Source organism: Mustela lutreola, chromosome 1 (genome assembly GCF_030435805.1).
Source record: "Mustela lutreola isolate mMusLut2 chromosome 1, mMusLut2.pri, whole genome shotgun sequence".
Taxonomy (NCBI): Eukaryota; Metazoa; Chordata; class Mammalia; order Carnivora; family Mustelidae; genus Mustela; species Mustela lutreola.
In genome coordinates, this window is record NC_081290.1 from 258,336,949 (window position 1) to 258,625,306 (window position 288,358).

The 288,358-nt window shown below is 40.9% G+C and overlaps 1 protein-coding gene and 1 pseudogene across 5 annotated transcripts; one reads left to right on the forward strand and one right to left on the reverse strand.

The window, feature by feature from the left end:
- Nucleotides 1-15,014: 15,014 nt before the first annotated feature.
- Nucleotides 15,015-198,562, reverse strand: MPPED2 (metallophosphoesterase domain containing 2). Of its 5 annotated transcripts, XR_009345738.1 has the most exons (8): nucleotides 197,692-198,562; nucleotides 191,951-192,199; nucleotides 148,399-148,580; nucleotides 112,076-112,301; nucleotides 22,912-23,027; nucleotides 19,264-19,377; nucleotides 15,921-16,422; nucleotides 15,015-15,798 (listed from the first exon to the last, which is right to left on the reverse strand). XR_009345738.1 is itself a non-coding variant. In XM_059138680.1 (7 exons), the coding sequence occupies exons 2-7, from the start codon at nucleotides 192,076-192,078 to the stop codon at nucleotides 16,304-16,306; spliced, it is 885 nt and encodes a 294-aa protein (XP_058994663.1). In that variant the 5' UTR covers nucleotides 192,079-192,199; nucleotides 197,692-198,562; the 3' UTR covers nucleotides 15,015-16,303. The 5 variants fall into 5 exon arrangements, 4 of the variants coding, with proteins under 4 accessions (XP_058994663.1, XP_058994690.1, XP_058994672.1 ...); XM_059138680.1 differs by having other exon boundaries at nucleotides 15,015-16,422; XM_059138707.1 differs by lacking the exon at nucleotides 197,692-198,562 and adding an exon at nucleotides 196,688-196,780 and having other exon boundaries at nucleotides 15,015-16,422.
- LOC131822748 (5S ribosomal RNA) lies at nucleotides 24,260-24,377 on the forward strand (annotated as a pseudogene).
- Nucleotides 198,563-288,358: the final 89,796 nt, after the last annotated feature.

Genomic DNA, 288,358 nt, shown 5'->3' on the forward strand with positions numbered 1-288,358 from the left:
TGTCTCCATGTCCTTGTTGATTTCTGCCATCACTTCCCCCTGGACATAGTCTCTGTGGTCTTTAGGTAACTTAGGCTTTATTACCTAGGCCTGAAGCATGCCTCCAACTGGTGGGATTTTGAGACAAGTGTTTCATCTTGGCCTTGGGTAAGAGATTCTTACCTAAGAGATTTGTTTTTGTCTTGAAAGCAGGTAAGCTCTGTACAGGGATATGTTGGCTTATTGGCTTTCACACTGTATTCTTCATCCTAACCCTACAATTCTGCAAAGGATTCCCTAGGGATTTCCCACTTGATTTCAACTGGAGTGGTTCTATTCTGACCAGTCTTGTATATTGTACTAGAGGAGTTCCAGCTAAGATTGCCCCTTTTGCCTGCAGCATTCATCCCAAGATATTTACATACCTTGCTCTTTCTCCTCTTTTGTGTCTATGGCTCAGTTGTTCTCCACAACCACCCTATGTAAAATGGCAACACTATTTCCCCCAATTTCAGACTTCCTTCCCCATAGTATCTGACATACTATATAATTAATATGGTGATTTATGCTCCCATTCATTTTGTTATGTATAGTACTTCATCCCCTGCACCTAAAATAACATAGACACATAGCAAGTCCTCAATAAACATTTGTCCAATAAATGAGTAAGTTTGTCCAATAAATAAGCTATACTTATAGAAAGTGTCCCAGAGTTCTAGGGTGTTATGTCTTACTTATCATGAGTCAAAATGACCTCTTGCTGGAATCATTTTCCTTCTTTCTTTTTATTTTATTCTATTCAAAAAATTTATAGCCAAAATGACTTTTTGGTAAAGTGCAATGTGGCTCTTTAAGACACGTATAGATTTGTGTAATCACCACCATCATAGTCAGGGTACAAAATGGTTCCATCATCTCCTTGGAAGCCCAAACTTCCAATGCTGCTCAAGTGAAGTTACATATTACCCTCCACCCTAACCCTTGGCAACCATTAATCACTATAGTTTTGTCTTTTTGAAAATATCATATAAATGGAATCATACAGAATGTAACATTTTCAAACTGTCTTTTTAAAGTCAGCATAATGTCCTTAATCTATGTTGTGATGGGTATTAACAGTTTTTCTTTTTCAGTGCCAAGTAGTATTCCACGTATGGACATACCACAGTTTGTCTATGCATTTACCCACTGAAGAACATTCGAGTTGTTTCCAGTTTCTAGTGATTATGAAAAAAGATGGTATAAACATTTGTGTACAGGTGAATGTGTAAACCTAAATTATGAGAGCTCTAGGGTAAATACCCAGGAGTGGGATTGCTGGACCATATGCTCAAGGTACATTTAGTTTCATAAGAAACAACAAATCATTTTCCAGGTCACTGTACCATTTTGCATTCCTAGCCTTAATGCATGAGAATTCTAGTTGCTCTGTATTCTCCTTAACACTTGGAATTGTCAGATTTTTTTTTTCCCCTTCCTTCTCTCCTTCCTTCCTTCCCTTGCCATTTAATAGGCATGCAGTGGTAACACGTGGTGGTTTTTATTTGCAACCAGTGGGATCTCATTTCCCTAATGTTGAACATCTTTTCTTGTGCTTATCTGCCATCCATTATCTCCTCTTAGTAAAGTGTCTATTGAACTTTTACCATTTTTAATGCAACTGAATTTTAAGACTTTTAAAAAATATATTCTAGCTTACAAGACATAATGTGATTTGCACATATTTTCTCACAACCTGTAACTTGTCTTTTCATTTTCTAAATAGTATTTTTGATTTTAATAAAGTACAACTTACCTTTCTTTTCTTTTATAGATTGTGCTTTTGGAGTCAAATCTAAGAACTCTGCCTATTTCCAGGTTATGAATATTTTCTCCTGTTTTCTTCTGAGAGTTTCAGAGATTTGGGCTTTACAATTAGGTTAATGATTCATTTTCAGTTAATTTTTGTATAAGCAAGATTTAGTTTTAGGTTTATTTTTATATTATCACATCTTTTCATTCTGTAAGTCTAATTGTTCTAACACTCTTTGTTGAAAAGACCTATATCTCTTAATTGAATTGCCTTTGCACCTTAAAAAAAAAATTGGCCATACTGTATGTTCTATTTTGAACCTTCTATTCTATTCCATTGAAATATACATCTATCCCTTTACCAAAACCACACTTTCATGATTAATGTGTCATTATAGCAATTGTTAAATTCAAAGAGAATGAGTTCTCCAACTTTGTTTTCAAATAATTTCTAACTGCTGTCATCTTGTGCTATGAAAGCAGGAGAAAGTAAAGAGAAAAATCTTTTATTGAGCACTGTCTATGTGACAGACAGTGGACCATGGAAATTTACTACGTTTAATTTTTAAAACAATGCATTTCAGGTAGGTATTATTTTACCATTTCTAAAGGTAAGAGAACTGAGCCTCAGAATTTTAATAATCCACCCAAGGCCATGTAGTTAATATGAAGCAGAGCCAGGACTTAACCCCAGGTCAGACTGACCTTCAAGCTTGCAACCTGTCTGCTACACAATAGTTCATGTCAACTCTTCTGGATTCTGGAGGAAAGGAAAATGCCTGAGGATACCTTGGATCCTCTGCTGGACTTAATTTCAAAAGAAATCATTTATGTTAAAAACAAAAAACAAAAAACAAAAAAACCCTCTGTGATTTCCCAAAAGATATTTTGTTCCCATGGTTAAGATGCAAACATATTCTTACTTATACAGTCTGAACAGAAGGTTTAGTTTGGACTCTTGAAAAACAGTGCTGAGTTAATAATCTAAGAGTAGACTGTCATACTGGCTACAGGAAGATAAATAATCAAGGATTCTAAGTCTTTAATTTAATATAACTTATTCTCATTAATTAAATGCCAATTACCTGCTTGTCTTTCCTGGGAACTGGCCTTTGCAATTAATCTTTTCAGAAACGTTGTACACACATGCTCACAGAGGTATTAATATCACTCTCAAGATTTACAGGCACTGGACTCTTTGGCTTAAACCATCCTCAAACACTCTACACTGTAACCGCAGATAATCGTCATAAATTTCCTGATCTTTGACCTAACTGGTTCTTAAATTTCCATTCCCTAACGGGCTTGAGGAGTTCGTATTTATCATACTGAGACGCTTCCTTCTAAGGATCAACGCATTCCGGCAAGGCTTGGATTTCAGATCTTTGACCCATCTTCCTACTTGGGGTTTTTGCTAGTCACAACAGATCAGACTCCTTGGGGACTAAGAGCATACTCTGTCCTCTGACTCCCCTGAGCAAAATCATTCATTCACAGACGATATAACCTTGCAAAATACCCTGAGCAACTTGACCCCTAAGAAGCCTTTTGAATGCCCCACCTGTACTGATTTAAGCATTCGATGGCAGCACATAGCCCCTGCTGAGAATAGTCCCATTCCTGCCTTTAGCAGCTGGCTGTATGTATCTGCACTTTTTATTAAAATTTTTTATCCTCTAGACTGCTTACTCCTTATCCTTGTACATAACTATACATTTTATGGTTGCTATAAATTTAAGTTTTTGCCAGTGGCTGGTGGTTTGCTCCGCAGAGCTCGTCTGGAATATGTGCCTTCTAATTCTGTATTTCAGCTCAACAAAACAAGGAGACAGAGGAGGAAACCAAGTTTATTGAAGGAAATCTCAGGTTTACTTGCAAACTCAGAGTCACAGCTTCCTACACCTGATCAGCTTCCATTCTTTGTTAACATTTCAATTTCAGTGCCCAGAATACAATGATCTCCATCTCAATCACTAGTTGAATGTTCGTTTTCATTTGCTTATTTTTTAACTTAAAATAGTTACACATGCACATGCAAAGTGAATTTAAAGAGTGTAGAAAAGTACAAGGGACATAAGTCATAAATCAGCCATTGGAATATATAAAAGGTCTAATAAATGATTTGGTAACGGTAGCACATATGTACCAGGCACCATGCTAAGCTCTTTGTATCCATTTGCTCACCGACTTCTCTCAATAACCATGAGATCAGTACTGTTATTACTCTCATTTTATTCTATTTTATTTTTATTTATTTTTTAAAGTAGGCTCCATGCCCAGCGTGGAGCCCAATGCAGGGCGCAAATTCACTACCCTGAGACCAAGACCTGAGCTGAGATCAAGAGTCAGATGACTCTTTACCAACTGGGCCACCCAGGTACCACATCACTCCCATTTTAATGATGAGGGAACTGAGGCTTAAAGAGATTAAGAAATTTGATCAAAACCTCTCAGCTATTTTGCGTGATGGAATCCTGTCCTGAATCAAATCTGTCTGACCCCAAATCCCATGTTCCAAACATGATACTAAAAATGTGAGCTATTCACCACCATTATCATCTCAGATTTGTCTTCTCACCATTCCTTGTGACCTAGCCTAACCATGTAATTAAAAATCTATCTATTATGGGTCTTTATAGGCAGGGCCAAACGTCTTACTAGAGATGCTTCATAGGTTAGCTTGTACAATTCATTCTTTGAGTTTGACCAACCCATTTCTCCAATTTGTAGGAAACAAGGAAAACTGAGCTGGGGGTTTCTTAATAAGTCATTATCCTTGTAGGTAAACATGGTACTATTATTCCTATCGGCACATCAAGGGCTATAAATTATTGTAGCTTTTTTCCACTTTAGAGCAGAGATAGATTTGCCTCAATTCACTGATAATCTTCTAACCAGTCTCTGTGGTCACACCAATGAGTTATTGTAAGGTGCTAGGGCTGACATTGTGTGGGGCTTTGGACAAGAATAATGAATACTTGTCCCCATTAACACAATGCTCTGACATAAACTCAATCTATTCCACTCATTTGCCAAAGGGGCAGCTCTAGGTCTTAGGTGACCCTGGCTACTGCTGATTAGATCAGGGTTATGCACATGACCCACAGTAGCAATTCATTGACTAGAAAGAAGCTGATCAGTTAGTATTTTTTTTTTTTTTTTTTAACTAAGCATCAGATAAAGGATCCATGAACAACTACTACCGAGGTGCCTGAAGATTCTTGGCTTGTTCCTTCCCTAGGCTTGTTTGTTTTTTCTATTTATTATGTCTGTATCCTTTAAACTGTACCTACCTACCCCCCTGCTTTTTCCAAAGTCATCTGGAGTGAATTTTGGTTCCTGGGAATCAACTATCACTTGGACAAGAGAGATGTATTAAACTTTCTTAATACCAGAAACAGCTCTTTGGAAGTACAAATGGGTGAAGGTCTACCCACTAAAATGCATAAAATGGTATGTATCAGACTTGAAAGAGTTAACTTCCCACAAAGAACTAAGGGGTTGACTTCCTTTTCTTCAGTTGGACCCAGATTAATTTTGGTTGGTTGCAAATGGTGTTTTTATTCAGGAGGCATGGGACATATGTGATAAATGTGGGGACTATCATATGTCTTATAAAGAGCTAATTGTTTGTGAAAGATGCTCTCCCAGTGACACACACAAGTCTGATGTACACTGGCTGCTGGCTCTTCTATAACAATTTCATTAAACTATCCACCCTCACACCAGAACATAATGTGACAAAGCAAAGATTGTCTTCTTTGACCTTGGCAGGATCTGGAAACATTAAAAAGAGATCAAATACTTTTTCCTACAATAAACAACTTTATGAAGACCTAATCACTCTGCATACTAAATTCAAGCAGAGGACTTATAAGCCATTTTCTCATTAACATTGTTGTTAATTTTTCATGCTGTATCCAATTTTCTCCATGTCTCAAACTAACCACTTACTCTAATTTATTAGCTTAAGAATTGCCGAATTACAAAGGTAAGAAAAAACTGTATGTTTTGCCTTTCCTCCAGAATTAGACTCCCAACCCAAGGAACTGGAATTTTTCACCATGGAATCATTCCCCCCGTCCTTTAAATTGGTGTTTTATCAAATCTCTGGCCTCTGGAATGCTGGCAGACATGACTCAGAGTAGAATGTAATGTACTGTTTCGTGTCTTTGTAGAAGTCATTTTGCATTTATCTTCAGAATTATTTTATCATTTTACGAACAGTTTAACATATTTACTCATGTGTAAATGGACAATGGGTGAAGATTAGAGAGGCTTCATTTGCAATGAAGACCTCAGTAGAGTCTCAAAAAAAAAAAAAACCCATATATATATATATATATATATATATATATATATATGGTTGAGCTACCAGCTAAAGATTATAAATTACAGATATCAAATTATGGCCATAATTTCTAACCTTTAACATATTGCTTTTAAAAAAAGAGAAACAGAAAATTTCTGAAAAAAAAAAAGAAGAATCTATTTCAACCTCACAAAGAGTCTTGAAACTCACCACTGTACTAAATAAATACTTAAAAGTCTTGAGTTTATAGTTAATTCTTTCCTTGTAGTTATAGAGCCATATTTGAGGAGAGAAAGTTTTTGGCTGACTTATTTGGAAGAAAAAGGAGGCACCCGAAAATAGTAGGAAAATTCAGGAACTGTCCCAAATTTTAAAGTAGTCAGGGTCCTGGCCCCTGGGAGAGAGAGTTCATTCTTCATTATTTGTGTCCCTTTCAACATGACTTTGCTGATATCAATGCTAACATTAGTCAGAGAGTCCTAAAACCTTGATGAATAGAAAGTGAATTCATTAGCCTGTTTTAAGACATACCATCCAAACACGGAAAATGTAAAAGGCCCAAAACTTTAATTTCTGAGATTTAACATTAGCCAGACCTCTCTGACTTATAGACATGCTCTCCTAACTATGTGCTCCAAAGGCCAATTACTTTGTATTCATTTCTTTTTCCAATGAAACGTATTTGTCATCAGACGTTTGTAAACGGATTTACTGATACGTTTTCCTGTTTACACACATCATGGTCAAAAAGTAAAACTTATAAAATATAAACCATGGTCTGCAAAAATTCCTGGAGACAGCTGAGACTGTGCGTTACAGGACAGCAGGTGGAGAAAATGGAGTAGCATCACTGATTTTCATACAGGTAACCTGAAGGAAACAGGCTCATTTGCTCTGATTTAGGTCAGACCAGGTGGTTAAGAGTTTGGTGTAGCCTCACTTTGGCCCAACTCTGGACTGAACCTTATGCTCAAAAGAATGCGTGATGCAGAGCGACCACACGATAAATATTAGTTGCTGGGTGCATTTGCTTCCCTGACCTCCATCTAATATTCCCGAGGTACATGTTACTGGCCACGAAAACGCATGAAAAGTTATCTACTGGGTGTGTCGCCCCACTTCCAAACCTCTTCTAGGAATTCATTAGCCTGTTTTAAGACATACCATCCAAACACGGAAAATGTAAAAGGCCCAAAACTTTAATTTCTGAGAAATTAAAGAATTTCTTTAAACAGAATCTCTTTGACTTCAGGTGATCAGTAGAAACATTTTGTAACAAACTAAAACAGCTGTACATAGATTCAACTAGAGAATGACCATGATAATTTTGCAAAACTTTCAGATGAGAGGGAACTAAATAAAAGAAAAAAAAATGGCCAACACACGTCTCCTTCCAGAATGCCTCTAGGTCAGCAATAATTATTTGCGGGTGGTGGGGGTGGAGGAGGGTGGTGGTGATGAAATGAGATTGCCTCCATTGAATTGCTTTTAACCCTGGTCCAAAGTGGTGGTGATGGAGGGGTTCTTTAAATAGCTTTGAGAATGCTGAGCTTTAAAAACAGTAGGTGATGTCCTCAGCATCCTAGCCAAGCTCCTCCCTGCAAATACTACTAACAATCACAGCACTACTGGCGTGGATATAAATATTCATATCAATAAATGGGATACTGCTGAATCCACAAGTAGAGCTGGAATAGCCCGCACATTGTCACTTCACCAGAGATACAGAATTTATTTCTTGGGAAAAGTCTTCTGTAAGAGTAACATCCTCACAAAATAGTTCCCCACATGCCATTGTGTTGATTGTATTGGAAAAACCCATCACATATAGACTGCGACAAGGGGTCCAGATTTCCTGGGCCCCTATAAAAGCCAGTAGACCGCCTATTAATAAGACAACCAGGCAACGCACTTGCCTCCTTTGTTCAAGGGTGTCCTAACATCAGAGAAGATAAATATAACAATTCATAGTTTAGAGAGAGAAAACACACACAAGTCACACAAGTCACACCTCTTTTTTTTTTTTTTTTTTTTTTTTTTTTTTTTTTTATAAAGAACTTTTTTTTTTTTTTTTTTAAAGATTTTTATTTATTTATTTGACAGACAGAGATTACAAGTAGGCAGAGAGGCATTCAGAGAGAGGAGGAAGCAGGCTCCCTGCTGAGCAGAGAGCCCGACGCGGGGCTCGATCCCAGGACCCTGGGATCATGACCTGAGCCGAAAGCAGAGGCTTTAACCCACTGAGCCACCCAGGCGCCCCACAAGTCACACCTCTTAGCCTGGGAAATTAAAAGGTTTGTCCGAGTATAGAACTAGATCTCTTGATTTCTCTCCTTCCTCCTCCCATTCCCCCCTCCTCCCACTTCACGTTTTTAATTGAGCACATTTCTCTGCACAATCTCTAAACTCAATTAATTTCATAGCAATTCCTGGATGCTGTATTCACAGGCCTCACCGTTCCTTGGGAAGGTGATCTAATAAATGCAAATGCAAGAGAAATAAAATGCCCATCTATCCACAGTTCCTGAATCCTTCCAGAACACACAGATTCCATTCGTGAGATGTGAAACCAACATATTGTTCTCACTGCAACTAGCAGTCTTAGGATTAGCTCCAGATTTTTTATTTTGGTTATTTAATCCTTTAGAAAACAATTTAAGCACGTTCTTATCCTTCTGTACACCTTATTTCAATTCCATTGGTAACCAGAAATATAGCCAGTCGAGGAAAAAGGCTAATTTGTTATACACTGGACATAGTATTGTTGAATCAAGTATTGTTACACACATACACACACACACACACACACTTTCACGGGAGATACATTAATGCAGAAACAAAGTTGTGATAAGTAACATTTTTCTTATTCTGTAGATTTCTCAGGTGAAACCTTCCAAGCTCTATTTTTCAACTTTTTGAGTTAAGAATTGAGAAGATAAACATAGTATTTCAAATCTCACCACCGTTTATCAATGCTACTAGTAGGAGTACTGTGTTTAACATTTCAGGATCTCTGTAGTACCTGATTATCTTTGTATCAAACTGTGTATCGACATTACTGCCATCATCTAATGAAACAAAAACTTTGTGGAGTGGCCCCTTCCGATGGGTATTTGAGTCACTACCAGATCTTACCAGATCTTAGAGAATGCTACACACTCTGCCTTCTCTCAAAGAATCTTCAGCAGTTAAGAATTATCTTGATGTTCCTATTTATCTTGCATTTTTGATCAGCCAATCTATGCAAAACTGAGGGGTAGTGGCCAGATGTCTCGAGCACGGGGAGTTCAAGGAAGTGGGACTAATTGAAAGAAGGAAGGGAACCTCACTCAGGCATGTAACACCTTTTCTCTTTCTGGTAAATGTGAGTTCAAGAGAGCCCATGGGGGAATCACTGCTTGTGCAAATGCCCACACACAGTTTCAAAGCCCAAAGCTTCTGGCTTCCATGACCCTAGCAGTCGCACCCACAGGAACCCAAGCTCTTACATCCAAAGAGTCACAGACCACAGTGGACATTTGGACCAGCTTCCCAGGAAACACTGGTCAGAAGGATGTCAGTGCAGCCCAGGCCAAAGTCACCCTCCAATACAAGCGGAGAACCGCATAAAGAAACATGTGTACAAGGCAGTATTTCTCCAGAGAGCTATTTCAGATTCCATATAAGAGTAACTGGTGGCCTTGGATAAATCATTCCTCTCATTTATGTGCTGAACGGGAGAAAACAAGTCAACAACTGATGCATGCAAAAGCATTTGGAGGTGATGGATGGAGACATTATGGTGCATTTCGTCAATGGCATGCCATTAGAGAAAACCATTTCATAGAGTAAATTAAGAAAACAAACCAGCTACGTGACACACTTGGAATTGCTACTGGCCAGACCGGTTTTTCTCCTCCAGGAATGAAGCTGCGTGGGATTGACATTATCATTATCACTCAGACTCCCCTTCCTAGGTTACTGCCAGTGCTTGTCTGACACGTAAATCCCCAGCCTGCACTTCCCCATAACGATGGCCACTCATGTAAGTGGCCAAACCTATCGCAGACCCCGATTTTCTTTTATTGATGCTTTGAACTATCCTTTGAATCTTACTGCTATTTACCCTCATGTGTCAATATCTTGTTTTCTTCCCCAAATTACAAGAACCTTTGGTGACGAGAACAGAGCCTGGCAAGTGAAGCTTACTGGTCCAGCATGGTGCCTGCAATGTGCAGGAAATATGTTGATTTCACCTGTGATTAATTTCCATCTTTCTCACATACCTGGCTCTTGTCTGCCCAACACTGATTAGTTCATTAAGACGGCATTTCTTCAGACCTAGATGCTGGCAGTGCAGAAGCAGAGACCTGGTCGCCGACCTCGGGAGCTCAGTGGCAGACCAGCGGCAGACAATCAGAACATGCAGCAAGTGGCACTGTTTGTGGGTGATGCGGCAGTACTGAGAGGAGGTGTTCTGGGGATGAGTAGGGGGATTCAGGGAAGGGTTCCAGGAAATAGAGGAGTCCCTTTGGAGGATTAAGTAGTTGGTACCAAAGCGCTAAAGCCAATGTGTGCAAGGGCGTGTTGCTGAGCCCAAGCTTGGAGCACTTGGGTTCCAAGTCATTTGCTATTTTAGAAGCTTCTACTGAAAATTTCAACCTGTCCTCAAGGTCCTCCACTAAGGTCATGGCAGAAATGGGCTATGAAATTAGAGGCCCCTTCCCTTGGTAAGCGGGCTCTGAGAGCACTCAGATGCATCTCACAGTAACCGTGGCTTCATAAACATCAATGCTGATTGATGGGTACAGGCTCTCTGCCTCTCCGTGTTTAGTCTATTCGTGCTTTTAGTACCACTGTGGCTATGCTCCCTAATGGAAATGCATTCCTCTCTCTCACCATTACCCAGATATAGACGCTCTCGGATATGAAAGGTTTTTTACCTCAAGACTTTTGTCTTGTAAGACAACCCTAATTCAGGAAGGAAACAAGGAGGAGTTGAGAAGAACCTACCACAAATGCTTTGTCTTGTAGTTTAGAAAGAGAGAGAGAGAGACAAGAGATGGGGGGAATTTAAAGAGCTCAATGTATGTATGGCGTGGATTTGTAGCTTCATTACCTTGACTCTGTTCAGTTCAAGGAACTCACTTTCTCTCGTGAAAGGCTCTGAATAACCTGGAAAAATAAGCTTAATGTTTCCTTTTGCACCCTGACCCTCAACCCTTTTTTCTTTTAAGAAACTGTGATGGACAGCATAATAAAATCCTCCATGTATAATGATAGCTCCCTGGGTCTAGGACCCTAGTGATATTATCATATGGACGCCGATAAATCCATCGTGAGGTAGGAATTACCCCCACTATGCAGGTGTGGGATCTGAGCCTCAGAGAAGTAAAGTAGTGTGTCCAAGGCTACCCAGATGGGAAATGGCATCGCTGGATCTGAAAGCAAGCACTTCTGTCTCAAAGTCAGGAGCTCTTCCTGACACCCAGTGTCTTCCAGACTGGGCATACACATGTAGGTCAAAACATGTGACAAACAGGGACATCTCTCTTGTGGGAGGAACAGCTCCCGTCAGAGTTGTTATAGGTGGATTGGCTGGAAGGAAAGAAAGTGAATCCTCATGGGAACACTTGGAAGTCTGATACTAAGGTTCCTTTCAAATAATCGGGTTTAATAATAATCAACCACAGATAGGCAGGTTGTTTCCTGCTATAAAATCACGTTATGTCTGGCCAAACTGATCTGTCCATCTTTGGTTATTCCTGAATGTCAAACTGGAAAAGCAGTTCATGCTCAAAGTTCAGAGCCCAAATGCCAATGTGGGGCTATCTCTTTTGATTTGCTGTGTGACCGTGGTTGGTGCCACTGACCCTCTCTGAACTTCTCTTGAGTCACAGAGGCTCACTTTATGATGGGCGACAGGGAAGAGGGAGGCTTTTCAGAGAGGCTTTTGAATCGGTGTGGTTTTCTTGTCCATGGAAAAATAGGACAGGAGCAGAAAGACAGAGACGACATCTTGAAAAGGAAGGGGAAGTAACTCTAAACTTCTGGAAGAACCTTGTCAGACAGCAGACACACAGGCAGCAATCTTGCTACTTCATCACAAAGTAGGAGAAAAAAACATTTTGCATTTAGAAGCAGACATCCAGAGGGGGGCCTGGAACCTTCTATAAAGCCACCTACTAAGAACACTACTAGAACACTACTAAGTGTTCCAGTCCTGGAACACTCCCCACATCCAAATGCCTCCGGCTCCCTACCCAGCAGTGTTTCCAAATGCCTCAGCTTATAGCCGATTTCTCAAAAGTAGACTTTAATTCACTTTGGTCTCAAAATTAAATGAGAAGCAATTAAAACTTTTAGGAAAGTGGAAAAGGGCATGAAAAGATACTGAGAAACCAAAATAAAAGATGGATGTTCAGTCTGATGGAGCAGCAGAGCCTTGCTGGGGGAGGGGACGTTATTGTGGGCACAGCAAGTATTTTATCTGCCATTGACAAATCCCAAATCCTCCCAGCTTCTGTTTCTCCCTACTTAAGACCTGGGTCACAGTATTTATTTACTTAAGTGATGGAGATGAGGGCAGGCTTAACGTTGGCCACCTGTCAGAATAACAGTGACCTGCCTCTTAAGGGGATTTCAGCAACTACCCTCCCCCCCCCCCCGCCTCCCCACAATATCTTTATAAGACAAAAGGGGATTGGGAGAAAATGTAGAGTGAAAATTCACTACCTGAGCCTGAAGGAGAGGGGGACATGGAATGTAAAGACACCAAGGAGTGAGAGATGCTGAGATCAACGGGCGCCACTGGAAGCACCTCTAGGGAGTACAGACCCAGTCCTCTCCGGAGATTAGAAGGGATCTGCAAAATAGGATACCCACACCGAAAAGTCAGGCCTCCTTATCTGCCTCTCACAAACGTCCTTGGGGTTCTTCATATTCCTATGAAAGAGGTTCATTATAGTTTCCAAGGAATGCCAACAAATACACTTTCTCAGAAATGAGGTCATCGCTGCTCTTGAGGGTGAGGAGGCAACAGACAGGTCCTGCCTGGAGAATTTCAAGACAGCACGGGGGACCGTATGTAACGAACTGAGGCCAGGCAGTAATCCCTGTATCACAGCTTACAGCCACTTCATCAACCTCAACCCCCTTTTCCAGCGATGGTAAGAACCCAGCCAAAAGCATCAGAGCCAGTCCGAGCAGGAGCCCGGACTTGGGCAGGCACGCTGGCCCCAGGCCCTGTGCTCATACCCACTGCCGTGCGCTGTGGCTCAAGCAGGGAAGATGTGGTCCAATCTGAGGGATGTGCCAACAGCTCCCCCAGGAAGGCCAAGACACGCCCCCAGGCCCATATCAGGTTTTCATTAGCTCTTCAAGGGTCTCAACTTTTCTGGTCCCAGAGGCCACGTGTTAAAAAGGGCCGGGGCTATGAATTCAGACAGACCTGGTTTTGAACCTTCCACTTTCCTAGGGAAATTTATTTAACTTTTGGAGCCTCGGTTTCCTATCTATAAAGTGGGGCTTCTGTGACCTCTCCCAGGGTTTTGTGAGGATTCGAAACAAAATAGGAGACCTGCTCAGCAGAGTGCCTGGTGATGAAAGGACAGCAAGTGCCAATTTGTAAGAGCTATTTCCAATGTTCCTTTGTTAGAAGGCCCAGTGGAGAAAGCTTCAGGCCTTTGGACAGTCACCCTGGCCCTCCTGGAGGCTATTCATACATATGGAATGATGAACCTGGACCACGAGCCAGTCTACCCCGCAGATTGAGTGGGCTGGGCGGCTTCCTGCCCCCTCACAATGGAAAGCAATTTTAGTTAAGTGCTTAGCTTAATTAGTTTGTGTCCAGACGTGCTGTCAAAAGCTGTACACGCACACTTGTCATCGTGATCATCCCCCTGTCCCTGGAAAGCCTGCTTTTCCAGAAGTCTGAGCTTAGCTCCAGATGAAATTTCCATTCAGTCACTCTCACTCTCACTCCAGCTCCCTAGGAAGCGCCCTGAAGTCAACACCTTCTTCTATTGATGTGGCAGATCAGAGGAGGGTTGTTAAGTTCTCACAGTACCTCTTTTGGCCCATCATGGCCACTGTGGTCATGGACCACCTCTGCTTGGGAAGGTCAAGTGTCCGCTCTGTGAGCTCAGACCAAAGTGTCCACCACACACGCTGGGTGGCAGCCAAGACACTTAATCGATATTAACAATTAAGATGGTTACACACGTGAGCCTGAGCAGGAATTCTGGCCTAAAACATTCTCTCTACCCAGCGGGTACTGAAATCAAGGATTCTTTTCATCAGTTACACCAAAGAGTCCACAACAGAAGGAGGAAAGGAAGATCTGTCAGAATACGATCCAATGGGCACCGGAATGTAGACTTTTGGGCTATACTGCGGTTTTGAGATCATGCTGCATTTCTTCACTGGCTGTTCCAGAGAAAATACAGAAAACATTATTTAGTTTACCACACCCCATTGTGCCTGTTGACTCCTGGCTGCCATAACATTTTAGTGACGGACATAAATAAAGGACAGCGAGGAGGCAACGGTAACAGCTCCTGGGGACAAACAAGACCGAGGAGTGGTTACTCTCTTACCCACTGGTTCACCCTCTCCCCAGCACGCACACAACCACAAACCCATCCCTAGCCTCCACTGCACGTGACCCTCCCTCCAGAAATCACAACGGTCAAGACGAAATAGTCACCCTCTGAAGCCTACGGCAAGAGAGATGACAGTGTGGTGGAAGGAAAGAGGAGACTGAGTGCCTTATCGATCTACCTGCTGGCCTGTGAAAGGTGGGTAATAAAAATTTATTGAAAATCAGAAAAAAAAATCACTTATTCTAATTCTTCTGGAAGGCAGCACTAATGTTGCATGTGAATAACCCCCGACCCCTTCCCCAGGACTAAACCACCATCCTGCTACCAGCCAACCCTCCAAACAGGACAGATTTAAAAATCTTGCAATTTTATTTGCATATAAAGGCCGCTAGATATAGAATATCACAATAAATTTAAAAGAAACAACTGCTTTCCTAAATTTCATTAACAAGATAACATAAAATAGAATAAAGCTCAACAGCATTTACAATGGGAAAACAGAAATGACTATTAGCGACAATATTTTGTGCTAGCGAAGATTGCATCGACACACAGTGCAAAATGGGGGGAGGGAGAGGAAGTAAGAAGACAATTCAGGGTATTTAAATATAAAGGACGACTAAGCCTTATTTTAGTTACCTTCCATTGCATCCACGTAAGTCTGTACATGCCTGCAACTGTACCTAGACTTAACTCAAGCTCTTTGAGACCTTGAGCTCTGAGACAATGTGTCAGCCCCTTCGGACTTCTGATGCCCTGCTATAAAGCATCCCTTTGCAGTTGTACTGTCCTTGACAATATTAAACTCCTAACTTAGTCATAGTACACAAAAAATATTTATATATATAAACCCATACTGAAAAGGAGTCTGCACGCTCAATTGTTTTTTTAACTGTATGAAATATCTGCTCTTGACAGATTCCATTTCCATATTTTTAAAGCTAAAATAATTTAAAAGAAACAAACAAACAATGAGATCTTGTAGAACCACAGTACAGATCTCACGAGCTAAGCCATCCTTTAAACGAGGGCCGTTTTCTTCCCTGGACGCAGCTTTCTTTATCGTGAGAGTGTGAAGAGAAGTTTTTCCACGCCTACCTTTGCTGAAAAGATTGCTATAAATCCAGGCCATGTCTGCAAAAAAGAAGGGTTACCAAGAAAACAACAACAACAACAAAACATCAAAAAATAAAACACTTCAAACAATACTCTTCAACAGTTGTGCAAATCTGGGTGGTTTTTAAAACACTACCTACCTGTTTTTCTTTCTTTTTTTATTTTTTTTCTTTTTCTTCCAGCTTAAAGCATATTAAAATAAGACTTTCATCACCTTTTTAAAAAGAAAGCTTGGCTGTCCTTTGGCGAATACTAACAATTTACAATGGCGTGGCCTTTGAGAAAACGGAAGTCATTTTACAAATTCACAATGCTCCTTTCATTTCGAATGGACACCCCATTTAAAAAAAAAATAATAATAAAATAAAGGAGAAGCACAACCTCTAGCGTCATTTGTGTTCCAGTAATTTACAAAAAGAACTCACAGGATTTGGAAATAAACAAGTAAGAGAATGTAAGTTTATAATTAGAAAAATGGCAGTTTATAGACCTTCCCTCACATTCCAATTGGGCTTTCGGAGCTTCAGGAACCCTGTGGGTTTGGAAGGTCAAATATAATTGGAGGGTTGGTCGGTTGAAAGCTGACTGTACACGTTGAGGCATTGATGTACGTTGTATAACCGTCGGTCATAATGCCGTAACCTGTGGAGACAGAGTGTCATGCTTTACTGTAATAGATACAAATGAGAGTGACTCAGTGGTGAGCTGTCACGCAAGGAAAACTAAAAAAATCTTTGCCAGTGGGCAGCGAGATGAGATTCAATGAAGGCTCCCCCGATGGTAACAGCTTTCGGAAGCTGCCTTCCAATTACATTCTGTTTTCTTTAAAGGGAGAATCCTCACTTCAAAGCAAAGTGATTCTTTTTTTCTCTACTTAAGCCTTAGATTTGTCAGGGAAGACTGTGATTTCTTTCGTAGTGTGAATAAAGAAAAAAAACATCATTTTCCCCCTCTTTTTAAAATATGATTTTCATTTCAAAGCCCTGCATTAATTATTGAGCTCTAGGAACAGAAAGAGTACCGAAAGGGATTCCTCAGGGTACACACCTCCAAACCCCACACGGGCTTCGGGGCAGGTGTGGAGGGAAAGGGCCCTGCATCGGGATCTAGGAGGGGTAGGTGTGCAGCTTCCTTATCTAGGAGATGATCTCTAAACGGCCTCAGTGAACGTTAACAATACCAGAACTTATCTCCCTCGAATTGTGTGGCTTTGGTACTGAGTTCCGTTTCATTCAAATAAGTCAAGTAATCGCTTTTCCCAGTGATTTGCAGAGACATCACCAGAGGTTCAAGCAAAAAAGCTTCCTGCATGCGGTACATAAATCTCTCGTGACCTATTGGAAGGAAACTAAGAAAATTTCTCTGGGTTTTCGGTATGTTAACTCCCTTTTATAATTTTTAATTTGTTGACATTTTCAGCATGTTTGCAAGTTTGCACATTTCCCTGGACACCTTCGACCTACCTTAGAGCCTCTAGAATTAAGTTTGTAATTCTATGTTGGTATCAGGTTCTTGTGGAATAGAAAAATATGCACGTGAGAAATTAAATTACCAGGACTTACAGAAATAGCTGAGGTTTTTTCCTTTTCTTCCTTTTTTTTTTTTTTTTTCTTTCTTTCTATTTGCTAAAATGTGCCCAAGTAAGCCTGTGGAGAGCTTAATGAGGGTCAATGAAAAAATCTCTTAAGAAAAGAAAAGAGGCATTTAAAATGTGCACTGTTTAGTTCTGGGGTCATAAAGTCTTGTTATCTCTCTCCATCAAGAGGTTGGTATTTGCCCTCTCTCTGCCCTCTTCAGCTGTCTTAAGTGAATACAAGTGAGACAAGTTTATTTGAATATGATCTCCTCCCTTTTAAGCAAGTTTATTATTTTGGGACTTCAGTGGAATTCCCCAATTGTCTGGCTAGCTTAAAGCTAATTAATGATTAAAAAAAAAAAAAAAAAAAAAAAAAGGATGACATACAAACTCGTAGGCATGCTGCAGGAATTCAAGCCTGATCACTGTCCCCCAGAAATGCCGGTGAGACGCGTGCTCCCATACCCCACCCCATCCCCCAAACCTGTACCACGCCTTAGAGAAGTCCCCCCTTCTCTGGGACCACGGCTCAAGGTCAGGGAAGGACGATGCCCACTCTTGGGAAGTTGCCTCCCAGCATTCCATGCGCTCGGCTGGTGCCTGCCCTTGGATTTTCTCAGGCATTCGTAGGATGATTTTCAATACATAATGCTTTTAAATCCACGTCTAACCCAGAAGCCAATGGATTTGTGGGCTTTGAACAGCACACTTTGTTTTCTCATTTCATCAGACACAGAGGCTTCAGCAATTCACCTGCTGATTCATAAATGACTGCGGAGGACAAGCTGTAAGGGGGCGCTGGAGAAAATACAGCAGCTGCCTATGTAAACGCACCCACGGCCCGGAAAACCCCGGAACTGGGAGAGACCGGTAGGGCCAGGAAATCGAAGGCCTGCTGAAGGACAGCTTCGTATGGGTCTAAAAACCCTCGCTTAAAAAAGGAAGGAAAGAAAAAACCTAGAACCGTCAAGTTTCCTGGGAGGCTTTCCGGTTCTGTGAACTTGACTCCAGCTCACCGTGAAAGGCAGAACTAGAGGCAACTGGACCAGTTCCCGTGAAGGCGAGATTAAATTATTCTGTTTAGCCTCAGCCTGACCCTAAGAGTGCTGATGATTTCTGAGAAGTCTGAAAGGGTTTTCGGAGGTTCGTAAGGAAACAACTACCTGCAAGTGTGCAGGTTCCTGCCGCTTCTGTTCTAGAACCTTCACTGCATGTCTCAAGTTATCTGTTTCAGAGAATGCCTTGTCTTCCTGGGTCTTCACGTGTGTTCCATATGAAGCACAGTATTTACAGACAGAAAGAGGCCACGGAAGTTATTTCGTCTAATATCTAGCCCATTTCTTTTATCTTAAAGAAAAAAAAAATATGTACTTCTTTGACCTCAAGTCTGCTCTCCATTGGTGGTTAGTGAACATTCTTCCCCGAAACTCTGAGATTCTAGAAGTTGCCTTGGGGGAGTGCTGGGCTTTCCATAGGGTGAACCAAACCTAGTTCTTTCTCTCCACTTTCTCTCTGCTTCAGAGAGAACAGCTCCACATAAAACACGCATCAGGGGCACCTGGGTGGCTCAGTGGGTTAAAGCCTCTGCTTTCGGCTCAGGTCATGATCTCAGGGTCCTGGGATGGAGCTCCGCATCAGATTCTCTGCTCAGCAGGGAGCCTGCTTCTCCCTCCCTCTCTGCCTGCTTCTCTGCCTACTTGTGATCTCTGTCTGTCAAATAAATAAATAAAATCTTAAAAAAACAAACAAACACACAACAGTGTCATAGGCAGGTGCTGATGCTTCATCTTATAAAAGGGTTCTGTCGCTGGTAAAAAGCCCACTGCTCCAGTCATTCCCAGTTTAGCCGAGGTCCCCACTCTGGAATGAGATCATGGATCTCATGAATGCCTTTCTTCTGATCTTACCTTCATGGATGCCACCAAAAACGTGGAGCTTGGGCCGGACTCGCCTCTGGACGGTGTTTAAAAGCTCCACGCAGCCCACTCTTTGGAGCTCCTTTGGAACCCAGTCTCGAAAACCTATGGGCAAAATGCAATCAATACTCTTAATTTTCCTTCTTCAGGTAAGGTTTCATTTAGACTTTCAGGAAGCCATAACTCACAGGAGGTTTATTACATTATCTGTAATCCTAGCCTCTCCATTAAAGCTCACAATGGCTTTTAAAGAACTTTTCACTTGTCACTTTGTCTTCTTTAGGTTCTTGAAACTTCTTCTTCTTCTTCTTCTTTTTTTTTTTTTTTGGTTTCCATTTTTTTCTTTCTGTTAATTAACATTTTTTTTCCCCCTGTAAGGGATTTGATTTATGCGGCCCTGATTTCAAATTTTCATGGGCCTAATGACATGTATTCCCGGCAGTTCCTGCAATATCTCTTTCTTTTACAATTCAGTTACTTTCTCATTTATTATATCTTTCTTATAGCAGTTTACTTCTAAGATGGCTCAAAGAAGACAGGCTAGGAGGGGCTGTCCGTAAACTGGTCACAAGATACCTGGCCCTGCTTAGATACATCAGCTCTTAACCCTTGGTGGTTCCTGCTGACCAAATCATGGAAATGTCCCGCTCTTCCTCTGGTATCCTCTCTAACAATAGGCAACAACATGACCTCATGGCGGCATCCCGTAAGCTGGGGCTAATTGACTACCTTTAAAGTAAAAGCCGCTTACTTCCATGCTTAATGCAGAAAATCCATAAAAACGGACATCAATTATAGCACAAGTCAGGTATCTGAATCATGATGGTCAAAATGGAACCCATACGCCTCAGCAGGATGGGTATAAAGAAGGCAGGTGGGACTAACAGCTAAATCGTCATCTGGGAGAATCCAGACCATAGCTCCATTAGGGGATTTCTGCTACTTAGAAATGATCGGGGAGAAATGGACAGATAAGCTCGTTCCACTTTGCTTGAAGAAACTGTAGAAATGAAAATAGAGCATCTCTGTACAAATATGTTAGGTGGGGGTTGGGGAATGGCCGGAGAGGCTGGAAAGAACATCAGATGAAAATGGGGGCCCCATGAAACTTCCACCAGGGGTTTCAAAACTGTTAATCAGAGAAAAAAAAATCCTTAATCCACAGTGACTGGCATATTCTGGCATATTCCCTCATGGATGTCTTTTTCTCGAAGGGGGAAAATATCTAATTTATATATAATCAACCTGAGAAGGCAGCCTGTTTCTACCATAATAGTAAAGTCTCACAGAGCTTGACTCATAGAGTAAAGTCTCTTTCCTCCTCAGTGGGGCCCATCTTCACTCCCACCCCAATCTGGCACTTTCACAAGAATCCCAATAATGTGCTGATTAAGGTTCAACCTCACCTGGTGAAAACCTTGCCTGACCTTTTGTTTTGGAACCCCTTGAGGAAGAACTCACTTTGCTATATGCACAACCCTCTCCAGATTACTCCATGTTTGCTACAGAGAAAGGGATGGTAGGCTCCCTGTGGAAAGTTCCTGGGATGTTTGAATTCTTTGGAGGCTAGAATTCAGACTTATTACTACTGCCATTGGCTCCTGTACCAAAGTTAGTGGTTTGATGAATCTGTCAATCAACTGTTCTGTCCAAAGTTGTGTTCCAGATAACACTGGAGTCATGTGGACGTTTCTGTGGGGAGAATATCCCAGTCTTGTTTACAATACACAACCTTAGGGGAATCATGTCTGTCCCCAAGGAGGATAGTCAGTAAAAGGATCAAGTTGGCTGGGATGCTCTCTCTCTGTAGGTCTCGATGGGTAACTCATGCTGATCAGATATTTAGCTAGCCATTCAGGAGTTAGTCTCTAATGACTGCAAAATAGGGAAATCAATGAATTACGGATGATACGTGTTGTTGGTAAGTATAATCTTTTAAAACATGGGATGGAATGGGATGAAATAGGGAAAAAAGCATGGGGATGGTGAATCTTAGATATTGAAAAAGTCAGGAAGTGCTAGATCTTGTGCAAATCTGGACAATTTCCCTATCTGCAACAAAGCAGGCTTCTCTTCTCTTGCTTCTCCCTATCATTAAAATATGCCACCATAACTCGTACCTGGGTCCTCTGTTTGGCTATTTCTATGTGAAACACAGAGCACTCCCCTGGTAAGAGAAGGAAAGCAGCCCTCCGTGGGTTGGAGGAAACAATACTGACAAAGATTAAATTCACAGTAGGGGACATGAGTTAGATTTTCTTATTTTTCAAGTTGACAGAGGAGGGAAGTGATATGGACAACAACCCAAGCCAAAGGGAAAAATTGTGAAAATAATTGTATTTTCTTCCTTTTTCCAAATCAAACCTTGTTAGTACTGTACATGTGGACATTTATTAAGAGTGCAGATTTCATGTTATGTGTTTTTTACCACAATCAAAGAAAAAGGAAACTCTCCTACTGAAAGTGAAGTATCTTAATGTCTTGAGGACACCTTTGTTGGACAGGAAGGGTCTTGGCCTCACAGATACCAGACAGATGGGGACCAGGGTGATAGGCACGTTTGAAAAATGTTCTGTGGCTAAGCCAAAGAGATCACAAGTTCTTGAATAATTAAAAGATAATCATATAAGTCAAAGAATCATCTTCTAGGCCATAATCTTCGTAAATAAAGGCATCTCTGAAGCATGCTGGTGATCTAAACCAGATGTGGGCTCAAGGATTCTGTAGCATGACTGTCTCTAAGTAACGTTCAACATAAGTCCTTATTTAACACCTTAGGTTTAAAAAAAAAAAAAAAAAGAAAAAGAAAAAAGAATTCTTTGCTCATAGAATCAGCTCAAGTGTTAAACTTTTTTTTTTAAATTTTTTATTTTTTATAAACATATATTTTTATCCCCAGGGGTACAAGTCTGTGAATCGCCAGGTTTACACACTTCACAGCACTCACCAAAGCACATACCCTCCCCAATGTCAAGTGTTAAACTTTTAAAGACTTCCTAGGTCTTACTATTATATGGAAAAGGAAAATGAGCTACTTTATCTTATCTCTGGGAGAAAGAGAGGGACAGAGACAGAGAGACAGAGAAAAGGGAGGCAGAGGGAGAGGGAGAGAGAATTTCAAGCAGGCTCCACGCTGAGCATGGAGCCCGATGTGAGGCTCAATCCCACTACCCGAGTCCAAACCAAGAGCCAAATGCTTAACTAACAGTGCCACCCAGGCACCCCAAAGGAGCTACTTTAAACAAAAGTATTTTCCGTCATTTCATTCCCTCACAAGCCCTGTGACTGGGAGGTCTGTATCTTCCTTCCATTCCCCACCACACCTCCCTCACTCCTAAGTGAGTACAGTTCTTAAAATAAATGATCGAGCTCAAAAGGCTGTGGTGCTCCACACTCATTTGATTTTCCCTGACTCAACGAAATAAAAAAATTTAATTTCAAGAACACCTGTAAGCCCAGCAGAACTGCTGAGTTTAATTATCATACTGGTTTCTTTTAAAGACATTGACTTTTCTTTTTGTGTTCGCTTTTTATTTTTTGAAGGAAAAGGATTCTATGCCTGAAGCATTATTTATTATGCTTTATTATTATGAAAAAAGGCATCCCTTATGACAAAAGGACAACCTTTGCTTCACTTACCTAGAGGAGGTCCGTGTGTCATGAGGATGTCGATGCCCTCAGGGATGAGGTTCCACTTGTCCAGCAGAGACTGACCTCTGGGCAGGTTAAAGCCCCATCCATTAAACCACGGGGTCCTTTGGGGGAGATAATGCACACGGTATCAGGCCAGCAGAGCCGCGTTTCTGCTCTACGATATTTCTCTCTCGCACACTCCCCCCATGGTTTGCATTGCTCTCTTTTCTCTTTTTGATGGCTGGCCCTGGCAGCAGGATGCTTTTTTGTTGACGGCTTCAAAACCAAGGCATTTGAAAGCAAGTGTGGAGCCGAATTGTTCAACCAGAGAGGGGCACATGAGTCTCTACAGTGGAGACTCTCCCAGCAGACCTCTATCAACATTTTAACAATGCTTTGTCTTCTCCCCCAAATCTCCATGCTTCCTCAGATGCCTAGTTCCGATCCAAAGCATTTCCACCCTTCCTGCAGTATCTCAGAGCTCAGAAATTCTATCAGGACGCCTTCCCCCCCGAACACTGTGACATTGCTTCACCAGGAGCCTTCTTACTAACGCCCCTGGAGAAAAAGCCGGTGGTCAGAAGGCAGAGTGAGAATCCCTATACACGGAGATGTTCTAAATACGCTGGACAGAGAAAGCTGAAATACAGGGGCTCTGACAGGGGGACAGGGAACAAAGAGCAAAGGTGGGCTTTTCCTCCTGTCATCAAAAGGAAGATTTGGGGGTCACTCTGGAATCCGCTCTTCTGACAGGGAACGGAAGCAGTCCACTCCTCTCGACAACTTCTGCTCCGGGAGCGAGTTTCTGAGACTGACCGCTTCATGCAGAAGTGAATAGGTTTGGGTCCCTCCTGTGATCATCTCTAGTTGGTGCTGAACATGCCTCTACCATTTATAATAACAAGAGAATAACCAATTTTTCTCTACAGATGCTACCGGCTAAATCACATCAGAACAAAGCAGTTCCCAGGGCTGTCCTCCCAAACATCTAGTTACAACCTTTATTTTTTAAAAACGACTCTTTCCCCTCCTGTAGGAAAACTCCCACTTGCTAAGGCATACATGCAAAAGATAAGCTGGTTAGTTTTCTGGATAAGCTGAACTTTCCTCTTCGACTTAAGTTGGCTCTTCCGTGCCGAAGAGGTGACCCTGTGTCCAAGTCAGCCTGGGCTGTTGACTGACCAAACGAGGTTGCACTCTTACTTAACGCCAGTCACAGGCCAGATAATCAGACTCTCTCAAGACTCAGAACTCAGAAATACAGACGCAGCATTCATTTGGTGTAGGAAAGGACAGAATGAAAGGAGGGCACCTGAAAACCATGTGAAAATTCATCTTACAAATGAGAACCTCAGTCTACGGCCATACCACCCTGAACGCGCCCGATCTCATCTGATCTCGGAAGCTAAGCAGGGTTGGGCCTGGTTAGTACTTGGATGGGAGACAAATGAGAACCTCAGTTCCCACTGATGTGCTTGAAAGAAAGTTCCAGAGATAACAGACTGTGTGGCCCCAGCTAGAAAAAGTGAAAGCAAGAAAGTATCTGACCTGGTTCCTATAATTATTTTCCAAGTTCCTAAGTCATCCTCAGGGGTTTACTTAGAGTAACAATAATAACTTTCAAAGCTATTAATTGCCAAGGGCATACCCTGTGTCAAGAAACCGTTCTAAACACTTTATTTGTATTAACACATTTAAACTTCACAACGAGCTTATGAGGTAGCTATTAGTATTAATTCCATTTTACAGATGAGGAAACTGAGGCACAGAGAGCTTAAGTAAGCACAACCAGTAAACCGGATATGAGCCCAAACAATCTGGTTCCAAAACCCATATACTCTCAGCTATCACACAACTCCTCTTCTGACATAGTACTTGCCCTGGGTGAGCTTCTTCGGTACTCATTTAAGTTTAAGTGTCTTGTTGCTTCAAGCCAAATGAGCTCTGAGCTGGGATCAGGCACAAGGTTCTGAAATCCAGCAATGAGAGCGTGGAGTGGACACCAGTGGTGTCTGCCTGCCCAGTTCTTTCACCCTTCTTTTGGTAATGGCCTCTGAATTTTCTTTGCAGAACCTCTCCCTCCTGCTCTCGGTACATGTGCTGTGCTAAGGCTGTCTCATCACTGCTCTAGGATCTCCCTGAACAGAAACTGGTCTAGGGATGTGCGTATGGCCAAGCTGGGAGTCATCCTCAGGCTCTTGCTGGTGAAGAAGTCATGGGTTCCTCTCTGGGATTCTAGGTCTTGAGAACTCTGTAGGTTTGGAATTGCCTGGGGGCTTTGGCTGACCACCATGCAGACAGCCTGTGCTTGAGAATCAAACCATTACCAAAAAAAAAAAAGGAAAGAAAGAAAAAAGCCAAGCAAAGAAACAAGAGTACCCGATGACCTTGTTGGACATATGGGCCCACTTGTACCTAAAGCCAATCATACATTTCCTTCCAAGTATTTAAGCTAATAAAATATTTTTCTTTTTATTAACTTGAGTTAGGTTTTGTTTCCACAAGTGAAAGAGTCCTGACACATAAAATTGTCATATTTAGTGTGAAAATGACCTCTGTACTTATGGTAGGCAACTATGTCCACCCCCACTCCCACCCCAAAGAAGTCCATGTCCTGATCCCTGGAACCTGTGAATCTATGACCCTATGTGGCAAAGGGAGTTAAGGATGCTGATGATGGAGTTCAGGAGCTCATCATGCTGACCTTAAAATGGGGGAGATTATCCTGGATCATCATGGGGGGAATCACATGGGTCGCCCAAAGCAGAAGAGGGACCAGAAGAGAAGAACGAAGTGATACAACATAAGGACTCAACCTGCTGTTGCTGGCTTTGCACGTGAAGGAGGAGGAACACAAGCCCAGGGATGTAGGCAGCCTCCAGAAACTGGAAAAGTTAAGGAGAGAAAAGGAATTCTCCCACAGAGCCCCCAGAAAAACAAATGGACAAACAAAAACAAAAAACAAAACAGAGCCCTGCTGACATCCAGAGTTTAGCCAGACTTCTGACCAACCGATTGGAAGATCCTAAATAGGTGTTACAAGTCACTAAACCTGCAGTGATTTGTTACAGCAGCCAACAGGACACTGATACAGTGGCTAAAATGTCTGGGCCGTCTCTACCCTCCAGGAGCTGTATGCGACACTGGGTCTTACCTAGCGCACCACCTAGCCCCTGTGTAGCCAATCAGCACAGCTCTTCTCAGCCATGCTCCGCTGCTCAGCTAGACGCTGTGTTTTTGGTTTCCTCGGAGGACAAGGCAGCACTTGCTTTCTTAACCCAGGCTGCCAGGGAGGCACAGACATCGCAGGCCTGAGGGTAACGTGGGTAGACCCTCTTAGGGCTCAATGAGCCAATCTTGCGTCCATTTATCTTCTAGGACTTCCTACCTTCAGGTTCTTAAACATTTTCATTAGAGTCTGAAACAGACCTTTCCCAGTTTGGGATGCCCACCCTTCCCGTTCATTTTACAGTGACCCCTTTCCATGATTTGTCTTAAAAGTAAAAAGAAAAAAAAAATGGCAAGTTCAAAACCCAGTGAAAACTCAGTGAGCATTTTGGCATGAGAGAGAGAAAAATAAGCAAAAACATCTGTTTTCCTAGATTTTGAAAACAAGCTTCTGGGCCTATGGTTCCTGTCTGAATGGCATATAAAGAAGGCTTGAAAGCGTCCCAAGCACACCCAAGTAGCTGGTACAATGAGGAGCTCTGATTTCACTGTCAGAGTCTGTCTGAGGGCAGTCAGCCTCTGGACCCCCAGGTCATCCCAGAGGATTCCAGAGTCATAGGAATAAGACTTCAATTTTCAGTCTTTCTCATTTTCTCTTGCAGAGGCTTCTCGGGAAACCCACAGCCCTATTCCCCCAGGAAGTGCTCAGTTTTATAAGTGCTTTGCAAGAGTAAGACAAGCCCATTGTCTTTGGATACCCCAAATTTTATTTGGTTAATGTTAAACTTGTGACAAAATCCAGAAGTTTCCAAGTTAAGGGTAAACTTTAAAAATATCTGGCTTTCATTTTGACTCAAGCCAATATGGACATGTATGAAGTGAGACAGAATTTAAATGATAAGAAAAGGAATATTTATCCAGGCCCTGATATGCTTTACACAGAGGTTTTAATATAGACTATTAAACTTAATTACTCATAACAATCCATGAATTATTATTAATAATCTGTGAGTACTGCCAGCTCTATTTTTAGATAAAAAAGCTGAAGATCAGTGATATCAAGTAACTTGTCAATATTCCGAGGATTGGTTAAGTAGCCAGCCCAGATTCAAGATTCAGATCTGCCGGCTCCAAAGCCAGCTTTGAACTAGAAAGTTTCAGTTCCCTTGAACAAGTCTGAACTGAAACTTTCTAGTCCAATTGTGGTTTTGGCTTTCACACCTGTAAAGTAAAAACAGGGTCGCTCCATACAGTCGCTTAGGCTGTGCACTGCTCAACTTCAGGGGGTGCTGTGGTATTGTGTGATCGAAGTGGCTCTGAGCAAAAATGAAATGTGATTTCAATGATGTTATTATGGCTTTTATGATATTTTCTGTTCCTTTAGATCCTCCAAATAAGGCCTTTTCCACAAGACAATGGCCAACGAATCGGGAAAGCAGCCCAGTGATGTGTGCCAGAATTAACCCAGCATGGCTTTAATAAACAGGGGCACACAGAAGAGACATATGTGCTAATTCTCATTCTGGCATCCATTTATAAACTCACGTGAACCTCTGATAAGAGAGGGATGGTCAGTAGGCCACTTTCCTCATCTGAAAAATGAATGAGTCCATGGATTTGACTACTGGATTTTAGGACTGCTTGTAGGTTGCAGAAATCTCATGCAGGAGCCCCACACCCAAAGCAGGGGTGCTCTTGCTGGAGGGTTGGAAAGAAGGAGCTCTGAACCTACTCACTCCCTGAGTTCCCTCCTCCATTCTGACCTCTGCTTCCAAGCAAAGCCAGCAAAACCCGGCACTTGATGGTCCTTCTGTGATCAAGAAATCCTAACATTCTCTAAGTCTGTGCAGACTATCCATGCTCTAAATAAATACTGTGACTCACTCTCAACGAATTGCCAAAATTACCTATAAGGGACCAAGTCCAGTTTGGAAGAAATAGCTGCACAGAGCAGAGACCAAATGTGTCAGTATCAATGAATAATGCTTTATCCAGTTGAGTTTCAACCTGAAACATGAAACCCCAGCAGTGAGCCCATCAGGGGTTCACTGGAAAATGTGTGCACAGTCAACCTCCAGAGCCCCACAATGGGTTTTGTTCTGTAGCAATGGGGGATGAGGGGGGAGAGGTGGGGGAGGCATCCAGGGGAACAATGTCTATTGCCTCAACCAAGGACTAAGTAATTAGCTGTGACTAACAAATACCACATGGGAACCAACTTGTAAGAAAATGTCCCACAAAGCGCCCTATTGCCTGTAGGCCAATCAGAACGCGCAACCCATCCCCTTACAGAGAAGGATTAGAAAACTCTGGAAGGAAGGGGAGCACTAGGGCTGCCTGAAGCCATTGGACCAAAGACTCAGATGGACAGAAGCTGCGGGTGCTTTCAGGGCTCCCTCCCCCTTGCTCTCAAAATTAGGGGCACTTAGCTTCTCAGGGCCAAAAGTCCAGGGGCAGGTGCTAAGGGAGTTAATGTAGGCAGAACTTGTTCCCAACAATGTCAACACAAAACAGGTTTTCTATATGGAACTGGGTTGAGATGCAATCGCTGCAAAGGTCATCTGTGTTTGCAGTACACAGCGCTGTGGTGCGGGCAGAAGGGAGCTGCGGGACCATAAATCTGAGATTAGGACAGGTGAATGACTGTTTACACTCCCCTACCCAAGTCAGTGGGGGCTGGGCACGCCCCAGGAAAGCAGGATTTGGAAAAGAGAAGGTCCTGTTCTGCTCACATGGGCTACTCAGGTTCACAGCCCTGGTACTTGCTGGTCAATGTCTACAAATTCCCCAGGTTCAGACAAGCCCTGGTCAGGCTGCATCACAAAGACTCAAGATTGCTATTAATAGACTTCTAGGTGCCTCCTGCAAAGATTAAGGCTTGGGAGCCTGGTGGGCTTACATGGAAGGTGTGAAGGGGAACGTGCAAGGGCTCACAGCTGGGATGTTGGCTGTGCCACTTAGAGCTGCGAGGACCTGGGGGTTCTGTTTACCACACTTGTTATGGAGGTAGGAGGTATGAACATGGATTATGGAATCCCAGACCAATCAAGTCCCAGGTCTACTGGCTTGTCTGTCTCCTCATCTTTCAAACAGAAACAGAGTATCTGCCTATGTGGGTAAAGTGAGATCACCTCTGCAAAACTTTTGGCAGAATACTGGCACAAAGTATTAATGTGCGGCTTTTAATTTATATACAAAATATATCAGCAATATACGTGTAGGTGTATACCCACACGTACACGTACACGTACACACACACACACACACACACACAGTCGCTCATGTTACTTTTTCTTTCTAGAATTTCCCAAGCTTCAGCTCATCAAATAACAGGCCCTCCTGCTCCAGACTTTTTAAGAGTTCCCAATGAATAGGCAAGCACTGCTAGATAGCTCGATGGAGCCTGATTTCCTCTGGCTGATTACTTATTAAAAGGCACTTCCTCGGGTCACTTTTGAGTGGAAGTTTTTCAAACAGGCACTCGCTCGCTGGCTCAGTCTCGCATAGACAATCCCGTGGAATGTAAGAGCACAGGGCAAAACGTTAGTCAAGGCTGCTTAGCTGGCTACCACAGGTGGTTAGATTTTGACAGGATCTTAAATTGGGTAAGTTCCAGGAAGGGGGTGACTTGGGGTCCTCGGAATATTAATAACAGGGCGCTTGGACAGGCTCACTGGCAGCACGCATGAGCTACTAATTAACACCATCACCATAGCCTGGCATCTCCGTGAAGCAGAATTCAGAAGCCAGGGGCCAGTTTCCACACACAATTGCTTTTCTGAACGACACACTTCAGAATTGCAACCTTGCTCACGCCCCGCTCTTCCAGGCGCCGTGCAATGTGCGTCTCCGACGGCACATTGCACCGGGTCCAACAGAAGCTAATTTAACCACCGCTGGTTAAAATCACACCGCACTTCACAGCCCCCTTCACATGCCATGAAGCTGTCACGATAATTCTTGATCTCCAGCTCACCTGACAGCTCAGCCCTCCCTCGACTGCAAAGCTTCCCATCAGTTGGAAATCGCAGCTTCCCTGGCACCAGATGTGTCATCCTGAACATCCAGAGGAAAGGCAGACACCTGCCCCACTCCCTCCCTGGCCTCCTTTTCTCTTCTTAGCTCTGGAGTTTGTGAAGAAGCCAGCCTTCTCCCCCAAGTCCCTCCACTTTGCCATGGCTAGGAGCGAGAGGAACGGCTTAACTTCAGGGCGAGACTTATAGCCCCGTACAGCTGCCTGGGAATCCCGGCTGGCCCAAATCACAGGCTCAGTTGCTGAAAGGCCAGGTCTGGCTTCTCTCTCACACCAGCTGTCTAGTCCCATCTCTTCCCTGTGACTCTGCAATGTGCTCTTGCCTTCTTGAGGGCCTTGGGAGGAAGACAGACACTATTCTGATAAAGGGCCAGCGGGGGGGTCAATACAGTGGTCTGTGCGCTGTGGGCGGCACAGGAACAAAGCTCACCTGCGGGGGGCACCTGAGGCCCCTAAGCTGTAAGCAGGGGCTTTATAAACCAAAGATCTGTGCCTTTGCAAACATGCCAACTGTGTCCCTCTTTTTGGTAACGAATAAAGGTACAAGTGTCAGAATTAAGCCTCTGTTACCCATTTTCTTTTCCCCTGCTGGAAAGGAGATGGTGTAAGCGGAGTTTCCATTAAGAACCAAGGGCAGGGGCGAAGGGACAAAACAAAAACCCACTATGACCTGTTTTCCAATGTGGTGTGCCTTGAATTATTAAAAATAACATTACAGCGTCTGTTGCCTTCCCATTGGGCTGTGTGGGAGGCTAAGCTCATCAACCATGCAAAGAGCCTGACAGGGCAGAGGGAAGGCCAGGGCAGGACCTCTGTCTGGGTGGGCAGGTGAAGCAGATCTGGGGCATGGCCAGGTGCCTCCAGAAACAGCATTTTATTTTGTGGCTGAGGAAATTAGAGGACCAATACCAGAGTGCCCAGGCCAGAAAATGGGACCCATGTTGCCCTTTAACCCCCAGCACGGAGAACTCCTCAAAGATGGAGATCAGCCAACTGTCCAGGCTTTAAAGAAAAAGGGAGGCTCAGTGGATGGTGAGGAGGAGGTAAGAAAAGCAGCATTCCTCGTTTTTTTTTTTTTTTCTTCTTTTTGGGTGATTTAAAAAATTTTGGTAAACAATGTATTACATACAGCTTACCACTTTAGCCATTTTTAAAAGTGGATAATTCAGTGGCAGTCAGTACACTCACAACATTGTGCAACCATTACCACTATCCAGGCTCCAGAACTTTCTCCTCATCCCAGACTGAAGCTCTGCACCCATGAAACAACAGTTCCCTCTCCCCGCAATCCCTCCAGATCCGGGCAACTACCGTTCTATTTTGTGTCTCTGAACAGGACTACTGCAGGTGTCTCACGCAAGCAGAATCATACCACATTTATCCTCAGCTCTGGCTTATTTCCATTAGTACAATGTGTTCATGGTTCGTCCACACCATAGCATGTAGCGGGAAATCCACTCCCTTTTATGGCTCAATACTATCCCACAATATGGCTACACAAGATCCAATTTCTCATCGAAGGTTTCTGAAAGTCTAGGATGTGCCAGGCATGAAGCTTGGCCATAGGGAGACATGGGGTCCCTTGCTTTGTGAAGCTGTGTGTTTACTGAGTTGAACGCCCAGTGAGGATGGGCTCAGTAGGGTACGCGTGGGGCAATTACTCATTCAACAAACATAATCTATTGTCAACCAGCAGGGCTTGTCATGGGCTAGGTTCTGGCAAAGCAGATGCGGGAAGTCCAAAATTGAATACTGTTTCCAGGATAAACTCACAGCTTGCCATCTCACAGATGAGGCTGCCCTGGACAGAAGGCCTCCATTTCTAAGTAATCTAATTTCAGAAGAACTTGGGGAACACCAGAATGATCTGAGAATTAATCCAGCAATTTCAAGGGAAGACTGGCCCCCAGGCCACCAGGTGACGGGGAGCCTACTTGACAGGACTTTGGGAGGGAGGTTTCCCTCCATTTCCTCCCACACACTCCTTAATAAGGCCAGGCAGCCGAAGCCAGGACCACAAGACACAAAACCACATCCTACTGAAGACTGAGTCGGTGAGGGCAATGTGTGTCAGACGCCTGGCTGGTTCCAAAGCACAGGACAAGCAGGATGGAAGGAGACAGGAAGATTGCCAAGTACTCAGGCAACTTGGCAGAGGGCATCTGCACCTCCCACCTCCCTCTCCCCCTCTTCTACCCTGCAGACATGTCACAGAAACCTAGTAGGTAGAGGAAGAGTTTCCTAACTTTGATTTCCAAACGAGCAAGAAAAGGAGGGAAAGTGTGTTCAGGATTAGTGGCATTTGCCTTGTTATATAGTGAACTCAAGAACTGATCTTAAGGGGCGCCTGGGTGGCTCAGTGGGTTAAAGCCTCTACCTTCAGCTCAGGTTATGATCCTAGGGTCCTGGGATCGGGCCTCGCATCGGGGCCCGCATCGGGCTCTCTGCTCAGCAGGGAGCCTGCTTCCCTCTCTCTCTGCCTGTCTCTCTGCCTACTTGTGATCTGTCCAATAAATAAATAAAAATCTTTAAACAAACAAACAAACAAACTGATCTTCACAGGTGGGATGCCCCATGAAATCTGTGCCCCCAATGAGAGGATTCTACATTTTATTATGTTTAATTATTTGAGAATGTGCCTGTGTGAGTGTGCCTTGTCACACATTTATGTAGGTTAATGCTGGTTTCTTTTTATACTATTTCATTTTGGAGAGGGGCCTACGGGGGTAGATCTGGGGAGGACCACACTGGCAAGAAGCCCGCCACCAGAAAATTAGATCCCAAAAGAATACATAATAAGTAGACAATAAAATACTGTGCAGTCATTCGTTAAACATAACAAGGGGGATTGGAAGTTCGGTGACTTCAGTCTGGTTTACCACTCTATCCCTAGCACTTGGCATAAAGCAAATGCTTAGGTATTTGTCAACTGAATTAAGAGTGACCATTCATGAAGGGTTTGTAACGTCATGAAAAAAAATGTATCTACCGTGATGGTCAATGGAGAAGCAAAGTTTAATTTGCACATCACTATGAATACAAGTATGCAAAAAATGCTTAGAAAAAAGACACAGACCAACATACTGAATGGTTAGCTTGGGGGTGGGAGGAAGATTAAGAGTGATTTTTCCCCCCTTCTCTTTGTTTACTATTTTACTAATATCATTTGGAAAAGAAATTATTTGGTGTAAAACTTTCATACACCCAAATGCAAGTTGGATATGGATGGACAGATTCACTGTCTCCTTAGACTACACTGACTGCAAGGCTGTTCCCCCCCCCGCCCAGGGGGTGGAGCAGGTGTCCAGATGGTGTAGCTTTGGGGGGACTTTTGCTCAGAAGGCTGTCTTCTTTCTCCCCCTCCCCTCAAAACAGTTTGCGGGAAGAGAAAGGTGTCTTTAGCAGCATAAGTCTTTTATTCATTTAGGTAACTCAGTGCAGCATGTTTTCTGAGCACCTGCTATATGCCAAGCACTCTTCTGTTAGTGGTGGCTCGTGTTTCATTTTACTGAGGAACTTCAGTTTAAATGTGGATAATGTTATTTATCTGCATAGCACTTACTTAACAGAAATTATGCCCACGTTTCTTAGTTCAGGATAACCCCAAGCGGTGAGCAAGGTATTCATTTGAGAGAAAACAGTATGCAGAATTTTAGTGACTTGCCCACCGTCCCCTTCGGCGGAGGTGGCAGGAACAGAACTGTGTAGTGTAATGACCATCTTTGCAGGGTTAAAACTTAGGTTGGTCTGGTTTCAAATTCGGACTGCTTTCTTTTATTTTATTTATTTATTTATTTTTTAAGATTTTTATTTATTTGACAGAGAGAAATCACAAGTAGGCAGAGAGGCAGGCAGAGAGAGAGAGGGGAGGAAGCAGGTTCCCCGCGGAGCAGAGCCCGACGCGGGGCTCGATCCCAGGACCCTGGGACCATGACCTGAGCCGAAGGCAGAGGCTTTAACCCACTGAGCCACCCAGGTGCCCCTCGGACTGCTTTCTAATCAGCAGTGTGACCTTGGGCAACTTCTTCCACTGAATCTCATTTTTCCATCTATAAAATGGAGATAACAATGGCAACACACAGGTTCCTTGTGAGGACTGGATGTGACAATATATGTGGTGCATGTGGCAGGATGCTTGCCCGACATTAAGAATTAAATTTAGCTCTTTTTGTCATCATCATGAATGTTAACATCATTATAAATATACGTTATCTTCAAACCTTTGGCTCTTTGTTCCCTACTTTATCTTCTTTGTAGGGCCACAAGAAGTACCTTCCCTCCATTGCTCAGATTTAGAATGTAAATACCAAGGAATCAGAGCGATCCATTTAAAAGCAGGGGGTTCTAACAGCTAAGTCCAGAGGAGTCAGCGTCAGATAATGAGAAGGCAAGGAGTCAGAGTCAGAGGACAGGAGTTCCAGCCCTGGCTCTTCCAACTTACTTGCTATGTAACCTTGGGCAAATAACCTCTCTGATCTCCAGTTTCCGCCCCTGTGCCACAGGGACAACAATTCTTATGAAACTCGCAAGGCTGTCAAACAGAGGCAGGTATAAGCGAGTTGCCCCTAAAGGGAAAGTGCCTTCTAATTCCCATGTCACCGGCTGTCTGTGTTGCCTGTTTGTGCTGCTTGAAAAGCTTAGAGGAGCTGGAATAAGTGACAAGGAGGTCAGACGTAAGTTAAAGTGTTGGCCCCCCCTGATCTACCATTTTGGCTCTAAAAGACTAGTTGCAGTCCAGACCGATTTAGCAAAGTGAGAAAACTCTGAGAGCAGACTGGCGGTACGCACCATCAGACGGATGAGGGAGAAGCTGGAGCTGCCCCTTCAATTCAAAGGTTAAAGCAAGCAGACAGAGCGGGTGTCTCCCTCACTGTGCCAGCCAACCATAGATTATTAATTGGGCTCAGCCACCAACGTCAAGCCCCTTCCACTGCAAGACCTTGGCAAAGGCGCTTCGGGGAGATCGAAATGCAACACGAGACCATCCCCACCTGCCATCTGGTTGGGATAACGAGACAATCACAGGCAACATTGTTCTTCCCTATTTCTGCCCCTTAAAACTCGACTGAGCCCACGAAGGCCCAGCTCGCATATTCTCCAAGAAACTTTCCCGGATCCTCTCAACACTTTAACTGTCATTTGTGGAATTTATCATATTCTACATTATCACTGGCTTGTGTGTTTGCATGTGTGTGTTTTATTTCCTATCTCATTCCAACAAGTTGTCCAAGTCGTGTTATGGGTTTGTCTATCTTCCCCAATGCATAGTGAGTGTCCCTAAGATCTGTGTCCCCAACAGGCACAATGCCTGTGACATAATAGGTGTCAAGAAAATATTCATAATAATGAAAAAAGCAAAAGAGAGTTTATAATAAGAGCCCAAGGTGGTGATCCAAGTAATATGTGTGACTGGAGGTCGGAATGGGGCAAGACAGATGAAGGTCTGAGTTTTTAAAAAACGAAAGCGATTTAAAAATACTGGACTCTATGTTTTGGAGGCCAGTGCTGCCAGATACGATAGCCACTGTGGGGCTCAGCACTTGAAATGTGGCTCGTCTGCTTGAGATGTACTAGAAATGTGAAAGGCATGCTGTATTTTGGATACTTCACAGAAAAAACAAATGTAAAAACATCTAAGTTTTTATACCGATTGCATGTTTCGGTGATAATATTTTGGATTTATTAGGTTACGTAAAATAGGGTATTAAATGAATTTCACCTTTTTTCACTTTCTAACAAGGCATATTTAAAATTACATATTCGGTTCATGTTATATTTACATTGCACAACACTGGCACAGGCCACAGAAGTATTTGTACTATTTCTCAGAAATCCAAGTTTAGGTCTTATACACTAATGAGATCACCCAAAAGTGAGTAAAAATGCCACACAAAGGGGGGAGGAGTCAAGATGGCGGAGAAGTAGCAAGCTGAGACTGCTTCAGCTAGCCGGAGATCAGCTAGATAGCTTATCTAAAGATTGCAAACACCTGAAAATCCATCGGCAGATCGAAGAGAAGAAGAACAGCAATTCTGGAAACAGAAAAACAACCACTTTCTGAAAGGTAGGACCAGCGGAGAAGTGAATCCAAAGTGACGGGAAGATAGACCCCGGGGGGAGGGGCCGGCTCCCGGCAAGCGGCGGAGCAACCGCGCACAAAATCAGGACTTTTAAAAGTCTGTTCCGCTGAGGGACATCGCTCCAGAGGCTAAACCGGGGCGAAGCCCACGCGGGGTCAGCGTGGCCTCAGGTCCCGCAGGGTCACAGAAGGATCGGGGGTGTCTGAGTGTCGCAGAGCTTGCGGGTATTGGAACGGGAAAGCCGGCTACAGAGACAGAGCCGACAGTAAGCTCGCAGCTCCGTGTTACCTTGAACCGGTCGCAGGCTCGGTGAGCTCGGAGCGCGGCCGGAGGTCAGGCAGACGGGAGTAACTGGGCGCTCTTCTCTGAGGGCGCACTGAGGAGTGGGGCCCTGGGCTCTCGGCTCCTCCGGGCCGGAGACCAGGAGGCCGCCATTTGTATTCCCGTCCTCTGGAACTCTACGGAAAGCGCTCAGGGAACAAAAGCTCCTGAAAGCAAACCCGAGCGGATTACTCACCCCGGCCCCGGGTAAGGGCGGTGTAATTCCGCCTGGGGCAAAGACACTTGAGAATCACTACAACAGGCCCCTCCCCCAGAAGATCAACAAGAAATCCAGCCGAGACCAAGTTCACCTACCAAGGAGTGCGGTTTCAATACCAAGGAGAGCAGCAGAATTCCAGAGGAGGAGAAAGCCAAGCACGGAATTCATGGCTTTTTTCCTGTGATTTTTTTTAGTCTTGCAGTTAATTTAATTTTTTCTTTTTCATTTTTTTTTTTTCTCGCCTTCGGGTAAAATTTTTTTTTTTAACTGTTACCTTTTTCTTTTTTAACGATTTTTTACTAGTTTATCTAATATATATATATATATATATTATTTTACATTTTTCTTAGGTGTTTTCTTTTTTAAAAAAAATTCTTTACTTTTTTTTTTTTTTTTTTTTCTTTTTTCTTTCTTCCTTTTTGAACCTCTTTTTATCCCCTTTCTCCCCACTCACGATTTTGGATCTCTTCTAATTTGGCTAAAGCATATTTTCCTGGGGTTGTTGCCACCCTTTTAGTATTTTACTTGCCCCTTCATTTACTCTTATCTGGACAAAATGACAAGACGTAAAAATTCACCACAAAAAAAAGAACAAGAGGCAGTACCGAAGGCTAGGGACCTAATCAATACAGACACCGGTAATATGTCAGATCTAGAGTTCAGAATGACAATTCTCAAGGTTCTAGCCGGGCTCGAAAAAGGCATGGAAGATATTAGAGAAACCCTCTCGAGAGATATAAAAGCCCTTTCTGGAGAAATAAAAGAACTAAAATCTAACCAAGGTGAAATCAAAAAAGCTATTAATGAGGTGCAATCAAAAATGGAGGCTCTCACTGCTAGGATAAATGAGGCAGAAGAAAGAATTAGTGATATAGAAGACCAAATGACAGAGAATAAAGAAGCTGAGCAAAAGAGGGACAAACAGCTACTGGACCACGAGGGGAGAATTCGAGAAATAAGTGACACCATAAGACGAAACAACATTAGAATAATTGGGATTCCAGAAGAAGAAGAAAGTGAGAGGGGAGCAGAAGGTATACTGGAGAGAATTATTGGGGAGAATTTCCCCAATATGGCAAAGGGAACAAGCATCAAAATTCAGGAGGTTCAGAGAATGCCCCTCAAAATCAATAAGAATAGGCCCACACCCCGTCACATAATAGTAAAATTTACAAGTCTCAATGACAAAGAGAAAATCCTGAAAGCAGCCCGGGAAAAGAAGTCTGTAACATACAATGGTAAAAATATTAGATTGGCAGCTGACTTATCCACAGAGACCTGGCAGGCCAGAAAGAGCTGGCATGATATTTTCAGAGCACTAAACGAGAAAAACATGCAGCCAAGAATACTATATCCAGCTAGGCTATCATTGAAAATAGAAGGAGAGATTAAAAGCTTCCAGGACAAACAACAACTGAAAGAATTTGCAAATACCAAACCAGCTCTACAGGAAATATTGAAAGGGGTCCTCTAAGCAAAGAGAGAGCCTACAAGTGGTAGATCAGAAAGGAACAGAGACCATATACAGTAACAGTCACCTTACAGGCAATACAATGGCACTAAATTCATATCTCTCAATAGTTACCCTGAATGTGAATGGGCTAAATGCCCCTATCAAAAGACACAGGGTATCAGAATGGATAAAAAAACAAAACCCATCTATATGTTGCCTCCAAGAAACACATTTTAAGCCCGAAGACACCTCCAGATTTAAAGTGAGGGGGTGGAAAAGAATTTACCATGCTAATGGACATCAGAAGAAAGCAGGAGTGGCAATCCTTATATCAGATCAATTAGATTTTAAGCCAAAGACTGTAATAAGAGATGAGGAAGGACACTATATCATACTCAAAGGGTCTGTCCAACAAGAAGATTTAACAATTTTAAATATCTATGCCCCCAACGTGGGAGCAGCCAACTATATAAACCAATTAATAACAAAATCAAAGAAACACATAAACAACAATACAATAATAGTAGGGGACTTTAACATTCCCCTCACTGAAATGGACAGGTCATCCAAGCAAAAGATCAGCAAGGAAATAAAGGCCTTAAATGACACACTGGACCAGATGGACATCACAGATATATTCAGAATATTTCATCCCAAAGCAACAGAATACACATTCTTCTCTAGTGCACATGGAACATTCTCCAGAATAGATCACATCCTCGGTCCTAAATCAGGACTCAACCGGTATCAAAAGATTGGGATCATTCCCTGCATATTTTCAGACCACAATGCTCTAAAGCTAGAACTCAACCACAAAAGGAAGTTTGGAAAGAACCCAAATACATGGAGACTAAACAGTATCCTTCTAAAGAATGAATGGGTCAACCGGGAAATTAAAGAAGAATTGAAAAAAATCATGGAAACAAATGATAATGAAAATACAACGGTTCAAAATCTGTGGGACACAACAAAGGCAGTCCTGAGAGGAAAATATATAGCGGTACAAGCCTTTCTCAAGAAACAAGAAAGGTCTCAGGTACACAACCTAACCCTACACCTAAAGGAGCTGGAGAAAGAACAAGAAAGAAACCCTAAGCCCAGCAGGAGAAGAGAAATCATAAAGATCAGAGCAGAAATCAATGAAATAGAAACCAAAAAAACAATAGAACAAATCAACGAAACTAGGAGCTGGTTCTTTGAAAGAATTAATAAAATTGATAAACCCCTGGCCCGACTTATCAAAAAGAAAAGAGAAAGGACCCAAATAAATAAAATCATGAATGAAAGAGGAGAGATCACAACTAACACCAAGGAAATACAAACTATTATAAGAACATACTATGAGCAACTCTACGGCAATAAATTTGACAATCTGGAAGAAATGGATGCATTCCTAGAAACATATAAACTACCACAACTGAACAATGAAGAAATAGAAAGCCTGAACAGACCCATAACCAGTAAGGAGATTGAAACAGTCATTAAAAATCTCCAAACAAACAAAAGCCCAGGGCCAGACGGCTTCCCGGGGGAATTCTACCAAACATTTAAAGAAGAACTAATTCCTATTCTCCTGAAACTGTTCCAAAAAATAGAAATGGAAGGAAAACTTCCAAACTCATTTTATGAGGCCAGCATCACCTTGATCCCAAAACCAGACAAGGATCCCACCAAAAAAGAGAGCTATAGACCGATATCCTTGATGAACACAGATGCGAAAATACTCAACAAAATACTAGCCAATCGGATTCAACAGTACATTAAAAAGATTATTCACCACGACCAAGTGGGATTTATTCCAGGGCTGCAAGGTTGGTTCAACATCCGCAAATCAGTCAATGTGATACAACACATCAATAAAAGTAAGAACAAGAACCATATGATACTCTCAATAGATGCTGAAAAAGCATTTGACAAAGTACAACATCCCTTCCTGATCAAAACTCTTCAAAGTGTAGGGATAGAGGGCACATACCTCAATATCATCAAAGCCATCTATGAAAAACCCACCGCAAATATCATTCTCAATGGAGAAAAACTGAAAGCTTTTCCGCTAAGGTCAGGAACACGGCAGGGATGTCCATTATCACCACTGCTATTCAACATCGTACTAGAGGTCCTAGCCTCAGCAATCAGACAACAAAAGGAAATTAAAGGCATCCAAATCGGCAAAGAAGAAGTCAAATTATCACTCTTCGCAGATGATATGATACTATATGTGGAAAACCCAAAAGACTCCACTCCAAAACTGCTAGAACTTATACAGGAATTCAGTAAAGTGTCAGGATATAAAATCAATGCACAGAAATCAGTTGCATTTCTCTACACCAACAGCAAGACAGAAGAAAGAGATATTAAGGAGTCAATCCCATTTACAATTGCATCCAAAACCATAAGATACCTAGGAATAAACCTAACCAAAGAGACACAGAATCTATACTCAGAAAACTATAAAGTACTCATGAAAGAAATTGAGGAAGACACAAAGAAATGGAAAAATGTTCCATGCTCCTGGATTGGAAGAATAAATATTGTGAAAATATCTATGCTACCTAAAGCAATCTACACATTTAATGCAATTCCTATCAAAGTACCATCCATCTTTTTCAAAGAAATGGAACAAATAATTCTAAAATTTATATGGAACCAGAAAAGACCTCGAATAGCCAAAGGGATATTGAAAAAGAAAGCCAACGTTGGTGGCATCACAATTCCGGACTTCAAGCTCTATTACAAAGCTGTCATCATCAAGACAGCATGGTACTGGCACAAAAACAGACACATAGATCAATGGAACAGAATAGAGAGCCCAGAAATAGACCCTCAACTCTACGGTCAACTAATCTTCGACAAAGCAGGAAAGAATGTCCAATGGAAAAAAGACAGCCTTTTCAATAAATGGTGCTGGGAAAATTGGACAGCCACATGCAGAAAAATGAAATTGGACCATTTCCTTACACCACACACAAAAATAGACTCAAAATGGATGAAGGACCTCAATGTACGAAAGGAATCCATCAAAATCCTTGAGGAGAACACGGGCAGCAACCTCTTCGACCTCTGCCGCAGCAACATCTTCCTAGGAACAACGCAAAAGGCAAGGGAAGCAAGGGAAAAAATGAACTACTGGGATTTCATCAAGATCAAAAGCTTTTGCACAGCAAAGGAAACAGTTAACAAAATCAAAAGACAACTGACAGAATGGGAGAAGATATTTGCAAACGACATATCAGATAAAGGACTAGTGTCCAGAATCTATAAAGAACTTAGCAAACTCAACACCCAAAGAACAAATAATCCAATCAAGAAATGGGCAGAAGACATGAACAGACATTTCTGCAAAGAAGACATCCAGATGGCGAACAGACACATGAAAAAGTGCTCCATATCACTCGGCATCAGGGAAATACAAATCAAAACCACAATGAGATATCACCTCACACCAGTCAGAATGGCTAAAATCAACAAGTCAGGAAATGACAGATGCTGGCGAGGATGCGGAGAAAGGGGAACCCTCCTACACTGTTGGTGGGAATGCAAGCTGGTGCAGCCACTCTGGAAAACAGCATGGAGGTTCCTCAAAATGTTGAAAATAGAACTGCCCTATAACCCAGCAATTGCACTATTGGGTATTTACCCTAAAGATACAAATGTAGTGATCCAAAGGGACACATGCACCCGAATGTTTATAGCAGCAATGTCCACAATAGCCAAACTATGGAAAGAACCTAGATGTCCATCAACAGATGAATGGATCAAGAAGATGTGGTATATATACACAATGGAATACTATGCAGCCATCAAAAGAAATGAAATCTTGCCATTTGCAACAACATGGATGGAACTAGAGCGTATCATGCTTAGCGAAATAAGTCAAGCAGAGAAAGACAACTATCATATGATCTCCCTGATATGAGGAAGTGGTGATGCAACATGGAGGCTTAAGTGGGTAGAAGAATAAATGAAACAAGATGGGATTGGGAGGGAGACAAACCATAAGTGACTCTTAATCTCACAAAACAAACTGAGGGTTGCCGGGGGGAGGGGGTTGGGGAGAAGGGGGTGGGATTATGGACATTGGGGAGGGTATGTGATTTGGTGAGTGCTGTGAAGTGTGTAAACCTGGTGATTCACGGACCTGGGGATAAAAATATATGTATATAAAAAATATATGTTTATAAAAAAAAAAAATTAAAAAAAAAATGCCACACAAAGTTTTTCACTGCAGCATTATTTGTAAGTGCAAAATATTGGCAACAAGTATATCCTCAACTCTGCATAAAAACAAAAATGGTTAAGAAAATCACCATTTTGGAATATCCAATAATGTATATTAGGCAAGTGGTAATTATCAAGACTAAGTAGCAACACAGACAATTCTCAAGACACAACAGTGTTTGAGCGGAGCTCAGTGCCTAAATCTACAAACAATCTGGACGTAGGCACATCCTTTCACTCAACTCATCACTCATCTGCTGAACTCTTCCTGTACCCCAGCTTCTGTGTTAGGCAAAGACTGGCACTGGAGATGAAAGCGGGTGTGTAAGGGAAAGAGACAGCAGGGTGTGCAAATAGAGATACCAGGTAGAATCTGAAGGAGGTCCCATCTAAGCTTTCCTAGGATGAAGAAGGACTGCGGAAAAGAAGAAAGCTGTTCTTTTGGTTTAGGGTGGGACGGGGTTTTCCTTGGAGTACCAAGATTTCTCAGGTTTTTGCCATGGAACAGAAGAGAGATCAGCATCTGACTCCACAGCAAGACCCTGGCACCAAGCAGGGGTGCGCTGTTGGTTCAAAGAAGAACAGGGCAGTCCTGCCCGGTGCAGCTCCGCAGTCTGAGTCCTGTCTGTGTAGGCGCTAGCTAACACCTCTCGTGGTCTCAGTTTGCTCATCTGTAAAGTGGAGATTATTAAAGTATCTGCCTCACTGATACATTGCGGAGAAAATTAAAGTTCCTAGCTTGGTGCTTTTGCACCTAAGGAGCGTGACGTCAATGTTGACTTCATTATTATTGTAAAGACTAGAGGACTAGGCAGGAAATAATTGATCAGGAAGATAAAGCGGATGGTGGAACCCTTCTGCTCCCAACACTACATTTGAATGGAACTGGTTCACTTATTTTCAGCTTCTAGAATCATTTATAACAACTGAATTAACTCAACCAAGTTTTCTCCTTTTTTTTTTTTTTTTAATGCCTTGAAGGATGATAAAATTGTAAGTGTTTTATATAAGGTGTCAGTGAAATAAGTTAACCAGAGAATTATTCAGGTCTGCTGTCTTTCCCTCAGCAGCATAAAAAAGCCAGATGTACGCTCATTTCAAATTTTACATTTTTCTTCCCCTAGCGTGTTACTCATTTGGTTCCAAACTCCTCAGTCAAAATATTAAGCATAATTTATCGACCTCTAGGTGACCTCTCATTAGACAAAAACAAAATCAGGTCAATTGTCTCAATTCGTAAAAAACTGCTGATGAAGTCACGAAATTTTGAAAAAGAAACATTTCATTTTTCTGATTCCCTGTCCTGCTCTTTTTCTAGTAAGAGTCTAAGCAAGTTTGTATGAAAACAGACTCTTTGTTTTATAAATAGAACACTGCTCAAGGTTTTTTAGAGGTGTCTGCTAAAAATAAAGAGGGTTCTAGTTTACTTCTTTATAGCTCTCAAAACAAAACTAAACACAACAAAAAAGCCTGAGCTTAACTAAATGTTATATTTCTATTTTGAAAGGTGTCTTTATGTGAGTCAGGCATGATTTCTTGAAATGAAATTCCCCAGAAATTAAATTTCCTGTGTTTATATACAAGGTGTGCCTCCGTTAAGTAATGACAACACAGTGTGTTTGTTGTGTTGGGGTTTTTTTTTTTTGACACCATGGTGCTTTTTTTTTGTTTTTGTTTGTTTTTGTTTTTTAAACATATGCCCCAGAATGAACACAACTAAATGTTCTACTTCTAACCTATAAAATACTCACACAATTCCTCTTTGAAAATTGCTTACTTTGTGGAGTATAATGACTATTTTTATACATGAGTTCTACGTTATTTGCTGCCAAATTATCGGCATTACTTTGAAGGTGAACCCTTTGGTCCCCCAATGGTGAGCTGACTGTATTCCAAACTATTTGCAGGTTGCCTGGTTGGAAGCTGTCAAGCGTCACGGTGCAGAAACAATGCCAGGTTCCGAGGTGAGTCCCCAGGAGCCAAGCGAATCCCTACTGACAAGATTCAATAACATGGATAGCGCCAGAACTCCACCACCCAGCATGAGGTGAACTTGGAGGAAGGCCTGCTTTTCAAATCTGGATGCTAGGCACAAGGCTCTCCTGGCCCCAGCTGGATGGAGGCTCCAGGACCAGGGGCAGGAGACTATGAGTTGGACACAGCATCTGAGGTTTCCTTCCACGGAGCTTTCCAGGGCAGAATGTCCCACAGCGTGCCCAATGGATTGGATCTGTTGAGACTGTTCAGAATCACAAAGGGTTTGGGGGCTCAAGAAGTCTGAGAAATGCTCCCTGCCGTAGCATTTCCCTTCCACTTCGACGGCATAAGGTGACCCTTATCACCGTAAAGACTCCGAGCAGCCCTGCAGAAAAGAAATCTGTTGAATTTAATGTCACTGAACATGTCCCAAACATATGAGGCCCCTACCAATTCGGCTGCACGGTTATCTGTCATGCCTGTTAACGGCAGTGAAACTGTATGTAAAGTGTATGATGTGGCAGGCACTGTTCTGAGCGCTTTACAGACAGGAAATCTTCGAAGGCCCACAGCATCCCTCTGAGGTAGAGGTTAAGATTAACCTGATTCTACAGATGCGGAAACTGAGACAAAGGGAGATGAAGGATATCCAACGGCACAGAGACCCCTGTTTCAGCACCAGGCCAAACAAACCTTGGCAATCAAACATACCAATCTCCTGAAAAGTCACTTAGGATAACAATGCCCCATGCGCAGGCCCCGATGGCCTGTGTCACCCCTTTCTTTTCTCACCCTGGCCCTTCCCTCTCATGAGTCTTCTGAAGCTAAATTTGGAAATTTCCCACTTTTGCCACAGAGAATGACAAAGTCAACATGGGTCTTTTTTCTTTTTTTTTTTTTTTTTAAGATTTTATCCATTTATCCGACAGACAGAGATCACAAGTAGGCAAAGAGTCAGGCAGAGAGAGAGGACGAAGCAGGCTCCCCGCTGAGCAGAGAGCCCGATGCAGGGCTCGATCCCAGGACCCTGGGATCATGACCGGAGTCGAAGGCAGAGGCTTTAACCCACTGAGCCACCCAGGCGCCCCCATGGGTCTTTTTCAAAAAGACTAAAGAAAGATTCATCCACACTTCTGAGGAAATCAGCTCTTCTCTACCCTGCAGTATCAATCCTACTGCTGCTGTAACAAATTACCATGAAGTTAGTGGCTTAAAACGTCTCAGATTTATTATTTTACAGTTCTGGAAGTCAGAAATTCAAAATCAGCCTCACTGAGCTAAAAACCTAGGGATTGGCAGAGCTAAAAATCAAGGGATTGGCAGGGCAGTGGCTTTCGAAGGCTCTAGAGGGAAAATCCATTTTCTTACCTTTTCCAGCTTCTAGAGGCTGCCAGCATTCCTTGGCTCTGGGTCCTACACATCAGCCTGACATTCACTTCTGTGGTCATATCTTCTCTCACTTTGACCCTCCTGCCTCTTCTCTCATGAGGACCCTTCGGATTATACTGGGCCCACCCAGGTTATCCAGGAGAATCTCCCCATCTCAAGGTTCGTGATATAATCACATGTGCAAAATCAGTTTTGCTAGGTAAGGTAACATTCACAGGTTTCAGGGATTAGGATGTGGCCGTCTGTAGAGGGCCACGATTCCGCCAACCCCATTGGCATTGCACTGAAGGTGAGTGGAAGGAGAGATGGCCAGGGGCCTGGAATTGGCAGGGGGTGGGAAGAAGAAGTTGGAGATTCCTCAGGAGCTCGCAACTACTGCTGCAAAGAGGAGGGAAGCTATAAGATCATGGGGCTTCTGTCTTTTACCATCGCCAGCTCAGCTCCCATGGCCTCTGGACCGCAGAGGTGAGATGAAAAAAGAAGGCAGGCTGTGATTCTCAAATAGATGTGTGTTTACCCCAGGGGGGCATGGCTCTACATTGGGAGCACCCGAATCCACAGATCGTCCTGATTTATCATCCTGGATCAATAATTTACCTTCAAGATGCTAAGATTTGAAACTGGAATCACTGGTTTATCACTGGTTCTGCTTTAAAATGACACTTTTTAACTCTCCCTGGTTGTCTAAGCATATGGAATGTAACACAATCCATCTCCAATGTTAACAGTAAAGTTTAAGTAAATTAATAGCTTTGATCCATGCCTAGCATACAGGAAGCTCTCAGTAAGTGTGATAATTCGATTTGATTGCTTTTACTCCACCACGACCTGGACCATCACATAGACACCTGCCGGGTACTTTCTATACCTTAGATGCTTTTAGCTTCACAACAGCTCTAAGAAATGGGAAGGACTGTCATCCTCTCCATTTTACAGATGATCAAATGAGGTGAGGTCTACACTGTTTGAATCCTTTGATCAGGGTCACACATCTGACTGGCAAAGCTGGGAGCCAACCTCTGCTTGCCTCCAAAGCCCACCGTTCCAATGCTTCGGTCTCTCCTGCACATTTGCCACCCGGATTCTTCTGGGACCAAGAGAGCATGTCACAATCACAAGTCAAATCAGAGTTAGCAGAACTTCCGGTGAGTTCTTAGGGGGTTCCTGGTTGCAGATTTTCTGAGTTATTAATACTGCCAAGAACAGACTTCTGCTTGCTTCGTTGTTGGCGTCAGTGTTTCAGAAAGTATGGGAAATGGACTTTTTATCCCTCTTCCTTCTCCAGTCACCTTTACTCTCTATCTGATGATGCACCATCTCCAGTGTGTCATGGCCACAGTCTTTAGCTGGCCCAGTAACTTTTTCTTGAAGCCCTTTAATAAATAGTATCAAAAGTGGCATGGTCTGACTTCTTCAGCAAATGGAAATTTCTAGGAGTCAAATTTTTGCCGGCTCTCCTTACAACAGAGAATTTTGAACCTGTGGCAGTGGTGTTCGATTGCCCTGACTCTACATTTGGAAGAAGACACTCTGTGGTCTCCTGAGGACTTTGGCTAAGAATAACACGGGGAGAAAGAGCGAAAAGCCCATTTCCTGAAATCATCACAAACATGAAGAAGAGGAAGCTTTCCAAGTCCATAAGCAATGACACTTGGCTAGCCAACAAGGGCTGACCACCTACTATTCGTATCTCTTCCCTAGACTGGAGTCTCTCTGGATTTTATGAGCTAGAAGGAACTGGGGGTTGGAATTTCCAGCTTTGCCTCTACCAACAATGTCAAACTCCCCAAGGTGGGGGTAAATCTTGAAGTAGCCAAGCACAGATTCGGTCTCAGGACAGCCTGTCCATAAACTTCATAATTGTTCCCCCTTGACAATATGCAGAGTGGGCTGGCTCAGGAAAGCACGTTCAGCAGAGCACGGTATAGTCAGACACTAAGGTGCTGGGTTTTAAACCTGCCTTTGAATTAAAAGCAGTCGTGTCACCTGAGAATCACTAAATTCCTTATGCAGCGGTTGCAGCCCTTCCTTCCCTAAGATAATAGGGCTTGGTATATAAAGTACTTGATTTTCCTTAGTGTCTCTAAGCTGCAAGATCTATAAGGGAAGGCATTTTTGTATTTGCGCACCTCCAATAGGGCCTGGCCCTTACGGGTATTTGAGGAGTATTTACAGGATGCAAAACAAAATCTGGAGGGGTAGCCTTGTGTTGCACAGAGTACATCAGAATTGCCTGAAAGGCCCACTCCAGAGTTCACCAGGGGGAAGGTGCAGCCTGAGAATGTGCATTTCTAAGAAAGGCCCAGAGGCTCCCAGTGCTGCTGGTCCTGGGACCAGAGTTTGAGAAGCACCGGTGTCATGTTCAAGAGCAGGCTTCTGTGGCAGACTTCCTTAGTTCAAATCCTGGCTGTTAGCCCAGTTTACTTCTCTGGGCATTCCTCTGGGCTTCCTCATCTGTAATAACACAGATAACAATGAAACTTACCTCACAAGGTTCCTGTATGTAAAACGTTTCGAATAGGGCCTGATATGTCATAAACCTCGTGTTTGCTATTATTATTGGGAGATTTTTTTTTTCTTTTCTGCTTTGATGTCTTAGTCTGTTTATATTAGTTCTTCCAACAACCAAAGAGGTATATGTAATTTGGAAATCCTGGATCTCGCCCCAATAGTTACTCTGGACATGGCTGCGTTATACATTTTCCCCACTGAGATCTACACAGACCTTGGGTCTTTGCTGAGGAACAGAAAGAAATTTTTCATTTAAGAAGTCAATGTATCTTTAGACTTTTAAGGTGACCACCCGTATTTTCCAAATCAGGTAACATCTAGCTTCTAGCAATAAGTGGGGATGTCACCTCCTGCCTACAGAGTGTGGCCAAGCTGGTCATTTCTAGATGGTCAAGGCCATGATGGATATCACCTTTCTAAGACTGCCTGTGCTGGTCATGAGAAGTGCGGAGAGTTTCTCTATTTAAACTCAAGGAAATTAACAGTGGAACAAATTAAAACAACAATCAGATTTAAGTGGCCTCTATCAGGAAATTAACTTTAATGGATATTGTCATCACCAGGCCTACCTCAGAGCTGCTGGTCTCCCCGTGTCGAGATGCCATAAAAACTAGGGCCTAAACGCTGAGTTACCCACCCACGACTTGGAATGGATTTTCTTTTTACTACCTTATGTTTGCTTTAATATGTCCCTTTCCCCGTTCATTCAAGCTTTTCTGTGATTCTATTAAACTGATTACACACCTCTGCAAGTGACTGCACACCTTACCTGAGACAGAAGCTCAAATGGGGACTGGGAGATCCATTCCCTGGTTTTGTCACTTTTTTTTTTTTTTTTTTTTTTTTTTAAGAGGGATCTGAAAGCTTCTCTTTTCCCCATCAAATTCCAACCATAGAATGCTAGGGTGGCTTAGAAGGGACTGTTTTCTTTTTCTAAGTCCTTTCTTTGCAGGAGAGTAAGAACCAACCCTGTTATCGAGGCATAGCGACATTTTCTGGATAAACACTTACTTGATATCTGGGCTGAATCTAGTCTCCAGCCTTCCTCTTCCTTCAAAACATGGAAAGGCCCAGGGTTCAGCTGTCATCTTTACTTGCTACTGTAAGAACCAGGGACAGACCAAGATCACTAGATCAAGGGAGGCAGTAGAGGGTATCTAACTCACAAAACCATCTGACTTACTAACAAAATGAGCCTCCAGGACCAAGGGGCAGGAATCTTGAGGCATAGAGAGCTGATGGGCCTAGTGAACCCAGTCCACCTGACGGCAGCACCGAGCTCGGACTCTGGAGCCAGTCCGCTGGGTCTGAATTCTTAGTCCACCACTCTCTGGGTGAACTCTGGCAAACTTCCTCATGCTTCAGTTTTCTCATCTGTATAATTAGAATAATTGTTCCTCTACCTCAAGGGCTTATTGTGAAGTTTACTTAAAATATATAAAACACTTTGAATGTTGCTTGACATGCATTGTATTAGGTATCTGTTATATGACTAAAATACATTGAGCCCTACTATGTGTCAGAAATGACAAGGACATGGCTTTTACTCTCAAGGAGTTCATGGTTCACTAAAGTTCATGGTTAAATTCATGGTAAAGACTTGAGAAGAAGTAAGTGGTACGAGTGAGTGTGGAATAATGAACTCGCGTCTAACAGCTTCCTCTTACAAAATACCTACTATAGGCGCTTTCCACATGTGTCCTCTATTTCATCTCCGTAAGAGTTTCACAAGGTAGGTATTATAGTCTTGAGTTCTCTATTGAAGAATAAGACTAAGAAAGTTTAAGTTAGTGACTGAAGCGTCATGGCCAAGTGGCTGAGCTGGGACCTGGACACAGAGCTGCCTGACTTCAAGGTCATGCTCTTTACCCGGATGTGGTAAAGTGGTGAGGGAACTTAGGAAACCATGTGGAGCACAGGAGACTAGCTCGTATTTTAACCCACAGAAAACGGCGATGTCAGGGAAATTACCGAACTCCCCTGTGCTTCCGCTTCTTCCGGTATAAGAGGGTACTATCCAGGTCCTACCTGCACAGACTTGCAGAGTCACTGTGAGATCAATGGAGAAAACCAGGACAGCCCAGAGAGGCATTTCGAGTGCCGGAGAGAAGCAGGATGCTCCAACTCCAGCCCTTAGGGGCAACAGCTTCACTGACTGACCTGCCACCCTTTCTTCCTTGAGCTGTTCCCACAAGGTCCTAGTTCTTCAAGGGCAGGGGAAACATCTCCCCCTACTCCCATGGCATTTTGCCCACTGTTAGCCACAGAGAAGGAACACACTAAATAGTTCAGAAACAGGACTCTAGCAGGGGAGAAAGATTTAAGTCAAAAATGGCAAAATGTGTCCAAGGAACTCATAGAGGGATATGGGGTTTGGTGAAACGAGACGAGTGAAACTAGACAAATGAACTGGGAATGACATGTTGTCTGGTAGTGAAATGTCTCGGGTTCAGAGAAACTCAGGTTAGGCCCTTGTACTTCTCGATTCGGAAAAGAACAAACCCTCCAAACCTTGAGAGGTTTGCCAATCACTAATTATATGCCAATTATTCTATTTTGGGCTTTTGCTAATGAGATCTGGGAAGTGTCTTAATTACCCAAAATTATGAAAATAATTTCAAACTTGACTCTAGGGCTAGTTTTACTCCACTTAGGAAGAAAAATATAAATGAACGTACATGGGGTTATTTTTTATTAAGAAATACTCTGAAATTTGCTGGAACTCTAGATCCTGTTATAAACCCACATCTACAGCTCCAAGTTTTAGGCACACGGCAGTGTCACTATTATGTTCAGTGGATTGCTGGTGCGTTTTGGTGATTTCCAGAAAAAGGTGATCTCTTTAAACCATGGTGCCCTAGAAATCCCAGTCCTTGCTGAACAAGGAGAAGGTGAATAATACTCGTGCGTGAGGGGGGCCGGGGAGAGCTGGGACACAGAACAGAAGCAATCGACCCAAAACGGGGAAGTAGTAAGCTTATGATTTAATATGTGCTTTTCCTCATGAATTGTCTCCGATAGCCCAAGTAAAAGGGGACTTTCTTGGACAATACTGTGTCCTAGTTGTATGTATCTTTGTACTTTATAACCTGTTTTTTGGAAGGCCATAAGGGAAGGAGTCTAGTATGGAAAGTAAGGACCAGTTCTTGCCCTACTTACTATATACTACATTGCCTTAAGCAAGATACTAAAAGTCTCTGTTTCAGTTTGTTTGAGTACAAATCACTGTATTTATTGTCTTACCCTACAAGGTTAATTAAATAGAGGTAATATAGGTAAAGCTTTCAAAGTACCCTAGACTAGGGGTCAGCAAATGATGGTCTGTGGCCCAAATCTGGGTTGTTGACTATTTTTGTAAATAAAGAATTTTTTCTAAAAAAACCTGTTTATTTGAGAGAGAGAGAGAGAGAACAAGCAGGTGGAGTCGCAGGCAGAGGAAGAGACAGGCTCCCCGCCAAGCAAGGATTCCGTCACAGGGCTCTATCTCAGGACCCTTGGACCATGACCTGAGTCAAAGGCAGACGCTTAACCAACTGAGCCACCCGTCCCTGTAAGTGAAGTTTTATTGAGACACAGTCATATCTATTCATTTACATATTGTCTCTGGCTGCTTACACACTGTTATAGCAGACTTCAGGAATCATGATAGAGACCTTATACCTTGCAAATTCTAAGATATTTACTCTACTCCTGTTACAGACTCGCGAGGACTGAATGAATGACGGTTGTTAAAGTAGATGTAGGATGGGTACTGTTATGGCATCTTACAGATAAAAGAAGGAAAGCTCAGTGGAGTTACATTCCCTCCTCAAGGTAGCAAAGTGAGTAAGTGCCAGGCCAAGACTAGGCACTGACTATCTGACCCCAAGGCCAGTATTTTATACATTATACTCTGCTGACATGTGCTTATTTTACTCAATAAGCAATCAGGATCGAGGGGGCACTGCTGACAAATCAATAGCTGAGACCTTGCCTTTGGCATCTGTATGAGGTATGCCTGTTACGAATCCTGTCCACTCCGAATCACAAGGATGTATCCGGAGGATGCTAAGAAATCCCACTACAGCCACATTTTCCAAAGAGTGTACTGGGGAATGATAATAGGTCTGGGTTAAAAAGAGGGTTTCATAGTCAAACACATCCGTGAAAGGCCAAGTTAAAAAAGTTTCTTTACTTCAGGACTTCTCAGAGCCTTTGGTGGATTAGCACACACGGAGAATCTCTAAGAGGACAGAGGGAGTGGCGCTTTCCTAATCAATCCTTCCCCCTCTCTCCTCAACCCATGGTTATCCAGCAGGACTGGTGCTCCTCAGAACACTCTGAAAATCACTGCTTTTCGGTCTCAGAAATAGTATTTCTCCATTTCTAAGAAGGACTATACCTCCCCATACCCAGATGACATATTTTTTAATTAATTAAAAGAAATTAAAACCAAGGAAATGCCCTTTTAATTACAGCTGAAGCATTTACTGACCAAACAGTTCCCAAGAGCTATTACTAGAAACACATGCTTTCCAATGCTGCTGAGAAAAGACTTAAGTAGCAGTTCATGCTCCTTCTAATCTTCCAGACTTTCCTAACTCCGGGTTGACCAAGAGACAATCAAGATCATCTGTTCCATGTGGAAAATCAGAAATGGAACAAGTGAGGGATCATATTTTTATACATTTGCCACAATTCCCTTCTATGAAACCAATCCCTCTTAGAAACATCTGTAATGTATGAAATACTTACAATTGACTACAATCTTGTGGTCATTACTTAATTATGCTTCCAAAAGATGCTCCCTCATTCCAGGAGACTGGCAACAGATCTGTGAGTCTGTGGCTCAGTCTCATATTTCTCTCCTACTTTGTCCTTTAATTCAATCCCAACTACGAAGGGAGGAAACATTTCTGAAGCTTTGGTCCCAGGGCCATCGCCTGCATTTTCCTGGTCCCCTTTCTTTTTCACATTCTTAGACCCCATTTCTTGGACCCAGTGGGAACACGTACGTGCTGCAGCTCCACCAGAGTCTTCAACGCCCCACTCCAGGCTAGGTTAGGCATCCTTCTGATCCCTCCTTATCACTCTGAAACATGTATGTATCAACCTCAAAATGTTCCTTTATGGGAATATAAGCACTACAAGGCAGATCTTGTTTTACCACTGTATCCTTACAACTGAGCCTGGTGCCTGGTACCCAGATGTAAAATAAATATTTGTGTCTGTTGGTCTCAGGCTCCCTGGAACAACAGGCTCAAAGAGGACAAGAAGGGAGCATTTCATATATATTCAAGACCCCTGGTTTAAGTAGATATGTAGAAATTGCTGGAAAGTTACGGAAGAATGGGAAAACGGAAATACTCCCTCAGACATGGTGGTTGAAGAAGAAAATCACAAGATTTTAGATGGGGAGTAAGAAGAGTAGTTACCAGACAGAAATATTCTGGGTATGTTTTAGAGGGAAAAAGTAGAGCCCCACTAATTAAGATCTGTGATATGAGTACACTTGGTCAAATGAATTCCATTCCTGGTAGGAAAAGAGTCTATAAAAGCAAAAGAAAATTCTTCTCCTACCCACTTAAGCCCCCATGTTGCATCACCACTTCCTCATGTCAGGGAGATCATATGATAGTTGTCTTTCTCTGCTTGACTTATTTCGCTAAGCATGATTCGCTCTAGTTCCATCCATGTTGTCGCAAATGGCAAGATTTCATTTCTTTTGATGGCTGCATAGTATTCCATTGTGTATATATACCACATCTTCTTGATCTATTCATCTGTTGATGGGCATCTAGGTTCTTTCCATAGTTTGGCTATTGTGGACATTGCTGCCATAAACATTCGGGTGCACGTGCTCCTTTGGATCACTACGTTTGTATCTTTAGGGTAAATACCCAGTAGTGCAATTCCTGGGTCATAGGGCAGTTCTATTTTCAACATTTTGAGGAACCTCCATGCTGTTTTCCAGAGTGGTTGCACCAGCTTGTATTCCCACCAACAGTGTAGGAGGGTTCCCCTTTCTCCGCATGTGACTCTTAATCTCACAAAACAAACTGAGGGTTGCTGGGGGGAGGGGGGTTGGGAGAAGGGGGTGGGATTATGGACATTGGGGAGGGTATGTGCTTTGGTGAGTGCTGTGAAGTGTGTAAACCTGGTGATTCACAGACCTGTACCCCTGGGGATAAAAATATATGTTTATAAAAAATAAAAAATAAAAAAAAGCAAAAGAAAACAACATTTTCTGACTACCTACGAAGTGTGAAGAACTATGTCAGGGCAGCAGGGATAAAGGGGAAGGGATGAGACACTGCTCCAGATCTGACTAGTTTCATGGTCTGATAGAAGACCCAGATATGAAAATATTTTAAAACAATGTGATCATTGCTGGCATTCATTCATGACTTCATTCATTTGGCCACACAGGCAAAAGTTATTGAGCACGCACAAGGTGTAGAGGCTGGAGTGACCACCTCCACGAGGAAGAGTTCTGGAATATCACACATAAGGTGACATTTCCACTCATTACCCACTGGGGCTCCATTTATAAAAACAGTTATCACTATTCCGCTCTGATTCTAATCTGCTTTGGATCAGTCACGTGAGAAATTCCTTAGATGCAGTATCGCTACGTCTCTTTACACAGAAATGCAGACTCCTGCTATCCGTCCCCCAGACCTGATTCCCCAACCACTCTCCTGGGGATTTCGTCGGAAATGATATATTTTAAAGTCACGAAATAGAAATAGCATTTATGATGAGGAGATAGTACAACTACTGGTAGTTCCCATTAATGAGAGCTTCCTGTGCGTCAGGTACTAGGCAGAGTGCATTCCAGGCTGGAGTCTGGGATTACTACTTTGAAGTATCCGTATCCTCTGTTTTCAGCAGAGGAGTCTGCAACTTAGCAAAGGTAAGTAACTAGTCCAGGGCCACCCAGCACAGATGGGAGTCAAGCTCTGGTCTGCTTGACTCCAGGGCCAGTGTCCTGTCTCACTGAGCTCTTCACATGGTGGGGGGCAGGGAGAGAAGAGGAGGACCGGTATAGTGGGAAGGGGGAGAGAGAAGGCAAAGGAGAGAAAGAGTGAGGGAGACAGAGTGAGGGAGACAGAGGTTCAACATTTTGGAAAGCTGGCATGGTCAAGTGGAAGACTTGCCAGCCAGAAGATGTGGGCTCAACCCTTGGCTCTGCAGAATGAACTTAGGGAATGGGCCATGCTTTATATAGACTTGGAGGTAATAATTAGTAGACCCCCTCCTGTGGCACCTTCGGGCTCAGGAGAATGAGCGCTGAACTAGCTTGAAGGAGTTCTGCATGCTTGAAAACAGGATGAATCAGCGACCGTTCTCGCTAGCAGCAAGATTGCCTAACGAAACAGAGAATTCATCTTAAGCAGGGATGAGCCCACCTTATGCTTCTCCTTAGCACCAGGCACTCGGAACAGCGCACTGCTCTCAACCCACACTGGGTATATGGATGAATGCGAATTGCTAAGGGACGCAAGATTTTCTGGAGAAAGCACTGCTTTCAAAGCAGAAGAAAAACCATTTTGTGTTCTTGTCATTTTGTGAAAGTTAAAGCAAGAGTAAAAGCAAGGATATTGATTAAAGCTTTTGTAATGAGTTCGAAAATAAGTAACACACACACACACACACACACACACACACGGCTATTCATTGGGAAAGTAAAAAAACAAAAAAACAAAAAAACAAAACCAGGATGGACTCATAGTTATGTGAAAAGATTACCCGTAAAGCACAGAAAGGTAGACAAGATGAAATCAGGAGCGGCACAATTTGCATTCCACCTCCACTGCAAAGTAATGAAAATAAAGCCATGTGCTTGGAGCAGACCTGTCACTTTCAATTGCCCCAAACTGTTCTGCTCATCTCACAAAGTGCTTCAAACATATCAAAAGCACTTGCCTTCCCGAAGAAGTGGTCCATAACAAGACTGGAAATTAATATAGTTTCTGAATTACTCTCAAACATACAAATGTCACCCCCCCCTTTTTTTATTGTGTTAAACAGGACACATTTTTCCAAGATGACCTAACTCCACAATGGCTAATCCATTTAAAATAAACATTCCAGATAAACCCACCTCAGGGCTGACCCAGTAAATACAATGTACATTTACTATGATCCCAAATAAGCTAATTAGACTTAAAAAGAATATGTACATTAACTCACTTTAAAAAAGGACATCTGCTGTAATCATGCTCCATCCCACTTTTCCTTCTCGTTTTGTATCTTATTTTGGAGCTGTGCTGGTTTGTGGGGATTCTCCCCACTTGCTTAGCTGATTCTAGTTTAAAAATGTTTAGATTATTGGGCAATCCACAAACATCTGAACGAAATCTTAGCTACCTGTATGACAGCATTAATTTCTTAAATCCCCATAACTGTATGATAGGGAAACAGCCCTTGGACAACCTTAATTAAATAAATTGCAGTGCGTCCTCCGACTTCACCCAACAGGATTTCTAGGAGTCAGTGATCATCCACACTGGGACGAACGAACAGGACACACAGCAATTTCTTAACTGCCACTATATTAATTTTTTTTTCCTCTTTGGGAATTGAGAAATTAAGTTTAGGGGAGATGAGCAGTCCCTCAATGACTGTATGAATGAGCAGTCATTCATACTTTTCCCCAGATAACACCTAGTCTAAGTATCTAGTCACTACCTGAGTGGCCGGTGACAAAGAGAAAATACACACAGCAAAAACCAGGCTGGCCTCATTAAAACGTCTACCGGGAGAACTCAGTCGGTGAGGAAGGGCTTTGGGCACATAGGGCTGGCTTCAGGGAAATACTCTTCAACCCTCTCATATAAAGAGGAAATAAGGCTCAAAGGGCTGACGCGACTTGTCCACAGACCTTTGACTAATACATAAAACTAGACTCCATAATTTCTGATTCATAAACCAAATTCTTTCCGTTCTATTTTTGGACTGGGACTCAGGGGGTCTGAATTCTTATCTAATCTGTCACTAATTAATGTAAGTTTTATTGTGGCAAAATATGCCTAACAGACAAGTTGCCATTTTAACCATTTTTAAAGGTACAGGTGGCTGGCGGTCAGCACATTCTCGGTACATTCCATCTCCAGAGCTTCTTTCACCTTCCCCAACCTGAAGTCTACACCCATTAAACAAAAACTCCCTATCCCTTCATCCTCCCTAGCCCTTTCTACTTTCCATCTTCATGCATTTGGCTAAAGTAGGTGCCTCATATAAATGGAACCATACAATCTTTGTCCTTTTGTGTCTGGCTTACTTAGAATAATAATTTCAAGATTCTTCTATGTTGTAGCCTATCTCAGAATGTCCTTTTTTTTTTTTTTTTTAAAGACTGAATAACGTTCTATCGTATGTCTACACATGTTATTTATCCATTCATCTGGTGATAGACATTTGCTTCCACCCTTTGGTGATTGTAACTAATGCTGCTAGGAGCTTGGACGTACAAACACCTGTTTGAGCTCACATAACTTGTTAATGGAGCAATTTCCCTTTCCCTAGTGTTGCCACTATCATCTCTAAAATGATGGTAGAGGGTATACACATACCTTCTTCAGTAGCTCATTTTCTACGTGTATAATCATTTCTCCATAGACCATCCAGTATTGTGCTAGGAGGGATGCAGACAGTTACTAATCCAGTCCAGATTTAGGATGATACAAAATTATTAGCTTTGCAGTCAAGATCAGAGAATCTGATTCCTTCCTGGTCCTGGAAATTCCAACAGTGTGTAGAGAATGGGATATGCTAAAGGGTATGGGCAAGGTTCCTCTTCTACTCTCCCTTCCCAGTATTTCACCCATTAGGAATTCACCCTGAGCAGGATGCTTTGGTAGCTCAGTTGGTTAAGCATCTCCCTTTGGCTCAGGTCATGATCCTGGAGTCTTGGGATGGAGTCCCACATTGGGCTCCTTGCTCAGTGGGGAGTCTGCTTCTCCCAATGCCTACAGCTCTCCCTGCTTGTGCACACGTGCTCTCTAATAAATAAATAAATAAAATATTTTTTTAAAAAAAGGTAAGAAATTCATCCTGAGCAAAGACTCTTAATTCAACCCAACCTGACAATCATTTATTGAGCAAGCAAGCACAGAGGTCTGTGCTAGATTCACTGGCTCGATCGTGGCATCACTAACGTTTGGGAGGAAGGCATTGTGATGGAATGACACATTGTTTAAAGCGCTAGCTATTACACAGCATGACTTAAAAAGAATAAATTAACTCACTGCAAAGGGGGGAAAAAAGCAGTGTAAGTCAGCAGAAGAAACAAACATCTCTCCATCTCCTGGCATCTTTGTCCACGTTTGCTTGCCTTCACCCTCTGCCAGGCTGCTCCAGGCAGATTTAAAATATCTACAGAGCCTGCTCCGCAAAGCAATTAGAGAGCCCCTTGTATATTTCAATCTGGCTAATGGCTTCCCAGGCCATTCCCTCGCTAAAGAAGTGCCTACCAGCAAAGGCAGTCGGGGAGCACTCCTCTGACTGGAGCACACTCCAATAATGGAAAACAAGCAGCCTGTTCGCCAAGACGGTCAGGGTGCAGCCCTCCCCCACAAAACCCTGCTCTCCCCAATGCTGAGTTCCAGTCTAAAATGACTTCTTATGTCCAAGTTCCTCATTTCCCCCAGTACAGCAACTTCTAATGAAAATGTGGACATTTAACTCAAGTGCTCTTTTGTAATGGTTTTACATTCGTGTCCTGAGAGGCAAAGCAGCCACAAAATTAACATATTATGTTGTTTTAGCAGGGAGGAAGGGAAGGAGGGAAAGAAAGGCTGTTGAAAACAAAAGGTCATTTTATTTGATAACGTTAAAAGAACATTAGATTTGTACTCTATGAGCCGGGCTGCATAAACACGGGGGCATTCGAGGCAGACAGGCTGCGGCTGGTCAGGTGGGCTTTCCCTGAGCCCTGTCCATGTGCGACACAGCCCACTGGACCAGAATCCGTTCTCCTGGGCTGCCGCACGCCACAGAATTTCATCCAAGTTCAGAAGTTCTGACAGTCTGATTTGATAAAAATCCCAAACCCACCGTAGCCCATTATGTGGGCAAACTATTCATTTTATATTCACCTCCTTGTCGTGTTAGTGCAGAGGTCATCTAAAGAGGAGGCCTAATTAATCAAACTGTCAGAGGCAATGAGGAGGAGCATGTTAATAGGACTTTTATTTCACCCAGGAAAGCGGCGGCCTGACAGGGACCAGAAAATATGGCCTTGGTGTTGCTGTTTATTAGCAATTCTGAGATCAGTGGTAATAGGAGCCAAGCAGTGTGTGGTTGATAAAGTGCAGGGTGTCAAGCAGCAGCAGCAACTTGAAATTAGACTGACAAGAGCCAGCACTCGCTGGATATTGATAGCTGATAAACAGGAAGCCCAGTGCAAAGGGGCATAGCAAAGAGGGTGGCACAGCCATGAAGGGTCTGGGCAGTTAGGTGGGGGCGGGGGAGAAAAGGCAGAGTACCGATACTATCCTTTGCTCATTGCTCAAAGGGTCTCCTGCACAATGAATTTTTTTTAAATATTTTATTTATTTATTTGACAGAGAGATCACAAGTAGGCAGAGAAACAGGGGGAAGCAGGCTCCCCGCCGAGCAGAGAGCCCGATGCGGGGCTCGATCCCAGGACCCTGGGATCATGACCTGAGCAGAAGGCAGAGGCTTTAACCCACTGAGCCACCCAGGCGCCCCTGCACAATGAATTCTTTATTTAACCAGGGTTCTTCGGAGGCTGCAGTACCCCAGGCCCCGTGCTAGATGCTGGGGAGGCAGGCCCTCCTGCTTCATGGACTAGCACTGTGCTTAATGATTTGGGGAGCAGACCCCATTAAGAATGCAAAGAAAAGGGCGCCTGGGTGGCTCAGTTGGTTAAGCAGCTGCCTTCTGCTCAGGTCATGATCCCAGGGTCCTGGAATTGAGCCCCACATCGGGCTCCCTGCTCCTCAGAGAGCCTGCTTCCTCCCTCTCCCTCTGCCTGCTGCTCTGCCTACTTGTGCTCTCTATCTCTCTAATAAATAAAGTCTTTAAGAAAAAAAAAAGAATTCAAAGAAAACTCTCCACCTTCAAAAGAGAAAAAATCATATTTACACCGGAGACACTAAATTAACATACAATTTTGGGGGTGTTTTAGAACTGAAGTCCCCTGAAAGATTTTCGGAGCGGAACTCTGGCTAAGAGAACCCTGTCTGCTGTTCCCATCTACTATTTGAAGGGTTATTTTTCCAGAGAGGAGTGAGGATTGATTTGGGGGAGGGGAGAATGGGACACATCATAAGGACACCATTTTCGTAATAGGGATTTCCACTGGCGGACTAGAGAACATCTTCACATCACTCACACGGAGCCCCATTCTTGTGCTTTCTACAGCAACATTCTGGTTGCTGAGGAGAGAGCCGTGATTTTCTGGAAATCAGTCAGCAAAGGCGTCAACAGGTCCCAGGGTGTGAGATGGGCTCTGAGACAGGAAGGCACAGTAGCACCTAAGGAGCTCCACGCACTTGACACTTAAGCCAGCCCCCCCACTCTCCGAAAGCCTCATTCTCATTCTCCGCCTCTGGACACAGACCCGGGCTTCAGCTTGTCTCACGGCTTCCACATATGCTCATGTTGCGCACTGAGGTCTTACAGCTTTATCACACTAATTCTGACCACAGCCTGTAGAAAGGCTCCTGCTACCATGTATCCATCTATAAGGACAATGCCTAAACGATTTTAGACAATTTTCTTCAACAAGGATGAACTGCAACAAGTTAAATTTTTGTGTTTAGAAGACATTCCCTGGGATGCCTGGGTGGCTGTCGGTTAAATATCTGCCTTCAGCTCAGGTCATGGTCCCAGGATGCTGGGATCAAGCCCCGCTTCGGGCTCCCTACTCAGTGGGAAGTTGGCTTTTCTCCCTCTGCCTGCGGCTCGCCCTACTTGTGTGTGTGCTCTCTAACAAATAAACAACAAAATCTTAAAAAAAAAAAAAAAGAAAAGAAAAAGAAAAAAAGAAAAGAAAAAGAAGGCATTCCCTGTCAGCCCAGAATTGCACCCCCCCCCCATTATTTTTTTAACCTTCTCTTTATAGTTCCTTCATAGTACTTATTCTAACTCATACCGAATTTATTTGTTTTACTCACCCATTTACTTGTTCTTCAGTCTCCCCCACTAGATCTGAAGGTTACCACAGGAAGAACTGTGTCTATATTATACCAATAGAGATCCATTCTCACACACAAAGCCTGGCACATGGTCGGTGCCTAATAAATGTTTGTGGAATAAATGAATGAGTGAATGTCCCGAAATATAGCCAAGAATAAAATTAGAGTGGCTCAGTTGATTAAGCAGCTGTCTTCAGCTCTGGTCATGATCTCAGGGTCCTGGGATGGGGCTCTGTGCTGGGCTCTCTGCTGAGTGGGGCGTCTCCTTCTCCCTCTCTTCCCAGCTTGTGTTCTCTCTTGCTACTTCTCTCTCTCTCTCTCAAATAAATAAGATCTTTTAAAAAAAATTACAATATTGCAAATCTTAATGTTCTGCTCTGTTAGAATACGAATTCATATCTTCACTCTAAGATATTTATTTATATTTATTTATTATTATTATTTATTATTGAGTATCTGTTATTGTCAAGGCTTGTCAGACCTGGGAATTCACTTAACAAAAGAGCCTTGACTCTGCCTTTATGTTGCTCTGTAGTTTCACTCCTTGTCTAGATCATAATAAAAAATAAACATAAGGACTAAAGCAATGTTAGTGATAGCAGGTGTTAGGGATACATCTCATAATTTGTGCATATCTTCTCACTGATGCTCACAACTGTCTTAAAAATCAAATGCTGCTCTTGATCCCATTTTACAGATAAAGATCTGAGCTCTCAGAGGTGACGTGAGCTGCCGATGACCAGTGGCGGGCAAATGGGGGAGCTGAGATTTGTCAACAGCCAAGTCTGAGCCCAAAGCCTGACGTGTAGAATCAGCAGTAGAGCCTCTCTCCCCCTGGTGCTTCTAAGGGAACAGACACAGAAAAATAAGAACTACACTTGGGAGAGGTTTGCACCCAGGTTTTGCAGTCCAGAGTTTAATGGTATATATCATAATGGGAATTTTCAGTTTGCAAAGAATTTTCATGTAAAATGACACATTTCACCCTCAGAAAAACTCTTAAGAGGGAAGAAAGAGAGAGAGACTATTTGATACTTTTTCCAGAATAGGTAACAGGCTCAGAGAAGGGCTGTCTCAGAGCCATACAGCTGGTAAGCAGTAGAGAGGAGTCCTGAACCTGGTCTCGTAGGCTCTCTGGCTTCCCAGGATCACTTTAATTTTGCATTTGAAGGATTCATAAACTATCCCAATGGATCCCTGGAAAATAATCCATGGGATTAATATGACAGAATCCTGCAACAGCAGAGCAGCAGCGTGGTACGGCAGCAAAAGACACCTGGGTCACTGTCCCAGCCTCCTCACTTACTAGCAGTGGGTGTCTGAGCAAATCACTTGGCCTCTCTGGGCCCCCGTTTCTCCCCCCATAAAGAGGGGGGCTGGGGACGTCGAGGACATGATTTGTAAGTTATTTCCCAGCCAGGAAACTGTGAAGCTCTATCTTACCCCTTGTTTCCTTCTCCTTTTTGGCTTCCTTTCTTCATCTTTTAGTGGCTTTGATGGCATTGGGGAATTAGAGGTGACAAAGCTTGACCCCTCATGGCTAAGGACCATGGCCTTTTGGTCTCACAAACACCACTTCCATGGCGGCAGACCTGATACCCATGTGCGGTGTGAAGTGAGGGCTCAGAGCGAGGGAGGTAGTCTCTGCCAGCAGGCAGCCCTGTGGTGATGGATAATGGAGATCCTGAGGGCCCCGGGACCCCGTATTTCTCATTTACACCAGGCTGATTCAGGAACTCGGCTATGGAGACATCTTCGCCCGAGGGCCAGAAATGTAGTCTATTAAGAATCTTATCAGGAACCCTCCCACACCCCCACATCACTGTGTGGGGGATGCTATTTTAATGTTAAAAGAAGCCTGTTATCACACGCGTCCGTTTAACTTTTACCATTTTCATGTGTGTTCCAATAATGTTAGAGGAACTTTCAAAAGAATACAACTGCTTTGTGCAGTGGGCCTCATTACCACCGAATTTCAAGGTGGTGGGGGTGGGGTGCTGTTTTATCTCCCTGACTGGCAGGCTGCCCTGGGAGATCCAGCTGGAGATCTGGAGGCAGGAGACCTGTGCCCTAGTTCCCGCTCCCCATGTAACTTGATGTAATCCTGGGCAAGTCGTTTAACCTTGATTTCTTAAATTGGGAATGGAATCACACCAATTAGGCCTGCCTCAAAGGAACGTGGGGAGCGCAGGGGAGCGGGAGCGGGGTTCCTATTTCCTGCCTCCTCTCATTTTGCCCTTTCTGCTCATGTAATTCTGCCTCAAACCACCTCACCTGGTCACTGCAGAATGAAAGCAGGAATCAGACTGTTTCACCTCTCCGCTTAAAATTCTTCAAGGGCTTTTCACTGCCTAAGAATAAACCCCCAATTCTTTTTTTTTTTTAATTAAAAATTTTTTTTTATTAACATATAATGTATTATTAGCCCCAGGGGTACAGGTCTGTGAATCGCCAGGTTTACACACGTCACAGCACTCACCATAGCACACACCTTCCTAAACCCCAAATTCTTGAGTTCTTCGCGCGGAGGAGTCCTGGCCTGCACCCGGTGCTCTGGCTGTGTGGGGACCCCTGTGCCCTTGACCCTTTCACTTCAGGCTCTGCATCTTGCTGTTTTCTGTTCTGAAGGACTTCTCTACCCAGCACAGCCAAGTGACCAAGGTTGGGCCATCCTTCAAGATCTGGCTTAAACAAGACCCCATCTGGGGGGCGGTCTATGGATCTGGGCCTATCCTGCAGCATGAAGACTTCTTGTCCGAAGTCTTACAACCCTTACCGAGTGGAGGATATCACCTGTCAAAGTTGTAAACAGACTAGATGCTCCTGCACTGTCAAAGTTCGCCACGTTGACCCTAAAAGGCCCCATCGTCAAGATTTGTGTGGGAGATGCAAAGGCAAACGCCTGTCCTGTGACAGCACTTTCAGCTTCAAGTATACCATTTAAAGGAATGTTAAAAAAAAAAAAAAAAAGAAAGAAAGAAATGGTCCTACTTGAACGTGAGCTAATGGAGCAGACACGTTAGCTTTTCTCTAGCTCCTTTCCTGCCTCTCCCTTCTCAAAAATACTTCATGAAAGGCTGTAGGCTCTGTTCCTACAGTGCCCCACAGGGAACTTCCTTCAGGCTGTGTCTTTGGTATTGGAAATAATGTATTTCTATGTCTTTCCCTCTCACGTTCTCAGTATTTCTCTTGTGGTCCTTGTATCATGATTACCTTGGGGACTTGTCCTGGTGCTCTCTCTCTCTTTCTCTTTCTCTCTCTCAAAAAAGTGTGGGGGTGGGGGGCACCTGGGTGGCTCTGTCAGTTGAGTGTTCAATTCTTGATTCTGGCTCAGGTCATGATCTTAGGGTCCTGAGCTCAAGCCCCGTAGAGGGCTCTGCACTCAGTAGGTAGTCTGCTTCAGAGTCTCTCTCTCTCTCCCACTGCCCTCCCCTCCCCTGAGTATGCGCACGTACATACACACACACACACACACACTCTCTCTCTCTCTCTTAAAAAGAGAGAGAGAGAAAAGAAAAATAAGAAATGAGGTCTCCTGGGTCCCACTCAAATGCACCAAATCACATCTTCTGGAGGAAGGGTGTGACCTGTACCTATTAAAGTCTGAGAATTGCTTACTAGCAGTAAGCTTACCTCATTCACTGTGTGTCCCCAGAGCTCACTCACCACAGTATGTGGCACACAGTAGGCACTCAGTAAACATTTGTGAATGAAGGAATAACTTAAGCCCTTGGGACACAGGCAGGTGAATTCTGATCCTGAAGGTCTGACTCGAATATGAGTTGCCTTAAGAGGTCTCTCTCTGTGATGAGGGAGCAGAAGGTTGGCTGAGGGCAGAGCATAAGAGGGACACCCTGCCACTTCCCCCCGACCCTCCACTCTGGGTGGGACAGTGTGACATTCTTCCTGGAAGCTCCCAAGTATCTTAACCTTAATACCTTGCTAGAGGGAAAAAATGACCTTAACTTGACAATGACAAGACCTTTGGTATCCTGTAGGTCTGTTGGTTGTCTTTAGCTTATGAAAGTTCTTTTCAAACCTCCCTTTTTTTAACTTCCCCCAACTCCAGAGGATATCATTACCACTCCTTAAAACCCCCATGCCCAAGCTCCTTGTGTGCTTTAACAAGCCACAATTTTGCCCCAGAGAGGCCTCAAGAATTCTTTCCTGGTCCTTGTCTCTAGACCTCATCCCACCTATATTCCCAAACCACATCATCTGGAAACACATTTTGTCTGGCAGTGTGAGGCCCTAAAGTCACCGTTAAGAGAAAAGACCTAGGAGAATGCTGCCACGCTCTTTTGCCAACATTATTCTATCTGGTTCCAGAAAAAGAATGGTGGGAATGGACAACGAAAGTGGGGTTTGAGAAAGAAGTTCCTTGAGGGCCACTGCGGATGGAGACATCACAGAGGAGACACTCCTGGCTGAGGTGCCCAGCGTGCACCACGCCTTGTCCACATGTGGCTTCCTGGTGAAGTCCACCATGAGCACTGAAGGAAAACAACTCTTTGAACTGTGTTGTTTGTTTGTTTCTATTCAGAACATTAAATAAATAGAAAAGGCTAAACTACCAGCATCTAAAAACCAAGTCTCTGGTGAGAACCATAAGAGAAGCCATGGAATCCCTGGGACCTTTTTCATTGTAAAGAGAATTTGGTGCCCAAGCCTACAGGGGTACAAAAGTCCCATCAAGCTACAAACTCAGTCTCTGGAAAGACTCCATACCCCCAGGGCATTCCAGGTCCCAGAAAGCTGGGGAACCTGCAGAGGGGGATGAGCGGCCTCTAAGCCATCCAATGGCCCTCAGGTATCCCTTAATTCAGTCTTCTTCGAAACAATCTCTTTGAATTGAGGCTTTGCAGGGGACATAGCAAAATGAAGACGGAGACCACTTTATTTTATGTCGGGAACAATCAGATTTTTCTCCAATAGAGCAATTTCAAGCCTGGCTATTTTTCGCAAATAGCGTACCGCAGGCCCAACAGTAAGGCCGCACCCCAGATACTTGCTGCATCGGGTGACATTCTCACTGAATTCGTTTCCTTACACATTAGGAAAATAACTGATTTTCCCTTCCTATGGGGAAAATTGAATGCACCAAAATTTCTGGTCATTTTGTACAGTTCGCGCTGTGATTTGAAAATGGCAGATTTCATTGGACACTGATAAGACCCAGAAAAAAAAGAATGTTTCTTCTACTCTGAGCTTCCCCACTTGGCTCAGAAAGGCAGATGCCTTCCCTCTATGTCGAACTATCCGTTACTCCCTTCGAAGGCTACAGAGGAATCTCAGGTTGGTCTCTCTGGGGCAGGCTCTGCCCGGAGTGAGGTGGGATCAGACAGCATTTCAATAGCATTTGCATGTGGCAGGAATCAACAAGGCAACATCCAGTGCTCCGGTTCTGGTGGAGATCCAGCAAACAAAAGAGGTTAGGGGAGTGCCCCCCCAAAAAAGGTCAGCCCAGATCTTGTCTCCAGGCCACACCCCTTTGTTGCATGCATTTCTTTGAGCAAGCAACAACTTCTTCAAAAGATTCCTTTAAAAAGGGAGGGGTTTCTTTTTTACCTTAGCCAGGAGACTATTGTTGCTTGAAAACAAAAAGAATCTGCACCTTAATCCCAATGACATTGCTACAGGAACCTTATTTACAGTATGACAAAAACCCGTTCCATTCTTACAGCCTCATTAAATCTAAGCCTCATTTAACTAGCGGGACATTTTTACAATGGGTTTACTGGCGTACTGTGATAAATGGCTGTCTAACATCTTTCAACAATAGCCCGGCTACAGCCATAACCATGATGTGTATAAACACAGCATCGGTTTAACAATGCACAGTGCTGAATAGCAGGAAGTGAAGGCAAACATTTTCCCTGGGTGTTTCTGTAGGTGGGTGTTGTGGGGGGAGGGGTGGATGGAATTCACTAGAGGGAAAATTTATGAAAATTTTTTTACAAGTTTAATGTTTCTGCTAAAGAGAGTAGAGATGACCATTGGAACGCATGACCTATTTAAAAAAAAAAAAAAGTTTCCTGAAATTTGTTAATTTGATCCCTGAAAAGATAAAAGGGATTGGCAACAAAATGAAAATGACGACTCTGTTCCCTCCCCATTTAAAAAAAATTCTCTGTCCAAAAAATGAATAGAATGGCTTGGGAACACACACGGGTCACATGTCTAGAAGATGAAGTCCAGTCTGCCTGTTCAAGAATATAGGTTAGGATGCCAGGCAAATCAACACAACCACGGCCAGGCCAAAGACCAAGGCACTATAAAAAATAAAAACAAACAAACAAATTGCATTTTTTTCTTTGAGACAGAAAACCTAACCATCACATGCAAACTCAAGACAGTCTGGGGCCTCTTCCAGGTACTTGTGGGTGCCAAAGGGGCGAGAAGCATAAGGTTTCCTAAATTAGGAGAGAAACTTAAATGTACTCAACACATTTAGATCCTACCTGGATTGTCACTGGCCTCGGATTTAATTTCACACCAAATGCTATTGCATAACTGGACAGAGCAAAGCCTCTAGTATTTACACTGGAGACCAAGGTCTGACATTCTGTCTAAATGAAATTTCCCAGTTGTCCCAAGCAGTTTTTACCTTGTTTCCACGCTAGCAGTTTGAAATGTCACTACATATTGCTGCAATGACAAGTGAGCCAAAGCCAAACCTGGCTTGTCTGGTGCTTATAGCAAACTGGCCTGGGAGCCAGCCTCCGTCCTCTGCACCACTCCCCTCAGGGACACTGGCCGGTGCTCTGTCCCATCAAGCACTGTTGCCAAAGGGGACCCAAGAGCGCTGGCAGGGACCCTCTCCAAAGGCTAATTAGGAGGAACTGTGGACAATTACCACTGAAAAGGAAGGACACTTGATCTTTCTGTCTCCTTCCCTTCTTATGTTTTAGGAATCAAAGACTGCTTTCAGAGTGGGTTTTGGCAAGAGCTCTATTTTTATTATCAGAATATATACGTATAAAGCAGAAAACTAGTTTTCCATTAAACTAGTTTCCATACCGTTTAATGGAAAAGTAGTTTTCATAGTGTTAAAACAATTAAAAAGCTAAGTATATGCCCTTAGGTGACTCCAGTGTCTTGTTTTTTCTTCTTCCTCTTAATACCAAAAGGCAGCTTCTGCAACCTACGCCTTCCTCTCCATATGGGATGGGAGGTAATCAGAAGGCACGGCTGCCTGCTTCATCAACAGTGTAAATCAATTAAGCCTTGCTATTTCCCCCAGGGAGCCGTCCCTTTGCAGATCAGCCTGGCTTAACGTGATGAGATGTGGGAACTCCCCACTCACAAAGGTAAAGATTCCTCACCTGGACAGTCCAGCCGAGATCAGAACAGTCTTTGGGCATAGCCAGAACGCATGAACCTGCTGGGTATTCTGCTCTTAGAGACAGACAAACTGACGCTCTGACCGAGAGGCTTTGTGATTCAGTCTCCCCACTCCCACATAGATAGGACATTGGCCCGGATAATGCTTCATCATATTCTGAATTCAAAGCCTTATGTCTTACCTTTGAAATAGAGTATAATTTGTAAGAATTTAAAGACGTTCCAGGCATGACTTTAATTATTCTTGATAAAGATTATTTCTCTACAGAAAAGCCACAGAAGTATAAATAATGGTGGAAAACTTGTAGCAGTCCTTTAGCTTTGTTTGTGATCCCCGAAAGTGAAAAGCAAATGAAGAATCTGGGGAAAATTCATCTGGGGAAGAGATACCTAAGGAAGACACCAAACTCCTTCTGAGTATCTTGAGGAACTGACATGTGGAGTCAGGCACAGATGGATATGGGTTCAACCGAAGGAGATTTGAGTAGAACATACAGCCTTGCCTGATGAATGGTCCTCAGCTGAGAGGAATAAAAGCATAGCAGAAGGAGAAGAAGACGACTAACTACCAACCAACCAGCAAAATCAATCCTGACCGTATATGGGGTAACAGGTGTTCTGGCCACATTCCATTTACTACTTGAGCGATTCAGCTAAGAGTAGATGAATTCATTCATTCTCATTCTCTCACTCTTCTACGTGTGTGTGTGTGTGTGTGTGTAGTAAAGGAATGCTTGCATGGGCACTGGCTGGCTAGATAAACTTTAAGGGATATGCGATCCTGAACTAAAACTCAAATGGAAACAGGAAAGAAAAGAAATGGACTAGCCTCCACTTCTTTTTTTTTTTTTTTTTTTTGGTAGGCACAGTATACCTATTTTGGGCCTTTCCAATTTCTAAAATATTGCCATCACGCTTTCACATGTAAGACCCTCTTCACCAACAGTCTTAAAGCACCATGTGAGCACTAATAATTCATCAACCACACAATATGAATGAAAACTACCCAAACTGTCAAATACACAGACAGCAATAAGAACTAATTCACATCTAGAAAAAGTGACCTATACCCCTGTTAAAATGAACACCTCACTGAGAGAAGTTACAGAGAGAAAAGTCAAGTCCTGGTAGCAGTCAATTTTCTTCTTAGACTTTGAGAAATGTTATTCTCTGTCCTTTAATGGGAGAGAGTTCACTCATATGGTTTCAGTCTGTGTGTGAAAAAGGCTCCTCAGCATTTATGGAGTAAACCCACACACTTGGAAAATATACCCCCAGCACCATCCCTGGACATGTACTAAAGGAATGCTGACAAGGAAAGTGGGGACAGAATGAGGGAGAGATTCTCTGCCTTGGTCTGGGACAAAGGTCTCTCGGGGGTTGCAACGGGCCTTAAAGATGACATAAACACATAATAAGAAAGCTCAAAAGGAGTTTTTTGTTCATGTATTAGTCTGGCATTTTGACCTTCTAATTTTTCAAAACAGTCCCTTCTTTTTAAATTGCTGAAAGCTGATATCCTTCAAAAGTCACATGAGAAGCTTAAAAGGATCCCTTGGCATTTTCAAATTGTTGACATGTGCCCCAAGTTTGTAAAGTTTCCGACCCTGATAGTACCAAAAAGTAAATAAAGGTTCAAGGAAGAAAGCTAGCATTTACTCCGCGCCCACCAAATTCCCTGAGTCTTTACATATGCATTTAATCTGCAAACCAGCCATTTCATAACCTTTACGCGAATGAGGCTCAGAACGGTAAAGCAATTTGAGCAGAATTCTCCAGTTAGTAAATAACTGAGCCAGGGTTCAAACACAGTTCTGAGTCCAAAGCCATGCTCTTTCCAGTACACGCAAGGATGGCAACACAATTAGCAATTTATGCCATTTTGGCATTCGGGATTTACCTGCCGACCACCGTATTCATATTTGCATCTTAACTCCTATTGGAGTCTTCCCAGAATCTATGTTCTCAGAGTCAAGATACAGTTTGATGACAGAGATGAACCAATCTGCATTAAATTCCTAACTTCCAAATGCCCCGGACACCCTCTTGTGCTGCGGCACCTGATGGGGGCTTTCCTGTGACACGAAAGCCATTCCTGGCACAAAGGAAAGGAGCCCTCGCTTGAGCTCGAGCCCTGGGCTCTGGTTCAGGCTCTTCCAAAGCAGTACCTCCCATCTGCTTCTCGGTCTGCTTTTTCTTGGGCTAAGTGAGAGATGAAAATGAGAGAACCTCCAAGGTCCTTTTCCGTTCCGTGGATGAGAAAATGTTTTGAGCTTGGGAGAGGAAAAGTTAAATAAGAAAACATAAAATGTTAGAGATGGAAAGAAAACTCAGAGATCAACTGGTAGAATATTTTCATTTCCTATTGTGAAGAAAGTGAAAGCCAAAGGGCCAAGGTAACAACTAAAATTACTTGAGTAGGAAGTGAACATGCATGAAACGGGGGTTCCCTTGGGTTTCATGTCCTCCCTCACCTACAACGCAGAGCAGAATGAGCTTGGAATAAAACACATAATTAAGGAGAAATATTTAAAAGTCAGTAAAAACCACAATTATCTGTATCCCAACCAACACAGACCTTGAATTAAGAGCATCATAAGTGTTTGCCTTCCACTTTTTCAGGCAAAAGGTGGAAAGGTGCCGCCATCAGGAGTCGACTTACAAGGAGTAATTCTAGGAATAAATACGCGGCAATTCAAACACCTATAGCTTCCAAGTCAGTTGTTCTCACATTTTAGTGGGCATGAAAACCACCCACCCGGCTTAACTATCCTGCTAACGTGCAGATCTCCTGCTCTCCACCTTCCCTCTAAAGGTTCTAATTTATGTCTATGTAGGGCCCAGGCACTGGATTATAAAAAACAGAGGTCAAGGTTGAGACCTGTATTCAGGAAACACATGTTCTTTTTTTTTTTTTTTTTTTAAGATTTTATTTATTTATTCAACAGAGAAAGGGAGAGATCACAAGTAGGCAAAGAAGCAGGCAGAGAGAGAGGGGGAAGCAGTCTCCCTTCTGTGCAGAGAGCTTGATGTGGGGCTCAATCCCAGGACCCTGAGAGCACAACCTGAGCTGAAGGTAGAGGCTTAACCCACTGGGCCACCCAGGCGCCCCGGGAACCACATGTTCTAAAGCAGGATGAGTGGGGCCAATAAAATTTTGTTAATTACCATCACCTGGAGACACTAGAGGATCCTGCCTTAAAATTCCTAGGGCAATTCTGAGTGGTCATCAAAATAAAACACTTTTTTTACTTAATCTTCAGAAATGTAAACTTACCAAACAGTCCCTATACCAAAGATGACTGTTTATCACTATTGCACTACTATCTGCACACCAATGTTAGCACATTCATAAATAAATCCAATTCCTTACGTGGGACTTTTTATTAAGGAGCCATGGAGTATCTGGTTTGAAATAGACAAAGTCACTATAACAACTCTAATTTTGTAATAAGAAAACCCACAAACATCCCAGCACACAAAATAAAAGCTCAACTATGGCTTTTGAAATGCTGCCTCTCTTGAGGTTTTTCTGCAATTGGAAATGTTCAAGTCTTCCTAAGAAGGAAACCATGGCAGGGCCTTTGGGTCACGTTATAAGGAGAGGCCTTGACAAGAAGATCATGAAATATTCAGTATAACTGTTTTCGAATCCACAAAATTTCACACAGAAGCTCTTTCTCTGGGTCTTATTATTCCAAGATACATCGTGAGTTAACAGAGTTACATGAAATCGCAAACAAGGTTCTCCTGCCTCCTCCTCTTCACCCCAAACCTGCCTTGGCTGTGGCTAAGCTGGACGATCGTAGCAGCAGTATCAAACATTTCCTCCTTTTTGGGTTTGGAACCCAAAAAGGAGGAAATGCTTGATATTTCTTGATATTGCAGAACCTGTGTGTTGTGACAATTAGTTCTGCCCAAGGGCAGAAAGCCAGTGACAGTCTCTTTTTCCAGAAATGAAAGGACATGGTTTGAACTATCTAGAGGCAAACAGCAGCAAACAGTCTTGCTCTGAAAGCGAGCTCAGCACCTGCTCCACTTTGCAGCCCACACGGATTCTTGTGTAGGAAAGAGAAAACACTGGGGGCTTGGCCATTACAGAGGCACACGGGGGGCATTTTGTACTTGGCACAACCAAGACCAGGCGCACCCCAAAATGAAACAGCGACAGACAGATGAGAGTTTCACACCCTGCTTACAGCATTTTCTGCATAAATCCAGAATATCCCGTGTTCTCTGTTAAAGGTGACTCTACTCTGCGTTCGTTAAACCAGTTTCTATGTTTTCGTTTTATCCTCTCTTTATCCATTTCTGTTTCTCTTGGTCACCATACACATGTGGAGTCCAGTTCCCCACCCCATTCCCACAAAATGGGGAATAACCTTTCTTGACAAGAACCAGTCGTCGGTCAGTCCCATATTTTGCGGGGTATGGTGGGGTGGGAAGTATGTCTACTGAAAAGAACCTGAGAGATGGTTGGGGAGAATGTAAAATGGCATAGCTACTGTGGAAAATGGTATGGCAGTTCCTCAAAAAAATTAAACATAGAGTTACCATATCCTTCAGCAATTCCTCCCCTGGCTACATACCCCAAAAGAAGAGACTCAAACAGATACTGTACACCAATGTTCATAGCAGCATTATTCACAATATTCCAGAGGTGAGAGCCATCCAAATGTCCATCCACGGATGAATGGATCGACCAAACGTGGAATATATATACAAGGGAATATTATTTAGCCTAAAAGAGGAAATTCTGACACATGCTCCCATACAGGTGAACCTTGAAGATATTAAGTGAAATAAGCCAGACACAAAGGACACACATTGTATATGAGGTTCCTAGAGTGGTCAGATTCAGGGAGACAGCAAAGACAATCGTGGTAGCCAGGGGCTAGGGGGAGGGGGAAATGACAGTTAGCATTTCACGGCTATAGAGTTTCAGTTTGGGATGCCAAGAAAGTGCTGGAGATGGACGGTGGTCATGGTTGCACAATATGAATGTACTTAATACCACTAAACTATATACTTAAAAATGGTTAAAATGGTAAATTTTGTCATGTGTTTCTGTTTTGTTTTTTTTTTTTAAATCACAATTTTTAAAAAGGAGCTGATAGGAAAGTGATGATGTCGCACCAAAGACACTGTTGAATGGGATTCAGCCAGCATATCACCTGTGCTGCAGCAAAGCGGAGAGCCAGCAAATCCATCCCTTCTCGACTGGAAAGGATGTGCTACCTTCTGCAGTACAAAATCCAGCACCCTGAGGCAGGCGTATGATGAAAAGGACCCTAAAGAAGAGAAAATGTTCCCTGGAAGTTGACTACAATGACTACATCTTCTTTATGAAGAGTCAATGTTCTTGCAGCCTTTCCATATTTAAGCAAAAATCATCTTGACAACTTAATCTCCAGAATTTTTTCCCGAGTCTCATTTCACAGTCTGAAGGTAAGAACCGCATATTTCCTATCAAAAATGGAAACTTATTTACGTTTCAGGAGATTATCCTGTGTAAACATTCAGGCAGCGATGCCGGGCACTCACTGTCCTGCATAAATCCATCTCATCAACTTATCAATCATAATTCAACAAGTCTGTGTGCCTCCTTCAAGTGCTGCCAGATTCAGAGGTCTGGGAAGTGGAGCATTGCAGGATACTGGTGGAAATATTGCACTTACCAATAAGGCGATCTGCTCTAAAAGACTCACAAAGCTTTGTTCTAATCTGAGCACATTTTGGAAACATAAAACTGAAAGTTCACATTTAACACCTGGTCTTCATTATCCCTATTTTACAGGGTAAAGACATCCCCGTTACAAGGGAGTAATCAAAGATACAAACATTCCTTTAATCTAACAATAAATGGAAAACAGCAAAAGGCAAAATGCAAACAATATAAATTTTATTAAGCGCCAACCCCCAGCACAAACTCATATCTGTTTTTCTGGGACCCATACGGAAAGAGAAAAGAATCACCCGCAGCCTACAGATTCAACTTGGGCATGAAGGAATCACAAAACTTAATATAAGCTTTGCATAAAAATCACTGCCTAAATAATGCAAATAATTTAAAATAATGTAAAAATACCAAGAGTTTTTTAAAAGTAGGTTCAGAAATATTCTTAAAAAGGAAAGGGAAAAATTAATCTCTTTTAAGTATTATTTTAAACAATGACTTCCTTCATTTAGGGTAAAAAAAAAAAATTCTGTTTCTATTTCTGGCCCTCAATCTATTTTCCTGGACTGGATCTCCAAGAGCAGTTTACTAACGTCCAAGTACTTGCAAACAAGGAGTCCAATAATACCCTATTCCCATCCACTCCAATTCCCATTTAACAGATAAATAAAAAGCCAGTGCAGTATGTTTAATTGATGGAAACTGAAATATATAGATGTTATTTATTACCCACATGGCAAAAAGTATGGAAAAGGGCATAGTCCCTATCATCTGGTATTTATTTGATGGATGGAAAGTTTAATAAGAAATCTAAAAAGGCACATATGAAGAGATTTTAAATCTGGAAAGAAAAGGGTCATACGGAAGGGAGTCAGTCAGGGAAAAAACTACTAAATGTTGGAGAGAAGAAAGATGGATTTTCCTAAAGAACCTGTGGTTTAGGACACAAATAAAATCATTAAGAATAAATGAATGACTATGGGATGGGATCTGCCAACTTTTATGCAAATGGTGAACCTAGAGGAAGAGGTTAAAAGTCCCTAATACCGCTTCTTTGTACAGATTCATGTCACTAAGAAAGGTTTCTCTGCCATCATTCAGGCCAATTCTGAAATATCAGTTACAATATAATACGGAGACCCACTGAAGAAAAGGCACCAAATAATTGCAATTATATAAAGGAAACGAGCTTCAAAGGAGAGCTGGCACTTCCTGTCTCCAGTAAATAGCTCAGGGTGGACATTCGACATTCGTCAGTTGCTTTCCCATGCTCTTTCCTCCATTTCCTCTTCCCCACAGTCCTGGCTTCCACTTGGGGATCCATGGCAAGCTGACTGAACTCCAGGCCAGCAGCACAGAGCTTGCAACACAGGCTAATAAGGCCATTGGTGCATTCCATCCCTCTGGCTCTGGCAGTTGGTACAAGGGTAGAGATATGCAGAACCAGCTACAGGATTTTACTGAGGCCGCCTTCCCTCAGATGTGGTCTCTTTTCCCCACTTAGTCCCTCAAAGCCACTGGCAGCCATTCTGGAAGCATGAAGAGACATTATGCCTGAGAATGGTGCCAACATATAAGGAACAGAAAGAGAGAAAAAGTGTCCCAGTCACATGTGAAAGCCATGCTAAAACTTCTTATAAAGCCACACCTACTTTAAATTTTTTTCAGATATGTGAGTCAATACATTCCATGTGTTCAAGTCACTTTGGGTTGAGTTTTCCATCACTTGCAGCATGAATATCCTCACTGATATGATGTTATGCCCAAATTGTTACTATATATTTGATAATTGGTATATATATACCAAAATACATACAGTATTTTAGTTTCAGGTGTACAAAATAGTGATTTGACATTTGTATACATTATGAAATGGTCACCACAATAAGTCTAGTTATCATCTGTCACCTCACAAAGTTTATGTAATATCTATCGACTATGATATATTTTTAGTAAGGCAAAATATCATTAATATGGACCTTATACTAATGACTTTTAAGAAAATGTATATCAGGGAAGGTCTAAGTTGGAACTTAACTATGCAATGCTTAAAGAAATAAGACTCAAAGAGGACATTTAAATTTAGATTATAAACAGTATATGGTAAGCATTCAAAAAATTTAATGAATTGCACTGATACATATTTAAGATATGTTAACAACTATGCAAACACTTATTTCAAAGTATCTAAAATGAAAATTCATATCAGCCCCTTTGATTTGACCTTTTACTAGAACCAGAAGTTACCAAACTTTTGGATCTCATGACTAGTAAAATGTCAAGGAATGTGTTGGGTACTCATAAATTATTATTTTTTCTTTTACCACAGAAGGAAGCTAAAACAAAACAAAACAACAAAAAAAAAATGTACATTCTTACAAACGCACTCACCATACCCAATAATCAGCTGCTGTATTTCATTAAAAAAAAAATTAAGGACCAAAAATGTAGGATGAACATAATTTCAGAATAAAGGCCAGTCCCTTCCCAAGAAAAAGAAGTTGAAAGATACAATGAAAACACAAAACACATCCACACATTCTTTTTTTTCTCACTCTGTCATGATAATACTGTGAAAGTTCACCTTCAGTTTCTTAATGAACTTAATGAAGGAAACCATTTTTGAAAACTTAGGCTTTTCACTAATTCAGTTGTCTCTTTCTCAATCATCTGGCTAGATGTTTGTGGTTGTGCTACTGGGCAAAAACCTGTTAACCTGAGGTTATTCTGACTATGAGAAAAAACTCTAATCAAGTTCAGAGAAAAATGTAGGAATATGCAAGGTTATATCTTATTGCTCATCTTCAGTCAGTTCACTTTTATAATTTATAAGATTATAATTTTATCACCTTTTTTGCTTTAGTTTCTATTAGGATGGGGCAATAATTTAAGTAAGAATGGTCTCAAGGAACTTAGCAGTTTGTGGAAGCCAATACTAAAACCCATGAGACAACTGGTGAACTCTCAGGCTCTATGGTTCAATCCTACTCAGCTTAGAGTTTAGCTTTCTTTCTTTCTTTCTTTTATTTTTTTAATATTTATTTATTTATTTGATAGAGATCACAAGTAGTCAGACAGGCAGGCAGGGAGAGAGGAGGAAGCAGGCTCCCTGAGCAGAGAGCCCGATGCGGGACTCGATCCCAGGACCCTGAGACCAGGGCCCGAGCCGAAGGCAGAGGCTTATTAACCCACTGAGCCACCCAGGCACCCCTTAGAGCTTAGCTTTCTTATTAAGCAAATGGAGTCTATTTCTTTGATTGCCATTTCTACTACTCACTAGTTGTATGATTCTGTTCAAGTCACCTCTGGGTCTCAGCTCTATGGTCTGTGCAATGACAGTATACCTTCCCCACAGTGTCATGACGGTGAAATAAAATGTTTATCACAGAGTATGGCACATGTTACATTCTCAATCAAACAGGAAGAGTGAGACTATGCAAATTAAGAAGATCTCAAGTGGTTCAAGCCGGAATTGCATTTAGAGTTTACATAGGTACGTTAGCAGTTGAAGCTGGAGTATTAAAGCAATGGAAATACAGATGGGGTCTACGACATGTTGGAGCATACATGGATCACATGAAGACCCTTAAACTTACTTGCTTAAAAAATACTGTTCATGGAAAACAATACACCTGAGACCCAAATGTAGCCCTCATTCCTAGTTTGAGGCCTTTGGCAGGTAGAACTTGAAGACAGCGAAAAGCAGAGGATTTCAGTGAATGGAGTGGTTCTAGAAGCTTGTAGTAATAGGAATGCTTTCCTGACTTGCTAACCCATTGCTCTATTTCATTCCTGATCACAGCCCTTAAACCAGTACCAGATAGTCTTCTACACCAATTTCCGTGTGAGTCTATTTTGTTGTTGTTGTTAGAATGAAGCTCTGTGAGAGCACAGACTTTGCTCTAAGCCTGGTAAAAAAAACAGGTGGTCCACAAATATCTGAATAACTAAATGAACATTGTTATTATTTGGGCCCGTGGATTTCTCAACAGAATCACTACTTTCAAACTAGGAACTCTAGTTCCTGAAATTTAATAGATGTATCTTCCTCTTTGAATGAGGGCCCAGTTAGGAGAGCAACGAATGATAGCCAGGTAATTCAATAAAGCTATCGATATTAACACGGAGCATTATCTTCAAAAGTGTTAGAAGAGGAACTTGGAGTTAGCCATTATAGGCTACCCCTGCCTCCCACGGGGCTGGATTGACAAAGGCAGGAGGTGCTGTTGCTGGAAGGCACCTGAGACCACCATGGCCCACACAGCAGAAGCTGGGTCCACTGAGGAAAGGGCTCTCCAGGGGAAGCCAAACTCCAGAGCCCCATTCAAGTCAGGTCCAGTCTGGGAATCCTAGTTCGTAGTAGCTCGCCTGCCCTGCGATGCAGAGAGGCAGGGCGAGGGTGAGGACTGGATCCACCCGCAGAGAGCAAAGATCAGGGCAACTTCTGATTTTTAATCTCAGCACGGGTCAGGGACTGAGTTGTTCTCTGTCATCTTACTCCACTTTCAAATGCTTTTGCAAATTCAACGGAACCGGTACTTTTTGGCCCCCGAGATACACTGAAAAGGTTTTGGACTAAAGCCAATTTGAAAAAGGTAAGTATTAAGGCTTGCACAACTGTGACATTCTGATTCTTTCCAATTTTTTTTTTTTAAAGATTTATTTATTTGAAAGAGAGAGCATGAGCACACGTGAGTGGGTGGGAGGGGCAGAGGAAGAGACTCTCCAGCAGACTCACCCCTGAGCCCTGAGGCTCATCTCACGACCCTAAGATCATGACATGAGCCAAAATGAAAAGCTGGACACATTCCCGACTGAGCCACCCAGACACCCCGATTCTCTATTTCTGAGCCAACTCTACTTAGTAAGAATGGAAAACCATGTTTAATACTGTATCAATTTGAACACATTTCTCAGCCACTGAATTGGAAGAGTATATGTATGTATGTATATAATAGTGTAACAAATACTTTAAGCCTTCATAAATTTTTACCTTCACAAATGAGGGAATAATTAACAGAAATATTAATCTCTGTTTGGTCTTCCTCATTTTTCTCTTCCTCATTCCAAGAAGACCTTTGTGTTCCTTTGCCTCAGGGGTGTTTGTATATCACGGTTTAAGTAGAAGTTGCCAGAAATGCCCCTACTCCCACTTTTCTGGCTTTTGTTTTCACTGAGGGCACGAAGCTAGGTCAATGCATAGGGGAGAAAGGCTGCATGAGTGCCCTTGGGGACAGGGGAGGGGGTGAGGCTTCGGTGACCAGAAGCCATCAAGATAAGCAGAGGGAGAACTCCTTCCTCTACAGTGAAAATAGAAGGCCTATCTGGAGTAGCGAGGACTCGGCTGGAATTTCTAAGGGGGTCCAGTGGGTGGGGGGGCCCACAAACCCTCAGCAGGAACAGCTGTTCTATGATCCTTAGGAGGCCAAATCATGCCCTCACTCAGCGTGGGCAGCAATTCCCTAGCCCCAGTCAGGGAAAACAGAGCCGTCACCTGCCTTCCAGGGACCACACAATGCCAACAAAGGACGTCTCAGCAGTGGACCCCATCCAGTCCCCTCCAAATGGTCCAAATCTGGTCAAGGCCCCGGCTTGGTTGGCAGGGCAGAGAGAGCCTTAATCATGGGTGAGATCTAATTTCTTCCTACACGATTTGGTAAGGACGCAGATTTAGGTTTATTTCAACTCTAAAAGCAACCAAACAAATAAGAATGATGTGAATTTCTTGCATCTGTGTATCACAGAATAACACTCACACCTGCTGCACATGTTTAAATGTTTAAAAACTCAAGTTGCTGGTGCAGAGTTATGGCTCACGCCTTGGGCTTTCATCAGTAGACGCAGCTGTGGAGCTGCTGGGACTGGGAGGGGTCGGTCATATTCAGAATCCTTCCCTCAGTGACAGACTTGCGGATGGCACGCCACGGTAAGATGGCACAGATGCCTCTTAGAGATCACTTGGGGTCAACAGAGAAGGCAACAGAGCTCCTCAGAGGCCCCGGATTCAAGTCAAAGATGCCATATATTAAACGGTGTTTCTCAAGCTTTGGTCCTCATGGGCTAGAGTCATGATTCACTCGCCACATCTGTGTCCCACCTGTACTAATATTTACTAAATATTTCTCTACATATGGATTCACTTTTATTACTTAAATTTATCCTCGCCCTAAACAATAATATCCATGAAATCACGAGTCTGGTGTGCTACATATATACTCACACACACTTTCCAATATGCATGCAATAAATAACAAAATTACTCAACAACAAATGCTGCTCTGCCCACTGCCTAAGATTACGTCGTGCCTCATTCAAGCGGCGTGAACAGTCCCGTTTGGGAAACTGCATCGCATGCATTTATGTAAGAGCTTCGGTTGTTCTGGATCAATTGACGGCATCTTCTCCTCCCTTGGATCCCAGTTTCCAGACTTTGATAACTTTCCGATGATGATGGGTCTGAGTGTACAATGGAACGGGGAAGCAGAGAGTGAGGCAGGGGTTAGAAAGGAGGGACAGGAGGAAGAGGAAAGGATGAAATAATGAGAGAAGTAGAAAAAGAGATTTCAGGCAAGAGATCCAAGCAAGAACATTAATGTCATGGGACCCTGTGTTTTTGTGTATGTACAATCACGCCAGGAAGTATGTTTGTCAAAAACATGGTTACCTCACGGAGGCGCAGTATTATCTTAAACAATTACACAGCGCTGGTCCCAATCATAAACCTGAAAAGAGGAAGCATTTATGCTTGCATCCCCCAGATTCTCCAAGGCCCCTTGTAGTTCCCCCTGCCCCTTGATCTCTGCCTTTTTGCTCTGCAGAGACTTACAGCGGGGGGCACAGCCGGCTCTGCCTCCACACCTTCCCCCCACTTACCTTCCTTATCCGCTCAGGAAGAAATTTCTGCAAAACTCTTCCTCTGGTCACTGATATCTCTGGGAACCAAATCCATTAAGATATTTTTGATCCTTACTCATGCTATTTTGAATGTCTGGTGCACAGGAAGGAACCGATAAAAATAGAATTACAATGCCCTTACCGCCAAAGTAGCAGAGGGGCTGATTAAGATTGATGTCTGAATAAATATACAATAGCAGGCCCTACATCTTAATAGCTTTTGATGGAAGTAGAAAAGGAGTGAGTGCAGTTTTCACTGACTGTATGTGTATACATTTGTTTTCTTATCACACACTTCTGTCTTAAAATACGGCCCCTCTTATTTTTTTTTTTTTACAATATCAAAAGACATGTAGAATATTAACAATAATACATAAAATCATGGCTGATATTCACTGAGCACTCATGGGATGACAGGTATGGTTCTATGAAGTTTACATGTACTAACCCAGCCAATCCCCACAACAAAAGAGGGATGCGTGGATACTGTGATTCCTTCTTCCTAGATGAGGAAACTCATAGTCAGAGATGCATCATAGCACAGAGATCCGTGTCTAGGCCCTCTCTTCCAAATGAGTATATTAGCATGGGAGTTACTAATATCTCTTCACCCTGACCTCCTCTGTACTCAGAGTCTCTAAGATGCAGAGTCTCTATGAAGTCCTTCAGGGACTGCCGGCCACCCAGTAAGTTCTGGAACATTGCAATGCTGCATAACCGCCATCATCATCACCACCATCATCTTTCCTCCATAACCTCCATTGATGAGGAGGAAAATCCCTCTTCCTTCCTCTATCGCTGCCCCTATGAATCGTACAATTCAGATTAAGTAAATTTCAATGAAAAGACATGGCCTCATCCTACAGTCCCTCCAAGGAAAGGAGGTAGGGTTCACTGTCCTGTCCTGATGGGTACTCAGAGAACTCCAAGGGACTGCCTTCAGCCCAACCAAAACCATGTCCTTCAACTAGCAACATTCAATTTCTGGTTGGCAGTCACTTGAGCTCAAAGAGCCTTGCTTATCTGTAAGTGGTTATACTTGTGGCTTGGAGATTAAATTCTTTTAGCTGTCCGTTTTAACAATTCTATCCACTTATATTTTAGCATGTTCTTTTATATAATCTTATCATTTAATTTTGCTTAACATTTTACTTTTCAGGTATAAATAGGAAGGTCCGCCATGAAATGGACACATGGACAGGCAGTTCACGATTCAAATTGAAGAGGTTTGAGAAAACTTTCTCCCTTCACTTATTCTCTGTGCTGTTGGTCTGTCATGAAATTCAGCAACAAGCTCCCCATGGTAAGCAGGAGGCAATGCTTAAAAGTAGACCACCCACATCTTCCTATCATTCAGAGTCTCATTTAAATTATCTGTGCCCTGAGATACTTGTATCTATACTCCAAAAACCCCCCACTCCTCCCAGCCAAGATTTGCCTTGTTACAACTCTGGCTTCATGCTTGGTACCCAATGGCTGCTGCCCTCCTTGCTCCTTCCCGCTTCTCATCTGCTCCAAGACTTCCTGTCTAGGTTTCCAGCCTCTAACACTCTACATGACTATGCCTCCAAGGACAGTGAAAGAAGGGAACTTGTAGCATGTGCCATCTAGGAAGGGTGCCCACTATATCCTATGCAAAAAATCAAAAATTTCCCACAACAGGACTTTTTAGAACAAGAGTGTAAGTTGACAATCCATTATCAGGCTACTGGATTCACTTATTACTAGTCAGCAAGCCAGAAATCGAATCTTGATTTCTCCCTTAGCCTCAGCCCATCACTCCTACTAAATCTTCTGATTCTACCTTCTCAGTGTATCTTGAGTCTTTCTTTCCTTTTCATCTACCCTGACAATGTTTTAGGGAAGACTCTCCATGTCTCATTCCTGGACAATTCAACAATATTTCTAATTATTGTTCCTGGTCTCATTTCCTTCTCCACTCCCTTCATGTTAGTCTACCCTGCAGCTAGAGTTCTTTCCAAAATATAAAATAGTCATGTAACTCTCCTGCTTCTAATCTTTCCATGGGTCACCAGGCCAGAAGACAAAGTCCAAAGTCTTAACACCCAACAGATCAGGCCCATTTAGCCCTCTACCCTACCTGCATTCTAAGGCAATGGAATTGCTTTCAGATCTAAAATTTTAATTGGTTCTGTTCATTGTATTTGCAGCTCTTTCTGCCTGAAATATCCTCTTCTTGATTCTTTTCAGTCTTCCTGAAGGCTTTCCTTAACCACCCAAGCGGAGTCAAGTGCTCATCATGCCTCTGTCTCCAGAGTAATCTTAACTGAACTAGCTGGAGCACATGTGTCAATGATGCCACTTGTCCTCTTCAGTAAGAGACTTCCGGGGTCCTCCACGGTCAGTATTCTATATTGTTCAATCTCTTATTCCCAGTGTCGTACCTACTTAGAGAAAGCATTCTGTAATTTTCACATTCTGCACATAACTTTCTGGGCCCACCACTAAGTTGAGGCCGTGACTTGACTTTTTGCATTAAACAGTCTTATAAAATAGCGTTTTCCAACTGAGGGTGGTGTTTCATTAGCAGGTCATGAAAGTAACTCAGTGGCCAGCATTTTAAAAATGGAATACACAACGAGGCACTACTACGTACTCATTTGGATGACTAATTCCACCTGCCCCTTTCCCCTCAAAAAGTACTGGCATTAATACAGAGAAATCGGAGCCCTTCTGCTCTCCTGGTGGGAATGGAAAATGATGTATCTGCTGTAGACAATGGTATGGCGACTCCTGAAAAAATTAAGGACAGCATCATTTACTGATTCCAGTTCTGGCTACGTATCAAAAGAAGTCAAAGCAGAAACTTGAATAGATATTTGCATACCACGTTTCTAGCACCATCACTCACAACCAGGAAAAGATGGAAGCAATCGAATTGTCTTCTGACAGATGGATAGCAAACTACATATGATCTAAATATACAATGGAATATTATTTAGCCTTAAAAGGGAAGGAATTCTGACACATGTTACAACATGGATGAACTGTGAAGACATCGTGCTAAGTGAAGTAAGCCGATCACAAAAGGACAAATATTGTATGAAATGTATGATTCTGCTTATTTGAGATACCTAGAATAGTCCAGTTCATAGAGAGAATATAGAATAGTGGTTGCCCGTACTGGAAGAAAGAAAATTGGAGTTGATGTTTAACAGGTACAGAGTTTCCACTGGGAAAGATGAGGATGTTCTGGAGATGTGATGGTTGCCCACATCATGAATGTACTTAACGCCACTGAAAAGTACATTTAACAGTGGTTAAGCAGTAAACTTTACACAATACCTGTATTTATCACAATTGATAGAACAAAAAGAATAGACTAAAAAATATCAAAATGCATCTTTTGTAGAAAGGATAAGCATGTTCTCTGAAAGTTGTATTTCTTTTTTTAAAGATCTATTTCTTTATTTTGAAGAAGAGAGAGAAAGAGCAGGGAAATGGGTAGAGAGAGGGGGAGAGAGGATCTCCAACAGACTCCTCACTGAGCGGGGAATCAGAGGTGGGGCTCGATCTCATGACCCTGGGATCACGACCTGAGCCAAAACCAAGATTTGGATGCTCCACCAACTGAGCCCCCCAGGCGCCCCACGAGTTTTATTTCAATAAAAGTTTCTATATACTTATTTTTTTAATGCAAAACAGATATCTTATTATGAGTTATGATCAAAAAGTTTAAAAGCCACCCTTCCAAAAACTTATTTTTAATAGCTATGACATTCTATCGCATAAATACAGTGCAATTTTTAAACCTGTCTCCTACTTTTGGACATTCAGATCATTTTCTTTGTTCCCTCCGTTCCTCCTTTTTCTCCCTCCTTCCTTCCTTCCTTCTCTTTCTATTCTCTGCAATGAACATTCTTAAACTCTCCATATGCATCTCCTATTTCACCTCTTGTCATGTAACTATTTTTTTTTTAGTTTGTTTCTGTAATCATTTTTTTATACAGCACAATCCAGCCCTTCAATGGTTTCAATTTTGCCTTCTTCTCTGATTGCATTTCTAATGCCCTCCTGCCTCACCCTACTGCTGGAAGCTCCTGCACCCACTTCACACACCCAGGCCATCCTTCCAGGCTCCCAACAGAAAGCTTCAATGGCAACAGAGATGGCACATTCTTTCCTCTGCAGACACTGCCAATGTTACTGTGATGCACAGCTTCTAAGATGCTCCCAATGATCCTGCTTCCTGGTATTCAAACTCATGTGCAATCCTTGGCCTCTCGGGTAAGGATATGCGCATAACCCAGTGATCTCCTTCTAATTAAAAAGAATATGGCAAAAATGATAGAATATTACTTCTGAGGTTAGGTTACAAAGATGCTGGCTTCCATTTTGCTGGTCTTCTTTTACTCTCTCACTTGCTCATTCTGATGCTAACTAGTTGCCCTGTTGTAAGCTGACCTGTGGAGAGGCCCACATGGCAAGGAATCGAGGAAGACCACAGGCTAACAGTTAGCAAGAACCTGTGAGAAACTGGGGCTCTGAGTCCAACCATTTGCAAAGAACTGACTCATACCAACGACCACTTAAAAGTCACCTTGGAAGTGGATTCCACCCACATCCAGCCGTGAAATGAGACGCTAGTTCTGGACAAGACCCTTATGATATACTCCTGCTAGAACCCTTAGTGGAGGACCCAGCTAAGTTGTGCCTCGATTCCTTACCTATAGAAACTATAAGATAATAAGTACTTGTTGTTTAAGCACTAAAGGCGGTGATTTTTTTATTTTTTTAACATAGCTGTAGATAACCAATACAGCCACAATCTCAAAATTTCTGGTTGTTGGGCCTAATACAAATAAAGGCATTTATGACTCTAGAATTTTAAATTAATCATCACCACTATCCGCTGTTGAGAGCATTTCTAGCTTCCAATGCCAGAAGCAAAGGTGTTAGGATCAACGAGTAACCATTCTTGAAAAATGAGGCTGCAAGACAGGCAGGACCAAAAACTCTCTTCTTATCCACATCATGCATCTTCTGTTTGTGTTGGTAGGAGAGAACAAGTAAGACTGTTGTCTATGGTACACTGAATTCACCTTCTTCTGGTGATAGCACAACAATTTTCCTTTGAACACTCATTTCTAGGGGCGCCTGGTGGTTCAGTTGGTTAAGCAGCTGCCTTAGGCTCAGCTCATGATCCCAGAGTTCTGGGATCAACCCCACATCGGGCTCCCTGCTCAGTGGAGAGCCTGATTCTCCCTCCCCTCCTGCCTGCTGCTCTGCCTACTTGTACTCTCTATCTCTCTGTCAAATAGATAAATAAAATCTTTTAAAAAAGAAAGAAAGAAAGAAAACTCATCTCTATTCCACTGTTAATTCAAGTGCTATAGGTGAGACGCACCCCCTGTTACGCTTGCCTCAGGAAGGAGTCTATGACCAGGCCTAGCCAATTACAGCATTCCATCCTCCTTCCCACACTGATTGGTTCTGGAAAGGACGCGTAAGTCAAAGTGGGATAATGAGACTCTCTTGATTGGATGCGAAGTTGAAACTGCCAGCAGCCACCACAAGGGGAAAGTCGATATACAGAGGAAGCCAACAGCCAAAGATCCGTCCAAGAAGTAGAGCTGGGTTCCAAAAATAACAAATGGGTATCTGGATCAAGCCATGCTCGATGTCAGTTATCCACATGGACATCTAAGTTACATGTGCCAATAATTTCCCATTTTTGCTTGAGTCATTTTGAATGGATTTCTGTTACTTGGAACTAAAAGAGTTTTAACCAATACCCTCATCCTGCTTTGTTGCTCCACTGTTTAAAAAAAGGCTGTGTAACTTGACCAAAAATGTTGCTGATATGAATTAAAATATTTTTTGATTACAAAATCAACAAAGCCTTGAACTGTAAGGTATGATAAGCTTGCTTCTATAAAATGATTCTCATATATCTAAGATGGCTGGACATGGAACCCAGAATATGGGTTATTCCATATAAGAAAACTTCTTTCCATAGTTTTCTTCTCTCCTATTAAAGAAATGACTGACATAAACATGCCTCATTAATCCTTCCTTCCTTCTTCTCTTCCTAAAATATTTCATTAAAGATACCAATAAATGTTGAATGAAATAAGAAAGTCCCAGAGGACTACATTCTAATTTCCTTTTAAAAATCAACTTTACTGATATAAAATTTAGGTACAATAAGCTGTATCTATTTAAAGTGCACAATTCATTGGAATTTCTCAGATGTATACACATGTGTAATGATGAAACAGGGGCACAATAAAAAAAATTTCCATCACCCCCCAAATAATTCCCCTACCCTTTGCAATATACCCTTCCCTCTGCCCCAGTGTAATCGGCAACCGCTGGTTTTCTTTGTGTGAATTTAGTTTGTATTTTCTAGAATTTCATACAAATGGAATCATGTTTAATGTACTACTCTGTGTCTCGCTTCTTTACCTCAGTATATAATGATTTTGAGATTCATCCATGTTATGCTGAAAATATCAGAATCTCATTCCTTTTTTTTAAATTGCTTGATAGTGTTCTAATGTATAGAATCTAATACCTGTCTATCCATTCACCTGTTGATGGACTTATGGGTTGTTGTCTGGTTGAGTTAATGTGAAGAAAGCTGCTGTGAACTGTTGTGAATCTTTGTCTGGACATGTGTTATCACTTGTTTAGGGTAAATATCTAGGAGGAGAATGGCCAGCTTGTATGGTAGGTACGGTAGGTAAGGATTAACTTTCTAAAAAACTAGTAAAAAGTTTTCCCAAAAGCTTGTAGCATTTTATACTCAATCTCCAGTATAAGAGCTCTGTTTGTGGCCTCATACTTGTCATTTTCTGGCACTGTTTTAAAAATTTTAGTCTTTCTGAAGGGTGTTTAATGGTATCTCATGTAGCTTTAGTTTGCATGTCAGCCATGAATAATGATGTTGAATATCTTTTTGTATGGTTAATGGCCTTCTGTTTATATTCTTTTACGAACAATCAATTCAAACTTTTGACCATTTTTTTTATGAGGGTATTTGTCTTCTTCTTATTAAGTTGCAAAACTCTTAGTTTAGATAGTCTGGATACAGATTTACCTAATTGTCAGATTTATTTGTCAAAAATTTGTTGTCCCAGATTGTGAACAACATTTTTACTTTTCTAATGGTGTCTTCTTATGAGGAAAAGTTTTTAATATTGATAAAATCCAGTTTGTCTTTTTTTATTCTTTTATGGTTCATGCCTTTGCATGTATCCCATCTAAGAAATCTTTTCATACCTCAAGGTAGAATTATCTCAGTTTAAGATCTATTTTTCATTTATTTTTGTAGATGGTGTGAAGTATGGGTCAATATCTATAGTGATAGTACAATTTGCTGAAAATTATTGTCTCTCTTTAAATTGTCTTGGCCCTGTGTCAAAATTTATTTGACCATATATGTATGGGTCGGTTTCTAGACTCATTTTTCTTTTTCACTGAACTATATCTCTATTTTTCACCATTAATACATTGTTTTGATTATTAAAATCTTAATGGTAAGCCTGGAAATCAAATAATGTAAGTCTACCAACTTTAATTTTTAAGTTGTTTTTGGCTACTCTAAATCTTTTTCATTTTCAAATAAATCTGTTAAAATCAGCCACTTATTTACAAAAATCAAAAGCCTACTGAGATTTCGACTCAGTAGACTGAGTTGAATTTACACATTAATTTGGGGAGAACTGAACATTCTACAAACACAGTAAGTATATCTTCATTTGCTCAAATCTTACAATTTCTTTCAGCAATATTACTTAACTTTCAGGAATGAGATACAATACGTTTTGTTATATTTATCCTTGGCACTTTATGTTTTTGGTGCTACTGTATATAAAGTTATTTTCAATTTTATGCTGCTCATATACAAATATACAGTTGATTTTTGTATATTAATGCTGTACCTATAAACTTGCTAAATTCACTTATTCTAGCTTCCTAGAAGATTCCTTAGGATTTTGCAGTTTTGTAAATTCCTTAGAATTTATAAATTAACAACAGTGTTACATTCAAGAAAAGATGACAGTTTTACCTTTTCCTTTACAATCTTCATTTTATTTCTTTTTGTGCTTGATTATATTGTTTAGTGCTTCAAAAAATTTAGTGTGTAGCAGTACAATCCTAGGAATCTTTACCTTGCTCCTGATCTTAGTGTGAAAGCATTCACTATTTATCATTAACTATGATGTTAACTGTAGAGTGTGACCCTATTACCAGACTGATGGAAGTTCTCTTCTACTCCTAGTTACTGAAAGTATATTTTTTTTTTATGAATGAGTGTTGAATTTATTCAAATGCTTTTTCTGTATCTATTGAAGTGATCACATGGTTTATCTCCTTTATTCTGCGAACAGGGTAAATTACATAGATTGATTTTTTTTTTTAAATATTAAACTTATCTCAAATTCTTGAGATAAACCCAAATTATTTGTAATACATTAAACTTTCCATATGTTGTTGGATTTGATTTTCTAACTTGTATCGAATATCTGAAGCATATTATTATATAATTTTGGGGGTAATGTCTTTGTAAGATTTTGGTATTGATGTTAAGCTGGCTATAAAATGAGCTGGAATGTATTCACTCTTCTACTTTCTGAAGTAGTTTCTTCTTTGAATATTTGATCAAGTTCGCAAAAAACCATCCAGACTTGCAGTTTCTTGTTGAAAAAGTTTTTGAAAATGAATTCAATTTCATTGCTATATGTAGTGCTTTTTAAATTTTACACTTTAACCTGTGTCTTTAGTAAGTTGTAGTTATTTTTAAAATGTATCTGTCCACTTCATCTGGCCATTTTTTTTTTTTGCATAAAGTTGTTCATAATATTATATTTTTAATGTATCTAAGATTTATAGGGACAACTCCTCTTTCATTCTTGATTTGGTGATTTATATTCTCTTTTTTTCTTAATCATTAGTTAGAGGTTTATCAATTTTGTTAGTATTTTTAAAACTAGTTTAGCTTTATTATTTTCTGTTTCTATTCCACTGATTTCTGCTCTTCACTTTAGTAATTCTTTCATTCTACTCACTTTGGAGTTGTTTTTGTTTTTTCTAGGCTCCTGAGATGGTACCTGTGGTAACTGGCCTCATATATAAACATTAGAGCCAGAAATTCCCCTTTAAGGCTTGGTTTACCTGTACTCCACCAACTGTAGTGTGTTATACTTTCATTTACTGTTCAATCTGAAATTGTATCTAAATTTGGGGATCTCTTCTTTGACACATTTAAAAGCATGCTGCTTAGTATCCAAATATATGGCATCTTCAAATATATCTTTACTGTTATTAATTTCTAACAAAATTTAGAAACATTTTTTGTGTGTTGAGGGAATAGACTCTGTATGATTTCAATCCTTTTAGGTTTACTTTGTTATGGTAAGCATATGGCCTATCATGGTGAAAGTACTCTGTGCACTTCAAAAGAATGTCTATCCCATAGCTGCTGTGGGAAGTATTCTACAAGTCTCAATTAGGTTTAGGTGGTTAGTAATGCTGTTCTGATCTTCTGTGTGTGTGGTTTTTTGTTGTTTTTGTTGTTTTAAAGATTTATTTATTTGAGAGAAAAAGAGAGAGTACACAGAGGGGCAGAGAGAGAGGGACTTTCTGCTGACCGTGGAGCCTGATGTGGGGCTCAAGCTCATGATCCTAAGATCATGACCTGAGCTGAAATCAAGAGTTAGTCCCTTAACCAAATGAGCTACCCAGGCACCCTGATCCTCTATGTTTTACCGATGGTGGGGTTTCTAATTTTATAATCAATTAATGAGAGATGTTTTGAAATCTATTATGATTATGAAATTGTCTATCTTTTCCCTTTAATACTCTCAATATTTGCTTTATGTAGTCCAAAGGTCCAATGAAAAACATATGCACATTTATATGTCTTTCTGATGAACTGATCCTTTTATCATTACAGATGCCCCTCTTTATCTATGGTAATATTCATCTTCTTAAATTTTATTTTACCTGATATTAATATAGCCACTCCAGCCTTTTTATGCTTACCATCTGCCTGGTACATCTTTTCCTATCCATTTACCTCAGCCTATTTGTATCTTGTTTTTAAAGTGTATCTTTATATTTAAATGTGTCTTTTGTAGATAGCATATAATTGTTTTCTAATCTATTCAGATAGTCTCCACCTTGTAAACTTATGTAATGTAATTACTCATGTGAGTATATGTAGGCCAACTCTTACTCATTCTCTATTTGTCATCTTTTTTTTTTGTTCCTCTTTTCACCTTTCCTGGCTTCTTTTGTGTTACTTAAAAACATTTTGGAGGGGTGCCTGGGTGGCTCAGTGGGTTAAAGCCTCTGCCTTCGGCTCAGGTCATGGTCTCAGGATCCTGGGATCGATCACCCTATCAGGCTCTCTGATCAGCGGGGAGCCTGCTTCCTCCTCCCTCTCTGCCCGCTTCTCTGCTTACTTGTGATCTCTGTCTGTCAAATAAATAAGTAAAATCTTAAAAAAAAAAATTTTGGAATTCCATCTTATCAACTGATCTTTAAGCCTTACATCTCTATATAGTATATTCTTAGAGATTGCTTTAGGTACATTGTACATCCTTAACATTTTACAACCTACTTAAAGAGTTAATACTGTACCATTTCACATAAAATGTAAAAGTCTTGAGATACGTAAATCTGTTTATCTTATTTTTGATATAACTGTCATATGTATTACTGCTGTGTTATTTATAAGCAAAAGATATTAAAATGTTTGCTTTATGTCATATGTATTTTTGAAAATAATCAGTGGAAAAAAAATAGGTTTTTATATTCAACCAGATATCAGCCATGTCTGATACTCTTAATTCGTGAAGATCCATGTTTCCCTCCAGTAGCGTTTCCCTTCAGTGTGAGAACTTTCTTTAGCATCTCTTATGGTGTGGGTTTGTTAGCAATGAATTTTCTTTGATTTCCTAAATTTATCTGAAAATGGTATTAATTTGTTTTTATTCTTCAAAGCTATTTTCACCGGCTATACAATTCTGGGTTTGCTTTTTTTTTTTTCCTTTTAATTCTTTAAAGAAGTTTTTCTACTATCTTCTGACCTCCATGATTTGATGAGAAGTCCGATACCATTTTACTCATTGTTCACTATATATAATATGCTGTTTTAGTATCTGGCTACCTTAACTATTTTCTCCCCCTCTCTCGACTTCAGTAATTTGACTATGCTATTCTTAAGCATAGTTTACTTGATATTTTCCCTCTCAGAGGTTCAAGGATCTTTTAATTTGTAGATTTATGGTCTCTCAACAAATTTGGAGATTTGGGGGCCCTTATTTCCTCAAATAACTTTTTGGTTCTATTCTCTCTCCTATCCTATAGGTCTCAGATTACCTGTATGTTATACTTTTGCTATTGTCCCAGAGATTACTGAGGCTGTTCATTTTTTCAGTAATTTTTCCTTCTCTTCTTTAGACTGCTGAACTTCTATTAACCTACCATCAAGTTTACTCATTCTTTTCTCTTGTAGAGAGAAAAATCTGCTGTTAAGGCCATATAGTGGATGATGTATTCAATTATTTCATTTTTTTGGTCCCAAAATTTCCATTTGGTTATTTTTTATTTCACTTCTGATATCTCCTAATGTTTTATTCATTATAAACATATTTTCTTTATCCTTACTTGGCATAATCACAATAGCTGCTTTATTTTTTAAGCTTTTATTTATTTATTTGAGAGAGAGAAGAGGAAAGAGAGAGAGTATGTGTGTGTACAAGATGGGTACACACTTAGGGAGGTGTCCTCCCCTTGGTCCTCCCCTAGGGAGGAAGAGGAAAGATACAAGAAGAGGGAGAGAGAGGGAGGAAAGGAGGGAGGGAGGGGAAAAAAGAGGGAGAAGGAGAAGCAGACGCCCCACTGAGTTGGAAGCCTAATGCAGGGCTTAATCCCAGGACCCTGGGATCATGACCTAAGCCAAAGGCAGACATTTAACCCACTGCGTGACCTAAGGACCCATCACAGCTGCTTTAAAATCCTTTTCTGATAATTCTGATATCTGACTCATCTCAAGGTTGGCCTCTTTCATTGTCTTTTCCTTTGACAATAGTCACATTAATCCTGGCTCTTCACATATCAAGTAATACCAGATCCTCTGATGCCATTGTTGTGGGGACTCTGGATTCTGTTATATTTCTCAGAAGAGTGAATGTTCATGATGTGCTTTAGCAGGCAATTATCTTGGTTGAAATTAAACTCTAAACTCTGTCATGTCTGTGGTGGGCAGTAGTCTAGACCTCCGTTTAGACTGCTTCCCATCACACATAGCTCAGAAATCAACCAGAGACTTGGACAGAGATTACACACAGAATTTGGTGTTTCTCTTATTTGGCTCTCTTTTTTTTTTTTTTTCCCCTAGAATTTCCCCGCACTTTGTCATGGCTCTAGTAACTATGAACTTCTTTAAAGGGCTCTTCCTGTATAAAAGAGCAGGCTCTCTGTTGGAATTTTAGCCACCCAATGCTATAACTCTGCCCAACTGTGGCTTCGCTCAGAGAAAAGCCACAGAAATGGAAAACTCACTCTATGCTTGATGCTTCTTCCTCCAAGTCTCAATCCCCTCCAAAAATCTACCTGCTTGGGTTGACTCTCCAAAGCCTTTAGGTAGTTACTTTTTATTTTTCCAGAGTTCATAGTTATTACAGGAGGTTCAATCTGTTAACTTATTTTCCCCTAAGTGAAGCAGAAACCCATAGTACTTTTTTTTAAAATGAAGTTTTAAATCAATAACCATGTGTGTGTATGTGTATGTGTTAAGACAAATGTAAATAAGCAAAGGAATGATAAAAATTTAAATTAATGTTTACCTGCAGAAAAAAGAGGGATAAAGGAGAAAATACACAGATTAATTCAAATTACACTCAGTGGGCTAGTTCTCTGGCTGGGTGTGGGCTAATAGGTATTTACTGCACTATTCATAAATGGATAAATATCATGATAGTAACAAGGCCTATACATAGACCAGTGATGACCCTGTGTCCTGAACCAAGGACTTCCAATATATTTAATTCTTCGCATTTAAAAACAAGCATTCACAGAGTCCTCATCTTGTTTCTATACTCTTGAAAAGTCTATTAACAAGATTCTGACAAGCTCCAGGTATGAAATGGCTAAGGATTTATGAGATTCATTTATAGATAAAATTTATGTACCATTCAAATTTAGGGATGTCTTAGACACATGGTTAATAATAAGGAAACCCCCTGACTAATGTCATTTTGAATAAGAAAGATAAAAAGACAAAACCATGCATGGTGTGTATTGTTTCTTTGTTCACAATACATAGAGGCTCTTTGACCAAGACAGGGAGAAGTTCCCAAGGGTGTAGAAGCAAGAAAGAAGCAAAGAGAATGAGTGTTAAGAATGTTGAAGCGTTCTCAAAGCAGCAGAAAACTTCAGCTTGCATGCCTAAAAGCATATCCACATGTCAAGGACCGTGGGACATTTTCCCAGAGGGGACTGGACACGAAGCTTCCCTGGTCTTAGTATCTTAAACTAGGCTGAATGGAACACCAGGGAATATGCTAGAGGGAGGGAGAGAGCACACTGGCCAAAGGGGTGGAAAAAGTGATGCAATCAGAGGGCTCTTTCCCATCTCTAATTTTATGACTCTCCGTAAAAAGGAAGGAGAATTCAAACCACTTCAAAATAAGATCAACGGAGACCTGGCTTGGAAGAGTGGATCCGATAAAAAAAAGTTTATAAAGATTTATTGCCATGGTTGATAATCACATACCATGCCAAAGGTATCTCCATCTGACTACTGTTTTTCATAGCATATATAGGGTAAAATTTTAAACTAATGCAGAATAATTTCTCTGGGAATTGGGAACAGTAGGGAGAGAATCTACAAACAATATTCACTGTAAAATAAAGGCTTTCCTTCCTGACAATCAAAAGCTTGACAAATCATGCCAACGTTTTATTTCTCAGGATTTTTAAAAGAGCACAACAAACAGAAAGCTCTTCACTTGCTTGTTATCTGGTTTGATTTTAAGGTGAGTGCAATTCCAAAGACAAACCTCAAAAGGAAAAAAGAATAGCATTAGATTTTCTCTTATTTTTTTCTTCTTATTTGATGGCATTAATAATAAATGGTATTTTCCTAAGTCAAGTGAAAAAATAAAACCAAAAAACAAAAAACCTTTCTGTTGCTTTCTTTGAAACATCCCTAAAAGCACATTTTAAAGACTATGCTTTAGAAAACTTTGAGACAGACAGAAATTCACTAAATGCTCTAAAATTCAGAATCTCTAATCAACTGAACACCCCCAAGGGTATGAGGAAATAGGGCCTCTTTGGGGAAAGGGAATCCTAATTATGTGGCCTGCTGGAGAGGCACCCAAGTTTATGTCAGTAGCAGATTCTGATAAGATAGGCACCAAAAGAATCAGGTCTGGACTGTTTCAACGCCGGGGGAGGGGGTGTTGGTGTAATGTTGGTATTTAACTGTGATCTAGAGGCCAACAAAGGGCAGGGGGGACAAAGCAGAGCCTAATGAAGCTGCTAGTGTCTGGGGTGAAAGAGCCACAAAGCCTTTCAAATTAGCAGCTGAATCCTGACACTCATTAGTGATTATACATGCAAAGGCGGCAATTTAAAGCTCCAACCAGTAAAACAGCCAAGACACCGCATAACACACAAAGGAAATAAAGTATGTACAAAAATAAAGAACTAGAACCTTTCAAATGTCTTCCCTTTCACATTTTGACATTTTTCTTTTTCTTTTCTTTTTTTTTTTAATATTAATGACAAGACTGCAGAGTGCTTACCTTCCAATTTAGTACTAAAATAATTACCACTGCGACTAAAATGAGACTTTCATTTTTTTTTTTTTTTTAATCAAGGAAGGTCTAGTCAGGAATTGCTTCTGCTAAGTTCTGTACAAGACATAATATACTCTTGTTAACTAACAAAACCAATAAATCAAGCTGAAGCACTTATTAAAGTATCTTACAGCACTAAATTTATCACTGATGACAAATTTAATTTGGGACTCTGACAGTTTGCTCCTCGCTTGTACTTCCAACAGATTTCTTTCTTTCTTTTCTTTGGTGGGGGGAAGGGGGAGGAGGGGAAGTGGGGGGTGGCAGGCAATTATTTTACAAATAATGAATGCTGAAATTTACTAGAAATTTTTGGAGCTGTAAAAGACAACTTCTGATAGAAAACGGTGTTTCTCCCACAGCGTCACTGTCACTGGGGAAAGTTATGCATTAAAATTCTTTTCCAGCGGTTCTGTCCTTCGCACATTAGAGTTAGCAGAATTTTTAAAATGGTGATAATGAGCACTTTACGAAGCAATTTATAATCATCACTCAGTTAACCCACACTCTATCTCCACAGTTAGGTCAGTGCACGTCCCTTGATAATGAAGATAAGAAAATTGAGATACTGAGTTTTCCCTACCGAACAGGTAGAATAATTTTAATCTATGGCAAGGTCATTCTGCACAAGGGAGGGTGAAAAGTAAAGAAATTCACAGGATTGTGTTGGATTTTCTTATAATTACCCAATACTGTAGCTAAAAGGATGATATTCCCAGTTTAAGTATCAGAAGAGAATTACATTACAAATACACATAAAATTATTATTAATAGGCAACCTTTGCTCAACACCATACTTCCAGACTACATGATGTGAATGTTGCCTTATCTTCCGTTCCGGTCAATCTCACTAGTTTATTGTACGACACATCCAGGTTACGTAAGTTATATTTTTCTATAAACTTTTCCTCCTCCTAAAACATAGCTCTACAATTCTACATTAGCATTTTCTTGTTGTGTTTTCAAATGGTGTTTTCTTTCTTGACAATGCAATCAGCATATAGAAACCAAATTTCACCGCCTGGTCCCAGTTAAGGCAAAACCAAGCAGCCTGAGCCACAGCCTGACAAGGAGAACACATTAAGCTCTGGAACAAAAGCATCCAAGTCAACCTGTTTTGCAGACTGATTAATAGAAACAAGCTCCAAGGACTAATCACAAGCCGAGCCCTGTTTTGCAGATTAATAGAATAAAGACACAGGAGAGGAAGGGAGGTTACAGCACTGGAATACCAATAAGCAAAGGTAGACGCCAGGCTTTCCTCTACTCAGGTCACCTCCTCTAAAACCAGATTTACTGACCCCAGACCCAGGGTGACCCTTCAGGGATGACTTAAAACGCAGCACTAAAGAGGTCTGGGTTCTCTCCATCACCCTAGCACCAAAGATGCCACTTAGGTTCCACCTTCTTTGGTGATTCTGATTAAAGAGGAAACAAAATTTCTCAGCAGAATGATGCATGAGTTGGGGTGCTTTCAGAGGATCTTTCCCACTTCAGCCAGACAAACCACAGCACTTGTTGATAGGGACAGACACTTCCCCTTCCCCATCTTTTGCTTTTGCAATGGCCGGTCACACAGGTAATCTGGGAAGTGTGTTCTTTCCTGCAGGCACAGCCCATATCCAAGAACTCCATTCACAAAGTTTGAATAAGGGAGTCAATTTCCAAATTACCCCTAGACACACATTTTACAACTGGAGAATGTGGCTTTCTTTCCTGACTGTAAAAATAAAATTTACCCACTCTAAGAATATACGAAAGCCCAGGATACTAGAATGAAAAGTGGCGGGGGGGGGGGCACTCATAAAAGAAAATCGCTGTTATAGTTGCGGTATATTACCTCTCAGTTTTCATTTTCTCTCTATATTTATACACATTCTTTATAATGTTACGATCCCTCTGTATATTTTTGGTGGGGATATGGCTTTTGAAATGCTCAGTGCCAAGCATAAGAAGAAAAATATACCACTGCTCTGACGACTGATGCTAATTCTTGAATGACTAAAACCAGGTGAGTATATGAATTTTTGCTGAAATTGTAAAATCTTATTCATGTGAGATCTGGCAAACTGAAGACGGTTTACACAGCTTGAGAAACAATCTTTAGGAATGGAAAGGTCTACTTTTTGCCTGATTTCTCTCCATGATGATTTTCTGCAGCAACTACTTTCTTTTCTTCTTTTTCTTTCTTTTCTTTTTTCTTTCTCTCTGTTTCTTTTTTGTAGACAAAGTTTTTTTGGTGTCATTCGAAGAGTATTTGAGTCAACGGACAAAGACAATGGATTTTCTCTGCCATATTTGTATTCACTTTATAATAATCCAATGATTCTGTTCATTGCAACCACCAACAAAGTAAAAATACATTTATAATGAAAATCACAAATTTCAGCAGTTATAAAATCTCAGAACTGACTCGAGAGCACAGTTAAGCCTGTGGTTTACAGGCTAGCCAAACTTCAAAATTTCCAAAGAAGTGATCGTGTTTCTCTTTGGCTTTTCAAGAGGCTTCGAACTCTACAGAAGATAATTCCTCTAGCAAATAAACTTAAAACCAGTTCTTCCTTCTAATTGTAATACTGAACAGCACATACAAAGTGTTGGCACAGGGGAAGGTAGGTACCCAATACCCCAGAAATCCCCCTGCCTTTCACCTGCCTGCCTCCGAAGCCGTCCCACGAGGAGCAACCAGATAAACTCTGGTAAGAGCTGTCTAAAAGCACAAAGGGGGGTGCCTGGGTGGCTCAGTGGGTTAAAGCTTCTGCCTTAGGCTCAGGGTCCTGAGATGGAGCCCCGCATCAGGCTCTCTGCTCAGTGGGGAGCCTGCTTCCTCCTCTCTCTCTGTCTGCCTCTCTGCCTACTTGTGATCTCTGTCTGTCAAATAAATAAAATCTTTAGAAAATTTTAAAATAAAAATAAAAGCACAAAGGTTCGGGCCAGCATTATACACATACTTAGGGTTTCCATTTTCCTACTCACTCTGCTTGACCTCCAGGTAAATATTTGCCCTTACAGAATTGTATTTTTTTCAGGGAGAGGTTGAACTGGGCTAAGAAAAGGAACTTCCTTGCTGTTTCCTTTGAAAACAAGGGAAGTATCAAGGAATGCTTAGTAAAGGAGGCATCATAAGCATAACCTATAGTCCTCATTTCAAATGCTTCCCATGGATGTATTTACTTATTTACTTTTTAAAGACTTTATTTATTTGAGAGAGAGAGAGAGAATACTGGGGGAGGGGTGCTCAGAGGAGAGGAAGAAGCAGGATTCCCACTGAGCAGGGAGCCTGAATGGGGGCTCCTTCCTGGGACCCTGAGATCATGACCTGAGCCAAAGGCAGACACTTAATCAACTGTGCCACCCAGGAGCCCCAGATTCAATTATTTAAATAATATAAAAGTAAACCCCACAAACTAAGTCTCTTAAACAAATTTCCTTTCCACAATCTTTTGTTTTGTTTTGTTTTTGCGTAACACCAAAGGAAAAGAAGAAAAAGCAGGAAGGTGGCTAGTAACAAGCTGACAGCATATTTGCAACTAGTCTTGCCACCAACAATTTCTGATTAAGTTTTAGTCCAGCATCTCTTATTTGGTTCTGTAAATATCAAAGCAAGGAGGTTTTTTTTCTATTGATTCCTGATTTACAATAAAAATAGACACCCCAACTAGAGCCAGTGGGAGGGGGATAGATTTTTTAAATCATTAAAATAATAAAAAGGTTTTCCCGTTTCTGTCTTCGGTAGTCCACTTTCTAGAACCATGGTTCTCCCAGCTACATTCCATTGCTCAGGAAGCCTCCTGTGGTATGGAAAGTATTTAGTATTCAGTATTAAGACTGACCCACCAGTCAGTCAGTGGGCACTGACCCACCCCACCATTTCAATACATACTGTAGCCTGAAACTGAGTAAGAGAAACAGTGATCTCCAGTTATTAAGCCAGGCAGGCATCAGGGCACTTAGTTTCATGTTCGACCGTTTTGTACATGATGTGTAAAAGAAGTGCCTTCCCAGTTTTAGGAAAGGGTGGAAAATCAGTGTGTTAACTCTGACTTTTTTTCTTCCTTTATGAAAAGCGTTGGTTTTATGTAGCTTTCGATGTTGATTTACTGTAGGTTCACATGAAATTTCAGAACTACTTTTTTTTGGGTGGGAGCATGTTATCTACCCTAAGGAGACCATGTCAGACATTAAGGACATTAGGACTGAAAGCGTCTAAATTACCCAATATTATCACCAGAGACTTCAGATGCTGGCTTGGGAAATTTCATCTTGGGAAGAACGTAACGGAGGTTGGTTCCTAACCACCTTCTCTAGTTTGTCTTTATGCGAGAGGTGCTTCCCTTTGTTGCCTTCTTTTTTGCCACAAATTTCATCCTTGGACATTATTGGTTTTTATAACTGTATTTACACTTTAACCAAGATGATCTTTTCGCAACAATGATATTTGCGCAAGTCTTTCTATGTTCTCCCCTGGATTAATGCAGATTTGTAACTCATCTCGCCAGCTTTTACAGAATGCACGCAACATTCTGCAAACCACAGCCTTTCACACTTGCCCCTAGCTTCCTGCTTGAGCAGCCCCACGGAACATTCCATATTAGATATATAGTCCCCGCCCAACATTACCTTTATTTTTCCTGGGTGAAAATGCATTACTCATACATTTCAAACGATACTTCACGAAAGTGACCTTAAAAATCCCCCCTCTGCCGGGCGCCTGGGTGGCTCAGTGGGTTAAAGCCTCTGCCTTTGGCTCAGGTCATGATCCCAGGATGCTGGGATCGAGCCCTGCATTGGGCTCTCTGCTTGGCAGGGAGCCTGCTTCCTCCTCTCTCTCTGCCTGCCTCTCTGCCTACTTGTGATCTCTGTCAAATAAAAATTAAAAAAAAAAAAAATCCCCCCTCTGCCTTCATGTAACAGACATCTATTCCATGTCTTTTGACCAAATGCTGCCCATGTATGGGGAGCACCTTTCGTAAATGGTTTCCACTCACCCAGATCATAAGGAACTTGCTGTGCAAGGAAGCTGTGCACTATTTGTTTTTAAAAATTCTCTTTCTCTCTTACACACACAAACAGGAGGAATCATTTTCCTAAACTATGCTTCCTATTCATCTTTTTTCTGCCTCTCTTCACTTCTCCCCTTCTCCTCTGAGGTACCAGCATAAGAAAAGAAAACAAAACAGAACAAACACAAAACCAACCAACCAAATAAACAAACACAAATAATAACCGTTATTAAAACTACACAACTGTTACCTTTCAGGGGAGAAAATAGTATTTAATGAGCATTTACTGAGTGCCAAGAACTTAACATACATGACCACATTTTAATCCCATAAAAATACACGAGCAGTGAAAAACACAAAGGCTTTGTCGGGGGTTGACTTCCAGTTCTGCCACTTTAGGAAATGTGTGTCTTTGGGTGAGTTAGTTAACTTCTCTCACTTCCAATTTTTATCATCTCCCAAACGAGGGGGTAATCTTACTTTCTTTATAGGGTCGATGTAACACTTAAAAACAACGTGATTTAAGCTACCTTGATGTGGGTGGTGCTTAATATACTGTGGTTATTACTATCTGCATACCCATTTGACAGATGAAACTATGCCTCAGAGAGATGGAATAATTTGCCTAACAAAGTAAGTGTGCCCTAAACGATAAAACTGAGCCTCAAGTTTGCTGGGGCCAGCTGTTTCTAAAGGCCAAAGCCTGCAGCCTCCATGCTCCACGCCTCCTTTCAGTGGGGAAAACAGGGTTGCAGGTGTTTAAACTATGCCCAGTCTGGGGATTAGACCTTTCAGGCTACGTCCGTCCACTGGGGAGATTCTGCTAGAAGTTTGTTAAACCTGAAGAACAGATGGCTTAAGGGGAGAGCGAGTCAGAAAGAAGAGCTTAGCCCAGTTTCGACAAAGCCTTCACTGTCAGAGGGATGTCCCTGAGCACAACATGGTTTGGCCTGTCCCCCAACAAGCTCCCTCGGGCTTAGAGGTGAATCATTAGGAGGTGAGTGACATCATGTCTTGACTGCTTCTCACAGAGCAGCCCAGAAGGGCAGAGGGCCTCTCTCCCATGGAGCAGAGAACAGAGCATGGCTTTGATTATCACGCCCCTATTGTGAAGCGACTTTGGCAGCCCATAGACTCATCAGAAGGGTGAAAAGGGAGGAAAGCTATGCAGATGCGGTGCTGGGCCAAAAGGGAGCCACTCAGTGGCAGTGGTAACGCCAACATTATGCTCCAGGGTCCATTCCACGTTCACCATTGCTCATCGGGAGGATTAAATGAGCCTGGGGAGTTACTGGAACTTACTGGTGAACACATGGGCTCTCTAGGGCAGAAGGACAAGGGAGGAGGCAGGGCAGCAGCAGTGATTGGAACCAGGCAAGTCTGGGTCAAGCCCGTCAACTGGACCCCAGGGCACTCACGGTCTGGGGATACCCGGAGAAATTCACATTACACTTATGGTTCAGAGTATAAACTCAGAAATCCAGGTTGGTCAAAGAGCTTGACAGAATCCACATGACTTTAATTCATCTCGAAAAATTCAGTCACTGGGAATTTGACCATTAAGAAAAGAGAGAGAATACCACATGTCGGATAACTGATTCCTAACATCCAAAGAATGTTCCGAGTGCCCAGCTGGTCCAGCTTCCTACCAAACTCACACTTACACTGACTGCTTTTGCTGCAGCTTGAAGAAAAGGTCTTCAAATCTAATAGAAACTTCTATAGTAGCTCCTAGCCTGGGGATAAGGCATCTGAAGTAAAGAAATGACAAGAAAGAACCTAAAAATACTGCTGGAGTCTTCCTTTGAAATTTCCCACTGCCTTCAAGATGAGGTTTGTCCAACTACTCCCATTCCTCCCCTTTTTATTAAAGCATGCTCACCTGGAGAGATGTTAGACTCTGTATTTACGCATGTTCAGGATGGATCTAATACGAACAAAGCTCACAAACATAGTTTAGTGCTCTGTTTGGTTCCACTTTGCCCTACCATCTCTATCTAGTCCTCCTTGCAGATTCATGGCTATGCTTGATCTCATACTGGAAATATTCTGTCCTTTGCAACTTCTGACTCCTCTGTGTAGATCTTCAGTCCGTCCGCCACAGACCTACCTCCACCACCATCACCCTCATTCATTCATTCAGCTGAAATGGACAGAGCACCCACCATGGGCCAGGCACCAGGCTCCCTGACCGGGGATGCAGAGAACAAAGCTGACAGGGTCCTTGCCCTCTGGGAGCTTAGAGCCCCTGTGCCATCGCCTTCCATCACCCAGCAGCAACTGTGGGTTAAAAAGGAGCCAGTTGGGGGGCGCCTGGGTGGCTCCGTGGGTTAAAGCCTCTGCCTTCGGCTCAGGTCATGGTCTCAGGGTCCTGGGATCGAGTCCCGCATCGGTCTCTCTGCTCAGCGGGGAGCCTGCTTCCTCCTCTCTCTCTGCCTGCCTCTCTGCCTACTTCTGATCTCTCTCTGCGTCAAATAAATAAATAAAAACTTTGGTGGGGGGGAAGGAGCCAATTGGTGTAACATGAGAAAATGAAAAAAGGGCCAGTAGCGGGCCGGCCGGCCAGGTCTCAGTGGTAAGGGCTGGGGCACGCTCCCTGGAGCACGGTGTGTGGGCCCAAGCCAGGCAGGCCTGACTGCAGCAGGGGCACACGGCCAGCTCTCCCTTCTTGGTGCGTATGCCCGGAGCTGAAGTCTTTCTCAGCTGATACCTGGTGCTACAGAGGGAATAAGCCACAGGCACCCAATACTTACTCCCTGGTGATGGTACGCGAAGGAATCGTGAGTCATTTCTAGGGAGCAGAAGGACCAGAAGGAGGGGATCCATGTCTCATGACACACTGAGACACAGATTTTTCACGGAAAACCCTAGGCTCTGCAGCTCATCCGGCAAACAAGCACTGGACTGATTATTCCTTCATCTGTCCTGTCCATATCCCTATTTTCCCCCGGGAGCACCTCACCCAGAATCTTGAGAGCTCCTAAAGAGTATTAGCCTGGATTTCTGCGTGCCTTTTCTGCAACTGGATGGAAAAAGTGGCCCCTTCCTGAACTGCCTCAGGTCAAGGAGTAGAAGGACATCTGGTTACTAGGATATCCTGGTCTAGTCTGAGGAGCTCAGCATAAGGAAGGCTAGATTCTAGTCCTATTTCTCTCCAATCCCTTTGGGCGCCGTCTCTGTCAAAAACCCTATCTTGACTTCCTCTGTCAAAAGGAGGCCATCCCGAGCAGCACCTGACATATGGGCACTTATTTTTTGCTGGCTATTATTTTTTTTAAAGATTTTATTTATTTATTCAATAGACAGATCACAAGTACGCAGAAAGGCAGGCAGAGAGAGGAAGGGAAGCAGGCTCCCTGCTGAGCAGAGAGCCTGATGCAGGGCTCGATCCCAGGACCCTGAGACCATGTCCCAATCTGAAGGCAGAGGCTTTAACCCACTGAGCCACCCAGGCACCCCAATGCCGGCTATTATTAATCATTGCTATTAATACATGTTTACTTCAATCGTTTAGAATTATTTTTTTTATTTGTTATTTACTTTTTATGTTATATAGATTCTTTTTTTTTTAATTAATTTTTTATTTTTTATAAACATATATTTTTATCCCCAGGGGTACAGGTCTGTGAATCACCAGGTTTACACACTTCACAGCACTCACCAAAGCACATACCCTCCCCAATGTCCATAATCCCACCCCCTTCTCCCAAACCCCCTCCCCCCAGCAACCCTCAGTTTGTTTTGTGAGATTAAGAGTCACTTATGGTTTGTCTCCCTCCCAATCCCATCTTGTTTCATTGATTCTTCTCCTACCCACTTAAGCCCCCATGTTGCATCACCACTTCCTCATATCAGGGAGATCATATGATAGTTGTCTTCCTCTGCTTGACTTATTTCGCTAAGCATGATATGCTCTAGTTCCATCCATATTGTCGCAAATGGCAAGATTTCATTTCTTTTGATGGCTGCATAGTATTCCATTGTGTATATATACCACATCTTCTTGATCCATTCATCTGTTGATGGACATTTAGGTTCTTTCCATAGTTTGGCTATTGTGGACATTGCTGCTATAAACATTCGGGTGCACGTGCCCCTCTGGATCACTACGTTTGTATCTTTAGGGTAAATACCCAATAGTGCAATTGCTGGGTCATAGGGCAGTTCTATTTTCAACATTTTGAGGAACCTCCATGCTGTTTTCCAGAGTGGCTGCACCAGCTTGCATTCCCACCAACAGTGTAGGAGGGTTCCCCTTTCTCCGCATCCTCGCCAGCATCTAGAATTATTTTTTTAACTTAGATTTTAATCATTTAGAATTGCCGTGAAGCCCAAATGAGAGACTACATGGGACAGGTTGTGAGTGAAGTCATCACGCAAATGCAAGCTTATGACTGCTGTTTGCTGGGTGAGGTTCTCTCTCAGAACATGCAGGCAAAAATTTAATCCACGCCGATAGCTGATAGTAAGCACATGCGAATGCACGCAAACACTTCTGTGCCCCCCTCACATTCTTCTACACAGCTACCACCGCCACGTCAGATAAAAGCATCAGGACAGGCTTGAAGGGTTCGGATGGAGTGGGTTGGAAAGGTACACGTGGGATCCAACTGCACGGGCTCTGCAGGACTCGGCTTTGGAATTGGTACTTACTGATATGGCTCCGTACGAATGGGAGGTAGAAAGCAAAGTGATCGGTTTTGCTTTCTCCTTTTTCAAATAAACAGGGCAGTTGTTAAACCAGAAGTGAATCTGATCCCATGCGGCTTTAAGAACAGTCAGCTGCATTCTGGAACAGGCAAAAATGTAAACAGAGCCTGTAACTCTAGAGCAAAGGCAGGACACCCATAGGTTTCATATGGGAGAGTCTACGGGCCCCGTGCCAAGAAAAATGAAATGTTAGCCTGGGCCTTTAAACAGAATCATGTAAAAGCGGAGTGCATATTTGTTTAACACACACACAGACCTTTTTCTGTGCCAATACCTTTCTGAACCCTCCTGAGTAAAAGCTGGAATCCCGGAGACGGTGGTAGGAACCAATATTGTTTGTCCAGTCCTGTTCTTTGGCATGAAAGGACTTTCCTCCTGAACATGGAGAGGTTTTTTTCTTCCCTTTTTTTTTGGTTGGCCCAAGTTAATTACAAAGTATGACTGTGAAAATAAAATAAATGAGCCCATTCTACCCATCCCCATATCTGAATTCTATCATACGAGTTGCCAATTGGTTTCCTAATCCTCTTACTCAATATCTGCTGTTAATTTGTTCGCTATTTCAAGAACTTAAAGACTGTCAGCAAAATACATGATGCATTACAAAACTTATAATTGGAAATAAAAACATCTGAAGCTTTTCTGACAGGGTAAACATAAAGTACTATTGCACTGATCAGAACAAGGAAACGTGAGCAACCTTGTAGCTATTTCTGTGCAGACACAATTACAAATGCTAACTCCCACTTTTTAAAAATGCTGAGAAAATTATATCTAAATGAAGGAATGAATGGGCTCAACATGTTTGTGGATCTGCAATGAGGGGCAGGGAGGAAGGGAAAAAACCATCCTGCTCACACTTCCTTTACAGAAGCAACTCCATGGGCTTTCTCTTGTTCTGCAGCCATTTTAGAATTAACACTGTCTGGGGCCCGATCTAATTGTCCTGCCACAGAAGTTAAGGCCCTTCCTCCACAGTTACTAAATCTGACAAATTACACCTGGGTCTACTCTAACATGAAAAAGTGTGTTCTTTGTTCCTGACCTCTTGGTCAGCATAGAGATCAAATTCCTGGACATCGGAAAGCCCTGCTCATATTCATTAAAAGCCACGGGAGACCAGCCCTGCATTTCTGTTTCAAGAGGGGAACAAGGTGCAGCCACCGCCAAACAATAAGACTGCTCTGCTGGGGTCAGAGCACTACAGGCTTTTTTTTTTTTTTTTTTTTTTTTTTTTAACTTTTTGCAGCTTGGCTTCTGATCAATTAGTACCTGGGTTTTTGCACCACCCCCCCACACACACACAAATACAGCATCTTCATCTTAGTATCAAAAGAACAACCGAAACAAACAAACAAAACAAAAACACAAAGGCGCTGGTCGATTTTTAAATGGCAACTGAGTTTCCTGAAATCTGTTTGTACTAAGATGCTGGCTAGAGATCCAGGAACCAAAAATACAAAGCTGATTTAAAAATTCCACCTTTCCCCCCTACCTTGTGGCCAAACATTAAAATTTTGTCTCTGCCTTCAAACCATACCCTCAGCTTTTGGAAAAGACAGAACTCAAAGTGATCATAAACAGGAAATCAGGAACCAAGATGGTGGCAGAAAAATCAACACAAGGGATGCAAAAAATCCACAAGTTTTCCTGTCGTGGGACCCAAGTCCTTGGCAGACCTAATCGCCTGGCAGCACAAGACCGTCTCCTTCTCCCCCAAAGAGGGAGAGGAAAACACAGCTGGAGAAGTTAAGAAAAGCTGTGTCTAAACCGTTACTCCCAAAGATGCGAATACATCAGGCTTCATTCCTTTCTTCCAGATACTTGGAAAAACAAGATGGTGAAGAAATATATACAGAAACTGCAGAACCTGCCATGAGACCTCCTAAGCCGGGGGTGCTGCCTGGATCTGGTCAGCTCTTGTCCTCCTTCCAAGGGAGCACCTTTCTTCTGGGACAAGGCAGCCCACTTACATCTTCTTCTGTGTAAGGAGGCCACCGAATTTCCTCAGACCTCGTCCCTGAGAATCTAAGAAGGACCCCAGTGTACCCCTATTGCAAATACACACGGATCCTTAGAAGTGTTGCAAGTTATTCTCCAGGTACAGATTCCAGCTAAATTGTAAATTAGAGACATTGCTTTAATTCTCCTTCATCTTTGGGAAGCTTTCAGCTGTGCTATCAGCTAAAACAGCGTAATGAATATAGACTAATATTCCTCTTCAATACTGAAAGCAAGTCACGATCTACATTTTTAAAACACAGGAGTTACCGCTGTCTTTCTGGTGGGACGGGAATCCCCTCTGAGAAATCCGTGACAGGATGGAAATCCTTTGTATCAAGGATCTTATTTTGATCTATGTTTGGAAATTAAGACCACTAGTAATATCAAAGTTCACTGGAAAAGCCCGGGAACCAAACTTAAACGGGTTTACATTGTTTGGGGGCTGGAATAACTAACGGGTAACTGAGCAGACATTCACCTATGGGTGGGTCTCAGGGATGGGGAAAAACCTAACTTCTGAAGGGAGAAAAGCAATAGCTCTGGTATAAATCCCCCCTCAACGTTGCTTCCAGTCAAACTCTTAAGTGAAAGTGGTTACAAAGTATACAAGATTGAAATAATCAAGCATGCTGGAAAATATGGATACTCTGAAAAGTTTAGCTTTGGTGACCATTTCAGCGAGTGCTGGATGAGAGATACTAGGGCAGACCTTGCTGGTCCTATTTCACAAAAAGAGAAGTTCAGGGATTGGCCGCATGTCGCTCAATCAGTAGCGGTGAAACTTAAGCTCCAACACACCCTATCTGACTCCTCGTCTAACAGTCTTCAAACGAAGATGGGAAAAGTATAAAGTAGATTTGGAAGATTAGCCCCCCTTATCAGTAATAGCTCACACTCATTAGATGCTTACTCTATACCAGAAGTCTTTGGGGTGCTGTGGATGCATTAACTCATTTAGCCTCATAGCAACCACAGGAAAGAAGTAATGCCACCATCTCCCACTTTAAAGATGAGAAAAGAGAGACCAGGAGATGCTCAGAAACAGGCCCAAGGTACCAGGGCTGAGTAAATGGGAGAGCTCGGAAAATCTGTGCTCTCTGCATAGAAAGGCTAAAGCACAGGCATTCCCAAATCAGTGTTCAGACTATCAGCAGTCCTGGGAATATTTTATAAAAATTTTTGAATCTAAATTCAATTTAGTTAACATATACTGTATTATTCACGTCAGGGATAGAATTTAGTGATTCATCAGTCTCATGTAACACCCAGTGCTCATTATATCCACTGCCTTCCTTAATGCCCATCACCCAATTACCCCAAATCTGCTCACCCACCTCCTCTCCAGCAACCCTCAGTTGTTTTTTTTTTTTCCCAATAGTTAGGAGTCTCTTATGGTTTGCCTCCTTCTCTGTTTTCATCTTATTTTATTAATTTTAACAAAATATCTTCCCAGTGAGATCCAAATTACTGATACCTCCAAAATATATATCCTTAGTCCAAAGACAAAACACAGCAATTCGTATGGGTGATACAAATTCCATTTAAAGATCCCCCTTATTGTAAGGAAGTGCTAGGCAGGAAACAGTTAAAACTTTCTGAAAATCTCAACAAATTATGTGTAAAGACAACTTTAGGGTAACATTTCAGAAGACTCATCCTACCTACCTTCTTGATTAAACCACCCTATTAAAATAAACAATTTTTGAATGACATCAATTCAGCTCAGACATAAACATTGTCTGAAGTCTTTACGCCCCATCACATCACATATTTCCACCATCGAAAACGATTATGCCCCATCACATATTTGAATTACTATGTGGTTTGTGGGTTTTAAAAAATTTTTTTTTAATTTTTATTTTATATATTTATTATTTCTTGAGATGCTGCAAGATCTGCCTTTGGATCCAAAAATCATTCCTTCATTCATCACAGCTGTCAACCAGTGTAGCTAAACCTTCTCCCAAACAGATTTTAATCTGCTCAGATAATGGAGGAAGTTTGCTTGCTATCATCACTTCAGCAACTATCAATCCAGAGATTTCTGAACATGTGGCTTGTTCTGGAACAGCCTTCCATAATCTTTTAGAAATCATCTTTGGGTATTAAAAAAATATATCTTAATTCCACATAGAGCTTCTCTGCCAATCAGAGGTCATTCCTAAACTACAGCATAGCCATTAAGAAGGGAGCTAGAAGGGAGGAAAAGCTCCCTCTCCAGACCTTTGTCCAGAAATGCTAATACCGACATTGGACATTACCATGTTTTCAGCTCACACTTGGATAGGACCAAATCCCTTTACCACCTTCTTGCATATACAAAACATTCCCTGATGTACTTCCGTCAATCACCACTGCGCTGGACATCACCACCGCAGATTATAAACCCCAATTACCACACTGCCACCATCCCCCTCTCAGTCATACCGCACACCCCAGAGTCAGACTCAAAATCAGCACAGGATGCTGCCAACTCAGTCTGGGTGATCACTGAGCAGTCACTTAACCTTTCTGTGCCTGAGTTTTTTTCACCAGCCAAATCAGAATCGCAACAGTGTCCATTTCTTTTTTTTTTTTTAAACATTTTTTTTTTAAAGAATTTATTTATTTATTTGACACACAGAGATCACAAATAGGCAGAGAGGCAGGTAGAGAGAGAGAGGAGGAAGCAGGCTCCCTGCCGAGCAGAGAGCCCAATGCAGGACTCGATCCCAGGACCCTGAGATCATGACCTGAGCCGAAGGCAGAGGCTTCACCCACTGAGCCACCCAGGCGCCCAACAGTGTCCATTTCTTAAAAGCATTTTAAGGAAAATGAGATAAAAGATAAAAAGATCTAGAACAATGCATGGCATAGAGTAGGTACTGAAGTAAGAGTTCAGTCATTGTTGGGCTGATTTTAAAACAAAATATATACTTCTTGTATTCCTGCATCAGTCCTTCTGGATCCCAACTAGTAAAGCTAGGGAAAAAAAAAGATCAGCTGTTGAGAAAATAACCCCACTTTCTACTGTACAGAGGACAGACAAAACTGTCGAGTGGGATGGCCAATCTGAATTCATGCTCACTGTCTGTCCTCTTCTGGCCTTATCTGTAAATCCAGTGCAGGGCTGGGGTACTTCTCCAATTAGGTAAGTAAAGGTTAGTCCTTCTGCTCTTATATACACACAGAGCTCTCAAAAAAGTAAATTAATTAATTAATTAATTAATTAAATCCAAAGCTCCTCTGATACTGATCTTCTAGTCTAGAACTCCCATTTTAAAGATGAAGAAACTGGTTTGGAGGCTAAGTGACTTGCTCAAGTTCACATAATTACTCCAGGAGCAGAACCAAGGCCAGAAAATGATCATTACCCTACGCAAACCACCAGGCACTCTTCCATATCCATTACACATGTCACTTAATTTAATCCTCATAACAATCCTCTAAAGTAGGTATTATCTCCATTGTCTTAGAGATGCAGAAAATGAGGCTCATTCTCTGTAAACTAATGTCTTCAAAAGTACACAACTGACAAATGATAGAGACAAGGTCAAATGGTTCCTGTCTGGTCCCAAAGAATACACACCTGTTTCAAGTTTTCTAGAGCTCAGGGCTAGAATTCTCCGTACTGAGTCTCAACCTTTAATGTTCAAACTGAGCATACCTCAGCCTCATCTGGGGAGCTTTCAAAATACAAATTGCTGGGCTCTACCTCGAGAAGGGGAATCAGAGTCTCCGGGGAGGTATGGCTTCAAAAAGGTGTCATTCTTCAGAGCTGGTCGGGTGATTCTGATTCGAAGCAAGATTTGAGAAACCCTAATCTAAGAAGACATTTCAGGAATGCTTCCAGTATAAAATGAGCGGTAAAGGAGTTACCTAGAATGTTCAGAGTAGCTGAATCTGTGTGTGAAGTAGCTGAAGGTGACCCTCCCCTAAAACCTTCTGTGTCCCACTGACACACACGCAGCCCAGTCACATAAACATGTACATATCGAACCATAGCCCTACTTCCACTCATCTTGCCTAAGGAAATCGGCACCCCAGTGAAAACAAGCGCTGTTCTTCCCAGCAGTTCCAGAATCTGTGTTGTGTTCGAAATGCAGCAATAAGCTTTCTTTCCACCCTTATCTGCTGCACCACAATTTCTTAGGGCCGAGCTAAAAAAAAAAGGGGGGGGGTTGTTTCAATGAGCACTTACCAAGGTGCCCCGTATATCCTGAATCCCTTCACTGTTACCTCCGAGTCTTGTAAGTAAATACTGTTTGTCAGGAGGGACTGAACGTTGTCAAAGTCCTCTGGTTTCAATTTGGACACAGAGGGGAAACGGTAGTAGTCCTGTTTAACAAGGTCTGCCATGAATTCCTTATCAAATGTCAGTTCATGATTCCCAGCAATCACTATTTTATATTCATATGGCAGGTTTCCTGAAATAAGAAAAAAGAGTACCAATTAGCACGTTCATTTCCCATCACAAAGTACAACAGCCCAGACTGTGTGATTAGCAGACAGTATACCCAAATGAAATAGCTCACGCATTCCTTTATATTTCCATGGGAACTAAAATTTATGACTACGCCTTTATGATCGCAAAAATGACAATAAACAGGAGAGAGGAAGCTGCTAAGAAGCTTAAAAGCTACTAAGAAGACATTCAGCTTTCTAGTTCCATTTCCCTCTTCTGTATGCTACAGATTCACTGTGATGAATCACACTTTATAATTATCCAGTGAAAAGCACTTTAATCACGATCCTTAAAAAAGGTCTGGACTTGGTTTGGTCCTCAAAAAATAAGCCAACCAACTGTTCTTAACAACTCAAATGACTGCTTGATTTGTAGGATATCCTTCAAAAGTACATTTGTAGTATATCATACAAAAGACATGGCACTGCCGAGCATTCCACAATGTACATAAATGAAAGGAACTCTGGAGTACAATTTCATATTGTAAGTTAAAATTTACCTTGTGGCTTGTGAATAAAAAGAACGTTAATAATGGCCCCCTGATTAGAAGGCTAACTTTCCTCCCATCGGGATGGGAGAAGAAACTGTAAAGCTTAACCCCCTTTTAATATTTATGGTATGGAAATGTGAGTTCTCGGTGTGTGCTTTTTATGCAAAAGTTTCCCGATCAAAATGAGATAATTCTGGGAAGAAGAATGAAAGCTATAAAGGAAAACCCAAACACCAGACTTCTGCATAGATTTATAATGTTTGAATAAAGTACAGATCATACATATTAATAACTCACCGTGATGCTATAAGAACCAAACTCCAAAGGGAGATAGTGCTGGGCAGCTGTCCCCATCCTGAAATTAATGCCCTTTTTTCTTCTTTGTCATTACCCATCCCTCAAGCCTCACTGCAGAGCTGCTGCTCATTTTATTTTATTTCATTTTATTTTAGGAGAGAAAAGGGTGGGGCAATGGTGCCTATAATTCCAGCTTCCTGAGACTCCTGGGTCCAATGCAAAATTTAATGTTTCCTGCTATTCCAGGAAGAATGAAAGTTACCACTAGCAGGAAATTGGATACACTTGTTGTAGGAATTGGTCCTTACCAGCAAGCCAGAGTCAATGATTTAATTAAAGAAGCTTAGTGGGGAGGAAAATTATATTTTGGAAGTGGGGGCAAGTTTTGCCATAGGTACTTGGACTTCAGCAATGCAAACTGCAGAAAACTGGGCTGTGAAGTCCTCAGTCCCAGCAGCGCACTGCAAGCGTGTTTGCTAACATTGAATTTTTTTTTTTTTTTTTTTTTTTTTGAGAGAGCAAACACCGGTAGGGGTGGGGGGTAGAGGGAGAGGGGTAGAGAATCTTAGGCAGGCTCCGTGTTCAGCATGGAGCCCAATGCAGGGCTTGATCTCAAGACCCCGAGATCATGACCTCCGCCGAAATTAAGAGTTGACAAAGTGCTTAACCGAATGAGCCACCCAGGTGCCCCTGAAATGATTTTTAAGATCACCAGAGTATGCTTTGTAATGCTATTTTCTTTAGCTTTCGATTTTTAGGTTTCTGTCAGTAATGAAATTGCATATATAGCACACGGTTTAATAGGGAGGCTTAAGAGAGAAATGAAAGCAGTCAGAAAATAACACCGCAGAAAGCAGCCACTGCAAACACTGCGGCCCAGCGTCCCTGAATATCCTGACTACTAGCGCACAATCTGTGGAACATGACTTTGGCCTCAGTTCTGTGTACGGCCGTGCTGAAGCGCTCACGGAAAACAGGGAGCCTCTCTCAAATGTATGTTTTTGCAAGTTCATAATGCGCACTAGCATAAGGCAATAAGGAGTGTGATGTATGTTGCGAGCTACTTGGACAGAATGATATCTTGCACAAGTCCTTGCATTTAAAATACATTTGAGAGATGTATTAACGGGCCGCAAATCCGCGATGACCACGCACACTGGGAATTTCTGAGAAGCCCCTGGACTCTAACATCATGGCTCTGTGACCCCCTTTGGCCCGATACTGCACGCCCAGAGTCGCCTGTGCCCCAGAGCCAGAACGGGCTGAAACATTTTCCTTGACGGTAATCTGTTTCAAGGCAGGTCGGACCTGCATGAGTCTTTGAGCAACTCTATTTGTACAAGTCACGCTATAGCTGCCCAGTTCCGTTTTAATCATTCATGACGACGGACTCACTGTAAGCCTTTCTTTCTGCACCACAGCTCTCGCAAGAAGGCCTGCCTTCTTGCTTTTTCCATTTTAGAATTTTGGTTTAGGAAGGGCACGGGTGAGACAGAGAAGGCAAAGGGAGTATATTTTCCTTCTTGGAACATTTTTTTTTAAAGAGAAAGTGAAACTGGTGCAGATTAAATCTCCTTCAGGAAGACCTCTCTTTGGTGTCTTTTAAATCAAATTTTGGAGACACAGCATAAAGAAGTAGCCACCAAAATGATGATATTTACACACTGCCAGCGAACTCATTTCTTTCTGAGAATCCAGTAGTAGTTTCCAACTTCCACCCTCTGTTACCTATGTAAGTAAAAGCAGGAAGGCTGACAAATCTCCTGTTACTTGATGGTATCTTTTTTTTTTTTTCAAGACTAGCTTAATTCAGAAGGCTCTGCAGTCAAGCTCCAAACTTCTTGGTATTCAAATAGCATCATTTAAAAATTGTTAGACAAAGAGGTGCCTGCCTTGATCCATTTTATTCAGATCAGGCCACTGAAGTTGACCTGCCTGAATAAAAAAACCGAGGCTATATACAGTTATTCTGACACGGAAAAATTCTTGCTTTGAATGACCTAAAGAACTCTAACTAAGCATTCCATCTTTCCCAAGACATGCTATATGTTCTACTATCAATTTACAAGATTATTTTAAGTGAAATGGAGATAAACTTTTGACAAACTGTCAAATTGTTCTGGAAGTTTTAAAAATGCATATTTGGAGAAATACAATACGGCAGTACAAATAATGATATATGGCTTCAGTTTTTGTTTCTGTTTTTCATCGCTACTTTCATTTTTCTATTTTTCCATATAAAATAAGAGGTAATCTAAAGAAAACTATTGAGCAAATCATAGTACAGATAATTCACAAGTATGGCAAAGTAATGACTACAGCAAGGAAATGAATGAGATGTGGGAAATTGGCCCATCTTCTCATGTCCTCTTGATCTCATTCTTTCCACTCTCACTGGCACTTAAATTTTCCAGACATCTATCTTTGATATTTTGGGTCTCTCTCTATATATATTTAATTCTCCTTCTTACTGAGTTGGGTTTACCAAACCCAAGAAAACAAAAACAAGCAGCCATTGACTTATGTGTGCGCGCACACACACACACACACACACACCTCTCACATACAATCCTAAACCATGCTTATTTTTCAGATGCTTCTTCATTTCACATCTAAACTTTTGGAAAGAGGATTCCAGAAGCTCACAGCTGGTAGGCCAAATACAGCCCACAGATGTATTACAGTTGGCCCTCAATGCTGTTTTGTGTTTTGTTTTTAAATTGAACATTTAGAAATCAGGCGATGTCATACAAAAAATTCTGATTTTCTAGCTCCTTTTGGAAAATCAGAAGACCAGTCACTACCGACCATCCAATCGGCCACAGACCTTTCCACTCCCTACGACTTCTCACACTTGGCCCACTTACCACATTTGTGTTGTCCGACCATGCCCTCTGTTATCAGAATGAGCAACTAAGAGACACGTGGTTACTCAGACCTTACCCCATGCAATCTGGTTTGTGTTTCTATTCTCTTCCCAAAGCTTTCCCAGAATGTCAATAATAACTTCCTAATAGCCAAAGCGCAGACCTTTTCTCTCTTCTCATCTCCAGGGATCATGCTGCAGTGACATCCCTGTCCTTCAAAGTCTCTATCCCCTTGGGGCGCCTGGGTGGCTCAGTGGGTTAAAGCCTCTGCCTTCGGCTCGGGTCATGATCCCAGGGTCCTGGGATCGAGCCCCGCATCGGGCTCTCTGCTCAGTAGGGAGCCTGCTTCCTCCTCTCTCTCTCTCTGCCTGCTGCTCTGCCTACTTGTGATCTCTGTCTGTCAAATAAATCAATAAAATCTTTAAAAAAAAAAAAAAGTCTCTATCCCCTTGACATTGGATGCTGCACTCTCAGGTTCACCTCCTCCCTCTGTCCCATTTCTTTCCTTCTTCTTCTTCCTCAGCCCCCTTTGCCTCTTGTCTCATTCTCGGTTGACTCACTTCATTCTCCCTCTCCATCTTTACTTTTATGGATATTAATTAATATTTTCTTATAGTATGTCTCACCCTTCTATTCTCTGTGATTCAATTTTAAACTATTACAGTTTAAACGACGGAAGCAGCGTAAGGTTAAGAGCAGGGACTCTGCTGCAGGCTTCACCACACTGGCTGCATGACCTTGGTCAGAGTCCTTATGTTCTCTCAAGTGTGCTAGCAGAATGAGGACAACAACTGCACCCACCTCATAGTCTGTGCTCAAGATAAAATGAGATAAGATTTCTAAAGCACACGCATGGTATGGACTAAACAATCAGTGCACGTTAATTATCGTTTTACTCATTTTTCTTAATTTTGCCTTTTGCATGTGACTTGTCTCCCCCTAGACTATAAAGTCCTTGAAGGTACAGATCGTGGCTTGTGGCTTCATATTTGACCCAAAATACCCAGTTCCATCCCTTCCAAATGGCAGGCACACGATTACTATTCACTGAATAAGTGGAAGAATGAACGAACTTCTGCAAGATTTTCCAGGAGCTTTTTTAGGAGAATTATGGGCACTGAGCTTGTCCTCTTGGGATATGACAGTTTAACCGTTGTCACACTGTCCTCCTCCTCCAGAGACACAGGTTTACTCAGAATTTACCCAATTTAAGCCTTCTGAAGTGTCCCACTCTGCCCCCAAATTCAGTCTAGCCAAAAAAGTCTCTAACAAACCATTTTTTAACTGGCCTTTTCCTTCATCTAAATGGGGGGAAAATAATACCATCCCCCACCAAGGTTTGGTACACCTTAAAGCAGATGCTGCATGTAAAGAACTTGCAGTTTCTAACACTTCATGATGATTCAACAGATATTAGCTGTGACATACTGGTTGTTAACAATGATTACCCTTTCCAGGTACCATCCAAGAAAATATTCGGTGATCCACAAATTGGATCACTCCCTGGTCACAGTGGCACAAGGTCACTACTCCCAAGGAAAAACATCTGGGATGGTCTAATGCATCCTTCAAGTTAACAAAAGCATTATTAGAGTCATGAAGGCATCTGGATCTAGAGGTGGTGGGTGGCCTATGAGGCCTTCAACCTGCACACTGATTGCTTTTGTCAAGATGATTCTGACCTTGCAAAGTGTGTCTCTCCTGAATACATCACTTTTTTCCTCCTTCTGTTATCCAGTTACACATCACTTCTAGTATTTACTGACTGCCAAAAAAATGTGCCAGAGTCAGCCTCTCATTCACAAATGAATAGTATAAACCATGATTAATCGCATCTCTCCAGAGGGACTACTCACCTGGACGATCCCTCACATCTTCCTAGAATCAGATACTAAACACGATCTCCATATACTACCAGAAGAGTATATAAGAATATAGAGAGGAATAGAATGTCTAGAAACGTTGAAGATCTTCAGATATGCACATGTCTGATAAAGCCACAACAACTTTAAAGCAGACACACGGTGAACTGGGTCAAGGTCAGCCTCCCTTCCTTACCAAACTCTGGACATTGAGTGTGTGACTTAAAGCGGCCCCCATGAATAACAGCCCATGACCTCAGCAGGCTCTTCAGAGACAGCCGCATCTGGTGATTTGAAAGTGTGATCCGTGAGCCTCAGAGGGCGGGAGCCGGGCGACGTGAGGAAAGAGACAAGGGCAGAGGTCAGAGACCTGTTCCCACGTTCACCACTGGTTTCCTTTCCTTTACGATTTGGGGAAAGATTTCCTGTGAAGGCTTAGCCCTGGCTTAAAAATATTCAACAGAAAAACCACTGGTTTATCCAATTCCATTTTCCTGATGAAGAAACAGAGTGCCAGAGAGGTGCGGCCAATTGCTAAGCTAAATCACGGGCCACACTGGAGGCACAAGTGGGATGAGAAGAACTCTTCCGCCTCCCGCACTAGTTTTCTTTCAGGTGATCCCAAATTTTTAAGAGTCTTATGAAGTTTGGCTTGAGACCTACCTCTTACGTGAGTCCTCCTCATACCCTTCATCCATCTATGGCGATCCTTTTCCCTAGCTCTAGGCAGCGGCAGCCTTTTCTGTCCGGATCAAGAAATAGAACTGGCTACGTGATGGATTTCTCCTCCCGCGGTCATGAAGCAGTTTCAGCTCCATACTATGACAACACACATCCTGGCTCAGTGAAGGCATTCCCCAAATGCTACTGCAGCTGTGGGTGTAATTTCTTACCCATCTGCTCTCAGAAGAATTTGGGAGCCTACCCAAGGAAAGGAAGGTCATGGCCTTGAGAAGGAGAAGGAAAAAAGCTCCTGTGCCCAGCTTTATGCAGGGTCCCAGAATTTGAAAAAAACTTGGCTATGTTATAAGAATTAATATGAGACTTTGACAGGGGAATAGTAGTCCAAGATAGCAAACCCAAATGCCTACAGGGACCAAAGACGTAAAGCAAAAATGTGAACTGGACTAGGTGGAAATAACAGCGGTTGTGAGGACCAGCACACATGTGCATCACCATTTAAAAATAAACATATATCAACACTTCTCTGGCCAAACAAGAGTCCTTGCCAGCTTGACCCCCCAAAATAAAAATTAATGTCCTTCAAAATTAAGTATCATACAACTGTCACCTATTTTTCTGCCACGAATCACTATAAAATGTATTCCTCTGGAAAATTCAAAACTCGAAGTCAATTCCAGAACAGTCACTTTTCTTGGGAATCTGCCCACCACCTGCAAGAAGATGACCCCTGCCCCATATTCTCCGTTCGTCATGAATGGTGAACGTGGGAAACAGGGAAGGCCAAAATGGCCATTAGGTTTGGCTAATGCCAAATACTGCCTTCCCTATACCCCATTTTTTAAAATCAAAGATCTAATAAGCAAGATTAACTGGCTGCTGTCTCCTAATTTCTGCTAAAACTGGGGGAAGTAAAAAAAAAAAAAAAAAAAAATCCCAAGTACAATAGTAGTTCTTTGTGAAGAACTCTGAGAGCATCCCAAAGCAAACATGGCTTGCCAGGTATCGAAAGGTGACAAATTTCAAGATCTCCAATCTCCACGCCCACTCCCCTCTATACCTTCAATGATAGCCTTGGGAAATATAGAAAGACAAAAAATGTGTGGCATAATGCTCATATTCAATAAAGCTTACTGTGCAGCAAGAAGAAAACACAGAGATGACAAGACAAGAGGAGAACCTGCTATAGTTTCCAGATACCCAGGAAAATCAAACTCACAAGGCCAAGCTTCAGGCCTACTTCCCCTTGGCAGTATGCTAGAAAAAAAACACTAATTTGTGAAATTAAAAAAGAATAAAACAGATATATAGCCAGACCTATTATCATGGGACTGCTTCTAAACAAAAGAGATACGTTACAATTCAATCACTTTTCTGAAATCTTCAGCCTGCGGTGGGGGCAGTGCCAGGGGCCTGTTTTAAAACACTGCTCCTTAATGCCAGTGTTATAAAAGGACCTTGTTATACCCCCAAGGTGGATAAAAGGCAGCAATTTTTTTTTCTGTTTAAAATTATTATTGTATTTTTAATATCATGACTCCAGCAGAGAGGGAAAATGTCCAAACTCTTGAAATCTCTATTCCACTGAGAACTAAGAGCAACTTGGGCTTGAAAACTGTTCAAGCAGAAAATTTTGCAGGAGGATGAAAGGAACAAATAATAATCCCAGTGACTCGGAGGATGAAAGAACCATGAGGTTCTGGGATGGACTAAGGAGAGGCGTCATGGACATTCCTTGCCTGGATTACCGGGGGCTGATAGCTGAGCGGGGCTGAGTTGAGCCTGGAGGCAGGGAGAAGATGGTCAGTTACAAGTGGGCAGAGCCCACGTTCCCCACTGTTTTCCCAGCATCGAGAAAAATGCGTGGCATTCAGTCGGTGCCCACTGCCTACTTGTTAAATGAATGAAGGGACCTCCGGCAATCCCTCTCGGCTCCACGGTTTACACTCACTTGCCTGGGCCGCAAAGCCACCAGAAACATTCAATCAGGGCAAGCTCCGTCTCTGACCTCAGTCTGTCCCCCGTCAGGCTCCATTAATTTTCACAAGTCCTGACAGCTCTAACGTGAATACTCACACTTGCTGACGGAGCCACACAGCAGGTTCAGACTGCTACCTTCTCCTCTGAAACTCATGCATTAGGGTTTCTTCCATGCTTGCAATGGGAAACCAAGTCTAAGAAATATTAAACACAGAAAACTATATTACAATAACGTCAGGGCTGAGCCGGAAACCCAGGAGAGTGTAAGGAATGCTGAGTGAAAGCCCAGTGGTCCAACTGCAGGAATGAGGGCTAGCCTAAGAAGCCACAGCTGACACGCTCCCTCCTCTTCTTCAGCCTTTTCCATGCAAAGAATCCCAAAGTACCAGAAGATGCTGTAAGCCGTAATCCATACAAAGGAGACAAGAGCCCATCCCCCACCCAGGAAAACAGGCCCCTTCTGAACCTCAGTGGTCACTGGTATTCGGTACTGAGAAGTATAAACCATGAGGGAGCAGACGGTTAGCACCCATAATGACTAAAGACATAAAAACAGCTCAAAGATTTGATTGTTTGATCTACAGGCGTTTCCTGTCTCAGCTGTAACTTTAATCCAACATAACTTTCTGTGATTTAAACATTCAGGCACACACACTCGTTCACACTTCTACATGTTAAAAGACAACTACAAGGCAGTAAAAATAAATGACAATATTAACGAATGACAATATTGTCTTTGTTTCCCAACTGAGTATCTCTAAGTTGCCACCAAGACCAACATGGCACGTTCTGCATCTGAAGATGGGGCAGTGAACTGTCCACTGAGACCCAGCTCCAACTACACTCGAGTATTTCCATCTGGCTGGACAACCAGAACCACAGGTAGCTTCTTCACTGTACTCTGTCCAACCTCTCCCTGACGAATATAGGCCTTGGCTTGTTGAGAAAGATTTATTCCCCATACAACAAGTTCTATCTGAGCACTCAGAATATCTCCTTAAAGACCCTTTCACCTACTTCCCCAAGGTTCAGAAAACAAGATCCAAATCAGGATCCCACTGGATAGTCACCAGAAGAATTCACCAGAAGAACTGCTCAAGACGCGGTCAATCTCAACCCAAACAGCTGGGTGCATGTTTCTATCACTCAAATGTACCAGATGTGGGGATATATGGCACGATGGAAAGATCATGGGCTGTGGAGTAGACTGACTTGGGTCCAAGTTCCTGGTTCCATCACTTATTACCTCTGAAACTCAAACTTAAAACATGCTCATTCACCTCCATATTACTCATCAGAAAAAATGAGGATAACTGTACAACCTACGTGCCAGAGAGGATGTGCAGATGGAGTGAGATCAGGAAAGGACCTAATATGAACCTGACACATCAACAATAATTATCATCATCATTTTTACCCTGTCCTCTGTTGTCCACTGTAACCTGATTTTGGTTAAGGGGCCCATGTCCAACTTCTTACCACCTTAAAGAGTATTCCATAAATGTCTCTAATAAACTGGCAGTGTTGACTGACAAAATCCATGGTGAGCTGAAGAATATTGTTATTTTTCCCCCCACAAAGCTTTAAAAAGCAACTGAGAAAAGGCACTCCTTCCAGCATCACTTACAAAATAAGTGGCAATTATTCTACTGAATAATTAGAAGAACAAATGCAAATCCTATGTTTACATTTTCAGACATTAAATATGGTGAATATCAAATTAAATAAAAATAATACCGGCATAAAGACCATACTCTTTAAAAGAAAGAACACTTTAAGAGAATTTTAGATTCCCTCTCCATCTTAACCCTTCAAATAGTAATAAAAAAATCTTTTTTCTAATAAATGCTCTTATTTTTGCCTGCTAAAGTAATGTTTGGGCAGATGCGTGCAGGATTTCAGTGTGCAGGGATTCCAGGGGGCTGGTCCACAGAAGCCAGAGCAGAGGGTTGACAGTGGAAATAAAATCTCTGCCTTAACAGCGCCACTGGGGCTAGATGAAAATGGTCTTCTAGAACTTGATTAAAACTAAATTGAAAAAGAACATATTTGGCTAATATTACATTAGACTAAAATATAGAAATGAACCCTAATACTCTCGAAATCTAATAAGAGAAAGCCATCTCAATTTCCAAACTTTCAAAAGCATCTTCTTTAAATGCATCACAGATCAATTTACATGGTACTTTTGCCAATAAGCAAAACCAAATCACAGGTTCCAATTGGCTTATATTGGAAAGTATGAGAGCAAATGCTAGAAAATGCAATTACTGCAAACAAACTCCATTTTCTCCCCTCTGAAGGGAATTTCAGAGAATATTTTATTGCCATCAAATAATATTTCTGAAGGCATCAATACACAATTCTATTTTCTTTTCAAAGTCCCTACTCACTGGATAATCTAATCCACTCTACAGAATATCTTGAAATTTAGAGAAGAGCCCACGAAAGGGGATATTACCTTACACACACATCCTATGTCAATTTTAATAATTTGCAATCTGGACAGGATGCTGCACAAAGCAAAATTTAGGATCCAATAAAATTGACTTTTCCCATTTTATAATTCAAAGTTTTAATGAAGCACTTCAAGGACAAAATTTCAAAAGAAATCTCTCAGGGAAGGTTATTTTGATCAAGAGCGACAGCAATGAGATGGAAGAAATAGAGACCACGTTCATTTCCTCTTCTTTTTCTGCCCCCCCCCCCAACCCTTCAGTTGGCAAAATTCTCTACAAAGTAGACTTCCTGGGGATTATGAAATCATGAAGTCTCCCTGTGATAAGTTTTGGTTTTGTTGAAACACCAGCTCCAAAAATCTCTATCTCTTTCCTTCGGAACAGTTTAGCAGCCTCATGCCACAAGCCTCCCCTCTAGGCTAAAGTAGTACAAAGTGGCAGAATTCCTTAGGAAGAAACCATTTTTGAAAAGTCTATTATGACCCTTGGGGTCCAAGGTTCCAGGACGGGGAGTTGGAGGTTCCTTTCCCATTTTTATTCCTTTCCCGTATGTCACGGTCTGAATGTTTATGTCCCTCTCAAATTTATACGATGAAATCTTAATCCCCAATGTGACAGCGTTTGGAAGTGGGACCAGGTGACTGGTCATGAGGGTGAAACCCCCATGAAAGGGATTAGTGCCCTCATAAATGAGACCCTCCAGAACTCTCTAGCCCCATCCACCATGTGAAGACACAGCAGGAGGACACTATCTGTGAACCAGGAAGAAGGCTCTCACCAGAACTCAACTGTGCTGGTTTCCCAAGCTTAGACTTTTCAGCCTTCTAAACTGTGAGAAATAAATTTCTGTTATGTATAAGCCACCCAGTCTGTAGTACTTCATTACAGCAATCCAAGTGAAGTAAGAGATCTTAGTTTTCTAGTTTCCAGAGCTCTAGCCCTCAACATCTTGAATCTACAGTTCAAGACAAATTCATCCAGGTCTTCCTAAGTCCGTGTTTTCTCATAGTGTGCTTTGGCATATGGTGTTCTTTACAGCTCTCCTTAAATAATTCAATTAAATATGTTAAGGAGTCCAGATAATCATGGCACAGTTGGAGAGCATACTTATCTGATGAACACTGTTCCCAGAAAGACAATAAATTGAGAAAAGAGCAGAGGTGGTCAAATGTTCTGAACATTTGAAGTCAGGTGAATACATACTGCTTTAGCCTTAAATTTCCCATTAAAAGTACAAGTCCACTTTTCTCCCCATACCATACATACCCAAGCCCTCTGGCAAGGTGTGGATTAACCTTCCCTTTAGGTTCGCATCTTTTATGAGTTGAACTGTATGTATCTCCCTCAAAATCCATATGATGAAACCCTCACTCTTAGTACCTCAAACATATGACTGTATTTGAAGATAGGGCCTTTAAAAAGGTGAATAGGGGCGCCTGGGTGGCTCAGTGGGTTAAAGCCTCTGCTTTCAGCTCAGGTCATGATCCCAGGATCCTGGGATCGGGTCCCACATCAGGCTCTCTGCTCGGCGGGGAGCCTGCTTCCTCCTCTCTCTCTCTGCCTGCCTCTCTGCCTACTTGTAATCTCTGTCAAATGAATAAATAAAATATTTAAAAAAAAAAAAAAACTACATTGACCCCACTCCTAATCGTGGTCCCTTCCCCTCTTAAAAAAAAAAAAAAAAAGGTGAATAAACTGAAATGAGACCATAAGGATGGGCCTTAATCTTATCTGAATGTTCTCCTTATAAGAAGAAAAAATAGGGACATCTAGGTTGCTCAGTCAGTTAAGCATCTGCCTTTAGCTCAGGTCATGATCCCAAGGTTGTGGGATCAAGTCTCACATCGGGCTCCCTGCTCAGTGGAAGCCTGCTTCTCCCTCCACCAGCTGCTCCCCCTGCTTTGCTCTCTCTGACAAATAAATAAATAAAACCTTTATGAAAAAAAGAAGAAGAAGAAAATATGGACCAGGAATGTGCTCCCACATGAAAAGTCACAGCAAGAAGTTGGCCATCTACCAGCCTCCAAACCTGACACCTTGATCTTAGACTAGTAGCCTCCAGAACTGAAAGCAAATAAATTCTGTTGTGTAAGGCCCCAGTCTATGGTTTTTGTTACAGCACCCCTAGGAAACTAATACATCTTTCTATAAGGAAGACTTTGCTTATTAATCCATCCTACATGCTAAAGCTGAGGTGATCTTACCAGAATACAAATGCAATCATATATTCCTTCCATACACTTACAGGCTCACCCATGTGAAAATCCTCCCAGACTTCCTACTATTGCCTACGGATCAGAGGCCAAACTCCCTGTGTAGGGTGTGTAACTCTGTTACCTGGCCCCCTTCTGCCACTGCTCCACTCATAGGTTGGGCTCTGAGCCTGCTAAATGCTTGCAGCTGACAGAAGGAGACTGTGTCTACAGGGCTCTTTCTCCCACTTGACCATGGACCTCAGGAGGATCAGACTATCTTTTACTCATCTTTGCATTCTCAGTAGGCTTCAGTAATTATTTGTCAAACAAATGAATGAGTCAATGAAGAAATGATTTTATCCTGGCTAGAATCATGTGGACAGGAGTAGCTCGTACCTCAGTTTTAAATTCTGAATGGCCTTAAAATGTGACAAATCCTATTTCTCTTTCATCTTCGGATGACACCATGTGTATACATCACAAAGTATATTATTCATTTGCAACTGAGAATCTAAGTCTAATTTTAAAAATCTATTATAAGGAATTTTTGTTGTTGTTGTTGGGGAAGGCAGAGACAGTGGCCTGCACACAGTAAGGACTCAATTTTGTTGACTGAGTGAACAAATAAATGGATAAATAAATGTAAGAAAGAACTATACCCATCACACAAATAATGTGTTTCAATTTCAAAACAGAAGAGAATCACTTCTGTTGCATGATTAACATTACTCATTTAAAGATTTTCCCAACCTTTGTTCCCAGGATTGGGTAGCTTCGAGGAGTAATCAATAGTGGAGTTAATGCAATAGCCATTCATTATTTGAGGAAGGTGTCTGTATTTCTTCTTCACTGTATGCCTTCATCTGAAAGTTCTTACCCATAGGCCTCTCAGGCAAATCACTGCTGTTTTGACAGCTGGCTTTCCTGAGGCCACTCTTTTACAAATGAGCCTACTGCCCGGGCCAAACAGGACATGTGTGTGCATCTTCTCAGGACCCCAAGTTGCTGGGTCACATGAAAGAATCCACACTAACATCCTTGCAGGGCCTGCTTCTTCCCACTTGCTTCCTCCAGAAAAGTCAAGAGGCAGAAGGGTGTTCCTGACCTCTTCTCTAATTCCAGGCTCCCTGAAATTCTCACCTAGAAGAGTCCTCAGAGATCAGCATCATTCCTTCTCTGGAATGGGAACCTAAGACCCAGCAAGGCTAAATGACTCCTCCAAGGTCACCCTATGAGTTAGCTGCAAGGTGGAACCCCCCATCTTGCCGACCCATCTTTCCCCTTTCTACCATATCACACAATTATGGAGTCAGAGATGGCCTAAATGATTTGCCTTACAGATCAAGAAATTTAGGTTCAGAGAAACTGAGAGGCATTTCTGAAAGTGCTGACAATCATGAATCCGGACTTTTAAAATCAACCTGCCACAACCCACAAGTACCATCCATTAACCCTGTGAGCATATGGCCACTATTTCCTCCTATCTCAGAGATACACAAGACTGCTCAAAGTTCACAGTCGGAATCATCTTTCTTATTCTTTTTTAAACCTCTGCTATCATAGTTTAAGACCATTTTCTTTCATTTGACAAGGCAAGGCATGGCATGGGTTTAGCTATCTTAACTGTGATTTTAAGTCAGAGAGTAACTTAAAACAGTAAAAATGATCTCTCTGGACCGAGCCAATGTCCTTCCAAATTTTTCTTCTCTTTCTGACACTATGACTGAGGCACCTTTGCTGAAACTCAGCAGCAAAGATCTTCCATGAGGCTAGCATCCAATTTTTACTTATTTTTTTTTTCCACCAGAAACTAAGGAACTGATTGGCTGACGCTCAGCCAATAAGGTACCCCTTTTTTGTATCAAGTACCAAGGTGGTTTCTCAAAGTCTTGAGCAAAAGATTTTTCTAGACCGCTATCTTCCTATAATACAGTGGCTCCTCTCAGCCCTGTATTCATTTCTGCACGTCTCTGAAATACTAGCATTTTCACTAGGATTATTCTCCTCAGAGTGGGAGCTAAAGCCAGTATCATTGATTCTTAAATGCTGAAAGTAGAGGGGAAACTTTTTTTGAAAAAAACTACTTCTATTAGTTTTTTTTTTTAAATCAAGTCTTTGAAATGTTTTAGCCAGAAACTGGAGATCAGATACACTAGCAGGAAAAGAAAGTCTTTTTGCAGGTTCTAACCTTATTCTCCACAACTAAGAACACCAACCACTTCTATTCAAACCCATCTAAAGCCCATAAAGTTGATTTCTTAGTAGGAAGATCTGGCCAAATTTCAGTTCTTTGGGTTAAACCATTCTTACTTTTAAATTCTGTCATGTGGCACATTTCAACTGCACGTTCTCAGATTCACCCACTTTGTAGTTTCCTTTCCCTTTGGGCTCATTTAAAAAGCTGATTTCAAAATTCTTGCAAAGTCAGGTCTCAACCTAATTTCCTAATCCAGCAGCCTGTGGAAAAGAAATCCTATTAGATCCCATTAAATCTCATTAAATCCCCGACCCTCTCAAAAGTCAGGATGAGATTTGAGAATGCCCATGGAATGATCACAGTCTTTCTACAACAGTCACACTATTCCCCCAGATTGTTGGGTAGGACAGTCAGTATGTTTGGTCTGGGCTAGGAATTAATGATGCACAAAACAGAAAAGGGTCTCTTATGGAGCCCCTGTTGGAGCTTATACTCAGCTAGGAGCAAAAGACAATAAAGGAGTAAATATCTACTAATTCAACTTAGGTTATGATAAATGCTAGGCAGGGAATTAGCAGGTGCTATGAAAGAAAGTCACAGTGGATATCTACCGAGGCATGGCAATCAAGGGTCGGGTCTTTTTTTTTTTTTTTAAAGACTTTATTTATTTATTTGACAGAGAGAGAGAGAGATCACAAGTAGGCAGAGAGGCAGGCAGAGGCGGGGGAGGGAGAAGCAGGTTCCCTACTGTGCAGAGAGCTCAAGGTGGGGCTGGAGCCCAGGACGCTGAGACCATGACCGGAGCCAAAGGCAGAGGCCTAACCCACTGAGCCACCCCAGGCACCCCAAGGAAAGGGTCTCTGAGGGGGATCAGTCAACATTTTCAGTCTTTCCAGCGCTTTATCAATAATCAGTTAGGAAAGACTTCCCTAATCATGTGAAACACGATGTAAGGAGGCATGAAGCACATCTGTGCAGGTGTGCACACACATGCACATGTACACACATGCACGAGATGTGTAGAACAGTATATCAAACACACGGTTCCTTTAAAACCTCAATTCTCATGAGAACACTCAAATACTGCCATCCTCTATCACTGATTAGCTAAAACATAACTAAAGAATATTTTTTTCAAAACCTACTCTTGTAATTGAAAATCTAAAATGTGTTTATTCCACTTCCTGCCTCAGTAAGATCAACAGTAAGGGTCTCGGGTTGAAGCAACCGTGCAGGAAGTAAAAAAGGTACGGAGACTGGACCGAATGTGCGCATATTCTCTGTTCACGTACTCATCCCCCACCTCTCCACCCCACCCCACCCCCAGGGAAGCCAGGTGCTCAAGAAAAGTGGGCCTATTCTTAGACCCAGGTGAACAGATCTTGACGAAGTGGTAATTTTATTTCCCTTGCCAGGGACTGGTTTAAAGAGGTGCAAGTCTCCCAGTCCTGGTCCATGAGACAGGAAGGGCCCCCTGTGGGGCCCAATGAGACAGGAACAGCCCCTCTTCCCACTGACCTTCATGCTCTGCCTTCTTGCTCTGCCTGAACTTTAACAGCCCCTGTCCAACCTTTGTGGCAAGGCTAATAACATATGAGAACAGGAGAAAGGAATGCTGAAAGAACTCAGGCCCCTGAATTACCAGATCCTGAAAAATGCTTTACTCCCAGCCTTCTTGTTATACGAGATAATAAGTCCCTTGCCAGTTAAGCTATTTTGTTTCTTGCAGCCAAAAGCCTCCTGATTTAACTCACTATGTTTATACTTGGACACGCTTAATTAATAGCATTTCTCCCAAACAACGCTATTTGTATCCCTTCCTCTCCTCCTTACAATACAGCCTGGGAAGAGATCCTGATTGGCGACTGGCATAGATATGCAGAGTCTCTGTAAACAAATCAAAAGATGATGACAATTATGAGGCCTACAACCAACATATACCTCACTTACCCTCTGTTCCCCACAGTCCTAAAAAACTATATATACATTAACCTACTTAATTCTTGCATGAAACATAAGAAGTAAGAACAATTATCTCCTTTCACACATAAAGTAACTGAAATACACAGAAGTCCCAGTGGAAAAGAATGGCCTATTGTTACAGGTGATGAGAGCCTGCAGAATAATATCCCTGAACTTGACAACTGATACTGTCATAAGGAAGAACAGTGGTCATGAACTGGAAAAGCCACAGAAGAGCTCATTAAAGCTCTGATTATTTTGATCTACCAGTAGAAAATCTGATTCCTTAGGTCTAAGCTAGACTTCCAGAATCTCGATTTTGAACTCTCTGCCTGGGACATTCTGATAAGCAGTGTGTTTGAGAAGACACTTGAACTAGGGAAAACTGAGCTGCTCAGATTTGGGGGACATACCAGGATAAACTGAGTGGATCTATTAACCCCTTTTCAAATTAAGTAAAAAGCTTCAAAAGTTAATTCCCCTTGGAAGGGTTGGATAACCTTAATTCTGTCTAGATTAGAATCATAGACCAAAGTTAATTTCCTTCCAAAAACCTAAAGGACACAACAATTGCGTGTGTCTTCTTGTCTTCCTGATTGCCGGATTCATGTACTGACCTCAACGTGCCTCACAGACATGCCAAGAACCTTCAGAAGACATGGAACAGCCTACAATGTAAAGGAAACTTAAAAATCCCACCAAGCCACGGTCACGGTCATTTCAGGAACTTTCAAGCAGAGATACTTGGAAGACTGAATTGGCCATTAAGAGTTAAAGTAAAGCAGGCATACATTTCACCATGGCAAATGTGTGTCTACCACAGTCAGAGAGCACGAATATGACAAAAGATGAATGACACCAAACCAGGGAACCTGCCCATCTTACAACATGGCAGACCTCGATAACATCATTCCTAACATCTTTTCTACTGAGTCTGGATACAGCAGGAAGACTTTTCTTAACAAAGTGTTTTAGGACTGAAACTCTTAAAGAACATGAATAAAAATTAAGCCTCCTCACTAAAAGACCAAAAAAAAAAAAAAAAAGAAAGAAACTATTACACCTTCATTTCCCAGACACTCTGCCTGGCGCATCGAAATCTTGCTATTAGGATTTCTATAGCTTCTCATCTTTGTTCATAAAGAGCACCTGGATAAATGTTTGCTGAATTTAATGTAGTTTTTTTCCTACGACTTTGACCAAAGGATTTAGCATTTCCCTAACAGGAATATTAAACCCAGCAGAGCCCATGAAACACTGGAACCAAAACAGTTAATTAGCAAGTCACCAAGACTGGAGCAAGAAGCAGGAGGCACAGCTTAGAAAGCGGCCCATTTTTCTTGTAATAAAGAAAATAAAGACAGTAATTCTAAGAACATTTATTAACCCCCCAGTATGGGTAATTGCCATCAGATGTGGGTCTGTCAGTCTTGCATTAACATAAGCTACTGCATCTTGGTTTTCAATGGCACAGTAATGCCCATGATACTGCAGATAAGTGCTAACGCTGGAGTTTTGAGAACCAAGCCCTGTGTCCGGCAAATGCTTTTTTAAAAGATTTCACTCTCAATGGTTGCTTGCCCAGAGAAATTCATTTTATGTTTTAAAAAAAAAAATGCAAGAAAGAAAACAAGGAGGCATTCAATTGAGCAAGCATTTTCTTAACTCATTTTAAGATAATCTCGTGCATTCACCGACAATTTCTCCAATGGGTGGAACCACAGAAAGAGACTTTGTATGGTTTGGCTGTATGCTCCATTCTGTATTGGTGTATGACCTAAAATAATGGAATGGCGATAAAACAAAAAAAGAAAGGCTTTATAATAGTCAGGACACGCCGACCAATTTTAAATTGAATTACACAGCCTGCTAATCTTTATGATGGGATAAAATTTCTTTCAACATTATGCATTATACTAAAATTTGCAGCACTTCCCCCACCCCGCTTCTTGAGCCGAGAGCCCCCCACGCACACCTCCCCGGTGATAAAGCTTCCTTTCAACCCCAAAAGCATTGTTCCTGCTGACTGGGAAGACAGGGCACGGCCCGTGCAAGATTTCATTTTTATAGCTATTGTTAGTTGGTGCGCGTGTATATGTCACACCAGGGTACACCCCAATGGTAGTATGAACCTGGGACACATTTTCCTAATATCCACAAGCACACATTCTTTAAAAGGGATAGATTTGAACACAGACATACACGATGAAAGGGATTTTGAAGACTAATAAGGTTGAGGAGCTTTGTGAAATGTTATAAAAGGATATGCAGATCCCTGTACACCCTGCATATCTTATGAAGAAGGCAGACTGCAGGAACTCTGAACCATCTAAGTCCAAAAAGTGGGAGGAAACCCAATGAAGGATAAGCCTGACTGTCTCAGCCGTGCTCGTGCTCATGTGGTCTGTTCCGTTCCTCTCTAGGTGACAGAGCAGGGCACTTATGTGAGGGGTTAAGAGCTTCTTCCAAAAGTTCAACCCTTCCAACCCCATTGAAGAGAATGAAGAGAGGACAGTCAAAACTGCTTGCACAAGTTTCTGATCGTCCTTCCTCCCACCCAGGGAAAGGGAGTTTCCAAATTCACCTTACTTAAAAACCACATATAAAATAGTCCTAGGAGACCCAACCCTTCTTAAAACTTAAAATCCTCCCATATGTTCCCAGTACCTTAGACTATAGAATCCTACTCCGTGAAGCATTTGGGAATACCAAAATAAAAAATAAAAGACACATGCATAAGTACAGAGTTGTAAAAATTTCACGCCCCCTGTCACTGAGCTCTACCTACAACTTTATTTTTAAATCTTTGCAGGGTAGGCAGAGGCCATAGGTAAAAATAAAAACTTAAATCTAGGAAGTACTAATAGAGTATATGGAAAATTATGAACAATTACCAGAAACTACTCAAACTTTCTGTTTTAGATTTTTCTAAATCCCAGACTTTTTTTTAATGGACATGCATCCGTCCCGCTGAGACACATGTTGGCTGCGGCCCACAGTGCACTGACTAATGACAGTCACAGTTATCCCTGGGGACCCCATGTACTCCTGCTCCCATGGGCGGCATCCCAGAGCCACCTGCTTTTTCCTCCAACCAGTTTACACCAGCTGTATTTTTTACCATAATTGCCTCATGTAATTATATATTACTTAAGACGATGAAATAGGAACATTAAAAGACTATATAAATTTGCTCTTGTACCAGGAGTAAAGGACAGCACTTTAAAAAGTGAGGGGAAAAGAATCATAAAAATCTAGAAGTAGTCTGCAATCAGACTGTTTTTGCAAGGATCTTTACATTCTTCCTCATCAATAAAGAAACTAGAAAACGTGATAAAGATATCTGAGATGAAGATAGTAAGTTATATGTGGGATCTGCCCAGGAAAGGCAGTGCTGATCTCTAACCTCTGCGTTCACATCTAAGGTAAAGGCTTCAGCAGTCCCCCACGTGCACATCTGTGTGCTTCAAAGTTAGAGGAAAAATACTTGGCTATGTGATTATCATCATTATGGTTTCCTGCTTTAGTGGTCTCTGGCACACTGGGTAGTGGGGCTCAGGTACACACACGTGAAGGTAGACGTTATGCCTTTCGCCACCTCTAACCGTCATGTGGCCTTCTCAAAGAACAAAATATCCAGAAGCAAAAACTCTATCGGCCCTACAAACCTGCAGACATGCATGTATTTTTTGGTTTCTACCTGTTTTTATAGGAGAATCACAAGTTTCCTCACTTCCACGGGGCTAAATATACAAGTTCAAAGATGCATGTGTGACTTCATAGACCAGTCATTTTTTGGCTCTGTAATCCCAATGCTTACTGAATTCAGCCTTTCTGTGAAGAAAGGAGTCATAAAGTGAGAAATGTGAAACTGGACAATGAAAAAGGTGAAAATACCAATTTGTTTTCCTAAGTCAAGAAACTCAGAACGGATGGCTTTCTGTGTAGGACTAACTACATGTGGCTCTTGTCCCTCACAACCACCATCACTGAAACTAGACCCTGTGCCCTTGCTCAATGAGCAAGTCCAAAGTCAGGGGATAAATGCACAGGCTTTGATACACTACAGACGCTCAATCGCAATCAGCTTTGTAATATGAAGTTATTTAGAGTCAGTAAGTTAAGAACTAGACAACCTCCTTCTCCACAGTTTACAGAGAAATCAAAGCTCAGAGATTGTCCAGTTTACAGCCAGATGTCCTTCCCAGGCAGTTTTGACTCCTCAAGAGAGAAAGAGAGTTTACCTCCCAACCTTATTTGCATCCAAAGGAGAAGAATTCAGTGTAGAGGATAAATGAGATTCATGTAAGTGGCAGGGAGAAGGGAGACAATACAGTTTAATTGTATAACTTTACCCTGAAAGAAGGAAAAAAAAAATGTGCTGTTTCCTTCCTGTTCCTGAAATTTCAATAGAATTTATGAATGGGGTGAAAAGTTTGTGTCAGTTTCATAATGCACACAAAACTTGTAGTAATAACATCTAAATCTGGTCAATCAATAATGCATGGTATAGTTAGTTGCTTAATTATTCATTCTGGATACACCAAATAGGGTTCTAAAACAAACTCCAGATGCGAAGAGAGCTAGGAAATACAGGCAGTAAAATTAAAAATAAAAGTCATTTTCTCCCAATGTGATTCTTTCCTAGAGCATTGTAAAAATCTCCTCTAATTTTCAAAATGAGAAAAAAACACTTTGATTAAGAACTCTCTATATATGTTTTGACAATTATGTGTGTTTTACAGACTATCACAAGTACTAAAATCGAATCCCTATATATCTCATTTCAAAATATGTACATAAAAATGTGGCATATACCACAATATCAGAAGATCACAAGGTGACAAATAAAAGCAAATACAAGTATAAGAGCATTTATCAAAGATACGTGATTAAAAAAAAAAAAAGGCAAGCAAAAAGAATGTTCATTTGGGAGACACAAATCATAATAGAAGACTACTTGCAGTCTGCCTTATATGGTTGCAAACGTTGTTAACTGCACAAGAACAGCAGCCAAAGAGGTGAGTGGGAGCTGTGTGCCATTCAACAAACATGTACTCATCTGGTCCAGGGGCACCTCTATACACCTGGTACAAAAGCACCTTACGGACAAACAGGAGCTCTAATCAGGAAGAACACCGGAGAAACTACTCCTATTTCCTTCCCTAAGTAATAAAAAAGGACAACAACAAGAATAAACGAAACAAAATCAAAATAATATACAATAATAAACAAAACAATAATAAACAAAAACAAAACCAAGAGGAGCGATCTAACTGTGAGTTTCAAAATGGACCCCCATCTGAGGCTAAAATATGAATGCGTACTAATCAACGGTCTTTGAAGGACTCCTTCCACCCACAGCTCTGGAATGTACCTTCAAGGTTCCACAAGGACTGACTCAGCCAGGCCAGAAACACAAAGAGAAACTGACTGTGCAAGTTTTTAACACCAGGTTATCAAGACTCTTTTGATCTCATTACCTAGCACATTCTACCTCACAGTCTGGCCGCCCTCAATCAAACGAATTTCATTTTCTGAGCTCATTGTACCTCCCACTTTTCTGAAATCGAAATTAAATTCCATGTAAAAGTATAAAAATGTTAACTGACAGTTGATTAATCAACTGGGGCTACCCACCGGTGTAAGGAATGCTGTCTATACAAGAGTGGTCCTTCTGGAACTTCACCTTGGACTCCACGTCCCGCTCCCTAGGCTAGTGGCCTGCCCCACGTGCCGGAAAGGCTGTCCTGCATTACGCAGGCCGTGCTGTGATTATGTCCTCTTCCCTTTCATCTTCCTTGCACGACCCCAAGTGAACATGTGTAGGGTGAGCTAATGATTTGCTGCGTATCTCTGATGAGTACTATATTATTTGCATCATAATATTTTCATTTCTTCCCCCTGCACGCAACACCACGTTGACAGCAAGGTCAGTTAAGTGACTGTAAGGGATTTTTAATGAAAACAATTATAAATTTAAAATAACTGTGTTTAAAGCACTTAACAGTCACTAGGGTCAAGTGATTACAGCAGTTACAAGACCCATGGGACATGTTCACACCAAAACAAAGTGAATAAATTACCTCAGCTGGCGCATGTAATCACTAAGTGACCACAGGGGTCAGGCCGAGTGGAACCCTGAAGACTTTCACGCAAAACCAATAATGAAAATTTATCAGTCAAAAGAGGGAGGGAGGGTTGGGGAAACGTCAAGAATTAGTGCGCGCAGCGACAGACTAGAAGCACAACTGACTCTCCATGCGCCTTGAAGGGCCAGGAAAATGACACCAAAAGCCCAGGGGACAGCTGGAAAAAAGATTCCAGGAAACAATACACAGGCAGGCTGGGAGGAGGTAGGAGAGCTCAAATGCAAGCGATCTATTAAGTATCAGCAAGTTCAAAGCCATACGGAGGACCACTTTGGTCTAAGGATGACTGTCGTTACCTAGAAACCTGAGCTGCGGTCAGGAAATATATTCAGAGGTTGCACGACAAGATAGGGAGGGTTGTGATTTAATGTTAATGAAACGATCCTCTCTAACATCTACATGGCACTTCATCTCTTCTGTGTTGCAGAGAAGAGGTGGCTGAAGGTCGGGGAAACAACGCATTTTGTTCATGGAAGTAAAGCGATGAAGTGAAGAAAACCAAACATTTTTTAAGGAGTCCTTATTTGCTAAAGATTCCACTGGAGTGAGTGCTCAGGAGGCTCATAATCGGAAGAGGAGACCAGAAGCCCTAAAATTTATGTGTAGTAATGGGCTGAACACAGTGTGGAAGAGAAGAAGGGATAACCACCACCAGGGATGGCAGGGCCAGTTTCAGAACAGAAGTAACTTTGAGGGGCTCCTGGGTGGCTCAGTGGGTTAAGCCTCTGCCATCGGCTCAGGTCATGATCTCAGGGTCCTGGGATCGAGCTCCTCATCGGGCTCTCAGAGAGCCTGCTTCCCCATCTCTCTCTCTCTGCCTACTTGTGATCTCTGTCTGTCAAATAAATAAATCTTTAAAAAAGAAGTAACTTTGAATTGGGCCTTAAAGAACGGGCAAGAGCTCACAGAAAAAAAAAAAAAAAAAAAAAAAGAACAAGACCGGCAGGATCAACAGGCACAAATATTCAGTTACTTGGCAAAAATTTACTGAGTACTTACTAGGCACCCAGCACTGTGCTTGCAACCCCATCAATGGCAAGGAGCCAGTGACACATGCCCGCTGCTCTCCCGGAGCTTGCTTTGATCTATCTATTTGTTTACTAACACACATGTTCGGAGAATCTCCTATGTGTCAGCAAGTGTTGTAGGTGTAGAGAATATAGTGGTCGACAAGACAATGCAGACCCTCATGGAGCTTGTCCTCGTTGGAGGAAGAACAACAAATAAGACACAGAAATAGGAAAAATAAGGCCTTATCAAGGAGGAGGCATTTGAACAAAGACCCAGAGACCAAAGAAACTGTTAAGTACGAAGGTTCAAGGTGGAAATACCATGGACCAGAATGCGGCTGTGGTCAGATGACAGGGAGCAGGGAGAAAATGATAAGACAGAAGCCCAAAGAGCTAAGGAGAGGATGGTGAGAAGTATGGTGGGAAGTGAGGCTGGAGAGATTGATTAAACCAGTTCGTAACAAGCCTTGAACGTCACGATGGACTTTCTCCCATCAGTTAATGGATCCTAAAATACATTCCAAAAAATAGCAGTCTGGTGGGAGACCTCATGGAAAAAGGGCTCTGTGCCTCCATCTCTGCATTTGTAAGAATGGTCACAACAGCATCAACCAACTTGAGTACCGTGAAGAGTAAATGAGTTCATTCCTGTAAAGGGTCTGGTAACGATGAGTGCTCAATAAACGTTACCATTCATGTATGATTCCAAGAAAGAAGAATGAATGGAAGGCTAAGCCTTGGCAGTTTCTTTAAGCACAGTGGAAGTCCAAAAGACACTTCGGGTGCCTGAATTAACAGTGATGGAAATTGCAAGGGGAGTTCAGGAGAATGAGCAGTCTTTGGAGGAGATATTAATTCAGTCTGAGATACACTGGTTTTGAGATACCTTGTGTACCTTCTACAGTTTATGGCAAAACACCTAGTCACTAGTTAGACACAAGGGTCTGGACAAAAAAGATTCAGATAAAATCTATACTCCATTCCGTATTCAAAATCTCAAAGAGTAAGAAGAATCTCCCAGATTTGATACACAGTATTAACATAGGAGGACAAATGACATCACACCAGACAGAAAACAAGGCTCCTATTCCTGGACCCTCCATTAACAAATCTGTGAGAAACTGATTAAGATGCTGAAATGCTGAGTTCCAGTTGCTTATAAAAGGGGGAAATCACACTGGCAATCAATGTCTGGATTCCAAATGCAATGATCTACCCTCTCGTTCCCTTCTACAATCTCAGTGCATGTCCCAAAGCAGGACCTGGACCTTAAAAGGTAATTAGAATAGATGCACATCATCTTCTGAGGATGAAGTCCCTTCCTGTTCTGGGAGACAAGGATCCTGCTCCAGGATTTAGCAATCCCAGCTGACCCTTGGACAATGCTGAGGTTAGGAGTGCCAGCCCTCCCACACAGCGGAATAGGTGCATACACATTTAGCATGTATTGAATGTATTATATACTGTATTCTTACAATAAAGTAAGCTAGAGCACACAACATTATTAATAAAATTATAAGGAAGAGGAAATAATCCATAGTACTGTAAAAAAAACTACATGTAAGTGGACCCGTGCAGTTCAAACCCATGTTGTTCAAGGGTCAAGTGCATGCAAGTTGGGGGCTTCAGCTTTCCCTCTTGGATCATATGGCTTGGAAAAGCTGAAGACTTTTTTGTGTCCAAAAAACTCCTTTTTAAATTTTATTTATTTTAAATAGTGATACAATTACCATACAGCAAAATACAAAAAGATTCCCCCTTTTCAAAGGGCTGTTACCTCGCTTTTTCTGTGTAGCTGGGGAAGTGATGGTTATGATGTCCTGCCCATGTCTGTTTCTTTCTAAGAGATGCCGATTATTTCAGAAAAGGAGAAAACAGGAAGTTTTAGAACTGAAAGCCGGAAGAAGCATGTAGTGAAATGTCCAGTTCTTACCTTAACTCACAATATGACCCCAGCCTGTCCTTCCACATTTCTAGATCTCCATCCATCCATCAGCAAGACATCAGCAATACTGTCTGCCCATATCAACTTCCCTGAACCATTATAAGCATTAATGATCTAATATACTCAAAGGTACTTTGAGTCCTTTGGAGGAAGGATGTCATATAAATTAGAAGCATTATAATTAATGTAATTTAAGAAAATGGCTGGCCATAACAAAGAGGATTAGGTTCACACGGATCACAAATGACCTAGTCATCATGTCCTCAGGTCACTAACGATCCTTCCTAATGGAACAAAATCCAATCTCACTTCATTGAGCATATTCAATTGTTCTGTATTTGGGTTCATTCCCCCCCCCAAGAATCTTACTTAATTCTATATTAAAATTGAACTGTGCTTTAAAATGAATTTTGTCCTTATTGGAAAATATTTTATATATAAATTAGACCATGAAGTAATTCACCTTAGGGAAAAAGATTCTTCAATGTAAAAAAGGACAAGTAGATACCAAGCATGTATCAACTATTCAGGTGAAGCAAATATCCTAGTACATGCAAGAAAACAGAATGTCTGTATGCACACAACAGAATACATACAGGTACTTCACAGGCACTTTTTAAAAGTCAACAATTTCACACTAAGGAGAAAAAAAGCAAACACCCTCAGTAAAGTCCTTAAAATAGAAACAGAAGCTATTAAATAAGTAATAACGTTAGAATGATAACTGGAAAAACCAAATTATGAATCAAAAGCTAAAAAGTGCAGCATGTCAGATTGGGTTTTGTGAGCAAGCTAAAGGCTAAGAAACTCCTTTGATATTAAACTCTAAACAATAACAATCAGGGAATTCTAGGCTCTAAAGAACTCTCTGACACCTTCTTCTCCATAAATCATGGGAAAAGTCATCTTGTTTGTCCTTCTCCAAGCCTCCTACAAAGGCTCTTTATTAGATATGACTATTACGTGGTAATAAAGTTATATGTCCATAAATATTCCAATGAGGTTCACCTGCTCAAATCATTTCTGAAACTTTTCATTGGGAGCTGCTACCCACTTCACTAGATATCACTGCACCATTGTTCTGTGTATTTTTCTTACTGAGGTATAACTGATGTAAAAAATTTTACTAGTTTTCGGTATATAACATAATGATTCGATATTTGTATATACTGCAAAATGATCACCTCAATAAATCTAGCTAACCTCTGTCACCACACATAGTTGCAAAATTTTTTTCTTGTGATGAGAACTTCTCAGATCTATTCTCTTAGCAACTTTCAAATACGTAATGCTTATATATAACTATCCCACAGTATATAGTATTGCAATATAATACACTATACTGCATCACTGTACTAGAATATACAGTATTATTAACTATAGCCACCGTGCTGTACATTACATCCCCAGGACTTTTGTTGCCATTATATCACATCATTATTTTTTATTCTAAATGGTATCTCTCAACTTGACCACTTCACAAGCTCCAGCTCCTAATAATTTTGTATTGTTCAAAAAAAAAAAAAAATCAGAAGCCTTAAATGTGACAACCATGTCTAGAAATCATTATGTATAAGGGCTTAGGACATAAATTGGAATCTGCCACCGATCACCTGGCTGAAGGCTGGTGTGCTGGATTTTGTGAAGCAGGAGCCAGTGCACAAGGATGGTTCCCAGAAGGAGGTACCGTGACACTGGAGAGGAGAGGGCATGTGCCAGATTCACGATCAGGACAGGAGGGACATGACAGGACACTGAAGAGAGGGCTAGGAAAAGGGGAGGCCTGGCCCCTCGGGTGTGTAGCTCAGGGGGAATCAGAATCTAGGAATATGTCGATGTGTGTTGGCTGTGGTGTGTGTATGTGAAGGAGACAGAGCCAGGTTTCCAGAGGCCACACAAAGCCAAGGTGTTCACCCTTTGCTCAGCTCTGCACGCAGAATGGGCCTCAAGCCAGCAGGTCACTGCAACACAAGTGCCTGTAAGGCCACTTCTGCTGAAGTTCTGCTCTCCCAGGGAGTAAGAGACATGCACCAACAGGACAGGAAGAAGTCATGGTGCATTTGGCACAAGAGAGCAAGTTACATTTACTGACCATTCAACTGCTTGACCATTATATTATTTAACCTACAACCATCCTCACAGGTTAGAAAGATACACTAAGCATGAATAATTCTCCTTTGACGGAGGAATAAATTGAAGATCACAGCATTAACAATATTGAGATCAGGATTTAAACATGGCAGATAAAGTCCAGTACTCATGCTCTAACTCTATACCCTCCTGTCTTTCTACACATCAGTACTTAGATATGCACTCATATCCCACAGAACAGGACGCATACGAGCTGTGAAGAGAAGTTATCTGTGAACTGTAAGATACCCTGGTGATCCTTTTTTTTTTTTTTTCCTGTACCGTTACTTACATTTTTTCACCATGAGTATGGAAGTTTTCACCATGAGAAAAAGAGTCTGCATTCATTTTTAAAAAGCCCTTAGAGGATGAAGATTTTCTGACACTGAAGACATTCAAAAACACATGAAACAAATTTTCAAAGGCTACAGAGATTATTAGTGGGGAATGATAATCTTAATTGAGGGAAATTTGACAATATATAATAAAACCATTTTTTTAAGATATGTATCATTTGGACCAACAATTCTACTGCTGGGGGATAGCCTACAAATATAACTTAAGGATGTCTGCAAAGAGAGAGCAGAAAGGATTTTCATCACACTAGTGCAGGTAATAAAAGAATGAAGACTTCTTAGGTGTCCAGTAATAGAGATCTGGTTAAATAAGTCAGAGTGCATCCACATAGCAGAATGCTATGAGCATGATGTGTTAATTTTTTAAAGTTACAGGATAATATGCACAGTAGTAACAATTTTTAAAAATAGTCTTTAAACAAAAAGTCCTTAAAGGGTGAATATTTGCTGCTACTGATAAAACTCAAGACAGAAACAGAAAGTCAAAAAAATTCTCTCACATTTCAAAGTCAAAGAGAATTACTCTAAAGATAGCCTCATAGAGGGATGTATATTTTCTACTTTGCACACATCAAATACTTGAATTTTTATAATTTTATGTGTGTCTTAGTTCTATTAAAAATATTCTTTTTTGGGGGCAAAGTATTTTAGCCATGTTTATTGATGTGGAAAGTTGTGATATATTAAGATGAAAAACACACAATAAAGCAGTACTACCATAAATCTGTATTTTGGTAGAAGATATGCGTGTGTGTGTGTGTGTGTATATGTGTGTGTGTGTGTGTATGTAAGTATGAACAGAAAACATTCCATAAAGATTCAACACTAAAATATCAACCATGGTTATCTCTGGCCATAGATAATTTTGTTTTTCCCTTTCACTTGTCTCTTCTTCCTAAGTAATCAAGCATGCATATATAAGAATGAAATTAATAGCCCCGACTGTGAAAGCTTTTCCTAAAGCCCGGCTCCAAAACTCTGGGTCAACAACAAGATTGCTGGAGAAAGGACACAGTCTCCTGATATGATTATTCTGAAAGAAGCAAAATCAATTTATAGGTCTACAATCTGTGATGTTTGTTACAGTCACACTTGGTTATAACCATGCCTAATACAATGCTCCCACAAATACAAATAATCTTGTTGAGATTTTCCTTGGGAATATTTTCATTCTTCCTTTCAGGCCTGGAGAAATTGGAAGTTCAAAGCTATTACATAACAACCAAGACCAAGGAAAAGTCTTAATGGAAAGTTCATGGGCTGTGCTAAAAGGGATTCTAACTGGCCAGATTGTTACATGTAATCTTTAGGCAGAAACAATAGGCCACCCAAGAACTTGGTCTAATTATAATAGGAAACAAAACAACAACAAACCCTTTATAATATTTCTGCACCATATGTAGGAATCATTAACAATAGCCAATTGAGTGCTATAAATACTTTGAGGAGAAAGAGAAAGAGAAGGAAAGAGAGATTTTACATCCGGAACTACATAATTTTAAAGTCTATGCCAAAAGTACAGGCAGAAAAAAGCCTTGTACCTTTATGTTCATTCATTCACTCCAGGATTCAACAACCATTTCTGCACACTGTGCCTCAAGCCCTATACTCCAAAATGGGTGTACAAAGAGGCTCGTCAGGCACGCGCTGTTGGCTCGTGGGGAAGACACAAGCAAACAATTACAGAACCACCATGAAAGTTCAATATGCATGAGCCATATTCAAGAAGACGTCTGCCAAAAATATTCTCAAGGTGAGAGGACAGCAGGGGTGAAACCAAGTGGACAGTGAAGAACAGTAAAGAATATCAAAGAGGCACAGGCTGGAAGAAAACAGGTAAAGGGAAGGAAGACCACACGTAGCCCAATGGCTTACACGATGTACTCTCAGGCATATCAGTGTGGTACAGAATTTACTACCAATAAAAATAATCACATCGTAACTAGCAAGCGTGTTATAGTTGGCAAATTTATTTTGAAGCCAAGCCTGTGATTAGGATGCATTTGTGCCAAGATAAAAAAGAAAATGTTATAATGGTTGAGTGGCTAGGATCCCAATTCAGCTCTCCAAAGCCTATTCCCCTGTGACATACCTGTAGCATATCTGACCTAACATATTAATGGGACAAGAGGATTTAACTATCACTTTATTTTTTTTTAACGAATTTATTTGTTTATTTGACAGAGAGAGATCACAAGTAGGCAGAGAGGCAGGCAGAGAGAGAGAGGGAAGCAGGCTCCCTGCCGAGCAGAGAGCCCGATGCGGGACTTGATCCCAGGACCCTGAGATCACGACCTGAGCCGAAGGCAGAGGCTTTAACCCACTGAGCCACCCAGGGGCCCTAATATCACTTTAAAAAGAGTTTCTCTGGGAAAGATTGATCTGTCCCTCTTTCCCACAACCCTACAGTCCCTGGCAATAAGAAGGTACATGTCTCTCTGACCCTGGGCTGTTCCCTTCAAGATAGCCCCATGGGCGGCCACTGGGTAGGAAGAAGGGGAGCTGATTTGCGAGATGGGGGGACTCGGGTGTCTGACCAGCCAGAACAGCATCGGCAGCCAGCAGTCAGAATATGCTGGGTTTTTTGGTTTTTTTTTTAAAGATTTTATTTATTTGACAGACAGAAATCACAAGTACTAGAGAGGCAGGCAGAGAGAGAGGAAGGGAAGCAGGCTCCCCACTGAGCAGAGAGCCTGATGCAGGGCTCGATCCAAGGATCCTGGGATCATGACCTGAGCCGAAGGCAGAGGCTTTAACACACTGAGCCACCCAGGTGCCCCCTGGGGTTTTTTTTAAAAATTGAAGTGTTCACAAGGGGGAGAGACCAACCCACAAAAGAAAAAAGACTGTCGGGCTCCAGTCAGTGGGTATTCATCTCAAGGACTGAGATGAGTGTGATGAAATGTTAATGTCACGAAATGATTTAGACATCCCCCGTAGCCTACATGCCTGGCTACATCGTCAGTATTCACCTCTTTATAATCTGCTACCATTGGAATTGTCTACACCAAATGTTAAGAATGCTTCCCCACCTCAAAATGCCCTCCCAGCAGCCAACACCTAGACAGAGATTGTACCATAAAACTGTTCTAACATGCCATAAACCCACCTGAGACTCAAAGCATCCGTGTATGTGAGTGTATGTGTCGAAGGAGGCAGTTATTCAAAGAACCACCATTTTACCCAGGATATGGTTCCTCCAGCAGGGATTCTAAGCCCCACACTGGGAATAGAGAAAGACAGGAGGACACACTCAGGAAATGGGAGTCCGATGGACCCAAGTTCAAATGCTGAGGTTACCTCCTAGTTGTTAGGATCATAGACAAGTGAACTTCACCAAGGCTCAGTGTCCTCATAAGTACTGAAGAAGCTACTAATAGCTTATTCTAATGAATAAGCAAGAACAATGAATAACAAGAACAACTTCATCAGTTCATGTGAGGACAGCATGAATGATACGTGTACTTGGGGGGTGGGGAACAGGTATGGTGTCTGGACTCTACCACTTACAGATAATACAGGTTCATTCAACACCCCTCCCTGTTCAAGTTCTAGTCCCCATGTGGCCATCTGTTTTCTGAATGACTCTGAGCAATTCATTTCATCTCCAACCAGTGTACCCTCCTCTCAAATTAGGAGGTGGGACCTCTGAAGCTTCTAAAAGTCCTAGGATTGAGTCCAGTAAGGGGGGCTTGTTGTCTGCTTCTACTCTGAATACCCTTTGGTCCTCCCTCTTACAATCTAAATCCCTCTTTAAATCCGTGGTTTCTGGTTTTGGGATTCTTTTTTTTTTTTTTTTTTTTTTTTTTTTTTTTTTTTTTGCCTCTGGCTCTGTTGTCTTTATCCACACTAGTTGTTGAAATTTGTCTTCAGGCCTGGGCTGCCTTAAGAATGGTCTCAGCTTTATCACAGAATACATTTGCACAACCATCAGGGGGTATACTGTTATTATGATGCCCATTTTACAAAAGAGAAAATCAAGGTTCAAGAGTTTAAGTAACTTACCAAGAGTAGGGAATTCAAAACTGGCTCTTCCCAGCTGCTTACAATCCTCATATGGTATCCTACCTTCCCAAGTCTGGCTTTATCTAATTCGAGCTCTGTCTTTTTATGACCCTGTGCTGTGCTAGCTTATCTCATAAATCACTTTACATTAATAACTTTGTGTCACACCCGCCATGTGGCCTATGCATGAATTAACCAGGACCCATCATCTCTGAACCAACAGGGAAGTCATGATGGGATTCTCAGGCCCCGCAGCTGGTAGATCAAGGTTAAGATTTTAGATAGGCAGGACTTAAATACATCTTTCAAATAATAGCACATGGTCAAACAGCTACTCATCTACCATATGAAACTGCTAAAAACTACTGTGTTTTAATTCAAGCCTGATGTGCAACCTTCCAGTTGCTTCAAGCCCATTCAACAAAGCAGAGTAGTTACAGAAAAGAGGTCACACCTTGGGGCCAGGCAATCCCAGGTTGAGTAGTCAAGTGAATCTGAGTGGATTTCTCTGATAATCTCTCTGAGCTTATTTGTTAAACGATCTTGGGTAAGTCACCCCAGCTGAGCTTCAGGTCCCCAATCTGGAAGATGGGATAACAATGCCAACCTTAGAGGGATGACACAGGGACAGAAGGAATGCCTGGCCTGTGGTGGAAATACAGGAGCCTGCTGGAGAAGAAAGGAGCTGGGGGGATGGTCAGATTGTTTCCAATGATCGGGAGAGTCTAAAGCAGAAAGATGGAAATCAATAAGAGGTTCTTTGAACTTGAGGGGTCTTCCAAAATCTGTAACGACCCATGCCAGTGAGAGTTGGATGCCCTATTAAGACAAAAGCCCCAGACCGATCTGACCCCTGACTCCATTCTGCTAGGTCATCTGGCAACGGTTGCTGGAAGCACTTTCTTCAGGTGCGAGGCTTCCGTTGAGCCAAGTGGCAGAGCGTAATCTCACACCCTCTCTCACTCTGAGAGCACCATAAGGTTGCCAGGGTAACTGAGCTATTCTGGTCCTTCCCTATGGGATCCCAACTTTATCCTTATCCCATGGGCTCCCCTTTGGCCTCGTGTTCTACACCCTCTGCTGAGGCCTCTTATTTCTGCCACACAAGATCAGAGGGGAAAGGAGAAGAGAAAAAACTGACCGTGCAAGTGGACCTTAGCATTTTATTTCCTTATCATTTTATTTCCTTAGTTACGGCACATTTCCATTTACAGAGTACTTTCCCTTATAAAATCTCCCAGTGTTGACTTCTAATCTACTAAATAACTCCTCTGACCTCTTCTTGTTTTTACCCTTTAAATATCTGTTGATGGTCCATTCACCACATTCCCCATTCAGTTATTAATGGCCCACAAAAACTTACTAGCAGCAATCATTTACTGATTAATCTGCACAACAATCCAGAAAGACAGGTAGTATTAATCCTTAGTTCTGCAGAGGGAAACCAAGGGGAAAAGAGAGGTTAACTCAGTTGCCCAAGGTCAGTGGCTAAACAAGATTATAACCAGGTCTATCCTGTCTTGTACTTCTATAAACACTTCCCACAGTGCTAGTCCCTTTCTTTACGAATCAACATTGTCAAGGCAGCTAGATCATTTCTGCGTTGAGATTCAGTTTCACAGAACAGTTTAGGACTGTCATGATTCAACCTCAAGTTATTCAGCCTGCTAACAGTTCATAAATAAAAATTGCTAAAATTAAGAGAGAATAGTACTTGAAAGCCAATTTTACAAAGGCAAAAGAGAAGTGAAAAGATCTGGCTTACAGACCCAACTCTGCCACAAGCAGACTCAGAGTCATTTAACTTCTCTGTATCTCTGAGTTATCTATAGAAATGAGATTATGCTGAATGTTATTTAAGGTATCCCGCTGTTTAAAACGAGATGACTGAGTAACTACTAAAACAGCACAAAATATAAAGCTCCAATATCCAATGCTGCCGCGATCATGCTTACATTGGTGTATCCATTCATTGTTTAGTAAACTACATGGCTACAATCCCCTTGGAAAGCAAGATGCCAACACACAGCAAAAACCATAAAGAATTTCATATCCTTTTACTTAGTAATTGAATTTATACAATATTTTACCCTAAGAAATAAGTCAATAGAAGCAAGAAGACATATACAAATGAAAATGCAAATTTCAGTGCTAGGTATCAGAGGAGAAATTATCAATATCAATATTCATTTTTAGACGAATTCCCTCATTAAATAAAAGCACAGAACAATATTAATGTCATGTTACGATTTAAAAGGATGAACATGAAAATTATGCAAAGTCGTTGAAAATCATGTCAATAATATTCAATGAAAATAGCCAGAAGTAAAAGACCAGATACATCCTCAGATGCCAAGTACATAAAATGTGGCTAGATGGGCAAGGTCAGGGGAAAACTGAAAGTTGTTATGTTGGTAGTTAGGCTTAGCTTTAAAAAATATTTTAACTGTTATTAATGAATGCTGTTTTTCCATTCACACAGACATTTTATCATTTCATCAATTATTCAAAAATTTCTCAGCCCCTGCTTTAGTCTGATGCAAAATGAATTTTAAACTTTCTGCCTAAATCTCCTGAGTAATTTTTATTGACTGACATATTATTCATGACATTATTCTTTCAGCATGATTTCTGCTCTTTACTATATAATTCTTTAGTGTCTTTAGAGATTCTAAAATCTCAGAACCCTTGCCTTCTAGTCCTCACCTAAGAGGATTCTTTTAAAACATGTTGGGGGGGGGGGGGAGATGTGTCATCTAATCTAGCTACGAATAACCCCATGATTGCCTTGTAATGCTAATATTTGGCAACTGTCTGACCCAGAAGCACACATTTTGCCATAACCCTTGACCTACGGGTGCCTCTACAGTAACCACAAAGTTGTCATTATCCTTTTCTTGGTGTATCTAGGGTGGTTTCACATTCCAAGTTTGGGGAGCTTTACAGCAAGACAACTTATCATGTCAGGAGTTTTAGGGGCCCCATTGGTTCTCTTAGGAAAGCTGCCCACAAAAGCAGCACTGTGCTAGGACCCTCCCTTCATAGAAATACTTTCACAGCCTCCTCCACTTCTTAGAAATGTTCTCTTCCTAGTAGGTCAATTGTACATCTTTGCTTATAATATCTGGGAAAGACTGCAGAGCCAATGAATTAAAAATATGATTCTAGGTCTCATGTGTGCCAATGAATGCCCTCATTAAAGCAGCATGAGTGAGATGAGATGGGTTTCAAAGCTTTTCGTCCCTTTGCCCCAGAGCCGCTGAGGCCAGGCACTGAAAGGATGCACAGTAAAATTAAATATCTAAAAATTCTTCTTTAATTAACAGAATTGGATTAAAGCTAGACACCACCGCATATCATACGAGAAATGGCTGAGCTGGCTTCCAAGTGCTCTAATTCAATTAGGACGCAGTGAGTGACACTCGGACGGGAAAGGTTAATTGGGGGCGCCAGAACGCAATCATTCCTTACCTAACCAGTCATTAAACTTCTTAACCTCTGAGGGCAGTCCCAGCTCGGTGAAATCGCCTGTGTGGAGAAGGATGTCCCCATAAGGCATCTGGATACCATCTGTTCTGGAGTGCGTGTCTGAGATGCAGACAAACCGCGTGTGGCCCGCTGGTTTTGGAGTGTCATATGGGATGGGGTCGACCCTAAAGTAGACATAACAGATCCCATAACAGTTAAATATATTAGAACCCTTGTCATTGTCATTGCACATACATATCGACGGTTATCCGTGAACGCGCCCAGATAAACTGATGCAAAGGCAGAGGCGGCCGTTGCAACAAGGGAGACTTTGGGGTTCACAGGAGAAAGCATCCCCCATCTCCGACCCCAATGACCAAATTCAAAAAGGCTTACTTACCTGGGAGGAGAGTGAAAAGAAAAGAATAGCTTACATGTAAAATCAGAAATAACCTAGGAAACGGATAGAGTGATTAATGGTGAAGTTTAGGGATATTGAACCCCAACTGGGGAAGCAAAATTATGCTATTTTCTCTCATCATGCTCCAATTGATCCCACTACTCATTAAGAAATGGATAACTACATTTATTCCTTCTTAAACATGCATAACTTAAGCAGTGAACTAATTTACAGAGAACACCCTGCACATGCTTTGCCAACTGAGAGGTGGAGAGATATAGATAGAACTTATATTTAATTTCCTTTCCGCAACCATTCAACACCTGTATCTTCTTGTCTTTGCTAAGACATTCGCAAATCAAGCGGTGGGGAGAGAAGGGGACGTCAAAATAACAGGACTTAAAAGAGAAACACTGAATGTTAAAAGAACATTGTCAAGCTCCTTCTTTACCACCATGAATTATCTGTAGTCCCAGGTACACCTCAGACTTGCAACGCTCAGATGCCTTGGGCAAAGATTCTATTCAGTACAAACAGTAAGCCTTTTAATGGGTGTGTATAGATCTACATATGCATTAATATATGTATAGTTTTAGAGACCTAAGCACTGTGAAATTACACTAGGGCATAAGAATCAAAAGGCAAAATGATCAACCCGAAGCAAAGAAAATGAAACAGAACAGTCTCATTTAATTGAGTGTAACAAAGTGTGCTAAATAAACTTGGTAAAGAAATGCAAATCTGACTCTTCAAGCATACAGTTTTAATTATTTAAGGGGTTTGTAGCAGAGTTAAGGGTGCTTTAACTATATTAACTCTACACTGACAGCCTCCTTTAATTTCTCTGTAGGAATGTACACTTATTTTGGATTATGGGTGAAAAGCAGCAGTTATAAAGGCAAAGAGAAGGTCACAAGAGAGGCAAATATGCAATGCGGAGATCAGAGTGTGAAACATTAAATAAGGAACAATATTTCATGTCACAGCCCCACCCTTCCTCGTTAACATGCAGCAGAGAATACGCTGAACGCTCACCACGAGATTCCCTACATGTGTTACCTCCACAGGCTTTGTTTAATTTTTCTTTCTTTTTCCCAGTTTTCTAAAAGAAACCATCTGTTTTAACAATGGCAATTTCAGTGAGGAGAATAAAGACATCGAGAGACAACCTGGATAGTCCTGAATGTCTTTAACGGTTAATCTTTTAATGTAATTTTCCCTTTGTCACAGGAGAAGGAGGGGAAGTAAGAAGAAAGGAGAGGAGGGGGGAGGCGCCATGAACTGGTTAACGCAGTGGGTCTAATTGGAAACCCAAAAAGTTTAACTTTGCAAAAAATTAATGAATTGTTCCTGTAAAGGCTAGAAATTAATAACGCTATTACCATGGAGAATATTCACTAATCCACTGAGATCTCATGAGTAACCTGGAAACCCTTCCGATTCTATCCAATGTTGACTCTTCCATATACATGGAAGCGTTCGGTGACTTCCCTTCCATTACTGAGACTCTATGACACTCAGTCTTAGTGGTTCCAGTCTCGTCAATATCTCCTGTCTTCTAAAAGCAGTTTCCTGAGAGAATGAATGACTGTTCTCTGCAGCAGACTGGAAGGGAAAAGTGAAAGTGATCGTAATATTCTGTTTTCCTGTCAAAAGTTAAGATGCTCCCTGGAATCGGACCATGCACACTGATGCTTAATCCACCAACATTTGAATGAAAATTAAATAAATATCAACCACTGGACTTCTAAATACATGAATAATTCAAATACTCATATACGCATATACATACAGACATAAGTACATCTTTATTTTCCAGTTCCGAACCTAATGGGAATATACAGACACAGTCTCTACTTCCTCTTTTCTGTAACTTAGCTGACGTCCAGGCACAACTACTATATCGAAATCCTTTACACATCCATCACTTATCAGAGGGACATGCCTTATAGTTATCATTTTGAATTTATGAGAAAGTAGCACAGATATAAACCCTTTACTGTGAACAGGCCCCTATTCTGTGACTTCTCCTCAATTTAGAGAAGCAGATCATCCTCTGGTACATCATCTGTCTGATTCCCATCTTAGTTCTACATTGGGCAATAACTTTCTGAGGCCACGGACAAGAACACCAATTTTAAGTGGCTTCACTTCTCGCCCCACCTTCCCATGTCCTCCAGAGAAACATTTTAATGTCCAACAGAATTAATAGTGAAAGAAAGGCCACAGAATAGAAAAATAGAGGGGAAAGGGAAAAGGGAGAAAATGCATCTGCTTAGCTTTGAGCTGAAATAAAATGAGTCAAAAGTATACAGAAAGAGGGGGGCCTGGATGGCCCAGTGGGTTAAAGACTCTGCCTTTCAGGTCATGATCCCAGGGTCCTGGAATCGAGTCCCGCATGGGGCTCTCTGCTCATCGGGGAGCCTGCTTCCTTTTCTCCCTCTCTCTGCCTGTCTCTCTGCCTACTTGTGATCTCTGTCAAATAAATAAATAAAAATCTTAAAAAAAAAAAAAAAGTATACAGGAAGACTGACTAAGAAGGTTCACCCACCAAGATCACCAACTTGATGTCACCAGAGAGAATCAGGTGGATAATATAAGAGTGATATGGAGGATTGATTCGAGGTAGAGACTTGGGGAAGGAATGGGGGAGGTATAAATAGGCAAATGCGTAAGTCATGTATATCCTCTGACCCAGAGACAGGAATGTCCTTTGTTACTCCCAGAACTCAAAACAAGGCAAGAGAGGGCTTCAGGACACAAAACAGCCAGAGGCTGCTGCAGGATAACATGACAAATAGCACCCCGGGGTCCACCCAAAGACATTCAGAGTTGAAAATAAGACATCCAGCAGAGTAGGCAAGTTGCAACAGATATAATTAAAGTTAAGACAACCCTCAGGAAACTACTATTTCCAAATTGGGCATTTGCTAAATGCTTTGGAAATAAAAGTCAAGGCAGTCAAGTATTTTCACCGTAACAGCACGTCTAAGGGAGGCCCCGACTACCAATAGATCTACCTGTTCACATTGTGCGAAGACCCACAGACTACATTTTCCGTCTTAGTTAACTTCACTGCTTACTGTTTATGCTGCTGACTTCTCAAATGATCGACCATTTCCCCTAAGGCATCATGTCAAGTATCCTAGCAAGTGAGTATCTTACCAAGGCAATCTAACCCCCAGAGCCAGATTCAAATATCACCGTGAGATTTGCACGTACATTTGAGTACACCCAGGGGAAAACAAGATGACATGGGAAGATGAGAAGAAAACACAGCATCATAAAAATCTCAGCACCGGACAAAACCTTAGCGGGCACTGGGTTCAATGTTTTTCGTTTTGTTTTGTTTGTTTTTATTTATTAATTTGACAGAGAGAGCCACAGCGAGAGAGGGAACACAAGCAGGGGGAGTGGGAGATGGAGAAGCAGGTCTCCCGCTGAGCAGGGAGCCTGATGCGGGGCTTCATCCCAGGACCCAGGGATCAGACGTGAGCCGAAGGCAGACGCCTTACGACTGAGCCACCCAGGCGCCACTGGGTGCCTGGGTTCAATGTTTTACACGAAGCTTGAATCTCTTTTACCCCATCTCTGCCTGACACAAGTTTTCTTCCCAAGGTTTCCAGAGAAGGAGAGCTCCTGAGCTCCCTTCTCTTCTCTGGGGCCCCACATTCTGGTTTTCTCGACAGTTCTACTTGCTAAAAAGTTTCTGATTCAGTCTACATCTCTGCAGGCACAGAGAAAGCTGAGCATGGTCCAAAGAGATTGGCCCAGAGCCTGAAAATGAACAATGTTGGCTGAGGTATTTGCTTCTGGTAAGTCATTTCATTCTTTGGGGCTTCACTTTTTTTCCCCTCATCTGTAAAATGGGAATAGTAACGCCTAATCTTCTATGTTGCTATGAGGATATAAATTGTCAAATACTGGGTCTGGCACATGGCACATTCTCAGAAAGCAAAGACACAGAATGACCGAAGAGTGAAGCAGGCTTGGCTATCTGCTTTAACTCTCACTCCAGATTTATTAACAGTGTGACACCAAGCAAGCGACTTAACTCCTGTGTCTTGGTTTCCTCACCAATAAAATGGATATAAAAATAGTACCTCTCCCGGGGCGCCTGGGTGGCTCAGTGGGTTAAGCCGCTGCCTTCGGCTCAGGTCATGATCTCAGGGTCCTGGGATCGAGTCCCGCATCGGGCTCTCTGCTCGGCAGGGAGCCTGCTTCCTCCTCTCTCTGCCTGCCTCTCTGCCTACTTGTGATCTCTCTCTGTCAAATAAATAAATAAAATCTTTAAAAAAAAAAAAAAATAGTACCTCTCCCAAAAGGACTGCTGTGAGGATAAAAAGGTATCATGTACTCAAAGCATTTAGAACAGTCTGACACAGAGCAGACACTCAGTAAGTGGTTTTTGTTTTTTTACTAAGTGGTAATATTTTTGCTACTCTTAGTAGAAGTAGTACCTTTTAGTTTCTCTGACTTCCATCTCTTCCTCTACAAGGAGGTAACAGCGACCACACTGGGACTTTCTGAGAGTTAAAGGAGGTCACAAACCCAACACCCAGCACAGTCAGGACACATACCCCACGGTCAATAACTACATTGATATTTTTCCCTTATTTTCTTCTTTCATCCCAATATTCTGCATGTGAAATACCACAGAATAGGTATCCAGTCCCCTTTTCCCTTTGGAGGTTCTTCAAATATTTGAGGACAAGTACCATAATCCCCTAATATCTTCTCCACCCTAATCAAGGAGCCCTGGTTTCTTCAGCTCTCCTTGTGTGTTTAGATTTCCAGTGCCCACAGAGCCCTACTGGTCTCTTTTCCTCCACACGATCCAGCTGGTCTGACCACCTCCCGGGACAGTGTCAGAATTTATGGACTTGTGAATTCATGGGCCAGTGAGCTGCGTATCAAAGACAAACGCTGTTAGGGATGGTGGAGAGATGACAGTGCTGGGCACACTGGTGGTCTCTCCAAGAGGAGCTATCATCAGAACGTTTTCTAATTCAGTCTCCAAGGTTTGTGCCAAGCCTCAAATCTTGTTCTTGAAGCTTGACTATCAAATGTTGATATATTTTACTGCATATTCAAACAAATAAACCATTCTCATTTATTCAGTCTTGACACGTTAAGAGTGTTTTGCCCATAAAAAATATGGTAATATTACTGCTTCCACTATGGAATATTCTTCTGACAATATCTGTTATTTTTCCCAATAACAAATTTGTATAGTGTTGCAAGCCCCATGGACAGATCTTCATAAAAGCTATAATCGTGTCATTTGTCACGACATGGATTTCTTCTTTAGACCATGTGTGCAAGGAAAGCCTTATGTACACAATTAGCCTATAATTCAGAGTGAGAATGGACTATTACCCTTACAAAGCCTTCTAATGGGAATCAAACGTCATTTACCACCCTCATCCCACTAGCAAATCCTGATGCTGTTCGTGGCATTCTGCTGACCTTATCTCTAAAAAGTTTTCCAATGTGACACTGAAGCTTTCATTTTTTTACCCAGAAAACTTAGGTGGCATGAAAGCCAAAATTATATTCACCCTAGATATATTGTTTGCTAAAGATATGCAAAGCCCGCTAGCAAAACAATGAAATCCAAACACCAGGTGTAATTAGTAAAATCACAGAATTTTACATTGGAAGAGACTTTAGAGATTGTCTCATCCTCTGTTCCACTTCTTGGACTGTCTTCCTTACTCATATATACTGCTACTTAGTTTCTGTTAAGTGCCCTACCCTTTTATATTTTTTTTAAAGTTTTTTCCTAAACAATATCATTTCTGAATTCATAACTGAGATTTTAACTACACATTAAAATAAACAGATAACTACTACAATTACAGGTTTCTCCACTCTAAAGAACTAGAATTTAGATTTCCTAACTTGCAGTTTCTCTTTCCACCCACTTAATTCTGCAAACTAAAAAAAATGCTGACACTTGGAGAATAAAAAAGATAAAAATTATAAAATGCTAGCAGATCACCTAAACTCTAGTAGCCATTAAGATCTACTGAGTCAGCCTGGGGAGCCTGGGTGGCTCAATGGGTTAAAGGTTCTGCCTTCGACTCAGGTCATGATCCCAGGGTCCTGGGATGGAGCCCTACATCGGGCTCTCTGCTTGGCAGGGAGCCTGCTTCCCTTTCTCTCTCTCTGCCTACTTGTGATCTCTGTCTGTCAAATAAATAAATAAAATCTTTAAAAAAAAAAAAAAAAAAAGATCTACTGAGTCAGCTTAAAAATTTTTGGAGTTCACTCTCAAAACACTCAAATTATTATGCTGGCTATATTGACCCCTCAATTCTCATGTAAGCTACCTAGTCAAAAGGAATCTCTTAAAACCTCATAAAAGTCTGCATATTGCAGTACGTTGGGGGAAGTGAGCAATTTAAAAGTTTGATTTTTAGAACACTGGTAGAAATTAAAAGTGTTCCTCATTCAAGAGGAACGTGTGTCAAGTCAAGTCAACACGTGCAAACTGACTGTAAATATTTCCAAATACATGTCTCTTTAAAAAGACTACTTTAGGGGCACCTGGATGGCTCAGTCAGTTGGTTTAGTGTCTGCCTTCAGCTCAGGTCACGATCTCAGGGTCCTGGGATGGAGTCCCGCATCAGGCTCCCTGCTCAGCTGGGAGTCTGCCTCTCCCCCAGCTCGCGCTCTCACTCCTGTTCTCTCTCTCAAATAAATAAATGATATCTTTAAAAACAAAAAACAAAAAATTACTTGACAGATGAGTTCATTGTGTTCTTCTTTTGTTTTGTTTTGTTTAAAAAGCCCTGTTTGTGGAGTCCAGGAGCTCCTGCACTTTTACCCATTGGTCATCACTTAGCAAGGTGACCTTGGGCAAGTCACCTCTCTTCCAGCCTCTTCCGTAAGTGTGAAAAGAGGGGCAAAACCCAATGACCCCACATGACTAGCTGCATTGTTTCTACATGACTATTTGTTTAAGGCTTCAGAAATAATTCAGTCTCTTAAGTAGCTTAAAACGTGTCCTTTCTCTTTGCAATCTCACTCTCTGCTTTCCCAGACAATGCAAAGATAAACGCAGTCCAGATCCATCCAAACATAATCCGAATTAGGGAGACTTTATGTGGAAAAAGAAGTGAAATTGCAATGCAGAGCTGCAGAAAAAGCTTCCAGGGGTATCTAGTGTAAAAGAGACCAAAGCCAGAATTCCAGTTACCACAACAAAACAAAAATGAAAAGGCATGTGATTTAACTAAGTTGCGTCAGAAGTGGGGCTGTTCTCATTTTTCTCAAACTATGAGCTGGCAAAATTCTCCTAGTTTAGCCATCATGCCCCGGGAACAGTAATGGTGCTGAAACACAGTAAGTAAGCATAACAGAACCAGATGTATAAATATATTCACATTTGTACCAAGGGCACTGCTTTTCTTTAACGGCGGGACTGCTGTATCAACACTGTTCTATCACCGACTAATTATAGCTAACAAAGCCCACTGCACAAAGTATGTCTCGTCTATTTTTTCCTAGTACAGAAATACAGTGCCGACATTCAATGAATATTAAGTGGTCACAACTGAATTCTTTAAGCCCTGAATCTGATAGCAATTCATGGTCTTCCAACCAATGCCATTCAGGTGTTTTAGTGACCGTCAGGCTAGCGACTATACGAGCCACTGAAGCCTCCCAGCTGGCACATTGTTGGGTCATAAATATCTCCCTGGAAATGTACCATATCCAGAGTTAAATGTTTCCCTCTCTTCTAACCTAACAGCCAAGTTAATCGGCTTACAATTCTGCGTAGCGGTCTGGCATCTGAGAAAAAGGGGGCACGTGACATCGTACTGAGTCCCTGTTACTCCACACCGTGGGTCAAACATTCAGTCAAAACCACTCCTTAGGCACCTACTTCTGTGCCAGGTACCATGACAGGTTCTAGAAGGGCAAAGAAGCAGCAAGGATGGTTCCTTCAAGGATTCTGCAGTTGATCCGTCAACTCATTTATTCACCAAATGCTTACCAACGTGTCTGGTTTCTGCAATTTTAGTCATTTCCCAGCATTTAAACAGGTAACTTTCAGAACAGTGCGCAAAGTGTTATAATCGAGGCTCTGCGAGGCGCTGTGTGGAAAGGAATAAAATGCCCGGCACTGCTTGCAGGCTCGGACGAAGGATAGGGGACATTACAGCGGGCAAAGGACAAGGTAGTATGTCCATTTCCAATGCCTGGGACAAAGGACCTCAGGCTCTGAAAGAAGCAAGAGAGTGGCCTGAAGCTGGAATTTGAACTGGGATTTCAATAAGCATAGGATTGGGAAAGTTAGGCAGAAAAGAAGGGCTGTCCAGGCAATAAAAGGAGCAATGTGGAAGCACTTAAGATGTGTAGGGAGCCTCGGAGTACGGAGGTGTGGTTGGAGCAGTCATAAGACAGTGAGCAGTGGAAGGTCTGAGAGGCCGTGGGCGGGGGGAGCCAGACCACAGACAGCCAGATGGTGGGGCCTGAACCAGCCCTGAAGGCCATGGACATAAACAGCCTCCTCCCTCCCCCACTGAGAGCTACAGGGGGCACAACGAAAGCAGACTTTTAGGAAAACTAAGGATCCATGCAGGATGGGAGGGGAGGTGGGGAATGGAAAGACGGAAAGACAGAAAGGAGAGGGTATGGAACAGTAGTCCTAGAAAGCTGATGAGGATATTAAACCAGAAGCCCTCATGAGGAGACCGCAATGAGAGAAGTAGCCACAAATGAACTACAACATCCTACGCTATTAAGTCTTCCGTGGTTTTATCCTGTCCACACTTTGATCATGGAGCCCGTGCGTGGACTAAACTTGTGTCCTCCCCGAAAATTCATACATTGAATCCCTAATCCCTCAGGTGACAGTATGAGGAGATGGAGCACGTGGAGGTAATTAGGTCATGAATGGGACTAGCAGCCTCATCAAAAGTGATGGAGAAAGATGATCGCTCTGGCGGCCATGTGAGGACAGGGCCAGAAAGTAGCCATCCACAAGCCAGGGAAGGGCTTTCCCCAGGCATCAAACTGGGGGGTACCCTGACAGTGGGAATCCCAGCCTCTGAAACTGTGAGAAATAAATGTCTGCTGTTTAAACCCCCCAATCCATGGTATTTGTTGTAGTGACCCAAACTGACTAAGACAACTGGATACGAAAGACATAAACTTTTCAGGTTGAAAATAACAACGGTAATAACGACATCGATGGCAACAGTCTTCATTTAGGAAGTCCGGCGCCACGTGAGGCCCTTCACCTGATAGTTTTCATCTAATCCCTCAGGCAAGTAAGGATTAGATGAAACCTAACAACCTTCTAACCTAACAACCCCTCCCCCTCCCCCACCCCCTCCACCACACCCCAACCCCCCACTGTCTTTCTCCCATTTTGCAAATGAGGAAGCAGAGGCTCAGCAAAGGCTCAGGGCTAGTGAGGGGCTCTGCCCCAAGTGGGCTGCTCAGCATCTACTCTGCCATCCTGCAGCTATACAACCTTCTCTTACAGGACACAACACACCCAGATGTAAGAGCACACCGTTTTGTTTTCTTTTGTTTTTACATCAATAATTACAATTACAACTTCAAAAACAAAGTGTGGGTCATTTGTAAATACTGGTCCATCTGAAAAAGTCTTCATCTGGCTCAGTCCAGTATAAAGAACCTTAAGGAGACATGAAAAACACAATCAATCATTTAATTTTTTTTTTTTTAAACATTGGAAGTGACATTCATAAGGAGGTGTTGGGTCTGAGTAAACAAGATTTTTTTTTTATTATTAAAACTGCTAACAGGAACAAAGTCTACTGCCTTTCTCTACCATTCCAACTCATCAAAGACAAGTTTTCAAGGCTTTAAGTCTCACAAGTAGTTGTTAATGGAATTCACTGTTTAGTTAATCGCGCTTATCAGAAGTTCACTTAGCTTCATATTTGCATGGCTAATAGGCCTCCCTTAAAGTGTGTGGCCATTTCCATTGGATTTTAATGATTTGTGATTTTTTTTTTCCAACTTTGGGTTGGGTTGATAGACTTACTTTCAAAAAAATAAGTCATGCCTAAGGCAAAAACACCATTTTTGCTACAGCTGGGACATCTTGTTAGTACATTTCAAAACAAATGCTTATTTGTAAAGACCACTTAACGTGAACCCAATGCTTAACAACCTTTCAAAGTAAATCCAATACAATCATTTTCAGACTCAATATATGACACTCTGGAGCCTGTTTCATAACAATAAAGAGAACTATTTTATCTTTCATCTTTATCCCTTGCTGAAATACCCAGTCCATTATTCAACCATAAAAAATTACATACTTCCCACACAACAGACACAGCCATGGAGAACCTTCTTCCTCTCTGGAAACGAATACTTATGATCTTGGTGGAGTTATGTCATAGTTTACATGATTATCTCAAGGTTGGTATATCCAAGGTACAGACCTGATGGGTGACCTGCCCATGATCACGCAACTAGCATCTGGTTGAAAACAATCAAATCTAAGTCTGACTGTAATTCCAGCAGTCAATTTACTCTGAACAATAACAAAGGGAAATAAAGTCTATCATGTTACTACTACTTTTTTTTTTTTTAAGATTTTATTTATTTATTTGACAGAGAGATCACAAGTAGGCAGAGAGGCAGGCGGGGAAGTGGGGGAAGCGGGCTCCCTGCTGAGCAGAGAGACCAATGTGGGACTTGATCCCAGGACCCTGAGATCATGACCTGAGCCCAAGGCAGAGGCCCAACCCACTGAGCCACTCAGGTGCTCTCATGTTACTACTTCTAATTAGCACTGGCCAAACTGACCCTGACAAGGTCCACCAACAGGTATGACTAGAAATTAGTCCTTCACCTCAAGATTTTGAATGAACCACTTTATTCATTTAGTTCACAGGTTAGCAAGCTATAACCCATACAAAAAAATACAGCCCAATGCATGTTTCTATAAAGAAAGTTTTACTCTAGTGCAGTGACATTCATTCGCTTAAATATGATCTATGGCCACTTTCAACCTCTAAGAGTAGAGGCAAAATTGTACAGATGCCACATGGCTTGCAGTGTCTAAAATATTTACTATTTAGAACTTTCCAGAAACAAGTTTGTCCCCTCCTGATTTTGTCACTCAAAAAACGTTTATCAAGCAATAACTGTATGTTAGACATTACATAACTAATAAAAATAGTTAATATTTAGCAGTATCTATAATATGCCAGAGGCTTTTCCTATATTCCTGTATTATTTTCCTCTATTATTACATTTAATCCTCTCAAGATCTCTGCACAATGTGTGTGCATTTGCATGTACACATGCATGTGCTTTTTTGTATGCTCCAAATTTTAATTAAGATCCCACATTAAGCTTGGGACTCTTGATCTGGAACCTGTCTAAACCACGAGCTTCTGCCCTTCGTGATGTAATACTGTTTCTCAGAGGTGACTATGGAATGAGCATCCTTTTAATGGAATGCTGAAGTCTCTGGGCATTATCTGATCCCAAAGGGATAAACGCCTTAGCCTTTGGGCTCTTTTACAACTTGGTAACTTGTAGATAAGTGAAAGCAATGCAAATAATTCTTATCTATAGTTGCAAATAACTTCTGTCCAGTGGAGGTTCAACGGACTCCCCCACTAGTTTGGAATCCATTTGTAAATTCATCTCAACATTCTTTCGGTCCAGATAAATTTGTGATTCTCCTGTGAGCCTATTATAGCAAGCTTCTTGGTTCCCTCATTTATTAGTGAGTTAAATAAAAATTTTAACGTGTTCATTTTATATCCATATGAGTCAGGGTTTTGAAGAATTATTCTTTAACAGGGGTTACCAAGATGCCATTTTTATCTTCTTGAAGTTCACTCAGATTTTTGCTTAGGAGGGCGTACATACCAAGATGTAATCAATGTGGCCCTGAATTTTGTATACATATGTAGGAATAGGAGCAGGGAGAATAAGAATACAGTGATTAAGAGGTCCCTTCAGGGGTCATTTAAGGCACTTAAAGCATCAAGAAGACCTAAGTTTAGACCATGGCTCTTCCCATGCCTAGCTTAGAGACCATAGACACATCACTAAACTCCGCTAAGCCTTCATTATATCTCATCTGTAAACTGGGAATGATAGCAGTTGTTGCCTCACAAAGTCAATTAAGTAACCATTGTTTATAAAGGGACTGGCGCACATTAAGTGCTCAGTAAATGTTAGCCATCATTATTGAAATTCTTCCGTAAGAAATACCAAAGAAAGGAATTAGTTCTATTTGAGGACAGTGAAGTCTTCACAAAGTGGGTATATTTGATCTGGGTCTTGAAAGGGTAGTAGGAGTTCACCAAGCCGACAGCTACAGTAATGTCATTCGACATAAAAGGAACAGTGTTTGGTTTGGTTTTGCTTTTTAAATAGGAGGTATGAAGGTGAGGAGGCTAAGTCAGAGTGCCAAATTTACAAGGCAATTCCCAGGTAGACACTGAATTTATAAGGTGACCTGAATTTTCCTAAAGTTTTTAAAGCCTGTACCTCTCCACGGCAGGACTGCTCAAATCACGTAGGAATGCATTATTCAGATACCAATTTTCACAAAATCCAGAGACCCAATCATCATGATCACAGTTATGACTACTCACACCAGTTCAAGTACCCACTAGAGACAAGGATCTAAGACCACATTTTACAGGAGCCAAACGTATACACTGTACTTTAACAGTCAGCTTTCATTGAGTGCAAACTCTCTCTCTCCCTCTCTCCCCCCAACCCTTTTCTCTCTCTCTCTCATTCTGTCTTTTGTACACCCATGAAAATAAGACACAAATCAATTACATTCTGTTCTTACTCTGGCCAGATTTCTTTAAGTGCCTTCGTTCTATGTCATTTCGACATTTGTTTATTGATTTCATGATAGTTCACATATAAAATGACTGTGTTTAATTCCAAATCAGGGACTCCCCTGGACACTTTGGATAGGACGAAATTTCAGGTAATTCTCAGTTCTGAGTCAATATTTGCTAAAAGTTTTACTAGAAAGTCTTCCTCCACCATGTTTGCATTTGCATAATTCTGTTTGCTCCTTTCCCGGCAGCTTTCCACCCATTTGAATGCTGAACCTTAGAGGGCCTGTTATCTGACCTGTGCCTTGGGCAGAGGGCCTACAGGTCTGCTAAGACTCAGGCATGTCAGCTATCTCTTTCTACTAGAGCAATGATGGATAAGATGAAAAGGAGGTTAGATATGCTTTAGTTTATTGGCAGGAAAACAATTTCTCAAATGGCCTTCTCCTTTAAAAAAAGTAACAACAACAAAAAAACCCTTCCAGGTACTCCCTTGTGCCCTACTATCAGATATCAGCCCGCCCCCAGTCTCCTGAGGTTCTGCTGTGTGATTGTTTCAAGCTCTCTTCCTCGCAAAGAGGTGAGCACGTGACCACTGCCATCCATAAAGGCTGAAGTGAGTGTACTTAGCTAAAGGGCATTGCAATAATTTTTCTCTTCCACGTGAGAAAGTTAGCCTTGAAAATTCTCTGGCTCGGTGCCTGTTTTTAAATCATCTTTTAGGGAGGGCTGGCCAAGGGGGCATGCTGGAGCCAATCCCCTTCTCACTCCCATATCAATTGCTCTTTAAGATCACAACAATAATAACGATAATAATAAAAAGATGGCAGTCCCTATCAAGCCTTCAGATTCGCTTTCAAGGCAGTGCTAAAGACCCGATATTTTAATAGGCAATGCCTCCAAATGAGCATTGTGGGAAAGCAGTCCTGGCTGGTAGATTAAACTTGATTAGCATAGGGGCTGGCGCTGTTCTGTGCAGACAACGTGATTCCCGTTGGAATCCAGGGTGAATGGTGGCCTGAGAAAGTCACTGAACAGATTCGTAACCCCCAACTACAAATCGGCTTCTGATTCCAAAGAAGCGACGGGTTTTCCTCCACCCGTGCTGTAGCGTGCCATTGTTGTTAGGAAACACAGAATCATGACCCCATTTCAATAAATACAGCAGCAGGACTAGAATATAATTTCTCTTTGTCCTGACTCCTAAATGTTTGTTTGCTACAGGACCCATGGCCAGGAAGTATTCCCATCAGGACCCTGCAGAGGGCACGTGAGAAGAGCCAGGAATTCTGATGTGAGTTTGCCAAAGGAAAATTCTGCAGAGCACTCCTGATTATTAGCATACAGATAATTTGCAGAAGCCCTTGGCCCGAGGGGAGGGTTGATCTCACACAGACCTCCACTTGACGTTCCCACAGCTTGCCTGGCTGAAGAAATGGGCACCCGCAAGAAAAGGTAAACCTCAGCCAGGTCTGCTGGGAGTTCCTTAAACAGCCTTCACTTGGGAAAATCACGCAATAAGAACTCCCACAAAGTCCAGTTTGGGACGGGTCCTTTTTTGATGAGAGGCCAAAAATCAGGGTAATCGGTGAATAGTCCCACTGGGTTCTGGATTCAAGTTTCTTTTTTGTTTGTTTGTTTGTTTTAAACAGACAATTGAATATAACTCAATTTGTTCTCCACAAACTGAAATCCTCTGGGAGAGGTCCAGTTAGAACTTGAACCCAAGTCCATTACTTTGTCCCTTGTGTCTACCCACTGTTCCCTTCATCTTTTACTTGCACAAAATGCACTTGCACTTCCTATTTTCTCAAAAAACTAGTGCATATGTAATCTGGTTTTATCCTCACCTTGTAGGTAAAAAGATCAGTGTTCCTGTTCCTGTTGAGTCTAGGATCCAAAAGGGTTAAGTGACTCACTCAAGGCCAATGTTAGCAGAAATGGATCCAGGCTCCATGCTTCCCAGTGCTCAATAATAAAAAGAAAAGTATCCTCTAGGAGCCCTATTTACCACAATGTCTCAGGCACTGTGCCAAGCAAGCAGTTTATGGAGATGACCTCATCTATTCCTTCCTAGAAGGTGGTACTATTAATCCCATTTTACAGATGTACCAGGTTTCTGAGGTTAAATAATTTCCCCAAGGTCAGAGATGCCATAAATGGGGAAGCCTTAATTATAAGGGAATCAGTCTGACTCCCGGCTTATTTGCTTCTACTGCCTGACTCTCAGGCCAGTACCTGCTTCTATGCCAATCCAATGGGAAACTGAAGAATTACAAGTGTTCTCCACATCTGAACATTTCAAACATTAGGTATTACTTTTCGATACCTAATAAACTTCTAAAACTCTACTTTAGTCCACTCTGAGATTGTCCAACACAAAACACTAAAAACTATGAAGTACTACCTTTGGTCAGGTGTTCTTACTGGTCTACCATTTGTTTCCATCTCTTAGACTGGGTCAAAGAAAAACAGATGGTTTGATGCACATTCTTGTATCAAATTTACTAGAATGCCCGGAAAACTTTATGAGCCTAATACTTGAGACAGACAGACAACAGAGATTCAAACCCTAGATATGTAATACACATGGAAGAACTCCAGAACATGGCGTACCTGAGCCCCATGCTTCAGTTTTCTCCCACTTATGTGAGGGGTACAAACATTCACCTCACAGAGGTGTTCTAAGGAAGTCATGAGACTGCACTGAGCATGGTTCTTAAAGATCAATAATTACCATAATTATCGCTATTTTCTCGTTATTTCTGTCCCTGCAAAATTCCTCAGGATTGCCCTAATTTCGCAAGGTTGAGGAAACCTGAATCCTTTCCTTAATGAAGTGTTCCATATACAGCTCTCTCTTATTGACAGATGATAAACCCCTACACCCTAACCGGGAAAGAACACACCATTTTATGACTCATAATTCAACTGTCTCTTAAAATTAGTATTCGCCTCGTACTATTAAAACCGTCAAGTCTTCCATATCACCTCAGTACTCCAGTCAAATAGGTGTTATTTTACACACAGTAACGTGTTAATTCAGCCAAGTAAGAGTCACAGGAGAAACCAGAATCACAAAGGGAAGCGGCTTTCCCTGATTCACAAAAGTGAATGTCCCCCAAATATGAGAAATTACTATTTTACTGTGGAAAAAAGCTTTTATACTCCTAATGGTAAAATACGTACTCGCTCAAGTTACAGAGAGGGAACATTAGTAAAATTAGGAATATGTGTACATAGAGCAAAGAAAGATGCACCCCTACTCCTCTACCCGGGAGAGAGCGTCTAGGAACATTTTGGTGTGTTTTCATTTTGCCTTTTCACGATGCATTTTTAAAACATAATTGGGATCATTCTGCATTCAAAATGTTACATTCTGGGAATTTTTTGCTCCACTTAAGCCATTTTAACGTCAGCACTTTCAGTGCTACCGCAGACTCTTTATAAACTGTTCACTGGCTGCAGGATATTTCATGGGTTAGTTTTGTCACAATGTTCTTAACCATTTCCTCTTGCTGAACAACTCCAAAAGGCTTTTAAGCTGTCAAGCCCAGACAAGATTTCTAGACACAAGGCGCTAACAACGGGGCCTGCCTGTGGTCGTGAGCGGGGCCATTTTGGGAACTCGCTGCGGAACTTCTCTTCCTAAGTAAGAAACACCGTGGCTCCTACTCGTCAAATACCAACAGTCCAGGAGTTCAGTGACGTGTGAACCCCAAATGCCAGCAGTTCTGGACAACAATTACAGCAACTCCTCTAAGATAAATAAAATGAGGTTTTCGACAGTGCTGGCCACCCACCGTGAGCACAGGAAAGAGCTCGAACACCTCCCACCTTTGCAGCTCCCAGCGTGCGCTCCAGTGCAAACAGAGGGCACAGACAAGAGAGTATCTGCTTTTCTCTTCTTCCCCCCAAACAGTTCATTTCCAGACATCACTGTTCCATCACTACTCAACACCATTTGCTACCAACTGCACCCTGAAACTTACTTTTTAGAGTAATGTACCGTGTTCATTATATTTTCTTTCAGGAAAGAAGCACAAAAGTTATGCAGAAGGAAAAAAAAAAAGCAGCAGCCAATGTAGACCTTGTTTATGGTCACAGAATGTAACAATGAAGTTAGAAGACACAATTATCAGTGCTCCGACAGGAGCTTCATTCCCATGCACGACCATCTTATTCAGATCCCAAATTCAGTGCGCCCCGCCTTTCGATTGAGGAAATTGAGAGTTACATTTACATGTCCCACAGTCGAAACAAGCAAACAAACATGGATTTTTTGTTTTAGGTACTTTAAAGAGACGCAAAGAGAAGGCAGCATTTGTGAACTTCTAAGCACAGGAGCTAGAACTTTGAAAATTTTTCATTGTTCCGTGAAAAAAAACTGAGAAACAGGGAAAAAATGACTTTAAGTCGAAAGTCAGGATGGCCTCATGGAAAAGAATGGGCTTTGTCAGAAGGACAGTTGGGCTGGTATTCTGATTCAAGCCACAGGAAAGAGGGATAAATAGCCCCTTTAAAGATTAAACATGGCATCTACAACTCCCAGAACCATCTCTGGCACAAGGGAGGGAAGTCTTACATTGTAAAGATGCTGGTATTATCGACAAGTCCATACTGCAAGGAGGAGGAAGCCACTGGGTGGTCAGACGGCACTGACAATCCATGAGTGTAAATAATCATGAACAAAAGGTCAAGGACCTTATAAAATTGAAGGCAACTACTTCTTTCTCTTTAACCTTACGAAACAAACTAAGAACTAGGGAGAAAAAGCACAGCCTAGACTTCTGGTTTCTCTTGGGGCAGCCTGACCAGCAAAAGGTCCTTAGGGCACTTTGTGAATTTCCCAACTGCAAGGCGGGGTGCCCTGCCTTCATGTCTGTTCTCTACTTAGACCCATGGCAGCTTCATGCCCACCACTCAGCTCAACTCTAGACCAGGCTTCTGAATCAAGCCTGACCAACCCTGACCACAGACAGCATTCAGGAAATCCCAGTCCCGGCCTCAAGCAGCTCAAGGACAAGCCAGCTGATACCTTGCTCTGCTATGCCTTTTACCATTTCAGTTCTAATAAGTGGACTTCTGCCTCTTTTTCCTGCTACTGAGCTTTTATAACCTCCCACATTTCCAGGGACTACAACCAATCTGCCCTTGTACCGTGCCTTCAAAGCTAGGCTCCTATTTTTAAATTTCTGCCCCCAAACTTAAGAATATCCACGAGAGGTTTCTGCAGTGGGCTGCCACACCGTCTTTGAGTTAGAATCTCCCCCACATTTGCCTGCCCTGGGCTGGCCTCCCCGACACAAGTTCACTGGTATACAGCTGCAAACAGCCATGTGACCTCTCGTCCTTTCAAAACCTGCAGCTTGCCCCAACCCTAAAAGCAGACAGTCTCTGGGACGACTCAGCAGTGTGCTGGACCAGACGATCTGGCCTCCTCCACCATTTTCTAGATGCCATTGTGTACAACAGCAGGCTTATCATCACCTATTTAACTCACTCCAGAGGACAAACCGTTCTCATTCAGCTGCAAATTATTTTTTCAATGTTGGATTTTTCTTCTTCTCTATAGAAACCACCTCAGTCCTGGTGCTCTGAGCTGGTCCGTCAGCCATCATTCACATGACATGGGACCCTGGTCACTCCAAACACAACCACAGTATCATCACTCTTTTGCTTTAGAGATATCAAAAAATATACTCATTTCTAGATTTTTAAGCATCAGAAAACAGTTCTGGGGACATATTTTACATCTTACAGAGAAGAAAATGGGGCTCAGGTATTGAGAGATCTGTTCAACATCAGAGCATGAGTTAACATTAATTCTGAAACTAGAGGCTCCCAGACCATCAGGCCATTGACATATTCTTCAATGAATACGCCTCAAACTAGTAAAAAGAAGAAATCCTGACACACTTCTCTGGAGTCTGAAATCCTTTATTCCAGTCAATAAAGGGCCAGACTCCACATATTTATTTCCTACTTCCATAGCACTCCAAATATACCTCAAAGTAAAGAAAATCTTTTCCTTCTTAAATATTTACATTCAGTTATGGGTTTTAGCTGAATGGGTTAACAGTCTTGAGTGTTCCCTCTGGAATTCATAACCTGTGAGCGTGATATTTCCATATGAAACTCTCCCTGACATTATAACCTAATGCCAGTGGTCTTGGAGTGGAAAGTCCAGGAACTAATACGAGGAATTCTGAGTACCTTCAGTTTAAAATCTTAGAAAGCTTGAAATCCAAGGATCTTTGGAAACCATCTACTTTAACGAGTATTTGTTCCATTTTACAGATGAGGGAACTGAGGCCTATACCATTTGATTCTCAATTGAATATGCTTTTCTCCTTTGACCCCTCGGCCTCCAAACAATAAATTCCTCCATATTTGTGTTTCCGAGTTTCTGAGTAAAAAAGTAATGCTAGGTCATGCTTCTCTATGGAGCCTCAACCCGTGGAACTATTCCAAAAAATATGTTTGTGGATCTGGATTGTATTTAACTTCATGTTCTTCATGACCAGTTCCACATGGTTTTGTCATGAGCATTATTTTGGAAAAGAAAGGAAAACAGTCAAAATCCAAATTAATTCATAGGTCTGTCACGGCTTCCTTAACAAACTAACGTGATCCATAAACTCAGACAAATGTTTATTTCACTGACCAGCTATAAAGTCTTAATCTTGGTTTTCTTATCTGCAAAATGGGAATAATACCACCTACTTCAGAGAGTTTAGCTGAGAACTGCGTAAGATAATGCACTAAAGCAGTTAGCACTTAGCTGGGTATACAGTAAGCCCTCAACAGTTAATAGCCTTTATTCTATTATTATTATCTCTGTGGATGTAACCTTGTCCTATCGGGCTTGCCTTTTTTCAACCAGTTTCCTTGGTCTAACTTGGGCTGTGTGACCTGCAGTCCAGAAGATTTAAGATATCTTAAAGGAGAGAGAAAAGGTGTTCCCCAAAAGCAGTGTTTAACCAAGACAGGACAATAAAATGAGGAAACAAGCCATCAGAATGGGAAAAATAACCAAAAAAAATAAGGGTTGCTTTTATACTCTAGGCTAGAACAAACTTGATTAGCATCACCAGTGGACATTTACACTGAACAATTTTCCCCCCACAATAAATTGGTAAGATTACCATTTTAATTTATTGAACAGTCCCAGACTCAGGCAAGTTTGCTTCCCTAGTACATAGTAGGAGTTTAATAAATATTTGAATTAGTGAATGAATAAAAGAATGACCAATGTCAAATAAGCAAATACATACCCAAACTGATACAGTTATACCTGCTCTTCTATTTACATGGCAAAGTAAGTTTTAGAATATTTCTATTTTACCTCGAGGTATCAATCCCAATTTTTGTAATTGGCGACAATGTATAATTTTATATAATCAAAATAAACGAATTCAAATATATTTTTTGAAATTGGTGGTATATTTTCTCTTATTCATGACTCCTGATAGCCTAAAAGCAGCTATTATGTCAAGACAAATTATTAGCTTTCAAAATGGTGTAATAAACAGAGCTATAATTCATGTTCATTTGGAAACATTCTTCCCTTAGTTATTGTGAGATTCAAAACACATATAGAGCCAGATAATCTGATTGTTAGTTCCCTTCAAAAAACAACAACAAAAAAAGAATGGCCACTTGTTAAGTAACCAATCGGAAAACATCTCTAATCAGCTATCTTGGTCACTTCAACAACAAAATGTGCAATTATTTCCGTCTCTAAGCTAAGAGACTGAAGCTATTTACCTAAGACTAAGACTAAGCTATTTATCTATTATCTAAGCTATTTCCCATTCATATAGGATTCTTTGGATCAACTGTTGGATCAACTTTCCAGTAGTCAGTCCAATACCTTTATGGACAAGCAGAAGGTTGCCATAGTACCTCTTCATGTTAATGACTGTAAGGGATCCAACCAAAGAAGACATTTAGTCTGGTGAGTCTAAAGAGCCCTCTAGCCAGAATGAGAAGACCAAAAGTAAGAACTCAGGAGTGAATTTTATTCCTTGGGTGTGTGCAACTGGCACTCTAAGGTGCTAGGGAAGGTATGAACAAGTATGAAGATGATTTCTGTAGCTGGAAAATAGAGAGAACTCTTTCCATATATGCCCATGAACGGGCTTCAAAGACAAACCGTGAAAAGATTTTCACAACTGTTCTCTGCAATGCAGTTTTGCGGGATTCGGTCATAAGCACACCAAACAGAATACACACACACACACACACACACACACACACACACACACGTACACATATGTATCTATTTTATTGTTATTCTATTCATTCTAGTGAATGCATTAAAAAGAAATGAACAATCTGAGTCAGTGGTTTACAGCCACACTTCTAGCACCACAGTGATAGTCTTTCTCAGGTTGAACTTTTGGGGTCATCCTTTATCTTTCTAGATAGAGTTAAGCTATTCCCAGAACTGCTTCACTTACAGATACTTTGTGAACTGCTTTCCCCCCAACCTTCTTTCTTTCTTTCCCTCCTCTTCTCCCCTCTCTCTCTCTCCTTCCTTGCTTCCTTCCTTCCCTTCTCTCCCCGCCCCGCCCCCTCAGCTTGGGAACACCAAAATTTGTAGAGAAAAAAACTGAAAGCATAAAAATGCTTTACAGTCACAACCAATTCTTTTCAAATAGCTAGCAAACCTGGTCTTCCTCATTTGGAAAATTACAGCCAAAAGAAGGATCTAGTTTCAAAGTGCAGCTGTTCATTTGAAGTGGGATAGGCATGGTTAATTTTTTCAATGAGAAAATGGTGATGAATGGAATAGAAAATAAAGATATCTTTTAAGCTAGACCTAAAAAAAAATATTTTAACTCAAGAAGGTCATCAATTTGGAAATACTATCCACAGAATTTTCAAATCATGGAGAGGAACTTTCAGGAAATCTTAAGTGACTACAAATGAAAAGTATGCCTCAGAGACCAGTTTAAATAAAAGTCACAGTAGTCACATATGCGACTTTAAACCATGCAACATCCAAGGCGGTGGAATCTTAGGAAAGCCACTGGGATCCCAATGCGTATAATTATCTTCTTTGTAAACCACACAGCAATAGCAGCAGTGGTCTCTACCATTTTTACTAATAAAATTTTATTGTAGATTACAGTTGCATTTCAATTCTTATGACTTCTGAATATTATTTCACAGACTAAAACAAACAAATGATCTTTAAAACTACATCTGATGCTGGTCACCAAGTTACGTTCCCTTTGTGAAAATTCACTGAGTCTAATACAGTTAATTTGTACACTTCACCAAACCCATGTTGCGCTTCAATGTAAAGCTTACTAATAAAAAAGAATCTAGACTCAATCATCTCCTTCCATATGACGTTTTTTAGATATATTTGTTTAAATAAGATGAGAACACAAAACAGCTTATCTCCTTCAAAACCTTACCCCAAAGTTTTTGTAAGCTATTGTAGAATGTTAGTTTTTCTTTTGGGTTTAGTATCCTTTTTCTTTATTTTTTAATTTGACAGACGGAGATCACAAGTAGGCAGAGGGAGAGTAGGAGGCAGGCCTCCTGCTGAGCAGAGCCCCATGTGGGGCTCCATCCCGGGACTCTAAGATTACGACCTGCGCTGAAAGCAGAGGCTTTAACTCAATGAGCCACCTAGGCACCCCTGGGTTTAGTATCCTTAAGTCTTCTCTTCTGATAGAAAAAAATGCATGGTCTCCTATTTTAATTTCCCACTCCTCACCTTTAATTCTTGCCACTTTGCTCTACTAATACTTTTCCAAATAAGCAGAGATCACCATTCATTACTAAACATCTTCACTGTTGTTAAGTCACTGTAACTGGCCTGCTTTTTCTTCTTGAGAGCTGTCGTCCTGCTCGGCAAAGGGCACAGTCGCCCTAGCTGCCTGCTGCGTTGTGGGGTTTATCAATAATGTAGCTAATAAAGAGAGGTTTTGTGGATAACCACACTGTGTTATAGGTTATCTAAGAACTCATACCTTTTCTTCAACTTCCATTTTAAAAATTCATGAATTAAGAAAACCTCAGGGAGGAGGGGGGTGATTTGTGAAATAGGGCATTCTCATTTGTCACGGAAATTACTGACTTTTGGAGTCAGCGATTATTATTGTTGTGTTAAATTATTTATTTCCAAGGAAATAAGCTGGGTAATCGCAAAATGACTTTTAAATCATTGGCCTGAAGAAGATCTTCTAAAGAGCCAATTAAGATAACGTATTTTATACTGGTCACTAAAAAAAAAAATAGTGACAAACTGAAGTCTTTATTTTTGTGTTTGTTTCTCTGTAAACCATTTTCTGGAGCCAACTGTCTGAAAAGCTTCAGATTCCTTTATACCTCCAACCAACAGCGACTGGCATTTACTCTTAGTAAGCAGAAGTTGTCACAAACACAGAAAGTGATTAGCAATCACTTGCTACACGACGATATGCCACAGTCTTAAAACCCCATTTACCCCCTACTGAACCAATATCTTAGCTCATTCTAGAGAATACGAACAAGTATTTCCCCAGCAACTAACATAAGTGAAAATATGAGCCCTAGTTCTGTAGAATGCAACAAATTTGGTCACAAAGGAAAATGAAAGCAAGCACCCTAATACTAACTCAAGACACTTTAGTTGGAGAAAAACAGCCTGCATCCCATAACATTTTATGATACCAAATGAGATGCAGGCAATGTAATTTCACTTATGTGATTCACTTACAAGCAATGCAAATGCAATCTTGCTGATTACATTTAAAACAAAAGACTGAATCTGCTTATTTATAGAGCCGGCCAAGAGTCATGCAAAAATCATGCTACTCCCCCCACGAATATGGAACAAAAAGAAAACAATCTGCCTGAAGACCTTTTCATCTCCACAGAAAGAAAAATGATGTTAACAGTGAACCCTGAGTTGACCCAATATGCTTAATAATGTGGCTTCTTGGTGCCCTCAATAGAAAACAAGGTCAACTGTGTGAGTAATCGTTAGTTGAGGTGTTCAACCCACATGCAAACAATGTCCAGTGTTTTATTTGCTTTACAGGAGTGTTCAGGAAGCACTTGCATTTTTGTTTAATTTTTTTTAAAGATTTTATTTATTTATTTGACAGAGAGAGAGAGAGCACAAGCACGGGAGAGGCAGAGGGGGAGGGAGAAGCAGGCTCCCTGCAGAGCCTGGGAAGCCCGTTATGGGACTGGATCCCAGAACTCCAAGATCATGACCTGCGCTGAAGGCAGTGGCTTAACCAACTGAACCACCCAGGCGCCCCTCTATGTTTAATTTTAAGCCTTCGTTTATATGTGGGTGTGTGTGCATGTGTACACACAAATGTATTTGTAAACAGACAGTAGAGATGTATAATTTCTACAGTGAAATGTAGACTGCTACAAACAATATATTCACTAGCTGGACTCCTTGCAGTACATATTTTATGAACTTCTTCTGCCTACTCAGATGGGGTCTTGATCATTCCAGAACTACTAATTTTTATTTTTTAAAGATTTCACTTATTTATTTGACAGAGAGAGAGCAAGAGGGAGAATACAAGCAGAGGGAGGGAAGAAGGAGAAGCAGATTCCCTGCTGAGCAGGGAGCCCTGATGTGGGACTCTATCCCAGGACCCTGGGATCATGACCTGAGCTGAAGGCAGTCGCTTGACCAACAGAGCCATCCAGGCGCCCCAGAACTACTAATTTAAACCATCACCAAAAACTTAGAGCTTTTATTAGAAAATTTTCCTATTATAAATAAATGGCCTTCCTCGAGGAAAAAAAAAAAAAATTCCTATTAGGAAGTTCAACAGTTAGAACTCAGTGGGAAGGTGGGCTGCCAAAGAGCTTCTCTGAACTTCCCAGAAAAGCAACAGAGCTGGAAAAATTCTACTTTCTGTGATGCTCCATTTTTAAAGATCTAACAGGTACTCCTGGCTAACCACCAGCAACTGAACCAATGCCCAGCTGTCAGCCATCATACTGACAGCCTAGGCACTCGGCTAGCATCTTCCTGAGAGTTCTATCTGCACCACCCCAAGCAAGGAGCATCATCGCCAAAGCCAACTTGGGCCCAGCTGCAGTTTGAACAGAGAGAAGTTTAGTGTGATAACCTCACACCTGCCACAGAGAGCATTTTCCAAGAGGGAAATTGCATGTGGCTGGAAACACTCCTTGAGGAGTGACTCGTGGCCACGGGGTTTCCTCCATCTTAATGAAGAAGACACACTTCAGTGGTCTACCAGGCGATGCCAACACCAATTATGGATAACAGGAGCAATTTTCTGTGCAATAACACCACTGTTTTTTGGTCTAAGACATCATTTCCAAATAGTAACCACTGAGAACTTCTCAAAAACTGAAGGCCTTTGAAGCTACCCCTGATCTTGGATTCTAAGCCACAATCAGGTCTCAACACTGAACTCAAATTGAACTTAGTAACATTTATTGCTCTTAAACATCCAAACTTCCACCTTCATGTCTCCAAATGGAAAAGACCTAAAAGCATATAGGTTTGCTCATTTGCACACAACACAAGCAGTAGGCCCCCAAACCATTTAACCTGTTTTGAATGAGCCATTATCCAGGCCTGTGGCATATGCATACTTCTCAACTTCTGCATCCTAGCAAAAATGCAATTGCTCTCCAAGTGCACAGTCTCTGAGTAGGAAATGGCAGTGGTTTCTGGATCCAGAAGATGCTGCCAGATTTGAAAGGAACCAAGTGACCCAAGAGTAGTAGTAGTAAGAGCCAGAGGAGATATTATAATAGGAAAGCAAAGTGCAATCCTGTTTAGCTGCTCCTGTTTAATTCATACCGTTTTCCGTCATAGGGTGCCTCCTCCAGGGGGCCTCCCTTCTTTCACGATTGGGACAAGAGTCAGATGTGAAGATACTTTGACCTGGAGTATGTCTACAAGGAAAATTAGGAAATAAAACTGGGAAGCAATTTAATTGACTTAATTGTCAGATGGAAAAGGATTTATTTCAGGCATGTTCTTAAAGAAAAATTCTCCCTCACCTCTCCTACTCAGTTAGGATTTAATATCTGCCTCAAATTGTCCATTCCTTAAGCACTTTCTGCTTAGTAAGGGTCATAAAGACCAGCAGTCCTGTGTGATCTTAATCAGGTCTCTCAACCTCTCTGAATCACCAACTGGCCATATATCTCTCCACATGTTTCCCTTACAGTGAACACAGCACATGGCAAGTATACAAAAATACACCTCGACAGGCTACTAATAAGAATGCACATGACTGTTTCATTAAATATTATTTAATTCAGGGGCATTTGATTGTCTTCCTAAGTAGGCAAAACACCCCTAGCAGACAACAACGGGTGGCTTACAGTTCTACACTATTCTGACTGCTAGACCCAAGAAGACATTTATTTATTCGTTAATAACTATTTATTTATTATAGCAGACACTGTGCTATGCCTAGGGAATAAAGCAATTAGGTGAAACAGCCACTATCCCTAACCCACCTTGTTACTTCAGTAAATACTGATTGACTGATTCATTCATTCATTGAAACATTTTCAGTGACACCCAACTTTCCCCAGACCTCCCACTTCTCTTGCTCATTTCCTCCCTATCTGTAGATGGTTCCCAAGATTTCCATCAAGGAAAAAAGCTCTTTGTCTTATGTCAACATTTTAGAGGTTCTCATTCCAAGAGGATCACAAAATCACAAAAGAGGCCTCAGTCACTCAATGTCAAAATATGAGAGCTGTGAACAAACCATCCTTTAGGTATTGATGAGTGAGTGACAGCAGGTGGCAGGGACATCTTCCGGAAACTGTAAGGAGGAACACTGAAGCAAGCAAGGTTGGCAATAACTAGTCCTGGGGCGAGCATTGTAACTGCAGGAACGACTCTCTAAAGATGACGGGAAGATTTTAAGTTGAGAGAAAATGTACCATGAGGACAAAATTACACACACACGTGTTGAAGACTGTTTATTAACTTGTTAAAGAGGTTTAACTGCTGAGCCCTCGGGCACTGTGCTGGATTCAAGATCAGCCCGCATCAGCCCTGCCCTGACAGAGCTTCTAGTTTGGAAAGAGAAATAATGCTATCTTGACCATCCCTTTATATTTGCAAATGTAAGTTTCAAATGGAGGTAACGGGAGCTTTAATGCTCGTGGATTAAAGTGTGGATACTGTGTAAAGCTGTTCTTTTGATCTTACCTTCACACGCTTCTTGTCCTGGGACTAGGCTATGAGAAACAAGTGGGACCAGGAGATATTACAGACACTCTCCTACTCTGGAGAAAGGAAAGCTGCCTCTCTTTTCTCTTACCCTTTCCCCAAAATCTCGTGGTTATTTCCACAGGTTATATGGACAACAAAGATACACGTTATTAGGCATTTTACATTTTTTATGGCTCTTCCCAATTCATGGCAAGTCCCTGACTTTGCCTGCCTTCGTCCTCAGTGCCCATGTGTACTTAAGCACACATAGGCTTAGGAACCGAGTCTCCAGGTGTGCGCACCTCAGTGCCCCCCAGCTGCACCAGAAGGTGTTCCACCTCTGATACTAAAGCTGATAACACCAATACGAGCAAACACGCTGACAGGACTTACTGTGTCCCAGAAAATGTTCTAGGTAACACACATAAAGCAACCAACCGACTTAGCATCCCTGACCGTTCTATGAGACACATATGAATTTTTCTTCTCTGTGAGAACACAGAGAGGTTAGGTTGCTTCTCCAAAGTCATACAGCTAATAAGAAAAGCAGACCAAGACTCAAACCTTGGCAGTCTGGTTCTAGAGTCCACGCTCTTCAACATCACACTCTACTGCCTATCTCCTCACATGGTGAAGCTCAGAAATATACTCCAGACCCTTTGGTGTTTATTTAGTTAATAGTTAAAAATTAGCTGATAACAGTTAAAATTAATTATTAATGCCCCGTATGTTAAACTTGACTACATTTTCTTAATTTACGGGGTATTCACACTATCTCAAGAATACATCCCAGAGACTAAAAAGAGGGAGAGAACGGTAGAAATAAAATGCACATGATCCTACGTGCATCGAACACTCTCATGGCCCCTGATCCAACTCTAGACGGGAGCGAACAAGATCCATAAATCTGGGTAGATGGGTGATTCATGTAAACAATTCAAAGCCTTATCATGCCTCTCTGAACTGACTCCCATTTATCAAAAATGTAGGAGCAGGTTACACACGGCACCCTCCATTAACTAAAAAAACACCCATACATTTCCAAAAGGTAGGCTCGGCACCCATCTCTACCCATACGTACGCAGACGTGTGTGGGTGGAGAAATCCCCACGCGCACGCAGAACTCCGGGCAGCGCCTGCCTCCTCTGTGCAGTCTGGGTCATGCATAATGCAAGAGCGCAACTGCTAACAGCAGGCGCGCACCAGATAATTTACACTTGTTTTTATGGACACGAGGAACTGATCTTTGAAGCTGTCCCTAATGAGATTCCGCTTGGCCCTAACAGCATCCTGAGAGAGGGTTCCGGTTTTCTACTTGGCACCCGGTGCGTATTTATCATGCAGAATACAAGCTCATTTAAATTGCACATGTGGATTTTGGTGTCTTCCCTATTTTAAAGAAAGATTTTCCTATACTGAGGAGCACTGACTCCTCAATTACTAAACCATACTTTACCTAAACAATGTCACTGCCAGTCACCATGGGTACTTATCAGAGAGGCAATTCCTTCAAAGGGATTCTACCTGCAGGGCAAAAAGCTCTCCCAATTCTAGTCCAGCCCTCCGGTCCAGAAATTCAATTAGGTCCTCAGCCAAAGGGCATCTCCAGAAAGGCTAATTATACAACACCTTCCTGAGCAGACACAATTGTGGGGACAGTCAGGGAAAAAACCTGAAGTCAGTCACCTAAATTAAAAACTTCCTGCCCCAAAGTGCTGGAAACGCAAGCCTCTTTTTCTTATTATCTCCCCCTCTTTTAAGTCCTGCTCCGTATAGAATTTTTCCTTAAGCTTGCCGCTTTTTGAGGGCTTTTTTAATCATTTGGTTTTCAAGGGGTTTCAAGCTTAGTCACCCCTCATCAGAACTCCCATTACATACTTACTTTGGGTTTAATCTGTTTTCCCTTATATTAATTTTTTATAAAGGTTTTTCAGTTGCTATCAAACACCAATGTTGCGGGGAGGGTGTTATCTGTACTTAACCCAAATCACAGACTTCTGTCAAAATGGTTATACTACAAGAGCTTATTAATAAGAGTTCACGATCTCAAAAAAAAAAAAAAAAAAAAGGGAAAGTTGTTTCAAAACAAGTACGGAATAAAACTGGTTAATAAAACTGGTTCGCCTTAGGCAAAATGCATAATTCCCATGATAAACAGATGACCTGTTTTCAAGGTCTTGATTTCAGGTCAACTCCACAGATTGGGGGCAGTTGTCAGTCAGACTCCTAATCACTGGACTGAAATATATCCTAATTAATTTCATGCTTCTATTCAACGATCGTTGACTCCAAAAAGGACCAATAAATAAGCATTTTTCAAAGGAATTAAAACAATATACTTTCTAATGCCTCCGTTTTTAGAGAAAAATATAGGAAACCCAAATCCTTTAGGTCAAGCTGAAAGTGAAACTGATGCTTTTTCCTATGTTAGATATGAGAATTTACTACTGTCAATGCAAATGACAACTGATGGCAGCGGATAGATTACAGCATTGGTGTCGGAGGATCAGAAATACTCACTCTGAGCTCCATGCATCTCCACCCTGAAAAAAACACGGGAGATTTATATAAGTTACCCTTTTTAAAGCCAAGTATTTGGTCAAGTCTAAATACATGGTCTCAGAATGAAGGGATGATGACGAGGGAGCACAGACTTCTTGGAGAAGCACCAACTAAGAGAGTACTGAATCCCTGCAAGCTCAACTTTCATTCATTTAACAAGAACTTGGAGAGTGTCTAGAATGTGCCTAGAACCGTGATAGGTGATCTAGATAGAGGCAGGCGAAAAGAAAGAAAACTACAAAGACAGGGTAGCTGCCTTCATAGCCTACTGGAAGACAGCCATTTCACAAATAATTTAAAATACAATAATTTAAAAAAAAAACATTTATGGGGGTGCCTGGGTGGCTCAGCCAGTTGAGCGTCTGACTCTCGGTTTCAGTTCAGGTCATGATCTCAGGGTGCCGGATGGAGCCCCAACAGTGGCTCCCCACTCAGCAGGGCTTGTCTTCCTCTCCCTTTACCCCTCCCCCAACTCACACTCTCTCTCCCTCTCAAATAAATCTTTAAAAAATAAATTAATAAAAATGCATTTATGATACGTGGAGCCAAAGAAAAGCATCACTTGTAGGTACTCTGAATACAGAGCTTTCTCAACTTATAATGGAGTTACCTCCCAATAAACCCATCATAGGTTAGAAATACCCTAAGTCAAAAGTGCACTTAACACATCTAACCTGAGGAACATCATAGCTTAACCCAGCCCACCTTAACCATGCTCACAACACATCAGCCTACAGTTGGGACAAAATCATGTAACGCAAAGCTTATCTTAAAATAAAATGCTGACCAGTTCATGCAATTTACTGAATACTGTACTGGAAGCGCGTAACAGATTGGCTGTATGGGTACAGAAGGGTTTTGGGTGTATTGGTTGCGGACTTTCCTGATTGCATACTGACTGGGAGCTGTGGCTGCCACTGCCTGGCATCGCCAAAGGGGGCTGAATTCTGTATTGGTAATCCAGAAAAAGAACCTAATTCAAGTACAGTTTCTACTGAATATCATGTTTGCACCATGGGGAAGCCGAAAAATCTCACATCGACTCGCTGTAAGTCAGGGACTATCTATACATATAAAGGTACACACAATCACGGAGGCGGTGGGGGGGGCTGTCAACATCATTCCGAACCTCAAACCTCAAAGTTTAGGACCAGCCTGATGCTCTCCCCACACCTCTTCAAATATCACTCACTTGAAATAAATTAAAAACAAGAAATTCAGGAGGTGTGCCTAGAAAGTTGGATTTACAACGTGTCTTCCCTTTAATGTCAGCACCAAACAGTGACGGGATCGAAGACCTTGGGAAAAATCGGTGGACAGATCACCAAAGCGGGCACTAACGGCTGCCAAATGTCTGGCTGGCACCAGTGTACAGACTCAATTGGCCATAAAAACCTCACTGTAGCCCTTGCTCCTCTCAAAAGAAATCATTTCGCTATTCCCAATGAGGCTTACCCAGAGGCCAGTCTTAGGGGGAGGCCTTGAATTTTGAGCTTAACTCAATTGCATGGTTTAGGGCAAGAGTTTTCATGTTTCAGACGTGCAGTCAGGTAATCTGATCCCCTCAGAATTTTAATGGCTTCTAAAAAATCCAAAGTGTTAAATCCTTTTCCCAGCCTCCCCCAGAGCGGTCTGAGGGTGTTTCTCCCCCCAACCTCCATCCTCCTCCCCCCAGTCTCTTATTTTTCATACTCAAACAGTTACTAAGTCTAAGACACTAATTCAACACACATTTCTTAATCCTCGAGTCTGACTGTAATCTGTGTGCTAAAAGTGCGCACATATCTAATGTACTCCCTTAAAAAAGCACTGAGGGGACAAAAGGATCACGGGATAGGTAGAAAGGGTGCTCAGCACTATCATCCTGATTCCTTATAAGCCTGGAGAAAACATTCTCCAGTTCTGGGGAAACCAAAGGCACAGACCCTAGTATATTCCACAGCTCCAGTAAAGGCACACCTCGGAGTCACACTGTCTCAGGCAGCATGCCTGGCGTGGAGAGAACAGTCGATTAAGTCCGTGCCCCTGGCTATCATGAAGTTCACACAGACTCAGTCTCTCCAATCCAGTGTGGGAGTCCCCTGGGAGACAGCCCAGTCTTAGAAACTTTAAAAGCAGGAGGAAACAAAAACAAAAACTTCTCAACAAGAGTAAAACAGACACACCGCATTTAAGGGCATCAGCAAAAAGTTATGGCAATGATGGGCCACGTGCAACCGTGAAGACTCTGCAGCAACTCAAGGGTTAATGTTGGGGCTGAGGTCGCAATGAACAACATTATTGACAATAATAGCTACCACACATTGAGCTTTGAGAAGCTGTGCCAAGTGCTTTACTAAGCACCAAGCATCCTCTAATAGAAACTTCCCTGTAACCTAGTGAAGCATGTATTATGATGGTCCCTACAGTAAAGCTAAGGCATCAGTAATAGAGAATATACCGGAACACATGCAAGAGGCATGGGTGTAGTGACAGAAAAGCATATGGATATACTATTTGGGGGAGGGGTGGAGAGATTTTCAAGTGCCATATATAAATATAAATATATATATATATAAATATATGTATGCATGTATATGTGTGTATGTATGTACATGTGTGTGCATGCACGCATGTGTGTGTGTGTATATATATATAGGCATCTAGGCATGCCTATATATCTAGGCATATATATATATATCTAGGCATATTTATATATGCCTAGATTTCTGCAGGCAACAACCACTCTCCTCCCGAGTTCTCCCCTCCAAAATATATGCATTCATTCTTCCTGTCCCTCACGTTCTTCTGTTTACGGCTTTATTAAGATATTTATTAAGATATTAAGTCCAGCCGTGGCTCCTGCAGCCCGTGGCACAGCACCTCGCAAAACAGCACTGTTTGTTTATAAGGTGACACAACCTTCCCCGCAGAGTGTGGGGGCATGACTAAAATCCACTAATGGCCAGAAAGCTCATTTTAATTCTACACTTAACAAAATAAACACCTCATAAAGGCAGGTAAGCAGAAGCTACTTTTCACCCTGGACTGCTTTGTCTTAATAACCTTTGAAAGGAAGGAACGGACTGCAGGGAACAGGCTCTCACACATGCAGAACACAATTATGGCACAAAGAGAGCATGATAAAAGCAAAACCCCTTATGCAAAGTTAAATTATCTTTTTCCTTGAAAGGAAGGGGGGAGGAGTACCTCTCCCAAATACAAACCATTGCTAAATTGCAACGGTTCTTTCACTGCAAATTCTGGCTGCATTAGTGGGATCTACAAGTCTGTCTGAAAAACCAGGGCATTTGATTTCCCTGAAACCAATTCCCAAAAGGGCTGATTTTTCCCCCCTTTTGTCCACAGAAAATGAAGCTCCACTTACATGTTGGAGGAAATATCTCAAAACATTCCTTTTTTCCTCAAAGTGCAGAATTTATGGTAACAGATAATTAACAACAAATGACAAACAATCTGAGCAGTAAAGGTCCCAGTTTGGTTGCCAAGATGATGGTATCAAATTCCAAGATAAACACTGAAGCGTGCCGACTGCCATTAACGTCCAGGGGTTGAGATGGAGAGATGCAAAACAGACCAGGCATCTGCCATGGAGGGGCACAACATGGAGCAAACCACCCCTCACAGGGTTATTATTTCCCTTCTGAGTCCTCAAGAGTGTCAGTGGGGGTGGGGGTGGGACAGGGCTCACTCCACAGTACTAAACAGACACCCAAGCCTTTATACCCCACATAGGGAAAACATTAATCTCCTTTGAACTGCATTATGGAAGAATGAGGAATTGATATCCTTCAGGAGTTAACACCTCCTTCCTGGTTTTGTTCTTCCCAAAGATTTGGACTCCCCATCTTCTTTTCTCTGAGTTTGTGGAGTCAAAATAGATTTCAGTGCTACCAGTTGTGCCCAGACTGTGAGGGTTAAGAACAAAGTGAAAACAAGTTAACCTGTAAAAGTTGGAATTTGAGCACAACATATGGTAAGTCTCCCAGATACTACCAGATGGCCAACCTTGGGAAATCGCAATTCAGATATTCTTACATTTCTCAAAAGCCAGTTCACCGTTTGTTATTTGTCAAACGGATTTTTTTATTTTAATATTGAAATACAAACCTAAAGTTTAAGTTACCAAAAAGGGCCTAACAAAGTGTCCTTCTCAGAGACCAAAATAGGTCAATGTATCAAAAATTGCTATTCTGATCCTTTCAAGGGCTAGATTCATTGGTCTGTGTGGGTGGTATGTGTAAACCCAAAAAGTTAAGGTATCATTTGTCTTATCTCCTTGTAAAGTTCATCTTGACTGATGTTTAAGGATGCTGACACTCTCCTGGTATTACAGTCAAGCCCAAGGCCAGGAACATCATAATTGCAAGAAAGTGTTATAAGCTAATGTATTTACCTCCTAGTCTGTCTGTCTCTGTCTCTCTTCTTTCCTCCCTCCCTCTCTCTTTCTCCTTCATACATATTCCCATTTCTCCTCTTCATAAACCACACATCTCCTCATTATATTCCTTGCCCACCGAGACAAGACCAGTATGCAAAAGTTGGTAATATTTTTTAAAGTGGAATATGTTAAGGGCACCTGGGTGGCTCAGTGGGTTAAAGCCTCTGCCTTCGGCTCAGGTCGTGATCCCAGGGTCCTGGGATCAAGCCTCACATCGAGCTCTCTGCTCAGCGGGGAGCCTGCTTCCTCCTCTTCTCTCTCCCTCTCTCTGTCTGCCTCTCTGCCTACTTGTGATCTCTGTCTGTCAAATAAATAAATAAAATATTTTTTAAAAAATGGAATATGTTAAACAAAAGGTAAAACCAAGAGCGATGGGTAGGGTATTTGTGATTTTAAAAATTTTAAATAAAAAGTATCTAGTGCAGTCAGATAGGCTTCTGTAATTATCTTTGAAGTCTTAAGGCAAAGCAAAATAAAACAAAAAGAGAACTATTTTCCAAAACTCAGGTCTAAGAGCTAGTATGCTGTCTACGTCATAGCAAAAGGCTAAATCAGAAAATTAGGGAAACATATTTAAGTCGCTTAGCTGGTGGAAGACTTAATTTTTTTCTTGATTTCGGTTTTAAGTCCTTGTGCAAAACACATTTTAAACTAAGTGTGCAATATGTAAACAGTTTGAAACTTGGTCTGTGGCCCAAATACCTAAAACCAAATACCACAAGTAAGCCACTTTTCTTAGCCAATCAGTATAAATGCCAAAATAGCCCACCACAAGACGTGAACAGATATTTTTCCAATCCAAGAATTATCAAATCTTTGAGCTGGAAGGTTTCAGAAGCTTTCTGCACAAAGAAATAAATGGGCTTGAGTAGAGTCTGTGTTACGGCAATCTTCCAAGGAAGCCACTTACCAACAGAGGGGCTAAGAATGGTTTAATTCTCACTTGGCATTTTAAAGCTCAGTAATATCAAGTGCTGAACATTTACCTACTTGCTTTATTAATGGTACTAGTTTTTCTTTGTCTCTCCTTTTTTTTCAACTGGTATCAAGAGCTTTACTATTTAATATAAAACTGTGCAAAAAATTAAACCCACTAGAGGGGCTACAGTCTTGATTTGTGGTAAAAAGGAAAATATGGAAAGCTTACAAAAATGTATTTTCTTACATACATTTTGCCCTTCTACAGGGACAGAAACTGAAGAAAAAAAAATCTCCAAAACAAAACAGAATAAAAATATGCAGGCCCAAATACTGCAAGGGCCAATAAATCCAACAGAGTTTCCTCTTTGCAGAGTTCATGTTTCTACACAGACAAAGCCTCCAAGTGTACTTCCATTTAAAAAAAAAAAAAAAAAAGGGCCAGACTAACATGGTGGTCTGCAAAAGGGGGGAAATTTTGTTCCTACTGATACTGAAGTAATAGTTAAATCATGCCAGAATGGCTGCTGCAACGTTTAGTTTCCAGCATCCTGTAGAAATCTAAAAGGGGGGAAAAAACAGGGAACGACAGAGCTGAGGAAAAACCTGAAAAGGAAGAAAAACAAGCTGATGGACAGATCTTCTGAGACTCAGCGAACTTCTTTTCCTTTCTGGAAATAATTCAGAACTACCAACAGTTTGCTGTACAACACGTGGTAGATTCAGTGATTTGTGCTTTGTTTTGATATCTTAAAATCTACACCTTCACAAGCTCTAAAGTCTCAGAATTAAAATTTAAAATGTCTCAAATACAGACTCCCAACTGCATTACTTCCTAGTGAGCCATTTTGTGTGTTTTCTTCAAAACATCTCCATGAAGGAAGTTTAAAAAAAATAATAATAACAAAAACTGTACCGAGAGCAGGCGATAGATTCAGTCCATAAGAAGTGCTTTGACGGGTTCCCAGTTTCAGGATGTGTCTATCCATTGACTATGGCCACACTTTCTCTATGAATCTTTATCTCTATAAATGTAGGGAAGTATTTCAGAATTTAAAATCCAGGCATACCATAGTAGATTGACTTACTTTGTCAAAATTCTTTACCCTCCCTGAAAGTCAAATAACCAAAAAACAAACAAACAAAAGATTACTACACAGTTATGCAACATACAGCCAGGGTTCTAAGAACAAACCCCCATATGAACCAAAAAATTCTAATTTTAGGTTGCCTTTTTAATGCTCGAATGCAAACAAAGGAATCTACAGAATAAGAAAAAAGTCAGCTCTAAAATGAAGTCAAACTGTCACGGACCACAAGACCAGTACCCCCAGGGAGTGTATAGGAAAAAGAACTTAAAAAAAGAAATGAGAGAGGAAAAGAAAAATACTCTGTTTACATATGAGTGCAAACGAAAAGAGCCATTCAGCATCTCCACCATGAATTTCAGATTGAAAACATTAACAAAAATTATGTCCATGCTAATGTGCAGGCCAGTGATAAATTTGTAATGAGAATGAATGGCTTACCAAGAGAGAAAAAATGTTTAGAATGTTTTTTCAAACAGCTAATGCAGCCTTGGATCCAGAGCAAAGGATGAATTTCTACCTTGTCAGTAAAGTGCAACTTGACAGAGCCCCAAACATTCCCTCACTCGTTGATATCAGTCTTCTTCTGGGTGAGAGTTAGGGGTTCATTTCTCTTCTCCCCCTCCACCACATCCCCATGACGCCTCACCATTATACCCTCTTCCTACAGAATACCACTAATGATGAGGGATTTATATTCTTAATTTCAAACAGACCTGAAGATAAGATAAGCAGTAGGAGAAATCTGAAACTGCTGGAGTGGGAGGCAATGATGTTAAAAGGGCACTAGGTTCTTGGTGAGGAACATGAAATTCAGAGAAGCCCAATGTACTAATGACCATAGACCTACTTAGTGACCAGGACAGCACTAGAATCCAGATTCTCTGAAATACTATCAAGTAGTCCACAGCAACCTACTTATTTCCTGATACTGTTTATTCTCATGGCTTCCAAAAATGCATCTAAAAAGACTTCTTAACTAATTTCCTTTCAGGTATAGGACTAGAAAGGAGACAACGTGCCTCTATGGCATGCTCCCACCTTCCCATATGTGAGCAAGTGGAACTATACTGAACCAAAAAACAGCCTTTGGTCTATTCCTTGGTTATAATGTAAAAAAGAAGGAAGTGCCCCCCAAAGTAGGCAGGCCCAAAGAAAGAAGATTTGCATTTGTGGGAGCCTTCAGTGCAAGTCTTGCAGACAAGGCAGCAAGACACTTACAGACAAATTACATTATTATCATTCTTGAAAAAAAAGGTTTTTGTCATAAAAGTATTACATAGCTGTTATAGTAAGAATTCAAATTATGTAAAAAGGTATATAAAACAAAAAGTGAAAGGTGTCTATCCACCCCAACTCCCTCCCCCAAATTCATTCCCAAAATAATCACCAGTAATGTTGGTTATTTATTTTTCTACACACTTTTATATTTTTTTAACCAAAGGCACCATCCGATAACTCTCTTGTAACTCCATCCTTGTACCTAAGGATACAGACCTGATATAAACATTTACTTCCCAGCACGAGAAATGAAAATTCAGATCACACACACAAATGAAGTCCTATAAGAATGTGACATGGAATGATCACAAGCTACCCTAAAAGCTTCAGATCATTTTTGATTCAGAACATCCAAGCAAATACTGACCAGATACTTTATAATGCAATAAGGAGTAAGGAGAACACAAGCTGGGACTTGTCAGATCTCACACAATAAGAAATTCCGAAAGGAAGATGTTAACACTGATGTTACCAGCTGGACACAAGACCATGTGGAAAAGATCAAAAATATTATCACAGCATTTATTTATCAAGTGCTGTATCTTTCAGACACTCTATGTCATATGCTTTATCTCACTTAATACTCACAACTATCTTAAAGGATCATTCAACCCATTCTACAGATGAGAAGACTCAATAAGTTGTCCATCATTGCTCAGCCAAGCTAGTAACTGGCAGGATCAACACTTGTATAGAGATCTCTGATTCTAGACCACATGCTCAGCTATCATATGAATATTGTCCTCATTCCCTAGCCAAAGCTGTGGCCCTTTGCACTCAATTCTGGTTAATTATAGTTAATTCTTGATGCTTCTGTTTTAACCACTACCATAGGAGGAGAGCCCAAGACACTGATGAGGGTCTAAGACCCTGAGAATAGCCCACAAGGAATAACCAGGCGACACTCAGTTCACTGCATTCCTTCTCCCCAAGGGACTGTTACTCCCAAGGAGTAACTGAGCTAAGTGAGATAATCCCAGGCTGTTTATGACCTTGACAGGCACCAAGAAGTCAATACATCTGCCAACACTGATGGTCAAATATCCCACCCAGAAGAGTTTGCTGGGAATGGTTCCTTGAAGAAGACAGGACAAAACTTATCAGTGATTTTCTCATTCATTCATTTTTACTGCCCTGATTTTCAAAGTAAATTGAGACAGCTTAGAATAAAAAAATGCAGAATCAATAAAGCAATCATTAATAACAGCTAACATGTATTGAGTATAAGCTATGTACTGAGAACTCCTCTAAGAATTTTACAAGTAATACTGTTTTAACCTTCACAGCAACCTTTTGAGATAGGCCCTACTTTTATCGCCCACATTTTACAAATGGAAAAAGAAAACAGAGAACTTAATACATTTCTTCACGGTTGGTTACACAGCTAGTAAGTGGTGCAAACCAGGCTTTAAATCTAACAATCTTTTCCACTGGAGAGGTCAACCACTATGCTTCCTCCTAAAACAAGTCTAAAAGAGCAACAGCACAGTAATATTCCACAAGTGTTGACAACTGAAGACAAAGACAAAGAAAGGCACTAAAACCGAAAATAAAATTTGATATGCGCTTCCCAGCAACCAATTCTTAAAGAAGAAGGTGAGAAATTCACCTCAGTAGGGCGATCAACCATCCTGGTTAGCAGAGGACTATGGGACTCCCAGAACACAGGACTTTCAGGGCAAAAGCCAAGATGGCTTGGATGTCCTGCTAAAAAGGGTTTTATAATATTTTATTAGGCCTCACATAATTAAAAATACACAAAATCTTTACGGTGCTTTCAAATCCACATTGGCTCCTTCAGCAACTCCTCCCACCAACATTAAAAATAATAAACAATTTTCTCGGGGCGCCTGGGTGGCTCAGTGGGTTAAGCCGCTGCCTTCGGCTCAGGTCATGATCTCAGGGTCCTGGGATCGAGTCCCGCATCGGGCTCTCTGCTCAGCAGGGAGCCTGCTTCCTCCTCTCTCTCTCTGCCTGCCTCTCTGCCTACTTGTAATCTCTCTGTCAAATAAATAAATAAAAATCTTTAAAAAAAAATAAAAAAAAAAATAAAAAAAAAAAAAGCTTTAAAAAAAAAAAATAAAATAAAAAATAAAAAATAAAAAAAAAAACAATTTTCTCAACACTCTCCTTGGGAAAAAAGAAGGGATTGTATTAAAATGAAACACCGTTAATTGTTGGTTTTCAATCATCACATCTCTCACTATGTTCAAGAGTCTGGGTAAGAGGAACACACAAATTCTCGGCTAAATTCTGCCCTATGAACTCCAGCTGTGCTTTCCTTTTCTTTCCCAAGGTCATTTAAAGTTGCTTTCTTTAAAAAAAAAAAAAAAAAAAAAAAATCTTCCTTTAGACCTTGCCATTTGTGACAATATGGATGAACCTAGAGGGTATTATGCTAAGTGCAATAAATTAGACAGAAAAAGACAAATACCATACAATTTCACTTCTTTATATATACATGGAATCTAAAAAACAAAACAAACAAAACAAATGGATAAACAGACAAGAAAAGCAGAAACAGACCCACAAATACACAACATAAGGTATAGACTTGTCCAATCACTAGGTTGTACACCTGAAACTAAAGTAACATTGTGTGTCAACTATACTTCAATTAAAGAAAAAAATCTTCCCTATGTCACAGGCAGAGATGCAGGCCAGATGCAGGTTCTTAGAAAGCTTGGTGGCAGCCTTGTCAGAACTCATGGGAGACACCAAACCAACATCAAGCAGTAAATCTCCTAAAGTCACTTGAAACAAGAGTTCTGAACTGGATGAAGATGCGGGCCAAGTTTTATGTATCTGTATTCCCCCTATAGCAACCCCTTGCAAATAACTGTTGTCTTAATTGCAATCTTAATCCAGTATGTCAGAGCTAAAAAGATCCATAACTGTCATTTGGTGCAAATGTATACAAATGAGTAAACTAAGGAATGGAGAAGACAAGTAAATTGCCCAAGGTGGGTCACAAAATTGACATGAGACTAACTGAATTAAATGGCAAAGGAGCTATTCCTTAATTAAGGCAAGAAAACCGTATACTAGGTGTGTGAAAGAAAACAATGGATCACTTAAGGCACCAGGATTTTAATTTCAATTCAGGTGATCCATAATGGGTCTTCACAGACCTCAGTTGTAAGTGAAAAAGGAAAGGAAACATAGTCAGGATCCCATGTAAAATAATGAGCAACTATTCAATGAAAAAAGACAAAGTATTTTTAGGGAGAGGAACAAATCTCTGGCATGACACAAGAATTTCAGAATGACAGAGAAATTTTAGACTAAATATTTTATGGGTATTTTCCAGTCAATTTAAGTTTCTGTTTAGACTAGGCGCATTTTTTTTTTTAACTATAAAAGAAACATAACATGATCACATTTAACCAAGATACCTGAATGCCTAGTATGGGTCAGTCACTGTGCTAGGGCGGCAAGGAAAAGTGGAACCAAGGAAAGGTGAGCCAACTGTTCAACAAGACACACACATCTTCATACAAACACTCAGAATGTTGAGATAGAACAGAAAAATTCCATTGAAATTCTCCAAATCTCAATCACAATATCTTATCTCAGTGCACAGTCAAATCATTGGATGAATCCAACAGTCCATCGATCAGTATTTCTGAACACCTTTTACCTGCTCAATCACTGCTTTAAAGACATGAAGGACAGAGAGATAATACATCCAAGTGGTAGGGGCTGAAGTAAGGACTAGGGGTGTTGTGCTGGGGAGTGGGGCACAGCCAGTTTGGACAGGGAGAGAGAGAAGTTTTATGGGGTGGAAAGAGGCCTGAACTGACTTGAGGCATGTGGTGAGCATTCAATGAGCAGAGCATAAGTGTGCTTCTCACACCTCAGCACTAAAAGCAATGGCACAGGGACAGAGATGGCCAAGGTGTGCTCAGGAGATAGTGAGCCAACCTGCAAGCAGCCGGAGCAAAGGGTTCGAGAACAAGCCCTCCTTAGGTGATGAAGGTGAAAGGGCCAGCTGCACCCAGAAGCGGAGAGAGTGCTGACTCCAACCTGGGAAGTCTAGTGAGAGGCTATAGTACTGTCCAAGCTACCAATGCAAACCTCATTTTGCAAGACTTTTTTTTTTTTCCCTCCAAAAGGGTATGTAATTTGATCCTTAGATTTTTTTCATGGCTAGATGTAAGCAGATTAGTTCTAAGGTTGCATGATTTTTTAAATATCTGTTTGTTCCCAGTTCACCAACAGAATCCTAGGGCCATGAACAAGTGAAGACTTAAGGGGATATTCCCTATCAGTCATCCTCCATTCATCTCAGGAATCTGAGGCAAAACATACTCTTTTTTTGCCAGAAAGGAAAACAGAATTCACAAAGTTCTTTGTGATTCCTTAATACAAAACGTCACACAGGCAGAACAGAGCTAAAGGTATCCCAAGTACAGCTTACACAAATTCTATAACGTATTTGAAGGAAAAGAGATCATTACAGGCAGAAGAATAAAAGGAAAATTTGAAATGAACACAGACTTATTGTTCAGAAAAGCCATTTTAACAAAGGAAAATCGTATTCACCTTAAAAACTTTCCCTTAAAATCATGTAAACAATCCTCCATAATCATGAATAAACTGATTTAAGGAAAGTATAAAATTGTTCAAAATAGTTTAGCACTAACCATTCACAAAGATTTCTTTCCCATTTTCTTCTCTTTTTTTCCCAGAAATCCCATCATTGGTAATTCAGTGACTATAGAATATACTTGCAAACTAATACCTAGGCAGTCAAGAGAGATCTTTTTGTTTCATTAGTGTTTCCAAATTTGGGTGGGGTGGGGTTGGGGGGTTTGTATGTGTATGGGGGAGAGGGGTCCTACTATTTTTTAAATGCTCAAATAAAACAAATACCAGAAAAGAACTTGTGACTTAGACATCCCCTGAGTTCAGTTTTGCCAGGAAAATGGAAAAAACAGTCAACAGAGCCCTAACCTCCTTTCTCTCTTGACTATACAATGGTGTTCAAAGAGGTTTAGTCCTACTATGAAAGACTCATGTTAGACATTGGAAGGGTCTAATAGAGAATGAGCACCAGGCATTGAATCAACTAGGGAGATGGTGACCTTTTGCCCCTTCTGCTGAAAGCCCAGCACATCCTGTAGCAGAGGAACAGAAAGACGCTGGTGTGCAGGCAGGTGCTGCAAAATCCTGGCCTCTGGATTTCTCCCACACTCTGTTCCTTAAACAGTTTAAAACTGAAACATGACTTCAATAGTATTAGGGAGTGAGAGAAAAGTACAATTCCTGGAACCAACTGTTCCACTGTCCCTTAATCCTTTGTTCCCCATATTGTTTGAGTCCTGTAGCATGCAGCACACGTTCCACGAGCAACAGGCAAGACAATGGATTTTAGCAGTGGCTGGACAATTCGTCCCAATTAGGCCTATTTCCCAGCTGAATGTAAAGGGGTAGTGGGGTGAGGTGTGTGTGTGTGGGGGGGGAAACTGCAGAAATTTTAAAGAAATATTTCCTCAGGGAGGCAAACAATACAGGTAAAGCAAACTGAACCAGGGGTCAGGAGACTCTGCCAAAGTCACTGTGTGACACCGGGCAAATACCTTAACCTCTCTGTTGTTATCCACAAAGTGCGGGCAACAGACCACCACTCCCTAGATCTGGTGATCTAATGTCAAACTGTGGTTGAAAATACGCTGAAAAATCTGAAAAAGTTACACAGATGTAGGGTATTCCTCTGAGCTGTATTTGGAAGCACAGATACCCATCTGTTTTACCAATCATATACCTTTTTATTCTCCCCTGGCGGAAGTCATTAGAGACTTTCTTATTTTACTTCTATTTTCTTGACGGCTAATTTCTTTTAAGTTCATGAGTGATACTTACATATGTACATGTGGCGGCTGGAATCTGCTCTGGTTGATGTTGTAGTGCGTGAAAGCCTGGGTGGGGTTTGAGCTGTACTCATCCACCGTTATGGTAACTTTGCCTTGAGAAGGAATCCCATGAGCCATCCTTCCTCCCTATAGGCATGAGCAATTCACAACTTTCCGGAGCAAAGGATGGAAGCAGGCATGGTGTGTTTCAGCCAACCTCTGAACCCAAGGATCTACTCATCAATACCACTGTGAGTTTCTGGAAAAAAAAAAAAAAATTACAAAATGAGAACAAAGAAAAAGAAGGTGCTCTAAAAAATGTCAAATACAACACCTAGACATGAAATGGGCGCAGGAAAAATCTTAACACGTGTCGTTGCCTCATGAACACAACCTTTCGCAACACTCTACCCTGCATGCACCGTGGAACGGACCCTGCACTCCATAACACATTGCTGGCTGCTAGCAAATCACTTCCATGGCATTCCAACTAAGATTTCCTCTTTAATTATAATTACGGCACTTAACATGAATTACGGAAGGGGCATATCCACAGTTGCCATGGTGTCTAACTATAAATGGTTTGTGCTTGAAGTGGAGAATCTTCCAAACTTGCCCTGCTAATTGGAATGTTTGGTCTGTACAAAGTTGATGTCCTAGAATAACGTGGAATCTCAATGCTTAACACAGCCATAGAACACGATGACAAATTAAAGTTTAAAATGCTACACTTACAACAGATACCTGTGTATAACTATAACACATACGTAATATATGCACATGTTACACACAATTTTTTCTTTCACAAGCAGTTCCCCAAATACATAGGTACTCAGCGCCTGGTCTACATATGTATGCCACTCTAGCCAAGAATCTTATGGTAAGGCAAATCCTTCTTGCTTAATGTAATTATGATTTCTTCAAACACTCCAGTCACGCAGAAGAAAGTCAAACACATCCAGGCTTGGACCACTACTTGGATGCATTCATTACGCCTCGCTTAGAGCCCAAAGAGAGCCCCGAAAGGTGGCGGCCATTATGTCGACCACCTCATTCTTGCTTGGTGCTGTATAATTCTCAGTAGCTGGTTTCATTCTTTCAAAATTTCCGTTAGTTTTGATTATTCTGATAAATGTCAATATATTATTTGCTGTACTGGGTTGAGAAATGAGGATGTTTATTTTTATGGTAGGTATGCAAAGAGAGCAAATCCCTGCACTGAGAGCTGTTGGAACTCCTTGGTGCAACAGAGACGAAACGGGTAGCACCCTCCTGGAGTAACCCTTGGGCAACCCACGCTCTTTACTTGAAGTGCTCTGCATCAGAATATGTTTACCATGTGCACCATTAAGCTCCAGGAATCTTAGCTGTTATCTCAAATAAAAATATTTAGAATAATAAGATTAGCTTTAGATTTGGCATGAAACACCTTAGATATCAGGCAAAAGGCAGATGGCCTGCCATAGGCCATTTATTTTATTATTTTACAACCCGGGGGGGTTGTGTAGTCCTCCATATGCTAGCTGGGCTAAGAAATTCCACAGCGTTCTACGCAAATCATTGCCTTCTTTCTATTAGCAAAGCAAGCTAAATGACACCCACCTTGTCTTCCTTCCTAATGCACAGCGCCACTGCCAAGAGATGAATCCCTGGTGTTCTGGCATTTTAAACAAAGTGTCACTTTGGGTTCTCTTTCTTCTTCCTGACTTCATGGGAGGTAGGAGTCCTTTAAGCACTAGTTGATAGACAACCAGGCCAGTAGGATTAACTAAATTAAAATCTCTCCCTGCTCCTTTGATGCAAGATATCTATAAGAACTGCTTACAAATCATAATGTAGCAGTTTTCATACCAAGTTTGCAGCTGTTTCCTTAATTTCCCCCACAATTATATTTTACTGTTATTTTGCATAACAGTAAAACACAACACCTGCTTCAAATTGCAGTCCTGTTCTAAGTACTGTAATTCTCTTTTGAGACACAAAGTACCGAGACACTACTGAAGCGCAAAACTGCATAATTGCGCCACGCTGAAAAGTAAATACAAATGAAAACATCTTCCTGTTATAGAAATGGCTGTCATTAAAAAGAATGTTAGCCATCAAAGCACAGAGAGAAAAAAAATACACATTTTCAGACCGCAAGAACTTAGTGTTTGCATAAATTAAAGAGTGGTGTAAATTACATGGCAATTCTTGTGTTCCTGCCATCAATGTCTATTGTGTGAGATACACAGCATTAAGAAGCAGAGGAGACAAAATTCATGTCTACACTACAGTGACCTCTCTGTAACGATCTCTGCACTCTGCGCCAGAAAAAGGTTTAAATGTTTCTGGAGTAAACTCACCAATTAAACTAAGCGAAAGAGCCTAGAAATAAAATTTCCACACCTACTATGTAAATATCTATGCAGTGACTTAGAGTACTTATTAGATCCTCCCATTTGAAGCAGAAAAGAGAACGTAGAAGGTGATCAATTCACACTCCTCAATGGTCCGGTCTATCCTGAAGTCCAAGTCAGATTGCCTTTTCTATCAAGTGAACATCTGTGCCTCTTTGCACCTTTGCCCCAGCAAGACAAACAGAACATCTTTTCATCAGCAAGCACAGACCCCTGTAACTCTGAAGGGCTAAATGGGTGGCTGGCACCTCATTTGAATTCATCTTCACCATGTTCTCTTTCAAATGTTTTATCGAAAGAGTGCACCTGCAGTGTCTACCTTCTTTAATCTGGAGTCCTTTGAAGAAACTATCGGACAGAGGCAGAGAGCTTCAAAACTTTCACAGGAACCTTTACAGGCAAGTCAAGAAAAGGCTTATTTTTTAAAATACTATGTTCACCCCGATATTAAACATCAACACATGGAGAAGGCATTTTTTGTTTTTTGTTTTTTCCTAGCAAACTCTCAAAGAGAGGGGACAACAACCCTCTGACCTGTGAAATTTGGGAAAAGCTTTAAATAAGACAGCGTGATACACTATCCTAAAACTATCCAGAAGCTGATTTGCCTTGCTTCACATATTTAGCCAGTAAAATCTTCCAAATGTCCAGATTTTGGAGCATTTCATTCTCATTACCCTTGCATCACTTTTTACATATAATATTTAAAGAGACCAGTATTCTTTCTTTTAATTTTCATTTTATATTTCAGCACATTTGCTCCACAAAACAAAAGAACTTGGTACTAAATGCATGGAATCCTAAAGGAAAATCTAAAAGGGACTTACATTGCCAAACATTCATGCTAGTGCTAGTTTGATTTTCGCTTTAAAAAAAAAAAATCATGTGGGCTCATTTTGCATTTCCTAGACAGCAATCGCGTCTCCCGTCCCTTAAGCTGTGCAACTTGCAATGTTCTTTTTCTGGAATCTGGCTGGAAAACCTTTTAAAAGTCTGCTGGCAATGAAAGGATTAAAAGCTGAGGAATTAAATAACTGTCTCCACCTCCTAGACATCAGAAGTCCAATTTACCAAAAGTTTCAAAGCAACAACTGATGACCTCCCTACCCGAGCTAGCTCCGCACAGCCTATGAGAAAGGAGCCCGTGATTTCCTCCTTTAAACAAGGATGCTCATTTTATTCACCAGCCCTCAGAAGATCGCCCGACCGCCAGGCCGGACTTTGGAACTCGCCTGCTCCAAACTCCACCAAATTTCGCTCTCTCCTCCCTCTGCCGCACGGATCGAGTGATTTCACAGCTCACGCCCCTACTCTTTTATGCCCACCTCCAGTTACTCATCCCTGTATCCCGGAGCGATGCCTACTAGCCTGCTTAGAGGCGTCTCCGCCAGGGTTTTGAGAGGGATGCACAAAGTTCCACGTGCCTCTGTCCACAGAGCGCCCCCCCTCCCGCCGCACTTACACCTGAACTTGTCTCCAGCACTGCGGACACCCGCCTGGCACATTCTTTCGGAGAGAAAGGGCAGGACTTTTCTCCTGCGCCTCTGGCAACGCGTAGAGCCTATATATGGTGGGGCGGGGGGCGCGGAATTCTCTACTTTGGATTGGTTTGTTTGTTTTAAATCTAGGGTGGGCAGTTAGGGGGGGTGTCCTTCAGCAACTACACACACACACACTCTCTCTCTCTCTCTCTCTCTCGCCCTGCCCTCCCGGCTCACGGCCGGCTCGTCCGGGCTACAGCTCCCCCTTCCTTCCTGGAGCACCAGCTCGCCTTACTCGCTCAGTCCCCGTTGCCACCACCGTCGCCTCCGCTGCTGCCGCCGCTGCTGGCACGGCTGGAGCTGGCGCTCGCGGCCCGGGGCTCCGCTGGGCGCCTCTCTTTCTTTCTCTCTCTCTCTCTCCCCCAGCCCCGGATTGATTGATGACCACCGGCGGCCAATGGCTCTGACACCGCGCCATCCTCGCTCGAGCATCACAGCCCCACGCCCCCGACGTCAGCCTCGCGGGCGCATTGGCATCCCCGAACCCTCAGAGCGGAGCCCGAGCCCGGAGCCGCCGCCGCCGCCGCCTCCCCGCTCTGTGCCCCGGAGCTGCCGGGCTGCTTTCCTGGAGCGGCGGAGAAAGGAAGGGAGGGAGCCAGGGAGCGTTAGAAGGGGGTGTGGAGGCCACGGATTTCCCCCCTCTTTAGAAATCTTTTCTTTCTCTTAAAGTTTTGTTTGTTTTTTTCCACTCTGACCTGTTTGTGTTCGTTTGCAGCATCTAAATCAATTACCGTTTGCATGACCCGCATTTGCACTGAATTTGGGGTACGTTGGGGGAGGGGGTTAGTAAATATTCTCCAAACCTACCCCACCGGGGCATCCTTAATTTCTTGCTGGTGGATTCTAACTCCCTCCGCGATCTCCAGAAAAATGCACCCTTCAGCTCCTAGGCCGCAAAACCCCGGAATTCAAAGGCTTTAAAAAGATAACCCTGTTCCGTGTAAATAGCAAAGAAACTCCTTCTCTGGAGAAGAAATCGGGAGGCAATGGTTACTTTTTCTCCCCGCTCGTACCCCCGCCGCCCTATCCGGATCGCCGGCTCGCTCCGCAGACTGCGATCGTAGAGACCGGAGGCGGCAGGGGACAGCGAGGTTGGGGCGCGGGGACACGGTGGTGAGAAAAAGCCCCGCGCGGGAGCTGCGCGCGCGCGGGCGGCCCCGGGGGCGACAGCGGAGCGCAGCCCAAGCACAAAGCTGCGCGGCGCCTTCCCGGCCACCGCACCTCGCTCGGGCCGCCTCGGGCGCCCGGGTCTCGGGCCAACACAATGCACCCGGGCCTAGGCCGGGGCGGTTCGAATACATAACCCCGGGACTTTCTAGTAAACAGCTCGCCTAGCCCTTGTCCCCACCCCCATCCCCGCCGCCCGGCTTTCGCTGATGCCCCTCGCGGGCACCCCCTTCACCCTTCCTAAGAAATCCCGGCGGAGAAGGGAGCTAGAGGTGGGGACCCCGAGAGGTCGGGGGCTTAAGACTGGGGGGAGGGGGAGGGGAGATGAGCAGAGGGGCGAGATGGGGAATGGGAGGGAGACAGCTCCTGAAAAAGAATTTGCTTTCGCTCTGGGGTAGAAAATACGCCCTCCTCGGGTTCCGAATTGCCCGGGAAGCGCCCGCTCGTGCGAACGTCAGGAGCACCAGGGCAGCCGCGGTCCGCAGCCTCCAAGCCCCTCGCACGCGCCTCTGACAAGGCACCTCTCACCCGGGCTCCGCTTTGTGTGTGCATTTTTTTTTCCCTTCCTCTCGCGCGCGGCACCGGGCGCCCGGCCGCCTCCTCCCCCTCCCCCGCCCTCCGCCTCCCTTCCCGGGGCGGATTACCTTTCCCGGGCTGCGCTCCGGGTCCCGGGGATGCCTTCAGCGCCCAACGAGCAGACGATCCATCGCGGAGCGGCCCGAGCCGGAGGGAGGCGTGCGGGGGGCGCGCGGGGGCGGCGAGGGGCGCGGGCGGGCCAGAACCTTCGACCCCGGAGGTCCCGCCGCGGGCTAGGGCGGGGGGCCGGGGGGCGCGGCACGAGAGGGAGGCGGGGGTGGGGGGGGGGGGGAAAGGACCCGAGCAGCCTCGTTCTGGGTAGAGAGCGAGTGAGGGGGCGAGGAGAGGGAGCGAGGGCGCGGCGAGCCAGAGGGAGCGCGAACGGTGCAGTGACAGGGACTGCCACTGGGGTCAAAGGAGCACAGCTCCAGGAAGCAGGGCGGCTGAGGCGCCGCTCCGTGCGCGCTCCCCGGCGGGACCCCGCGCCCCCGCTCGCCCCTCCTGCAGCCCGGGCCCGCTGGAACCCCCACCCGCGCCCCGAGGCCCCGGGGTTGCAAGAGGAGGAGGGAGCTGAGGGCGAGGCCGGCAGCCTGCTGGTGCTCTCGGGTCAAGCAGGCAGCAGGAAGCTGAGCCGCAAGTTCATCATCAGGAGTGTGATCAGCGTAAAAATGATAGGGGACCGGGGAGGGGGGCGGCTGCGGAGCCCCAGAAAAATAAAGGGAGTTTTCCCTCCAAATGGGCGTCTTCTGCAGAAAGAACACCCAGGCCCCCCCATCCACCGACCTGCCTGGCGCTGTCTGGAGTCCTGGCACAGCTCCAGGGCGCCGAGCTCGCCTCGGGGGCTAGGGGAGCGGCTCGGGCACGGGGCTCAAACCAGGGAAGGCGACCCTGGGTCCTCTCCCAACTGCTGAGCTTAGGCTTTCCTGGGGGAGAGCTGTGCTCTCTTTCCTCAAGCCTTTCAACTAGCCAGATAGGCACGCGCACACACACACCTTTCTCTCTGCAATGTTGTGCCTGAGAAAGAAAAGGCCAATCCAGATGATAATTTTTTTCACCTCCACGAATTAAAGCAGGTTCAGAAGAGGGGGGTGAGGAAGGCCAAAGACTCTAATTGTTCCCATTTTTGTTTTGGGAGCACATATCCCCCTGGCCCCCCAAAAAGAAGCACTTCAAAAACATTTTAAAAATCAAAGTTGGTCCCGTTTTCTGCTACTTTCGATAATGGCAAAAAAGACTTTCAGGATTGTATGCAAACAATCTAAGGAAAGGAAAAGCTGCTGACATGCTAGAAGACACAAGACAAGGAAGAGAAGGCTTTTAGAAAACTTGGTTGGCAGGGCCCTGTGTAAAAGACGAGGTGGGCCTGTGATGCTATGCCATTGTCAGAGCTGAAGGATTTGGACTGCAACCAGATCTAATTCCTTTCCAGGAGTGGGGCTCAGAGATCTAGGCTTTCTCCAAAGGGAAATCCAATGGATGTGTGTGAGAGAGAGAGAGACGTGTGCTAAGTATACTATTTGACAACTGACTAGACATCCTGGCTGAAATTATATCCCCTAAAAATAAAAAGGAGCCATTTCAACCTGGTCTGTGGCCTCTGTACTGAGACTAATTGGTTTCCAGGGTCTGGGGAGGAAGGGAAAGAGGCTGGTAGGAGCCCCTATAAAAAAAAAATCAAACGGAATTCGCTAGAAAATATTTCCCTTTTACAATGGGCTTTCCTGGCACTTGAATTTTAAGTAACCTATCTCTTATGCCTGAGCTGAAATGAAGGGAGAGATCGTGTTGCTAATAAATTTATTTTGTTGTACAGTAAGCCAGTGTGTCAGTACTTGTCAAATGTTCTGAGATCAAGAGGACAGTGATTCTCCTTGCCCAGCACAAATCACAGCAAGTGGCATTGACATTAAAGATGGCAAAGATGGGGAGTAGGGGGGAGCACCTTTAAATTTTTTGTTTTCCAGTGTAGCAGGAAATACTGACTAAAATCATGTTGCTGAAGAAATGCTTGGTTTTGTTTCCCTTCCTCTGAGTTAGTAGTGCACTCCTCTTATCTAAATGGTTTGAATTTTTTTACTGATTTGGGCTGATTTAATCAGTTTAAAAAAAAAACACAAGTTAAATAATTTCTGTGGTTTTCTTCCTTTTTTTTTTTTTTTTAAATAACTGGTAGTCAATCAAAACAGCCAAACTTACATTCGTGCATGAACCTGAATCTATATGTGTGCACACAGATAATAAATAATAATGTGTTCTACCTAGTAGCACATGTTACACGATATTTAGCACTATACAAAACAAGTGAGTGATCCTTTCACCAACAAAGTTGATGAAAATTTGTATATCATTGTACTGCGTGGGAAAAATTGAGGCAAAAAAAAAGCTGCTTGAAATTGTAACTTGTAGCATAGGAAGAAGTCATCCTCTTCCGTGTCCCTGATGATCAGTTATCGACTGGGAGAAGTAGTGACCAAGTTGTATTAGGGCTATGAATTTTTATTTCTATTAGGTTACCAAAATAAAGAAAACCTGAAAAATAGCAGTAAATTTAAATAATAGTCAGGAACAAAAGGGACTCACTTTTCAAATAATTCTCATTACATGGATTTGAACATGTTGTGTTGTGTTTTGTTAAATCATATTCTCCATCAATATAGCTACCTACACTAAAAGCTTGTTTTAAAATGATTGGATGTGAACCATATCTGTCCCCCGACATCAGCTTTGAAACATCGAGCCTCATTATAGCAAATTTGAAATGCTATAGGCTGGGAGTTTTTTGTTTTTTTTTTAAACATAAGTGAGCCTATAAGCTTCATTTTTTTGTCATTGTTAAATTCAATTTTTATTGTTTATAATGGAAAGTAAAAGAAAGCTAAAAATAAAATGCCAAGTTTATGATTGCCTTTATGCAAATATTACAAATTTTTCCCTTTAATGGAATGTAAATTTGGACCCTTTCTCCAGTGAGTTCATCGAAGGAACTGGCAAATATGCTTCCTGATAGTCTCCTGCAATATCTTTTAAAATATCTTTTCAGAATGCATTTAGGGAAGAAAATGAGAGAGTGGAGCGTGGGAGAACTTTAGGTGGAAGCTTGGAAAGTAGATGCTACTTCCCTTGAAAGCTTAATACTTTATTTGGCATTAGCTCTCATTCTCCCTATAAGGATAGGTTTTCTAATACTTTAGGGACACGTGTATAACTTAAAACTTGGTTCAATCCTGTGGTTCTTCTTCAGGAAAAAAAAATTATCAAAACTATTGCATTTCACTGAATAATTTTATTGAAATTATGTACACCAATCTAACTCTATGAACAAACAGCGACCATTTTGCTTCTTTTTTCTATTAAAATTTTCTGCATCTTTATCATTTTCCAGTAAAACTTAAGATTATAGGTTATAAGAAATCAGAGCCTGCTGACAGAACTACTATTATGGTGCAGTTCAAAAAAATCTGAGCCAGTGAACACCCCCATTTTATTTTTAATTCCTATAGTTTTCATATTTTTTGACATGTTCCAAATGGGGGTTGTTTTTTTATTTGTTTGTTTTTGGTTTTGGTTTGGTTTGTTTTTTTTTTGTATAAACTCCTCAAGTTTAAGAATTATGCCCTTTAGTGCTGCCTGGGTGGCTCAGTTGGTTAAGCCACAGCCTTCTCCTCAGTTCATGATCCTGGAGTCCCGGGCTCGAATCCTGTATCCAGCTCCCAGCTCCAGCTCTGTTGGGAGTCTGCATCTCCCTCTGACCTTCTCCCCTCTCATGCTCTCTCTCACTCTCTCTCTCAAATAAATAAAATCTTAAAAAAAAAAAAATTATACCCTTTATTCCTTCGTGTCCTTTCTTCTTATATGCTGTGTACATGCTAGAAACTTGGAAGTATTTATTAAATGACTGTATGGGTCAATAAATGAGAAAGTGAGTAAGAGAAAGCATCAGTGAAGGAGATAACTATACAATCAAGGAAAATCCATACCAGATATGCAGAAACAGAAGTAATGTCATGAGGCCAGTGTCAGAGGATAAGAGCTAAGACCTTCTTATGGTGTTCAAATAGTACATTTAAAGGGTTTGCTAATATCTTTATAAACATGAAATAATACATAAGACTGTTTCAAAAATTGATTTTCTCATAAACTGAAGATTATCACGTATCACACCTGTTTAACGTGAGCCTTTTAAAAAATACAGTAAGATGTAAAAACAAACAAAAATATCCCTGAGTAAAATTTGTATCTTTAAATTCACAGAGATAATGTACCAAGATAATAGTCTCAAAAGAAACTTGTGATTAATCTGATTTTTTGATAGATCGTTTTAAAAGTTCTCAAAATAAACATATGTGTTTTGTCCTTTGTATTTAAAATTAACTTTTGGTAAACCAATATAAATGTTTATGAATGAGAAATATTCAGGAGACTCTAGAACTGAGGAAATTTTGCTTCATAAAATAAATTTTTAAGACATTATCTCAGAAAGGCTAAGCTTTGCCAGCAGCTTAAATAATAAACATGGAGGGTGTGGAAATGTTTAAATTTTGCAAAACTCACCCATTACCATACTTACTAGCCAACATCTAGCATGTATCAACAACAAAGACAAGTATTATTTATACAATAATAATTTAAAAAATTAATTTAAAAATCTGGCAAGATACTGAGCATGTGTTAGTGTGTTTTCCATTTTAACAGACTTGCATGATTTCTGTTATCAATTAATACTTGCCAAGTTTTTCCCCATATCATGATCTCAATTCTGGAAAAATGGTAGAATTTAGTGGTACTTGGGACAGGCTTGTCAGTGGAAGAGCATTCTCGTGGAAGTGAAAGGCAAAATATTCTCTTTTGAAAGATGGGCATGTGGAAAAACCATAATAACTTTTTCAATTCTAATAATTCAATTTGACAAGCTAGTGTAAGATATATCAGTAGTTTGAGTAAGCAATACATAATGTAATTTTCCTTCTTCTTAAAAACAAATGCGTGAATACATTTTTTAAAAACTGAGTTTGAGAGACAAGCAGAATCTAAAACCCGTATCTCTTTGTATTATTAATATAATGGCTTGATTATTCAACAAATGTATTTTAATCTTCTTACTAGGCAGAATATTTATATCATGCTGATTGTCTAAAGGTGCAAAAAGCAGAGTTTTCCTTCACATTATAAGGTACATAATCTCATGGGTGCAAGTGGTCTGATGTTAAATAATCATACAAATAAATACAAATTGTATCAATGAAAAGAAGAGGCACCTGGTGTAAAACACATACACACACACACGCACACCCCAAACAAACCAAAAAAAATTAACAAAAAAACTAAGACCAAAAACAAAACATAAAATAAGACTTTTCTTCTCTGAGGATGAGCAAAGATTTCCCTGATGGAGAAAAGAAATACAAACACATCATAGGAAAGAGAAGCCCTGTGGGCATTGCTAAGGGAGGAGTCACGTGGTGCCTGTGAGAAGAGTCTGGATCTGGATTGGTACACAGAGGCCAGGATCAAAGGGCCAGGCTAAAAACATTTGAAGGCCAGAGCTAAGGCTCTGTTCAAGATGTTCGACTTCATCCTGAGGGCAACCGGAAGCTGTTTAAGGATCTTAAGTAGAAAGGCTAACATGATTAGATTTGTGTTTTGAAAAGGTTGCTTTTCCCCCACCGTGGAAAATGGATTTTAGGGGGCGAGAGTGAACATTGGGAGGCCAGCTAGGGGTTATTGCTGGCATTGGGTTGAAGATGATGGTAGCCTTCAACAGCATGACAGTTTGGAAGAGACAAGACACATAGAGAGACAGGAATGGATTCAAGATATCTGAATAAATTTTACATAATAAAGACAAAGATTACTAGAATATTGAAATTCTGACAAGGCTGAGAGCCATACTTACCTAACGATATTTTTTAACTACCACAGAGATCCTAAAATTTTATCTCCCATTCAGTATCCCACACCTACTTCTGGCTCACACGTCTAGACTTGTTATTTCATATGAAGCATAAGTGCAGGAGGTAAGGGTTTTTCCATTTTCCTATAAAGATTTTTAGATGCTATATCACTTCCATGTTTGTCCTCATTAGAACTAATTCACTTCTATTTAAAACAATATTCTAAGGGAGTCTTCACAGGTGGCTGTTTTTTAAGTGAGATCTTCAAAGAAAAAGATATGTTTTCAGAGGAAATGCATAGACACTGACTACAAATAAGAATATTCTTCTTTCAGCAAGGGATTATTCCATGTGGACCCAATCAATCTTCCCAAACCAATTGTAAGAAAGATAATGTAGTCATTGGGTTTCTTCCTGGTACAAGCTGTGGCTCTGCTGGACAACTCCAACTTCTAAGAAAAGATGCGATGGAAATGCAACAAATACAGACATTTTAGACTTCTATAATGACAACTATGTTTTCTAATTTCACCCCTTTCTTGCATTTCTACATTATGGAAGTTCCATCAATTTCTTCTGTTCTCATGATTCCCCATAATGACCACCCCTTAAAAAATTAAAATCTGCCTACATGAGAACAGTTGAATAGCCAAGATATAGAGCACATGGTTTAACTAGAAGCTAAAATAAAAGAAAGGTTGATTGGAGGGTACTAAAACACATACACACACACACAGCACTATATCAAAATCCCTATTTCTGTGCTGATGCTCAGCACAGAAGGAACTTTAGAAAAGATTATTTTTTTTATTTTCAGTTTTTGTTCCTTTTTCTATTCATTGTTTTGTGAAAATTTGGAAAATACAGACAAGCAAAAGGAAAAAAATAAAGATTAGCTGTGATTTCATCATTCAGAAATACCATTATAAAATTTTGTTATATAGCTTTTTAGTTAAATATAGTTTACAAAAATGGAATACAATTGAGAATGCAGTTAAGTGTATAGAGTGGTAGTTGAGAGGAAAACCTGGGTTGGAATCCCACCTCTGGCTCTTAATACCTGTGTGACCTTGAATAAGTTGCTAAAACCCTCTGCATCCTGGTTTCCTCATTTGTAAAAAGGAGATATTAAATATATCTGCTTCATAAAGTTGTTGCAAGGATTAAATGTGTTAATATCTTTTCAAGTACTTAGATTAATGCCTGATACATATCGAACAATGATTATAAGCTTTGTACCCCATTTCTTAATCTTTTTAATACAACATTAATACATAGTAATAAATAAATTAAACCCAGAAGTACATGAAGAAATAAAAGTTCCTCTTTTTCCTCCCTCGTATCCCACTACCAGTGTAACTTATTCTTTCAAAGGAATAGAATACTATGAACATCTCTCATGTCATTAAACATCTTACTATGGCTCTAGATACTAGAACTTTCATTAAAAGAAGTGTTATGTGCATGTTATAAGTTCAGAATACCCAGCAGTCCATATTCCAACTCAAAACACTACACATATATTACAATCATGGAAGATTACTTTAAAAGATAGTCCCTTAAGGATTCAGTAGTCCTAAAACATGTTAAGAAAATCCTTCTGTTATTTTCATTTACGGGAATGATTGAATTGATCTTTGAAAGACCAAAATACTTAGAGTTTTATTTTGTTTATTAATTCCCTTTCTTTGAAACATGAACAATATTCCAAAAAGTAAAATTAAGGATGTTATGCCTTGCAAGCCACAGTTTTGTGCTATTTATGCTGTTGAAATTCATAAGGAAAACAAATAAACTGATAGTTCATAGCAAAATGATGACCAGTTGAAATTTGAACTTTACCATCAGTTAGTTGTTGACGCAAAACTTTTTGCATACTTCAGAGTTGTCTAGAATATATAATGGGTCATAATCTGTAGCATTCATTTGCCAACAGGAGGCTCAAGATGTGATGGCAGGAACATGGGAAAGTTGTTATGGGAATTTAAGGGGGGGGGGGACAAAAGAATTCTTTGGAACTTGGCAGCTCTTTGGCAAATTGGATAGCTGCTGCTTTTCCACCAGCTGGGGTATGAAGTATATGGAAGTGTATATGGCCAGTGTTTATTTTATTATAAGATCTCCATATCAAAATCAAATAGTCTGTGGTACCTCAACCTTTGCCATACACACAGGCTAATCTAGTCAAACAAATATGAGTGTGTTTGAGTGTCAGGGAGCTGGCTTGGTGGATTCTAAGATTTTTCCATTTTAGAAAAGTCTGTAGTAAGAGAAAAGTGTGTTCTACAGCAGCTATTATCTGGTATCCGAATTTGCTGTTGGCAAACTGGTCCTTGCATGTCTTTGAGGCATATGGAAATTGATGATGAAAGTGTCTAGTGTAACTAGAAATATAATTTGATGAAAACTGAAGCAGTGAACTGTGAGCACTGTTAAACCAGTGTCATCAAACAGTGCTTCAAAAATAATGAAACAGAACTACCAGCCCTTTATGAGTAATATTGGGTAAAAATGAGAAAAGCACATGGTATATACAAAAAGTTTAAATATATGAGGTAATGCTCTTTTTAATTACTATTATTACAAAGACCACTCCAAAAGTCTACACCCAGACTCCTTTCCATTTATCTCTAAGTAGACAATGACATCACGTCTCCTCTAAATTATTCAGACTCAGGGGATGGAATTGGCTCATTCAATAGGGAATGCCATGTTTGGTGTTGGCACGGTACTTAAAGCCTCTCTCCACATTATCCCCAAACTGAAAAGCACATTTGATGGTGGCCAAATGATTAAAAAAATTTCCCTCTAGACTTTAAGCATTCAGAAAACCATGAAGAACAAAAATAGAACTGCACCATAAGGTATAATCATAAAACGTCATAGAAGAGGAAAACTTAAAAAGTAAAAAAACGCTCCAGTCATCTGAAGGCTAGCAGTTCGTGAAGTCATTAGAAGTCATTCCATACGGGCTGAGTTGGAGGAAAAAGTCAGAGGTTGCTTTGTTCTTGGCTCTGAGTGAAATCAAAACCTACCCAGATCCTATACAAAGGCAACTGCGGTCCGCCTTTTTCTTGCTCTGTGTATGCCACTAAACACACGTAAATGACTTATGTTCAGAAAAGTCTGTGATTCTGTTCATATTAATCCATGTCTCGGGCTGGCAAAATGCCTAAGCACAATCAAAGGGGGGTGGGGGTAGAACCCTGCCTTTTCAAACAGGCTAGAAAATTTGTACCAAAAGATCACAGGGCGACAGAGACAGCTGGAAAAATTGGAGCTGGGGCTCTGATTTTTGTGCCAGTGTTACACCTAATGCGAAGGGAATGCAGATGATAGATTGAGAGCTATGTATGTTGTTTAGTTAAAGGCACTGTACTGGCGCAGAGGTAAAAGTGTAACATTTTAAACATAACATCATATTGTAAGGTAACTCAAAACCCCTTGCTGTTGCAAAGAATTAATACCTCAGAAGCCAGGACAATTTGGTAATAAAAGAAGGTAAACACATACAAAGAATAAACAGTAAAGCCAAAGCTTCAAAATTACTCAATAGAAAGGTGTTTCTTCACTAATGTCTTGTAATAATCATATCTTTGGAAAATAGTGCTAACAAGTGTTTTTACATACATAGAATTTTCTGCCAGATGGCTTAAAACACTCAGGCTACCAAGGGGTTTTCAAATCAAAGGTTCTAGGACATTTGCACTTCTAAAAGGAATGTGTATGTTTTTTTTTGGGGGGGGGGTTGTAATGGTTTTATCCATAATGGAGAATAAAAAACCAACGTAGCACACATAACTATCTGTATCATCTCTATTTGAGCAGAACTTTTCATTCCAGGTGTTACTCGATATAATTTTGTTTGGATGAAGTGTGTCTTCCACAACTGAAACATTGGGTATAAAATGGATATCATTGCTTGTTTCCCTCCCAATCCCATCTTGTTTCATTTTTTTCCTTCCCTGCTCCCCACAATCTCCCCCTCCGCCCCGCCTCTCAAATTCCTCATATCAGAGAGATCATATGATAATTGTCTTTCTCTGATTGACTTATTTCACTCAGCATAATACCCTCTACTTCCATCCAGGTCTTTAGGAATGGCAAGATTTCAAAATAATTTTTTTAAAAATGGAGATCATTGCAAGTTTTATTGAGATGTGTTGAGGCTCTCCCGGGTCCGTGCAGGATTCAGGCTGTGTTTTCAGACTCCGAACTCTGTGGCCTTTGACAGGCATGAAGAAAAGCAAGACCAAAACAGTTCTCACAACACAGCCGGTGGTCACAAAGAACAGCCCATGGAGATGTCTGTCACTGGAAAAAACAGCCTTTGGAAGTGAACCAAAAGAGGGAAAGAGGTAGAAATGGAGAGAGAGAGAGAGAAAATGTGTGTGTGTGTGTGTGTGTGTGTGTGTGTACATGAGTGCATGAGGGAGAGAGAGGGGAAGAGGGAGAGATTGAGAGACAGATTGAGAGCAGATAAAATATAATATTTGAATACTGCAAGATAAATATTAAATCCTAAAAAAATCAGTAGCCAGAATCACAGGTACATATTTTCATCCCCTATTTGTCTCTAAGAACATTTAAAAAAAAGAGTTTGAAGTATAGGTGATCATCAACACAATGACATTAAAAAAGATAATCTGCTAGAACCTTCTGGCATTTTAGAGAAAGTTAATTGGTTCCAGGGAGAGGGAGGGAATAGTTCGAGAAACAGCAAACTTAGTCTCTTGCTTTGTTATTTATTTTAATGTTTTTATCTTTAGTAAAACACCATCGTCTTCGATATATTAATATCACTTGCTGTTTTCTAACTTGCTTTTTTGACATCGATGCGCTCTTACATTAAAATTCTTTTCTTTGTAGGGTGATATTTTGTTGTCGACCTGATAATAGGTAATGGAACATGCATTATGATTTAAAAGGTGCACACAGGCCCTGAAGCTTTTTTTAGAAAAGGGTTAACATACTCTCAGCACATATATGCATAAACTCATGTACCCCCAATATGTAAATCCTTCAGACAAGCTTGGTTAAGATAAAATCATATGCTAATAGGTAACTAGGCTGCTGTTCTGCCATTCTCTCACCACTTTTTTGTTTCCTTTTTCTTTCTTTCTTTCTTTTTTTTTTTTTTTCTGGTTTTCCAAATAAACAGCAGGCCCTAAGGGCTCTTTGAACTCACTAGAGTGTTTAGAGCCAGCAATCACTGGTTCATGTAGCTTATCTTTTCCTGGTATTTCTGTGTGATTTAATAGTTCCAGCCTGGCCGGGGGAATGAAAACTTCTGGGTCTGTTTCTGGAAGCCCTGCACTCCTCATTGCCATCTGTGATAAACCAAATAACCTTTCTCTGCTTCAGCTATTTTTTTAATAATCATGTCTGTTTTGCAGCAATGCAGGAAAGCTTGATAAAATAGTTGGAGCTGTTCACCAGTGAAGCAAAGCCATCTTCTGAGTCATGCAGGTGTGTCTAGTAATTAATTAATGAATAAGTACCAACCTCTTGATGGTAATATTAATTAAATATCCAACATTAAAGTGGCATTTAACTGCCAAGGGATTAATAAAATAGATCTTTACTCTACTAGATTGGGATTCTTTAGTGGTAAGTAATAGAATCTGACCCTGGCTAAGATCAGCACGAGAGAGTTTATTGAAAAGTAACAGGATTACATCAATCAGGAGGCTTGGGGTGGTGGATTAAATTTTCTGAAAATAACTGCTCCAATATATATTATATCCCACATGTTCCTCTTACGATGTGTTGTTGGCTATACTCTGTATATGTTCTTTTCCCTTGAACAGTGCTTCAATCAAGTGCCAAGGTGACACCCCATGACTTTGGGGCCGGGTCATAAAAAAAGATAGGGCTTCTCTATGCTTCTTTCTTGAGGTGTGTATCTTTGGATCCCTGAGCTGTAAGAAGTCTGGCCATCCTGAATCCACAATGCTGGATAGACCATACCAAGATTTTGCGAGATGACCAAGGAGCCCCATCTGTTCTGGTCCCCAGCTGGTCCATTCTTCTCTGACCGGGTGCCAGACATGTGAGCAAGGCTTCAAGTCCGTCCATTCAGCCACCCGAGGCAAAAATGAGTAGAAGAGAAGCAAGCTGTCCTTGCTGGGACCTGCCCAGACTGCAGAGTCAAGAGCAAAATAGATGTTGTTGTTATCTTAAGTTACTAAATTAGGGGTGGGTTGTAAAACAGCCCAAGTAACTGGAACAGTAAGCAGGAAGCAAGAACCAAGGGGAGAAGACAGAGCTGGGAACCAGGAGCTAGAGAACTACCTTGCAGTGTGTTCTGTGGTCGTGGTACTGCCACTGGGATGACTCACTCCTACTGTCTCTCCCATCCTGGGTCACTTGCGCAATCCCAGAGAGTGTATCCACAGAACCAGCTGAGGCGGTGGGTCAGCTCCTGCCCCTATTTGAACAATGCGGAAAAGATTCAGTAAATAGAGCCCCCAGCAGCTGCTGGTCTCCCCAGTAGGGCGGCAGACACCTGGATTTAACAGCCATCAAGACTACGATGGGAAGAGAGATATTTTCCAAAAAGAAATTGGAGTGTTTTTCAGAAGGGCAAAGGACTTGACAGAAAGTAAAAATACAAGTTAAGTTGACTCCGACCGCATTTCGTTCTACTTAAATAAACAACTTTTGCTACAGTTATAGTATCCTTGGATACAAATCAATTACAAGTAACGGGCATATTTTGTCTGCTGATGGTGTTACTGATTAAAGTTATTGAAATGGTCTTTGAGATGAAGTAAGTCATTGGGTTAAAAGATCTTAGATATTACTTGGCTCCTTTTATGTCTTCCTCACCAGCCTGCTTCTTTCCTTCCTGCTTCTCCCCTCTCCTCCTTCCCACCCTTCCTCCTGCCCCTTTTTTTTTTCTTTGCTTTGCTTTTCTCTTTTCCTTCCCTTCCTTCCCCTTCCCTCTCTCTTCCCTCCCTTTCTTTTTTCCTTCCTTCCTTTCTTTCCATCTCTTTCTTTCTTCCTCCATCATCTTTAATAATTTAGTATTTAGCTTCCAGTCTACCAAATAGCCACAAACATAAGACAAAAGACTGTAGATTATAAAAACACTCAGAGCTGCCGGAAACCATGTTTATGGAACAAAAGGGAGGAATAAACAAATAACAGATTGATAAAACACTAAAATTTTCCAAAGCCACTGTGTTTCTCAAACTATAGTTCTTTTTTACTTCAGTCTGCTTCAAATGCAGTGGCCCAGCACGCACACATATACACACACAATTACTTCTATAATTTTCAATCAAATCAGCTGCCCGATTTCTTGAAAATAGTAAGACTCACTGGTTATTCGACTGGATCACAGGTTTATCTGACCGAATTGAAAGGCCATTGATCCAGTGGCCCGATGGATAGAAAATATAAAAGATAATTTTCCTTTACTGTCCTTGTTCATTCAAGTTTTAATTTGTTTTAATTATTTAACAAGAAACATTTTTCTCTTTTAAACAATAGTGCAGAAGTGGAAAAAATGATTCTTCATCATAGAGACTTCTCTATCGTTTTTAAACAGGAGAAATAATTACATTCTTTAAACCAAGATGCCTTCTTTTCTGTAGAAAAGACATCCGTAGAAGACATAGAAATTTCACCAAAATGTAAAGCAGATTATATACATATATTTTACATTCAATATATACTGTAACAATACATTATTGCTAAGATAATTTATTATCAGTTTCTGGAACATGCATAGAATAGATTTGGGAACACAGCAAAATGTGAAGAATTCAAGCCAAGCTTGGGAGTCTTACATAGTTTCAGACTTTAATGGTGAAATTATTAGATGGATAGATAGATAGATAGATAGATACATAGATCGATTAACCAATTGACCTCAGAAATTGAGAGTTTCTAAATTCTATTTTGAGGTGTAAGTGATTGCTTTTCCTCTTTGTTCCCCCCCCCACACACACCCTTTTTGCTTCTTTTTGGCTTGATTTGGCCAGTGAAATCTGACAAAATCAGAAAAGTGGGCTCAGTGTGAAAAGGCAGTGTAAAAATGAAAAGATGAGCATCTCTACACAGCGTCTTACTGTTGTTCTTTCAGTATTTTATGAAAGTAAGATTTCTGAACCTCAGCCTGATTGATATTCAGGCTGGAAAATTCTTTGGGTTATTATTATTATTATTATTATTATTATTAAGGTTTTATTTTATTTAATTAGAGAGAGAGACAGAGAGCACATGAGTGGGAAGAGGGGCAGAAGGAGAGAGAGAAGAGGTAGAGCAGCAGACTCCACACTGAGCGTGGAGCCTGAGATCATGACCTGAGCCACAGACAAGAGTCTGATGCTTAAATAACCGAGCCACCAGGCACCCCTGGGCTGGAAAATTCTTTGTTGCAGGAACCAACCTGTATATTGTAGAATGCTTAGCAGCACCCCTGGCTTCTGCCCATTGTATGCTAGTAGCTAGCACTTGAGTTTTTTTGTTGGGGGGTGGGTGGGTTGTGGTAAAATATACATAACATCAAAAGTATCATTTTAATCATTTTAAAATATGCACTGCAGTGACAGTACATTTGTATTGTTGTGCAACCATGGCCAGCATCCATCTCCAGAAGTTTTCCATCTTCCCAAATTGAAACTTCATACCTATTCAGCAATAACTTGCCTTTCCCACCTCCCCCAAGTCCCTAGTAATCTCTACTCTGCTTTCTATTTTTGTGGTTTTGACTACTCTAGGTGCTTTACATCAGTGAAATCATACAATATTTGGGTTTATTTTGCAACCAGCTTATTTCACTTCGTGTAATGTCTTCGAAGTTTGTTTATGTCATAGCATGTCAGAATTTCCTCCCTTTTTAAGGCTGAATAATACTCCATTTGACAGATACACTACATTTATTATTTCATTCATCTGTCAGTTAGTTGTCACTTAGTTTGGATTCACACCTTTTGTCTCTTGGGAATACTACTGCTGTGAACATGAGCTTATGTTCTCAAATATCTATTTGAGTTTCTGTTCTCAGGTCTTCTGAGTATATAGACAGAAGTGGAATGACTGGGTCAAACGTCTCTAGACATTGTCAAATGTCCTTTGAGGGGCAAAACCACCTCTCATTAAGAACTGCTTGCCTAGGGGAACAAACTTCTTTGAGCAAAGGTATTTCCACAGAGCTGAGTTATGAAATTTGCAGTGTAAAAGGAGCATTACAAGCCATCATGAATCATCTCTGTCTCATCACTGAGACTTCTATTTGGTCATCAGCAGTGCTTAGGAACTCGGTCACCCCCAAGGCTACCTAGACTTGCCCTATCATTCTCTCTGTACTCTCTTTTAGTTCACTGTCTCCTTCCCATCATGCTAAGAACATTTTCATGTCTCTATATCCTCTATCTTCCACTTGCTAGTCACCCTAAAACATCTTAATAGAGTAATCTATAAAACCTCAACTCCCATTTATTCTTTAATCAATTAACATCTGAAACTGCTTTGAATACAATCACCTAATTGCTCAATTCAATCATGTTTTCTCTTATCTTTATTCTAGACAGAGTCTTAGCAATATCCAGTGCAACCCGACCTAACACTCCAGTGGGTCATTTATTCAACAAGCATTTATTGCACTATGTATCACCTTGTAATAAAGAATATCATTGGCCTTTGTCTCTGGTTCTGGAGGGTAACTTCCAAACCCTTAGAATTTCCTAAGTAAGGAGGTGTGTCTTTGTTAATCATGGTGTACCCCTCAGATCACACTTGAAATTATGCATGGAAGTAGACTCCCAGATAGTTTATGCTAATGAAATGGGCCAAGATGGGGGCTGGCTATGCTGGAAAGACCAACCGTGAGATTAGACTTTGGGGCTTTGAGCCACATGAGATAAGCCTGAGCTCTGAGGAAGTGGGTGAGGCTAGAGATTAAGTCATATATGTAATGACTGAGCCAATCTTGCTTTTATTAATGAAATTCTGATAAGAATTCTGGATACTAAAGTTGAGGTGATCTTCCAAGGCAAACACTCTGTATATTGGCCCACATGTGTGTACTGAGAGCCTAACATGCATCCTGAAGACAAAGAAGCTTCACAGTTGGGACCTTCTTTGATGTTCTCTATGCTTTTTCTTTGGGCTTGTTCTGATTTGTGTTCTTTTGCTATAATACAACTATGATCATTTAGTACAGTACTTACGATCATTAAGGTACGTGAAGTACCTTCCTGAGTTTTGTGAGTTGCTTCAGTGAATTTTCAAACCTGAAGGGGTCATGGGAAACTTCAAATCTGTAGCCAGCTGGATGTAGGTAGCCTCAACATGTGACTGGTATTTGAAATGAGGGCAGTTTTTTTTTTTTTTAAGATTTTTATTTATTTATTTGACAGAGATCACAAGTAGACAGAGAGGCAGGCAGAGAGAGGAGGAAGCAGGCTCCCTGCTGAGCAGAGAGCCCGATGCAGGGCTCGATGCAGGGCTGGATCCCAGGACTCTGGGACCATGATCTGAGCTGAAGGCAGAGGCTTTAACCCACTGAGCCACCTAGGTGTCCCGAAATGAGGGCACTTTTATGGAGGACTGTGCTCTTCGCCTGTGAAGTTTGGCTTAACAACTAGGTACTTAGTACCAGAAATCATTATGGTCGCTCTGAGAGACTGATTCTTCAATTCCATGTCAAATAAAACATTGATTCCTAGCCTCATGGAACTTATAGAGAGATACAGAGATATCAAAATACAAACAGAAAACCAAACATAGAAACTCCTCTGGGTACAAACGAGTTGAATTTCCAAAGACTTTTTATAAGTCTATTGTTCCTAAGTCCAAACGATGCCACACCAGTGGTGAACATATGCACATCAATTAATGTTAGGTTTCACTTTGTTTCTATCATAATCCTATGCCACTAATTAGTAGTTTTCATCATCCTCGCTGCTTGTACATTCATTGGACATAATGAGATTAATAATGCTCCTAAAACACCTTGAAATTAAGCACAAACAGAACAAGCACTCAAGAACTAAGAAAAATGGAAACAGGATGACTAAGATTAAAATGACTGTACATGACCACTTCTGTCTTCAGTTGTTGGAGAACAGAGCTGACTTGGCTTTGTTCCAGAGCAAAGCTCTATTTATACCGCGTCTATGGATTTCTTATGTGGGACTTCACAAAGACAGGCTACACATACATCCATAACTGTATCTGGATAAGTAAACGGCCCACAGATGAAAGTGTAGGGAAGTCTTCTCAGTGACCTGAAGGTCAAGCAGAAATTAGGCGGAGTGGGGAGAAGTTCCACTGAAGGAAGAAATTTTAACAGTTACAGAGATCCTAAGGTAGGAAAGAGTTTGGCACTTCAGAGACAAAGGAGAGTCTCTGGAGAGAATGTGTCTGGGAATGAGGAAGCGATTAGGCGAAGGGGTCTGCCTCAGCAAGTCGGCACCAAGTCTCAGGTATCAGAGGTTGGTGATAGCCAATATATTTGGGTAAATACTATGGTTAATACTGGGAAACAGGCCAAACCAGTCACATCACACGGGTGTGAGCCTACAGGGGAATAGAGATGTGTGTGTGTGTGTGTGCGCGCGCACGTGCACGCTTGCTTGTGTGAATGAATGACTTAGAGCTATAAAAACTGAGGGTCAGAGCCACTGTGTGGCTCAGTGGGTTAAGCCTCTGCCTTTGGCCCAGGTCATGGTCTCAGGGTCCTGGGATCTAGCCCTGCATCCTCTCTCTGCTCAGCAGGGAGCCTGCTTCCCCCCTCTCTCTGCCTGCCTCTCTGCCTACTTGTGATCTCTATCAAATAAATAAATAAAAAATATTTAAACAAAAATACAAAAAAAAAATTAAAAAAAAAACCTGGGCATTGATAATAGGGAGACATCAGACTTGGATGGAATGAGGAGCTGTATGAATATTTGCCACGAATTATTTTAGTTAATGTTTAATCATAACACCAAGACAGGTGTTATTACTGTGAATCCATGTTAAACAAGAGAAAGGCGTAAGGTCAAATGATTAGACTGGGATTTGAACTCAAGCAGTGTAGGCTTCAGAGCCCTCTCTGCTAACTTCGTTTCTGAAAATCATGCCCGCATCAGCAAGTGCCACAGCGGAAATGCGCTCCCTTTTCCCATGCACGGCGAACCCGTTGTGTAAACGAGAAGATTGTGGCTGGATTTCCACACATCGGCCTCCGGGCAACAGGGGCTATGAACTGCTCCCACTGCCAGCCCTGAGCCAGGCATCCGCACTTGGGTCTAGCAAGTAAGTGATGAAACCCAAGTTCTCTAAGAATTAAACGCATATTTGAGGAATGAATTTCTTAGAAGACTGGGCTTTGTTCAAGTGAAGAGGATTTGGCTTGTGGAGGGATATTGAAATATCGATGCAAATGACACTGAATTTCAACTCCTGGCTGATGAAGGCGAGACTATCTCAGCTCTACGAAGTCCTCCAGCTCATGGTGGCTTTTCATTTCCATCATGGGCACCGTCTAACCTGACCCTTCCGTATGCAAGTTGAAGCTTTTCTAAACTGATCTCATTTCTTTTCATTTGGTATCGGTTTAGCATCCAAACTGTCCAAATCAAGCCTTGTCAAAGTTACTTAACTACATTTCCCAAAATTCTCCAGTGTTTCTGTAGTGCTAGTCATGCTGATAGTCCCATATTCCCCCAAACGTCTTGTGCCTTCCCACTTGAGTGCACATTTAGTAAAAAATAGTCTTATCCATTTTACTCCATTTTTCGAGACCATTTCTACATCCTTTCATGATGCTATCCCTTGAAAGTCACTTCCTTCTAGATTAGCCATTGTCTGTGTGAGGAAGTTTTTGCACATCTTTATATTTATCCTTTATTATATCCTGCTTCAGTTTTTCCCTAAATGTTTGTTTGTGCAGACACACCATTTACACGTGATAAACTCCTGGGGACCACAGAGAGATTGGAGGTGGTTCTACAGAGGTAACAATGAATAGCATCATGTCACATTGTCAGAAATGTATTTCCTCTTTGATTCTTTTTCAGTAATTGGAATTAGGACAGGAAAAAGTATCTGTTTTTTACCAAATGTATATTTAACACCTGTATATCTCACAAGCCTCCCCACATAAAGATGAAAATCCCTTAGTATCTGTATAGAATATTGTGAAACATTTTATTGTATTTACTTTTGTAAATATAAAAGCAAGGAAAGTAAGAGAAATAAACCATGCACTATAATAATATACTTTTAAAAATTGATAGATTTAAATTAAAATAAAAATAAACCTTATAAATTGTGCAAATACTAATGCAGTCTGTATGTAAAGTTGTCACCGTGAAGCATATAATTTACCAAGGTAAGGATAGTCTTAAGAAGAAATAATGGACGACGGGAAGAGCATTGATTGGATATTGAGAAATCTTGGCTCTGGCAAGGAGAGCTACAGGAGTCATGTTACCTGGTTCTACCATCTGTGTAAACTCAGATGAGTACTTACACTTTTAGGCAGCACTGTCTAATAGAACTCTCGGTGATGTTGTTCTTAGTGTTCTATAATTTGAGGTGAATGCTACAGTAGCCACTATTGAGCACTTTAAATTTGGTCTGTGCAACAGAGGGACTGAATTTGAGATTTTATTTAAATTAATTTAATTTTAATAGCAACACACGGCTAGTGGCTACTGATCACACAGTCCAGCTCCAAGAATCAGTTCTCTCATCTATAAGATAAAGATAATAATAACGCTTGCTTCAGGAGATCATTTGGAAATTAAATGAGATAAGGCACATGGCATACATAGCTTAGTACTTTGCACAGAAAAAAACTTAATAATTGTAACAATATATTTAACTAACTTTATTGGTAACTTGTTTCACATCTCAGTAACTCAGAGACTAGTGCATTTGTATTTTAATTAAATGGTGTCTAAAATCATCTGAGTACTGATGTACCCGGTTCAGTTTTGTCCTGAGACCCAAATGTAGGATCATAGTAAAGGCTCCATTAGTTGGAGCAAAGGAAGGCTTTTGTTGGGGGCAGATTCTTTTTTTTAATCTAATTTGAACTCAGTTTCAAATTTCTTAGAGTTTGTGAAAGATTAAATGTCTTAGACAATAAAAGAAAACACAGGATGACCAAGCAAAACTTTGAGTAAATTAAGAATATTGCTTTCTACGAAGAGGGATCTATGCTGAATGTCAACTTTGTTGAGTTGATTATGCAGTGTGTTAAAGTTTCTGATACTCTGGCCTGACTGTATCAAAGAGCTCCCTCCCTTAATAATGAGAGTTGCCATTTATTGAGAGTTCCTAGGGGGCCTACTGTCTGCCCACTTTTTACAACAATTTATTCTACAACAGTTTATCCTACAACAATCTTACAACACGTGTGCTGTTATCCCTGATATAGGTCAGGAAATGAGCCTCAGAGAGTTCAAATGAGTCATCCGAGGCCCTACACCTAAAAGTACTATCTAACCCCCCCCTAGTTTTAAAGCTTGCTGACCTTTCCCCTACAGTCCATTCTTCAGGCACATCTAATGACTTTATAATAGTTACGCGAAATAATAATAACGTGCAGGGCGCCTGGGTGGCTCAGTGGGTTAAGCCGCTGCCTTCAGCTCAGGTCATGATCTCAGGGTCCTGGGATCGAGGCCCGCATCGGGCTCTCTGCTCAGCAGGGAGCCTGCTTCCCTCTCTCTCTCTCTCTGCCTGCCTCTCCATCTACTTGTGATTTCTCTCTGTCAAATAAATAAATAAAATCTTAAAAAAAAAAATAATAACGTGCAATCCTTACAGAAGCCAATTAGCGTATAGTTTGGTTTCATCTGAATCTATATATTCTTCAGAATTCTTTTCCAAAGCTGTGGCCAGGGATTGTGATTTTATTTGCATGGTTCAGAGGGTTCTTCTGTAAAGGCTAGAAAAGAAATTGTTACAGTATCGCTATGGCTTTCATAGTTAACATGTGTTGGCAATTCGTCAGCATCAGGATCTAAGGGGTTTACTTGAGAAATCATATTTTATCCTCTTAGCCCAACCAATTACCTGCAATTCTTTTTTTTTTAACATCTTAATTTAATTTTATTTTTTTTCAGTGTTCCAAGATTCATTATTTATGCACCACATCCAGTCGATACCTGCCATCTTTTTTTCTCCATACCTGCCATTCTTATACCTATTTTATTGACAAGTAAACTGAGTACTGAGGGAAAACCATTTTCTAAGATCACCCACATGCAACTAAGATTTGGACGCAGGCAGCGTGACATCGACATCCAGGCTGTGAGCTAGTACACTCTACTACCTCCTGGTAATGTCTGTGTGAGGTCTGAGTACCGGTCAGTACTAGCTCTCCAGTGCTGGACTCGGGTTTCTCCAACAACTTTCTTACCATAACCAGAGTCTTTTTGCTGTGTCACCCATAATACTTTTCTTCTCCGTGTCTCTCCCCCTCTGGCTGACCTTTTGCGCCACTCAACTCCGATTCCTTTTCTCTGCTTATTTTTACTGTCGGGATACTTATGTAACGTTAGGAAGTGTGTGAGTTTTCTGCCAAAAAAGAAAAAAAAAATCTTTATCAACAGGAATAGTGAACTTTCAAAGCACCTGGAATAGAAAACTGTGTGAATTCAAAAGGAAAAAAGCTCAAATCTCAATTCCTTCTTTATTTTGCCGGTATAGTTTTCAAGAGAAAGAGAAGCTATGTTGTTCTGAAGCAGCAACATTTTATTTTCTGTTGAGAGAATTTGGTTTAAAAAAATCTATATGACTTTATGCTTTTAGAAAAACTGTCATTTTTAGGACTCCGATATTTAAGGATAATAATGAGAAATATTCAAGGGAAACACTAAACATTGAGGGGAAAAATACATTTTCTGTGTCGAGGAAAAGATATTTCTGTGTTGTAAGTGGGCCAAATTATGAGAATTATTCACAGACTTTTTTTTTTTTTAATAGCACTTACCAGAGCAGTTAGGATAATCTATGCTCTATTGCATCATGTGGTACTTTCAGGATTTGGCATTTAAGTACGATACACGCTAAATTGAAAATATCTTCTTGTTAAAAAGAAAGAAAGAGAATTCTATGAGAGGTTATTCACCTGTCAGAGGTTATCGGAAGTTGTAATTCAGGAAAAAAAAAAGAAGAAGAAGAATGTAAAGACAGAGGTTGCCCAGTAGATTAATGTTACTTAGTGAACTTTTGGTTTCCTTAGTGGGGCTTCCATTTGACAGGCAAAGAAGTGACACACTTTGACGAGGACAGCCATGAGAATCCACGGTAAAGGCATTCAAGTCATTCTTAAAATTTGTACAGAATATGCAAAATTTGTAGAATTTATAGAGAATATGTACAGAATACACAAAAAGCAAGCTACGATTAATCAATAGTTTCCTTTCTTCCCTTGCAGCCAGGCTAGGGAGGATGGAATAAAGTCAGATGCTATTTACTGAACTCTATCATTTGTAAGTTTATAGGAGAATTTATATTTATTCTAGCAACTGCTTTGGGCACATGCTCTGAGGTTCTATAAACTGTAAGTCTCTGTGTTTCTGCAAGCTGTGAGATTTCACCAGGGAGGAAATAATATATAATAGGCAATATGAATCATATTTTTATTTGATGTCAACATTACAAAAAATGTGTTGATTTTAATAAGGTAAACCATAGGAAATTGTCAATATTTGACCATTTTTGATTTACAAAATGTCAATTTAATATGGTTCAACCTAATATTTTAAAATGTGAATAAACCACAAGGCAAAGGTATTATTTTTGGATTCTAACTGTAATGGGAACAGCACTGGAATTTGTTCCAGTTACAGAAGTTATGGTGATTTGAACACTTTTACCTCAGAACTGTATTTGGAAGTGATGGGCTGAGAAATAAACAGAACTTAAAGTGTTCTCTGACATTCTTAAGTATTGTATCAGACTTGTTCGCCATAGAAGACACTTGGAAAATTGTCATAGACCCAAACAAACAAATCGTAAGTAGATAATGCAAAACATCTAGTGTTTGGGTTGAATGTTTTTGTGTCAATCTCAACTGCATTAAACAACAAAGAGAAGCATAGGTAGCTTTTCCTCCGAAGAAACTCTATAGCCATACAAAGGTTCTCTTGTTTATATACTAATAGTTAGCTTAATTAAAACAAGACAGAGGGGTGCCTGGGTGGCTCAGTAGGTTAAAGCCTCTGCCTTTGACTGAGGTCATGATCTCAGGGTCCTGGGATGGAGCCCTGCATCGGGCTCTCTGCTCAGCGGGGAGCCTGCTTCCCTCTCCCTCTGCCTGCCTCTCTGCCTACTTGTGATTTCTCTCTGTCAAATAAATAAGTAAAATCTTAAAAAAAAAAAAAAGAAAGAAAAAGTACACCATACATTAGGAATTACATAAGACCTTGGTCCCTTGATTTAAATGTATGGGATTCACTTTATAATTCAAACTATAGAAACACCTCTCCAAGAGAGAAAACGAAGTGACTCACCATGAGTTTCACTACTAAACATCAAAGGTCATTTAGTTCCCAGAAAGAACATTTAGTAAACCAGAAAGTTATCCTTCTCCGCATTTTTTATCTTGAAATATTTCAAACCTACAGAGAAGTTGCAAAGCAGTACAATGGTTTTCCCTACATTCACCTAGATTCACCAATTGTTTGTTACTATTCTGTTTCCTCTCTCTCTCTCACTTTCTCATCCCCCTCAATTGTTCTATCCTCTCTGACAACCATAAGTAAACAAAGATATATTTTAAGGTTATTTTCAGGAATGCTCTTCACGTCAGGTGTGGACCTCTCCCTTTCTCCAGTTTAATCTGTCAAAGATTCCTAGATTCATTTCTGTCTTTGGAAAGCACCAGCTTACCTCAGGAATCCACTCTTAATCCAGCTCACTCCATACCTCAGCGTTCTAAAGTTCATTCCTTCAAGAGAGAGGAAGCAGGGATGGTAATTTTATCATTTATCCACAGGCATGTAGGTGGCAGCAACGACTATACACTCAGTGTCCTCAGCAACGAAACAAAGCTCCATCAAATCAGTTTAGAGGGGGAAGGGGTTATATTACCTTCCTCCTATCAAGGCAAGGTCTAACTTTCTCAGCAAAATCCTGTGGGGAGTTTATGTGCTCTTCTCACCTGATTGGGGGGCCTCTCCTGGATAACCCTAATGGATCTCCTTGCCTCCAATTCTTCCCTCTCCTCCAACTCATCCCACTCACAGATGCCAGCTCAGCCTTCTGGCAACTCTACTTTGATCATGTCACTACCCTGGCCAGATATCATCACTGATGTTTTATGTCCAACAGGATAGATTTCAAATGTCTTCATCTGGTAGGACCCGGTATGGCTGTATCCGTTGTTGAAATGTTGCAATAGTTCCATACTGATTGGTAAAGAGAAATCCTCTACTTACTGACTCTGTAAACTACCTAATGATCCAGACTGGTAGCTATGGCAGAGAGTAATGGCGTTTGGGAATGGTGCTGGTATGATGACGTGTGGTCGTGGTAATTGCCTAGGGACTTAGGTAGTGAAGTAGGGCCAGTGGCGAAGCCCGTGTAGCTACTATTCCCTTGAAACCAAGATATCATGCTTGTTTTAGGTCTTACCTCTAGATCATGCATCCAGTCTGTGAAAAATAAATAGATAAAAGTCTCCCATGCATCAAAAAGGGTGAACCCTCTTGCACTCTTAGTGGGAACATGAACTAGTGCTGCCACTCTGGCAAACAGAATGGAGCTTCCTCAGAAAGTTGAAAATAGAGCTCCCCTGTGATCCAGTGATTGCACTACTCGGTATTTACCCAAAGAATACAAAAATACTCATTTAAAGGGATACATGTACCTTGATGTTTAATAGTAACATTATCTACAATAGCCAGATTATGAAAACAGCCCAACTGTCCACTGACTGATAAATAAAGAAGTTGTGGCATATATATATATATATATATATATATATATATATATAGTGTATATATAGTGCACTTCATTTATATATATATAAATATATATATATATATATATATAAAAAGAATGAAATCTTGCCCTTTGCAATGAAGTGGATGGAGCTAGAGGGTAATGTACTAAGAGAAATAAGTTAGAGAAAGACGAATACCATATTATTTCACTCATATGTGAATTTAAGGAATTAAACAAATGAGCAAAGGGAAAGAAAAGTGAGAGAGGCGACCTGAGAAACAGACTCTTAACTATAGAGAACAAACTGATGGTTACCAGCGGGGAGGTGGGTGAAATAGGTGACGGGGATTACGGAGTGCGCTTTCGTGATGAGCACTGGGTACTGAATGGGAGTGTCAAGTCACTGTATTGTACACCCAGAACTAATATTATACTGTATGTTAACTAACTGGAATTTAAATAAAAATTTAAAAAAATGTTTCGCATGTGCCACCATCAGCACTGCTACAATACTGTCGAGCCCTCTATCAGCTCAACCGTCACATCCATAACGTTGTCCTCCACTGACCAGCCAGAAGGATCTTAGCGCTTCTGTCCAAACATACCGGGACACAGCTTAAAACTGCCTGTGTCTTCCTTGCACATAGTAGATGAATATCTAACTTCCGGACCATGGTCTACAATGCCAGATAGGGCTGCCTAGCCCCTTCTTCCTCTCTCCCCTTGCCCTACCTGCGCTGGCTGGATCTCCACCCCTCAACTATTCTGAACTTGTAGACTTCTCAAGACCTTAAGCATTTTTTCATTTGCTCTTCTTCCCACTTAGAATGAACTTCATACATTTGGCTTCGTGACTGCCTTCTTCTCATAAGCCAGGCCTTTGTTCCAAATCAGTTTCTCAGAGAGGCTTTCCTGGGCTTGTTTTGAAAACCCGTATCTCCCCTATTCCATAACCCCATTTCTTTGTTGTATCTCAGAACACTTGAAATCATCTTACATACCTCTTTGTTTTTATGTTTGTTTTCTATCTCCCTCTACTAGACTCGAAGTTTCTAGAAGACAGCTTTCTCTGGCTTGTCATTGCTTTCTCCTGGCACACAGAATAGTGCCTGACCTGATACACGTTTGTTGACTGACTATCTGATTGACAAAAGCACAGAGCACAGTGCCCAGCATGTAGTAAGTACTCAGTATCTCTTAGCTATTTTGTCATCATCACAGGCCTCTGTTAAGTTATATATCTGTTGGCCTCCCTTCCTCTTTTGGCTCCATCTTTCTCACTTTCATTTTACTATTATTTTTTTCTCTCTCTCAGTTTTATATCTTAGCACCAGTAGTATGCTTGGCACTAAACTGATTTTGTTGAATCTATTTTTATTACAATAAATAATAATCAAACTTTTATGTAGCTTTGATACTTTGGAGGGTAGCTTTATCCCCTTTTTTCCTTTCGATTTTGACTTTGGGAAAAGGAAGAATCAGATTTCTTGCTAAAAATTGGCTATAAATTTTTCAAATTATGCATATTTCCTATAAAACAAATGTAAACTGGCAGTCTGGAGGTTCAATATAGCTCTTGGATGTGATTTGTTTTGCTCAGCAACATATTAAAGTTTTTTCAGCGTACATTTAAAAATTAAAAGGATTCACAGTTTTACTTGGAAAAAAGGAAATTACATTTTTGGTTTCTCTTAAAAAAAAAGAAAAGAAGAAGATCTGGATATAGTGAGCTCAATTTCATGCAACAGTTGGCTGGATCACATCATGAGCCTTTGAGGTTGCCCTAGTCCCAACTTATTCTTTCTCTTTCATTTGTTACGTGCCTAGGTCCCTAGAAGAATTTGAGCTTGTAGCTCCCATTGTAAAGAATGTTTCCTTATGGGAAATTTTTGTTTATTTGTTTTACACTTTGCTAGATGGAATTAGAATTTCCCAGCTCATTTGATCCAGGGTCCTGGTTTCATTGGATGAACTAGGAGTTAGGGTAGGTGATTTAAGAAAGACACCTAATTTAGATACAATGGGGGGGGGGGCTGGAGTGGCAAAAGGTAGGAAAGGGACAGATTTTTTTATGGGATAAGACTTTTATTCAACCTTATGGTTGCTCTATATTCAAAAAGAATACATAATTACAAATTTTATTTTATTTTTTTTAAGATTTATTTATTTATTTGGCAGACAGAGATTACAAGTAGGCAGAGAGGCAGGCAGAGAGAGAGAGAGGAGGAAGCAGGCTCCCTGATGAGCAGAGAGCCTGATGCGGGGCTCGATCCCAGGACCCTGGGATCATGACCTGAGCCAAAGGCAGAGGCTTTAACCCACTGAGCCACCCAGGCACCCCCACAATTACAAATTTTAAAAATTAGTGTCTTTCCCAGGACATTGAAAGAGGCTAGATCAATGTCATAGGCTTGAGGTTTAGGAATCATGAATTCTATAGAAAATCCACTTCTGACTGGAGTGAGAAAGGAAAGAGAAGGAAGCTCTATAAGGGAAGGAAGAAAGTTTTCTAAACAATCATTTAGGCATGAAAATCTGTGCTTACTACAATATCAAACATGAAATTGAAGACCTGCTCCGTTAAACTGATAGAGGTTGAAGCATGGGCTTTATGCCAAAGCTACTGTTTCTTTTTTTTTTTTTTTCTTTTATTATCCACTTTATTCTGAGGGTAATCCTTTTCTTGGATCTAAGAATTCTTATATCCCCTGCAGCCCGAGTTTCCCAGGCTCCCATGGCAGCTGGCTTTGGCTAAAGGGAGCCACTGACTTGAGGTGGGAGCGTGGAAGGAACCAGGGAGTTTCTCCCCCTCCCTCTCTGTCTGGGTGTCTGGGTGCACCTCGAGAAGCAGCTGTCTCCTCAGTGGCTCTGTCTACCTTTGAATGAACTCTTCATGGGTCCAACTTCCAACAAGAGATTTCTGCCTCAAGCTCTGCTCATAAGCCCCTTTCCTTTGCCTCCCGACCCGAGGGGTGGTGGACATTGCTGCTGGTGGCTCATCTCTGGGACTGCTCTCCCTTTGGCTTTTCAGCTCCTCTGTCATCCGTGTAATTAATTCCATGCATTAAAATCCTCTTGTTTTAAATACTCAGAGTGGATTCTCTTTTCTATTGGAATTTGACTGCTATTGAGACATTTTTGTGTAGTCTTAGTACTATGCTGTACTCATGCTTAATGCTATCATCTTATTATACTTATGATAAAATTTTTAATATAAAATCTTTATACATTTGTCACCATATTCTTTATGTCATGAATTTGGTTTGTTTGTTGGTCCATTTGTTTGATAATTTGAAGGTATCTTTTAACTATCCAGCCTATGATAAACTTTGTTTGCATAAAGGAGTGATCTTTCTTTTGCAGATGCTATTCATAGAGTAAATCTTATGAATGAGGTACTGAAATACCAAAGTAGTTCCCAAATATTATTTTTATAAAGCATATGCACTTACTATGGATCTAACATAAAACCTGTATTGGTTGTTGGTATAATGAATCCTCGATTGTAATGAGTATTTTTTTATTATGGAAAATTTCAAACATACACAGAGTAAATAAAATTGTATAATGAACCCCAGGGTTACCATCACCCAGTTTCAACAATGATCAACATTCTGACATTTTGTATCATCTATACCTTCATCCCACCACCACTCCTCCACATATGTAGATTTTTCAGATTGACTTCTTTTACTTAGTAATATGCGTTTAAGTTTCTTCCATGTCTTTCCATGGCTTGATAGGTCATGTCTTTTCTCGCCTTGCCTTGCCTTTCTCTTCTTCCCTTTCCTACCTTTCCCCCTCTCTTTCCTTCCCCTCTTCTCCCACTTCCTTCCTCTTCTCTTCTCGTCCCTCCCCTCCCCTACCCTTCCCTTCTTTCTTTTTCATACTGAGTAATGTTCATTGTCTGGGATGTTATTTATCTATTCACCTACTGAAGGACATCTTTGTTCCTTCCAAGTTTTGGGAATTACAAATAAAGCTGTTATAAATATCCATGTGCAGGCTTTTCGTGTGGATTTAAGTTTTCAACTTTGGGTAAATACCAAGGAACATGATTACTGAATTAAAAGCTTATTAATAATTGATCAAGTTTTTTTTTTTTTAATGAGATGTAAGATTATTCAGATTGTCCATTTTTTCTTGTGTGAGTTTTTGTAGATTATACTTTGAAGGGATTGGTTCATGGTATCTAGGTTACCAAATTTATGGGTATAGAATTTTTCACAATTCCTTTTTTATATCCGTGGGTCCTGTATGAATGTTCCTTCTTTCATTCTTGACATTAGTAACTTGTAAACTTGTCTTCTTTTTTCTTAGTTTGCCTGCTTAGACACTTACCAATTTTATTGATCTTTTCAAAGAATCAGTTTTTAATTTCATTGATTTTCTCAACTGATTCCATTTTTTATTTATTCGTGCTTCAATTTGTAGTCTTTATTTTTTTTTCCTGATTACCTTGGATTTAATTTGCTTTTCTTTTTCTAATATCTTATGATGAAAACTAAGATTATCAACTTAGATTTATCAATTTTTAGATCTTTCTACCTCTCTAATATAGAAATCCAATACTATAAATTTCCCTTTAAGCATAGCATCTCACATAACATTGATAAATTATTTTAAATTTTGAGTTAAAATTTTTTTAAATATCTCTTGAGATTTCTTGTTTGACCCATGTGTGATTAGAACTATGCTGTTTAATCTTCAATAATTCTCCTGCTATCTGTCTGTTTTTCCTTCCTTTAAATTTGTTAAGACTTGTTTTAGGACCCAGAATATGGTTTGTCTTGAATGTCGCAAGGGAGCTTGAGAAGAATTCTTATTCTGCTGTTGTTAGATGAAGTCATCTAGAGAAGTTGACTACATCCAATAATTGATGGTCTGTTGAGTTTAACCACGTATTCACTGATTTTCTTCTGTTGGATTTTTCTATTTCTGAGAGAGAGAGAGAGATGTTAAAGTCTCCAACCATTCTAGGGCATTTCATTTATTTCTTTTTGCAGTTCCATCAATTTTAGCCTCATGTATTTTGATGCAGTTGTTAGACACATACACATTAAGGACGGTTATATCTTCTTGGAGTACTGAACTCTTTTCCAATATGTGATGCCCCTCTTAATCCCTGATAATTTTCCTTGCTCTGAAGTTGGCTCTATCTGAAATTAATGTAACTATTCCTGCTTTCTTTTGAATAGTGTTACCATAGTGTATCTTTATCCATTTATTTTATTTTTTTTTAAAGATTTTATTTATTTATTTGACAGACAGAGATCACAGTAGGCAGAGAGGCAGGTAGAGAGAGAGGAGGAAGCAGGCTCCCTGCTGAGAAGAGAGCCCGACGTGGGGCTCGATCCCAGGACCCTGGGATCATGACCTGAGCCGAAGGCAGAGGCTTTAACCTCTGAGCCACCCAGGTGCCCCTCTTTATCCATTTAATTTTAATATAGATGTTACTTTATTTGTAGTCAATATGTAGTTGGGTTTTTCTTTTATCTGCTCTACAATCTCCTGTCTTTTAATTGGTATATTTTAGACAATTGCCGTTTAAGGTGATTATTGATACAACTGGGTTAGTATCTACCATATTTGTTACTCTTTTCTATTCATTGCCATTGTTCCTTGTTCCTATTTTTGTCTTCCTCTACTTATTCCACCTTTTGTGGTTTTACTGAATATTTTATATGATTCCAATTTTTTCCCTTTCTTGGCATATCAATTGTATTTCTTTTTTCTTTTTTTTACTTTTTTTAGTGGGTTGCAAAAGTTTGCAATATACATTTACAACTAATCTAAGTTCACTTTCAAATGACATTATATTTCTTTACATATACTAACAAAATATTTTAAATTCTCTTTTACATCCCTGTGTCATCACTATCATTCATTTCACTTATATATAAGCATATATACATACATAAACATACATAATCAGATACATTGTTGCTATTATTACTTTGAACGGCTACTTGATAGATCAATTAAGATAAAAAATTATTTTATCTTTACTTATTCACTCTCCAATGTTCACCTTTATTTATGTAGATCTATGTTTCTTGAGCTATATTATTTTCATTTTCTTTGAAGAATTTCTTTTTAAGGCAAGTCTACTGGCACCAAATTCCCACAATTATTGTAGTTTGAAAACATCTTTCTCCTTCACTTCTGAAGGATTCTTTTTCAGGGTACAGAATTCTAGGTTTTTTTCTCTCAACACTTTAAATATTTCACTCACTTTCTTCTTGCTTTCACAATTTCTGAGGAGTCAGATATAATTGTTTTCTTTGCTCCTCTGTAGGTAAAGTCATTTTTTCCTCCGTTTCTTTTTTGTTTTGTTTTGTTTTTCCAAAATTGCTTTTTGATCTTTGAGTTTCTGAAGTTCTAATGTGGTATGTATGCATAGTGTAATTTCTTAGCATTTATCCTGCTTTGTGTTCTCCTAGCTTCACAGATCTTTGGTGTGATGTCTGACATTAATTTTGGGAAATTCCCAGTCATTTATTTCAAATATTGCCTCTATTCCTTTCTGTCTTTCTTTTCTGCCTGATATTCCAGTTTTAGGTATCTTCATATCTTTTATAGATGTCCACAGTCCTCGGACATTGTGTTCTTTTCCTTTGAGTTTTTTTCTCCTTTTTTTTTTTTTTTAAAGATTTTATTTATTTATTTGAGAGAGAGAGAGACAGTGAGAGAGAGCATGAGTGAGGAGAAGGTCAGAGGGAGAAGCAGACTCCCCATGGAGCTGGGAGCCTGATGCGGGACTCGATCCCGGGACTCCGGGATCATGACCTGAGCTGAAGGCAGTCGTCTAACCAACTGAGCCACCCAGGCGCCCTTCTCCTTTTTTCTTAATTGTGATAGTTCCTCATGGCATATCCTCACCCTCGGAGACTCAGCAGCTCTATCCAGTCTATCAATGAGACCATCAGGGGCATTCTTCATTTCTGTTGCAGTGTTTGTGATCTCTAGCATTGCTTTTTGATTCTTAGACTTTCCATCTCTCCGCTTACATAATCCATCTGTTTTTGCCCATTGCTTACTTTTTCCATTAAAGCTCTTATCATGTTAATCATAGCTTTTTAAAAAATTTCCTGGTCTGATAATGCCAATGTCCTTGCCACTTTTGACTCTAGTTTTGATGCTTGTTTAGTCTTCTTAAACTATAGTAGATTTTTTGTTTGTTTTGTGTGCATGTGTGTGTTTCGTCTTTTAGTATGCTTTGTAAATTTTTGTTAAAAGGCAGACATATAAAAGGAACGGCAGTAAAGAGGCCTTTAGTAACGCGGTGGTAAGGTGGGGTCAGAATCAGAAGGGGAAGCCTTCTGTAGTCCTGTGTTTTGGTCTCAGTGCTTTGGTGAGGATGTGGCCCTGGACTATGAGCTTCACTAGTGTTTTTCAGTCTCCCCTGCTGTCTGGGACCGCCTCCAGCCGGGAAAGTCCCCGCCATTACAAGATGGCGCTTGGCTCACTGCCAGCAAAATAGCTGCAAGTAAACAAGGAACTTTCTGGTGAAGCCCGCCTAAAGGAGGACATAGTCATTGGCTGTTTCAAATTTAATCAGCATAGTAACAGGACTCTCATTGGCTCTCCCCATTGCTTGGCCCCTTATTGGTCACCCTGCTGCATATAAGCTAAGGAAGTTGACGAAATAAAGGAGGAATGAAGCATTAACACCGAACCAGGCTTCTCGTCATCCTTGCGGGTCAAGAACGACACCCTGTCTCACTTTAAGTGAAACAGAATTGTTGGGGGGGCTGGAATTGTGTATTTCCATTCCCCTAGATGGATGGCTAGAAGGGGCTGGTGTTGGGTATTTCCTTCCTTCCTTCAGGCATCTGACATCATCCCATCAGTTTATGTTCTGGCAAAATAATTTCTTCTGAGTGCAGGCCTTGTTTAGAAGGAAAGAGTTCTGTAGCATATTTCATATCTGTCTCTCTTTCCCTCCCCTCCTGAAAGATCAGGGGATTTTTTTCCCCTAATATTGAGTATGAGGACCCTAGAGCTCCTGAAAGTGAAACACAAAAGTGTGAGGGCTTCCTTATAACTAGGTGCCTCTCCAGTATTTCTCTCTCAGGCTTGTTGTCCGTACTTATAATTCGTTAATTATAGTTCAGGATCCTGGTATTGGTCCCCGTGTAGGTTTCTGCCTGTACGTTTGTGCTCAGTTAAATTGTGATTTGCTGTACTGCTGTCTGTCTCTTCAGTTTAGGGGACAGTAATTTGCCCCATCACCTGATTTCTCTGACAAATATGACTTGTTGATTTCTCTGTTCAATTTTTAAACTTACTGTTAGAAAAAAATTAAAATAAATAATCTTACTGTTAGGATGAAGACTTTAAATCTTCGGACATACAGACCAGATATCAGAAGTCAAGTCGTTTACTTCTAGGGCTCAGTTTCATTGTATGCAGATACATTAGTCTGCATTCTCAATAGTAATTAACTTTTTTTAAAATTAAAGGGCCATTCAGAAAAAAAATCATGTTAATAATACTTTTTTTTTTCATTTAAAATGAACATTATTTTATCACATCTCGGTAAATTTAAACCGAATATACTACATTTATAATTTAAACCGAATGTACTACAGAGCAGCAAATATGGAGGCACTTTTCCAATTATTCATGCTGAAATTAGATCTTAGATCCTATAGAGAAGCTGGAGAGAGTCATCCTCTGAGACCAACAGTTGCTAATCAAAGGACAACATTCCATTTTAGGTCTAAAATTACATATATGCTAAAAGCTTATTTGATCCTGCTACCCATTATAAGATATTTAAAGTCCCAGGAGATAAAATACTGATGCTATTTTAGGGGATGGGAAAACTATATAGATAGTTAATTCTATAGTAAATCTCAATGACAGATGTTTCAGAAAACTGAAAACCTGTCCTCTCACAGGGAACTGAGATGATAGTTCACTTTTTAAACTCTTTAATGAGTTTCTGAAAAATGTGAATTTGCTCCTGAGCAAAAAATCTAAATGAGATACGAATATGGAAAAGCTCCAGGGATGCCACATCACCTGCAGAGCTCACCAGTTGCTCGCCAGAGACCAGAGTATTTCAGACCTTCATAGAAACTTTCTGTGAACATGAGTGAGAGGGAGGGAAGCATGAGTGGCTACTGGGCCTTTTTTTTTTTTTTTTTTTTAAGATTTATTTGTTTGTTTATTTGAGAGAGAGAGAGAGAGAGCACATGGGTTAATGAGCAGGGGGGAAGGGCAGAGGGAAAGGGAGAAGAAGGCAAGCAGACTCCCGAGCACAGGCATGAAGGGGCATGATCTCATGACCCTGAGATCATGACCTGATCCAAAATCAAGAGTCAGTCTCTGCACCCACTGAGCCACCAAGGAGCCCCTGAATGGCTACTCAAAGGAGGGGTTTTGTAAGGAGGGTTGAGATTCATTCTAAGTGTTGAGTGGAGCAAAGGGAAAAGGAAGAAAATAATGATCTCATTGGAGCAGAAGAACTAAAAAGATTTTGTGAGGATAATGAATCAAGAGAAGGAAATAGGTATGAAAATATTTAGATTTATATGCGCATCCGCTGTTGAAAGTTTGCATTCCACACACTGCTTAAGTGGAGCCAGATTTGCAAAGGTGAAATGTTGGCCTGCTAATCTAATGCATTTCTTATCTTTCGAAGACAAGGAGATATATGCCTAATTTTTATGCAAGGGAAAGCAGATGAAGATGAAGTAGATGTTCAAGTGATGGGGTTGTTGGACCTTTGACTATTCAAACAGAAATCCTTTATCTTCCCCAACACATTGAGTGCCTGTTCCCTTCTGAAAGCGACTGCCTTTCTGCTCCCTATTTTCCTAGAGAGAGAGGAAAATAAACTAATTGCCCCCATAAATTGTATCATGTTCTTCGCAATCTCAATTCCTCAAGGAAAACCCCTTTGTTAGCAAACCCAAACAGAATAAAGGTTCCTCTTCTATGTCCCCAAATACTTGTGCATGTCCGTGCCATAGCCCTTATTTATCACTTTGTATGGCAGTGGGTCTCAACGCTTTGGGTTTTGAGCATAGAATTTTGGCAGAATATTCAAAGGCATTAACTCGTATCTATCAATATAACTGTGTTCATTGGGTAGCGCTTCAGCCTTGTGCTGTTATCTGAGAGGGTTGTTTAACTCACTGCTTTATATGCTCAGGAGGCAAATTTCTCAATTTTTTTGGTAAACGCGTAATTTCTGAAAAATGATGGCTTAATATTTCATCTTTTACTCTTCACAGTTCTTAAACTGCAATGTGCCGTATTGCATGAGCTTTTCAACACCTCATCTGAGCTCATTGTACATATCGTACTTAGTAATAAATAAGATTTTCCAAATGATCCAACTTGGGCATCATGCTGTAGAGCATTCAGAGCACACCAGTGTTATTTCATAGTGCTTGAGAACCACCGTTATACCAAAATAGATTTGTGGGTTTTTTTCCCACATTTATTATGATCAAATGAATGAATGATATGAATTGAGCGTGAGATAAACATAAATATTAAGTCTATATCTTACAAACAGAGAAATTTAAGGGACCTTAAAAATATGCTGTGCTCTAAAATTTGGGTTTTTAATTTTTAATTCCTATAATTCTTTGATCTAAATCACCACTAATTTCCAGAACATTCTTCTTCTTTTTTTTTTTTTTTCCCCAAACATGCTTGCCCTTTCTTCCTTCCTCTGATCTCTTTTTGTCTTTGCTTGACAAAACATTCCTTAGTTTTTTTCCTTAAAATTTCAGTTCAGTACAGGGGTGCCTGGGTGGCTCAGTGGGTTAAGCCTCTGCCTTCAGCTCAGGTCTCTGTCAAATAAATAAATAAAATCTTTAAAAAAAAATTTTCAGTTTAGTACAACTCAGAAATTACATAAACATCAGCGTGAGAAACTTCAAAACATTAACCCCCCCCCCTTTTTTTTTTAAACTGAAGAATGTATTTTATGAGGTCTGCCCAGGAGAGTTCATTATTGCAAAGCTGGTTGTGGCACCTAAATAATTAACCTATAACCAATATATGTGTGAAATTATTGCCTTAAGCTCGCCTTAGTGACTGTTTGCCATTAAATTAGTAGAATAAATAATTTACACCAAAATGTAGGCCTGAGATAACGCCATTAAAACTGATAGGACCTGTTCATTAATTTTAAGAAATCAGAAGAAACACAATTCCCCAAATGTGAGCTCTTCTGTGGTGGAAACGGTGTGTTAGTTCTATACTTGCATGAAGGAATAGAGGAGGATCCTGAAATTGTTCTGCTGATGCAATGCCTAATTGAGTAAGGTGTGTGTAAAGCATTGTACTAAATATACATGGAAGAAAGGGTGAGTGTCTGCGTGAAGCTTTGGAATGATTAGAAACAAGCCAATGAGAGTAAAACTTTCTGGGATAGAAAAAAATAGAATTACTTTTTTTTTTTTTTTAAGATTTTATTTATTTACTTGACAGACAGAGATCACAAGTAGGCAGAAAGGCAGGCAGAGAGAGAGGAGGAAGCAGGCTCCCTGATGAGCAGAGAGCCCGATGCGGGGCTCGATCCCAGGACCCTGGGATCATGACCTGAGCCGAAGGCAGAGGCTTTAACCCACCGAGCCACCCAGGCACACCTAGAATTACTTCTTTTTTGCTTTCAGTTTATGGCAATGGTTCTTGAACTTTTCTTAGTCTAAAATTATCAAGAATACAACCCCCAACGAAAATCTGATCTGATAAGTCTAGGGTGGGGTCCCAAAATATTCCTCTTAAACAAGCCCTGTAAGTGAGTGATCCTGATGCAGATGGTTAGTGAACCACATTTTAAGAAGCATAATTCTGTGCAATTTGATAGGTTTGTCCACCTTGTCAAAGGTCCATTTTTTAAAAAAAGATTTTATTTATTTATTTGACACACAGAGATAGATCACAAGTAGGCAGAGCAGCAGGCAGAGAGAGAAGGGGAAGCAGGCTCCCTGCTAAGCAGAGAGCCCGATGTGGGGCTTGATCCCAGGACCCTGAGACCATGACCTGAGCTGAAGGCAGAGGCTTAACCCACTGAGCCACCCAGGTGCCCTCAAAGGTCCATCTTGATTACTTGTCTGACTCCAGGAATTAGCTTGGTGCTCTTACTTAAAAAATATAGTTTCTCCCAAGAATACCTTGCACCTAGCTCTGTATGTGAAGTGGTCAAAAATGCAGGTGGAGCTTTGACTACTTGGGTAGAGGTGGCAGTTTTCAACATTTCACCTCTTAGCACATTCTCTGAAAGTGCTTCTTTGGCAACAATTTCAGGGAAATATATTGAAATACTGGTGGGGACTATGATAAAAAGATGTCAAAGAAAGCAGTACAAACCAAATTTAGAAAGTCTGATACATAATGGAAATAGTGCTCCCAGGGTGAGTATCTTAATCTGTCCAGGCTGTTATAACAAAATGCCACAGATTGAGTATCTCAGACAACAGAAATTTATTTCTCGCACAGTTCTGGGGGTGGAGAAGTTCAAGATCGAAGCACAGGTTGGTTTCCTTCTGGTGAGAGTCCATAATGGGTACTCTCTATGGATCCTCACATGGTGGAAGGCTGTTAACTCACTTCTGTGTTTCTCCTTTACTCACACACTACTACAGCATTCACAACCCTTCTGACACCAGGTGTATGGATTTTTTCCCTACTGCAAGCAATTCTCTGTGACACCAGCTTCAATTCTTTTTTCTGACTCTAATTGGAGTTAGTATAGACTCTACAGGTGAGAAGTGAATCCTAAGAGATTGTCCCCTACTTCAGATACCAATCTCAAGTAGGAGGTTCCCAGGTCACCTACAACTTCTGCCTAGACTGGTCTATAAATCAAAGGTTCCCATGAAGTAATTGAATCACTTCCTAGAATAGAAACAGAATGCAGGGAAACACTTACTTATGTTTACCAGTTTATTATACAATATGGGATATGGAATAACAGCCAGAAGAAGAGTTAGATAGGGTGAGGTCTGGAAGTGTCCCAAGTGCAGGAACTTTTGTCCCCATAAAGTTGGGGTGTGCTACCTTCTCGGTACATGGATGTGTTGGCTAACCCGAAGACTCTCTGAAACCTGTACTTTTGAGATTTTTACAAAGATTTCATCACACAGGTATGATGAATCATTATATCAATTTCCGGCTCCTCTCCCCTTCCAGAAAAGTAGGGTGTGGAAGGGTTCCAAGCTTCTAATCATGGCTTGGTCTTTCTGATGACCAGCACCCATCCTGAAGATATCCAGGAGCCTACCATGAGTTGCCTCATTAGAAAAAAGACAGTCCCATCACCCAGGAGATTCCAAGGCCTTTAAAAGTTCTGTGTCAGGAACCAGGTCAAATGTCAAATATTAGAATGAAAGATGCTTCTAGGGCTCTTGTCACTCAGGAATTTATAAAAGTTTTAGGAACTCTGTGCCAGGAACCAGGGGCTGAGAATAATGTATGTATTTGTTGTTATTTTTCAGGGACCTAGTAAACTTTTGGGGGCCTCCTTTACAAAGATGCTGATCTTATCCACAAGGGCTTCACTCTCATGACCTAAGAACTTCCTTAAGGACCCACCTCCTTATACCATGACGTTGGACACTAGGATATCAACTCATGAATATTGGGCGTGAGGAGACACAAACATTCACATCAGAGCAGTAAGACAGATAAGAAAGGGTTATGTGGCCTTCTCTATGCTTTGCTTCCCTGTGGCCCTACAGGACTGACCTTATTTCCTGGTCTAGACCCTTCCCAAGGATGGTCTCCTATTGTTAGAATCAGGGGGTATCCCAGCCTGGTAGAGGACACAATATCAAACAGGTAGTTTTCAGTCTGATTGTATTACATAAAAGATGCCAAGTTAGCATGTAATAAGGATTGCTAACTCAGTCTGCGGTGCTGGGGGGAATATTGTTGAGGAATTGCTGTTTGAGCTGACAGTTGAAGTCAGTGGAATTTAGCTAAGCCAAGAGTGTGGGAGGGGAGATGGGGGGTTTTCATGGAAAGCAAACTGAATGGCGGGGTGACTTTGAGGCAGAAAGCCTAATTTGTGACAAATCTGCAAAACCGGTAAGACTGGATCCTTAGAGACTGATGGGAGATTGGCCGGCAAGGGTCAGACCAAGGAGAACTTTGCAAGTTGCTGAAGATTTAGGCTGAGTGATTAGGCGCTTAATAAATATTATGATGGATATCACAATAATCTCAAGGTTACTAAATTTCCTTGAACTTTGATATGGCGGGCTCTCCTAATTTTCTATCCGCCCCCCTTCTTATACGCGGAAAGGCTCCGGTTTGTTTGTGTTCAGGAGTATATACAGCTCCAGATGAATCAAGGTAGGTCTAATACAATTGTGTTTGTTTTCTTCCTGTTTGCCAGCTACCTATGATTCCAGCCTCCCTTGTGTTGATGAGTGGCTTACCGATGGCCTGTATCTGGACAATCAGATGTAAAGGAATGTACACTAAGTGCTTGTATTAGTTTCCTATCGCCACTGTAATAAAGTGCTACCAACTTAGTGTTTTAATGCACAACTCTATTCTTGTAAAGTTCTGGAGCTCCAAAATCTGGAATTAAGTTAAACTGGGCAAATGGGTAGGTATTAGCAAGTCTCTTCCCCCTAATGACTCCAGGAGAAAATTGGTTTCTTTGCCTTTTCTAGCTTCTGATGGCCACCTGCGTTCTTGCTTTATGACTCCTTCCTCACATCACTTCAAGCTCCCACCAGTCATGGTACCACTTACTTCTCTTCTGTGTCAACTCTCCCTCTGCCTCTGTCACATAGGGACACTGGTGATTACATTTTGGGCCCACTTAGGTCATCTAGAATAATCTCTTATCTCAAGATACTTAATCATATTTGCAAGATCCTTTGTCATATAATATTCACAAGTTCTGGGGACCAAGACATGGGTGTGGTGGGTATTATTCAGCTCACTGCAAGGTCTCTGGATAAGTTTTTACTTCCCAATAATTAGAGAACCCCTTTTTTTCAGTCTTTTCCTTCCTTGCTAGGAATTTTGGGGAGAGACTTTATTTTTTGTAGCCGTATTGTTTTAGTAAATTTTTTTTAAAGATTTTATTTATGTTTTTGACAGAGAGAAATCACAAGTAGGCAGAGAGGCAGGCAGAGAGAAAGAGAGGAGGAAGCATGAGACCCTGAGATTATGAACTGAGCTGAAGGCAGAGGCTTAACCCACTGAGCCACCCAGGCACACCAGTAAATTTTTTAAAAATATATTTTTCCAGGAAAAAAATATTTTTCCAGGGTACCTGTGTGGCTCAGAGGGTTAAGCTTCTGCTTTTGGCTTAGGTTATGATCTCAGGGTCCTGGAATCGAGTCTGATATTGGGCTTTCTGCTCAGCAGGGAGCCTGCTTCCCCCTCTCCCTCTGCCTGCCTCTCTGCCTACTTGTGATCTCTTTCTCTCTGTCAAATAAATAAGTAAAATCTTTTTAAAAATATGCATATATATTTCCAGCTCTAGTGAAGTATGACTGACAAATAAAAATTGCATATACTTAGGTGTAAAGTGTGGTTTTTTGGAAAGTGTCCAATGTGATGATTTTATTTATATATAGTGAAATGATTACCATGATCAAATCAATCAATACACCCATCCTCTGACATAGTTATTTTATGTGTGTGTATGTGTGTCTATGCTGAGAACTCTCTTAACAACTTACAAGTGTACAATACAGTATTATAACTATAATCACCAGAACTTAATCATCCTATAATGGAAAATTTGTACTCTTTGACCAATATCTATTTTACCCACGCAACAGCCATGGGCAGACACCATCCTACTTTATGATTTTTTGAGTATGATTTTTTTAGATTCCACATACAAGGGATCAATACAGTTTTTTCCTTTCTTTGCCTGGCTTTTTTACTTAGCATAATGTCCTCCAGGTTCACCTTTGTTGAGGCTTTGATGCCTAGAGCTGCTACAGCCATTTTATTACCAGTGGATGATATCAAAGGATGAAATCCCCACCTATGAAGGGGGAAGAGCCTGGGCTCTTGATGACACTGTTGAGCTGCTGAGCAGAACCTTTAACAATATGCCTCCAAACTTCCTGTTCGGTAAGATCATTGTCTTTCCTGTTTAAGTCACAGTTCGTTGCTATTATTACTTGCCCTCACTGCTAGATTTGACAAATGAAGTTCGGTGCTTTTTGCAGCCAGGAAAATGTTATGATCAAGACCTAACACTGAAAATAGAGGAAATCTCATCTAAAATGGAGTTGGGAAGACCTGAAGGAGGAGCTCTCACACATTACCACTCACAATAATTAGCATACCATGCACTCTTCAACAGCAAGAAGCTTAGTTTACTAACCGCAGGATCAAGGAAGAATTTCTCCTGGCCCAGCAACAGCCCTGCCAATGAGAACTCAGTGAAACAGCCCCTCCCAGCTTCTGTCTTTCCCTATGAAAGCAAGCCGATCTCCTTTGTTCTCTAGACCTGCAAGTTAATAACCATAATTTGCTTGTCCAAATTGTAATTCCTCTTCTTCTCCCAAGTAAACTCATTTTCCTGGTAAAATAACTAGCTCTTTTTTTTTTTAATTAAAGGTAAACAATATTATTATTTTTTAAGATTTTATTTACTTATTTGACAGAGGGAAAGAGAGAGGTCACCGTCCAGGGGAGGGGCAGAAAAGGGACTCCTTGCTGAATAGGGAGCGGGATACAGACTCAATCCCAGGAGTCTGGGATCATAACCTGAGCTGAAGGTATCATGACCTGAGTCCAAGGTAGACTCTTTTATTTATTTATTTATTTATTTATTTATTTATTTATTTATTTGACAGACAGAGATCACAAGTAGGCAGAGAGGCAGACAGAGAGAGAAGGGGAAGCAGGCTCTCTACTGAACAGAGAGCCCGATGCGGGATTGATCCCAGGACCCTGGGATCATGACCTGAGCCGAAGGCAGAGGCTTTAACCCACTGAGCCACCCACCTGGGTCTCCCTCCAAGGCAGACTCTTAAATGACTGAGCCACCTAAACACCCTTAGGTGAACAATATTAATATAGAAACAGAGACTTTCAGGGAAAGGGGAATGAAGAGAATATCTGGTAGCCTTTCTATTTTTAAGATTACAAGTTGAAGATTACTAATTTGAGGCATGGAGGGGTGCTAGATTTCCACAAAATCAATAGCCAAAATTTAGTTCACAGCCTGGATTACAATTTCATCACCTGGCTCCTGCTTCAGTAATATTTCCCCAACCCATGAAGCCTCGGAACAATAGAAATAGATTTGAGGGGGAAAAGGCAAAGAACAGACATGTTATGCTTTCTTTGCAATGCAGACTTTAACCAGGTTTCAAGTTCTTCTAACATAATGTAATTTAATGGGGAGAGCGCTTGACATTAAGAGGCAAAATTTATATTTAAAAGGCGAGGACTGTGACACAGTAAGGCACTTTAAGGATTTTGGCAACGAAAACCAAGAGTAACTGATGGTTGCTATTACACAAGAACAAAGAAGTTGATTCTCTAGGAGTAAAGGTGTTTCAGCGTCATTGTTGCTCCTGGGGGAAGGCACCTGGATTCCCCCCCCCCACCCCCCCCAACGACAGCTTTATCCAAATAAAACACAGTGTGTTTCATCACCCATAATGGAAAGTGCCCGTCACTCCTTGAACATCATCATATGGTTGGTGGCCGGTGGATAATGGAGCACTGAATGTCAAGGTGACTGGCTTTCAATGCACACAAAACTAAAAATTATAGACCTGTCATTCCAGAGGCAGGCTACAATTAGCTGTCTATGCAACTTGAAATTTCCATTTTGCCAGCTGAGTAATCAGTTGACTGGAATTTCTCATTCTGGATGCATTTCCAAGCCTTTTGTGTGCCGCTCTTTTAAAATGTGGATTCTGAAGTAAATAAACAGTGCACTTAATCAGTTGTATTCTTTTTAGAAACACCCTCTTCCCAAACATATAAGCAAACAGCAATATTGTTATAATAGTAACAACAGTAATGTGAGGAAACAGTGTAAGCTTTGGGTTTTTCATCTAGAGATAGTAAAAGCTCAAGCCAAAAAATAAGAATCATGCCTTAATATCTGGGATTCCAGGGCTGAGAAAGTGCAACAGATTTTGGCAGCAGGTAACATGATAAGGTCACCAAGTAAGAAGTAAAATCAGTACTAAAAGTTAAAACTTGGGAATTTCACTCTTGAAAATAATCACTAACTCAAAATTGTTTGCCTGTTTTCTGTCTAGATTTGGTTTCTAATTCTGTATCTGTGTTCTATCTTTTCTCTACCCCCATCTTTCAGAGCTAGAAAAAGTGATGCCAAAACGGGGTTTATTGAAAAATTGCATTGCACTTTTCATTCAGTTGCTGTTAAGTGCAGTAAACTCCAGGTCTCTACCATATGAGATCAGATTCTAGAGCATTTAGCTGGACATGGATCCTTACCCTCCTCGTCTGTTGCTCCCAGTCCAGATCCCTCTCTCCCTCCAGTGAATGGTCCCTGTCTGAATTTAAATTGCCAAGCCATGAGGACACGAGTGAAGTTGACAATGGATATAAACTGGGGAAAAAGATCGAAAGTCTGAGAAAAAGAAGTCTTTGAGTGAAATTCTCTCTACATCTTGGAAATCTCATGATTTTATTTTACTTTCCATCATGGTCTTGATTATTGGTAATGTTAGGCTAGGTTTCACAGAATAGAAAAGATTTGCCCAATAGAGTAAAAGAACTGAATTTGTATTGTATTGAAATAAATCCTAACCAGGTGGTTGCTGCTGTTGGTGGAATATTGACTATTCTATTGTTTTGAATGACTGAGTGTCATATTTTACTGGGAATTGATTTCTGACCCTCAGTCAAGGAAGAATTGAATTTGCAATTAGAGTCACTCTGTTGTGTAACTCAGATTATGCAAAGATCATTCTGAAACGGCAACTGAGATATAACCTAAGACTGGTGTATGTCTTCTCCTTAATTTCTCTGTCTTTGCCTCTGTCTCTTTCTCTCTCTCAATTTTTGGTGTGTATTCAGTTTTTTAAAAGACCAAGAGACCTTTTTTTTTTTTAATCTCTCCAGAGAAAAAGGACATAATCTAGGATTACAGGAGACTTGGCTTTCTGTTTTATAAGAATCTATACCTAGGGGTGCCTGGGTGGCTCAGTGGGTTAAAGCCTCTGCCTTTGGCTCAGGTCATGGTCCCAGGGTGCTGGGATAGAGCCCTGCATCGAGCTCTTTGCTCAGCGGGGAGCCTGCTTCCCCCCCCCCTCTCTCTGCCTGCCTCTCTGCCTACTTGTGATCTCTGTCAGTCAAATAAATAAATAAAATCTTGAAAAAAAAAAAAGAATCTAAACCTACCAATTGCTTAATGTTCTGTTTCCCATTTAAAAAATAGTAAGCTTTGTCATTGATGCCTAATGATTAGCATGAAAAGGGAAAGCCTTTTCAAAACTAAGATAGCATCTCTTTAATTCCAAAAATGTCCATTTAAGAAGTGACTGTGAAGATAAGCAAAAGCTATTTTCTCTAAAAGAAAGCATTTCCAAATGAACAGAACAAGCAAATGTGGACTTAATTAGGTGGACTCAAATGAGTATTAATTATTCACCTTTCCAGGGCCAGAAAGGTGATGCTAAAGAAATGAAACAAGGCCTGCTCTTGGCTTCTTTCCTTTCCTTTCTGTAGCCGCTGCTCTGATCTGAACTGGCTGAAGATGTGATAGCAGGAAGCCAGAATGAAAATTTGCCCTTCTCTTCACAACTGAGGGTAAACTGTTTTTGGAAAGTGTAGTATCCTCCATTGAGATAAAATGTTATTGGCTATCTGATTTGACATATAATGAACTTTCTTATGGTTGGAATACGCACATACTAATCTGTTATGTCTTAAAAGTAGCTAAATAGATACCTTTAAAATAGCTAAATAAACGTTATCCGCATTTTCAGAGATCCCTGTATACTAGACTTAGTGTTTGGGCTGGTAGCCAAAGTGGCGAATCATTCGAATTGATGATAATCACTTAGAGCCTAGGGCTGTTTACTTTTGCGCAGTCTCTTTAAAATGCATTCTTGTGCATCTGCTCGCTTACCCAGGTGAGACTGAGTGAGGCACACACAGTCTGCCAGTGAAATGCACTCAACACTGACACAGTAAAAGACCCACTTACATGAGTACCAAAAACGTGTTAGTTTCGAACAGCAAGAAGTGGGGTGGGAAAGGACCAAGGGATAAAAGATTTAGCAAATTTGTGTTCTAGGCCTGATAATGATAGTGACTACTTGTTCCTTACCTCTTAATGTTGATCAGAATGTGTGTGCGTGTGTGTTTGTGTGTGTGTGTACGTTTGGGTGTTGGTAAGAGTGTGTGTCAGGATAGGGCTGGAGGGAGTGGAGGCGGAGAGAAACTCGCTCACCCTGAGGAGTGTTTCCAAGAAGTGAGATGCCTCTGTTATCATGTCTACATGCTAATTATCCTTGTACTCTACACACTTTTAATTCTTTAGGTAACCTCATGTTAACTACCTTTTATAGCTGAGGAAACCAAAACCCATGAAGACAAAGTGACTTGTCCCAAACTGGACAGCTTGTCAATAGCAAAGCTGGAGCCAGACTCTAAGCCTCTGACTTTCTGTGTAAGATACATTTTTTCCTAAACGAGTTATTTTAACCACAGGACCCTGAAAATAAGCAATCTTCTCAAAGGAGCCCTGCATCCCAGTAGGTTCTTTCAAATAGCTCTTTCAGATGTTGAAATAATTACATCATTGAGTCCATTATAAATTTCAATCCACTATAGAAAAATATGATTTCTATATATCTTAGTTAAGCTATCTTTTAAATTCCATCACAATAAAGGGAAAAAAGTTATAGCTAAAAAGCATAAGATTTCACTCTTCATTTAAAAACGTGTTTTATTGAGGGAGAGGTATGTAAAAGGTAAAGGATATGTGAACAGGAATCGAAAATACTGAATCGATTTGTGCAATGCTATTTAAGTAGAATTCCTTGGTAAAGCTGGAAACGGCTCAAAGAAATAAGTATTTGTAGGCATGTGGCAGCAGTTTGCCTTAAACTTGAATCAGCTGATATTATTTTTTAAAATCAATATTCTTTTTGGTGAAGTCCAGGAATCATGTAACAAAATGTCTCTTTCTTGGTGAGAGTTTTCTTACTAGATCACAGTTTTCTTAAAAGATTGAAAGATTTATGAAAAATACTGTGACTCAGAATAGATATGCCATTTCTACTAAATATAAGAGATTTTTAGTCTCTATTAATTTAGAGACTAAAAGTCTCCAAAACACCTCTGTAAATATATTTTTTTCATTTAAGTTGCTACATTTGTAAAAAAGGTAGGTGAGTCAGAAACAAATGCTTTGGAGAACATTATTTATAGACAAATCTAATGAATAAATAAAACTCTAAATTAGTACAGCTCTAATAATGTGTTCTACTTCTCTTCCAAAACTCCTTTCATTACAATTTCATAACAAAATTTCTGTATATTATAACTCACTGCTGCTGTGGTGCCTCTCCCTCCACCCCCCGCAATGGAATAGAGGTTAACCAAATTTTATAGCTTACTTCAACTATTTTTTGCAGCTCACCAGAATTATGCCATTACTATAAATTATCTTAAAATTATATGTACATAAAGATTGACCATTTAATGACTGTATTATTCTTTGTTAAGATTATAGGTGGGCTCATGTCCCACACTAAAGTGGTCATAAATAATATAGTGACTGCAAAGTCAGGTTAATAGTAAAAGCAGAGTTTTGTGGTGCATCTTAAATACTAGCGTTCTTAATCCTCTGGTTTCCAAAAAAAAAAAAAAAAAAAAAAAAAAGAGAGAGAGAGAGAGAGAACAAAAAGTCATGTAGCAGTAGTTTATCCTTAACCTCCCCCTACCAACCCCCTATTCATCTGGCTAAGTTTTGTGGGGCTTTTTCTTTTCATGAAAATTATTCTGTCACATCATGTGCGTGTATCTGTCACTGGATCTGAATTGCATGTGAATTATACCTTGAATAGATGCCCCAAACTAGAGGAGCGAACATGTGCCCCTTGTGAATATTTTAGACTTGTAGGAGTTCTCTCATATTTTTGTTTTTGTGCAAGGCCGCCGGTGAGGCGCTGAGGCGGCCTGGAGCCTTGAATGCTGACAGCCTCCATTAGCATGAATGCTGTTCTCTTATCTTCCTTCGCTCTCCTCCGCTCCCCCCTCGCTCTTTCTTGTCTGACGGTTCCCTGACATCGTTGACAAGGCTGACACCACCAATCAGCTTCGACTCAGCAAGGTCACTGTTCAGACTTGACTCGTGATTGGCTGCTGCGCTTCAGCGTGTTATTACTGTCTGATTTGATCGGAGGCAGGGGGTGGTCTCCAATCAAACAGAGAAAAGGTCCTAGAGAAGGTAATTAAATCCTGTCAGAGGCAATTATCGGTTCCAGGGCCATGACTCTGGCCCTGAATGCAGATGATCTGAAACTGTATTCTTGTAGAAATTCAAGAGGGCTCCTGGCGTGGTTCAGCTAGGCATAAAGGAAGCAGCAGGCTTTCTGCAAACAATGCAGCTCTGTATTTTGAACCTTTCTGTCTTTTTTCCCTTTTACCCGAAGACTTCTGTTTTCACTGATCAAAAATATTCCTTTTCAGGTCACATTCTAATTAATTTAAAAGACAAGGTTTTCCTTTCTTGTACATAAATAATGACGAGTTTTACCAAGGAACTTCTGCCCCCAGCACGGGCTGTAACAAACAGCCTTTATCAAGGCAAACCAAAGGGTTTCATGGAAGGACACCAATCTGCAGTTTGGACCAAGGGAGGAAAAAAATCGAAAGTCTCTAACATGGATGTTCCTGCCCTGTCTGTTTATGCCTTACCAGGCACATGGTGGAGTTGGCTGCTGTGACAAATCTGGAAGTTTCTCCAAGGTAGTAGGTCTCTCAGTGAGGGCAGTATTATGCATTTGACGGCTATAGTTTTTAAAGGACAGGAAAAAAAAAAAAAGGCAGCAGCAGATTTTAGTAAGTGAGGAAAATGATTTCCCCCCCCCCCCCACCGAAAAATATTTAAGAAGGTTAAATTTTGAAACTGGCCTGGAAAATAAAAACAGAAAGATAAGAATGTTGTGTTTTTAATTGGGATGGAAAAGCAAACGCGAACACCATAAGTACCAATTTTGCTTATGTATAGATAAGAGGAATTCAGTTTTGCTCCCCTGTGTGATTTCTCTTCAACTGCTATTTGCTATTAAGTAACCTTTGCGAGGTGATTTTTGCCCAAGAGCCTAGTGCTGCAAGTGAACCTCTCTCCAGATCCTGAATATCAGTAATTGTTCTCAATGATACTAGTCAGTTTAGCATGAAAAACATTTGATCTGGTATGAAGGCACATCATAAAGTGTCTGTGGCCTCACACATTGGCTTTAATTGGCTTTATGAAATATTGTATATAATAAATGCCAGCCTTCCAAATGGATAGCCTTGATTTCAACTTTTGAGTTTTGTGAGCATGGGTATTATTTTGTCAAGAATAAGATGTTCAAAACACCATTAAAACAATTTCTGTATTGTTGCTGATGAAACAGTTTAACCACTAGGGTTTCTCCCAAGGGAACAGTTAACTTTCCTCTAATCTTGGTTGTTTTCTTTGTTCCTAAAGCACCATATTCCTTAATATGCCTGACTTTATTTGTTTTGTTGAAACATAAACAGATGCTTTAATCAAAACATCATTTAAAAAAAAGTAGTCCCTGCTACTAGTCCATTAATCAGGAAGAGGTATCAGGCTAGGAGAGAAATTTGTGGGAGAAGATGTTAATAATAATGAAACTGTTTTGGATTCTGGTCGGCTGGATTAAAAAAAAAAAATTCTCAAGTCCAGATCTGCACACATGACTCTGAAAATGATGTTTAATGCATTCCATATTGCATTTTTGGAACATCAAAGGCTTCATCAACTTCCCTAATAAAGATAAAATCGGTATGTAGATAGAAACAAACTGCCCACAAATCTGGCAGCAGATTTTAGATCATTAGAACTAAGGTTCACTGCCATTACAGAACTATTTTGCTTTTCCTCCGTGTGAGTGACAACTCTGTTCCACTTATGAACCAAGATGTTTATTTTTATGTGACCAATCACTGTATACTGCTGTCTGGTTAGATAGACTACTGGGTTTGGTTTGGTTTTGTATTGAAGTGGTCGCTGTCCAAATGAAAACACCTCTTTTGAAAGAAATCTTCCTCTATGAAGAAAATTAACACGTTTTGTAAGTAAAATACTAGGTAAAAAATTTGAAATATTTTCCTGAAATAATTAAGTTCAGTGCTCCTAAAAAAGAAAAAAACAGAAAGGCAAAAAGAAAAGAAAACGACTGGACCATGTACCCTGTTTATTGAAGAGCACTCTATACTTAGTCTTGTTGCCCCGATGCCTCTTTTCAGCTCCCTCACTGGTTGGGGAACTATGTGAGGACAGGGATCATGTCCTACTCCATCTGGTTTGCCCAGAAAACCAATAATTCCAAGACTATATCATTCCACTGACTTCTGTAGGACACCCATATTGGCCTCTGTGAGAGGCAACTCCCAAGCTGAGACTCTGGAAAGCATCAGTGACTATATAGTAGCATTATTTAATCAGAGAAGATTAACTAAAATGTCCTGTTGGGGAGTGGACCCTGATCTGAGGGCTGTTACCTCTGTCACAGTGTTTAATTTGTGCTCTAAATAAAGATGGGAGGTTCTTTATGCTAGTTACTTTCTTCTGTTAGCATCAAAGCACTAACCATCAGAATTGCTTTAATGCAAAATATCTGAGGTTATTAGGATTATAAAGGTGGGCTGTCTGCATGTTGTGACTTTAAAAGGTTTGTAAACAGGACTCTCCAGGGGACTTTATGTTGTGTTCAATATTACAGTATATTTTAATATTTACAGTGTTTATGCAACGTTATGTTCTGTTGCTTTGGTCAGCATTGTTGGAATGGAAAAAAAGGATTTGTCTTTTAATCAGTCTTTTCCAGATTTCTGGGGAGATTCCTACCACCACTGGGTGCTGGGATACACAGCCCAAACAAAGCCCTTGCGGGGACGTTTTCAGGGTGGTGCATTTGGGAACAATAAGTTATGAACAGTGATAAGAACTGGGTATACAGTTCCCTGTCCAACACCAGAGCCAGTGTACCCTACTGATTCCTGAGTGCACTGAAATATTGCATAAATAAGACAAAAACTATCTGTAGTTCTTAGTTGTAAGCTGGAATTCCTCAAAAGCAATTGAGACAAAAAAAAGAAAAAAAAAAAAAGAAAGAAAGAAAGAAAAAGAAAGTACCCGTGACAGGAAAATCACTATTAAGTAATATGTACCGAGAACTATATATTTTTTAAAAGGGGGGCTGGCAGTGAAAAATTAGCAGGGCCTTGCCACATAGGGAATGAAGAAAATTAACTTTCGCTGTTTTGTGATGTTGCTGTGAATTCGCTGTATTGCAAGCTGCATATTTCCCCCTCAAGGGATCTGAAAACTTTTCAGATTTTATTAATTTATTGGCTCTGCGCAGAGGTGTATTGTAAACCAATTTTAAGTACTTCATTCTGGTATTTATTCACCGCTTACTAAAAGAAGCAGCCTTTTCTACAAACCCCGAGGGTTTCTGTAATCAGTTATATTATGCCTTTCTTCAACCTGAGGATATGAAATCTAAATACATTTCAATATTTTATTTGATGTTTCTTAATGGGTGTCACCTTCATTCCTGATTTGCAAAATTAGGGACATCTTCTTCCAGCAGCAGCAGCCTGGCAGACTGAAGGTGGGATTGAGGAAGTGTCCCCTCTTCCTATGTTTAGTAGGTGCCATTTTTTACCCCCTTCTTATGGACACAAAAATCTGGAAATGTGGGTGGTGGGTTAGAAATGCTAACTTTTTTTTAGTTGACCACGGATGTACTTTTTATTGTTCCCTTTCCAGAATTTGTGCCATATATACATATATATATAGATGCATATGTATGTATATATACACATATATGATCTCCATCTATATATTTGAAGTACAGTTGACATAGAATATTGCATTAGTTTGAGATGTACAACATAGTGATTTGACTTATGAAATTATGAATTATGAAATGCTCACTGCAATAAGTGTAGTCACCATCTGTCATCAGACAAAGTTATTACAGTGTTATTGACTATATTCCCTATGCTGTACTTTTCATCCCTGTGGCTTATTTATTTTTATCACTGGAAGATCGTACCTTTTAATCCCTAGAAATACTAGTTTTAGAGTGAGTGTGAAGTTGGATGGCAGGGTCAGAGAATGGTGGGTTAGGAGATGAGAGCTGTGGTTTGGCACCAGGAGTTGGAAGGCCAAGCAATGGGAATGAAGAAAAGATGGACGTACTGAAGGGGGGGCCTGCTGGGACACAGGTGAGGTAGGGGTGGAGGGCAGAGATTAAAAAAAAGAACACCTCCTTGGTGAGTGGGAAGGCTCAGGGACACCCCGCTGGAAGTCATAGGAGGCTCTTGATTCTAGATCGAGCTCTGTCCCAGTCCGCCGCCAGGAATGTAAGTTCTCATGAATCTTGCTCAGCATCTGCCCCAATTTTCCCCCCTCCCTAGGGTTATCAGATAGAACACAGCGCCCTCAGTTAAACCGAATGTCAGACAAATACTGAATACTCTTTTTTAAAATTTATTTTTAAAGATTTTATTTATTTATGTGAGAGAGGGAGAGAGAGAGAGGGAGGGAGCACACAAGCAGAGGGGAAGGGCAGAGGGAGAAGCAGACACCCCACTGAGCAGGGAGCCTGATTATGGGGCTCCATCCCAGGACCCTGGGATCATGACCTGAGCCGATGGCAGATGCTTAAGCAGCTGAACTACCCAGGCACTCCTGAATATTGTTTTAGTGAAAATATGTCCCAAGTATTGCATGGGACACACTTACACTAAAGGATTATTCCATGTTCGCATGAGATTCAAATTTTATTAGTATTGGTATTTTCTTTGCTAGATCTGACAACTCTACCCACCAGAAACCCAGTAACACCTGGAGCCAAGGGCAGGCCAGTGTTGACGTTCTCCAAACATGAGGGCTAATGTCAGTGTCAGTATGAAAATTGCCCCCTGGGTGCCTGGGTGGCTCAGTGCTTTAAAGCCTCTGCCTTCAGCTCAGGTCATGATCCCAGGGTCCTGGGATCGCATCGGGCTCTCTGCTCAGCAGGGAGCCTGCTTCTCCCTTTCTCTCTACCTGCCTCTCTGCCTGCTTGTGATCTCTTGTTTATCAAATAATAAATAAATAAATAAATAAAATTTTAAAAAAATTGCCCCTTGATCAAATTTCTATTGAGAACTTTGAGGTTAGTTTATTTCTTGCCTCTTACCTCTGTCATCTTTAGATATCATTGCAAATTTTTTCTTTCATGTTCTGATACCTAAGTTCCTCTGTCCGTCGACTACCCCTCCCCCCCTCAGTATTCATTCCCTTCTTTTCTTTCTCCCAACTTCTTGCACGGTATCCCCTGAAGTCCACAGTCCATTGCTGACAAAGTCGTCTTTCTGTGAAGGGATTTGAGTCTCCTCTTGTCTTAGCAGAAACCCTGCTCTTCCTTGAAGATAGTACTTCCTCTGTAGCTGTAGCTGTCTTGAGTGGAGACCACTTTTTCTGAGATACTCCAAAACCTATGGAGCAAAGAGGCAGGGAGAACGTTCTCATTGTCACTTCTAAATCCCATGCTAAAAACTTCTGGTTATTTTGCTTCTCTTCTCTTCTCTTTGCTGGTAGCTTCTTATCTCCTGTTCCCTTTCCACAGGTAAGAAAGACTTTGTCCCTTGTCTCACCTTCTCCCAAATATATATGGAACTTCTATCATTACCCAGGAGAATTTCAATAACCAAATACAAAGTCTACTGACATCCGTGTCTACAGCTGTGGTAGAACACAAATGACCATAGAGTCTTTGTAGCTCCTGTTGTCCAGAGGTGGAGTCCATTTCCCTATCCTTTTTAAATCTGTACTGGCACTGTAACTTTTTTGTCCAATTGAATGGGCAGAAAGAACACTAAGCTACTTCTGAGGCGGGATCTTAAGATGCCTTGTGGTTTTCTCTCTGTCTCTATCTCTCTCAGAACACTTCTACCTTGTGAACAGGCTGAGTGTAGCTTATGGGAGAGAGAATATACATGGAACAGAGACAAGCAGACCAGTTGAGATCCAACTGCCAGGTACACAAGTGAGGCCTCTGTAGACCTAGACCCAGCGGAGTTACCAACCAACTCTAAAGGTCAGAGGTTTCCATCTAGACCAGAAGAGCTGTTCCAGCCTTCCTGGCTATTCCAGTCATCACAGCCACCTCACAGAACATGAGTTAAATAATGAATATTTGTGGTTTCCTGCCATTAAGTTATGGAGTGATGAATTAAATAGTGAAATTTAGATGAATCCTTTGGTGTCTGGGTCACCTTTTTCTTATTCTATAGGAATTCTATCTTTATCCTTGAGAAATGTCTTCATTCACATAGAGGTTTGACTGGCATCCTTGTCTTACATGATTTGCTTTCTTCATCTCTGAAGAAGTTCACCCTCATCTTGAAAACAAATACGGTTAGCATTAATAGGATGTGGAGAAACAGGCAGAAAAGAACAAAGGGAAGTAGGATCATGTCTCCAGCCTCTGATCTAAAGAGGTGAAATCCTTTTGGATTGACAGCAGAACTGATGATAAGATAGTGGGAAACTTCCTGTTAAAGCAGAGACATATTTAGACAATTTACTCGGACTTTTGTGTCTAAAAAATCTCTTCCCTAAATCTGCTATGGGCCGTATCTCTCCAAAAATATATTTGAGAGAGAGAATTGGACAACTGGGGTCAAAGTTTGTTTCAAATATGTTGTAATTAAAGAAGGTTCATAATTATGGGGTCTCAAATAGTGTACCAATCCGGTGATGACAATGATTTTTTTTTTTCAGTGTTAATTAATCGACACCTTGAGGTCTGAGGAGATGCAGTGTCAAAAGATAAATGTCAGTGGCTTCCAGAGAATAGGTGGGAAAGAGGAGACCTGAGTGGTGGTAGAATATAAAGAGTAGGAAATAATAGGAGGATGATGGGGAAGTAGATGTAAATTTTTGAGCCAGAGAGCTTGATAAAGAACAGGTATCAACAGTGGAGGAAGATGCTGAAGGAGGATGGGCACTGTTAGGCCCTTCATAAATCTCATGAAACAGAAAATTCTGATCTCCGGGGCTCCCTTTTCTTCTAGGTAAAATCAGTGGGTTGGAGGGGACAGCAAAGTTTTGGCATGCTTACAACCATTTCTTCTTTGCATAGCCAATCAGACTGTGACAACCAATTACATTCCACTGTTCTGTTCAACTTGGATGTGGCTTCTCAATTTCCTTCAGTTGAACAATCCAGGGAACTCAATTAATACATTAGAGAAATGAAATATGAGAAGGAAACCCATGCCTTTACCCTCAAACAACTTGTACAGTATTAAAATTCTTTCATGGTTGATGCGGAAAAGTTTCAAATCTTCCTCCTATCTCTGCTTTAGGAGATGGTACAAACAGTGGCCTCTTATAACCTGACCCCTCACATCAAACTGATTCAAGTTCCAGAAAAAAAAAAAAAAAAGTCGATATAAATATTTGTTCTCTTCAATCTATTTTTCAAAATTCTAAACATAGAAAACAAAAAAAGACATTTAAATTTAATTTTATCAAGATGAAGGGAAAATTGATTTTTGACCACATTATCAGATACATAGATTTCAAGAAACCAGCATTCAATTTTGAGTTTTGTTTTGTTTTTTTTTCTTTCCCATATATGTCAAATTGTAAATCCACTTTGGGGATACAATGACTTTTTGTTGGTGTTGTTGTTGTTTTATTGGATTTTTTCTTAAAGCGGAACCCACATCGAGCCTTGAAAACCAAACAAAAGTCGCCTCAAAACACAAAACCAACCCTTCTTTCAAAGATTATATGTATTTCTCCTCTTTGTTCTGACAGAAAGTGGTGCTTCCCAAGTGACCCATCACGTTGGGAAATTGTGGCAGAGGGGCAACACCCAGTTTTTAAAGAAAGCTTATTAATGTATCTTGAATAAACTTACCCTCTCCCTATGATACCAGAGCTTGCAGAAATGTAAGTTATGGTTTGATTTTTATTTCAGCAAACAACTTTTAATAAAGCCAATATTGAATATATATTGAATATGGTTGAATTATATGAAAAATCTGTCTACCTTAAACTTACACTCTCCATGGCTCATTTTGCACTTTAAAAAATATACTGTGTTCTTTTCATAATATAAATATAATCAATATTCCGTTTGGAAAACCTGGCAAACACAGAAAACACAAAGGGTAAAAACGATTCATATTTCTTCCATCCAGAAGTTGCTAGGCTTATCATACTTTAATGTCCTTTAGCTTTCCTTCTCCCCTCCCCCCGACCCCTCCCCCTTACCCCCACCCATTCTCCCTCCTTTCCTCATTCCTTCGTGTCATCTCTCTGGTACCATGAAGCATCTATTGTTTTCTTATTGTCCCTGTTTTGCCTTTAGCAACATACTGAGAAAATGCTTCCAGATAAATGCACATTCCTCCTCAATATTCTTTTCCTTGGAAGTTATTTGGAAATATGTTCGTATTTTGCATACTGGTCACTAATTAACTCTAATTAACTATTACCCATCAATAACTTGAAACCTTTTATCCATTAACTATTACTCACCCATACTTTGTAGATCGTGCCTCCCTTGCTTTTCCTGTTTTCTATAATAAATACAAATAATAATAAACGTTCCTTGTATTTGCATAGAACTATTTGAACTCTTTCACACATTATCTTCCTGGAGTGTCATGGCAATGCTTCTAGATAAGTAGGTAGGAAATGTGCTCTTATCATCATTATTAGAGATGAAGAAACAGATTCAGAAAGTTAATGATAAGCCAGCTAGCTAGTTAGTGACATAGACAGGTTTAGAGACTGAGTTTCCTAATTCCTATTCAAAACTCTTTCTTGAGCAATGCACAACCTTCCAAAAATATATAAAAGGAGTCTTTAAAAAAAAAAAAAACCACCATATGTATAACATTTAATGTAAAAAAGGGAACTCAAATAGAATTTACCACTTTGTCAGGCTCAACACATAATTTTGATGTGATGCCAAGATCTAAGGAGCATAGGCACACAATTTCATCAGTACGCTGAAAATAGACATTTCAAAGTAAGCACGGTGGACAAATTAACTCATCATGGACAGATGATAGCTGTTATTTTCAATTATTCTGTGATTTCTTTTCTTAGTAATATTATACGGTTGCAATTATCTAATACTATTCAGTGATCCAGTAAGACTTTTGGCCTTTAGGGAAGAAAAAAGTCTCTGTGATGCTTTTTTAGTCATGAAAAACTTAATAATATGAAATTTAGTATGCCTTTAAAAATTCAAGTGGGAGGTAAATAAAATAGAATCCAAATTTTTAAATTTACACTCACCGTATGAATAAGAGACAAGTTTTCCAAGCTCTGGCTGCTTTCTGTAGAAATGACATTCCTGCACAGGTGTCTGCTGACTCAGTCTTGGCTTTACAGTTGGAAGCCCTGCAGAGGTAAAGAAATTTCTAGCTCATAGTTGTCAAGATATTAAACCACTCTTTAAAAAGTAGTCTTTATGGGATTCTAGTGTAAGGGACAGAGAAATGTAGAGCAGCCATGGATAAAGCAAGAGTGGAGGAGGACGAGTCCCCATACGCCTCCAGATTTATTCATACTTACTTATCAATTCATTTTCAAGCATCTGCTGTCCTTGGTGATGGGGACCCTTCGGAGGGCAAAAAGAAACAAGGTCCCTGCCCTCGGGCAGCTTACAGTCTAGTAGAAAAGACAGTTATTGATTACATAATCCTCCTTTCAAGTCTAAAACTACAGCTCAGACTATAATGCACAGATGTACAAATGTTTTAAGAAATTTTAATGGGCACACGGGCTACGTGAAGAGGCCAGAGCATTCTTCTCCAAGGGAGTGGTGCTTGGCTTGGATCTGAAAGATGAAGAGACATTTGCTAGGGAAAGAGGACAATTAAGGTACACTGGGAAGAGGGAAAGGTATGTGCAAAGAGATAAGTAAGAGGAACTAAAAAATTAAAATAGCATTCCTGGATGAGGGGCAAGAAAAGGATGTAGGGAATGAGATAAGGCTGGATGGGCAGGTAAGGGCCAAACCAGGTAGTGGGATAGCTGGCCCTGTTAAGGAATTTTGACATTGTTGTAAGAACAATGGGTGTAGGGGCGCCTGGGCGGCTCAGTGAGTTAAAGCCTCTGCCTTCGGCTCAGGTCATGATCCCAGGGTCCTGGGATGAAGCCTTGCATCGGGGCTCTCTGCTCAGCGGGGAGCCTGCTTCCCTTCCTCTCTCTCTGCCTGCCTCTCTGCCTACTTGTGATCTCTGTCTGTCAAATAAATAAATAAAATATTTTTTAAAAAAAGAACAATGGGTGTAAGTGGTATGACTCAATTTGTAGTTTTGAGAAGATCACTCTGTTGTGATGCATAGAGCACTTTGGGGATGGGGTGGGGCTGTCAGTGGCTGTGAGTGGACGAGTCAATGGACTGGGGCCATGACCCAGGGAAAAGAGAACAAGGGGAACAGTGGAGGAAATGTGGAGCAGGGGGATGGATTAGAACTGTTTAGAAAGCAAAGTTTGCAAGGCTGAGAGGATATTAGGGGAAAGGAGCAAGGGGAGAAGCTGTCAAAAGCAGGTTTCTGGCTGGCATAATAGGTAACGCAACTATGGTGGGGGTTCAACCCTTGAGAGCAGGGGGATGGCAAACTGCGGCCTGTGTGCCAAGTCTTGCCTGCTGCTTGTTTTTGAAAGGAAAGTTTTACTGGAACACGGCCATGCTCTTTTTTTTTCTTTTTTCTTTTTTTTAAATATATCATGTGTGGCGGCTTTTCTGCTCTACATGCAGAGTTGAGAAACTGTAGCAGAGACTGGCTCACGAAGCCTAAAATATTTATTATCTGGGTCTTTACAGAAAAGGTCTACTGACCCTGGCATTCGAGAGGGACTACTGGAAAAAACATGAGCCTGGGAGGAAGACAGTTTGATGTGGTACATGCGTTTGAGGAGCTTTGAGAAAGTCAAGAGATGAGCTAGGAAGTGACAGACCAGACGCTCCAGGTGGGATAAATGTAGGAGTCACGTGTATGAAGGCTGTAATGAAGTCATGAAAAGGGATGTCATCAGCTAAGGGGAGGTTAGAGTGACAAAAGAGCCTGGAGAAAGGCCATCATTTAAAGACTAGGTAGTGTCATGGTTAGAGAGTGGGTGATACCAAAGTCCGTGGCATGACCGAACCCAGGGGTCTTAGGTTCCTAGGGCAGTCACAACAAAATATCCCAACTGGGAGACTAATTCTCTCACAGGTTGGTGGTATTGCTGGCAATCCTTGGCTTATGGACACATCACTCCTATCCTACCTCTGCTGTCACATGGAATTCTCCTTAAATGTCTCTGAATCTGTCTCTTCTTATTATAAGGACATCAGTCATATCCGATGAAGGGTTTATCCTATTCCAGTGTGATCTCAAATTAATTGAATTAATTCTCTCTGTGATGATTCTATTTGCAAATAGGGTCACATTTCAAGGTTTGAGGTGTACCTGAATTTTCAGGGGACACTATCCAACCCGGTGTACCAGTGGAAAAGGTAAGTTCCAAAGGGAACAGTGTCAGCAGCTTTGGGTGCTACAGAATGGCCCAGAGAACAGTTTCAAACTTGTTTCAGTTTATTGGAAAGCAGAGACCTGTAGATGGAGGTTAAGTAGATTATACTTAAACGTGGATGTGCAGATTCCCTCCTTTTTTCCAGTCATCCTGGAGTTTTATTGATGACTTGTACTAGAAAGGCCATCTCTGTCTTTGAGAGATGGCCCAGTTGGCGTCCCTTGCGTGGCCCAGGGGTCCTGGCTCTGGAGCAATGTGAGAGTACCGATGCCACCTTTGGAATTCTTCTTTTTGATCTTTGCAACCACTTGATTTCCCTTGGAGATCTTTCCTTAAGTAATATCCAAGCCCTCTCCTATTTAGAGTGCACGAGGGCTAATGGGATCACTAGCTGAGGTGAAATGGTTGCAGATGGTAATGTGAAAAGACTAATTTATTTTCAGAGGCTTTTAGGAATTCATGTGCTTTTAATGATAGCTTACTATAACCACAAATCCCTCATTTTCATTCTTTAAAGGGAGAGGATATTGCCCATTATTAACAACAGAGGAAGATAGGGTGGGCAGCTAATTGACCCAGCAAAGCTGACACAATTGTGGTGGGGTTATGAAAGCTGAAGAATTTTACTATGCTCCTAGGACTTTCGTCTCATTTTTTATATCGACTTTTTTTGACCTCTTGGCGAGCCATTTTCACCTGCTCGCCTCTCTTCCTCAGTCAAGCTTCCAGCTGGCAAGCCCACAGCGAGGTGGGTTTTCTACAATCTCTTTTTTCATCTAAAAACTGATGCTGCCTTGTGCTCCCACCAGTGGCACTGACGGCTTATTCTTGAAGGGGCAAACATGGGTGGAACTAATTCCTCCCTGTCAGTCTGCTCTGGGATCCTGTTATCTGCTTTTTCTTAAGCCAAGGGGGTGGGGATGGTGTATTGCCTATCACTAAGGATGAGGGAAAATGGGGGTGAATAGGAAAGGAAATCTGTGCTTTCCTGAGGGAGGGGGAAAAAAAGTCTTCCATAGTCATAAACTGTTAATTTCAGGAGGGAAAATATTGGTTCCCTCCCTGGCTCTGTAAGACAGCTGGACGTGGTGGGACCACATTTCTGTAATTCTAATAGGGCCAGAGGCCCTAAGACAGCACATAGCAAGGCCAGAACTCACCTTTGCTGAAAGCTTCCACGCTATCTGCCAACATCTCCACTCCTACTGACTTCTTGGTTCTGCTATCCAGATTTATGTTCTGCTTCTGAGTTGCTGGTTTAATCCTAGAATTTTCAGCTCTTAAGCTTGGATATTTCTGAGCGGTTTTTAGAGGGCTGCTCTGGCCATATGAAATCTGTCAATCACTAAACAGCTCTTAACCTGTTACTTCCTCTTTATCGGTGTACCTACAAATGGGATATGATGTCTTCCTTCTAGGGTGGGTTGAGAACTACATGAAGACGTATATAAAAGACACCTCATAGGGGCGGCTCAGTGGGTTAAGCCACTGCCTTCAGCTCAGGTCATGATCTCAGGGTTCTGGGATTGAGCTCTGCATCGGGCTCTCTGCTCAGCAGGGAGCCTGCTTCTCCCCTCTCTCTGCCTGCTTCTCTGACTATTTGTGATCTCTTTCTCTCTCTGTCAAATAAATAAATAAATAAAAATTTTTAATAAATAAAATCTTAAAAAAAAACCCCTCATATACAGTAAGTACTTAATAGTAGTTGGTATAGTCATCATCATTAAAAGGAGAATCCATGCTGGAAGTGCTTTGGATACATATAATGAAATTTGATAGAGTTGATTTCTAGGTAATATTAATTATACCACATATATTGACACATTTTTCATATTTTATTTGTAATTCTACTTTCTGCTGTCATAAAATCCCTTAGAATGACTGGGGTACCTAATTGGCTCAGTTGGTTAAGTGTCTAATTCTTGATTTCCCCTCAGGTCAAGATCTCAGGGTTGTGAGATTGAGCCCCATGTCAAGCCCCATGTTGGGCTGTCTCTTGGGTGTGGAGCCTGCTTGAGGTTCTCTCTCTCCCTCTGTCCCTCACCCCCATTCCCATTCACACACGGGTTCTCTCTCTCTGAAAAAAAAAAAAATCACTTAGAATGACAATCAAAAATAATGATGCATTTTTTGGAGGGATACAGAAGTCGGCATGTAGAAAAAAATAGTTAAGAAAATTGTATCTGTTCTGGTTTTATATGTTGTGTTAGGCATAATCTATTTGTCTTTTCATACCCATGTTGCATCCGTCCATGCCTCTATAGACTTTTCTGTTTCCTGGAGGCTACCCTCTATGGACTGAAGTTCCCCGGCCCTCTCCGGAGGGGAGGCATCAGTAGAAGATTAGAGGCTTAGAATAAAGTAAGTTCAGGTTCTTTGTTTCCCTGGCTGCTTGGCTGAGGGCCATTGTTCCTGTCAGGCAGCTCTCCCTATAATTATAGGTACAGGTGTCTCAAAGCTCCCATCACCTATTCTTCCTCCTTCCTTCCCCATTGTGCCTTCAGGCCTAGAGATGGTAACAGTTCCTAGATGTTGCTGGCACCGCACTATCTCACCCTTCCTTGCAGGTTTCCCTTAACCTTTCCCATACCCTTATAAATAGTCCCTTTGTTAAGCTTTCCTCAGTGAACCTATTTAAGTATGCCACCAATTTCTTCCCTACAACATGAATGCTTCACCGGTTACAATTTAATTTTCCACTGTAGCTGAAATTTTTTAAAATTTCATTTTATTTCTAATTTTAACTCCAGTATAATTAACAAACAGTATTGGGGTAGTTTCAAGTGTACAATAGAGTGATTCGTCAATTCCATACATCACCGAGTGCTCATCCCTATTTTATCCATCCCCCACTCACCTCCCATCTGGTGACCATCAGTTTGTTCTCCAAACTTAAGAGTCTGTTTCTTGGGCCATGTGGGTGGGTGGCTCAGTTGGTTCAGCATCTGCCTTCGGCTCAGATTATGATCCCAGGGTCCTGGGATTGAGCCCTGTGTCAGGCTCCTTGCTCAGTGGGGAGCCTGCTTCTCCCTTTCCCTGCTGCTCCCCCTGCTTGTTCTCTCTTTCAAATAAAGTCCTTAAGAAAAAGAATCTGTTTCTTGGTTTGTCTCTCTCTTTTTTCTCCCTTTGCTTGTTTGTTTTATTTCTTACATTCTACATGTGAGTGAAGTCATACCATAGATGAATTTAGAACAATGATTTTAAAGATGGCACCTGAGATTCAAAAGAAATTAGTCCAATACATTTGTCTTCAATTCCAAATATCGATGAATGGAAGCACTGAAATGATGATCACTTACACTATTTTTAGACATATTGTTATTTTTACCACTATTTATTTCAGTGCCTACCACCCCGGATCATACAGGTTGTAAGAAGACATAATAAAAATGGTCTATATTTGTAAGAACTTACGATGTGCCAGGCATCCTTTAAGTGATTTCAAGCTTCAAAATAGTGCCAAGGAGTAGTTACCATTAGTATCCATTTTGTTTTATAGGTGAGGAAACTGAGATGTGGAAAAGCTAAGAAATTTGGTGAAGATTCTCAGTAGGTAAGTGGTTAAGTCATAATTTGAACCCAAGCATTTAGACTCCAAAACCAGCACCCAGAGCCATTGTGCTGCAAACGACCCAACACTGTAGTCATCAAATGACTTTGGAACCAATTTCAAAAAGTAAATGTAGCCATCAGAGTTCCGGCAGGAAATGGATGACATACTCAAATTTGCTAACGGAGAAATGTTTAATAAAGATTATATTACAGAGTTTAGGGAAACAACAAGGAAAAATGCTATCCTTTAGGGAAACAACAGGGAAAAGTGCTATCCTCCAGGGCTAGTAGCAGTGGAAAGTTTTACTACCCTAGACCTAAAAGGACAGGATAGGGAATGGTTACTAAAATCTCACCTCACCTATAGGTGACTATTGCCAGGTAAAATCTGTGGCATTTAGTTGAAGATCATAGTCAACTGACCTGATCACACAATGAGGAAAGCAGAAGAAATACTTCCCTTCTCTCTTTCTTCCTTCCACCCATTTCCTGCTGTTCTCTCCTGTTGGAGGAAGAAGACACAGGAAGTCAAGAGCCCAGCTGACACAGTCTATAAAGGTTTGTCTCCCAGGTCCAAAGCAGGATGAGGAATATCTTGGAAAGGTAATGGGAAATAACCAGCAGAGTAAATTTCTCTGTTAAAGAAATATCTTTTGCTCCCAGAATAGTTTTATATAAAACTGAAATCTAAACTAAAATTGGCATATTTAATAAGTATATAAAAAGATCCCTTTTTCCTTTTCTTTATTTTCATTCCTTTTGGAAAGGAACTGAGCGTTTGTAAATGCCTCTATACAGTGTTTGCTTAGTTAAATCTCTGTGACAAAAATGTTTATATGTCTTGAATATGTAAATATAAATTAGTGGATAGAAGCCACATTTTGTTCCCAAACAGTTATCAACTCAAGATTAGTGGTTCACCTTGAAGCTATTGTGTACAGTTATTATAATACATAAGGAATATTACAAGCTGGAATGATTTAAAGCCATTTGCATCTTTAAGGGTAGAGATTGGACTGATCCAATCATAGAAGTTTTAATAAACCTTTAGAAATTGTATGAACCTTTTAGATTATCTGGTTAAACTTCCCACTCATTGAAGGAATTTTCTCTATAAGAAATCCTAAAGATCACTTTCCAAACTCTGAGTCCATAAATCAAGGAAACAGAACTTCCTAGAATCCTATGACATTACTGATCTGGAATTCTCACATTTTCTGGAATGGACTTTACTCTCTCTTCCATTATTATTTCTATAATGTCCTACTTTTTAACCAGTCGTATAGCTATTTTCAATTTTTGAAAATATTGCTTCAAGTTATTTAATTTTGTGAGTGAACAGGAATCAGAATATGGCAATGCAGAACAAACAATGAATTAAAACTCTGTTTGCCTACCTAAGCATTTCCCGGGGGAGGACGAAAATTGTTTAGATGCTATGCTTGTTTTAAGCTAGCATATTCACCTGCATGGGACTGTGTACTTGAGTATCTGTCAAACATTAAGTTTTACATGTTTCATTTGATCCATACAATAAGGCAGGTACTAAAATTTATATGCCTATTTTATAGATATGAAAATCAGTTCACTTCCTATAAGTAGATAGATAGAACTAAATTTCTGTCTTAATTCTGCCACATTTCAAACAATCTCTCTCAAGACACTAGAAGAAGAGAGAAGGAAAAAATGCCTTCCGAGGAAGTGCTTGGAAATGTGTGTGGGCATTTATTATTATTATTTTTTTTTGACTACCACGATGGTTGGGGAGTGCTATTGGTGGTCTGGGTTGCCAATACAATAGTGCTCATTTAAGAAACACTGACCTAACCCACCCTAAAATAAAGTAGAACATTGAAACTGTTTGGCTCTTAGAAGAAAAATTAGAATATTCACATCTATTACTTTATAGGTTTTGATTACGTTTATATGTCTTTGTTTATTTAAAAATGTGTGTGGGGGGGGGAGAAAGATTTTTATAAGATGGATGGTGATGGGAAATCATCATACACTTTTTTTTAAAAAGATTTTATTTATTTATTTGACAGAGAGAGACACATTGAGAGAGGGAACAGAAGGAGGGAGAGTGGGGGAGGAGAAGCAGGCTTCCTGTTGAGCAGGGACCCTGATGCAGGGCTCGATCCCAGGACCCCCTGATCATGACCTGAGCTGAAGGCAGACACTTAACAACTGAGCCATCCATATGCTCAGAAAATTGTCATATTCTAAAATAAGTAGAGGACCATGTGACCACACGTACTGCTGAATTCTAGAAGCCTCATTTTACATCATGGTAAAAGTTGGTATGAAGAAGTTAAGATGTATTGTATGGACTTTCAGTATTTATTAGTGTTTCGGGCAGTACTAAAAGCAGCTAAACTGGTGCCTGAAAGATGTTTCTGGGAAGCTTAAGTGTTAAGCTCATCTCCTCTCTTCCAGCGGATGAGTTATAGCCCAGCCATTGGCTCATATGCTTTCTCGTTTATGCCCGATAATGTAAATTGGCTGGAGGGAGGAACAAACATTTCGAACTTACTAACGGTCTCCCTTTTGCTCTGATTTGAGGGATGCAGACAAAAAGAAGCTTCTTGGATGATTCAGTGTCTGTATTAATCTTCCCAATTCCAGGTCCTTTCTGGTTCATTCTCTTCTCTACGTATGCGGGAGTTCTCTACCATACTGGCTTTTAGCTTGTGTTCGGTGTTGCAAAGCACGCTGCCTGCCTCTCTGTCTACTTGTGATCGGTCTCTGTCAAATAAAGACATAAAATCTTAAAAAAAAGAAAGAAAGAAAGAAAGAAAGAAAGAAAGAAAGAAAGAAAGAAAGAACACCCTCTCTTCGGCATTACAGTGTAGTTCAGGCTCAATCCTGGCTCTACCCTTTTTACTTAACCTCATTTGTAAAATGGGGGGAAATAGTAGCTCTGGTGGAATTGTGAAAATTTAATGAGATGATGGGTGTAAAAGTATCCGATCTATAGTAAGCACTCAATAAATGCAAACTATTTTTATTATCCGTCATCTGGTCCTATCCTGTCTCCCCAGCTTCCTTCCTGCTGGCTCTCATGCTACACGTCTTCTATGAAACGCCACTCTTCTACTCTATGAGGCACAATCCCTCTACCCTTCCAGGTGCCGCTAAAATGTCCACCGAGTTCACTTATCAGAATGAATCGCACCTTCTCTTCACTTCTACAGCAGACACGAACTCGTCTTTGCTCACACAACCCAGACTTTGTTTAAGGCAGAGATAGGCCACAGTCCAGGAAACATCATGGAAGCGTTGACGTGATTCATTTCTGGCCAATAGGGTATGAGGACGAGTCTGTGGGAGGGACGTCAGAAGAATTTGCTTTTTCAATAAAGGGACTAAGGTGACTGCTTTGCTTGTCTTACCTCCTTTTCCTCTTTCTTTCACTGAAGATGTTAGACCCATAGCAACAGCCACCGACGGTGACAATGGGCTTTAAATCTGAGAGAAAGGTCAAGAAAATTGATGAAAAGTTGACTCTCACATAACTGAGTTGTGAAAGCAATGGAAGACACTTAATCTTATCTTTCTTATTATGTGAAAGAATAGCCTTTACTTTTTAAGCCCTTGAAAGTCAAAATTTCTGTTATTGCAGCTAATGATTACTTAATATCCTATCATTTAAAAACACTTTTTACAAATCATATAAAGAACATTTGTGTCATTATTATTTGTGTGAACACACAGAGCCCTCTTTAGAATTCCTTCCGTATTTATGTAGCCAAAAACCTAGCATAGCACCTGCAATGAAATGTGTTTCCTGCCGAAGAAAAGGAAAAGTGCTTAAAAAATCAATATCACAGGTATTTTTCTTTTAATAAATATTATATGCATTCATTGCAGAGAACTTGGGAAGTACAAAAGGGCCTGTGGTAGACTATTTTCCTAAATATTTGGGGCCTCTCTAAATATCTGGAGGAATGTACTCCCTTGCCTGTGAACACAGGGTTGGCCTTATGGCTTGCATGGACCAGTGAAGGAAGAGATATGGTAGGAGGCACAGGCCAACAACATAAACTACATTTTGTCCAGTTCCTTGTTTCTTTTTGAAATAATCACTCATAGCTTCTCTGACTGTCCTTGTTCTTATCCCATTTCTTGCTGCCTCGTTGTTATTGATAGGACTCCAGAGAATTACATGCTTAAAGGTGACTGCTTTTGTGTGTGGGGGGGTTGCTGAGTGGCGAGGGGCGAGGTCTCTGTTTTATGGAACTTTCTACCAGCAACAGAGGGGAGGTAGAAAACTAAGGTAGCAAAATACAGACAAATGCCTTTGTAAAGAGCGGTGTTTTGAAGAAAGTGAAACAGGGGGTCATGTTGTGTAGACAGCAAATGGAGAAGCGGAGGAAGAAGTGGGTGGCTTTAGCCTGGGTGATGAGAAATGGTCTCTCAGGAGGTGATCTTTGTGCCAATGGCCCACATGGCAAGAAGTATTCAGCCACGTGAAGCCATGCCACATGTCTTGAGGCATGAGTATGCCAGGTGGAAGGAACGGCAGGTGCAAAGGCCCTAAGGAATGAGCTTGACATTCTTGGGGGTGGGGGGAAAGGACAATGTGATGAATGAGGGGAGTTGGAGTAGGTTAGGTGAAGGTGTTGACAGAACCCGGGCTCTGCAATTTTAAAGAGCATGATAAGTACTTTGGACTCATTCTAGGACTCATTGCATTGGAGCAAAATTTGAACAAAGTCTGCTTTCTATTAAAAAATGTTCACTTAGCTGTTCTGTGGAACACCAACAATGGAAGGATGAGCACAGAAGCAGAATAGTTGGAAAGTATTGGGGTTCTCTAGACAGAAGTTGGTGGTGGCTTAGATCACGGTGGTTTTGGTGAGGATGGAAGCAAGTGAATGGACGGGAAATGTATTTTGGAAGTAGCACCAGCAGAATTGATTGGAAGGTTGTACATGTTTTGGGTATCCTTTATGTTTTGTGCAGTGGTGAGTGAACCTGGTGGGTGTGTACCTGGTATCAAAATATCTCTCTTGGAATCTCGGTCCCACCACTCCCAGACTGTGTGATTTGGAGCACGTCACTAAACGTCTGTTTCAACTTCTGCATCTGCCAATCCTTCTCAGAGTTGAATAAATGAATTAACACATGTGGAATGCTTAGCACCATGCTTAGCCCATAGGCTGCAATTGCATCAATTTTAGCTGTTATTATTATTGTTAGAACTACATGATCCTTGGCATTTTGTTCAAAAATGAGTGTACTTAAACCACTTGGCTTGAAGTGGCTAGTGAAAAGCTGTGAGGCAAGTAATGCAGGAGGTTTATCTCAGGAGACTTCTGCCTCCCAGAGGGATAACTTCTGATGTGGATCTAGACTGAATGGCTGGAGAAGTATTCTCCTTTACCAGTAATAATTCAGTGCAGGATATAAAAGCTGTTCAGGAAGAAGCATAATACTTTTTTTTTTCATCTTTGGTAATTCCCCCTAAGATTCCCCTTTTTATTCTAGCACATTATTCATCTCTAATATAAAGGAGATAATGTGGAAATTAAAGTGCTAATTTCAGCTGTTATGGGAATCAGGCCACAGTGTGGGGATTAAGAGACAAAAGAACAGAAAAAAAAAAAAAAAAAAAAAAAAAAAAGGAAAACCTTCTCAGCCAGGTTGCTTTGAGCCTATGGATTTTTATGAACAATTTGCCCAGCATTGAATGGAAAATGACCCTTTTATTGGTAAATTTCTGAATGCCGTAGAATTTAGTGGCACTTGTGGTAATTCATGGTTCCATACGTGAGTTACAAATGTTTCTTAACTGATAGACTGTAAGAAATGTTGAAGGCAAGGTGGATATTATGTAGTCTGCCTTATTGTTAGATCTTTGTTCACTAACAGTAAAAGCTGCCATTTATGGAGTGCTTGCCAGGTACCAGGGACTCTTTCCGACATAGCCTATCTTATTTAATCCTTACCATCACCCTGTAAATAGATAGTGTTCTCTCCAGTTCAGAGAAGCTAAAACCGAAGCTCAAAGAGGCAAAGAAACTGGCTCAAAGTTACACACAGGAAGAGGTAAAGCTGGTATTTGAACCCAGATCCATCTCTCAATTCTATGCTTTTAACCACTCTATTACAACAGCTGCCAAATGTCTTACTGGATTTTATATAAATTACATCTGTGCATTATATGAAATATAAACCCAGAGAAATTAAAAAAAATAGCTTCTTATAGGAGTAAAGATAAACATGTTCACATATTATAATTCAGGTGGAAAAGATACCTTGTTTGTAATTCATTTTTATTTATTTTTTATTTTTTAAAAAATATTTTATTTATTTATTTGACAGACAGAGATCACAAGTAGGCAGAGAGACAGGCAGAGAGAGAGGAGGAAGCAGTCTCCCTGCCAAGCAGGGAGCCTGATGCGGGGCTCGATCCCAAGACCCTGGGATCATGACCTGAGCCGAAGGCAGAGGCTTTAACCAACTGAGCCACTCAGGCACCCCTGTAATTCATTTTTAGAGTCAGTGTCTTATATTGTTTACCATAGGCAATAAGCTTGAATGTGTAAGACTTCTTTCTTTCTTTTTTTTCTAGGTTAAAAATTACCTACCCTCCAGTTTAAAGACAAGTGAACAGGGGAAATAAACCTTGAAATATTAGAGTCACGTATGGCTTGGTTTATCTTCGAATTACTGTTTTAATCACTTCTAGCTGTGACCCTTGTCAAATTGACATTTTGTTTATTTCAGAGAAAAATAATATAGACCAAAGTCATAATGTCAGGAGAGTGTATAGAAATCCTTCCTAATCCATCTCATCCTAAGGAAAAGTGCAATGGTATTGCCTTTCACAGATTAACTCCTTCATTTCAGGAGTGGAAAATATCCTAGAGCTACTATCTAAAATGGTAATGTTAGCCACATGTGGCTGTTGAACACCTGAAGTATAGCTAGTCTGAACTGAAATGCGTTTTTAACTGTGAAATTCATACCAGATTCTGAAGACTTAATATAGCAACAACAACAACAACAACCAAATACCCAACAACCATTTTTTATTGATTATGTGTTGATTTGGTAATACATAGAAAACAATGGGTTAAATAAAATAGACTATGAAAAATAATTTCACCTGTTATTTGATTCATGTTTATGTGGCTATCAAAAAATTCAAAGTTGCACGCATAGCTCACGTTACTTTTCTGCTTGGTAGCGCAGTTCTCGAGTCCTATATTTAACGTACTTATTTTCAAACCCATTTTGGAGGTTAATGGGGGAAGAATTCATGCCCTCAGATACACAAAGAGTGAGTGTATAATGCCCCACTTCTGATATAATGTAAAATCAATACCAGATCCTTATCTAATTGCCAAGGGTAATAAACTCATGCTTAAGTCCCACAAAGCCAAATATCTTCTTGGGAACTCATCTGAATTATGGAAGGCACCCAGGCCTTGCAGTCATGCAAGCCTGATTTTAAGTATCGAAGAGCCATATGACCTTGACTATGAGCCACCTCTGTGTATCATTTCATGTCCTCTGAGCCCCACCTTGTGTACGGCTCCTGCTGTCCCGGCCACTTCTGCACAGGCTTTAACCAGCTTGGCCCAGGTGAAATAGGGCAGTGTCTTGCCACCTCCCCTCCACCACATCTCTAGCTTCCTGCCCCAGGGCTTAGATGCAGGGCACCCACAGACGTGTTCTTGACGTTGTATAATCATGTACACCTAGAAGGGCAAAGCGGTTAGTACTGAACGGTCACCTTAAGCAGTCAGGGGAGAGACCCAGCAGTAAACTCTTCCCTCTCTCCTAACAGAGGTGCACAGTTCTAGGACACAATTCACAGACCTCCTCAGAAAGGTACACGGGGCCAAGCTCTGTCACCTTCGGAGGTGGCCAGCTTTATAATGCATCCTTGTATTGGTTTTTCCTTCTTCCCTGTTTCTTTCCCTGCGTCCCTCAGTCCTGCTCCTTGGCTCACTTCCCAAATAAACTGTCTGTATGCCAGCCTTTGCGGCAGCCTCTGCCTCTGGGTGGAGGGGGAAGGCTAAGGCATCTTGGGCAAGTGAGGTGTTTGTATGCATCTTGATTTTTCCACAGGGAAATTGGGGATTGTAATGCCAAATTTTAGGCATTATTATAGGAATTAGGAAGAATGTATAAACCTCCTAGCAGAAACCTTTGACAGTCACTCTTATCTTCTCCCTTGACATTTCTGAAGATGAAATCCCAAGTGGATGGCTAAATAGCATCCTTTAAAGTTGTTTCATGCAAGTCTTGGGAAAGGCAATGTTTACCATTTAGAATGTTACTATTTAGAATTACTGTTTAGGTAATTAATTATTATTAATTACCATTAATTATTATTAATTACCATTACCATTTAGAATGCTACCATTCTAAAATAACTGAACCTGGGGTGCCTGGGTGGCGCAGTGGTTAAGTGTCTGCCATTGGCTCAGGTCATGTTCCCCGGGTCCTGGGATCGAGCCCCACATCGGGATCCCTGCTCAGCCCAAGGCCTGCTTATCCCTCTCCCACTCCCCCTGCTTGTATTCCCTCTCTTGCTCTCTCCCTGTCAAATAAATAAATAAAATCCTTAAAAGTTAATCAATTAATTAACCCAAGTGGGCTAGAAATAGAGATGTATGCCAAAGGAAAAGTCTCTTCCTTGGTAAAGTAATTCATTTTGAAATGAGAGGGAAATGGTGATGATCACCTCATGGGACACAGAGTTCTGGTCTGGGGTCCAGCACCCTCTCCTTTGTCTCTGAAGTCGGAATGTGAGAAATACAAGCATGGGTGAGATATCACACACACACACACACACACACACACACACACACACACCCAGTGGGTTTAGAAAGAAAAGCAAATGTGCCCATCTACTTTAAAAAGAAAGTGTTGAGTTTAGCATGCATCAGACAATAAACTCAAATGTGAAATATTCTTTTTAATCCCTCTACAGATGTACCTAATTTCTATGTTGAGGCACCAATCTATTGATAGTGGAAAATTAGTCAATTCCTGGGAAACTCAGTTGATTTGAGGTTTCTCATTTCTTTTTCTTCCTGAAGTTGCATCTAAGTTTAGGGGAATAGTCAGTGTGTCAAGGTACTATGTATTGTAGTCACTGGGGTCAGGAGAAAAGGGGCTGTCGGGTCCTTAGCTGTCATCTTTCCACACTGGCATGTTTAATGGCCTCTATAGTACCTGGTTTTTCACTCCTGGTCACTGGCCCATTATGTAAATGCCCCAATATATTCTCCTGAATTTGACATCACAATCTCTCTGGGTTTTCCAGTACCCCATGTCATGTCCATGCTATTCTCAACTTCATGAGGAAAACACATTTTCTTATTTCCTATGACACCTTGAGGAGTCCATGAAGTTGTGTCAGCAGCTGCGGTAGGCAGCGGAATGGCTTCCTGACGAGGTCCCACTGTATCCCCCGAATCTGCGTATGGGGTACGCTTTGCGGCAAAGGAGAATTAAGGTTCAGAAGGAACAAGGTTATCAATCCGTTGAATTTACAACAGGGAGATTATCTGGGATTATCCAGATGGGTCCATTGAAATCATAAGGGTCCTTCAGTGTGGAAGAGGAAGGTAGAAAAGTCAGTGACAGAGTGATTCAACGTGACAAAGACCATGGAGGAAGATGGAGGACAGGGGATGCACGTGCAGGACAAGGACAGCTTGGAGGAGCTGGAAAGGCCTTGAGAGCCTCCAGAAAGGAATACAGCCCTGCTGCTCTACTGAGACCCGGTTTGGAATTCTGACCTCCATAATGCTAAGTGAGTAAGTTTGTACTGTTTTAAGTCACTGACTTTGTGGTAATGTATTAAGCAGGAATAAGAAACCAACTTCCTCAGCCGTTTCTAGACAGATTGCGCGCTTTTCCAGCCCCATTGCCGCTTGGCTTAGCCGGATGCTAAAAGGAACAGGTCTCCTCTGCTCTCAGATCACAAACCTTATCAGCAAACTCTTGTTGATGTTTTGTCCCCTTGATGACATCATGTTGAAACTCTGCCAAAATTTACACTTTGTATTCTCCCTCTTAACTCTCTTTTCTTTCCTCAATACTTCATCAACTCCGGACTGGGGGGAAGTGTCCAACCCTGACCAATTACATATTCCTCCGACTCTACCAGCTATTCCAAGACCTCTGTAAGAGTCTGACTCATTAGCTGCATTTTCCCTTCCCTAAGGCAGGAAGTCTAGAATACATTAGTAACTGTTTGCATGAAAGAAATATCCAGAAATTTTAAAACTAAATAAAATTAAGTGAAACCAAAGAACACTAGCTAATAGATAAAATCTTGTCTTATTATCCAATTATTCTTTAAAATAAGGTTTTGGGAGTGCCTGGGTGACTCAGTCTGTTGAGTGACCAACTCATGATTTTTGTTCAGGTCATGATCTCAGGGTCACAGGGTTGAGCCCATATTGGGCTCTGTGCTCAGCAGAGGAGCCTGCTTGTCTCTCTCTCTCTGTTCCTCCCCACCGTCCCCTGTTACCCTCAAATAGATAAATAAAATCTTTAATAAAATAAAAGAAAGTTATGGGTCAATTTAAAAGTTTTCATTTTCAGTACAAATTGAGTGTGTGTGTGTGTGTGTGTGTCCCTATATCAGTCACAGAAATGTACCATGCACACACTTATAGATGATGAGAGAAAGAGAGAGGCATGACAGATAGCAGGCAGGAGGAAATAGAGAGATGGGAGCTAAGTAAGATGGAGAAAGGGAAGCAATAAGCTAGAAATGACCTGCTGAGAATCTGGCCAGAAATGCTTGTGTCAAAAGAAAGAGGAAATCAGAACCAGATAACTCCCTACTGAGGATGAAGAGGCTTCTCCAGGGTTTTCTCTAGAGAATAATGAATCCCTCTTCCTGCCAACTCAAGAAAGCCTTGATTTTTATATTTTTGCCCAGATTTTCTACCTCTGTTCATTAATTTTTTTTCCCCCAAGGATTTCTCATTGTTTATTTCCATCACTAAACGTTTCTGGGTATTCTGCTAGAATTTCATAACACTTGTCCACATTCAGCAAAACTTTTTTGACATCCCCTATGTGCCCAATATCATGTCAATGAGACATACTACTTTACTGACTCAAGTGAGCAAAGATAATTTTTTTCTTAACAAATAAATATGAAGGGCAGAAATAATAGAAATGACCAGAATGATTATAGAGCTCTCTATCTCAGTTTTCCCCCCCCATATTCAAAGAATTTATAGCTCTTTACTAAAGAAGATCATAAGTTATGTAACAGGAGATTAAATGAAATATTTACATAAATCTTTCCATTTTATATATAAAGAGTTCTTTCTCACCAAAATGATGATATATTATTATTATCATTCTTCCAATTTTGCAACTAAGGAAAATGAGTTTTAAAGAAGTTAGGTGCTTTGACCCAAGTCATTTGAAGCTGATGCTCAAATCCAGGTCTCTTAACTTCAAATCTTGTGATTATTTTACCATATCATCTCACTGTACCATAGACCACATTGTTAAATAAATACAAATTTTATTATGTATTGCAATTTTGTGTTTTATTTTATAAGCTGTTAAAGCCATGCAGCATATTCAGTAGCTGCTATGTGCTTGGTAGGAGTTTTTATAGAGACAAGCATTAGAATTCCTTCTATTCCTGGAAAGTTCACCTTTTCAATTTAAATGCCCCCTACTGGAGTCTGCTTTACCTTCCCTTCTCCAGTGCCAAAAGTCTCTCTCCACCTTTGATACAGCTACTGTAGAGGAGAGTTATTTGAAGTCCTCTGTGTATACAAAGTTGCTTTACCCCTGTGTCTTCCCCTCATACTTCCTACTTGAACTACATTTCTCTTCTTGCCTCCCCAGAGAACTGCTACTCTGACAGCACTGCGTGCCATGTAGTGGGCATAGAAACTGGGAACAAATAAATATGAGAGAATTCAATACCCTTTAAGTGAGAAGTCTTACAGTTGGGTGATGGCAGTGGATCTGAGAAGAGGGTATACACGCACAAGAATCTGCTGAGGCAAAACTGACAGGTTGAAGGAAGGTGTCAAACATGGGAGTCTTGGAGGGTGGTGAGGCCACTTAGTTAAGAGAAAAGGACATGGAGGAAAGTCAGTTCAGCTTTGTGCATCTTACAGCTGAAGTGATGGCGGAACTATGAGGAGAAGATGTCCATCAAAACCAGAACTAAGAATGTACATCTTAGGAGTGAGGTTTGACCTGATGGTTTAGGAGTCGTAAGTACAGATGGCCATTTTTCTAGTTTTCCTCTCCTTACAGAGAGGATGGAGGTGAGGAGGCACGTGTAGGTCCATGGAAGGAAGACAGGAAATTGGAATGTGTTTTACCAGAGGTAAAAGAGCATGAGGCTAAGATTAAAGAATGCCAATGTCCAACTGGAGAGTCAAGTCTGAAGTAACTTACAAAGCCAAGAAAGGTCTGAAATAAGGACCCTAAGGTGAGGTGTGAAATTACAAACTGGAGAACTATGAAATATGAGCTAAAGGAAGAAGGATTTATAACATCAAGCAAGGTTGTCTGAATGACACTAGTTTTAAGAGGTTACCAGTACCCATGGTGGGACTTTGGCATTTGTGGGGTGAATGGGTCAGGATTATTTAATGGAATAGGCCCAGTATAGACACATGAGCAAGGACAACTTGGAAGTTATTCCTCAAGCTTAGGATAGGATAAAAAATAAATAAATAAATAAAAAATAAAAAAGGAAAGGAAAGAGTGCAAAAACATGATTAAACTCTATGGTTACAGAGGAAGCAAAAGAAGAGAAGCCACAAAATATTCTAAGAAAAATTAATCATGGCCTACTGGGAAAAGGTCGAGTGGAAGAATAAGAGGTCAAAATCTGGTGATACCTATTTAGTGAGTTGTAAATTGAGAGATAGCAACAGAATAAAAAGATTAAGATGATAGCTTCTATGATTTCATCTGGCTCCAAATACTATGATTCTTCCCTAAAGAAAATTCAGGAAAAAATCTTAATTCATGCAACCCATTTATCAATTTCTTGATATCATTTGGATTTGGGGACTTCAAGTGTAAAAACATAATGCTCCTCTCTATAATGAGGTAGAAAACAAGACTGGTAACTTTGAGCTTTTCATGTTTAAAAAAAAAAATTTCTCAAATTTAGTTCTCCCCCTCCCCATGAGGGCTGATTGTGGCTGTTTCTTTTCCAGTAGTGGTGAATGATCTAGGCAGGGATTCGGGGACTCCAGTCAGCAACTTCTGATTGCCCCTTTGTTTTTTCTGTAGGAAGGGAATTAGTGACATCTGTCTCAGGGAGCATCTGGTGACAGTCCAACAATACACAGGCATAGAGAACGACCACATCTTTCCGGATCCCTATGGATTGAAGAACTTGCCTCTGGAGCTCTTGGGATTCAGAGTAAGCTTGGAAAATTTTTATGAGGTATAATGACAGGCAAGGTTGGATACATTGAAAGAGACCCTCATGTGCTGTTACAGCTTTTCTTTGAAATAATACTTGGTTTTGTTATACAACATACTGTCACTTTTCAGTTTCATTCACAAGCTCCTTGAAGAGAGTCTTAGTCTGTTTGGGTTGCTAAAACAAAAATACCATAAACTGGGTGGCTTCTCTACAACAAAGGTTTGTTTTTCACAGTTCTGGAGACTGGGAAGTCCAATACCATGGTGCTGGCAGATTCACTGTCTGCTGAGGGGTCACTTCCGAAGCAGCTGTAACCTCACGTGGTGGAAGGAGCTGGAGAGCTGTGTGAGGTTTCTTTTATGTAGACACTAATCCATTCATGAGGGCTCTACTCTCATGACCTAGCATCTCCTAAAAGCCCCACGTCCTAATACCAACATATTAGACCCTGGGTTTCAACATTTAAATTTTGGGAGGACGCATTCAATCTACAATAAAGAATAAGCTAACAACAGATTGAGTGACAGAAATTTCTAGAAAAAAAGATCCCCGGTGCCCTCTCTGGCACAGCTGTATTATGACTTATGTGGGTCCTAAGCACACCTCTCTTCAAGGGCCCTTTCTTCCACAAAAAATTTTAAAAGTTGCATTTTATGACTGAATTAGTCATTTTCTTCCTTTGATTTTAAAAGAAATTAAAATGAAAAGATGTTGTGGACCCTAAAATACCATACGTCCTTTACATTGTGCCTTCTTATTGCCAGCCTTGTTGTTGGGAGCACCTCCTTGCTTTTCCTGACCAGCTCTGTCTTTTCCTCCATGAAGCCCTCCTTGACTGCTCTGCCCGTGGAAACTCCTTTAATAGTTACTGTCTAATTCATTCTTCAGTTAGTGCATTCCACATTCTGTTGTCATTTTCCTTTTACAAATGAGTTTTCTATTCCAGGACGATGTTCGGTTCCTCAAGAGCAGGGACCATGTTTTACGCCTCTTCCTCTCTTTGGCGCTGAGCACATGTAGGGGTATTACCATTTATTGAGTCCATGCTCATATATATATATATATATATATATATATATATATATATATATGTTTAACTATATAGCAGAACTATGCAGTTGTATTATCCTCACTTTTTAGATAAGGAAATGAAGAGCATGGAAGAAAATCACCTTGCTCCAGGCCTCCTGTTCAGACTGAGAATTTCAGTGTAAGTTTCTCTGGTTCTAGAGGAAAAACATCTTTCTACTCAGTGACACTGCCCTCACATGTGTGTGATGGTAGGCATGTGAGGAAGATAAATCAGGAGATAGGAAAGAAAAGGGCAAGAAAATGAAATCAATGAGAAGCTCTGCAGACCTTTAAATTCTGTATATTATAGTAAATTTAAAACAAATATGTTTAGATCTCTATTGTAGCTTACTTGAAATCTTTTATTTTTTTAGTTTTTTTTTTAAAGGAACCTCCACACCCAGTATGGGGCTCAAACTCACGACCCTGAGATCAAGAGCCACACACATTCTTTGGACTGATCCAGTCAGGTCCCCCTTGAAATCTTTATTCTAAGCATTATAAACAAGAGGAGGTACCTGTTTACCCTAATGACAATGGTGGGATGGGTAACCTACCCCTGATGTAAAGGAATCCCTCATTTAATATGGTCAAGATTTTGATGTCACAAAATGAAAATTAAAAGAAGAAAAAAAGTAATTTTTTCCCAAAAACAGTATGATCAAGCACTAATTCCTCCTTCAATACATCATAATCATGTCCCATGTTTCAGCCAATATTGGGCAATGTCAAAGCTAGGTCCAATAATATCCATTCAGTGATTGCAAATTTGGGGCAATAGGAGTTCTCCATGGACAAACCCAACACCAGTGTGTTCGTATCTGATAGGCTTCCATGACATTTCGGAAAGAAGCCCATGATTTTGCTGTTCTCGTGACATCAAGTCACAACCAACAAGTATTCTTTCTGTCTTATTTTAGTTGCGTGCCTTTTTAGCTCTCTTCATATCACATCTTCAAGTGGGAATAGATTTGAACCATGCGCTACAGTTTATTGATTTTATTTACTTTTTATTTTAGTTTTTTAAAGATTTTATTCATTTATTTGACAGAGAAAGACACAGTGAGAGAGGGAACACAAACAGGGAGAGTAGGAGAGGGAGAGCCAAGCAGGGAGCCCGACGCGATGCAGGGTTCAATCCCAGGACTCTGGGATCATGACCTGTGCAGAAGGCGGATGCTTAACCACTGAGCCACCCAGGTACCACAAGTCTGTCTGTTTTAAACCTTATCTGTCTAGAAGGTGAGAAACCACAGAAACAAAGAAGAGATAAAGCATTTTTGCATATGCTAAGTTTGGGATCCTGGAAAGAGATGAGCTCTGGATGCAAGCATTCCAGGCCTCGGATGCTGCCTCTACCCGTCAAAGCTGTGTGGCCTCCGGAAAGTCATCTAATTCTGTTTACTCATCTAGACGGTCCTGATAAAAGCTCAGACCTTTACAGGTTAGTTTTGAGACTAGGTCATTTCCTGTGGAAAACACTAGCTTGAGACCTAGCATGTAGTAGGTGCCTAATATATGTTAACTTATTAATATTTGTATTATGGTTTCCATATCTGGACAGGCATCTTATGTTGCTGAAACGGTCAGGGAAACAAGTGTAAAATCACATTAAAGTGTTCCATGCAGGGAAAAATAAGTGGTCCCCTCTCCTGATTTTGCTCATTTATTTTTTCAGCAAGCATTAAACCATAATAAGACCCTTAGAACTCGGAACATCTCTTAGCAATTAGAGGTTCACATGTAACAACTGAGCTCTTTGCAGAAAGAGATGTTATTAACACACCAGCCCATTCTCTCTTCTGCAACTTAAAGCCCCCTTTGTTACAAGCATTTTGTAACACACTTCAACTAATCTGAAATGAAACTCATAGATAAAATAACCTTTCTATTCAGAAGATTTTTAAAAGTGTCCTAATTAAATATAAAGGAAAAATAAAAGGAAAGTAATATATAGTAAAATAATATAGAGTGCTTAGGCACAACTACACTGTAAGGCCTAGTGAAGTTGTCAGATGCTTTTGCTTATGAATAAAATCAGTGATAACTGCAAACACAGACTGATCCTAGTGTCTGCATTGGCGACCCAGACACCTAGACCTGTATCGCTTGCTGATGTTGTTTTCTGAAATGGTGAATGACTCTCTATAAAACTTTAAACCAAGCATGATAATTGCATTTACATGCAATTTTACATGATAATTGCATTCTGAAAAAATCAATGTATATTAAAACTATACACAAATACTTTGTGTTATATATAATGCAGAGCAAAGCTCTAGATCAAGATAGTTCTAACTAAATTTTTTTTTATTTTTTATAAACATATATTTTTATCCCCAGGGGCACAGGTCTGTGAATCACCAGGTTTACACACTTCACAGCACTCACCAAAGCACATACCCTCCCCAATGTCCATAATCCCACCCCCTTCTCCCAAACCCCCTCCCCCCAGCAACCCTCAGTTTGTTTTGTGAGATTAAGAGTCACTTATGGTTTGTCTCCCTCCCAATCCCATCTTGTTTCATTTATTCTTCTTTAACTAAATTTTTCATAGACATGAATGTCTGAAGGGACATTCTAAACTTGTATAAAACTTGGGACAATTTTTCATCATGCAGGATTATCCTCAACATTACAAAATATCTAACATCTCTGGCCTTTCATTATTTATGGCTAGTGATATCCACCAATCATTTGGACCAAATAAAAATCCCCATTAATTTTTTAAAGCATCCCCTATAGGGCAGCCCTGTCCCCACTGAGAGTACTGGGTGGGTCATATTAAGTACTTGAAATTCTCTGAACAGGGTGACTTTGCTTATTCTCTTCTATCTGCACTGGATTCTCTTCCTCTGCTTTACCTTGATACTATTTACTAATTACTAAAAGACTCAGTGCAGCTGTTATCCAGGAAGTCATCTGTAAAATCCCAGTTACTCTTCCTTTGTGTTCCCCTAAGACCCTCTGCTTAGGATTTTCATATACTGTATTGTGTTTTCATGTCTGTTTTCCAGTATTATTCTAAGAGCTCCTGATGACAGAACCAGTTTATCTATCTTTACTTATTTTCTAAGATTTTATTTATTTATTTGAAAGAGAGAGAGAAAGAGTGCAAGGAGGGAGAGTGACAAGCAGACTCCACACCGAGCACAGAGTCCAAGGCGGGTTCCATCCTAGAACCCTGAGATCATGACCTGAGCCGAAACCAAGAGTCAGATGCTTAACTGACTGAGCCACCCTGGTGCCCCTATATTTACCTATATTTTAAAATTTCATTTCTTTGTCTTTAGTACTTCACTCATGACTGCCACATAGGAAAGACAGATGGGTGGACAGATGTTTGAATGGATTAATAAGTGAATGGCCATGTTTATACAATATTTATTTTCTACTTTTTCAGGATACCTTGCCTGGCTCTGGGGGAGACAAATTAGAAGTGGATCCTGCTGTCAAGGTGTTTGTAGTCATCGAGGGGACTTAGATCACTCACGGTCATTTAACAAAAAACAAGTATCAGCTTTCGCATGTTCCTTAGATATGGGTTGAAAGTAATCTACATGGTGCACACACTTTGTTTGGAGTTGGTGGAGGAAAAAAAAAAAAACTTTTGTAAAACCCCAAGTTTAGGAATCAGTAGAGCTATTTTAGGTGGGTTAGCTAGGTTATTCTGATGTGGTGCAGAACAGCCCGGGATTGGTTTTAAATGGCAGTTTTCATACTTGGGGTACTTTAAAGTACTTTCAAGTGCTTTACAAAGTAATGAGTTAAACACTGGTAGTGAGAAACTATGTATGCTAATGGAGAAAGCCATTATGCTCTTGGACAGTAGCTCAAACGGGACTGTGGAAATTAGAGGCAGTTTTATTGATATTGGCCAAGATTTGGAATTAATCCTTGCTCCTTTTGAAAATTGCCATGGGATCTTTAAATTGCACTTGGATGGCCACTGTGTTTAATAAGATTGTTTTCTGGACCTGAGACTGAACCAGAAAGTTTTTGCAGACATTCTACAAATAAAACACATTTGGAGATAGTAGGGTTTTTTTTTTCCATAATGAATTTGGATAATGAAAGATTTTCATAGAAGAAGACTCAGGAAAAAAAGAATCCCCATGACCCTTCCCTAGTTTTTGGAAGTAACCTCACTGGAAGTTCTGAAATATTCAGATAAATGTGTTCCAATTTTGCCTTTGCTCTTCAGGGTTCTGGCTGAGACCGGTGTAGAAGTGCCAAAAATCTAATGAGAAAGCCTGTTCATGGACAATTTCCATACCACTTTTAACAGACTTGCAAGGTTAAGAAGATCCGAATAAATATGCAAACTTTATGATATCAAATGGAATAATTTCTCATGCCTTTGGCCTTTGAAAAATTTTGCATGAAATTCCATCCAAATTTTATTCAAATATTAGTGACTATTTAATTGGAAAGAGTGAAGTGATTTGAAGTTTAAAATTTATTTTAATATATTGTATCATCTACTAAATTAATATGAAATTAAAAGTTAATACCATTATTAGTATGCTTGAGAAATCTCCACTATAAGCCTATGATGAAACCTACAACTTAGATGGTAGATGTTAAACTTATCATTTAGGAGCGCCTGGGTGGCTCAGTGGGTTAAGCCTCTGCCTTCGGCTCAGGTCATGATCTCAGGGTCCTGGAATCGAGGCCCACCTCAGGGTCCTGGGATAGAGCCCCACATCTGGCTCTCTGTTCAACGGGGAGCCTGCTTCTCCCTCTCTCTCTGCCTCCCTCCCTGCCTACTTGTGATCTCTCTCTGTCAAATAAATACATTAAATCTTTAAAAAAATAAACTTATCATTCAATACAATTCTTTAAGATTTTTTTAGAATTTGCTGGACACTATGTTACTGCAATTTACTATTCATTCATTTGGCAGAATGTGGTTGGGTACCTAATGACTAAGACAGGGATACATATTGAAAAAGGAATCTTGGTAAAGACCTTGAAAGTGGATGTTTATTTAGCCCAGCTTTTAGACTTAGCAATAATAAGACTAGACATTAGCCCTGAAATTCAAACTAATCTCCAAACTATAAGTTTTTAGTTAAGAGCTCTTTTGATATCTTACAGAGTTTTTAATGTGCCCAAATCATCAGTTAGAAGTTTGCTATACTCTTAAACCTTTCAAGTCCATGCAGAATAATACATCAAGCAAGCCACCTTTCAAGGGAAAATAAGGAACTGAGTTTAGTATTAGTATCTGCTTTACTTACCCCATGGAATGCAAAATAAAACAGTAAATTTTTTAATAAGTAAAGGTTACATATCTGACCACAGAGGGGCTTGCCTTCTTCAGCATAAGCAAAAGGTTAAACTTGACATGAGGACTTAGGGTTCACATAGGTTAGCCCCAGGGCAGGTTTTAGAAATTGGTAATGGATAAGAAGCAGATGTTTCCCAGATACCAGCATTTCAATGGAACCCTGAAACTTTCTAGGGGTGGAAGCAAGTAAGAGCATATAAATATTGGAAATGTTACAGATCTTTCCAAAGACACAGGAAACATTTGGAAAATAAGTCTGTTTCATTTGTTATGTCTTTCTCAATTTCCGGGATTATGATGATAACCCAAACTAAGGAAAAAGCTGTTCTTCATAATGGCAGAAACACTCATTTGGCACATAACTCAGTTCTCATATTATTCCTTCTGCCATTAACCCTGCTTTCCTGCTAGACAATGACCCAACCCCTCTAATGTGCCACTGTATTCCCAATGCCTAGTGTATTGAGTTAAATGTCCCTTAAAAATGTTTTGAATAAATGAAAATATTTTTTGAAAAATTGCAATTGGCTCTGACTTTTGTCTTGGTCTTAACGTCTTCATTTACAAAATGAGCAGCGTAGGCTAGATGATCTTCTTATCCCCTTGCAGTCTAGGACAGTTTTTAAACTTTTACTTGCACTTGTTAAAAATACAGATTTCAGGACCCAAATGAGTCAAAGTCTCTGGGGATGGGGCCTGGGCAATGGCTTTCTAATGCTTCACAGATGCTTCTTATGCACAGTAAATTCATTCTAGGGCCATACAGGTTTCTTAAAATAGGTTTAGAAGTAGGAGCGTTAACCACACCAAGGCATTTACATACAAAGGGCAAGTGGAGAGTGGAAGTAATCTTTCAGATCATTTGGTTTTCTAATCCCTAACACTCTTGCCTTAGAGATACGGATATTTTATACATGGCCTTTCTATCCAGAGAATTTCCTCCATTCTTGATGAAGGTAGACAAGAGTATAGTATTTCCAGATTTGGTTGAAAAGCTGTAACTCTTAAATAAAAGAAACTCTACTTTTCCTTTCTTCATGAAGATGTGATTTTCAAGCTGTTAATCTTTCCATTTGCAGATACACCACTAAACTGGGTTTTGAAACATTGTACTACAAACACAGAAAAATTTCTTTAACTGACAGATAAAAATAGAATTGGCTTTCTCAATATTCAAACAAATCATTCTCCTAGAATGTTAATTGATGTCTACTTTTCTGATAAATGTTTTCCTTTATGAAAGTGTAACCCTAAAAGTCCCCAATTTAAAAGTTGACACTTGTAGATGTGAATTCTTCATCCTGACAATCGAAGAAACATCTATTTTTATTCAGATTTCTACTAACCACAGAAAGTACCCATGAAACACAATTAAACAAACATCTTTAAGTCCTTTTATTGGCGTTCCCGTAGGCCAATATTAACGGCCTGGTTTAGGATGCTCAATCGCTTCATACTCTTGATGAGGTATAGAGTGATAACACTCAAGAGAAGCCAAATATCTTTATATTTGGGTTATGTATCTGAACTCCAGTCAAAGTCAAATAGGTAGACTGTGAAGGTAGACCCAAGAGTGAGATTTTCAGACATCACTCAGGCAGAACTTGTGCTAGGCTCCCTCTCATTCGGGTGAGTTGTCCAAACCAAACACAGCCAGTCGTTTCCAGTTTTTTCCATCGCTGTGCATAGTTTCCAACTGCGGAAATACAGAGACAATTTGCTTGACTTCATGTCAGATGTCAGGCCTGCTGACCTTCAAGGAAAGCTGAGCTTGACAATGGTGAACATTGCCCAGAGTATGCAAGTCTGTGGTCTGGTCTAAAATATTTGCTCCTCTGCCAGAAATACAGATGGATGTAAAATAGGAACATTTTAAAGGTTTAAATTTAAACAGTATGCCTTAAAGGACACATTTTACTGAAGCATTTTTTTCCCTGTATTTCAGAGTTATCATGTATTTAAATTGTAGATGCAGAATATTAAGCTGATTGAGAAGTTAGGGCATTTCCCCCCTCCCCATATTTTAAAATATACTGTTGATTTCAGGGCAGACCGTTACATTAAAAGGCAAAGTACAAAAGAGATCTTGATTTCTAAACACCATTCTGTAATGAAAGGAACCAGGGCTCCAAGGAGAAGATGATTCCAGGGCTGAGTTTAGAAAAACACAAGATAAACCTGGATATCTCGTGGTACCAGGATATGAGGAAATGCTCAGTGTAAGATGGGGTCTGTTGAAACTGCTCTTTTATTCAGAAGCCAACCTGAAGGAGTTCCTAAATGACCAAAGCTAGAACATTTTGAATAATGAAATAAATGATAACATTAGATGAAGACCTGGAGGATAAAATAAATGTCCAAGAGTCTACACTGATATAAATAAATATTTGGCTAAATAAACAAATGAGGGAGAAGAAAGCACTCTTCCTTACTATAAAATTATGATTAATAAATGCACACGGGAAGAAGAAAATAGAAAAATATCATAGTATGTTCTCTCAGATATTTACTAACTACAAAAGGAAAGGGTAAATTTTTCAGTGGTGAAATGTTCAGGCACCAACTTAACCAAGTGGTCAAGGTCAACATCACTAGCAATGAAGACAAATCAATATCATGAACCCTTGGTACAAAGCACGGAGAAGGACACAACATCATTTCTATGTTATTCTTGCCAAAAATGCATAGCCTCATTCCATGCACAAGGAAATACTAGAGAAATCCACGTTTTTGACAAAATATTTGACAAATCACCTGATCAATACTCCTCAAAATGTCAAGGTCATGAAAGAAAGAAAACACTGAAGAGCGATTACAGAACTCTTTTTCCTATTTCTCTAAGGAGAAGTAACTAACTTGCCATGTAGTATCTCTTTCCTGGACAAAACCTTGGAACCGAAAGACAGCGTTAGTGGAAAAATGGGTGAAATTCAAAGAAGGTCTGCGGCTTAGTTAATAACGTTATACCCATGTTAATTTCCTTGTTCTAATCATTATGCGGTGGTGACGTCAGATATTGGCAGCAGAAGCTGAGTGAGGGCTACATGGAAACTCTCTGTGCTCTTGTTGCCATTTTTCTTTAAGTCTAAAATAAGCTCAAAATAAAAAGTTAAAACAATAAAATATAATGTGATAAGTGAAATTATTTTAAAGGCAAGTTTTGGATGTGTCCTTTTTAAAATTTTTGTGGAGTTTATATATAGTCTAGACTCTTTAGCATGGCCTGCAAAGATTTACACCATCTGGCCTTTTCTTACCTCTCCGATGTCATCTCCAATTCTGTGCCACCCACACTGGTTTTCTTTCTGTTCCTTGAGCATGCCAAATGAATTCTCAGCTACACACACACACACACGCACACACTCTTCCCCAGATTTTCTCAAAATTGGCTTTTTTCTTATTGTTTAGTGGTGTCTATTAGCAAGTATCTCAGAAAAACAGTCTTGTTTCTCGCTTACGTTGCATGGCTGATCCATTTGCTGTAGATCTATATTTTCTTCATGCTAGGATCCGGGCACAAAGAGCAAACCCAATCTGGAATATGCAGAGGGAGGAGAACAAGCAAATTGATGTAATCTCCAATTCTTGGCTCACTGTTGTTTGGGCTCACATTTTATTGGTCAAAGCACTTCAAATGGACAAGCTTAATGTTAATGTCGTAGGGAAGGAAACTTCTCCTATGGAAGACACTGCAAATGTCTACATATGTGGGGATGTATAATCCTTTTTACAGGGAAGAAGGAGAAAATTTGGGAGCAATAATGCAATCTACCATAAGACTTAGCCCACATGATATCTTCTCCAGAGAACTTTCTTTTTAAAAAATAAATAAAATTATATATATATATATATATATATATATATATATTATATATATTTATTTATTTGAGAGAGCATGTGTTAGAGGGAGGGACAGAGGAAGAGAAAGAGAAAATCTTAAGCAGACTCCACACTGAGAGTGGAGGCCGACATAAGGCTCAATCTTATGGCCCTAAAATCACAACCTGACCTGAAACCAAGAGTTCGATGCTTAACCGACTGTGCTCCCTAGACACCCCTCCAGGGAACTTTCTTGTATGACTTGCACCGTGTGTCATCACTATTTTCCAGGGTACTTTATATTCTATTACTTTGTTTTATCTTCCTATAACTTCCTGAAATATACTTTGTTAAGGTTTCTTTTTATTATTGGTTTCTCCCAGTAGAATGTAAATTCTCTGAGAGCAGAAAACTAATATAAACTGTTCATAGCACTATCCAACGGCACTGGTCCTCAATTAAGTGTTCAATATACATTTTTTGGGTAAAAGGAAAGCATGGCCCAGGGCTTCTTAATTCCTCTGTCTTTATATAAAGCTATCATAACCAATGTCTCACTAATAGTAGGCACTGATAAATGTTTGTTAAATAAATAAATGAATGCATATTTATATTGAATACAATTAAAGATGAAAAAATACATATTTATATGCATATTTTTGTAATGGCTAGGACTACAACTAGGAGAAAAATAATCTCCCTGTTAAGAACAGACATTTTTATGCATTCAATTTTTCTCTAAGTACACTTGGATGAGGTAGATGAGATTTGATTTTTCTCATGTAGTTCCAAGTAACCTCACCTATGAATAAAGAATTTGAGGGTTCAATATGGTAAATGCAGAGCAGGTTTGCAGAATAGACAAATTACCAATTTGTCTTGGAAGTGAAGCAGCAGCAGATGAGAGATTGGGGGGTAGGGCTGGAGCAGAGGAGACAACCAGCACAGGCACACTGGTATTTTATATTTTGAGTGGTTTTTTTTTCTCATCCTTCTGGTGGTAAGACCCACTTTTTTGTAACTCATTTAAATAAGTGGTATTTCTTTGCAAAATTCTCTATTCATCTTGTTTTTCTGTAATATCTCTGGAATTTCTGTCATTCCCCTGTTTGACTTCCCACCTCCTCCTCCAAAGGGCAAAATTACATTTTAGTTTCTTTCAGGGGGTATGACACCGTGAAGGCTGATTGGTTAGCAGACTATTTGCAGACCTGCTTAGATTGAGCCTTACATAGAGATGGAATTAGTGCTATCATTGCAGAAAGCTTGGGTGGACTTTGCTCTCCCTGATCCCCAGATTTCCACTATTAGTAGTTTATTTATGCGGCTTTAAATTAGATGGCCCAAGATACCTGGGTTGCTTTCAGCCATAATTCTCTTAATATGGAAAAGATTTTGATTCTTTCCTTAAAGAAGTTTTCATTGAATTCCAAGAAAAAGTGTTAGAATGGGGTGTCATTGTTGGGAAGAGGGACGTGGAAAACCATGGGAGGAGTAGAAGTATGAACTGGAAAGATTCATGAAGACAATCCTTTTTTATTTCCGAAGTCTGCCTTGAGCTGGCTTGGACCATAGAGTAAATAACCCACTGTTGTGGCCATAAACTTACAACGCATTATTGCACAGACTGAATTAAAATGAGGTCTGTAATGAACCTTGTCTAAGGAGGTTCAGTTAGGGGAGATCATCAATGGCCCAATTATTCCGGTTGTCCTTCAGGGCCATATTTCATAACATAGAGGTCAATAGAGTAAGTTTCTAGACTATTTACTTCAATCTTTCTCAAATGCAATGTTTATTGATTCCAGACCGTAAATAATATTTACAATGCTATTGATGAATTGTAAATCTTTGTAATGAGGTGGTCTGTGATTTAGTCTTTAGTCTGCCATTTGTCAGCTCTCTACAGTTGAGCAAGATACTTTTCTAAACCTCAGTTTCTTCATCTGGAAAATGGATAAATGAATAGTATCTATCTCAGAGACTATTGAAAGGATTAAATGAAACATTTGTGTGTGCTGTCAGGATATCAAACAGTTGTAGATCAAAAAGAAAAATCCAACTCAAACCAACTCAAACATAAAGGGGAATTTATTATTTTGTGCAATAAGGAATTGAGAGTACAAGGCTGACTTTAGGCATGGTTAGATGGAGACATTCAATGAGCATATTCAAAGTCTACCTCTTCTTCACCAGCTGTTGGCTCTTCTTTTCTTTGTTTTGGCTTTCTTCTCAAGTAGGCTCTCTTCATGTGTTGGCAAAGATGACTACCAACAGCAAGCTTCAAACTTACATCTTACATCTTAAAAACTACAGTGAAAAAGAGTATCTCTTTTTCCATGGTTCCAGCAAAAGTCCCTTCTGGATCTTGGGTTCTGTGCCACAGACTGAAACCAGGAGAAAGGATTCTCAGGTTGGCCAGATCCTGGAGCCAATTGGCTATGCCAGCTGCACCCAAAACAACATGGACAGAAAAGTGGGTAAGGGATACCTTCTCTCAACAAAAAAAGCAGGGGGAAGGGGGTTGTATTACCACTAGAAAAATTAGGGGTAGGTAAATCAACAGATGTTCACTATTTTTTAAGGCGTTCGGCACAGTGCCTGACACAGATCAAGCCATCCACGGATGTTTGCTATTATTAATGTCACCATTTCCCTGGAGGAAGAAATAGATGGTGACCTTAAGTAGAGAACACCAGGGGAAAATCTGGTTGACTAAAAGTTAAGCAAAAGATGTGAAATAGGAGAACTGACTGATTCTTCTTGAACTTTCCATTTCCAGTAAGCAGCATAGTAGTTGGCACATAATAGGTGCTCATAAATGCTTGTCTAGTGAATGAATACCTGCTATGAATCATGTCTAGTGAATGAATACCTGCTATGAATGAATCATGCTATGCGCTTCCCATTCAATAGCCATTGTAATCACAACATAACTAAACTGTTTCATGGTCTGTCTCCCAAAAGTCTCTCTTTTTTCACTGGCTAATTGTAGGGTGCTTAAGACTTGAAAGTGTTGTGAATCACCTGGAAATCTTGTTCAAATGCAGATTCTGATTGAGGGAGGGTGGGGTGGGGCCTGAGATTTTGCATTTGCAACAGTCTCCCAGGGGGTGCATTTACAGTTGGTCTGCAGACTGCCCTTTGAATATCTAGGCTCTAAAGTTCTAAACTATTTCCAGGTAGGAGCTGACATAAAGCTTTTACTAAGGATCATTCAATTCCACTGTTCATTAGAGAACCTGCTTTAGGGTGCTCTTGTAGCATGTCATTTCTTTCATGAGCAAGGAGGCAAAAAGGAAAAAAAAAGAGAATTTTTGCTAAGGATAGTCCACCTAAAAGTCTGTGACAACAGAGAAAACCATATAAAATGTACTTTTGAAGAAAACGATGAATCAAGTATGAGCTTCTACAATTACTTAACATCTGTTAAGCAAATAGCTGTCCTTTATTGGATAGGAGCTCTGTACCTGGGCATTGTGTTTCCCATCTATTTCACTTAATCTCACAACATTCCCATGATACTGTACAGAGTATCCTCAGATAACAGTGGAGGGAAATCCTTCTCAGAGCTATACAATGGGTTTAATGCAATAATGTGTACCTCATTCTCTCTCTTAATTTCTGTATTTTAATTTGTCAAACAGAGTACCCTGGGAATGCTGAGAATGCCTCCATGGCTATTAATGTCAGGCAACTTTTCTTTTCTTTTCTTTCTTAACACTTTATGGTGTGCAAAGCACTTAGGCATTTATTGCCTTATCTGATTTAGCTACTCCAAGATAAAAGCTCTCCTTTTGGCATAAAATACTGAAGCTGTTTCTGATCCATGTGTCTGAAGGTGTCCACTCAAAATAAGACTTTGGAGTCACTTGGACTATACAGCCGGAGAAGGAATGATTTCTTCATAATGTTGGTAGTCCTGGGTTGACTATAGTACAGATTATGGGCACTGGTGGGAGCAAGACTGGGTTTGATTCCTGTTTCAACCACTTGCTAACAGTGTGACTACAGGAAGATGACACCTTTGTCTTGCCTCTATTTTCTCATTTGTAAAGGTGGGTGAGAATTGCAGTCTCTATATCACAGGATTGTTGTGAAAATTAAATTTAATTATGCAAAGGAGGGGCTTAGTTCGGTGCCTGGCACCTGAGTATTGGCCATGTATCTCATTTTAATGCATTTATCATCATCCCAAATCTTTCCCCAGTCAACTCCATTTCTAGGAATTTGAATTCTTGCCTCCACACCTGAGATTCATGATTGTTTCCTTCTGTTTAGGCAGCTGTAAGAAGTTCACATGAAAACAGTCTCCTTTCTCTCTGTATCCATGATATTGAACATACATTTTCCCTTCTCAGCAATTACATGGAGGTTACATAACCTACTTGTCCGATTGGAACAGCATATCTAGACTAATAAAATGTTACCATCAACAGATCCTTATAGGTGATCTGGGGGTAGATGAATCAGAAAGACATTGTGTTACATATTTGGAACACAAGACATTGTGTTACATATTTGGAACACGCTAAGTAGAAAGATTTAAATGGATCTAGACATAGGAATCCAAAGTTCCTCTTTCGAGAAAACAAAGTTACTCTAAAGCTCACCTGGCTTCTCCAGTGGCATACCCACTAGAGCTCATGGCTGCTATGAAAGTTTTTGTCCAGATGTGATTATGTAAAGTTCAACCCCTCTGGCAAGCTACTTAAATAGATAACCTACCGGAAACTCCCTTTCCAAGAAGGAAGGTCCATAAATCTGGCATTTCTTCCATCTAATTTTTGAAATTCCTTAGACTTCTGCCTCTCAAAGAGAGTAGGAGATGATGAACACATTTGACAGTTTAATGTTTCCCTAGGGGCTCAGTTTTGAGGCAAAACATCTCCAACTGTTGATTATTCTTTTATCTGACAGTATAATTCCCATTCATATTCAGGGTCTCCTTAAGCATGTGTCTCAACCCTCATGTGATATTTAGGGGGGCCTATGAGAAGGAATTCTACCCATGTTCTAGGCTTCATATGTTACAGCAATTTGAACACTTCATTCTTTTTTTCAGTAATAGGAT

Coding starts and splice junctions, on each gene's coding strand:
- MPPED2 (XM_059138680.1), bottom strand. CDS start 192,078: ATGGCTCATGGGATTCCTTCTCAAGGCAAAGTTACCATAACGGTGGAT. Junction 19,378..22,911: donor GACACACGGACCTCCTCTAG/GTAAGTGAAGCA, acceptor TTTTGCCCATAG/GTTTTCGAGACTGGGTTCCA. Junction 16,423..19,263: donor TTTTGGTGGCATCCATGAAG/GTAAGATCAGAA, acceptor CTGTCTCCACAG/GTTACGGCATTATGACCGAC.